Source organism: Pseudophryne corroboree (assembly GCF_028390025.1).
Source record: "Pseudophryne corroboree isolate aPseCor3 chromosome 7 unlocalized genomic scaffold, aPseCor3.hap2 SUPER_7_unloc_6, whole genome shotgun sequence".
Classification (NCBI taxonomy): domain Eukaryota; kingdom Metazoa; phylum Chordata; class Amphibia; order Anura; family Myobatrachidae; genus Pseudophryne; species Pseudophryne corroboree.
Genome location: NW_026967615.1, coordinates 617,843 through 895,146, shown reverse-complemented (window position 1 = coordinate 895,146; position 277,304 = coordinate 617,843). Strand labels below are relative to the sequence as shown.

General features: G+C 42.9%; 130 non-coding genes and 1 pseudogene across 130 annotated transcripts; 28 read left to right on the top strand and 103 right to left on the bottom strand.

Annotated features, from left to right (window-relative positions):
- Positions 1-25,920: 25,920 nt before the first annotated feature.
- On the bottom strand, positions 25,921-25,994 carry TRNAS-ACU (transfer RNA serine (anticodon ACU)). Its single transcript has one exon. It is a non-coding gene; the product is annotated as a tRNA-Ser (tRNA).
- Positions 25,995-34,108: 8,114 nt separating this feature from the next.
- Positions 34,109-34,182, bottom strand: TRNAY-AUA (transfer RNA tyrosine (anticodon AUA)). Its single transcript has one exon. It is a non-coding gene; the product is annotated as a tRNA-Tyr (tRNA).
- Positions 34,183-43,462: 9,280 nt separating this feature from the next.
- On the bottom strand, positions 43,463-43,536 carry TRNAS-ACU (transfer RNA serine (anticodon ACU)). The gene has a single exon. It is a non-coding gene; the product is annotated as a tRNA-Ser (tRNA).
- Positions 43,537-49,277: 5,741 nt separating this feature from the next.
- TRNAS-ACU (transfer RNA serine (anticodon ACU)) lies at positions 49,278-49,351 on the bottom strand. Its single transcript has one exon. It is a non-coding gene; the product is annotated as a tRNA-Ser (tRNA).
- A 6,926-nt stretch (positions 49,352-56,277) lies between these two features.
- TRNAS-ACU (transfer RNA serine (anticodon ACU)) lies at positions 56,278-56,351 on the bottom strand. Its single transcript has one exon. It is a non-coding gene; the product is annotated as a tRNA-Ser (tRNA).
- Positions 56,352-59,778: 3,427 nt separating this feature from the next.
- TRNAS-ACU (transfer RNA serine (anticodon ACU)) lies at positions 59,779-59,852 on the bottom strand. Its single transcript has one exon. It is a non-coding gene; the product is annotated as a tRNA-Ser (tRNA).
- Positions 59,853-64,445: 4,593 nt separating this feature from the next.
- Positions 64,446-64,519, bottom strand: TRNAS-ACU (transfer RNA serine (anticodon ACU)). The gene has a single exon. It is a non-coding gene; the product is annotated as a tRNA-Ser (tRNA).
- Positions 64,520-69,119: 4,600 nt separating this feature from the next.
- TRNAS-ACU (transfer RNA serine (anticodon ACU)) lies at positions 69,120-69,193 on the bottom strand. The gene has a single exon. It is a non-coding gene; the product is annotated as a tRNA-Ser (tRNA).
- An 8,734-nt stretch (positions 69,194-77,927) lies between these two features.
- Positions 77,928-78,091, bottom strand: LOC134987056 (U1 spliceosomal RNA). Its single transcript, XR_010192808.1, has one exon. It is a non-coding gene; the product is annotated as a U1 spliceosomal RNA (small nuclear RNA).
- Positions 78,092-78,761: 670 nt separating this feature from the next.
- LOC134987000 (U1 spliceosomal RNA) lies at positions 78,762-78,924 on the bottom strand. Its single transcript, XR_010192758.1, has one exon. It is a non-coding gene; the product is annotated as a U1 spliceosomal RNA (small nuclear RNA).
- A 152-nt stretch (positions 78,925-79,076) lies between these two features.
- Positions 79,077-79,240, bottom strand: LOC134986885 (U1 spliceosomal RNA). Its single transcript, XR_010192655.1, has one exon. It is a non-coding gene; the product is annotated as a U1 spliceosomal RNA (small nuclear RNA).
- A 671-nt stretch (positions 79,241-79,911) lies between these two features.
- On the bottom strand, positions 79,912-80,074 carry LOC134986933 (U1 spliceosomal RNA). The gene has a single exon (XR_010192701.1). It is a non-coding gene; the product is annotated as a U1 spliceosomal RNA (small nuclear RNA).
- Positions 80,075-80,226: 152 nt separating this feature from the next.
- LOC134986859 (U1 spliceosomal RNA) lies at positions 80,227-80,390 on the bottom strand. Its single transcript, XR_010192632.1, has one exon. It is a non-coding gene; the product is annotated as a U1 spliceosomal RNA (small nuclear RNA).
- A 671-nt stretch (positions 80,391-81,061) lies between these two features.
- On the bottom strand, positions 81,062-81,224 carry LOC134987004 (U1 spliceosomal RNA). Its single transcript, XR_010192762.1, has one exon. It is a non-coding gene; the product is annotated as a U1 spliceosomal RNA (small nuclear RNA).
- A 152-nt stretch (positions 81,225-81,376) lies between these two features.
- LOC134986911 (U1 spliceosomal RNA) lies at positions 81,377-81,540 on the bottom strand. The gene has a single exon (XR_010192679.1). It is a non-coding gene; the product is annotated as a U1 spliceosomal RNA (small nuclear RNA).
- A 2,627-nt stretch (positions 81,541-84,167) lies between these two features.
- Positions 84,168-84,331, bottom strand: LOC134987034 (U1 spliceosomal RNA). Its single transcript, XR_010192787.1, has one exon. It is a non-coding gene; the product is annotated as a U1 spliceosomal RNA (small nuclear RNA).
- On the top strand, positions 84,272-84,435 carry LOC134987031 (U1 spliceosomal RNA). Its single transcript, XR_010192785.1, has one exon. It is a non-coding gene; the product is annotated as a U1 spliceosomal RNA (small nuclear RNA).
- A 671-nt stretch (positions 84,436-85,106) lies between these two features.
- LOC134986865 (U1 spliceosomal RNA) lies at positions 85,107-85,270 on the top strand. Its single transcript, XR_010192636.1, has one exon. It is a non-coding gene; the product is annotated as a U1 spliceosomal RNA (small nuclear RNA).
- Positions 85,271-85,422: 152 nt separating this feature from the next.
- LOC134986986 (U1 spliceosomal RNA) lies at positions 85,423-85,585 on the top strand. Its single transcript, XR_010192745.1, has one exon. It is a non-coding gene; the product is annotated as a U1 spliceosomal RNA (small nuclear RNA).
- A 673-nt stretch (positions 85,586-86,258) lies between these two features.
- LOC134986891 (U1 spliceosomal RNA) lies at positions 86,259-86,422 on the top strand. Its single transcript, XR_010192661.1, has one exon. It is a non-coding gene; the product is annotated as a U1 spliceosomal RNA (small nuclear RNA).
- A 151-nt stretch (positions 86,423-86,573) lies between these two features.
- On the top strand, positions 86,574-86,736 carry LOC134987001 (U1 spliceosomal RNA). The gene has a single exon (XR_010192759.1). It is a non-coding gene; the product is annotated as a U1 spliceosomal RNA (small nuclear RNA).
- Positions 86,737-87,407: 671 nt separating this feature from the next.
- LOC134986829 (U1 spliceosomal RNA) lies at positions 87,408-87,571 on the top strand. Its single transcript, XR_010192602.1, has one exon. It is a non-coding gene; the product is annotated as a U1 spliceosomal RNA (small nuclear RNA).
- A 152-nt stretch (positions 87,572-87,723) lies between these two features.
- LOC134986938 (U1 spliceosomal RNA) lies at positions 87,724-87,886 on the top strand. The gene has a single exon (XR_010192705.1). It is a non-coding gene; the product is annotated as a U1 spliceosomal RNA (small nuclear RNA).
- A 671-nt stretch (positions 87,887-88,557) lies between these two features.
- Positions 88,558-88,721, top strand: LOC134987055 (U1 spliceosomal RNA). Its single transcript, XR_010192807.1, has one exon. It is a non-coding gene; the product is annotated as a U1 spliceosomal RNA (small nuclear RNA).
- A 152-nt stretch (positions 88,722-88,873) lies between these two features.
- Positions 88,874-89,036, top strand: LOC134986932 (U1 spliceosomal RNA). The gene has a single exon (XR_010192700.1). It is a non-coding gene; the product is annotated as a U1 spliceosomal RNA (small nuclear RNA).
- Positions 89,037-89,706: 670 nt separating this feature from the next.
- Positions 89,707-89,870, top strand: LOC134986895 (U1 spliceosomal RNA). The gene has a single exon (XR_010192664.1). It is a non-coding gene; the product is annotated as a U1 spliceosomal RNA (small nuclear RNA).
- Positions 89,871-90,022: 152 nt separating this feature from the next.
- On the top strand, positions 90,023-90,185 carry LOC134986957 (U1 spliceosomal RNA). The gene has a single exon (XR_010192720.1). It is a non-coding gene; the product is annotated as a U1 spliceosomal RNA (small nuclear RNA).
- A 1,448-nt stretch (positions 90,186-91,633) lies between these two features.
- Positions 91,634-91,796, bottom strand: LOC134986984 (U1 spliceosomal RNA). The gene has a single exon (XR_010192743.1). It is a non-coding gene; the product is annotated as a U1 spliceosomal RNA (small nuclear RNA).
- Positions 91,797-98,817: 7,021 nt separating this feature from the next.
- On the bottom strand, positions 98,818-98,981 carry LOC134986871 (U1 spliceosomal RNA). Its single transcript, XR_010192642.1, has one exon. It is a non-coding gene; the product is annotated as a U1 spliceosomal RNA (small nuclear RNA).
- A 674-nt stretch (positions 98,982-99,655) lies between these two features.
- On the bottom strand, positions 99,656-99,818 carry LOC134986969 (U1 spliceosomal RNA). Its single transcript, XR_010192731.1, has one exon. It is a non-coding gene; the product is annotated as a U1 spliceosomal RNA (small nuclear RNA).
- Positions 99,819-99,970: 152 nt separating this feature from the next.
- On the bottom strand, positions 99,971-100,134 carry LOC134986841 (U1 spliceosomal RNA). The gene has a single exon (XR_010192614.1). It is a non-coding gene; the product is annotated as a U1 spliceosomal RNA (small nuclear RNA).
- Positions 100,135-100,808: 674 nt separating this feature from the next.
- Positions 100,809-100,971, bottom strand: LOC134986973 (U1 spliceosomal RNA). The gene has a single exon (XR_010192734.1). It is a non-coding gene; the product is annotated as a U1 spliceosomal RNA (small nuclear RNA).
- A 152-nt stretch (positions 100,972-101,123) lies between these two features.
- On the bottom strand, positions 101,124-101,287 carry LOC134986853 (U1 spliceosomal RNA). The gene has a single exon (XR_010192625.1). It is a non-coding gene; the product is annotated as a U1 spliceosomal RNA (small nuclear RNA).
- Positions 101,288-101,962: 675 nt separating this feature from the next.
- On the bottom strand, positions 101,963-102,125 carry LOC134986961 (U1 spliceosomal RNA). The gene has a single exon (XR_010192725.1). It is a non-coding gene; the product is annotated as a U1 spliceosomal RNA (small nuclear RNA).
- A 152-nt stretch (positions 102,126-102,277) lies between these two features.
- LOC134986840 (U1 spliceosomal RNA) lies at positions 102,278-102,441 on the bottom strand. The gene has a single exon (XR_010192613.1). It is a non-coding gene; the product is annotated as a U1 spliceosomal RNA (small nuclear RNA).
- Positions 102,442-103,115: 674 nt separating this feature from the next.
- Positions 103,116-103,278, bottom strand: LOC134987003 (U1 spliceosomal RNA). The gene has a single exon (XR_010192761.1). It is a non-coding gene; the product is annotated as a U1 spliceosomal RNA (small nuclear RNA).
- Positions 103,279-103,430: 152 nt separating this feature from the next.
- Positions 103,431-103,594, bottom strand: LOC134987054 (U1 spliceosomal RNA). Its single transcript, XR_010192806.1, has one exon. It is a non-coding gene; the product is annotated as a U1 spliceosomal RNA (small nuclear RNA).
- Positions 103,595-104,255: 661 nt separating this feature from the next.
- On the bottom strand, positions 104,256-104,418 carry LOC134987009 (U1 spliceosomal RNA). Its single transcript, XR_010192765.1, has one exon. It is a non-coding gene; the product is annotated as a U1 spliceosomal RNA (small nuclear RNA).
- A 152-nt stretch (positions 104,419-104,570) lies between these two features.
- On the bottom strand, positions 104,571-104,734 carry LOC134987053 (U1 spliceosomal RNA). Its single transcript, XR_010192805.1, has one exon. It is a non-coding gene; the product is annotated as a U1 spliceosomal RNA (small nuclear RNA).
- Positions 104,735-122,438: 17,704 nt separating this feature from the next.
- LOC134987011 (U1 spliceosomal RNA) lies at positions 122,439-122,601 on the bottom strand. Its single transcript, XR_010192767.1, has one exon. It is a non-coding gene; the product is annotated as a U1 spliceosomal RNA (small nuclear RNA).
- Positions 122,602-122,753: 152 nt separating this feature from the next.
- LOC134986887 (U1 spliceosomal RNA) lies at positions 122,754-122,917 on the bottom strand. The gene has a single exon (XR_010192657.1). It is a non-coding gene; the product is annotated as a U1 spliceosomal RNA (small nuclear RNA).
- A 671-nt stretch (positions 122,918-123,588) lies between these two features.
- Positions 123,589-123,751, bottom strand: LOC134986989 (U1 spliceosomal RNA). Its single transcript, XR_010192748.1, has one exon. It is a non-coding gene; the product is annotated as a U1 spliceosomal RNA (small nuclear RNA).
- Positions 123,752-123,903: 152 nt separating this feature from the next.
- On the bottom strand, positions 123,904-124,067 carry LOC134986876 (U1 spliceosomal RNA). The gene has a single exon (XR_010192647.1). It is a non-coding gene; the product is annotated as a U1 spliceosomal RNA (small nuclear RNA).
- Positions 124,068-124,737: 670 nt separating this feature from the next.
- LOC134986995 (U1 spliceosomal RNA) lies at positions 124,738-124,900 on the bottom strand. The gene has a single exon (XR_010192753.1). It is a non-coding gene; the product is annotated as a U1 spliceosomal RNA (small nuclear RNA).
- Positions 124,901-125,052: 152 nt separating this feature from the next.
- On the bottom strand, positions 125,053-125,216 carry LOC134986919 (U1 spliceosomal RNA). Its single transcript, XR_010192687.1, has one exon. It is a non-coding gene; the product is annotated as a U1 spliceosomal RNA (small nuclear RNA).
- A 670-nt stretch (positions 125,217-125,886) lies between these two features.
- Positions 125,887-126,049, bottom strand: LOC134986939 (U1 spliceosomal RNA). Its single transcript, XR_010192706.1, has one exon. It is a non-coding gene; the product is annotated as a U1 spliceosomal RNA (small nuclear RNA).
- Positions 126,050-126,201: 152 nt separating this feature from the next.
- Positions 126,202-126,365, bottom strand: LOC134986918 (U1 spliceosomal RNA). Its single transcript, XR_010192686.1, has one exon. It is a non-coding gene; the product is annotated as a U1 spliceosomal RNA (small nuclear RNA).
- Positions 126,366-127,040: 675 nt separating this feature from the next.
- On the bottom strand, positions 127,041-127,203 carry LOC134986968 (U1 spliceosomal RNA). Its single transcript, XR_010192730.1, has one exon. It is a non-coding gene; the product is annotated as a U1 spliceosomal RNA (small nuclear RNA).
- Positions 127,204-127,355: 152 nt separating this feature from the next.
- Positions 127,356-127,519, bottom strand: LOC134986874 (U1 spliceosomal RNA). The gene has a single exon (XR_010192645.1). It is a non-coding gene; the product is annotated as a U1 spliceosomal RNA (small nuclear RNA).
- A 16,937-nt stretch (positions 127,520-144,456) lies between these two features.
- Positions 144,457-144,530, top strand: TRNAS-ACU (transfer RNA serine (anticodon ACU)). The gene has a single exon. It is a non-coding gene; the product is annotated as a tRNA-Ser (tRNA).
- An 8,703-nt stretch (positions 144,531-153,233) lies between these two features.
- On the bottom strand, positions 153,234-153,397 carry LOC134986897 (U1 spliceosomal RNA). The gene has a single exon (XR_010192666.1). It is a non-coding gene; the product is annotated as a U1 spliceosomal RNA (small nuclear RNA).
- A 674-nt stretch (positions 153,398-154,071) lies between these two features.
- Positions 154,072-154,234, bottom strand: LOC134987022 (U1 spliceosomal RNA). The gene has a single exon (XR_010192778.1). It is a non-coding gene; the product is annotated as a U1 spliceosomal RNA (small nuclear RNA).
- A 152-nt stretch (positions 154,235-154,386) lies between these two features.
- LOC134986839 (U1 spliceosomal RNA) lies at positions 154,387-154,550 on the bottom strand. The gene has a single exon (XR_010192612.1). It is a non-coding gene; the product is annotated as a U1 spliceosomal RNA (small nuclear RNA).
- Positions 154,551-155,223: 673 nt separating this feature from the next.
- On the bottom strand, positions 155,224-155,386 carry LOC134986972 (U1 spliceosomal RNA). The gene has a single exon (XR_010192733.1). It is a non-coding gene; the product is annotated as a U1 spliceosomal RNA (small nuclear RNA).
- Positions 155,387-155,538: 152 nt separating this feature from the next.
- On the bottom strand, positions 155,539-155,702 carry LOC134986870 (U1 spliceosomal RNA). Its single transcript, XR_010192641.1, has one exon. It is a non-coding gene; the product is annotated as a U1 spliceosomal RNA (small nuclear RNA).
- Positions 155,703-156,377: 675 nt separating this feature from the next.
- On the bottom strand, positions 156,378-156,540 carry LOC134986960 (U1 spliceosomal RNA). The gene has a single exon (XR_010192724.1). It is a non-coding gene; the product is annotated as a U1 spliceosomal RNA (small nuclear RNA).
- A 152-nt stretch (positions 156,541-156,692) lies between these two features.
- Positions 156,693-156,856, bottom strand: LOC134986838 (U1 spliceosomal RNA). Its single transcript, XR_010192611.1, has one exon. It is a non-coding gene; the product is annotated as a U1 spliceosomal RNA (small nuclear RNA).
- A 674-nt stretch (positions 156,857-157,530) lies between these two features.
- LOC134987002 (U1 spliceosomal RNA) lies at positions 157,531-157,693 on the bottom strand. The gene has a single exon (XR_010192760.1). It is a non-coding gene; the product is annotated as a U1 spliceosomal RNA (small nuclear RNA).
- A 152-nt stretch (positions 157,694-157,845) lies between these two features.
- On the bottom strand, positions 157,846-158,009 carry LOC134987052 (U1 spliceosomal RNA). The gene has a single exon (XR_010192804.1). It is a non-coding gene; the product is annotated as a U1 spliceosomal RNA (small nuclear RNA).
- Positions 158,010-158,670: 661 nt separating this feature from the next.
- On the bottom strand, positions 158,671-158,833 carry LOC134987007 (U1 spliceosomal RNA). Its single transcript, XR_010192764.1, has one exon. It is a non-coding gene; the product is annotated as a U1 spliceosomal RNA (small nuclear RNA).
- Positions 158,834-158,985: 152 nt separating this feature from the next.
- LOC134987051 (U1 spliceosomal RNA) lies at positions 158,986-159,149 on the bottom strand. The gene has a single exon (XR_010192803.1). It is a non-coding gene; the product is annotated as a U1 spliceosomal RNA (small nuclear RNA).
- Positions 159,150-159,951: 802 nt separating this feature from the next.
- On the top strand, positions 159,952-160,114 carry LOC134986936 (U1 spliceosomal RNA). The gene has a single exon (XR_010192704.1). It is a non-coding gene; the product is annotated as a U1 spliceosomal RNA (small nuclear RNA).
- Positions 160,115-160,785: 671 nt separating this feature from the next.
- On the top strand, positions 160,786-160,949 carry LOC134987050 (U1 spliceosomal RNA). The gene has a single exon (XR_010192802.1). It is a non-coding gene; the product is annotated as a U1 spliceosomal RNA (small nuclear RNA).
- A 152-nt stretch (positions 160,950-161,101) lies between these two features.
- LOC134986965 (U1 spliceosomal RNA) lies at positions 161,102-161,264 on the top strand. The gene has a single exon (XR_010192728.1). It is a non-coding gene; the product is annotated as a U1 spliceosomal RNA (small nuclear RNA).
- A 671-nt stretch (positions 161,265-161,935) lies between these two features.
- LOC134986913 (U1 spliceosomal RNA) lies at positions 161,936-162,099 on the top strand. The gene has a single exon (XR_010192681.1). It is a non-coding gene; the product is annotated as a U1 spliceosomal RNA (small nuclear RNA).
- Positions 162,100-162,251: 152 nt separating this feature from the next.
- Positions 162,252-162,414, top strand: LOC134987013 (U1 spliceosomal RNA). Its single transcript, XR_010192769.1, has one exon. It is a non-coding gene; the product is annotated as a U1 spliceosomal RNA (small nuclear RNA).
- Positions 162,415-166,001: 3,587 nt separating this feature from the next.
- TRNAS-ACU (transfer RNA serine (anticodon ACU)) lies at positions 166,002-166,075 on the top strand. The gene has a single exon. It is a non-coding gene; the product is annotated as a tRNA-Ser (tRNA).
- Positions 166,076-175,301: 9,226 nt separating this feature from the next.
- On the top strand, positions 175,302-175,375 carry TRNAS-ACU (transfer RNA serine (anticodon ACU)). Its single transcript has one exon. It is a non-coding gene; the product is annotated as a tRNA-Ser (tRNA).
- An 11,135-nt stretch (positions 175,376-186,510) lies between these two features.
- LOC134987049 (U1 spliceosomal RNA) lies at positions 186,511-186,674 on the bottom strand. The gene has a single exon (XR_010192801.1). It is a non-coding gene; the product is annotated as a U1 spliceosomal RNA (small nuclear RNA).
- A 670-nt stretch (positions 186,675-187,344) lies between these two features.
- Positions 187,345-187,507, bottom strand: LOC134987010 (U1 spliceosomal RNA). The gene has a single exon (XR_010192766.1). It is a non-coding gene; the product is annotated as a U1 spliceosomal RNA (small nuclear RNA).
- Positions 187,508-187,659: 152 nt separating this feature from the next.
- LOC134986858 (U1 spliceosomal RNA) lies at positions 187,660-187,823 on the bottom strand. Its single transcript, XR_010192631.1, has one exon. It is a non-coding gene; the product is annotated as a U1 spliceosomal RNA (small nuclear RNA).
- A 670-nt stretch (positions 187,824-188,493) lies between these two features.
- LOC134986922 (U1 spliceosomal RNA) lies at positions 188,494-188,656 on the bottom strand. The gene has a single exon (XR_010192690.1). It is a non-coding gene; the product is annotated as a U1 spliceosomal RNA (small nuclear RNA).
- A 152-nt stretch (positions 188,657-188,808) lies between these two features.
- LOC134986878 (U1 spliceosomal RNA) lies at positions 188,809-188,972 on the bottom strand. Its single transcript, XR_010192648.1, has one exon. It is a non-coding gene; the product is annotated as a U1 spliceosomal RNA (small nuclear RNA).
- Positions 188,973-189,643: 671 nt separating this feature from the next.
- On the bottom strand, positions 189,644-189,806 carry LOC134986931 (U1 spliceosomal RNA). Its single transcript, XR_010192698.1, has one exon. It is a non-coding gene; the product is annotated as a U1 spliceosomal RNA (small nuclear RNA).
- Positions 189,807-189,958: 152 nt separating this feature from the next.
- Positions 189,959-190,122, bottom strand: LOC134986899 (U1 spliceosomal RNA). The gene has a single exon (XR_010192668.1). It is a non-coding gene; the product is annotated as a U1 spliceosomal RNA (small nuclear RNA).
- Positions 190,123-190,793: 671 nt separating this feature from the next.
- On the bottom strand, positions 190,794-190,956 carry LOC134986999 (U1 spliceosomal RNA). Its single transcript, XR_010192757.1, has one exon. It is a non-coding gene; the product is annotated as a U1 spliceosomal RNA (small nuclear RNA).
- Positions 190,957-191,108: 152 nt separating this feature from the next.
- LOC134986896 (U1 spliceosomal RNA) lies at positions 191,109-191,272 on the bottom strand. The gene has a single exon (XR_010192665.1). It is a non-coding gene; the product is annotated as a U1 spliceosomal RNA (small nuclear RNA).
- A 2,643-nt stretch (positions 191,273-193,915) lies between these two features.
- Positions 193,916-194,079, bottom strand: LOC134987033 (U1 spliceosomal RNA). Its single transcript, XR_010192786.1, has one exon. It is a non-coding gene; the product is annotated as a U1 spliceosomal RNA (small nuclear RNA).
- Positions 194,020-194,183, top strand: LOC134987029 (U1 spliceosomal RNA). The gene has a single exon (XR_010192784.1). It is a non-coding gene; the product is annotated as a U1 spliceosomal RNA (small nuclear RNA).
- A 671-nt stretch (positions 194,184-194,854) lies between these two features.
- On the top strand, positions 194,855-195,018 carry LOC134986864 (U1 spliceosomal RNA). Its single transcript, XR_010192635.1, has one exon. It is a non-coding gene; the product is annotated as a U1 spliceosomal RNA (small nuclear RNA).
- A 152-nt stretch (positions 195,019-195,170) lies between these two features.
- Positions 195,171-195,333, top strand: LOC134987024 (U1 spliceosomal RNA). Its single transcript, XR_010192780.1, has one exon. It is a non-coding gene; the product is annotated as a U1 spliceosomal RNA (small nuclear RNA).
- Positions 195,334-196,004: 671 nt separating this feature from the next.
- LOC134986828 (U1 spliceosomal RNA) lies at positions 196,005-196,168 on the top strand. The gene has a single exon (XR_010192600.1). It is a non-coding gene; the product is annotated as a U1 spliceosomal RNA (small nuclear RNA).
- Positions 196,169-196,320: 152 nt separating this feature from the next.
- On the top strand, positions 196,321-196,483 carry LOC134986956 (U1 spliceosomal RNA). The gene has a single exon (XR_010192719.1). It is a non-coding gene; the product is annotated as a U1 spliceosomal RNA (small nuclear RNA).
- Positions 196,484-197,154: 671 nt separating this feature from the next.
- On the top strand, positions 197,155-197,318 carry LOC134986894 (U1 spliceosomal RNA). The gene has a single exon (XR_010192663.1). It is a non-coding gene; the product is annotated as a U1 spliceosomal RNA (small nuclear RNA).
- A 152-nt stretch (positions 197,319-197,470) lies between these two features.
- LOC134987012 (U1 spliceosomal RNA) lies at positions 197,471-197,633 on the top strand. The gene has a single exon (XR_010192768.1). It is a non-coding gene; the product is annotated as a U1 spliceosomal RNA (small nuclear RNA).
- Positions 197,634-199,137: 1,504 nt separating this feature from the next.
- LOC134986958 (U1 spliceosomal RNA) lies at positions 199,138-199,300 on the bottom strand. The gene has a single exon (XR_010192721.1). It is a non-coding gene; the product is annotated as a U1 spliceosomal RNA (small nuclear RNA).
- Positions 199,301-199,452: 152 nt separating this feature from the next.
- Positions 199,453-199,616, bottom strand: LOC134986837 (U1 spliceosomal RNA). Its single transcript, XR_010192610.1, has one exon. It is a non-coding gene; the product is annotated as a U1 spliceosomal RNA (small nuclear RNA).
- Positions 199,617-200,290: 674 nt separating this feature from the next.
- Positions 200,291-200,453, bottom strand: LOC134986974 (U1 spliceosomal RNA). The gene has a single exon (XR_010192735.1). It is a non-coding gene; the product is annotated as a U1 spliceosomal RNA (small nuclear RNA).
- A 152-nt stretch (positions 200,454-200,605) lies between these two features.
- Positions 200,606-200,769, bottom strand: LOC134986852 (U1 spliceosomal RNA). Its single transcript, XR_010192624.1, has one exon. It is a non-coding gene; the product is annotated as a U1 spliceosomal RNA (small nuclear RNA).
- A 675-nt stretch (positions 200,770-201,444) lies between these two features.
- Positions 201,445-201,607, bottom strand: LOC134986944 (U1 spliceosomal RNA). The gene has a single exon (XR_010192711.1). It is a non-coding gene; the product is annotated as a U1 spliceosomal RNA (small nuclear RNA).
- Positions 201,608-201,759: 152 nt separating this feature from the next.
- LOC134986836 (U1 spliceosomal RNA) lies at positions 201,760-201,923 on the bottom strand. The gene has a single exon (XR_010192609.1). It is a non-coding gene; the product is annotated as a U1 spliceosomal RNA (small nuclear RNA).
- Positions 201,924-202,597: 674 nt separating this feature from the next.
- On the bottom strand, positions 202,598-202,760 carry LOC134987021 (U1 spliceosomal RNA). Its single transcript, XR_010192777.1, has one exon. It is a non-coding gene; the product is annotated as a U1 spliceosomal RNA (small nuclear RNA).
- Positions 202,761-202,912: 152 nt separating this feature from the next.
- LOC134987048 (U1 spliceosomal RNA) lies at positions 202,913-203,076 on the bottom strand. Its single transcript, XR_010192800.1, has one exon. It is a non-coding gene; the product is annotated as a U1 spliceosomal RNA (small nuclear RNA).
- Positions 203,077-203,738: 662 nt separating this feature from the next.
- On the bottom strand, positions 203,739-203,901 carry LOC134986998 (U1 spliceosomal RNA). The gene has a single exon (XR_010192756.1). It is a non-coding gene; the product is annotated as a U1 spliceosomal RNA (small nuclear RNA).
- A 152-nt stretch (positions 203,902-204,053) lies between these two features.
- On the bottom strand, positions 204,054-204,217 carry LOC134986835 (U1 spliceosomal RNA). The gene has a single exon (XR_010192608.1). It is a non-coding gene; the product is annotated as a U1 spliceosomal RNA (small nuclear RNA).
- Positions 204,218-204,892: 675 nt separating this feature from the next.
- On the bottom strand, positions 204,893-205,055 carry LOC134986978 (U1 spliceosomal RNA). The gene has a single exon (XR_010192739.1). It is a non-coding gene; the product is annotated as a U1 spliceosomal RNA (small nuclear RNA).
- A 152-nt stretch (positions 205,056-205,207) lies between these two features.
- On the bottom strand, positions 205,208-205,371 carry LOC134986851 (U1 spliceosomal RNA). The gene has a single exon (XR_010192623.1). It is a non-coding gene; the product is annotated as a U1 spliceosomal RNA (small nuclear RNA).
- A 674-nt stretch (positions 205,372-206,045) lies between these two features.
- LOC134986977 (U1 spliceosomal RNA) lies at positions 206,046-206,208 on the bottom strand. Its single transcript, XR_010192738.1, has one exon. It is a non-coding gene; the product is annotated as a U1 spliceosomal RNA (small nuclear RNA).
- A 152-nt stretch (positions 206,209-206,360) lies between these two features.
- Positions 206,361-206,524, bottom strand: LOC134986850 (U1 spliceosomal RNA). The gene has a single exon (XR_010192622.1). It is a non-coding gene; the product is annotated as a U1 spliceosomal RNA (small nuclear RNA).
- Positions 206,525-207,198: 674 nt separating this feature from the next.
- Positions 207,199-207,361, bottom strand: LOC134987020 (U1 spliceosomal RNA). Its single transcript, XR_010192776.1, has one exon. It is a non-coding gene; the product is annotated as a U1 spliceosomal RNA (small nuclear RNA).
- A 152-nt stretch (positions 207,362-207,513) lies between these two features.
- Positions 207,514-207,677, bottom strand: LOC134986848 (U1 spliceosomal RNA). The gene has a single exon (XR_010192621.1). It is a non-coding gene; the product is annotated as a U1 spliceosomal RNA (small nuclear RNA).
- A 674-nt stretch (positions 207,678-208,351) lies between these two features.
- Positions 208,352-208,514, bottom strand: LOC134987018 (U1 spliceosomal RNA). The gene has a single exon (XR_010192775.1). It is a non-coding gene; the product is annotated as a U1 spliceosomal RNA (small nuclear RNA).
- Positions 208,515-208,666: 152 nt separating this feature from the next.
- On the bottom strand, positions 208,667-208,830 carry LOC134987047 (U1 spliceosomal RNA). The gene has a single exon (XR_010192799.1). It is a non-coding gene; the product is annotated as a U1 spliceosomal RNA (small nuclear RNA).
- A 662-nt stretch (positions 208,831-209,492) lies between these two features.
- Positions 209,493-209,655, bottom strand: LOC134986997 (U1 spliceosomal RNA). The gene has a single exon (XR_010192755.1). It is a non-coding gene; the product is annotated as a U1 spliceosomal RNA (small nuclear RNA).
- A 152-nt stretch (positions 209,656-209,807) lies between these two features.
- On the bottom strand, positions 209,808-209,971 carry LOC134986834 (U1 spliceosomal RNA). Its single transcript, XR_010192607.1, has one exon. It is a non-coding gene; the product is annotated as a U1 spliceosomal RNA (small nuclear RNA).
- Positions 209,972-210,646: 675 nt separating this feature from the next.
- LOC134986976 (U1 spliceosomal RNA) lies at positions 210,647-210,809 on the bottom strand. The gene has a single exon (XR_010192737.1). It is a non-coding gene; the product is annotated as a U1 spliceosomal RNA (small nuclear RNA).
- Positions 210,810-210,961: 152 nt separating this feature from the next.
- Positions 210,962-211,125, bottom strand: LOC134986914 (U1 spliceosomal RNA). Its single transcript, XR_010192682.1, has one exon. It is a non-coding gene; the product is annotated as a U1 spliceosomal RNA (small nuclear RNA).
- A 674-nt stretch (positions 211,126-211,799) lies between these two features.
- LOC134986967 (U1 spliceosomal RNA) lies at positions 211,800-211,962 on the bottom strand. The gene has a single exon (XR_010192729.1). It is a non-coding gene; the product is annotated as a U1 spliceosomal RNA (small nuclear RNA).
- A 151-nt stretch (positions 211,963-212,113) lies between these two features.
- On the bottom strand, positions 212,114-212,277 carry LOC134986847 (U1 spliceosomal RNA). The gene has a single exon (XR_010192620.1). It is a non-coding gene; the product is annotated as a U1 spliceosomal RNA (small nuclear RNA).
- Positions 212,278-212,981: 704 nt separating this feature from the next.
- LOC134986966 (U1 spliceosomal RNA) lies at positions 212,982-213,116 on the bottom strand (annotated as a pseudogene).
- Positions 213,117-213,268: 152 nt separating this feature from the next.
- LOC134986833 (U1 spliceosomal RNA) lies at positions 213,269-213,432 on the bottom strand. The gene has a single exon (XR_010192606.1). It is a non-coding gene; the product is annotated as a U1 spliceosomal RNA (small nuclear RNA).
- Positions 213,433-214,107: 675 nt separating this feature from the next.
- On the bottom strand, positions 214,108-214,270 carry LOC134986971 (U1 spliceosomal RNA). Its single transcript, XR_010192732.1, has one exon. It is a non-coding gene; the product is annotated as a U1 spliceosomal RNA (small nuclear RNA).
- A 152-nt stretch (positions 214,271-214,422) lies between these two features.
- Positions 214,423-214,586, bottom strand: LOC134986846 (U1 spliceosomal RNA). Its single transcript, XR_010192619.1, has one exon. It is a non-coding gene; the product is annotated as a U1 spliceosomal RNA (small nuclear RNA).
- A 675-nt stretch (positions 214,587-215,261) lies between these two features.
- Positions 215,262-215,424, bottom strand: LOC134986980 (U1 spliceosomal RNA). Its single transcript, XR_010192740.1, has one exon. It is a non-coding gene; the product is annotated as a U1 spliceosomal RNA (small nuclear RNA).
- Positions 215,425-215,576: 152 nt separating this feature from the next.
- LOC134986832 (U1 spliceosomal RNA) lies at positions 215,577-215,740 on the bottom strand. The gene has a single exon (XR_010192605.1). It is a non-coding gene; the product is annotated as a U1 spliceosomal RNA (small nuclear RNA).
- Positions 215,741-216,414: 674 nt separating this feature from the next.
- On the bottom strand, positions 216,415-216,577 carry LOC134987017 (U1 spliceosomal RNA). Its single transcript, XR_010192774.1, has one exon. It is a non-coding gene; the product is annotated as a U1 spliceosomal RNA (small nuclear RNA).
- Positions 216,578-216,729: 152 nt separating this feature from the next.
- LOC134987045 (U1 spliceosomal RNA) lies at positions 216,730-216,893 on the bottom strand. Its single transcript, XR_010192798.1, has one exon. It is a non-coding gene; the product is annotated as a U1 spliceosomal RNA (small nuclear RNA).
- Positions 216,894-217,554: 661 nt separating this feature from the next.
- LOC134986996 (U1 spliceosomal RNA) lies at positions 217,555-217,717 on the bottom strand. Its single transcript, XR_010192754.1, has one exon. It is a non-coding gene; the product is annotated as a U1 spliceosomal RNA (small nuclear RNA).
- A 152-nt stretch (positions 217,718-217,869) lies between these two features.
- Positions 217,870-218,033, bottom strand: LOC134987044 (U1 spliceosomal RNA). Its single transcript, XR_010192797.1, has one exon. It is a non-coding gene; the product is annotated as a U1 spliceosomal RNA (small nuclear RNA).
- A 17,709-nt stretch (positions 218,034-235,742) lies between these two features.
- LOC134987016 (U1 spliceosomal RNA) lies at positions 235,743-235,905 on the bottom strand. The gene has a single exon (XR_010192773.1). It is a non-coding gene; the product is annotated as a U1 spliceosomal RNA (small nuclear RNA).
- Positions 235,906-236,057: 152 nt separating this feature from the next.
- On the bottom strand, positions 236,058-236,221 carry LOC134986908 (U1 spliceosomal RNA). The gene has a single exon (XR_010192677.1). It is a non-coding gene; the product is annotated as a U1 spliceosomal RNA (small nuclear RNA).
- A 671-nt stretch (positions 236,222-236,892) lies between these two features.
- LOC134986994 (U1 spliceosomal RNA) lies at positions 236,893-237,055 on the bottom strand. The gene has a single exon (XR_010192752.1). It is a non-coding gene; the product is annotated as a U1 spliceosomal RNA (small nuclear RNA).
- Positions 237,056-237,207: 152 nt separating this feature from the next.
- LOC134986907 (U1 spliceosomal RNA) lies at positions 237,208-237,371 on the bottom strand. Its single transcript, XR_010192676.1, has one exon. It is a non-coding gene; the product is annotated as a U1 spliceosomal RNA (small nuclear RNA).
- Positions 237,372-238,042: 671 nt separating this feature from the next.
- Positions 238,043-238,205, bottom strand: LOC134987015 (U1 spliceosomal RNA). Its single transcript, XR_010192772.1, has one exon. It is a non-coding gene; the product is annotated as a U1 spliceosomal RNA (small nuclear RNA).
- Positions 238,206-238,357: 152 nt separating this feature from the next.
- On the bottom strand, positions 238,358-238,522 carry LOC134986920 (U1 spliceosomal RNA). Its single transcript, XR_010192688.1, has one exon. It is a non-coding gene; the product is annotated as a U1 spliceosomal RNA (small nuclear RNA).
- Positions 238,523-239,193: 671 nt separating this feature from the next.
- On the bottom strand, positions 239,194-239,356 carry LOC134986993 (U1 spliceosomal RNA). The gene has a single exon (XR_010192751.1). It is a non-coding gene; the product is annotated as a U1 spliceosomal RNA (small nuclear RNA).
- A 152-nt stretch (positions 239,357-239,508) lies between these two features.
- On the bottom strand, positions 239,509-239,672 carry LOC134986921 (U1 spliceosomal RNA). The gene has a single exon (XR_010192689.1). It is a non-coding gene; the product is annotated as a U1 spliceosomal RNA (small nuclear RNA).
- A 674-nt stretch (positions 239,673-240,346) lies between these two features.
- LOC134986934 (U1 spliceosomal RNA) lies at positions 240,347-240,509 on the bottom strand. Its single transcript, XR_010192702.1, has one exon. It is a non-coding gene; the product is annotated as a U1 spliceosomal RNA (small nuclear RNA).
- A 152-nt stretch (positions 240,510-240,661) lies between these two features.
- LOC134986898 (U1 spliceosomal RNA) lies at positions 240,662-240,825 on the bottom strand. Its single transcript, XR_010192667.1, has one exon. It is a non-coding gene; the product is annotated as a U1 spliceosomal RNA (small nuclear RNA).
- Positions 240,826-260,192: 19,367 nt separating this feature from the next.
- TRNAS-ACU (transfer RNA serine (anticodon ACU)) lies at positions 260,193-260,266 on the top strand. Its single transcript has one exon. It is a non-coding gene; the product is annotated as a tRNA-Ser (tRNA).
- An 8,072-nt stretch (positions 260,267-268,338) lies between these two features.
- TRNAN-AUU (transfer RNA asparagine (anticodon AUU)) lies at positions 268,339-268,412 on the top strand. Its single transcript has one exon. It is a non-coding gene; the product is annotated as a tRNA-Asn (tRNA).
- Positions 268,413-277,304: the final 8,892 nt, after the last annotated feature.

Here is a 277,304-nt window from a genome sequence, read left to right as displayed (position 1 = left end):
CATTCATTTGCATGTGCTCCACCTCCGACACACCGCCCACCCAACCACCCAGTCACCAGAGCCACCCACAAGCCAACTGGCTCCGTGATTTAATTTGCACAGTGCAGTCATCCAGGCAGCATGTCCTTCTCAATGGAATAATCTCTGGTTCCATGGAATCTTCCGCATTGGAATGCTGCGGAACAAAAAGGATTTAAACATTCAGCTTGCTAGCATTCAATGTACCTGCGGCTTGGCTCTAGCACATGGGTCTTCATCCTGTGGCCCTCCAGCTGCTGTGAAACTACACATCCCAGCATGCCCTGCCACAGTTTTGCTATTAAGGTATGCTAAAACTGAGGCAGGGCATGCTGGGATGTGTAGTTCCACAGCAGCTGGAGGGTCGCAGGTTGAAGACCCATGTTCTAGCATGCCTGTTCTATGATGCATGTACCGTGATGTCACAATCAGCTTGGAATGGGGTGTCTAGCAGGCATTTGCTGACAGACACTTGAGGGAGACACACATCAGGAGATGCAGCATATCGGAGGTCTTCGATGCCTTTCCAGCAAATGCACACCACCTGCTGCTGGTCTGGACACAAAACAATGCCCACAAACGAAGTCCCAAAATGCCCAACTACAGGATTCATGTAAGTAGTGAATTTAGGAATGAATTTAGAAGTAGGAAATTAAGTTAGTTCACAAGTACATTCAAATTCAGATCTAAAGTCTAGGTAGGCCTCACGTCCTGGCAGCCCCCAGCATTTAAAAATGCCTTGATTAGAGGTAGAGAATTAAATGTAGATAAGAAGTAGACACAAAATAAGACTCCACAGAGCAGTTATCAGGTGTCTTTATCAATTGTTGCATTTAAAAAATCAAGCAATTAGGGAACACAATGTTGCAACAATGTAACCCTATTTGCAAAATAGTACTAAATAAGTTTGTCGATGTAAGACATTTGCAAAGGCGCATCCAAAACACGCTGGAAAATGCAACTGAATCTGTTTTTGGAGGCTAGAATAGGAAATGAGCATCGGTCCTACAAGTACTGAAAGCTCTTCTCCCATCTACCTTTTCTGAAAAGCCATTTAATATATGGTTCCCAGATAGGGGACATATCAGATATTGCCTTTCAAAAGCAGCAAATATCATACCACTTCTATTGCCATCAAAGATAAACATTGATTGGTTTCAGATATTGGATTGAAAAAGCAGTCTTTATTGACATAAAGAAGCAAAAAAACATACATAAACATTACACACATAAGTACCGTGTTGCAGCACAGCCAAAACACAATACAAATGCTGTCGGTATAGTACAGTTCAAGAACTACAGCACAGGCCAGCCTACACTATAAATCATGAACTGCACTATACATTTAAACAATACAATAATACAACAGTTAATAAGGCTATGGGTGTGGAGTGTAAGAGGGTGAGGGAATCACAAGCCCGAAGCTTTATTGAAAGACAGACACATATAAAGGGAGGATTAATAAATACAAAGATATCCTTTACTATAGAATGTAATCCAATCCGGTCTTTCAACTCTTCCACAACAGAAAAACGGATAGTGTTCCCAAGCCTTCCATCCTGGAATATCTTCAGTCTCTCGCCAATGAAGAAAACAATCCCTCCAGCAGACTCTTCAACCACGATACAAGATCACAGCCAAAAGGGCGAGAAGCAACTACACTTGCGTTTAACCAAAATGGCTAAAACTTAGTGAAGGAAAGTGCAGTGCACCAAAACATAAGCTGACACAATCATGGAGAATGCGCCAGCATATATGCTCTTCTATCTATATTTTGCAAACCTGCTCTTGTCCCCTCCAGCTGCTCTATGTAGATTTGACGCCTGGCAAGGTGCATAACCCACTGACAAGCAGGCACTCTCCTGCATGAGTTTTCACTCTCACTAGCTGGATGATACACATTCATTTGCATGTGCTCCTCCTCCGACACACCGCCCACCCAACCACCCAGTCACCAGAGCCACCCACAAGCCAACTGGCTCCGTGATTTAATTTGCACAGTGCAGTCATCCAGGCAGCATGTCCTTCTCAATGGAATAATCTCTGGTTCCATGGAATCTTCCGCATTGGAATGCTGCGGAACAAAAAGGATTTAAACATTCAGCTTGCTAGCATTCAATGTACCTGCGGCTTGGCTCTAGCACATGGGTCTTCATCCTGTGGCCCTCCAGCTGCTGTGAAACTACACATCCCAGCATGCCCTGCCACAGTTTTGCTATTAAGGTATGCTAAAACTGAGGCAGGGCATGCTGGTATATGTAGTTCCACAGCAGCTGGAGGGTCGCAGGTTGAAGACCCATATTCTAGCATGCCTGTTCTATGATGCATGTTCCGTGATGTCACAATCAGCTTGGAATGGGGTGTCTAGCATGCATTTGCTGACAGCCACTTGAGGGAGACACACATCAGGAGATGCAGCATATCGGAGGTCTTCGATGCCTTTCCAGCAAATGCACACCACCAGCTGCTGGTCTGGACACAAAACAATGCCCACAATTGAAGGCTCAAAATGCCCAACTACAGGATTAATGTAAGTAGTGAATTTAGGAATGAATTTAGAAGTAGGAAATTAAGTTAGTTCACAAGTACATTCAAATTCAGATCTAAAGTCTAGGTAGGCCTCACGTCCTGGCAGCCCCCAGCATTTAAAAATGCCTTGATTAGAGGTAGGGAATTAAATGTAGATAAGAAGTAGACACAAAATAAGACTCCACAGAGCAATTATCAGGTGTCTTTATCAATTGTTGCATTTAAAAAAATCAAGCAATTAGGGAACACAATGTTGCGACAATGTAACCCTATTTGCAAAATAGTACTAAATAAGTTTGTCGATGTAAGACATTTGCAAAGGCGCAAACAAAACACGCTGGAAAATGCAACTGAATCTGTTTTTGGAGGTTAGAATAGATGCAGGATCAAGTAGCTCAATGGGTAGGGTATTTGATTAGAATTCAACAGGTTATAGGTTTGAATCCTGGGTATGATAGTTTGAAGTGTTATTTAATAAAGTATGTTTATATATTAGTCACATATGGCTTACTTGTACAAATGGCATGTCACCAGTTAGTGCTGACTGCTGATATGCCATTTGCACAAACACGCCATGTGTGACTGTATATGCATTTAAGGAAGGCACCCCGGCAATACCACAAACCATTGAGTGTCAAGTATACTAGATATATCTTCATATCTCATGTGCTTTCTCTGAGACCAATCTTGTTATGCCCCTTCCCCACAAGGCATGCGCCTTTTGTCCATATTGCAAAAATGGGGAGGGGGGGGGCATATAATTATCTGTCACAGGGCACCAAAAAGTCTAGTTATGGCTCTGGTATGCATTATGTAATCTGGCAGACCATATCTCCAACACTGGCTGGTTGGAAAAGAAATCCGGTTATCTATGTGAGCAAATGACCATCAACGATTTACTCTCAAACACTAGAAAATGGACAAAAATGGTCCCCTAAACAAATTGGTTAAATTTTGGGTTTAACCAATTTGTGTAATGACCATTTTTGACCACTTTTCTAGTGTTTGGGAGCAACTGGTTAATTGACATTTGCTCCTATACATTACCAGATTTTCATTCCATCCATCCAGACTGGATAGATAGCCTGACAGATAATTGTGTAGTGTACGCCCAGGATAACTGTCAGTTGTGCTTTCTTTTATGACGGCACATAAATGGGTGGGCAGATCCAGAGCAAGCACTGCCCACTCATGCATAGTTGTCAACTGATGTGAAGTTCCAGGGGGCAATCTCAGTTATAAAGAAAAGTATCTGGAAATTGTCCCTAGTTTAAAAAAAAATAAAAAAAAAATTGATCAACTCCATTTATTTAGTATGATATCCCAGGTGATAGGATGCCGGCAGTCAGAACAACATACTTTATTAAATAACACATCTCAAACTACCATACCCAGGATTCAAACCTATAACCTGTTGAATTCTAATCAAACACCCTACCTATTGAGCTATTTGATCCTGCATAAAAATTGTGAACATTATATGAAGCTATTGGTACTTTGAAAAAAAAAGTATCAGCATTACAACGCAGCAGATCCATGCAGTTTGCAGCCACACACTACATGTATCTGCTCAGCCACAATGCTGATTATTTCTTCACAAAGTACAAGGTGAGCTCCAAACAGAATTCTCTAGCTTAGAATTATGCCAAACCTAGAAGTCGGGCCCCCCACCCTGGGATCCCCCAGAGGGAGGCCTGCACCGTCATGCGGCAGGCTTGTCCGTTTTGGAAGCAGGCTGATGGGCAGCCCAGGCTTGCTTCAGTCTGGGCTTGGCAGGTCTGGAAGCATGAGCTTGCTTTGGGTATGCCTGACCTTGGGTACGCTTTACCTTGAGGATGAAAGGGCCAAGGGAAAGTACTTTTAGCCTTCTGCGTGGTAGGAGTCATACTAGGTTGGCAAGCTGTTTTAGCAGTAGCCAGATCAGCTACAATCTTATTGAGGTCTTCTCCAAAGAGAGTGTCTCCCTTGAAAGGAAGCACCTCCAGGGTTTTCTTGGAATCCATATCCACCGACCAGGATCTCAACCAGCTGTATAAAGTATTACCTTGGAACTGGCTCTCCACTCCCCATTATCTGGTTATCATGGCTTCCTCCGCCAGTGTCCAGACTCGCTTACTGAAGCTCGGCCACTTCTTCCTAGCAGCAGGCTCCTGGATCACTGGGCAGCAGAGGTGCTTGGGAGCCGGAAGGGGGCGGAGCAATCAGGCAGGCAGTTGCAGTGCTGCCCAGCTATCTGTGGTGTGAGAAGAAGCAGGGGCACCCCACCGCTGGCAGTGCTGCAGCTAGCGGTGGTGGCAGCGGCGAGGCTGCTGGGCTGGGTCTTGAAAAAGGTGGAAAGAAGGGTGTTACGGCATGGAATGTACAAACTGCGAGACCCTGCTGGTAGCGCCTTTGTCTATTTAGTAGGAAGGGCACGTAACAGCCGGAGGGCAATGGAGGAAGCCCCTTTAGGGCTGGAGCCCGGCGGCAACTGACTCCATTGTCTCTGGCAGTTCCGCCCCTGGACTAGAGGAATGGTCAAGAACATGGCAACATTTAATGCCAAAAAATGCAAAATCATACACGTCTCAAAAATACAAAGGCTAACTATAATATTAAGGGCATTATAATGGCAAGAGGAAAGCTATCTAAGTATTACTATTTCAGGTGAGCAATGTAACAAAGCAATAGGAAAGGCAAGTCAGATGCTTGTTTGCATAGGTAAAGAACCAGTAGCAGAAAAAAGTAATACAGGTTGAGTATCCCATATCCAAATATTCCGAAATACGGAATATTCCGAAATACGGACTTTTTTGAGTGAGACTGAGATAGTGAAACCTTTGTTTTTTGATGGCTCAGTGTACACAAACTTTGTTTAATACTCAAAGTTATTAAAAATATTGTATTAAATGAACTTCAGACTGTGTGTATAAGGTGTATATGACACATAAATGAATTCTGTGAATGTACACACACTTTGTTTAATGCACAAAGTTATAAAAAATATTGGCTAAAATGACCTTCAGGCTGTGTGTATATGGTATATATGAAACATAAATGCATTCTGTGCTTAGATTTAGGTCCCATCACCATAATATCTCGTTATGGTATGCAATTATTCCAAAATACAGAAAAATCCGATATCCAAAATTCCTCTGGTCCCAAGCATTTTGGATAAGGGATACTCAACCTGTAATGCCACTGTATAGGTCCTTGGTACAGCCACATTTAGAATCCTGTGTTCAGTTCCAGAAGCCATATCTCAAGCGCCTTGAGTCCTGTTGGAGAAAGAGCACTATATAAATAAATAGTATCAAAATTTGTTTCACGGCACCCCTAGGCCAAAGTTGTTTTTATTGAGAAATTCAGAAAAAAATATAAAATTAAGTAAATTGTGTTTATAGCATGTCATCCTCAGGTTCAGTTATGTTGTGAGGGAATGGTTTTGCCAATTTAATAAAGTATAAAATAAGAATTTACTTACCGATAATTCTATTTCTCATAGTCCGTAGTGGATGCCGGGGACTCCGTAAGGACCATGGGGAATAGCGGCTCCGCAGGAGACTGGGCACATCTAAAGAAAGCTTTAGGACTAACTGGTGTGCACTGGCTCCTCCCCCTATGACCCTCCTCCAAGCCTCAGTTAGGATACTGTGCCCGGACGAGCGTACACAATAAGGAAGGATTTTGAATCCCGGGTAAGACTCATACCAGCCACACCAATCACACCGTATAACTTGTGATCTGAACCCAGTTAACAGTATGATAACAGAGGAGCCTCTGAAAAGATGGCTCCCAACAATAATAACCCGATTTTTGTAACAATAACTATGTACAAGTATTGCAGACAATCCGCACTTGGGATGGGCGCCCAGCATCCACTACGGACTATGAGAAATAGAATTATCGGTAAGTAAATTCTTATTTTCTCTAACGTCCTAAGTGGATGCTGGGGACTCCGTAAGGACCATGGGGATTATACCAAAGCTCCCAAACGGGCGGGAGAGTGCGGATGACTCTGCAGCACCGAATGAGAGAACTCCAGGTCCTCCTCAGCCAGGGTATCAAATTTGTAGAATTTAGCAAACGTGTTTGCCCCTGACCAAGTAGCTGCTCGGCAAAGTTGTAAAACCGAGACCCCTCGGGCAGCCGCCCAAGATGAGCCCACTTTCCTTGTGGAACGGGCTTTTACAGATTTTAGCTGTGGCAGGCCTGCCACAGAATGTGCAAGCTGAATTGTACTACAAATCCAACTAGCAATAGTCTGCTTAGAAGCAGGAGCACCCAGCTTGTTGGGTGCATACAGGAGAAACAGCGAGTCAGATTTCCTGACTCCAGCCGTCCTGGAAACATATTTTCAGGGCCCTGACAACATCCAGCAACTTGGATTCCTCCAAGTCCCTAGTAGCCGCAGGCACCACAATAGGTTGGTTCAGGTGAAAACGCTGGAACCACCTTAGGGAGAAACTGAGGACGAGTCCCCAATTCCGCCCTGTCCGAATGGAAAATCAGATAAGGGCTTTTACAGGATAAAGCCGCCAATTCTAACACGCGCCTGGCCCAGGCCAGGGCCAACAGCATGACCACTTTCCATGTGAGATATTTTAACTCCACAGATTTAAGTGGTTCAAACCAATGTGACTTTTGGAACCCAAACTACATTGAGATCCCAAATTGCCACTGTAGGCACAAAAGGAGGCTGTATATGCAGTACCCCTTTTACAAACGTCTAAACTTCAGGGACTGAAGCTAGTTCTTTTTTGGAAGAAAATTGACAGGGCCGAAATCTGAACCTTAATGGACCCCAATTTCAGGCCCATAGACACTCCTGTTCGCAGGAAATGTAGGAATCGACCCAGTTGAATTTCCTCCGTCGGGCCTTACTGGCCTCGCACTACGCAACATATTTTCGCCAATTGCGGTGATAATGTTTTTGCGGTTACATCCTTCCTGGCTTTAGATCAGGATATGGATGACTTCATCCGGAATGCCTTTTTTCCTTCAGGATCCGGTGTTCAACCGGCATGCCGTCAAACGCAGCCGCGGTAAGTCTTGGAACAGACAGGGTCCTTGCTGGAGCAGGTCCCTTCTTAGAGGTAGAGGCCACGGATCCTCCGTGAGCATCTCTTGAAGTTCCGGTTACCAAGTCCTTCTTGGCCAATCCGGAGCCACGAATATAGTGCTTTCTCCTCTCCATCTTATCAATCTCAGTACCTTGGGTATGAGAGGCAGAGGAGGGAACACATACACTGACTGGTACACCCACGGTGTTACCAGAGCGTCTACAACTATTGCCTGAGGGTCTCTTGACCTGGCGCAATACCTGTCGAGTTTTTTAATCATGTGGACGACTTCTGGGTGAAGTCCCCACTCTTCCGGGTGGAGGTCGTGCTGAGGAAGTCTGCTTCCCAGTTGTCCACTCCCGGAATGAATACTGTTGACAGTGCTATCACATGATTTTCCGCCCAGCGAAGAATCCCTGCAGCTTCTGCCATTGCCCTCCTGCTTCTTGTGCCACCCTGTCTGTTTACATGGGTGACTGCCATGATGTTGTCCGACTGGATCAACACCGGCTGACCTTGAAGCAGAGGTCTTGCTAAGCTTAGAGCATTGTAAATGGCCCTTAGCTTCAGGATATTTATGTGAAGTGATGTATCCAGGCTTGACCCTAAGCCCTGGATATTCCTTCCCTGTGTGACTGCTCCCCAGCCTCGCAGGCTGGCATCTGTGGTCACCAGGACCCAGTCCTGAATGCCGAATCTGCGGCCCCCTAGAAGATGAGCACTCTGCAACCACCACAGGATGGATACCCTTGTCCTTGGTGACAGGGTTATCCGCTGATGCATCTGAAAATGCGACCCAGACCATTTTTCCAGTAGGTTCCACTGGAAAGTTCTTGCGTGGAATCTAACGAATGGGATTGCTTCGTAGGAAGCCACCATTTTTACCCAGAACCCTTGTGCATTGATGCACTGAGACTTGGTTCGGTTTTAGGAGGTTCCTGACTAGCTCGGATAACTCCCTGGCTTTCTCTTCCGGGAGAAACACCTTTTTTCTGGACTGTGTCCAGGAACATCCCTAGGAAACAGAAGACAAGTCGTCGGAACCAGCTGCGATTTTGGAATATTGAGAATCCAATCGTGCTTGCGCAACACTACCTGAGATAGTGCTACACCGACTTCCAACTGTTCCCTGGATCTTACCCTTATCAGGGAATCGTCCAAGTAAGGGATAACTAAAATTCCCTTCCTTCGAAGGGATATCATTTCGGCCATTACCTTGGTAAAGACCCGGGGTGCCGTGGACCATCCCTACGGCAGCGTCTGAACTGATAGTGACAGTTCTGTACCATAACCTGAGGTACCCTTGGTGAGAAGGGTAAATTTTGACATGAAGGTAAGCATCCTTGATGTCCCGAGACATCATGTAGTCCCCTTCTTCCAGGTTCGCAATCACTGCTCTGAGTGACTCAATCTTGAATTTGAACCTCTGTATGTAAGTGTTCAAAGATTTTAGATTTTAGATTTAGAATCGGTCTCACCGAGCCGTCTGGCTTCGGTACCACAATAGTGTGGAATAATACCCCGTTCCCTGTTGCAGGAGGGGTACCTTGATTATCACCTGCTGGGAATACAGCTTGTGAATGGCTTCCAAAACTGCCTCCCTGTCAGAGGGAGACGTCGGTAAAGCCGACTTTTGGAAACGGCGAGGGGGAGACGTCTCGAATTCCAATATGTACCCTTGAGATATTACCTGAAGGATCCAGGGGTCTACTTGCGAGTGAGCCCACTGCGCACTGAAATTCATTGAGAACGGGCCCCCACCGTGCCTGAGCTTGTAAGGCCCTAGCGTCATACTGAGGGCTTGGCAGAGGCGGGAAAGGGTTTCTGTTCCTGGGAACTGGCTAATCTCTTCAGCCTTTTTCCTCTCCCTCTGTCACGAGCAGAAAAGAGGAACCTTTTGTCCGCTTGCCAACAAAGGACTGCGCCTGATAATACGGCGTCTTATTTTGAGAGGCGACCTGGGGTACAAACGTGGATTTCCCAGTTGTTGCCGTGGCCACCAGGTCTAAAAGACCGACCCCAAATGTCCCCTTTCAAAGGCAATACTTCCAAATGCCGTTTGGAATCCGCATCACCTGACCATTTTACTGGTAGAATTGGACAACGCACTTATACTTGATGCCAGTCGGCAAATATTCCGCTGTGCATCATGCATATATAGAAATGCATCTTTTAAATGCTCTATAGGCAATAATATACTATCCTTATCTAGGATATCAATATTTCCAGTCAGGGAATCCGACCATGCCAACCCAGCACTGCACCTCCAGGCTGAGGCGATTGCTGGTCGCAGTATAACACCAGTATGTGTGTGAATACATTTTTGGATACCCTCCTGCTTTCTATCAGCAGGATCATTAAGGGCGGCCATCTCATGAGAGGGTAGAGCCCTTGTTCTTACAAGCGTGTGAGTGCCTTATCCCCCCTAGGGGGTGTTTCCCAACGCACCCTAACCTCTGGCGGGAAAGGGTATACAGCAGTACTTTTTAAGAAATTATCAATTGTTATCGGGGGGAAACCCACGCATCATCACACACCTCATTTTATTTCTCAGATTCAGGAAAACTACAGGTAGTTTTTCCCTCACCGAACATAATACCACTTTTTGGTGGTACTCGTATTATCAGAAATGTATAAAACATTTTCCATTGTCTCAATCATGTAACGTGTGGCCCTACTGGAAATCACGGTTGTCTCTTCACCGTCGATACAGGAGTCAGTATCCGTGTCGGCGTCTGTATCTGCCATCTGAGGTAACGGGCGCTTTAGAGCCCCTGACGGCCTATGAGACGTCTGGACAGGCACAAGCTGAGTAGCCGGCTGTCTCATGTCAGCCACTGTTTTTTTTATACAGAGCTGACACTGTCACGTAATTTTCAACAGTACATCCACTCAGGTGTCGACCCCCTAGGTGGTGACATCACTGTTACAGACACTCTGCTCCGTCTCCACATCATTTTTCTCCTCATACATGTCGACACAAACGTACCGACACACATCACACACACAGGGAATGCTCTGATAGAGGACAGGACCCCACTAGCCCTTTGGGGAGACAGAGGGAGAGTATGCCAGCACACACCAGAGCGCTATATATATATACAGGGATAACCTTATATAAGTGTTTTTCCCCTTATAGCTGCTGTATGTTTTAATACTGAGCCTAATTAGTGCCCCCCTCTCTTTTTTTAACCCTTTCTGTAGTGTAGTGACTGCAGGGAAGAGCCAGGGAGCTTCCCTCCAACTGAGCTGTGAGGGAAAATGGCGCCAGTGTGCTGAGGAGATAGGCTCCGCCCCCTTTTCGGCGGCCTTATCTCCCGTTTTTCTGTATATTCTGGCAGGGGTTAAATGCATCCATATAGCCCAGGAGCTATATGTGATGTATTTTTTGCCATGTAAGGTATTTTTATCGTGTTTTATTGCGTCTCAGGGCGCCCCCCCCCAGCGCCCTGCACCCTCAGTGACCGGAGTATGAAGTGTGCTGAGAGCAATGGCGCACAGCTGCAGTGCTGTGCGCTACCTTATTGAAGACAGGAACGTCTTCTGCCGCCGATTTTTCCGGACCTCTTCGCTCTTCTGGCTCTGTAAGGGGGCCGGCGGCGCGGCTCCGGGACCCATCCAGGCTGGGCCTGTGATCGTCCCTCTGGAGCTAATGTCCAGTAGCCAAGAAGCCCAATCCACTCTGCACGCAGGTGAGTTCGCTTCTTCTCCCCTTAGTCCCTCGATGCAGTGAGCCTGTTGCCAGCAGGTCTCACTGAAAATAACAAACCTAAACTAAAACTTTCACTAAGAAGCTCAGGAGAGCCCCTAGTGTGCACCCTTCTCGTCGGCCACAGAAATCTAACTGAGGCTTGGAGGAGGGTCATAGGGGGAGGAGCCAGTGCACACCAGTTAGTCCTAAAGCTTTCTTTAGATGTGCCCAGTCTCCTGCGGAGCCGCTATTCCCCATGGTCCTTACGGAGTCCCCAGCATCCACTTAGGACGTTAGAGAAATAATTTTAATTGGTCCTGGACCACCAAACTATGCTACCAGTGCAAGAACCCCAGTTTGGAAACTACTGCCATAAAATAAACCTTTTTTGTTTTTTTTTAAACTACATGTAATACACCTTAGATCTCAGTTCCTAAAAGGTTTTAAACCCTTGCATACAGTAAACTACACATATTTAAAAATCCTACACCGGGCACAAGTGCTCACGGGCCAATTTCATGGCAGTCTCGGATAGGAGGGCATTGTGGATTCACCAAGGGAATGCTGATGCTGACTCCAAGAAGCCTCTTCAAGATCGCAGGAGCAGAGTCCTCTGCTTCTGCCAAATCCACTGCATGACGCTGGGGCTCTCCTGCAGGAGCCCACACAGGTGGGGGGCACCAGGGGCGGAACTACTGGCAGGGCAGGCAGTGCATTGCACTGGGGCCCCGCCGCACTCAAGGGCCCACAGCCGCCGGCATTACAATGAGTCACAATGACTCATTGTATCATGCCGCAGCCGCACACCAGCGCTCCCGTCGGGTCAGCGTCCTGCGACTCCCGCCGCCCGCCCGTCGTAACGAACAGATCAGGCCAGGGCACTATGGGCAGCAGCCGCAGCACCAGACACGCTGCCGCCTCTGTAACACACGAAGAGGGAGGAGGGTCGCTTGGAGATGAGAGGAGCAGCGGCACGGGGGGGAGGAGGAGGAGGAGGGAGGTGAAGGAAGGAGCCGCAGCAGCGCTTTGTTACTGGTGGAGGCGCTGCTGCTGCCCCTCTGCTTCACTATAGGCTGTCTTCCGAGAACAGCCTATAGTGAAGCAGAGGGGCAGCAGCTGCAGCGCCTCCACCAATAACACAGCGCTGCTGCGGCTCCCTCCTCCACCTCCCTCCTCCTCCTTCTCTACTGCCCGGGAATCGTCAAGCTGCACGAGGAGCCTGAGCCAGCGGAGAGGGTAAGTATAATTCTTCTTTCTTTCTTTCTTTCTTTCTTTCTTTCTTTCTTTCTTTCTTTCTTTCTTTCTTTCTTTCTTTCTTTCTTTCTTTCTTCTCTTTCTTTCTTTGTTGGGACTGCCTGCCGCTATGTGTAAAAAGGGGGAATCTGCCTGCCGCTATGTGCAAAAAGGGGGAATCTGCCTGCCGCTATGTGTAAAAAGGGGGAATCTGCCTGCCGCTATGTGTAAAAAGGGGGAATCTGCCTGCAGCTATGTGTAAAAGGGGGGAATCTGCCTGCAGCTATGTGTTAAAAGGGGGAATCTGCCTGCAGCTATGTGTAAAAAGGGGGACTGCCTGCCGCAATGTGTAAAAAGGGGGAATCTGCCTGCCGCTATGTGTAAAAAGGGGGAATCTGCCTGCAGCTATGTGTAAAAAGGGGGACTGCCTGCCGCAATGTGTAAAAATGGGGAATCTGCCTGCCGCAATGTGTAAAAAGGGGGAAGCTGCTTGCCGCAATGTGTAAAAAGGGGGAATCTGCTTGCCGCAATGTGTAACAAGGGGGAATCTGCCTGCCGTAATGTGTAACAAGGGGGATGCTGTCTGCCGTAATGTGTAACAAGGGCACGCTGTCTGCCATAATGTGTAACAAGGGCAAGCTGTCTGCTGTAATGTGTAACAAGGGCAAGCTGTCTGCTGTAATGTGTAAAAAGTGTACGATGTCTGCCATTATGTGTAACAAGGGCAGGCTGACTGCTGTTATGTGAAAAAAGTGTACGCTGTCTGCCGCTATGTTTAACAAGGGCAGGCTGTCTGCCGTTATGTGTAAAAAGTGTACGCTGTCTGCCGCTATGTTTAACAAGGGCAGGCTGTCTGCCGTTATGTGAAAAAAATGTACGCTGTCTGCCGCTATGTGTAACAAGGGCACGCTATCTGCCGTTGTGTAAAAAAGGGTGATGCTGTCTGCCGTAATGTGTAAAAAGGGGACGCTGTCTGCTGTAATGTGTAAAAAGAGGACGCTGTCTGCTGTAATGTGTAAAAAGAGGAATCTGTCCGCCGTAAGGTGTAAAAGGGTCTCTACCTGGTGTAGTGGTGCTACTGTGCGGCGTAATTTGAATAATGGAGACTACTGTGCACCGTTTTATGAATTGGTATTATTTTGTGGCCACACCCCTTAACCACGAAGCCACGCCACTATGTTTTTTTGCGCGCGCCTACGGCGCGCACTGCCCCTGTTTTGCATGCAGGGGTGGGGCTCCAATGCCGTTTCTTGCACACACTGCTAAAATGTCTAGTTACGGCACTGTTGCTAGGTATCCACTTCCCTGAGCAGGCCCCCCTCACCAGATCCTCTCCAGGGGTGAGGGGGTGGACTTGGATGGGATGGGATGGGGGGGGGGGGCCCAAGCCATTTTGTCGCACATGGGCCCACTGCTCGCTAGTTCCGCCACTGGGGGGCACGTCTAAAACTCTTCAGTCAGTTCTGGATTCATTCGGACCTGGACTCGTGGGTTTTACAAATAGTGTCCCAAGGGTACAAACTGGGGTTTCAAGAAGTTCCCCCTCACCGATTGTTCAAATCAGCCTTAGTCAGCAGATAGAAGGTTTTTATTCAAGCCTCTTCGTGGTCCCGAAGCCGGACGGCTCAGTCAGACCAATCTTAAATCTGAAATCCCTTAATTTCTACCTAAAGAAATTCAATTTCAAGATGGAATCTCTCAGGGTAGTGATCTCCAGTCCGGGGGATAAAGGAGATTTCATGGTTTTGGTAGACATAAAAGATGCCTACTTACATGTTCCCATTTAGCCACTGCATCAAGCTACCTGAGGTTTGCAATTCAGGATTGTCATTACCAATTTCAGACGTTGCCGTTTGGTCTGTCCACGGCTCCGAGGATTTTCACCAGGGTGATGGCGGAAATGATGGTTCTCCTTCGCAAGCAAGGAGTCACAATTATCCCGTACTTGGATGATCTCCTGATAAAGGCGAGATCCAGGTACCAGTTGGTGCAAAACATCTACTCTCCCTGACAGTTCTTTAACAACATGGTTGGCTCCTAAACTTGCCAAAATCGCAGTTGGTCCTAATGACGCGGTTGTTGTTTTTGGGAGTGATACTGGACACAGAAGAGGTTTTCTTCTAGTGGAATGGCTCTGGAGATCCAGAGTCTGGTCAAACAAATTCTGAAACCAGCAAGAGTGTTAATCCATCAATGCATTCGGTTGCTGGGGAAGATGGTTGTGGCCTACGAGGCCATTCAGTTTGGCAGGCTCCATGCCAGAGTGTTCCAGTGGGACCTGTTGGACAAGTGGTCCGGATCCCACCTACACATGCACCGGAGGATAATCCTGTCTTCCAAGACCAGAATCTCACTCCATTGGTGGCTGCACAGTTCTCACCACCTAGAGGGGCGATGGTTTGGGATCCAGGACGAGATCCTAGGGACCACGGATGCAACCCTCCGAGGCTGGGGAGCAGTCACACAGGGGGAAAACATCCAAGGAAGATGGTCAAGTCAGGAAAGTTGTCTCCACATAAATGTTCTGGAGTTAAGGGCCATTTAATAACTGCAGACACAGTACGCACTGGGACGGGTGCCCAGCATCCTCTACGGACTAAGAGAAAAGGATTTACCAGTAGGTATTAAAATCCTATTTTCTCTAAAGTCCTAGAGGATGCTGGGGACTCTGTAAGGACCATGGGGATAGACGGGCTCCGCAGGAGACATGGGCACTTTAAGAAAGACTTTAGTTCTGGGTGTGCACTGGCTCCTCCCTCTATGCCCCTCCTCCAGACCTCAGTTTGATACTGTGCCCAGTGGAGACTGGGTGCTTTTCAGGAGCTCTCCTGAGCTTTCTGACAGAAAGTATTTTGTTAGGTTTTTAATTTTCAGGGAGCACTGCTGGCAACAGACTCCCTCATCGAGGGACTGAGGGGAGAGAAGCAGCCCTACTCTCTGAGTTGCAAGGTCCTGCTTCTTAGGCTACTGGACACCATTAGCTCCAGAGGGATTGGTACGCAGGATCTCACCCTCGCCGTCCGTCCCAGAGCCGCGCCTCCATCCCCCTCGCAGAGCCGGAAGATAGAAGCCGGGTGAGTATGAGAAGAAAAGAAGACTTCAGAGGCGGCAGAAGACTTCATGATCTTCACTGAGGTAACGCACAGCACTGCAGCTGTGTGCCTTTGCTCCCATACACCTCACATACTCCGGTCACTGTAAGGGTGCAGGGCACAGGGGGGGCGCCCTGGGCAGCAATATAAACCTCTTTCGCAAAAATATAACATATATACAGCTGGGCACTGTATATATGTATGAGCCCCCACCAATTTTACAGTTTAAGCGGGACAGAAGCCCGCCTCCGAGGGGGCGGGGCTTCTCCCTCAGCACTCACCAGCGCCATTTTTTCTCCAAAGCACCGCTGAGAGGAAGCTCCCCGGACTCTACCCTGCTTATACCACGTTAGACAAGAGGGTTGAAAAGAGGGGGGGGGCACATAATTCGCAAATTACATACAGCAGCACTACTGGGCAAACATTAAGTTACTGTTTTATTCCTGGGTTATATAGCGCTGGGGTGTGTGCTGGCATACTCCCTCTCTGTCTCTCCAAAGGGCCTTGTGGGGAAACTGTCTTCAGAAAAAGCATTCCCTGTGTGTGTGTGGTGTGTCGGTACACGTGTGTCGACATGTCTGAGGAAGAAGGCTATATTAGAGAGGAGCGGGAGCAAATGAATGTGGTGTCTCCGCCGACAGCTGATTGGATGGATATGTGGAATGTTTTAAATGCTAGTGTAAACTCATTGCACAAAAGATTAGACAAGGCAGAAGCTTTGGGACAGTCAGGGTCTCAACCCATGCCTGATCCTATGTTGCAGGGACTGTCAGGGTCTCATAAGCGCCTACTATCCCAGTTTGTTGACACAGATACCGACACGGATTCTGACTCCAGTGTCGATTACGATGATGCAAAGTTACAGCCAAAATTGGCAAAATCCATTCGATTTATGATTATGGCAATAAAAGATGTTTTGCACATCACAGAGTAACCCCCTGTCGCTGACAAGAGGGTACATATGTACAAGGGAAAGAAGCCTGAGGTAACCTTTCCCCCCTCACACGAGCTGAACGAGTTATGTGAAAAAGCTTGGAAATCTCCAGATAAAAGACTGCAGATTTCCAAAAGGATTCTTATGGCGTATCCTTTCCCATCAACGGATAGGTTACGATGGGAATCCTCCCCTAGGGTGGACAAAGCATTAACACGCTTATCCAAGAAGGTAGCCCTCCCGTCCCAGGATACGGCTACCCTCAAAGAGTGTGCTGACCGCAAACAGGAGATTACCCTGAAGTCCATTTATACACATTCAGGTACCTTACTCAGACCGGCAATTGCGTCGACCTGGGTGTGTAGTGCTGTAGCGGCATGGACAAATGCCTTATCTGAGGGGATGGATAGCCTAGACAAGGATACTATTTTATTGACCCTGGGGCATATAAGAGATGCTGTCCTATATATGTGTGTATGCAAACTACCGGTGGTGCTGCAGGGCCCACACCCTTTTACTTGTCTTGTAGAGCAGCTCTGAAGCTGTTACAGTGCCCAGCTGCTGCAAGAAATCAGCTTGAATGCTTCCGGGGCTTGGGCATGTTGAAAAAAATTCGGTGAGGTTTTGCCAAAACGCGGTCGAACCCAAAACACGGCCGCGGAACCGAACCCAAAACCAAAACACAAAACCCGAAAAATTTCAGGCGCTCATCTCTAGTATATGTATGTGTCAGGTGCTGCGTGTATATGTATGTGTCAGGTGCTGCGTGTGTATGTATGTGTCAGGTGCTGCATGTTTATTTTATTGTGTCTGATGCTACGTGTGTGTGTGTCAGGTGCCGCACGTGTATATGTGTGTGTGTCAGGTGTTGCGCGTGTATGTGTGTGTCAGGTGCCGTTCCCCTTCTTCCCATCCCAGCTCTCTCTGTAGAATACAGCTCTGCACCCAGAGAGAGGGAAAGACCAAGGGGCTGATCACTGCACTGCTCACTTTTTGGTCATGAGTTCGGCCTCCTGTTTCTTCCAGTGCTGTGTTCCTGCAGCCCAGCCCTCCCTGTTGTGCCAGAGAATCAGCCCTTCCTTCCCCAGCCAGAGAGAGAGCCCGAGGCAGAGACACTCTTCCCGTAGCTGGCTTACCCCCAGTACTTCAGCACTGGCCATGCGGCAGTCAACAAAGGAGACCAGCAGGGGGTTCTGGCAGCATCAGCTGTGGCCGCAGCTTGATCGGGGAGGCCTGCAGTGTCTGAGGTGGGCAGCGCTTCCTCCGCCGCGGTCACCTTCCCCTGCCGGAGAGAAAGCCAGAGACATACCCTTCCTGCAGCTAGGCTACCCCTAGTACCTCAGTGCTGGCCAGGCAGAAGTCTATGGAGGGGACCGGCAGGGGTTTTGGGCCGCAGCAGCAGCGGCCGCAGCAAGATCAGGGAGGCCTGCAGGGTCAGTGCCGGGCAGCACTTCCACCAACACTGTCACCTCTGTGCTGGGCATGTACACCAGTCCGTACGGACGGAGGTGTCCACAACAGGCAGCAGTATAATGAGTCAGACAAACTCATTACATGCTGCCCACTGCTGCGCCGCGTGCCCTCGATGGAGGAAGCCTAGATGCGGTCCCCAGCGGCAGCAAGGGAGAAGGGTGATCACATCACCCTTCAACCCGGCACCTCACAATCAGCTGGGGATCTGCAGTAGCTTCATCTCTCTCTTCCTCTCCCTCTCTGACAGCACAGCAGCCCCTCTGGGTCCCATGTAGCTCTGCCCCCCTGCTCACAGTTCACTCGGCCTCTACTGATTAAAAAGAAAATAAGAGCCTGACCTGCTGCTCAGATGCGAGGAGGGGACGGGTGGTAGGTCCTCTGTGAGTGCACTACACAGTCAAAATTAACTCGGACTCCTCACAACAGTGTGGACTGCGGGCGACGTCAGACGCCAATTTGGGTGTGCTTGCCGCACTACCTGCCCATCAAGCCCAACGTGGTGCCATGGTGCCAGCCCCGCCCACTATACGGATTCCATTTTGTATTAGGAATCCTATAACAGCATTCCGACATCCCTCCCTATGACGCTGCCATCCATACATCCGCACACTGCCGCTCTCATACATCCGTACACCGCCACTCTCATACATCCGCACACTGCCGCTCTCACACAACTGTACACTGCTGCTCTCATACATCCATACAATGCCGCTCTCATACATCCATACAACCCCGCTCTCATACATCCGTACAACCCCGCTCTCATACATCCGCACACTGCCGCTCTCATACATCCGCACACTGCCGCTCTCATACATCCGCACACTGCCGCTCTCATACATCCGCACACTGCCGCTCTCATACATCCGCACACTGCCGCTCTCATACATTCGTACAACCCCGTTCTCATACAGCCGTACAACCCCGCTCTCATACATCCGTACAACCCCGCTCTCATACATCCGCACACTGCCGCTCTCATACATCCGCACACTGCCGCTCTCATACATCCACACACCGCCGCACTCATACATCCACACACCACCGCACTCATACATCCGCACACCACCGCACTCATACATCCGCACACCGACGCAGTTATGCAGCCGTACACTGCCGCTCTTATATAGCCGTACACTGCTGCTCTCATACATCCGCACACTGCCGCACTCATACAGCCGTACAACCCCGCTCTCATACATCCGCACACTGCTGCACTCATACAGCCGCACTCTTACAGCTGCACACTGCCGCTCTCATACATCCGCACACTGCCGCTCTCATACTTCCGCACACTGCCGCTCTCATACTTCCGCACACTGCCGCTCTCATACTTCCGCACACTGCCGCTCTCATACTTCCGCACACTGCCGCTCTCATACTTCCGCACACTGCCGCTCTCATACATCCGCACACTGCCGCTCTCATACATCCGCACACTGCCGCTCTCATACATCCGCACACTGCCGCTCTCATACATCCGCACACTGCCGCTCTCATACATCCGCACACTGTCGCTTTCATACATCCGTACAACCCCGTTCTCATACATCCGTACAACCCCGCTCTCATACATCCGCACACTGCCGCTCTCATACATCCACACACCGCCGCACTCATACATCCACACACCACCGCACTCATACATCCACACACCACCGCACTCATACATCCGCACACCGACGCAGTTATACAGCCGTACACTGCCGCTCTTATATAGCCGTACACTGCCGCTCTCATACATCCGCACACTGCCGCACTCATACAGCCACTCTCATACAGCCGTACAACCCCGCTCTCATACATCCGCACACTGCTGCACTCATACAGCCGCACTCTTACAGCCGCACACTGCCGCTCTCATACATCCACACACTGCCGCTCTCATACATCCGTACAACCCCGCTCTCATACATCCGTACAACCCCGCTCTCAAACATCCCACACTGCCGCTCTCATACATCCGCACACTGCCGCTCTCATACATCCGCATACTGCCGCTCTCATACATCCGCACACTGCCGCTCTCATACATCCGCACACTGCTGCTCTCATACATCCGCACACTGCCGCTCTCATACATCCGCATACCACCGCACTCATACATCCACACACCGACGCAGTTATACAACCGTACACTGCCGCTCTCATACATCCGCACACTGCCGCTCTCAAACATCCGCACACTGCCGCTCTCATACATCCGCACACTGCCGCTCTCATACATCCGCACACTGCCGCACTCATACAGCCGTACAACCCCGCTCTCATACATCCGCACACCGACACGGTTATACAGCCGCACACCGTCACAGTTATACATCCGCACACTGCCGCTCTCATATAGCCGCACTCTTACAGCCGCACACTGCCGCACTCTTACAGCCGCACACTGCCGCACTCTAACAGCCACACACTGCCGCACTCTTACAGCCACACACTGCCGCACTCTTACAGCCACACACTGCCGCACTCTTACAGCCACACACTGCCGCACTCTTACAGCCACACACTGCCGCACTCTTACAGCCACACACTGCCGCACTCTTACAGCCGCACTCTTACAGCCGCACACTGCCGCACTCTTACAGCCGCACACTGCCGCACTTACAGCCGCACACTGCCGCACTCTTACAGCCGCACTCTTACAGCCGCACACTTCCGCTCTCATACATCCACACACCGCCGCACGCATACAGCCGCACACCATCGCACTCATACAGCCGCACACCGATGCAGTTATACAGCCGTACATTGCCGCTCTCATACATCCGCACACTGCCGCTCTCATACATCCGCACACTGCCGCTCTCATACATTCGCACACTGCCGCTCTCATACTTCCGCACACTGCCGCTCTCATACTTCCGCACACTGCCGCTCTCATACTTCCGCACACTGCCGCTCTCATACTTCCGCACACTGCCGCTCTCATACATCCGCACACTGCCGCTCTCATACATCCGCACACTGCCGCTCTCATACATCCGTACACTGCCGCTCTCATACTTCCGCACACTAACGCTCACATCTATACATACATAGCCTCCATAAATCTACACATCCAATCCCCGCGCAAGGGAACACTGAAATCACTATCACTTTTCCCCGGGGTGTGACCACAGCCAGCCACTACTCCGGCCACCTTCTTGTGACACCAAAATGCATCTTACCTATCATCAGGGTGGTGCTGCTGCTGGGGGCAGGTTGCTGCCTCAGTCTCCTGGTTGGTGCTGCGATTGGAGGGGGTACTGCTTCCCTGTGCTGCCACTGAATTGCAGCTTGACGCTACTGCTGCCGGGAGTAACAGCTTCCTGACTGTTGTTGCTGGTGGCTGCCTACTGCTCATTGCCGCCGGAACACTGACCGGCTCTGCAGTGATGCTGGCGGAGTAGTGGCGGTGGGGTGGGGGGGTGCCTGCTCCCTTCCCTCGAGCATGCCGCAGTGTAAAAAAAATAAGAATTTACTTGCCGATAATTCTATTTCTCGTAGTCCGTAGTGGATGCTGGGGACTCCGTAAGGACCATGGGGATTAGCGGCTCCGCAGGAAACTGGGCACATCTAAAGAAAGCTTTAGGACTAGCTGGTGTGCACTGGCTCCTCCCCCTATGACTCTCCTCCAAGCCTCAGTTAGGATACTGTGCCCGGACGAGCGTACACAATAAGGAAGGATTTTGAATCCCGGGTAAGACTCATACCAGCCACACCAATCACACTGTACAACTTGTGATCTAAACCAAGTTAACAGCATGATAACAGAGGAGCCTCTAGAAAAGATGGCTCACTACAGTAATAACCCGATTTTTTGGTAACAATAACTATGTACCAGTATTGCAGACAATCCGCACTTGGGATGGGCGCCCAGCATCCACTACGGACTACGAGAAATAGAATTATCGGCAAGTAAATTCTTATTTTCTCTAACGTCCTAAGTGGATGCTGGGGACTCCGTAAGGACCATGGGGATTATACCAAAGCTCCCAAACGGGCGGGAGAGTGCGGATGACTCTGCAGCACCAAATGAGAGAACTCCAGGTCCTCCTCAGCCAGGGTATCAATTTTGTAGAATTTTACAAACGTATTTGCTCCTGACCAAGTAGCTGCTCGGCCAAGTTGTAACGCCGAGACCCCTCGGGCAGCCGCCCAAGATGAGCCCACCTTCCTTGTGAAGTGGGCATTTACAGATTTTTGGCTGTGGCAGGCCTGCCACAGAATGTGCAAGCTGAATTGTACTACAAATCCAACGAGCAATAGTCTGCTTAGAAGCAGGAGCACCCAGCTTGTTGGGTGCATACAGGATAGCAGCGAGTCAGCTTTCCTGACTCCAGCCCTCCTGGAACATATATTTTCAGGACCCTGACAACGTCTAGCTACTTGGAGTCCTCCAAGTCCCTAGTAGCCGCAGGCCCCACAATAGGTTGGTTCAGGTGAAACGCTGAAACCACCTTAGGGAGAAACTGAGGACGAGTCCTCAATTCCGCCCTGTCCGAATGGAAAATCAGATAAGGGCTTTTACAGGATAAAGCCCCCAATTCTGACACGCGTCTAGCCCAGGCAAGGGCCAACAGCATGACCACTTTCCATGTGAGATATTTTTAACTCCACAGATTCAAGTGGTTTCAAACCAATGTGACTTTTGGAACCCAAACTACATTGAGATCCCAAGTGCCACTGGAGGCACAAAAGGAGGCTGTATATGCAGTACCCCTTTTACAAACGTCTGAACTTCAGGGACTGAAGCTAGTTCTTTTTTGGAAGAAAACTGACAGGGCCGAAATTTGAACCTTAATGGGCCCCAATTTCAGGCCCATAGACACTCCTATTTGCAGGAAATGTAGGAATCAACCCAGTTGAATTTCCTCCGTCGGGCCTTACTGGCCTCGCACCACGCAACATATTTTCGCCAAATGCGGTGATAATGTTTTGCGGTTACATCCTTCCTGGCTTTGATCAGGATAAGGATGACATCATCCGGAATGCCTTTTTTCCTTCAGGATCCAGCGTTAAACCGCTATGCTGTCAAACGCAGCCGCGGTAAGTCTTGGAACAGACAGGGTCCTTGCTGGAGCAGGTCCCTTCTTAGAGGGATTATCACCGCATATCACCTTGTTTTCACATTAAACAGACTTCTACATGAGAAAGCAGCAAGGATGCAGTGGCGTTAATGTTTCCTGGTGTCAACCTGTATTATTTCAGTAGACATTGAAATGAGGATGCATCTTGCTGCCTTTCCAATGAAGCAAGTTTAATTTAGTAATAGGTGAAAAACCATCCCTACAAAGGTGTTAATCAGAGACTTGGCTTTGTGGACACTTTTCAGAGAACAAATTTGTTAGCATAAAAATAAAGCCAGAAAATGAAGAGCTGTTTAATCACTCAATTGGATTTTTTTTGCCAGCATATTTCTTTTTCTCTGCAACCCACTGCTAAATTGTGCTTCCTAGCTGTTTTTATAAAATCAATGAATCAAATCTAACTCTGATTACATCAGAGAAGGCCAGGTACCCTACACTATAAAAGGGGTTTGAAATTTTGACTTGTCTACTTAAAGATCACCAAAATCTGATAACAAAGTCAATTACGTCCCTGGGTGGGATTGAACCACCAACCTTTTGGTTAGTAACCGGACACACTAACCGATTGCGCCACAGAGACACTTTGCAAAAAATACATACTGACAAAGGCTAATAAGCATACATCTAGAACGTTTCCTAGAAAAACTTTAAAAAGTCAATAATCTGGAGAGTTTTTGTAAGATGTTTCTTCCGTCAACCAACGAAGAAACACATTGGTACTTTCCCATGATGAGTGAGTGCTTCAGGATCTCTTGCACTTACATGTGCAGCAGAGTACTGCAATGGAAGCATGCTGGGCCCATAACCCAGAGGTAGGCAGATTGAAACTATCCTTTGCTATATGCATTTTTTTTTTGTTAATTTAAGTAATCAAAACTGGGATTGATATTTTTGCTCTTTTATTTTTACTTAAAGTACAATAACTTTTACCATTTTAATTTGTTTTAATAGTATATTGACAATATAGTTTTCTTTAAAAAAATCCACTTAATTTTCTTTACCCTATTATTAAAAGGGTAATTGACAAAAACAAACTACATTGTCACCAGAAGAGCAATACAAAATGTACAAGTGATCTTTCCAGCTTGAATTTCAATGATGCATTGGGGCAACGATTTTGTGAGAAACATCTTCACCCTTAAATAAAGATTTTCTTAATTACTTACCTGTGTGCTAATTAGATATCACCTTGTTTTCACATTAAACAGACTTCCACATGAGAAAGCAGCAAGGATGCAGTGGCGTTAATGTTTCCTGGTGTCAACCTGTATTATTTCAGTAGACATTGAAATGAGGATGCATCTTGCTGCCTTTCCAATGAAGCAAGTTTAATTTAGTTATAGGTGAAAAACCATCCCTACAAAGGTGTTAATCAGAGACTTGGCTTTGTGGACACTTTTTAGAGAACAAATTTGTTAGCATAAAAATAAAGGCAGAAAATGAAGAGCTGTTTAATCACTCAATTGGATTTTTCCGCCAGCATATTTTTTTTCTCTGCAACCCATTGCTAAATTGTGCTTCCTCGCTGTTTTTTATAAAATCACTGAATCAAATCTAACTCTGATTACATCAGAAAAGGCCAGGTACCCTACACCATAAGAGGGGGTTTGAAATTTTGACTTGTCTACTTAAATATCACCAAAACCTGATCACAAGGTCAATTATGTCCCTGGGTGGGATTAAACCACCAACCTTTTGGTTAGTAGCCAGACACACTAACCGATTGCGCAACAGAGACAATTTGCAAAAAGTACATACTGACAAAGGCTAATAAGCATTCATCTAGAACGTTTCATAGAAAAACTTTAAAAAGTCAATAATCTGGAGAGTTTTTGTAAGAATTTTCTTAAATCAACCAACGAAGAAACACATTGGTACTTTCCCATGATGAGTGAGTGCTGCAGGATCTCTTGCACTTACATGTGCAGCAGAGTACTGCAATGGAAGCATGCTGGGCCCATTACCCAGAGGTAGGCAGATTGAAACTATCCTCTGCTATATGCATTTTTTTTGTTAATTAAAGTAATCCAAAACTGGGATTGATATGTTAGCTATTTTATGTTTACTTAAAGTACAATAACTTTTACCATTTTAATTTGTTTTAATAGTATATTGACAGTATTGTTTTCTTTCAAAAATCCACTTAATTTTCTTTACCCTATTATTAAAATGGTAATTGACAAAAACAAACTACATTGTCACCAGAAGAGCAATACAAAATGTACAAGTGATATATTAAAATCATCTTTCCAGCTTGAATTTCAATGATGCATTGGGGCAACGATTTTGTGAGAAACATCTTCACCCTTAAATAAAGATTTTCTTAATTCCTTACCTGTGTGCTAATTAGATATCACCTTGTTTTCACATTAAACAGACTTCCACATGAGAAAGCAGCAAGGATGCATTGGCGTTAATGTTTCCTGGTGTCAACCTGTATTATTTCAGTAGACATTGAAATGAGGATGCATCTTGCTGCCTTTCCAATGAAGCAAGTTTAATTTAGTAATAGGTGAAAAACCATCCTTACAAAGGTGTTCATCAGAGACTTAACTTTGTGGACACTTTTCAGAGAACAAATTTGTTAGCATAAAAATAAAGCCAGAAAATGAAGAGCTGTTTAATCACTCAATTGGATTTTTTTGCCAGCATATTTCTTTTTCTCTGCAACCCACTGCTAAATTGTGCTTCCTAGCTGTTTTTATAAAATCACTGAATCAAATCTAACTCTGATTACATCAGAGAAGGCCAGGTACCCTACACCATAAGAGGGGGTTTGAAATTTTGACTTGTCTACTTAAAGATCACCAAAATCTGATAACAAGGTCAATTACGTCCCTGGGTGGGATTGAACCACCAACCTTTTGGTTAGTAGCCGGACACGCTAACCAATTGCGCCACAGAGACACTTTGCAAAAAGTACATACTGACAAAGACTAATAAGCATTCATCTAAAATGTTTCCTAGAAAAACTTTAAAAAGTCAATAATCTGGAGAGTTTTTGTAAGATGTTTCTTCCATCCACCAACGAAGAAACACATTGGTACTTTCCCATGATGAGTGAGTGCTTCAGGATCTCTTGCACTTACATGTGCAGCAGAGTACTGCAATGGAAGCATGCTGGGCCCATAACCCAGAGGTAGGCAGATTAAAACTATCCTCTGCTATATGCATTTTTTTTGTTAATTAAAGTAATCCAAAACTGGGATTGATATTTTTGCTCTTTTATTTTTACTTAAAGTACAATAACTTTTACCATTTTAATTTGTTTTAATAGTATATTGACAGTATTGTTTTCTTTTAAAAATCCACTTAATTTTCTTTACCCTATTATTAAAATGTTAATTGACAAAAACAAACTACATTGTCACCAGAAGAGCAATACAAAATGTACAAGTGATATATTAAAATCATCTTTCCAGCTTGAATTTCAATGATGCATTGGGGCAACGATTTTGTGAGAAACATCTTCACCCTTAAATAAAGATTTTCTTAATTCCTTACCTGTGTGCTAATTAGATATCACCTTGTTTTCACATTAAACAGACTTCCACATGAGAAAGCAGCAAGGATGCATTGGCGTTAATGTTTCCTGGTGTCAACCTGTATTATTTCAGTAGACATTGAAATGAGGATGCATCTTGCTGCCTTTCCAATGAAGCAAGTTTAATTTAGTAATAGGTGAAAAACCATCCTTACAAAGGTGTTCATCAGAGACTTGGCTTTGTGGACACTTTTCAGAGAACAAATTTGTTAGCATAAAAATAAAGCCAGAAAATGAAGAGCTGTTTAATCACTCAATTGGATTTTTTTGCCAGCATATTTCTTTTTCTCTGCAACCCACTGCTAAATTGTGCTTCCTAGCTGTTTTTATAAAATCACTGAATCAAATCTAACTCTGATTACATCAGAGAAGGCCAGGTACCCTACACCATAAGAGGGGATTTGAAATTTTGACTTGTCTACATAAAGATCACCAAAATCTGATAACAAGGTCAATTATGTCCCTGGGAGGGATTGAACCACCAACCTTTTGGTTAGTAGCCGGACACACTAACCGATTGCGCCACAGAAACACTTTGCAAAAAGTGCATACTGACAAAGACTAATAAGCATTCATCTAAAATGTTTCCTAGAAAAACTTTTAAAAGTCAATAATCTGGAGCGTTTTTGTAAGATGTTTCTTCCATCCACCAACGAAGAAACACATTGGTACTTTCCCATGATGAGTGAGTGCTTCAGGATCTCTTGCACTTACATGTGCAGCAGAGTACTGCAATGGAAGCATGCTGGGCCCATAACCCAGAGGTAGGCAGATTAAAACTATCCTCTGCTATATGCATTTTTTTTGTTAATTAAAGTAATCCAAAACTGGGATTGATATTTTTGCTCTTTTATTTTTCATTAAAGTACAATAACTTTTACCATTTTAATTTGTTTTAATAGTATATTGACAGTATTGTTTTCTTTCAAAAATCCACTTAATTTTCTTTACCCTATTATTAAAATGGTAATTGACAAAAACAAACTACATTGTCACCAGAAGAGCAATACAAAATGTACAAGTGATATATTAAAATCATATTTCCAGCTTGAATTTCAATGATGCATTGGGGCAACGATTTTGTGAGAAACATTTTCACCCTTAAATAAAGATTTTCTTAATTCCTTACCTGTGTGCTAATTAGATATCACCTTGTTTTCACATTAAACAGACTTCCACATGAGAAAGCAGCAAGGATGCAGTGGCGTTAATGTTTCCTGGTGTCAACCTGTATTATTTCAGTAGACATTGAAATGAGGATGCATCTTGCTGCCTTTCCAATGAAGCAAGTTTAATTTAGTAATAGGTTAAAAACCATCCTTACAAAGGTGTTAATCAGAGACTTGGCTTTGTGGACACTTTTCAGAGAACAAATTTGTTAGCATAAAAATAAAGCCAGAAAATTAAGAGCTGTTTAATCACTCAATTGGATTTTTTTTGCCTGCATATTTCTTTTTCTCTGCAACCCACTGCTAAATTGTGCTTCCTAGCTGTTTTTATAAAATCACTGAATCAAATCTAACTCTGATTACATCAGAGAAGGCCAGGTACCCTACACCAGAACAGGGGGATTTGAAATTTTGACTTGTCTACTTAAAGATCACCAAAATCTGATAACAAGGTCAATTACGTCCCTGGGTGGGATTGAACCACCAACCTTTTGGTTAATAGCCGTGCACACTAACTGATTGCGCCACAGAGACACTTTGCAAAAGTCCATACTGACAAAGGCTAATAAGCATTCATCTAAAACGTTTCCTAGAAAAACTTTAAAAAGTCAATAATCTGGAGAGTTTTTGTAAGATGTTTCTTCCATCAACCAACGAAGAAACACATTGGTACTTTCCCATGATGAGTGAGTGCTTCAGGATCTCTTGCACTTACATGTGCAGCAGAGTACAGCAATGGAAGCATGCTGGGCCCATAACCCAGCGGTAGGCAGATTGAAACTATCCTCTGCTATATGCATTTTTTTTTGTTAATTAAAGTAATCCAAAACTGGGATTGATATTTTTGCTCTTTTATTTTTACTTAAAGTACAATAACTTTTACCATTTTAATTTGTTTTAATAGTATATTGACAGTATTGTTTTCTTTTAAAAATCCACTTAATTTTCTTTACCCTATTATTAAAATGTTAATTGACAAAAACAAACTACATTGTCACCAGAAGAGCAATACAAAATGTACAAGTGATATATTAAAATCATCTTTCCAGCTTGAATTTCAATGATGCATTGGGGCAACGATTTTGTGAGAAACATCTTCACCCTTAAATAAAGATTTTCTTAATTCCTTACCTGTGTGCTAATTAGATATCACCTTGTTTTCACATTAAACAGACTTCCACATGAGAAAGCAGCAAGGATGCATTGGCGTTAATGTTTCCTGGTGTCAACCTGTATTATTTCAGTAGACATTGAAATGAGGATGCATCTTGCTGCCTTTCCAATGAAGCAAGTTTAATTTAGTAATAGGTGAAAAACCATCCTTACAAAGGTGTTCATCAGAGACTTGGCTTTGTGGACACTTTTCAGAGAACAAATTTGTTAGCATAAAAATAAAGCCAGAAAATGAAGAGCTGTTTAATCACTCAATTGGATTTTTTTGCCAGCATATTTCTTTTTCTCTGCAACCCACTGCTAAATTGTGCTTCCTAGCTGTTTTTATAAAATCACTGAATCAAATCTAACTCTGATTACATCAGAGAAGGCCAGGTACCCTACACCATAAGAGGGGATTTGAAATTTTGACTTGTCTACTTAAAGATCACCAAAATCTGATAACAAGGTCAATTATGTCCCTGGGAGGGATTGAACCACCAACCTTTTGGTTAGTAGCCGGACACACTAACCGATTGCGCCACAGAAACACTTTGCAAAAAGTGCATACTGACAAAGACTAATAAGCATTCATCTAAAATGTTTCCTAGAAAAACTTTTAAAAGTCAATAATCTGGAGCGTTTTTGTAAGATGTTTCTTCCATCCACCAACGAAGAAACACATTGGTACTTTCCCATGATGAGTGAGTGCTTCAGGATCTCTTGCACTTACATGTGCAGCAGAGTACTGCAATGGAAGCATGCTGGGCCCATAACCCAGAGGTAGGCAGATTAAAACTATCCTCTGCTATATGCATTTTTTTTGTTAATTAAAGTAATCCAAAACTGGGATTGATATTTTTGCTCTTTTATTTTTCATTAAAGTACAATAACTTTTACCATTTTAATTTGTTTTAATAGTATATTGAAAGTATTGTTTTCTTTTAAAAATCCACTTAATTTTCTTTACCCTATTATTAAAATGGTAATTGACAAAAACAAACTACATTGTCAGCAGAAGAGCAATACAAAATGTACAAGTGATATATTAAAATCATCTTTCCAGCTTGAATTTCAATGATGCATTGGGGCAACGATTTTGTGAGAAACATTTTCACCCTTAAATAAAGATTTTCTTAATTCCTTACCTGTGTGCTAATTAGATATCACCTTGTTTTCACATTAAACAGACTTTTACATGAGAAAGCAGCAAGGATGCAGTGGCGTTAATGTTTCCTGGTGTCAACCTGTATTATTTCAGTAGACATTGAAATGAGGATGCATCTTGCTGCCTTTCCAATGAAGCAAGTTTAATTTAGTAATAGGTGAAAAACCATCCTTACAAAGGTGTTAATCAGAGACTTGGCTTTGTGGACACTTTTCAGAGAACAAATTTGTTAGCATAAAAATAAAGCCAGAAAATGAAGAGCTGTTTAATCACTCAATTGGATTTTTTTGCCAGCATATTTCTTTTTCTCTGCAACCCACTGCTAAATTGTGCTTCCTAGCTGTTTTTATAAAATCACTGAATCAAATCTAACTCTGATTACATCAGAGAAGGCCAGGTACCCTACACCAGAACAGGGGGATTTGAAATTTTGACTTGTCTACTTAAAGATCACCAAAATCTGATAACAAGGTCAATTACGTCCCTGGGTGGGATTGAACCACCAACCTTTTGGTTAATAGCTGTGCACACTAACTGATTGCGCCACAGAGACACTTTGCAAAAGTCCATACTGACAAAGGCTAATAAGCATTCATCTAAAACGTTTCCTAGAAAAACTTTAAAAAGTCAATAATCTGGAGAGTTTTTGTAAGATGTTTCTTCCATCAACCAACGAAGAAACACATTGGTACTTTCCCATGATGAGTGAGTGCTTCAGGATCTCTTGCACTTACATGTGCAGCAGAGTACAGCAATGGAAGCATGCTGGGCCCATAACCCAGCGGTAGGCAGATTGAAACTATCCTCTGCTATATGCATTTTTTTTTGTTAATTAAAGTAATCCAAAACTGGGATTGATATTTTGGCTCTTTTATTTTTACTTAAAGTACAATAACTTTTACCATTTTAATTTGTTTTAATAGTATATTGACAGTATTGTTTTCTTTTAAAAATCCACTTAATTTTCTTTACCCTATTATTAAAATGGTAATTGACAAAAACAAACTACATTGTCACCAGAAGAGCAATACAAAATGTACAAGTGATATATTAAAATCATCTTTCCAGCTTGAATTTCAATGATGCATTGGGGCAACAATTTTGTGAGAAACATCTTCACCCTTAAATAAAGATTTTCTTAATTCCTTACCTGTGTGCTAATTAGATATCACCTTGTTTTCACATTAAACAGACTTCTACATGAGAAAGCAGCAAGGATGCAGTGGCGTTAATGTTTCCTGGTGTCAACCTGTATTATTTCAGTAGACATTGAAATGAGGATGCATCTTGCTGCCTTTCCAATGAAGCAAGTTTAATTTAGTAATAGGTGAAAAACCATCCCTACAAAGGTGTTAATCAGAGTCTTGGCTTTGTGGACACTTTTCAGAGAACAAATTTGTTAGCATAAAAATAAAGCCAGAAAATGAAGAGCTGTTTAATCACTCAATTGGATTTTTTTTGCCAGCATATTTCTTTTTCTCTGCAACCCACTGCTAAATTGTGCTTCCTAGCTGTTTTTATTAAATCACTGAATCAAATCTAACTCTGATTACATCAGAAAAGGCCAGGTACCCTACACCATAACAAGGGGTTTGAAATTTTGACTTGTCTACTTAAAGATCACCAAAATCTGATAACAAGGTCAATTACGTCCCTGGGTGGGATTGAACCACCAACCTTTTAGCTAGTAGCCGGACACACTAACCGATTGCGCCACAGAGATACTTCACAAAAAGTACATACTGACAAAGGCTAATAAGCATACATCTAGAACGTTTCCTAGAAAAACTTTAAAAAGTCAATAATCTGGAGAGTTTTTGTAAGATGTTTCTTCCATCAACCAAAGAAGAAACACATTGGTACTTTCCCATGATGACTGAGTGCTTCAGGATCTCTTGCACTTACATGTGCAGCAGAGTACTGCAATGGAAGCATGCTGGGCCCATTACCCAGAGGTAGGCAGATTGAAACTATCCTTTGCTATATGCATTTTTTTTTGTTAATTTAAGTAATCAAAACTGGGATTGATATTTTTGCTCTTTTATTTTTACTTAAAGTACAATAACTTTTACCATTTTAATTTGTTTTAATAGTATATTGACAGTATAGTTTTCTTTAAAAAATCCACTTAATTTTCTTTACCCTATTATTAAAAGGGTAATTGACAAAAACAAACTACATTGTCACCAGAAGAGCAATACAAAATGTACAAGTGATATATTAAAATCATCTTTCCAGCTTGAATTTCAATGATGCATTGGGGCAACGATTTTGTGAGAAACATCTTCACCCTTAAATAAAGATTTTCTTAATTCCTTACCTGTGTGCTAATTAGATATCACCTTGTTTTCACATTAAACAGACTTCTACATGAGAAAGCAGCAAGGATGCAGTGGCGTTAATGTTTCCTGGTGTCAACCTGTATTATTTCAGTAGACATTGAAATGAGGATGCATCTTGCTGCCTTTCCAATGAAGCAAGTTTAATTTAGCAATAGGTGAAAAACCATCCCTACAAAGGTGTTAATCAGAGACTTGGCTTTGTGGACACTTTTCAGAGAACAAATTTGTTAGCATAAAAATAAAGCCAGAAAATGAAGAGCTGTTTAATCACTCAATTTGATTTTTTTTGCCAGCATATTTCTTTTTCTCTGCAACCCACTGCTAAATTGCGCTTCCTAGCTGTTTTTATAAAATCAATGAATCAAATCTAACTCTGATTACATCAGAGAAGGCCAGGTACCCTACACCATAAGAGGGGGTTTGAAATTTTGACTTGTCTACATAAAGATCACCAAAATCTGATAACAAAGTCAATTACGTCCCTGGGTGGGATTGAACCACCAACCTTTTGGTTAGTAGCCGGACACACTAACCGATTGCGCCACAGAGACACTTTGCAAAAAGTACATACTGACAAAGGCTAATAAGCATTCATCTAGAACGTTTCCTAGAAAAACTTTAAAAAGTCAATAATCTGGAGAGTTTTTGTAAGATGTTTCTTCCATCAACCAACGAAGAAACACATTGGTACTTTCCCATGATGAGTGAGTACTTCAGGATCTATTGCACTTACATGTGCAGCAGAGTACAGCAATGGAAGCATGCTGGGCACATAACCCAGAGGTAGGCAGATTGAAACTATCCTTTGCTATATGCATTTTTTTTTGTTAATTTAAGTAATCAAAACTGGGATTGATATTTTTGTTCTTTTATTTTTACTTAAAGTACAATAACTTTTACCATTATAATTTGTTTTAATAGTATATTGACAGTATAGTTTTCTTTAAAAAATCCACTTAATTTTCTTTACCCTATTATTAAAAGGGTAATTGACAAAAACAAACTACATTGTCACCAGAAGAGCAATACAAAATGTACAAGTGATATATTAAAATCATCTTTCCAGCTTGAATTTCAATGATGCATTGGGGCAACAATTTTGTGAGAAACATTTTCACCCTTAAATAAAGATTTTCTTAATTCCTTACCTGTGTGCTAATTAGATATCACCTTGTTTTCACATTAAACAGACTTCCACATGAGAAAGCAGCAAGGATGCAGTGGCGTTAATGTTTCCTGGTGTCAACCTGTATTATTTCAGTAGACATTGAAATGAGGATGCATCTTGCTGCCTTTCCAATGAAGCAAGTTTAATTTAGTAATAGGTGAAAAACCATCCTTACAAAGGTGTTAATCAGAGACTTGGCTTTGTGGACACTTTTCAGAGAACAAATTTGTTAGCATAAAAATAAAGCCAGAAAATGAAGAGCTGTTTAATCACTCAATTGGATTTTTTTGCCAGCATATTTCTTTTTCTCTGCAACCCACTGCTAAATTGTGCTTCCTAGCTGTTTTTATAAAATCACTGAATCAAATCTAACTCTGATTACATCAGAGAAGGCCAGGTACCCTACACCATAAGAGGGGGTTTGAAATTTTGACTTGTCTACTTAAAGATCACCAAAATCTGATAACAAGGTCAATTACGTCCCTGGGTGGGATTGAACCACCAACCTTTTGGTTTATAGCCATACACACTAACTGATTGCGCCACAGAGACACTTTGCAAAAAGTACATACTGACAAAGTCTAATAAGCATACATCTAGAACGTTTCCTAGAAAAACTTTAAAAAGTCAATAATCTGGAGAGTTTTTGTAAGATGTTTCTTCCATCAACCAACGAAGAAACACATTGGTACATTCCCATGATGAGTGAGTGCTTCAGGATCTCTTGCACTTACATGTGCAGCAGAGTACTGCAATGGAAGCATGCTGGGCCCATAACCCAGCGGTAGGCAGATTGAAACTATCCTCTGCTATATGCATTTTTTTTTGTTAATTAAAGTAATCCAAAACTGGGATTGATATTTTGGCTCTTTTATTTTTACTTAAAGTACAATAACTTTTACCATTTTAATTTGTTTTAATAGTATATTGACAGTATTGTTTTCTTTCAAAAATCCACTTAATTTTCTTAACCCTATTATTAAAATGGTAATTGACAAAAACAAACTACATTGTCACCAGAAGAGCAATACAAAATGTACAAGTGATATATTAAAATCATCTTTCCAGCTTGAATTTCAATGATGCATTGGGGCAACGATTTTGTGAGAAACATCTTCACCCTTAAATAAAGATTTTCTTAATTCCTTACCTGTGTGCTAATTAGATATCACCTTGTTTTCACATTAAACAGACTTCCACATGAGAAAGCAGCAAGGATACAGTGGCGTTAATGTTTCCTGGTGTCAACCTGTATTATTTCAGTAGACATTGAAATGAGGATGCATCTTGCTGCCTTTCCAATGAAGCAAGTTTAATTTAGTAATAGGTGAAAAACCATCCCTACAAAGGTGTTAATCAGAGACTTGGCTTTGTGGACACTTTTCAAAGAACAAATTTGTTAGCATAAAAATAAAGCCAGAAAATGAAGAGCTGTTTAATCACTCAATTGGATTTTTTTGCCAGCATATTTCTTTTTCTCTGCAACCCACTGCTAAATTGTGCTTCCTAGCTGTTTTTATAAAATCACTGAATCAAATCTAACTCTGATTACATCAGAGAAGGCCAGGTACCCTACAACAAACAGGGGGTTTGACATTTTGACTTGTCTACTTAAAGATCACCAAAATCTGATAACAAGGTCAATTACGTCCCTTGTTGGGATTGAACCACCAACCTTTTGGTTAGTAGCCGGACACACTAACCGATTGCGCCACAGAGAAACTTTGCAAAAAGTACATACTGACAAAGTCTAATAAGCATACATCTAGAACGTTTCCTAGAAAAACTTTAAAAAGTCAATAATCTGGAGAGTTTTTGTAAGATGTTTCTTCTATCAACCAATGAAGAAACACATTGGTACTTTCCCATGATGAGTGAGTGCTTCAGGATCTCTTGCACTTACATGTGCAGCAGAGTACAGCAATGGAAGCATGCTGGGCCCATAACCCAGCGGTAGGCAGATTGAAACTATCCTCTGCTATATGCATTTTTTTTGTTAATTAAAGTAATCCAAAACTGGGATTGATATTTTGGCTCTTTTATTTTTACTTAAAGTACAATAACTTTTACCATTTTAATTTGTTTTAATAGTATATTGACAGTATTGTTTTCTTTCAAAAATCCACTCAATTTTCTTTACCCTATTATTAAAATGGTAATTGACAAAAACAAACTACATTGTCACCAGAAGAGCAATACAAAATGTACAAGTGATATATTAAAATCATCTTTCCAGCTTGAATTTCAATGATGCATTGGGGCAACGATTTTGTGAGAAACATCTTCACCCTTAAATAAAGATTTTCTTAATTCCTTACCTGTGTGCTAATTAGATATCACCTTGTTTTCACATTAAACAGACTTCCACATGAGAAAGCAGCAAGGATACAGTGGCGTTAATGTTTCCTGGTGTCAACCTGTATTATTTCAGTAGACATTGAAATGAGGATGCATCTTGCTGCCTTTCCAATGAAGCAAGTTTAATTTAGTAATAGGTGAAAAACCATCCCTACAAAGGTGTTAATCAGAGACTTGGCTTTGTGGACACTATTCAGAGAACAAATTTGTTAGCATAAAAATAAAGCCAGAAAATGAAGAGCTGTTTAATCACTCAATTGGATTTTTTTTGCCAGCATATTTCTTTTTCTCTGCAACCCACTGCTAAATTGTGCTTCCTAGCTGTTTTTATTAAATCACTGAATCAAATCTAACTCTGATTACATCAGAAAAGGCCAGGTACCCTACACCATAACATGGGGTTTGAAATTTTGACTTGTCTACTTAAAGATCACCAAAATCTGATAACAAGGTCAATTACGTCCCTGGGTGGGATTGAACCACCAACCTTTTGGTTAGTAGCCGGATACACTAACCGATTGCGCCACAGAGACACTTCGCTAAAAATACATTATGACAAAGGCTAATAAGCATACATCTAGAACGTTTCCTAGAAAAACTTTAAAAAGTCAATAATCTGGAGAGTTTTTGTAAAATGTTTCTTCCATCAACCAACGAAGAAACACATTGGTACTTTCCCATGATGAGTGAGTGCTTCAGGATCTCTTGCACTTACATGTGCAGCAGAGTACTGCAATGGAAGCATGCTGGGCCCTTAACCCAGAGGTAGGCAGATTGAAACTATCCTTTGCTATATGCATTTTTTTTGTTAATTTAAGTAATCAAAACTGGGATTGATATTTTTGCTCTTTTATTTTTACTTGAAGTACAATAACTTTTACCATTTTAATTTGTTTGAATAGTATATTGACAGTATAGTTTTCTTTAAAAAATCCACTTAATTTTCTTTACCCTATTATTAAAAGGGTAATTGACAAAAACAAACTACATTGTCACCAGAAGAGCAATACAAAATGTACAAGTGATATATTAAAATCATCTTTCCAGCTTGAATTTCAATGATGCATTGGGGCAACGATTTTGTGAGAAACATCTTCACCCTTAAATAAAGATTTTCTTAATTCCTTACCTGTGTGCTAATTAGATATCACCTTGTTTTCACATTAAACAGACTTCCACATGAGAAAGCAGCAAGGATGCAGTGGCGTTAATGTTTCCTGGTGTCAACCTTTATTATTTCAGTAGAAATTGAAATGAGGATGCATCTTGCTGCCTTTCCAATGAAGCAAGTTTAATTTAGTAATAGGTGAAAAACCATCCCTACAAAGGTGTTAATCAGAGACTTAGCTTTGTGGACACTTTTCAGAGAACAAATTTGTTAGCATAAAAATAAAGCCAGAAAATGAAGAGCTGTTTAATCACTCAATTGGATTTTTTTTGCCAGCATATTTCTTTTTCTCTGCAACCCACTGCTAAATTGTGCTTCCTATCTGTTTTTATAAAATCACTGAATCAAATCTAACTCTGATTACATCAGAGAAGGCCAGGTACCCTACACCATAACGGGGGGTTTGAAATTTTGACTTGTCTACTTAAAGATCACCAAAATCTGATAACAAGGTCAATTACGTCCCTGGGTGGGATTGAACCACCAACCTTTCAGTTAGTAGCCAGACACACTAACCGATTGCGCCACAGAGACACTTTGTAAAAAGTACATACTGACAAAGGCTAATAAGCATACATCTGGAACGTTTCCTAGAAAAACTTTAAAAAGTCAATAATCTGGAGAGTTTTTGTAAGATGTTTCTTCCATCAACCAACGAAGAAACACATTGGTACTTTCCCATGATGAGTGAGTGCTTCAGGATCTCTTGCACTTACATGTGCAGCAGAGTAATGCAATGGAAGCATGCTGGGCCCATAACCCAGAGGTAGGCAGATTGAAACTATCCTTTGCTATATGCATTTTTTTTTGTTAATTTAAGTAATCAAAACTGGGATTGATATTTTTGCTCTTTTATTTTTACTTAAAGTACAATAACTTTTACCATTTTAATTTGTTTTAATAGTATATTGACAGTATAGTTTTCCTTAAAAAAATCCACTTAATTTTCTTTACCCTATTATTAAAAGGGTAATTGACAAAAACAAACTACATTGTCACCAGAAGAGCAATACAAAATGTACAAGTGATATATTAAAATCATCTTTCCAGCTTGAATTTCAATGATGCATTGGGGCAACGATTTTGTGAGAAACATCTTCACCCTTAAATAAAGATTTTCTTAATTCCTTACCTGTGTGCTAATTAGATATCACCTTGTTTTCACATTAAACAGACTTCTACATGAGAAAGCAGCAAGGATGCAGTGGCGTTAATGTTTCCTGGTGTCAACCTGTATTATTTCAGTAGACATTGAAATGAGGATGCATCTTGCTGCCTTTCCAATGAAGCAAGTTTAATTTAGTAATAGGTGAAAAACCATCCCTACAAAGGTGTTAATCAGAGACTTGGCTTTGTGGACACTTTTCAGAGAACAAATTTGTTAGCATAAAAATAAAGCCAGAAAATGAAGAGCTGTTTCATCACTCAATTGGATTTTTTTTGCCAGCATATTTCTTTTTCTCTGCAACCCACTGCTAAATTGTGCTTCCTAGCTGTTTTTATAAAATCAATGAATCAAATCTAACTCTGATTACATCAGAGAAGGCCAGGTACCCTACACCATAACAGGGGGTTTGAAATTTTGACTTGTCTACTTAAAGATCACCAAAATCTGATAACAAGGTCAATTACATCCCTGGGTGGGATTGAACCACCAACCTTTTGGTTAGTAGCCAGACACACTAACCGATGGCGCCACAGAGACACTTTGCAAAAAGTACATACTGACAAAGGCTAATAAGCATACATCTAGAACGTTTCCTAGAAAAACTTTAAAAAGTCAATAATCTGGAGAGTTTTTGTAAGATGTTTCTTCCATCAACCAACGAAGAAACACATTGGTACTTTCCCATGATGAGTGAGTGCTTCAGGATCTCTTGCACTTACATGTGCAGCAGAGTACTGCAATGGAAGCATGCTGGGCCCATAACCCAGAGGTAGGCAGATTGAAACTATCCTTTGCTATATGCATTTTTTTTTTGTTAATTTAAGTAATCAAAACTGGGATTGATATTTTTGCTCTTTTATTTTTACTTAAAGTACAATAACTTTTACCATTTTAATTTGTTTTAATAGTATATTGACAGTATAGTTTTCTTTAAAAAATCCACTTAATTTTCTTTACCCTATTATTAAAAGGGTAATTGACAAAAACAAACTACATTGTCACCCAGAAGAGCAATACAAAATGTACAAGTGATATATTAAAATCATCTTTCCAGCTTGAATTTCAATGATGCATTGGGGCAACAATTTTGTGAGAAACATCTTCACCCTTAAATAAAGATTTTCTTAATTTCTAACCTGTGTGCTAATTAGATATCACCTTGTTTTCACATTAAACAGACTTCTACATGAGAAAGCAGCAAGGATGCAGTGGCGTTAATGTTTCTTGGTGTCAACCTGTATTATTTCAGTAGACATTGAAATGAGGATGCATCTTGCTGCCTTTCCAATGAAGCAAGTTTAATTTAGTAATAGGTGAAAAACCATCCCTACAAAGGTGTTAATCAGAGACTTGGCTTTGTGGACACTTTTCAGATAACAAATTTGTTAGCATAAAAATAAAGCCAGAAAATGAAGAGCTGTTTCATCACTCAATTGGATTTTTTTTGCCAGCATATTTCTTTTTCTCTGCAACCCACTGCTAAATTGTGCTTCCTAGCTGTTTTTATAAAATCAATGAATCAAATCTAACTCTGATTACATCAGAGAAGGCCAGGTACCCTACACCATAACAGGGGGTTTGAAATTTTGACTTGTCTACTTAAAGATCACCAAAATCTGATAACAAGGTCAATTACATCCCTGGGTGGGATTGAACCATCAACCTTTTGGTTAGTAGCCAGACACACTAACCGATTGCGCCACAGAGACACTTTGCAAAAAGTACATACTGACAAAGGCTAATAAGCATACATCTAGAACGTTTCCTAGAAAAACTTTAAAAAGTCAATAATCTGGAGAGTTTTTGTAAGATGTTTCTTCCATCAACCAATGAAGAAACACATTGGTACTTTCCCATGATGAGTGAGTGCTTCAGGATCTCTTGCACTTACATGTGCAGCAGAGTACTGCAATGGAAGCATACAGGGCCCATAACCCAGAGGTAGGCAGATTGAAACTATCCTTTGCTATATGCATTTTTTTTGTTAATTTAAGTAATCAAAACTGGGATTGATATTTTTGCTCTTTTATTTTTACTTAAAGTACAATAACTTTTACCATTTTAATTTGTTTTAATAGTATATTGACAGTATAGTTTTCTTTAAAAAATCCACTTAATTTTCTTTACCCTATTATTAAAAGGGTAATTGACAAAAACAAACTACATTGTCACCAGAAGAGCAATACAAAATGTACAAGTGATATATTAAAATCATCTTTCCAGCTTGAATTTCAATGATGCATTGGGGCAACGATTTTGTGAGAAACATCTTCACCCTTAAATAAAGATTTTCTTAATTCCTTACCTGTGTGCTAATTAGATATCACCTTGTTTTCACATTAAACAGACTTCTACATGAGAAAGCAGCAAGGATGCAGTGGCGTTAATGTTTCCTGGTGTCAACCTGTATTATTTCAGTAGACATTGAAATGAGGATGCATCTTGCTGCCTTTCCAATGAAGCAAGTTTAATTTAGTAATAGGTGAAAAACCATCCCTACAAAGGTGTTAATCAGAGACTTGGCTTTGTGGACACTTTTCAGAGAACAAATTTGTTAGCATAAAAATAAAGGCAGAAAATGAAGAGCTGTTTAATCACTCAATTGGATTTTTCTGCCAGCATATTTCTTTTTCTCTGCAACCCACTGCTAAATTGTGCTTCCTAGCTGTTTTTATAAAATCACTGAATCAAATCTAACTCTGATTACATCAGAGAAGGCCAGGTACCCTACACCATAAGAGGGGATTTGAAATTTTGACTTGTCTACTTAAAGATAACCAAAATCTGATAACAAGGTCAATTACGTCCCTGGGTGGGATTGAGCCACCAACCTTTTGGTTTATAGCCATACACACTAACTGATTGCGCCACAGAGACACTTTGCAAAAGTCCATACTGACAAAGGCTAATAAGCATTCATCTAAAACGTTTCCTAGAAAAACTTTAAAAAGTCAATAATCTGGAGAGTTTTTGTAAGATGTTTCTTCCATCCACCAACGAAGAAACACATTGGTACTTTCCCATGATGAGTGAGTGCTTCAGGATCTCTTGCACTTACATGTGCAGCAGAGTACTGCAATGGAAGCATGCTGGGCCCATAACCCAGAGGTAGGCAGATTAAAACTATCCTCTGCTATATGCATTTTTTTTGTTAAAGTAATCCAAAACTGGGATTTATATTTTTGCTCTTTTATTTTTCATTAAAGTACAATAACTTTTACCATTTTAATTTGTTTTAATAGTATATTGACAGTATTGTTTTCTTTCAAAAATCCACTTAATTTTCATTACCCTATTATTAAAATGGTAATTGACAAAAACAAACTACATTGTCACCAGAAGAGCAATACAAAATGTACAAGTGATATATTAAAATCATCTTTCCAGCTTGAATTTCAATGATGCATTGGGGCAACGATTTTGTGAGAAACATTTTCACCCTTAAATAAAGATTTTCTTAATTCCTTACCTGTGTGCTAATTAGATATCACCTTGTTTTCACATTAAACAGACTTCCACATGAGAAAGCAGCAAGGATGCAGTGGCGTTAATGTTTCCTGGTGTCAACCTGTATTATTTCAGTAGACATTGAAATGAGGATGCATCTTGCTGCCTTTCCAATGAAGCAAGTTTAATTTAGTAATAGGTTAAAAACCATCCTTACAAAGGTGTTAATCAGAGACTTGGCTTTGTGGACACTTTTCAGAGAACAAATTTGTTAGCATAAAAATAAAGCCAGAAAATTAAGAGCTGTTTAATCACTCAATTTGATTTTTTTTGCCAGCATATTTCTTTTTCTCTGCAACCCACTGCTAAATTGTGCTTCCTAGCTGTTTTTATAAAATCACTGAATCAAATCTAACTCTGATTACATCAGAGAAGGCCAGGTACCCTACACCAGAACAGGGGGATTTGAAATTTTGACTTGTCTACTTAAAGATCACCAAAATCTGATAACAAGGTCAATTACGTCCCTGGGTGGGATTGAACCACCAACCTTTTGGTTAATCGCCGTGCACACTAAATGATTGCGCCACAGAGACACTTTGCAAAAGTCCATACTGACAAAGGCTAATAAGCATTCATCTAAAACGTTTCCTAGAAAAACTTTAAAAAGTCAATAATCTGGAGAGTTTTTGTAAGATGTTTCTTCCATCAACCAACGAAGAAACACATTGGTACTTTCCCATGATGAGTGAGTGCTTCAGGATCTCTTGCACTTACATGTGCAGCAGAGTACTGCAATGGAAGCATGCTGGGCCCATAACCCAGAGGTAGGCAGATTGAAACTATCCTTTGCTATATGCATTTTTTTTTTGTTAATTTAAGTAATCAAAACTGGGATTGATATTTTTGCTCTTTTATTTTTACTTAAAGTACAATAACTTTTACCATTTTAATTTGTTTTAATAGTATATTGACAGTATAGTTTTCTTTAAAAAATCCACTTAATTTTCTTTACCCTATTATTAAAAGGGTAATTGACAAAAACAAACTACATTGTCACCAGAAGAGCAATATAAAATGTACAAGTGATATATTAAAATCATCTTTCCAGCTTGAATTTCAATGATGCATTGGGGCAACAATTTTGTGAGAAACATCTTCACCCTTAAATAAAGATTTTCTTAATTCCTAACCTGTGTGCTAATTAGATATCACCTTGTTTTCACATTAAACAGACTTCTACATGAGAAAGCAGCAAGGATGCAGTGGCGTTAATGTTTCCTGGTGTCAACCTGTATTATTTCAGTAGACATTGAAATAAGGATGCATCTTGCTGCCTTTCCAATGAAGCAAGTTTAATTTAGTAATAGGTGAAAAAACATCCCTACAAAGGTGTTAATCAGAGACTTGGCTTTGTGGACACTTTTCAGAGAACAAATTTGTTAGCATAAAAATAAAGCCAGAAAATGAAGAGCTGTTTAATCACTCAATTGGATTTTTTTGCCAGCATATTTCTTTTTCTCTGCAACCCACTGCTAAATTGTGCTTCCTAGCTGTTTTTATAAAATCACTGAATCAAATCTAACTCTGATTACATCAGAGAAGGCCAGGTACCCTACACCATAAGAGGGGGTTTGAAATTTTGACTTGTCTACTTAAATATCACCAAAACCTGATCACAAGGTCAATTATGTCCCTGGGTGGGATTGAACCACCAACCTTTTGGTTAGTAGCCAGACACACTAACCGATTGCGCCACAGAGACACTTTGCAAAAAGTACATACTGACAAAGGCTAATAAGCATTCATCTAGAACGTTTCCTAGAAAAACTTTAAAAAGTCAATAATCTGGAGAGTTTTTGTAAGAATTTTCTTATATCAACCAACGAAGAAACACATTGGTACTTTCCCATGATGAGTGAGTGCTTCAGGATCTCTTGCACTTACATGTGCAGCAGAGTACTGCAATGGAAGCATGCTGGGCCCATTACCCAGAGGTAGGCAGATTGAAACTATCCTCTGCTATATGCATTTTTTTTTGTTAATTAAAGTAATCCAAAACTGGGATTGATATGTTAGCTATTTTATGTTTACTTAAAGTACAATAACTTTTACCATTTTAATTTGTTTTAATAGTATATTGACAGTATTGTTTTCTTTCAAAAATCCACTTAATTTTCTTTACCCTATTATTAAAATGGTAATTGACAAAAACAAACTACATTGTCACCAGAAGAGCAATACAAAATGTACAAGTGATATATTAAAATCATCTTTCCAGCTTGAATTTCAATGATGCATTGGGGCAACGATTTTGTGAGAAACATCTTCACCCTTAAACAAAGATTTTCTTAATTCCTTACCTGTGTGCTAATTAGATATCACCTTGTTTTCACATTAAACAGACTTCTACATGAGAAAGCAGCAAGGATGCAGTGGCGTTAATGTTTCCTGGTGTCAACCTGTATTATTTCAGTAGACATTGAAATGAGGATGCATCTTGCTGCCTTTCCAATGAAGCAAGTTTAATTTAGTAATAGGTGAAAAACCATCCCTACAAAGGTGTTAATCAGAGACTTGGCTTTGTGGACACTTTTCAGAGAACAAATTTGTTAGCATAAAAATAAAGGCAGAAAATGAAGAGCTGTTTAATCACTCAATTGGATTTTTCTGCCAGCATATTTCTTTTTCTCTGCAACCCACTGCTAAATTGTGCTTCCTAGCTGTTTTTATAAAATCACTGAATCAAATCTAACTCTGATTACATCAGAGAAGGCCAGGTACCCTACACCATAAGAGGGGATTTGAAATTTTGACTTGTCTACTTAAAGATCACCAAAATCTGATAACAAGGTCAATTACGTCCCTGGGTGGGATTGAGCCACCAACCTTTTGGTTTATAGCCATACACTATAGCCACAGAGACACTTTGCAAAAGTCCATACTGACAAAGGCTAATAAGCATTCATCTAAAACGTTTCCTAGAAAAACTTTAAAAAGTCAATAATCTGGAGAGTTTTTGTAAGATGTTTCTTCCATCCACCAACGAAGAAACACATTGGTACTTTCCCATGATGAGTGAGTGCTTCAGGATCTCTTGCACTTACATGTGCAGCAGAGTACTGCAATGGAAGCATGCTGGGCCCATAACCCAGAGGTAGGCAGATTAAAACTATCCTCTGCTATATGCATTTTTTTTTGTTAAAGTAATCCAAAACTGGGATTGATATTTTTGCTCTTTTATTTTTCATTAAAGTACAATAACTTTTACCATTTTAATTTGTTTTAATAGTATATTGAAAGTATTGTTTTCTTTTAAAAATCCACTTAATTTTCTTTACCCTATTATTAAAATGGTAATGACAAAAACAAACTACATTGTCACCAGAAGAGCAATACAAAATGTACAAGTGATATATTAAAATCATCTTTCCTGCTTGAATTTCAATGATGCATTGGGGCAACGATTTTGTGAGAAACATTTTCACCCTTAAATAAAGATTTTCTTAATTCCTTACCTGTGTGCTAATTAGATATCACCTTGTTTTCACATTAAACAGACTTCCACATGAGAAAGCAGCAAGGATGCAGTGGCGTTAATGTTTCCTGGTGTCAACCTGTATTATTTCAGTAGACATTGAAATGAGGATGCATCTTGCTGCCTTTCCAATGAAGCAAGTTTAATTTAGTAATAGGTGAAAAACCATCCTTACAAAGGTGTTAATCAGAGACTTGGCTTTGTGGACACTTTTCAGAGAACAAATTTGTTAGCATAAAAATAAAGCCAGAAAATGAAGAGCTGTTTAATCACTCAATTGGATTTTTCTGCCAGCATATTTCTTTTTCTCTGCAACCCACTGCTAAATTGTGCTTCCTAGCTGTTTTTATAAAATCACTGAATCAAATCTAACTCTGATTACATCAGAGAAGGCCAGGTACCCTACACCATAAGAGGGGATTTGAAATTTTGACTTGTCTACTTAAAGATCACCAAAATCTGATAACAAGGTCAATTACGTCCCTGGGTGGGATTGAGCCACCAACCTTTTGGTTTATAGCCATACACTATAGCCACAGAGACACTTTGCAAAAGTCCATACTGACAAAGGCTAATAAGCATTCATCTAAAACGTTTCCTAGAAAAACTTTAAAAAGTCAATAATCTGGAGAGTTTTTGTAAGATGTTTCTTCCATCCACCAACGAAGAAACACATTGGTACTTTCCCATGATGAGTGAGTGCTTCAGGATCTCTTGCACTTACATGTGCAGCAGAGTACTGCAATGGAAGCATGCTGGGCCCATAACCCAGAGGTAGGCAGATTAAAACTATCCTCTGCTATATGCATTTTTTTTGTTAAAGTAATCCAAAACTGGGATTGATATTTTTGCTCTTTTATTTTTCATTAAAGTACAATAACTTTTACCATTTTAATTTGTTTTAATAGTATATTGAAAGTATTGTTTTCTTTTAAAAATCCACTTAATTTTCTTTACCCTTTTATTAAAATGGTAATTGACAAAAACAAACTACATTGTCACCAGAAGAGCAATACAAAATGTACAAGTGATATATTAAAATCATCTTTCCTGCTTGAATTTCAATGATGCATTGGGGCAACGATTTTGTGAGAAACATTTTCACCCTTAAATAAAGATTTTCTTAATTCCTTACCTGTGTGCTAATTAGATATCACCTTGTTTTCACATTAAACAGACTTCCACATGAGAAAGCAGCAAGGATGCAGTGGCGTTAATGTTTCCTGGTGTCAACCTGTATTATTTCAGTAGACATTGAAATGAGGATGCATCTTGCTGCCTTTCCAATGAAGCAAGTTTAATTTAGTAATAGGTGAAAAACCATCCTTACAAAGGTGTTAATCAGAGACTTGGCTTTGTGGACACTTTTCAGAGAACAAATTTGTTAGCATAAAAATAAAGCCAGAAAATGAAGAGCTGTTTAATCACTCAATTGGATTTTTTTGCCAGCATATTTATTTTTCTCTGCAACCCACTGCTAAATTGTGCTTCCTAGCTGTTTTTATAAAATCACTGAATCAAATCTAACTCTGATTACATCAGAGAAGGCCAGGTACCCTACACCATAAGAGAGGGTTTGAAATTTTGACTTGTCTACTTAAAGATCACCAAAATCTGATAACAAGGTCAATTACGTCCCTGGGTGGGATTGAACCACCAACCTTTTGGTTAATAGCCATACACACTAACTGATTGCGCCACAGAGACACTTTGCTAAAGTACATACTGGCAAAGGCTAATAAGCATTCATCTAAAACGTTTCCTAGAAAAACTTTAAAAAGTCAATAATCTGGAGAGTTTTTGTAAGATGTTTCTTCCATCAACCAATGAAGAAACACATTGGTACTTTCCCATGATGAGTGAGTGCTTCAGGATCTATTACACTTACATGTGCAGCAGAGTACAGCAATGGAAGCATGCTGGGCACATAACCCAGAGGTAGGCAGATTGAAACTATCCTCTGCTATATGCATTTTTTTTTGTTAAAGTAATCCAAAACTGGGATTGATATGTTGGCTCTTTTATTTTTACTTACAGTACAATAACTTTTACCATTTTAATTTGTTTTAATAGTATATTGACAGTATTGTTTTCTTTCAAAAATCCACTTAATTTTCATTACCCTATTATTAAAATGGTAATTGACAAAAACAAACTACATTGTCACCAGAAGAGCAATACAAAATGTACAAGTGATATATTAAAATCATCTTTCCAACTTGAATTTCAATGATGCATTGGGGCAACGATTTTGTGAGAAACATTTTCACCCTTAAATAAAGATTTTCTTAATTCCTTACCTGTGTGCTAATTAGATATCACCTTGTTTTCACATTAAACAGACTTCCACATGAGAAAGCAGCAAGGATGCAGTGGCGTTAATGTTTCCTGGTGTCAACCTGTATTATTTCAGTAGACATTGAAATGAGGATGCATCTTGCTGCCTTTCCAATGAAGCAAGTTTAATTTAGTAATAGGTGAAAAACCATCCCTACAAAGGTGTTAATCAGAGACTTGGCTTTGTGGACACTTTTCAGAGAACAAATTTGTTAGCATAAAAATAAAGCCAGAAAATGAAGAGCTGTTTAATCACTCAATTGGATTTTTTTGCCAGCATATTTCTTTTTCTCTGCAACCCACTGCTAAATTGTGCTTCCTAGCTGTTTTTATAAAATCACTGAATCAAATCTAACTCTGATTACATCAGAGAAGGCCAGGTACCCTACACCATAAGAGGGGGTTTGAAATTTTGACTTGTCTACTTAAATATCACCAAAACCTGATCACAAGGTCAATTATGTCCCTGGGTGGGATTGAACCACCAACCTTTTGGTTAGTAGCCAGACACACTAACCGATTGCGCCACAGAGAAACTTTGGAAAAAGTACATACTGACAAAGGCTAATAAGCATTCATCTAGAACGTTTCCTAGAAAAACTTTAAAAAGTCAATAATCTGGAGAGTTTTTGTAAGAATTTTCTTATATCAACCAACGAAGAAACACATTGGTACTTTCCCATGATGAGTGAGTGCTTCAGGATCTCTTGCACTTACATGTGCAGCAGAGTACTGCAATGGAAGCATGCTGGGCACATTACCCAGAGGTAGGCAGATTGAAACTATCCTCTGCTATATGCATTTTTTTTTGTTAATTAAAGTAATCCAAAACTGGGATTGATATGTTAGCTATTTTATGTTTACTTAAAGTACAATAACTTTTACCATTTTAATTTGTTTTAATAGTATATTGACAGTATTGTTTTCTTTCAAAAATCCACTTAATTTTCTTTACCCTATTATTAAAATGGTAATTGACAAAAACAAACTACATTGTCACCAGAAGAGCAATACAAAATGTACAAGTGATATATTAAAATCATCTTTCCAGCTTGAATTTCAATGATGCATTGGGGCAACGATTTTGTGAGAAACATCTTCACCCTTAAATAAAGATTTTCTTAATTCCTTACCTGTGTGCTAATTAGATATCACCTTGTTTTCACATTAAACAGACTTCTACATGAGAAAGCAGCAAGGATGCAGTGGCGTTAATGTTTCCTGGTGTCAACCTGTATTATTTCAGTAGACATTGAAATGAGGATGCATTTTGCTGCCTTTCCAATGAAGCAAGTTTAATTTAGTAATAGGTGAAAAACCATCCCTACAAAGGTGTTAATCAGAGACTTGGCTTTGTGGACACTTTTCAGAGAACAAATTTGTTAGCATAAAAATAAAGGCAGAAAATGAAGAGCTGTTTAATCACTCAATTGGATTTTTCTGCCAGCATATTTCTTTTTCTCTGCAACCCACTGCTAAATTGTGCTTCCTAGCTGTTTTTATAAAATCACTGAATCAAATCTAACTCTGATTACATCAGAGAAGGCCAGGTACCCTACACCATAAGAGGGGGTTTGAAATTTTGACTTGTCTACTTAAATATCACCAAAACCTGATCACAAGGTCAATTATGTCCCTGGGTGGGATTGAACCACCAACCTTTTGGTTAGTAGCCAGACACACTAACCGATTGCGCCACAGAGACACTTTGCAAAAAGTACATACTGACAAAGGCTAATAAGCATTCATCTAAAACGTTTCCTAGAAAAACTTTAAAAAGTCAATAATCTGGAGAGTTTTTGTAAGATGTTTCTTCCATCCACCAACGAAGAAACACATTGGTACTTTCCCATGATGAGTGAGTGCTTCAGGATCTCTTGCACTTACATGTGCAGCAGAGTACTGCAATGGAAGCATGCTGGGCCCATAACCCAGAGGTAGGCAGATTAAAACTATCCTCTGCTATATGCATTTTTTTTGTTAAAGTAATCCAAAACTGGGATTGATATTTTTGCTCTTTTATTTTTCATTAAAGTACAATAACTTTTACCATTTTAATTTGTTTTAATAGTATATTGAAAGTATTGTTTTCTTTTAAAAATCCACTTAATTTTCTTTACCCTTTTATTAAAATGGTAATTGACAAAAACAAACTACATTGTCACCAGAAGAGCAATACAAAATGTACAAGTGATATATTAAAATCATCTTTCCTGCTTGAATTTCAATGATGCATTGGGGCAACGATTTTGTGAGAAACATTTTCACCCTTAAATAAAGATTTTCTTAATTCCTTACCTGTGTGCTAATTAGATATCACCTTGTTTTCACATTAAACAGACTTCCACATGAGAAAGCAGCAAGGATGCAGTGGCGTTAATGTTTCCTGGTGTCAACCTGTATTATTTCAGTAGACATTGAAATGAGGATGCATCTTGCTGCCTTTCCAATGAAGCAAGTTTAATTTAGTAATAGGTGAAAAACCATCCTTACAAAGGTTAATCAGAGACTTGGCTTTGTGGACACTTTTCAGAGAACAAATTTGTTAGCATAAAAATAAAGCCAGAAAATGAAGAGCTGTTTAATCACTCAATTGGATTTTTTTGCCAGCATATTTATTTTTCTCTGCAACCCACTGCTAAATTGTGCTTCCTAGCTGTTTTTATAAAATCACTGAATCAAATCTAACTCTGATTACATCAGAGAAGGCCAGGTACCCTACACCATAAGAGAGGGTTTGAAATTTTGACTTGTCTACTTAAAGATCACCAAAATCTGATAACAAGGTCAATTACGTCCCTGGGTGGGATTGAACCACCAACCTTTTGGTTAATAGCCATACACACTAACTGATTGCGCCACAGAGACACTTTGCTAAAGTACATACTGGCAAAGGCTAATAAGCATTCATCTAAAACGTTTCCTAGAAAAACTTTAAAAAGTCAATAATCTGGAGAGTTTTTGTAAGATGTTTCTTCCATCAACCAATGAAGAAACACATTGGTACTTTCCCATGATGAGTGAGTGCTTCAGGATCTATTACACTTACATGTGCAGCAGAGTACAGCAATGGAAGCATGCTGGGCACATAACCCAGAGGTAGGCAGATTGAAACTATCCTCTGCTATATGCATTTTTTTTTGTTAAAGTAATCCAAAACTGGGATTGATATGTTGGCTCTTTTATTTTTACTTACAGTACAATAACTTTTACCATTTTAATTTGTTTTAATAGTATATTGACAGTATTGTTTTCTTTCAAAAATCCACTTAATTTTCATTACCCTATTATTAAAATGGTAATTGACAAAAACAAACTACATTGTCACCAGAAGAGCAATACAAAATGTACAAGTGATATATTAAAATCATCTTTCCAACTTGAATTTCAATGATGCATTGGGGCAACGATTTTGTGAGAAACATTTTCACCCTTAAATAAAGATTTTCTTAATTCCTTACCTGTGTGCTAATTAGATATCACCTTGTTTTCACATTAAACAGACTTCCACATGAGAAAGCAGCAAGGATGCAGTGGCGTTAATGTTTCCTGGTGTCAACCTGTATTATTTCAGTAGACATTGAAATGAGGATGCATCTTGCTGCCTTTCCAATGAAGCAAGTTTAATTTAGTAATAGGTTAAAAACCATCCTTACAAAGGTGTTAATCAGAGACTTGGCTTTGTGGACACTTTTCAGAGAACAAATTTGTTAGCATAAAAATAAAGCCAGAAAATTAAGAGCTGTTTAATCACTCAATTTGATTTTTTTTGCCAGCATATTTCTTTTTCTCTGCAACCCACTGCTAAATTGTGCTTCCTAGCTGTTTTTATAAAATCACTGAATCAAATCTAACTCTGATTACATCAGAGAAGGCCAGGTACCCTACACCAGAACAGGGGGATTTGAAATTTTGACTTGTCTACTTAAAGATCACCAAAATCTGATAACAAGGTCAATTACGTCCCTGGGTGGGATTGAACCACCAACCTTTTGGTTAATCGCCGTGCACACTAAATGATTGCGCCACAGAGACACTTTGCAAAAGTCTATACTGACAAAGGCTAATAAGCATTCATCTAAAACGTTTCCTAGAAAAACTTTAAAAAGTCAATAATCTGGAGAGTTTTTGTAAGATGTTTCTTCCATCAACCAACGAAGAAACACATTGGTACTTTCCCATGATGAGTGAGTGCTTCAGGATCTCTTGCACTTACATGTGCAGCAGAGTACAGCAATGGAAGCATGCTGGGCCCATAACCCAGCGGTAGGCAGATTGAAACTATCCTCTGCTATATGCATTTTTTTTTGTTAATTAAAGTAATCCAAAACTGGGATTGATATTTTGGCTCTTTTATTTTCACTTAAAGTACAATAACTTTTACCATTTTAATTTGTTTTAATAGTATATTGACAGTATAGTTTTCTTTAAAAAAATCCACTTAATTTTCTTTACCCTATTATTAAAAGGGTAATTGACAAAAACAAACTACATTGTCACCAGAAGAGCAATACAAAATGTACAAGTGATATATTAAAATCATCTTTCCAGCTTGAATTTCAATGATGCATTGGGGCAACAATTTTGTGAGAAACATCTTCACCCTTAAATAAAGATTTTCTTAATTCCTAACCTGTGTGCTAATTAGATATCACCTTGTTTTCACATTAAACAGACTTCTACATGAGAAAGCAGCAAGGATGCAGTGGCGTTAATGTTTCCTGGTGTCAACCTGTATTATTTCAGTAGACATTGAAATGAGGATGCATCTTGCTGCCTTTCCAATGAAGCAAGTTTAATTTAGTAATAGGTGAAAAACCATCCCTACAAAGGTGTTAATCAGAGACTTGGCTTTGTGGACACTTTTCAGAGAACAAATTTGTTAGCATAAAAATAAAGGCAGAAAATGAAGAGCTGTTTAATCACTCAATTGGATTTTTCTGCCAGCATATTTCTTTTTCTCTGCAACCCACTGCTAAATTGTGCTTCCTAGCTGTTTTTATAAAATCACTGAATCAAATCTAACTCTGATTACATCAGAGAAGGCCAGGTACCCTACACCATAAGAGGGGATTTGAAATTTTGACTTGTCTACTTAAAGATCACCAAAATCTGATAACAAGGTCAATTACGTCCCTGGGTGGGATTGAGCCTCCAACCTTTTGGTTTATAGCCGTACACACTAACTGATTGCGCCACAGAGACATTTCGCAAAAGTACATACTGACAAAGGCTAATAAGCATTCATCTAAAACGTTTCCTAGAAAAACTTTAAAAAGTCAATAATCTGGAGAGTTTTTGTAAGATGTTTCTTCCATCCACCAACGAAGAAACACATTGGTACTTTCCCATGATGAGTGAGTGCTTCAGGATCTCTTGCACTTACATGTGCAGCAGAGTACTGCAATGGAAGCATGCTGGGCCCATAACCCAGAGGTAGGCAGATTAAAACTATCCTCTGCTATATGCATTTTTTTTGTTAAAGTAATCCAAAACTGGGATTGATATTTTTGCTCTTTTATTTTTCATTAAAGTACAATAACTTTTACCATTTTAATTTGTTTTAATAGTATATTGAAAGTATTGTTTTCTTTTAAAAATCCACTTAATTTTCTTTACCCTATTATTAAAATGGTAATTGACAAAAACAAACTACATTGTCACCAGAAGAGCAATACAAAATGTACAAGTGATATATTAAAATCATCTTTCCTGCTTGAATTTCAATGATGCATTGGGGCAACGATTTTGTGAGAAACATTTTCACCCTTAAATAAAGATTTTCTTAATTCCTTACCTGTGTGCTAATTAGATATCACCTTGTTTTCACATTAAACAGACTTCCACATGAGAAAGCAGCAAGGATGCAGTGGCGTTAATGTTTCCTGGTGTCAACCTGTATTATTTCAGTAGACATTGAAATGAGGATGCATCTTGCTGCCTTTCCAATGAAGCAAGTTTAATTTAGTAATAGGTGAAAAACCATCCTTACAAAGGTGTTAATCAGAGACTTGGCTTTGTGGACACTTTTCAGAGAACAAATTTGTTAGCATAAAAATAAAGCCAGAAAATGAAGAGCTGTTTAATCACTCAATTGGATTTTTTTGCCAGCATATTTATTTTTCTCTGCAACCCACTGCTAAATTGTGCTTCCTAGCTGTTTTTATAAAATCACTGAATCAAATCTAACTCTGATTACATCAGAGAAGGCCAGGTACCCTACACCATAAGAGAGGGTTTGAAATTTTGACTTGTCTACTTAAAGATCACCAAAATCTGATAACAAGGTCAATTACGTCCCTGGGTGGGATTGAACCACCAACCTTTTGGTTAATAGCCATACACACTAACTGATTGCGCCACAGAGACACTTTGCTAAAGTACATACTGGCAAAGGCTAATAAGCATTCATCTAAAACGTTTCCTAGAAAAACTTTAAAAAGTCAATAATCTGGAGAGTTTTTGTAAGATGTTTCTTCCATCAACCAATGAAGAAACACATTGGTACTTTCCCATGATGAGTGAGTGCTTCAGGATCTATTACACTTACATGTGCAGCAGAGTACAGCAATGGAAGCATGCTGGGCACATAACCCAGAGGTAGGCAGATTGAAACTATCCTCTGCTATATGCATTTTTTTTTGTTAAAGTAATCCAAAACTGGGATTGATATGTTGGCGCTTTTATTTTTACTTACAGTACAATAACTTTTACCATTTTAATTTGTTTTAATAGTATATTGACAGTATTGTTTTCTTTCAAAAATCCACTTAATTTTCATTACCCTATTATTAAAATGGTAATTGACAAAAACAAACTACATTGTCACCAGAAGAGCAATACAAAATGTACAAGTGATATATTAAAATCATCTTTCCAACTTGAATTTCAATGATGCATTGGGGCAACGATTTTGTGAGAAACATTTTCACCCTTAAATAAAGATTTTCTTAATTCCTTACCTGTGTGCTAATTAGATATCACATTGTTTTCACATTAAACAGACTTCCACATGAGAAAGCAGCAAGGATGCAGTGGCGTTAATGTTTCCTGGTGTCAACCTGTATTATTTCAGTAGACATTGAAATGAGGATGCATCTTGCTGCCTTTCCAATGAAGCAAGTTTAATTTAGTAATAGGTGAAAAACCATCCCTACAAAGGTGTTAATCAGAGACTTGGCTTTGTGGACACTTTTCAGAGAACAAATTTGTTAGCATAAAAATAAAGCCAGAAAATGAAGAGCTGTTTAATCACTCAATTGGATTTTTTTGCCAGCATATTTCTTTTTCTCTGCAACCCACTGCTAAATTGTGCTTCCTAGCTGTTTTTATAAAATCACTGAATCAAATCTAACTCTGATTACATCAGAGAAGGCCAGGTACCCTACACCATAAGAGGGGGTTTGAAATTTTGACTTGTCTACTTAAATATCACCAAAACCTGATCACAAGGTCAATTATGTCCCTGGGTGGGATTGAACCACCAACCTTTTGGTTAGTAGCCAGACACACTAACCGATTGCGCCACAGAGAAACTTTGGAAAAAGTACATACTGACAAAGGCTAATAAGCATTCATCTAGAACGTTTCCTAGAAAAACTTTAAAAAGTCAATAATCTGGAGAGTTTTTGTAAGAATTTTCTTATATCAACCAACGAAGAAACACATTGGTACTTTCCCATGATGAGTGAGTGCTTCAGGATCTCTTGCACTTACATGTGCAGCAGAGTACTGCAATGGAAGCATGCTGGGCACATTACCCAGAGGTAGGCAGATTGAAACTATCCTCTGCTATATGCATTTTTTTTTTGTTAATTAAAGTAATCCAAAACTGGGATTGATATGTTAGCTATTTTATGTTTACTTAAAGTACAATAACTTTTACCATTTTAATTTGTTTTAATAGTATATTGACAGTATTGTTTTCTTTCAAAAATCCACTTAATTTTCTTTACCCTATTATTAAAATGGTAATTGACAAAAACAAACTACATTGTCACCAGAAGAGCAATACAAAATGTACAAGTGATATATTAAAATCATCTTTCCAGCTTGAATTTCAATGATGCATTGGGGCAACGATTTTGTGAGAAACATCTTCACCCTTAAATAAAGATTTTCTTAATTCCTTACCTGTGTGCTAATTAGATATCACCTTGTTTTCACATTAAACAGACTTCTACATGAGAAAGCAGCAAGGATGCAGTGGCGTTAATGTTTCCTGGTGTCAACCTGTATTATTTCAGTAGACATTGAAATGAGGATGCATCTTGCTGCCTTTCCAATGAAGCAAGTTTAATTTAGTAATAGGTGAAAAACCATCCCTACAAAGGTGTTAATCAGAGACTTGGCTTTGTGGACACTTTTCAGAGAACAAATTTGTTAGCATAAAAATAAAGCCAGAAAATGAAGAGCTGTTTAATCACTCAATTGGATTTTTTTGCCAGCATATTTCTTTTTCTCTGCAACCCACTGCTAAATTGTGCTTCCTAGCTGTTTTTATAAAATCACTGAATCAAATCTAACTCTGATTACATCAGAGAAGGCCAGGTACCCTACACCATAAGAGGGGGTTTGAAATTTTGACTTGTCTACTTAAATATCACCAAAACCTGATCACAAGGTCAATTATGTCCCTGGGTGGGATTGAACCACCAACCTTTTGGTTAGTAGCCAGACACACTAACCGATTGCGCCACAGAGACACTTTGCAAAAAGTACATACTGACAAAGGCTAATAAGCATTCATCTAAAACGTTTCCTAGAAAAACTTTAAAAAGTCAATAATCTGGAGAGTTTTTGTAAGATGTTTCTTCCATCCACCAACGAAGAAACACATTGGTACTTTCCCATGATGAGTGAGTGCTTCAGGATCTCTTGCACTTACATGTGCAGCAGAGTACTGCAATGGAAGCATGCTGGGCCCATAACCCAGAGGTAGGCAGATTAAAACTATCCTCTGCTATATGCATTTTTTTTGTTAAAGTAATCCAAAACTGGGATTGATATTTTTGCTCTTTTATTTTTCATTAAAGTACAATAACTTTTACCATTTTAATTTGTTTTAATAGTATATTGAAAGTATTGTTTTCTTTTAAAAATCCACTTAATTTTCTTTACCCTTTTATTAAAATGGTAATTGACAAAAACAAACTACATTGTCACCAGAAGAGCAATACAAAATGTACAAGTGATATATTAAAATCATCTTTCCTGCTTGAATTTCAATGATGCATTGGGGCAACGATTTTGTGAGAAACATTTTCACCCTTAAATAAAGATTTTCTTAATTCCTTACCTGTGTGCTAATTAGATATCACCTTGTTTTCACATTAAACAGACTTCCACATGAGAAAGCAGCAAGGATGCAGTGGCGTTAATGTTTCCTGGTGTCAACCTGTATTATTTCAGTAGACATTGAAATGAGGATGCATCTTGCTGCCTTTCCAATGAAGCAAGTTTAATTTAGTAATAGGTGAAAAACCATCCTTACAAAGGTGTTAATCAGAGACTTGGCTTTGTGGACACTTTTCAGAGAACAAATTTGTTAGCATAAAAATAAAGCCAGAAAATGAAGAGCTGTTTAATCACTCAATTGGATTTTTTTGCCAGCATATTTATTTTTCTCTGCAACCCACTGCTAAATTGTGCTTCCTAGCTGTTTTTATAAAATCACTGAATCAAATCTAACTCTGATTACATCAGAGAAGGCCAGGTACCCTACACCATAAGAGAGGGTTTGAAATTTTGACTTGTCTACTTAAAGATCACCAAAATCTGATAACAAGGTCAATTACGTCCCTGGGTGGGATTGAACCACCAACCTTTTGGTTAATAGCCATACACACTAACTGATTGCGCCACAGAGACACTTTGCTAAAGTACATACTGGCAAAGGCTAATAAGCATTCATCTAAAACGTTTCCTAGAAAAACTTTAAAAAGTCAATAATCTGGAGAGTTTTTGTAAGATGTTTCTTCCATCAACCAATGAAGAAACACATTGGTACTTTCCCATGATGAGTGAGTGCTTCAGGATCTATTACACTTACATGTGCAGCAGAGTACAGCAATGGAAGCATGCTGGGCACATAACCCAGAGGTAGGCAGATTGAAACTATCCTCTGCTATATGCATTTTTTTTTGTTAAAGTAATCCAAAACTGGGATTGATATGTTGGCTCTTTTATTTTTACTTACAGTACAATAACTTTTACCATTTTAATTTGTTTTAATAGTATATTGACAGTATTGTTTTCTTTCAAAAATCCACTTAATTTTCATTACCCTATTATTAAAATGGTAATTGACAAAAACAAACTACATTGTCACCAGAAGAGCAATACAAAATGTACAAGTGATATATTAAAATCATCTTTCCAACTTGAATTTCAATGATGCATTGGGGCAACGATTTTGTGAGAAACATTTTCACCCTTAAATAAAGATTTTCTTAATTCCTTACCTGTGTGCTAATTAGATATCACCTTGTTTTCACATTAAACAGACTTCCACATGAGAAAGCAGCAAGGATGCAGTGGCGTTAATGTTTCCTGGTGTCAACCTGTATTATTTCAGTAGACATTGAAATGAGGATGCATCTTGCTGCCTTTCCAATGAAGCAAGTTTAATTTAGTAATAGGTTAAAAACCATCCTTACAAAGGTGTTAATCAGAGACTTGGCTTTGTGGACACTTTTCAGAGAACAAATTTGTTAGCATAAAAATAAAGCCAGAAAATTAAGAGCTGTTTAATCACTCAATTTGATTTTTTTTGCCAGCATATTTCTTTTTCTCTGCAACCCACTGCTAAATTGTGCTTCCTAGCTGTTTTTATAAAATCACTGAATCAAATCTAACTCTGATTACATCAGAGAAGGCCAGGTACCCTACACCAGAACAGGGGGATTTGAAATTTTGACTTGTCTACTTAAAGATCACCAAAATCTGATAACAAGGTCAATTACGTCCCTGGGTGGGATTGAACCACCAACCTTTTGGTTAATCGCCGTGCACACTAAATGATTGCGCCACAGAGACACTTTGCAAAAGTCTATACTGACAAAGGCTAATAAGCATTCATCTAAAACGTTTCCTAGAAAAACTTTAAAAAGTCAATAATCTGGAGAGTTTTTGTAAGATGTTTCTTCCATCAACCAACGAAGAAACACATTGGTACTTTCCCATGATGAGTGAGTGCTTCAGGATCTCTTGCACTTACATGTGCAGCAGAGTACAGCAATGGAAGCATGCTGGGCCCATAACCCAGCGGTAGGCAGATTGAAACTATCCTCTGCTATATGCATTTTTTTTGTTAATTAAAGTAATCCAAAACTGGGATTGATATTTTGGCTCTTTTATTTTCACTTAAAGTACAATAACTTTTACCATTTTAATTTGTTTTAATAGTATATTGACAGTATAGTTTTCTTTAAAAAAATCCACTTAATTTTCTTTACCCTATTATTAAAAGGGTAATTGACAAAAACAAACTACATTGTCACCAGAAGAGCAATACAAAATGTACAAGTGATATATTAAAATCATCTTTCCAGCTTGAATTTCAATGATGCATTGGGGCAACAATTTTGTGAGAAACATCTTCACCCTTAAATAAAGATTTTCTTAATTCCTAACCTGTGTGCTAATTAGATATCACCTTGTTTTCACATTAAACAGACTTCTACATGAGAAAGCAGCAAGGATGCAGTGGCGTTAATGTTTCCTGGTGTCAACCTGTATTATTTCAGTAGACATTGAAATGAGGATGCATCTTGCTGCCTTTCCAATGAAGCAAGTTTAATTTAGTAATAGGTGAAAAACCATCCCTACAAAGGTGTTAATCAGAGACTTGGCTTTGTGGACACTTTTCAGAGAACAAATTTGTTAGCATAAAAATAAAGCCAGAAAATGAAGAGCTGTTTAATCACTCAATTGGATTTTTTTGCCAGCATATTTCTTTTTCTCTGCAACCCACTGCTAAATTGTGCTTCCTAGCTGTTTTTATAAAATCACTGAATCAAATCTAACTCTGATTACATCAGAGAAGGCCAGGTACCCTACACCATAAGAGGGGGTTTGAAATTTTGACTTGTCTACTTAAATATCACCAAAACCTGATCACAAGGTCAATTATGTCCCTGGGTGGGATTGAACCACCAACCTTTTGGTTAGTAGCCAGACACACTAACCGATTGCGCCACAGAGACACTTTGCAAAAAGTAAATACTGACAAAGGCTAATAAGCATTCATCTAGAACGTTTCCTAGAAAAACTTTAAAAAGTCAATAATCTGGAGAGTTTTTGTAAGATGTTTCTTCCATCAACCAACGAAGAAACACATTGGTACTTTCCCATGATGAGTGAGTGCTTCAGGATCTCTTGCACTTACATGTGCAGCAGAGTACTGCAATGGAAGCATGCTGGGCCCATTACCCTGAGGTAGGCAGATTGAAACTATCCTCTGCTATATGCATTTTTTTTGTCAATTAAAGTAATCCAAAACTGGGATTGATATTTTTGTTCTTTTATTTTTACTTAAAGTACAATAACTTTTACCATTTTAATTTGTTTTAATAGTATATTGACAGTATTGTTTTCTTTCAAAAATCCACTTAATTTTCTTTACCCTATTATTAAAATGGTAATTGACAAAAACAAACTACATTGTCACCAGAAGAGCAATACAAAATGTACAAGTGATATATTAAAATCATCTTTCCAGCTTGAATTTCAATGATGCATTGGGGCAACGATTTTGTGAGAAACATCTTCACCCTTAAATAAAGATTTTCTTAATTCCTTACCTGTGTGCTAATTAGATATCACCTTGTTTTCACATTAAACAGACTTCTACATGAGAAAGCAGCAAGGATGCAGTGGCGTTAATGTTTCCTGGTGTCAACCTGTATTATTTCAGTAGACATTGAAATGAGGATGCATCTTGCTGCCTTTCCAATGAAGCAAGTTTAATTTAGTAATAGGTGAAAAACCATCCCTACAAAGGTGTTAATCAGAGACTTGGCTTTGTGGACACTTTTCAGAGAACAAATTTGTTAGCATAAAAATAAAGGCAGAAAATGAAGAGCTGTTTAATCACTCAATTGGATTTTTCTGCCAGCATATTTCTTTTTCTCTGCAACCCACTGCTAAATTGTGCTTCCTAGCTGTTTTTATAAAATCACTGAATCAAATCTAACTCTGATTACATCAGAGAAGGCCAGGTACCCTACACCATAAGAGGGGATTTGAAATTTTGACTTGTCTACTTAAAGATCACCAAAATCTGATAACAAGGTCAATTACGTCCCTGGGTGGGATTGAGCCTCCAACCTTTTGGTTTATAGCCGTACACACTAACTGATTGCGCCACAGAGACATTTCGCAAAAGTACATACTGACAAAGGCTAATAAGCATTCATCTAAAACGTTTCCTAGAAAAACTTTAAAAAGTCAATAATCTGGAGAGTTTTTGTAAGATGTTTCTTCCATCCACCAACGAAGAAACACATTGGTACTTTCCCATGATGAGTGAGTGCTTCAGGATCTCTTGCACTTACATGTGCAGCAGAGTACAGCAATGGAAGCATGCTGGGCCCATAACCCAGCGGTAGGCAGATTGAAACTATCCTCTGCTATATGCATTTTTTTTTGTTAATTAAAGTAATCCAAAACTGGGATTGATATTTTGGCTCTTTTATTTTCATTTAAAGTACAATAACTTTTACCATTTTAATTTGTTTTAATAGTATATTGACAGTATAGTTTTCTTTAAAAAAATCCACTTAATTTTCTTTACCCTATTATTAAAAGGGTAATTGACAAAAACAAACTACATTGTCACCAGAAGAGCAATACAAAATGTACAAGTGATATATTAAAATCATCTTTCCAGCTTGAATTTCAATGATGCATTGGGGCAACAATTTTGTGAGAAACATCTTCACCCTTAAATAAAGATTTTCTTAATTCCTAACCTGTGTGCTAATTAGATATCACCTTGTTTTCACATTAAACAGACTTCTACATGAGAAAGCAGCAAGGATGCAGTGGCGTTAATGTTTCCTGGTGTCAACCTGTATTATTTCAGTAGACATTGAAATGAGGATGCATCTTGCTGCCTTTCCAATGAAGCAAGTTTAATTTAGTAATAGGTGAAAAACCATCCCTACAAAGGTGTTAATCAGAGACTTGGCTTTGTGGACACTTTTCAGAGAACAAATTTGTTAGCATAAAAATAAAGGCAGAAAATGAAGAGCTGTTTAATCACTCAATTGGATTTTTCTGCCAGCATATTTCTTTTTCTCTGCAACCCACTGCTAAATTGTGCTTCCTAGCTGTTTTTATAAAATCACTGAATCAAATCTAACTCTGATTACATCAGAGAAGGCCAGGTACCCTACACCATAAGAGGGGATTTGAAATTTTGACTTGTCTACTTAAAGATCACCAAAATCTGATAACAAGGTCAATTACGTCCCTCGGTGGGATTGAGCCTCCAACCTTTTGGTTTATAGCCGTACACACTAACTGATTGCGCCACAGAGACATTTCGCAAAAGTACATACTGACAAAGGCTAATAAGCATTCATCTAAAACGTTTCCTAGAAAAACTTTAAAAAGTCAATAATCTGGAGAGTTTTTGTAAGATGTTTCTTCCATCCACCAACGAAGAAACACATTGGTACTTTCCCATGATGAGTGAGTGCTTCAGGATCTCTTGCACTTACATGTGCAGCAGAGTACTGCAATGGAAGCATGCTGGGCCCATAACCCAGAGGTAGGCAGATTAAAACTATCCTCTGCTATATGCATTTTTTTTGTTAAAGTAATCCAAAACTGGGATTGATATTTTTGCTCTTTTATTTTTCATTAAAGTACAATAACTTTTACCATTTTAATTTGTTTTAATAGTATATTGAAAGTATTGTTTTCTTTTAAAAATCCACTTAATTTTCTTTACCCTATTATTAAAATGGTAATTGACAAAAACAAACTACATTGTCACCAGAAGAGCAATACAAAATGTACAAGTGATATATTAAAATCATCTTTCCTGCTTGAATTTCAATGATGCATTGGGGCAACGATTTTGTGAGAAACATTTTCACCCTTAAATAAAGATTTTCTTAATTCCTTACCTGTGTGCTAATTAGATATCACCTTGTTTTCACATTAAACAGACTTCCACATGAGAAAGCAGCAAGGATGCAGTGGCGTTAATGTTTCCTGGTGTCAACCTGTATTATTTCAGTAGACATTGAAATGAGGATGCATCTTGCTGCCTTTCCAATGAAGCAAGTTTAATTTAGTAATAGGTGAAAAACCATCCTTACAAAGGTGTTAATCAGAGACTTGGCTTTGTGGACACTTTTCAGAGAACAAATTTGTTAGCATAAAAATAAAGCCAGAAAATGAAGAGCTGTTTAATCACTCAATTGGATTTTTTTGCCAGCATATTTATTTTTCTCTGCAACCCACTTCTAAATTGTGCTTCCTAGCTGTTTTTATAAAATCACTGAATCAAATCTAACTCTGATTACATCAGAGAAGGCCAGGTACCCTACACCATAAGAGAGGGTTTGAAATTTTGACTTGTCTACTTAAAGATCACCAAAATCTGATAACAAGGTCAATTACGTCCCTGGGTGGGTTTGAACCACCAACCTTTTGGTTAATAGCCATACACACTAACTGATTGCGCCACAGAGACACTTTGCAAAAGTACATACTGGCAAAGGCTAATAAGCATTCATCTAAAACGTTTCCTAGAAAAACTTTAAAAAGTCAATAATCTGGAGAGTTTTTGTAAGATGTTTCTTCCATCAACCAATGAAGAAACACATTGGTACTTTCCCATGATGAGTGAGTGCTTCAGGATCTATTACACTTACATGTGCAGCAGAGTACAGCAATGGAAGCATGCTGGGCACATAACCCAGAGGTAGGCAGATTGAAACTATCCTCTGCTATATGCATTTTTTTTTGTTAAAGTAATCCAAAACTGGGATTGATATGTTGGCTCTTTTATTTTTACTTACAGTACAATAACTTTTACCATTTTAATTTGTTTTAATAGTATATTGACAGTATTGTTTTCTTTCAAAAATCCACTTAATTTTCATTACCCTATTATTAAAATGGTAATTGACAAAAACAAACTACATTGTCACCAGAAGAGCAATACAAAATGTACAAGTGATATATTAAAATCATCTTTCCAGCTTGAATTTCAATGATGCATTGGGGCAACAATTTTGTGAGAAACATCTTCACCCTTAAATAAAGATTTTCTTAATTCCTAACCTGTGTGCTAATTAGATATCACCTTGTTTTCACATTAAACAGACTTCTACATGAGAAAGCAGCAAGGATGCAGTGGCGTTAATGTTTCCTGGTGTCAACCTGTATTATTTCAGTAGACATTGAAATGAGGATGCATCTTGCTGCCTTTCCGATGAAGCAAGTTTAATTTAGTAATAGGTGAAAAACCATCCCTACAAAGGTGTTAATCAGAGACTTGGCTTTGTGGACACTTTTCAGAGAACAAATTTGTTAGCATAAAAATAAAGCCAGAAAATGAAGAGCTGTTTAATCACTCAATTGGATTTTTTGCCAGCATATTTCTTTTTCTCTGCAACCCACTGCTAAATTGTGCTTCCTAGCTGTTTTTATAAAATCACTGAATCAAATCTAACTCTGATTACATCAGAGAAGGCCAGGTACCCTACACCATAAGAGGGGGTTTGAAATTTTGACTTGTCTACTTAAATATCACCAAAACCTGATCACAAGGTCAATTATGTCCCTGGGTGGGATTGAACCACCAACCTTTTGGTTAGTAGCCAGACACACTAACCGATTGCGCCACAGAGACACTTTGCAAAACGTAAATACTGACAAAGGCTAATAAGCATTCATCTAGAACGTTTCCTAGAAAAACTTTAAAAAGTCAATAATCTGGAGAGTTTTTGTAAGAATTTTCTTAAATCAACCAACGAAGAAACACATTGGTACTTTCCCATGATGAGTGAGTGCTTCAGGATCTCTTGCACTTACATATGCAGCAGAGTACTGCAATGGAAGCATGCTGGGCCCATTACCCAGAGGAAGGCAGATTGAAACTATCCTCTGCTATATGCATTTTTTTTGTCAATTAAAGTAATCCAAAACTGGGATTGATATGTTAGCTATTTTATGTTTACTTAAAGTACAATAACTTTTACCATTTTAATTTGTTTTAATAGTATATTGACAGTATTGTTTTCTTTCAAAAATCCACTTAATTTTCTTTACCCTATTATTAAAATGGTAATTGACAAAAACAAACTACATTGTCACCAGAAGAGCAATACAAAATGTACAAGTGATATATTAAAATCATCTTTCCAGCTTGAATTTCAATGATGCATTGGGGCAACGATTTTGTGAGAAACATCTTCACCCTTAAATAAAGATTTTCTTAATTCCTTACCTGTGTGCTAATTAGATATCACCTTGTTTTCACATTAAACAGACTTCTACATGAGAAAGCAGCAAGGATGCAGTGGCGTTAGTGTTTCCTGGTGTCAACCTGTATTATTTCAGTAGACATTGAAATGAGGATGCATCTTGCTGCCTTTCCAATGAAGCAAGTTTAATTTAGTAATAGGTGAAAAACCATCCCTACAAAGGTGTTAATCAGAGACTTGGCTTTGTGGACACTTTTCAGAGAACAAATTTGTTAGCATAAAAATAAAGGCAGAAAATGAAGAGCTGTTTAATCACTCAATTGGATTTTTCTGCCAGCATATTTCTTTTTCTCTGCAACCCACTGCTAAATTGTGCTTCCTAGCTGTTTTTATAAAATCACTGAATCAAATCTAACTCTGATTACATCAGAGAAGGCCAGGTACCCTACACCATAAGAGGGGATTTGAAATTTTGACTTGTCTACTTAAAGATCACCAAAATCTGATAACAAGGTCAATTACGTCCCTGGGTGGGATTGAGCCTCCAACCTTTTGGTTTATAGCCATACACACTAACTGATTGCGCCACAGAGACACTTTGCAAAAGTACATACTGACAAAGGCTAATAAGCATTCATCTAAAACGTTTCCTAGAAAAACTTTAAAAAGTCAATAATCTGGAGAGTTTTTGTAAGATGTTTCTTCCATCCACCAACGAAGAAACACATTGGTACTTTCCCATGATGAGTGAGTGCTTCAGGATCTCTTGCACTTACATGTGCAGCAGAGTACTGCAATGGAAGCATGCTGGGCCCATAACCCAGAGGTAGGCAGATTAAAACTATCCTCTGCTATATGCATTTTTTTTGTTAAAGTAATCCAAAACTGGGATTGATATTTTTGCTCTTTTATTTTTCATTAAAGTACAATAACTTTTACCATTTTAATTTGTTTTAATAGTATATTGAAAGTATTGTTTTCTTTTAAAAATCCACTTAATTTTCTTTACCCTATTATTAAAATGGTAATTGACAAAAACAAACTACATTGTCACCAGAAGAGCAATACAAAATGTACAAGTGATATATTAAAATCATCTTTCCTGCTTGAATTTCAATGATGCATTGGGGCAACGATTTTGTGAGAAACATTTTCACCCTTAAATAAAGATTTTCTTAATTCCTTACCTGTGTGCTAATTAGATATCACCTTGTTTTCACATTAAACAGACTTCCACATGAGAAAGCAGCAAGGATGCAGTGGCGTTAATGTTTCCTGGTGTCAACCTGTATTATTTCAGTAGACATTGAAATGAGGATGCATCTTGCTGCCTTTCCAATGAAGCAAGTTTAATTTAGTAGTAGGTGAAAAACCATCCTTACAAAGGTGTTAATCAGAGACTTGGCTTTGTGGACACTTTTCAGAGAACAAATTTGTTAGCATAAAAATAAAGCCAGAAAATGAAGAGCTGTTTAATCACTCAATTGGATTTTTTTGCCAGCATATTTATTTTTCTCTGCAACCCACTGCTAAATTGTGCTTCCTAGCTGTTTTTATAAAATCACTGAATCAAATCTAACTCTGATTACATCAGAGAAGGCCGGGTACCCTACACCAGAACAGGGGGATTTGAAATTTTGACTTGTCTACTTAAAGATCACCAAAATCTGATAACAAGGTCAATTACGTCCCTGGGTGGGATTGAACCACCAACCTTTTGGTTAATCGCCGTGCACACTAAATGATTGCGCCACAGAGACACTTTGCAAAAGTCCATACTGACAAAGGCTAATAAGCATTCATCTAAAACGTTTCCTAGAAAAACTTTAAAAAGTCAATAATCTGGAGAGTTTTTGTAAGATGTTTCTTCCATCAACCAACGAAGAAACACATTGGTACTTTCCCATGATGAGTGAGTGCTTCAGGATCTCTTGCACTTACATGTGCAGCAGAGTACAGCAATGGAAGCATGCTGGGCCCATAACCCAGCGGTAGGCAGATTGAAACTATCCTCTGCTATATGCATTTTTTTGTTGTTAATTAAAGTAATCCAAAACTGGGATTGATATTTTGGCTCTTTTATTTTCACTTAAAGTACAATAACTTTTACCATTTTAATTTGTTTTAATAGTATATTGACAGTATTGTTTTCTTTCAAAAAACCACTTAATTTTCTTAACCCTATTATTAAAATGGTAATTGACAAAAACAAACTACATTGTCACCAGAAGAGCAATACAAAATGTACAAGTGATATATTAAAATCATCTTTCCAGCTTGAATTTCAATGATGCATTGGGGCAACGATTTTGTGAGAAACATCTTCACCCTTAAATAAAGATTTTCTTAATTCCTTACCTGTGTGCTAATTAGATATCACCTTGTTTTCACATTAAACAGACTTCCACATGAGAAAGCAGCAAGGATGCAGTGGCGTTAATGTTTCCTGGTGTCAACCTGTATTATTTCAGTAGACATTGAAATGAGGATGCATCTTGCTGCCTTTCCAATGAAGCGTTTAATTTTGTAATAGGTGAAAAACCATCCCTACAAAGGTGTTAATCAGAGACTTGGCTTTGTGGACACTTTTCAGAGAACAAATTTGTTAGCATAAAAATAAAGCCAGAAAATGAAGAGCTGTTTAATCACTCAATTGGATTTATTTTGCCAGCATATTTCTTTTTCTCTGCAACCCACTGCTAAATTGTGCTTCCTAGCTGTTTTTATTAAATCACTGAATCAAATCTAACTCTGATTACATCAGAAAAGGCCAGGTACCCTACACCATAACAGGGGGTTTGAAATTTTGACTTGTCTACTTAAAGATCACCAAAATCTGATAACAAGGTCAATTACGTCCCTGGGTGGGATTGAACCACCAACCTTTTGGTTAGTAGCCGGACACACTAACCGATTGCGCCACAGAGACACTTCACAAAAATTACATACTGACAAAGGCTAATAAGCATACATCTAGAACGTTTCCTAGAAAAACTTTAAAAAGTCAATAATCTGGAGAGTTTTTGTAAAATGTTTCTTCCATCAACCAACGAAGAAACACATTGGTACTTTCCCATGATGAGTGAGTGCTTCAGGATCTCTTGCACTTACATGTGCAGCAGAGTACTGCAATGGAAGCATACAGGGCCCATAACCCAGCGGTAGGCAGATTGAAACTATCCTCTGCTATATGCATTTTTTTGTTGTTAATTAAAGTAATCCAAAACTGGGATTGATATTTTGGCTCTTTTATTTTCACTTAAAGTACAATAACTTTTACCATTTTAATTTGTTTTAATAGTATATTGACAGTATTGTTTTCTTTCAAAAATCCACTTAATTTTCTTAACCCTATTATTAAAATGGTAATTGACAAAAACAAACTACATTGTCACCAGAAGAGCAATACAAAATGTACAAGTGATATATTAAAATCATCTTTCCAGCTTGAATTTCAATGATGCATTGGGGCAACGATTTTGTGAGAAACATCTTCACCCTTAAATAAAGATTTTCTTAATTCCTTACCTGTGTGCTAATTAGATATCACCTTGTTTTCACATTAAACAGACTTCCACATGAGAAAGCAGCAAGGATGCAGTGGCGTTAATGTTTCCTGGTGTCAACCTGTATTATTTCAGTAGAAATTGAAATGAGGATGCATCTTGCTGCCTTTCCAATGAAGCAAGTTTAATTTAGTAATAGGTGAAAAACCATCCCTACAAATGTGTTAATCAGAGACTTGGCTTTGTGGACACTTTTCAGAGAACAAATTTGTTAGCATAAAAATAAAGCCAGAAAATGAAGAGCTGTTTAATCACTCAATTGGATTTTTCTGCCAGCATATTTCTTTTTCTCTGCAAACCACTGCTAAATTGTGCTTCCTATCTGTTTTTATAAAATCACTGAATCAAATCTAACTCTGATTACATCAGAGAAGGCCAGGTACCCTACACCATAACAGGGGGGTTGAAATTTTGACTTGTCTACTTAAAGATCACCAAAATCTGATAACAAGGTCAATTACGTCCCTGGGTGGGATTGAACCACCAACCTTTTGGTTAGTAGCCAGACACACTAACCGATTGCGCCACAGAGACACTTTGTAAAAAGTACATACTGACAAAGGTTAATAAGCATACATCTAGAACGTTTCCTAGAAAAACTTTAAAAAGTCAATAATCTGGAGAGTTTTTGTAAGATGTTTCTTCCATCAACCAACGAAGAAACACATTGGTACTTTCCCATGATGAGTGAGTGCTTCAGGATCTCTTGCACTTACATGTGCAGCAGAGTACTGCAATGGAAGCATGCTGGGCCCATAACCCAGAGGTAGGCAGATTGAAACTATCCTTTGCTATATGCATTTTTTTTTGTTAATTTAAGTAATCAAAACTGGGATTGATATTTTTGCTCTTTTATTTTTACTTAAAGTACAATAACTTTTACCATTTTAATTTGTTTTAATAGTATATTGACAGTATTGTTTTCTTTCAAAAATCCACTTAATTTTCTTTACCCTATTATTAAAATGGTAATTGACAAAAACAAACTACATTGTCACCAGAAGAGCAATACAAAATGTACAAGTGATATATTAAAATCATCTTTCCAGCTTGAATTTCAATGATGCATTGGGGCAACGATTTTGTGAGAAACATCTTCACCCTTAAATAAAGATTTTCTTAATTCCTTACCTGTGTGCTAATTAGATATCACCTTGTTTTCACATTAAACAGACTTCCACATGAGAAAGCAGCAAGGATGCAGTGGCGTTAATGTTTCCTGGTGTCAACCTGTATTATTTCAGTAGACATTGAAATGAGGATGCATCTTGCTGCCTTTCCAATGAAGCGTTTAATTTAGTAATAGGTGAAAAACCATCCCTACAAAGGTGTTAATCAGAGACTTGGCTTTGTGGACACTTTTCAGAGAACAAATTTGTTAGCATAAAAATAAAGCCAGAAAATGAAGAGCTGTTTAATCACTCAATTGGATTTTTTTTGCCAGCATATTTCTTTTTCTCTGCAACCCACTGCTAAATTGTGCTTCCTAGCTGTTTTTATTAAATCACTGAATCAAATCTAACTCTGATTACATCAGAAAAGGCCAGGTACCCTACACCATAACAGGGGGTTTGAAATTTTGACTTGTCTACTTAAAGATCACCAAAATCTGATAACAAGGTCAATTACGTCCCTGGGTGGGATTGAACCACCAACTTTTTGGCTAGTAGCCGGACACACTAACCGATTGCGCCACAGAGACACTTCACAAAAAGTATATACTGACAAAGGCTAATAAGCATACATCTAGAACGTTTCCTAGAAAAACTTTAAAAAGTCAATAATCTGGAGAGTTTTTGTAAAATGTTTCTTCCATCAACCAACAAAGAAACACATTGGTACTTTCCCATGATGAGTGAGTGCTTCAGGATCTCTTGCACTTACATGTGCAGCAGAGTACTGCAATGGAAGCATACAGGGCCCATAACCCAGAGGTAGGCAGATTGAAACTATCCTTTGCTATATGCATTTTTTTTGTTAATTTAAGTAATCAAAACTGGGATTGATATTTTTGCTCTTTTATTTTTACTTTAAGTACAATAATTTTTACCATTTTAATTTGTTTAAATCCACTTAATTTTCTTTACCCTATTATTAAAAGGGTAATTGACAAAAACAAACTACATTGTCACCAGAAGAGCAATACAAAATGTACACGTGATATATTAAAATCATCTTTCCAGCTTGAATTTCAATGATGCATTGGGGCAACGATTTTGTGAGAAACATCTTCACCCTTAAATAAAGATTTTCTTAATTCCTTACCTGTGTGCTAATTAGATATCACCTTGTTTTCACATTAAACAGACTTCCACATGAGAAAGCAGCAAGGATGCAGTGGCGTTAATGTTTCCTGGTGTCAACCTGTATTATTTCAGTAGAAATTGAAATGAAGATGCATCTTGCTGCCTTTCCAATGAAGCAAGTTTAATTTAGTAATAGGTGAAAAACCATCCCTACAAAGGTGTTAATCAGAGACTTGGCTTTGTGGACACTTTTCAGAGAACAAATTTGTTAGCATAAAAATAAAGCCAGAAAATGAAGAGCTGTTTAATCACTCAATTGGATTTTTCTGCCAGCATATTTCTTTTTCTCTGCAAACCACTGCTAAATTGTGCTTCCTATCTGTTTTTATAAAATCACTGAATCAAATCTAACTCTGATTACATCAGAGAAGGCAAGGTACCCTACACCATAACAGGGGGTTTGAAATTTTGACTTGTCTACTTAAAGATCACCAAAATCTGATAACAAGGTCAATTACGTCCCTGGGTGGGATTTAGCCACCAACCTTTTGGTTAGTAGCCAGACACACTAACCGATTGCGCCACAGAGACACTTTGTAAAAAGTACATACTGACAAAGGCTAATAAGCATACATCTAGAACGTTTCCTAGAAAAACTTTAAAAAGTCAATAATCTGGAGAGTTTTTGTAAGATGTTTCTTCCATCAACCAACGAAGAAACACATTGGTACTTTCCCATGATGAGTGAGTGCTTCAGGATCTCTTGCACTTACATGTGCAGCAGAGTACTGCAATGGAAGCATGCTGGGCCCATAACCCAGAGGTAGGCAGATTGAAACTATCCTTTGCTATATGCATTTTTTTTTTGTTAATTTAAGTAATCAAAACTGGGATTGATATTTTTGCTCTTTTATTTTTACTTAAAGTACAAAAACTTTTACCATTTTAATTTGTTTTAATAGTATATTGACAGTATAGTTTTCTTTAAAAAAATCCACTTAATTTTCTTTACCCTATTATTAAAATGGTAATTGACAAAAACAAACTACATTGTCACCAGAAGAGCAATACAAAATGTACAAGTGATATATTAAAATCATCTTTCCAGCTTGAATTTCAATGATGCATTGGGGCAACGATTTTGTGAGAAACATCTTCACCCTTAAATAAAGATTTTCTTAATTCCTTACCTGTGTGCTTATTAGATATCACCTTGTTTTCACATTAAACAGACTTCTACATGAGAAAGCAGCAAGGATGCAGTGGCGTTAATGTTTCCTGGTGTCAACCTGTATTATTTCAGTAGATATTGAAATGAGGATGCATCTTGCTGCCTTTCCAATGAAGCAAGTTTAATTTAGTAATAGGTGAAAAACCATCCCTACAAAGGTGTTAATCAGAGACTTGGCTTTGTGGACACTTTTCAGAGAACAAATTTGTTAGCATAAAAATAAAGCCAGAAAATGAAGAGCTGTTTAATCACTCAATTGGATTTTTTTTGCCAGCATATTTCTTTTTCTCTGCAACCCACTGCTAAATTGTGCTTCCTAGCTGTTTTTATAAAATCAATGAATCAAATCTAACTCTGATTACATCAGAGAAGGCCAGGTACCCTACACCATAACAGGGGTTTTGAAATTTTGACTTGTCTACTTAAAGATCACCAAAATCTGATAACAAGGTCAATTACGTCCCTGGGTGGGATTGAACCACCAACCTTTTGGTTAATAGCCGTGCACACTAACTGATTGCGCCACAGAGACACTTTGCAAAAGTCCATACTGACAAAGGCTAATAAGCATTCATCTAAAACGTTTCCTAGAAAAACTTTAAAAAGTCAATAATCTGGAGAGTTTTTGTAAGATGTTTCTTCCATCAACCAACGAAGAAACACATTGGTACTTTCCCATGATGAGTGAGTGCTTCAGGATCTCTTGCACTTACATGTGCAGCAGAGTACAGCAATGGAAGCATGCTGGGCCCATTACCCAGAGGTAGGCAGATTGAAACTATCCTCTGCTATATGCATTTTTTTAGTTAATTAAAGTAATCCAAAACTGGGATTGATATGTTAGCTCTTTTATGTTTACTTAAAGTACAATAACTTTTACCATTTTAATTTGTTTTAATAGTATATTGACAGTATTGTTTTCTTTCAAAAATCCACTTAATTTTTTTACCCTATTATTAAAATGGTAATTGACAAAAACAAACTACATTGTCACCAGAAGAGCAATACAAAATGTACAAGTGATATATTAAAATCATCTTTCCAGCTTGAATTTCAATGATGCATTGGGGCAACGATTTTGTGAGAAACATCTTCACCCTTAAATAAAGATTTTCTTAATTCCTTACCTGTGTGCTAATTAGATATCACCTTGTTTTCACATTAAACAGACTTCCACATGAGAAAGCAGCAAGGATACAGTGGTGTTAATGTTTCCTGGTGTCAACCTGTATTATTTCAGTAGACATTGAAATGAGGATGCATCTTGCTGCCTTTCCAATGAAGCAAGTTTAATTTAGTAATAGGTGAAAAACCATCCCTACAAAGGTGTTAATCAGAGACTTGGCTTTGTGGACACTTTTCAGAGAACAAATTTGTTAGCATAAAAATAAAGCCAGAAAATGAAGAGCTGTTTAATCACTCAATTGGATTTTTTTTGCCAGCTTATTTCTTTTTCTCTGCAATCCACTGCTAAATTGTGCTTCCTAGCTGTTTTTATAAAATCACTGAATCAAATCAAACTCTGATTACATCAGAGAAGGCCAGGTACCCTACACCATAACAGGGGCTTTGAAATTTTGACTTGTCTACTTAAAGATCACCAAAATCTGATAACAAGGTCAATTACGTCCCTGGTTGGGATTGAACCACCAACTTTTTGGTTAGTAGCCGGACACACTAACCGATTGCGCCACAGAGACACTTTGCAAAAAGTCCATACTGACAAAGTCTAATAAGCATATATCTAGAACGTTTCCTAGAAAAACTTTAAAAAGTCAATAATCTGGAGAGTTTTTGTAAGATGTTTCTTCCATCAACCAATGAAGAAACACATTGGTACTTTCCCATGATGAGTGAGTGCTTCAGGATCTCTTGCACTTACATGTGCAGCAGAGTACTGCAATGGAAGCATGCTGGGCCCATTACCCAGAGGTAGGCAGATTGAAACTATCCTCTGCTATATGCATTTTTTTTGTTAATTAAAGTAATCCAAAACTGGGATTGATATGTTAGCTCTTTTATGTTTACTTAAAGTACAATAACTTTTACCATTTTAATTTGTTTTAATAGTATATTGACAGTATAGTTTTCTTTAAAAAATCCACTTAATTTTCTTTACCCTATTATTAAAAGGGTAATTGACAAAAACAAACTACATTGTCACCAGAAGAGCAATACAAAATGTACAAGTGATATATTAAAATCATCTTTCCAGCTTGAATTTCAATGATGCATTGGGGCAACGATTTTGTGAGAAACATCTTCACCCTTAAATAAAGATTTTCTTAATTCCTTACCTGTGTGCTTATTAGATATCACCTTGTTTTCACATTAAACAGACTTCCACATGAGAAAGCAGCAAGGATGCAGTGGCGTTAATGTTTCCTGGTGTCAACCTGTATTATTTCAGTAGACATTGAAATGAGGATGCATCTTGCTGCCTTTCCAATGAAGCAAGTTTAATTTAGTAATAGGTGAAAAACCATCCCTACAAAGGTGTTAATCAGAGACTTGGCTTTGTGGACACTTTTCAGAGAACAAATTTGTTAGCATAAAAATAAAGCCAGAAAATGAAGAGCTGTTTAATCACTCAATTGGATTTTTTTTGCCAGCATATTTCTTTTTCTCTGCAACCCACTGCTAAATTGTGCTTCCTAGCTGTTTTTATAAAATCAATGAATCAAATCTAACTCTGATTACATCAGAGAAGGCCAGGTACCCTACACCAGAACAGGGGTTTTGAAATTTTGACTTGTCTACTTAAAGATCACCAAAATCTGATAACAAGGTCAATTACGTTCCTGGGTGGGATTGAACCACCAACCTTTTGGTTAATAGCCGTGCACACTAACTGATTGCGCCACAGAGACACTTTGCAAAAGTCCATACTGACAAAGTCTAATAAGCATTCATCTAAAACGTTTCCTAGAAAAACTTTAAAAAGTCAATAATCTGGAGAGTTTTTGTAAGATGTTTCTTCCATCAACCAACGAAGAAACACATTGGTACTTTCCCATGATGAGTGAGTGCTTCAGGATCTCTTGCACTTACATGTGCAGCAGAGTACAGCAATGGAAGCATGCTGGGCCAATAACCCAGCGGTAGGCAGATTGAAACTATCCTCTGCTATATGCATTTTTTTTTGTTAATTTAAGTAATCAAAACTGGGATTGATATGTTAGCTCTTTTATGTTTACTTAAAGTACAATAACTTTTACCATTTTAATTTGTTTTAATAGTATATTGACAGTATTGTTTTCTTTCAAAAATCCACTTAATTTTCTTTACCCTATTATTAAAATGGTAATTGACAAAAACAAACTACATTGTCACCAGAAGAGCAATACAAAATGTACAAGTGATATATTAAAATCATCTTTCCAGCTTGAATTTCAATGATGCATTGGGGCAACGATTTTGTGAGAAACATCTTCACCCTTAAATAAAGATTTTCTTAATTCCTTACCTGTGTGCTAATTAGATATCACCTTGTTTTCACATTAAACAGACTTCCACATGAGAAAGCAGCAAGGATACAGTGGTGTTAATGTTTCCTGGTGTCAACCTGTATTATTTCAGTAGACATTGAAATGAGGATGCATCTTGCTGCCTTTCCAATGAAGCAAGTTTAATTTAGTAATAGGTGAAAAACCATCCCTACAAAGGTGTTAATCAGAGACTTGGCTTTGTGGACACTTTTCAGAGAACAAATTTGTTAGCATAAAAATAAAGCCAGAAAATGAAGAGCTGTTTAATCACTCAATTGGATTTTTTTTGCCAGCATATTTCTTTTTCTCTGCAACCCACTGCTAAATTGTGCTTCCTAGCTGTTTTTATAAAATCACTGAATCAAATCTAACTCTGATTACATCAGAGAAGGCCAGGTACCCTACACCATAACAGGGGGTTTGAAATTTTGACTTGTCTACTTAAAGATCACCAAAATCTGATAACAAGGTCAATTACGTCCCTGGGTGGGATTGAACCACCAACCTTTTAGCTAATAGCCGTGCACACTAACTGATTGCGCCACAGAGACACTTTGCAAAAGTCCATACTGACAAAGGCTAATAAGCATTCATCTAAAACGTTTCCTAGAAAAACTTTAAAAAGTCAATAATCTGGAGAGTTTTTGTAAGATGTATCTTCCAACAACCAACGAAGAAACACATTGGTACTTTCCCATGATGAGTGAGTGCTTCAGGATCTCTTGCACTTACATGTGCAGCAGAGTACTGCAATGGAAGCATGCTGTGCCCATAACCCAGAGGTAGGCAGATTGAAACTATCCTCTGCTATATGCATTTTTTTTTATTAAAATAATCCAAAACTGGGATTGATATTTTAGCTCTTTTATTTTTACTTAAAGTACAATAACTTTTACCATCTTAATTTGTTTTAATAGTATATTGACAGTATTGTTTTCTTTCAAAAATCCACTTAATTTTCTTTACCCTATTATTAAAATGGTAATTGACAAAAACAAACTACATTGTCACCAGAAGAGCAATACAAAATGTACAAGTGATATATTAAAATCATCTTTTCAGCTTGAATTTCAATGATGCATTGGGGCAACAATTTTGTGAGAAACATCTTCACCATTAAATAAAGATTTTCTTAATTCCTTACCTGTGTGCCACTTAGATATCACCTTGTTTTCACATTAAACAGACTTCCACATGAGAAAGCAGCAAGGATGCATTGGCGTTAATGTTTCCTGGTGTCAACCCGTATTATTTCAGTAGACATTGAAATGAGGATGCATCTTGCTGCCTTTCCAATGAAGCAAGTTTAATTTAGTAATAGGTGAAAAACCATCCCTACAAAGGTGTTCATCAGAGACTTGGCTTTGTGGACACTTTTCAGAGAACAAATTTGTTAGCATTAAAATAAAGCCAGAAAATGAAGAGCTGTTCAATCACTCAATTGGATTTTTCTGCCAGCATATTTTTTTTTCTCTGCAACCCACTGCTAAATTGTGCTTCCTAGCTGTTTTTTATAAAATCACTTAATCAAAACGAACTCTGGTTACATCAGAGAAGGCCAGGTACCCTACATCATAAGAGGGGGTTTGAAATTTTGACTTGTCTACTTAAAGATCACCAAAACCTGATCACAAGGTCAATTACATCCCTGGGTGGGATTGAACCATCAACCTTTTGATTAGTAACCGAACACACTAACTGATTGCGCAACAGAGACACTTTGCAAAAGTGCATACTGACAAAGGCTAATAAGCATTCATCTAGAACGTTTCCTAGAAAAACTTTAGAAAGTCAATAACCTGGAGAGTTTTTGTAAGATGTTTCTTAGATCAACCAGCGAAGAAACACATTGGTACTTTCCCATGATGAGTGAGTGCTTCAGGATCTCTTGCACTTACATGTGCAGCAGAGTACTGCAATGGAAGCATGCTAGGCCCATAACCCAGAGGTAGGCAGATTGAAACTATCCTCTGCTATATGCATTTTTTTTGTTAATTAAAGTAATCCAAAACTGGGATTGATATTTTAGCTCTTTTATTTTTACTTAAAGTACAATAACTTTTACCATTTTAATTTGTTTTAATAGTATATTGACAGTATTGTTTTCTTTTAAAAATCAACTTAATAGTATCTCACCTGGCAGGTAAGTAGGAGTTGGGCTAGAGCTGGGGAGGGTCGCTGCTCGGGCACCCCCCTGTCAAGTGAAGGAGATCCAACTGAGGCAGCACAAGGGAACTCTCGAAAGAAGAACAAGGCTAGAGGAAGATCTGAGACAAAGAAATCTGACTTTTACCAGAGCTGACCAGAGGAAAGCACAAACACAGTCCCCCACTATCACAAATAATGCAGTCGAGTTTCCCACATTTGGGGAAATCACAGGGGTCAGCATACCCAGAATGCAATGAATGAACCTCACCCTGGGAGAACAATCTTCATGACCATGGTATCTCCTATGCAAAATAAGTATGATTTGGGATAGGGCTGGGGAGGGCCGCTGCTCAGGCACATCTCTGTCAAGTAAAGGAGATTCAACTGAGGCAGCACAAGGGAACTCTCATCTGGGGACAACAACTGCAGGGAGAACACATATTTTCAGATGAACATGGGAGGGCAGAAGGCTGCCTAATACTGAAGCACCCCCAAACAACAAACCAAATACAACAACTAGGCAAGCATTCCTGGGGGAAGGCCTGCAGCAGATGGATTTGCATATGGTGATGTCATCAAAGCAGTGGGTCAAAGTTGGCTTCAACCCTCGTCTGCATATGAAAAGAGAAAAGGGGCGTGCAGGGCATGGCAGCCTTTTGCGGCGCTTGGAAGACCCCTAGTTCGCATTAAACACCTCCACCCTCCTTCGGTGTGGGGCTCATGTTGGCTATGCCCCAGCCCCTGAAGCATTCAAGCTGATTTCTTGCAGCGGCTGGGCACTGTAACAGCTCCAGAGCTGATCTGTAAGGCAAGTAAAAGGGTGTGGGCCCTACAGCACTACCTGTAGTTCGCATTGTGCGTTGGAAGGCACAAATTAAGCAGATGGGAGAAGTCAGGATAGTGCGCAAGGGCATAGAAGGGAGTGGCTCAAGAAAAGAGAAGTGGAAACAGACAGCAAACTAGGCGGGAGAGAGACCTGAGACAAAGAGATCTGAATTATACGAGAGCCGACCAGGGGAAACACAAATTATGCAGTCAAGTGTCCAACATTTGGGGAAACCGCAGGAGCAGCACACCCAGAGTGCAATGGGTGAGCCTTGCCCTGGGAGAAGCACCTTCATGATCATAGTATCTCACCTGGCAGGTAAGTAGGAGTTGGGCTAGAGTTGGGGAGGGTCGCTGCTCGGGCACCCCCCTGTCAAGTGAAGGAGATCCAACCGAGGCAGCACAAGGAAACTCTTGAAAGAAGAACAAGGCTAGAGGAAGATCTGAGACAAATAAATCTGACTTTTACCAGAGCTGACCAGAGGAAAGAACAAACACAGTCCCCCACTACCACAAATAATGCAGTCGAGTTTCCCACATTTGAGGAAATCATAGGAGTCAGCATACCCAGAATGCAATGAATTAACCTCACCCTGGGAGAACAATCTTCATGACCATGGTATCTCCTATGCAAAATAAGTATGATTTGGGATAGGGCTGGGGAGGGCCACTGCTCAGGCACATCTCTGTCAAGTAAAGGAGATTCAACTGAGGCAGCACAAGGGAACTCTCATCTGGGGACAACAACTGCAGGGAGAACACATATTTTCAGATGAACATGGTAGGGCAGAAGGCTGCCTAATACTGAAGCACCCCCAAACAACAAACCAAATGCAACAACTAGTGCAAGCATTCCTGGGGGAAGGCCTGCAGCAGATGGATTTGCATATGGTGATGTCATCCAAGCAGTGGGTCAAAGTTGGCTTCAACCCTCGTCTGCATATGAAAAGAGAAAAGGGGCGTGCAGGGCATGGCGGCCTTTTGCGGCGCTTGGATGACCCCTAGTTCGCATTAAACACCTCCACCCTCCTTCGATGTGGGGCTAATGTTGGCTATGCCCCAGCCCCTGAAGCATTCAAGCTGATTTCTTGCAGCAGCTGGGCACTGTAACAGCTCCAGAGCTGCTCTGTAAGGCATGTAAAAGGGCGTGGGCCCTGCAGCACTACCTGTAGTTTGCATTGTGCATTGGAAGGCACAAAGTAAGCAGACGGGAGAAGTCAGGATAGTGCGCAAGGGCATAGAAGGGAGCGGCTCAAGAAAAGAGAAGTGGAAACAGACAGCAAACTAGGCTGGAGAGAGACCTGAGACAAAGAGATCTGAATTATACGAGAGCCGACCAGGGGAAACACAAATTATGCAGTCAAGTTTCCCACATTTGGGGAAATCACAGGAGCAGCACACCCAGAGTGCAATGGGTGAGCCTTGCCCTGGGAGAAGCACCTTCATGATCATAGTATCTCACCTGGCAGGTAAGTAGGAGTTGGGCTAGAGCTGGGGAGGGTCGCTGCTCGGGCACCCCCCTGTCAAGTGAAGGAGATCCAACTGAGGCAGCACAAGGGAACTCTCGAAAGAAGAACAAGGCTAGAGGAAAATCTGAGACAAATAAATCTGACTTTTACCAGAGCTGACCAGAGGAAAGCACAAACACAGTCCCCCACTACCACAAATAATGCAGTCGAATTTCCCACATTTGGGGAAATCACAGGGGTCAGCATACCCAGAATGCAATGAATGAACCTCACCCTGGGAGAACAATCTTCATGAAAATGGTATCTCCTATGCAAAATAAGTATGATTTGGGATAGGGCTGGGGAGGGCCGCTGCTCAGGCACATCTCTGTCAAGTAAAGGAGATTCAACTGAGGCAGCACAAGGGAACTCTCATCTGAGGACAACAACTGCAGGGAGAACACATATTTTCAGATGAACATGGTAGGGCAGAAGGCTGCCTAATACTGAAGCACCCCCAAACAACAAACCAAATGCAACAACTAGTGCAAGCATTCCCGGGGGAAGGCATGCAGCAGATGGATTTGCATATGGTGATGTCATCCAAGCAGTGGGTCAAAGTTGGCTTCAACCCTCGTCTGCATATGAAAAGAGAAAAGGGGCGTGCAGGGCATGGCGGCCTTTTGCGGCGCTTGGATGACCCCTAGTTCGCATTAAACACCTCCACCCTCCTTCGGTGTGGGGCTCATGTTGGCTATGCCCCAGCCCCTGAAGCATTCAAGCTGATTTCTTGCAGCAGCTGGGCACTGTAACAGCTCCAGAGCTGCTCTGTAAGGCAAGTAAAAGGGCGTGGGCCCTGCAGCACTACCTGTAGTTTGCATTGTGCGTTGGAAGGCACAAAGTAAGCAGACGGGAGAAGTCAGGATAGTGCGCAAGGGCATAGAAGGGAGCGGCTCAAGAAAAGAGAAGTGGAAACAGACAGCAAACTAGGCTGGAGAGAGACCTGAGACAAAGAGATCTGAATTATACGAGAGCCGACCAGGGGAAACACAAATTATGCAGTCAAGTGTCCAACATTTGGGGAAACCGCAGGAGCAGCACACCCAGAGTGCAATGGGTGAGCCTTGCCCTGGGAGAAGCACCTTCCTGATCATAGTATCTCACCTGGCAGGTAAGTAGGAGTTGGGCTAGAGCTGGGGAGGGTCGCTGCTCGGGCACCCCCCTGTCAAGTGAAGGAGATCCAACTGAGGCAGCACAAGGGAACTCTCGAAAGAAGAACAAGGCTAGAGGAAGATCTGAGACAAAGAAATCTGACTTTTACCAGAGCTGACCAGAGGAAAGCACAAACACAGTCCCTCATTACCACAAATAATGCAGTCCAGTTTCCCACATTTGGGGAAATCACAGGGATCAGCATACCCAGAATGCAATGAATGAACCTCACCCTGGGAGAACAATCTTCATGACCATGGTATCTCCTATGCAAAATAAGTATGATTTGGGATAGGGCTGGGGAGGGCCGCTGCTCAGGCACATCTCTGTCAAGAATTTATAAAGTCTATACATATATATAACCAAATGTCAATATATATATATAGAACCCAGCGCTCCTATCAAAACGTATCTATTTCACCAATTTGTTGCTTATTTAATCTTTATACATCTATTAATTTTCACCATATATTATAAAATGCTGCTCCCATAGGTAGTACTGTTCTACCAATAATAAACCAAATTTTAAAGATAATCACACTTGTTATCAAGGGAGCGCAAAAAATAAAATATACAAGCTCTTTATTTTTAAAAAATATATATAGACAGAAGAAACCCACATTCAATAAAATACAATGGAGTCAACATATATAGGCACCACTATCCATATCTAAATGTAATCAGTATCTATTTCATATTGCCCTTGATGACAACGGAATGTCTATTAAAGTGTCCAAAAAATCCTCCTGGATACAGCTGTTGTAATTTAATCGTTACTTTCCAATTGTAATTGATACATTAAATTTCTTCTTGTGGATGAACAGCAACAGTTGTAACCAACGCCTCTTATTTACTGCAGTTAAAGTTCATATGTAACTCACGTGAGTAATGAAAGAAAACAGGGGGAGAGCGCTGTGATGGTTGATGAAACACAGCGGTATGCTACGACCCCCGTTAACCGTGGCTGGATCTTATTGGCACTCGCGGTCGGGATATTCCTCCCTGCCGTGGGGTAGAGACCTCCTTTTGCTCGCTCTCAAATTGCTTTTTCCCCTTCACCGCTGTCTTTACATCAGACGTCCGCCGTGATGTAGCTCGTTCATGAACGGGCTTATATCTCAGCAATCAGAGTGTCCGGTAGTCACCTTCTTACGCGTTTCTCCGCTGTTATCCAAGAGCGGTTTCGTCAGAGGATACATCAGCAGCCTAGCAGGCTCTTTTTAAAATGCACCGGACCAATAGCATTACTAATTAGTTGATTGGATACATACATATACTAATTGGATGCATACATGTAATGACTCATATATGGAACAACTTTCTAATTGCAATTGCACATATAAAGGCATTTCATAATGTAAAAATAAGCAACATGGTGATTAAAAATAATAATAAAATAAGCAACAAGGTGGTTTAAAAAATAACAGAAAATATATAATCTATATACAGATTAACCTCTAATCTTTCAATCAATACCTCATATCTATAATCACATATACATAATTCAGAAACTCAGCACTAAGGATCCCCATTTACTTATATAAAACCTTTTAGGGTAACATAAATCCATGCCACTACTAAAGCTGCTCTCGTGGCGCAGGGGAAACATCACCTGCACTCTATGCAGTGAGTCCCATGTTCGAATCCAACCCGCTCAGCTTAACATCCATATTATTTATTTACTTTTAATGGGATCATTCTATCAATTCATTTTTACGTTTAATTTTTGTTAATATTATTTCTATATTTCATTATTTTAACCCCTGGAATAATTACATTGCTGCTTAAACAACAAAAAGAATTGAAGAAAAAATAAATATTAAACAGACAATTTAAGGATTCGAAGATTTAAAGATTTAAAGATTTTAAAATTTAAAACAGGGAGGGGGGGGAGGGAGGGGGGCCTTTTGGGAGAAGGAGGGGAAAAAAAATAAAATAAAAATAAAAATATATATATATAGAACCAAGAGAAAGTGTAAAAAGAGGATGGAGGAAGAAATCTGATGTTCATCATTACTAGTGGATTTTACTAAAGAACTTTAAAGGAACACACACAACAGGATTATACAGTTTCATCCTAAGAGGAAAGCTGTTTCCAAAATAGCTACTTCTAATAATTTTGTTTATTTATTAAACATACAATAAATGGATATTCAATAAATAATATATTAGGTAAATCAATAGATAAAATCTTCAGAGACTGCCAATGTTGTTCAGTTCGATGCTCTCATTCAGACCATCAGGTGTAAGGGTACCCAAAGAAAAAATCCAAAATGCCTCCCTTGTCAAGTAAAGGAGATTCAACTGAGGCAGCACAAGGGAACTCTCATTTGGGGACAACAACTGCAGGGAGAACACATATTTTCAGATGAACATGGGAGGGCAGAAGGCTGCCTAATACTGAAGCACCCCCAAACAACAAATCAAATGCAACAACTAGTGCAAGCATTCCTTGGGGAAGGTCTGCAGAAGATGGATTTGCATACGGTGATGTTAGCCAAGCAGTGGGCCAAAGTTGGCTGGAACCCTCATCTGCATATGAAAAGAGAAAAGGGGTATGCAGGGCATGGCGGCCTTTTGCGGCGCTTGGATGACCCCTAGTTTGCATTAAACACCCCCACCCTCCTTCGGTGTGGGGCTCATGTTGGCCATGCCCCAGCCCCTGAAGCATTCAAGCTGATTTCTTGCAGCAGCTTGGCACTGTAACAGCTCCAGAGCTACTCTGTAAGGCAAGTAAAAGGGCGTGGGCCCTGCAGCACTACCTGTAGTTCGCAATGTGCGTTGGAAGGCACAAAGTACGCAGACGGGAGAAGTCAAGATAGTGTGCAAGGGCATAGAAGGGAGCGGCTCAAGAAAAGAGAAGTGGAAACAGACAGCAAACTAGGCTGGAGAGAGACCTGAGACAAAGAGATCTGAATTATACGAGAGCCAACCAGGGGAAACACAAATTATGCAGTCAAGTTTCCCACATTTGGGGAAATCGCAGGAGCAGCACACACAGAGTGCAATGGGTGAGCCTTGCCCTGGGAGAAGCACCTTCATGATCATGAAGGTGCTTCTCCCAGGGCAAGGCTCATCCATTGCACTCTGGGTGTGCTGCTCCTGCGATTTCCCCAAATGTGGGAAAGTTGACTGCATAATTTGTGTTTCCCCTGGTTGGCTCTCGTATAATTCAGATCTCTTTGTCTCAGGTCTCTCTCCAGCCTAGTTTGCTGTCTGTTTCCACTTCTCTTTTCTTGAGCCGCTCCCTTCTATGCCCTTGCACACTATCTTGACTTCTCCCGTCTGCTTACTTTGTGCCTTCCAACGCACAATGCGAACTACAGGTAGTGCTGCAGGGCCCACACCCTTTTACTTGCCTTACAGAGCAGCTCTGGAGCTATTACAGTGCCCAGCTGCTGCAAGTAATCAGCTTGAATGCTTCAGGGGCTGGGGCATAGCCAACATGAGCCCCACACCGAAGTAGGGTGGAGGTGTTTAATGCGAACTAGGGGTCATCCAAGCGCCGCAAAAGGCCGCCATGCCCTGCACGCCCCTTTTCTCTTTTCATATGCAGACGAGGGTTGAAGCCAACTTTGACCCACTGCTTGGATGACATCACCATATGCAAATCCATCTGCTGCAGTCCTTCCCCCAGGAATGCTTGTACTAGTTGTTGCATTTGTTTTGTTGTTTGGGGGTGCTTCAGTATTAGGCAGCCTTCTGCCCTCCCATGTTCATCTGAAAATATGTGTTCTCCCTGCAGTTGTTGTCCCCAGATGAGAGTTCCCTTGTGCTGCCTCAGTTGAATCTCCTTTACTTGACAGAGATGTGCCTGAGCAGCGGCCCTCCCCAGCCCTATCCCAAATCATTCTTATTTTGCATAGGAGATACCATGGTCATGAAGATTGTTCTCCCAGGGTGAGGTTCATACATTGCATTCTGGGTATGCTGACCCCTGTGATTTCCCCAAATGTGGGAAACTCGACTGCATTATTTGTGGTAGTGGGGGACTGTGTTTGTGCTTTCCTCTGGTCAGCTCTGGTAAAAGCCAGATTTCTTTGTCTCAGATCTTCCTCTAGCCTTGTTCTTCTTTCGAGAGTTCTCTTGTGCTGCCTCAGTTGGATCTTCTTCACTTGACAGGGGGGTGCCCGAGCAGCGACCCTCCCCAGCTCTAGCCCAACTCCTACTTACCTGCCAGGTGAGATACTATGATCATGAAGGTGCTTCTCCCAGGGCAAGGCTCACCCATTGCACTCTGGGTGTGCTGCTCATGTGATTTCCCCAAATGTGGGAAACTTGACTGCATAATTTGTGTTTCCCCTGGTCGGCTCTCGTATAATTCAGATCTCTTAGTCTCAGGTCTCTCTCCAGCCTAGTTTGCTGTCTGTTTCCACTTCTCTTTTCTTGAGCCGCTCCCTTCTATGCCCTTGCGCACTATCCTGACTTCTCCCGTCTGCTTACTTTGTGCCTTCCAATGCACAATGCAAACTACAGGTAGTGCTGCAGGGCCCACGCCCTTTTACTTGCCTTACAGAGTAACTCTGGAGCTGTTACAGTGCCCAGCTGCTGCAAGAAATCAGCTTGAATGCTTCAGGGGCTGGGGCATAGCCAACATGAGCCCCACACACCGAAGGAGGGTGGAGGTGTTTAATGCGAACTAGGGGTCATCCAAGTGCCGCAAAAGGCTGCCATGCCCTGAACGCCCCTTTTCTCTTTTCATATGCAGACGAGGGTTGAGGCCAACTTTGACCCACTGCTTGGATGACATCACCATATGCAAATCCATCTGCTGCAGGCCTTCCCCCAGGAATGCTTGCACAAGTTGTTGCATTTGGTTTGTTGTTTGGGGGTGCTTCAGTATTAGGCAACCTTCTGCCCTCCCATGTTCATCTGAAAATATGTGTTCTCCCTGGAGTTGTTGTCCCCAGATGAGAGTTCCCTTGTGCTGCCTCAGTTGAATCTCCTTTACTTGTCAGAGATGTGCCTGAGCAGCGGCCCTCCCCAGCCCTATCCCAAATCATACTTATTTTGCATAGGAGATACCATGGTCATGAAGATTGTTCTCCCAGGGTGAGGTTCATTCATTGCATTCTGGGTATGCTGACCCGTATGATTTCCCCAAATGTGGGAAACTCGACTGCATTATTTGTGGTAGTGGGGGACTGTGTTTGTTCTTTCCTCTGGTCAGCTCTGGTAAAAGTCAGATTTATTTGTCTCAGATCTTCCTCTAGCCTTGTTCTTCTTTCGAGAGTTTCCTTGTGCTGCCTCAGTTGGATCTCCTACACTTGACAGGGGGTGCCCGAGCAGCGACCCTCCCCAGCTCTAGCCCAACTCCTACTTACCTGCCAGGTGAGATACTATGATCATGAAGGTGCTTCTCCCAGGGCAAGGCTCACCCATTGCACTCTGGGTGTGCTGCTCCTGTGACTTCCCCAAATGTGAGAAACTTGACTGCATAATTTGTGTTTCCCCTGGTCGGCTCTCGTATAATTCAGATCTCTTTGTCTCAGGTCTCTCTCCAGCCTAGTTTGCTGTCTGTTTCCACTTCTCTTTTCTTGAGCCGCTCCCTTCTATGCCCTTGCGCACTATCCTGACTTCTCCCGTCTGCTTAATTTGTGCCTTCCAACGCACAATGCGAACTACAGGTAGTGCTGCAGGGCCCACACCCTTTTACTTGCCTTACAGAGCAGCTCTGGAGCTGTTACAGTGCCCAGCTGCTGCAAGAAATCAGCTTGAATGCTTCAGGGGCTGGGGCATAGCCAACATGAGCCCCACACCGAAGGAGGGTGGATGCGTTTAATGTGAACTAGGGGTCATCCAAGCGCCGCAAAAGGCCGCCATGCCCTGCACGCCCCTTTTCTCTTTTCATATGCAGACGAGGGTTGAAGCCAACTTTGACTCACTGCTTGGATGACATCACCATATGCAAATCCATCTGCTGCAGGCTTTTCCCCAGGAATGCTTGCACTAGTTGTTGCATTTGGTTTGTTGTTTGGGGGTGCTTCAGTATTAGGCAGCCTTCTGCCCTCCCATGTTCATCTGAAAATATGTGTTCTCCCTGGAGTTGTTGTCCCCAGATGAGAGTTCCCTTGTGCTGCCTCAGTTGAATCTCCTTTACTTGACAGAGATGTGCCTGAGCAGCGGCCCTCCCCAGCCCTATCCCAAATCATACTTATTTTGCATAGGAGATACCATGGTCATGAAGATTGTTCTCCCAGGGTGAGGTTCATTCATTGCATTCTGGGTATGCTGACCCCTGTGATTTCCCCAAATGTGGGAAACTCGACTGCATTATTTGTGGTAGTGGGGGACTGTGTTTGTTCTTTCCTCTGGTCAGCTCTGGTAAAAGTCAGATTTATTTGTCTCAGATCTTCTTCTAGCCTTGTTCTTCTTTCGAGAGTTTCCTTGTGCTGCCTCGGTTGGATCTCCTTCACTTGACAGGGGGGTGCCCGAGCAGCGACCCTCCCCAGCTCTAGCCCAACTCCTACTTACCTGCCAGGTGAGATACTATGATCATGAAGGTGCTTCTCCCAGGGCAAGGCTCACCCATTGCACTCTGGGTGTGCTGCTCCTGTGATTTCCCCAAATGTGGGAAACTTGACTGCATAATTTGTGTTTCCCCTGGTCGGCTCTCGTTTAATTCAGATCTCTTTGTCTCAGGTCTCTCTCCAGCCTAGTTTGCTGTCTGTTTCCACTTCTCTTTTCTTGAGCCGCTCCCTTCTATGCCCTTGCGCACTATCCTGACTTCTCCCGTCTGCTTAATTTGTGCCTTCCAACGCACAATGCGAACTACAGGTAGTGCTGCAGGGCCCACACCCTTTTACTTGCCTTGCAGAGCAGCTCTGGAGCTGTTACAGTGCCCAGCTGCTGCAAGAAATCAGCTTGAATGCTTCAGGGGCTGGGGCATAGCCAACATGAGCCCCACACCGAAGGAGGGTGGAGGTGTTTAATGTGAACTAGTGGTCATCCAAGCGCCGCAAAAGGCCGCCATGCCCTGCACGCCCCTTTTCTCTTTTCATATGCAGACGAGGGTTGAAGCCAACTTTGACTCACTGCTTGGATGACATCACCATATGCAAATCCATCTGCTGCAGGCCTTCCCCCAGGAATGCTTGCACTAGTTGTTGCATTTGGTTTGTTGTTTGGGGGTGCTTCAGTATTAGGCAGCCTTCTGCCCTCCCATGTTCATCTGAAAATATGTGTTCTCCCTGGAGTTGTTGTCCCCAGATGAGAGTTCCCTTGTGCTGCCTCAGTTGAATCTCCTTTACTTGACAGAGATGTGCCTGAGCAGCGGCCCTCCCCAGCCCTATCCCAAATCATACTTATTTTGCATAGGAGATACCATGGTCATGAAGATTGTTCTCCCAGGGTGAGGTTCATTCATTGCATTCTGGGTATGCTGACCCCTGTGATTTCCCCAAATGTGGGAAACTCGACTGCATTATTTGTGGTAGTGGGGGACTGTGTTTGTGCTTTCCTCTGGTCAGCTCTGGTAAAAGTCAGATTTATTTGTCTCAGATTTTCCTCTAGCCTTGTTCTTCTTTCGAGAGTTCCCTTGTGCTGCCTCAGTTGGATCTCCTTCACTTGACAGGGGGGTGCCCGAGCAGCGACCCTCCCCAGCTCTAGCCCAACTCCTACTTACCTGCCAGGTGAGATACTATGATCATGAAGGTGCTTCTCCCAGGGCAAGGCTCACCCATTGCACTCTGGGTGTGCTGCTCCTGTGATTTCCCCAAATGTGGGAAACTTGACTGCATAATTTGTGTTTCCCCTGGTCGGCTCTCGTATAATTCAGATCTCTTTGTCTCAGGTCTCTCTCCAGCCTAGTTTGCTGTCTGTTTCCACTTCTCTTTTCTTGAGCTGCTCCCTTCTATGCCCTTGCGCACTATCCTGACTTCTCCCGTCTGCTTACTTTGTGCCTTCCAATGCACAATGCAAACTACAGGTAGTGCTGCAGGGCCCACGCCCTTTTACTTGCCTTACAGAGTAGCTCTGGAGCTGTTACAGTGCCCAGCTGCTGCAAGAAATCAGCTTGAATGCTTCAGGGGCTGGGGCATAGCCAACATGAGCCCCACACCGAAGGAGGGTCGAGGTGTTTAATGCGAGCTGGGGTCATCCAAGCGCCGCTAAAGGCCGCCATGCCCTGCACGCCCCTTTTCTCTTTTCATATGCAGATGAGGGTTGAAGCCAACTTTGACCCACTGCTTGGATGACATCACCATATGCAAATCCATCTGCTGCAGGACTTCCCCCAGGAATGCTTGCACTAGTTGTTGCATTTGGTTTGTTGTTTGGGGGTGCTTCAGTATTAAGCAGCCTTCTGCCCTCCCATGTTCATCTGAAAATATGTGTTCTCCCTGCAGTTGTTGTCCCCAGATGAGAGTTCCCCTGTGCTGCCTCAGTTGAATCTCCTTTACTTGACAGAGATGTGCCTGAGCAGCGGCCCTCCCCAGCCCTATCGCAAATCATACTTATTTTGCATAGGAGATACCATGGTCATGAAGATTGATCTCCCAGGGTGAGGTTCATTCATTGCATTCTGGGTATGCTGACCCCTATAATTTCCCCAAATGTGGGAAAGTCGACTGCATTATTTGTGGTAGTGGAGGACTGTGTTTGTGCTTTCCTCTGGTCAGCTCTGGTAAAAGTCAGATTTCTTTGTCTTAGATCTTCCTCTAGCCTTGTTCTTCTTTCGAGAGTTCCCTTGTGCTGCCTCAGTTGGATCTCCTTCACTTGACAGGGGGGTGCCTGAGCAGCGACCCTCCCCAGCTCTAGACCAACTCCTACTTACCTGCCAGGTGAGATACTATGATCAGGAAGGTGCTTCTCCCAGGGCAAGGCTCACCCATTGCACTCTGGGTGTGCTGCTCCTGTGATTTCCCAAAATGTGGGATACTTGACTGCATAATTTGTGTTTCCTCTGGTCGGCTCTCGTATAATTCAGATCTCTTTGTATCAGGTCTCTCTCCAGCCTAGTTTGCTGTCTGTTTCCACTTCTCTTTTCTTGAGCCGTTCCCTTCTATGCCCTTGCGCATTATCCTGACTTCTCCCGTCTGCTTACTTTGTGCCTTCCAACGCACAATGCGAACTACAGGTAGGTGCTGCAGGGCCCACACCCTTTTACTTGCCTTAAAGAGCAGCTCTGGAGCTGTTACAGTGCCCAGCTGCTGCAAGAAATCAGCTTGAATGCTTCAGGGGCTGGGGCATGGCCAACATGAGCCCTACACCGAAGGAGGGTGGGGGTGTTTAATGCGAACTAGGGGTCATCCAAGCGCCGCAAAAGGCCGCCATGCCCTGCATAACCCTTTTCACTTTTCATATGCAGATGAGGGTTCCGGCCAACTTTGGCCCACTGCTTGGATGACATCACTGTATGCAAATCCGTCTTCTGCAGACCTTCCCCAGGAATGCTTGTACTAGTTGTTGCATTTGGTTTGTTGTTTGGGGGTGCTTCAGTATTAGGCAGCCTTCTGCCCTCCCATGTTCATCTGAAAATATGTGTTCTCCCTGCAGTTGTTGTCCCCAGATGAGAGTTCCCTTGTGCTGCCTCAGTTGAATCTCCTTTACTTGACAGAGATGTGCCTGAGCAGCAGCCCTCCCCAGCCCTATCCCAAATCATACTTATTTTTCATAGGAGATACCATGGTCATGAAGATGATTTCCCCAAATGTGGGAAACTCGACTGCATTATTGACCATGGTATCTCCTATGCAAAATAAGTATGATTTGGGATAGGGCTGGGGAGGGCCGCTGCTCAGGCATATCTCTGTCAAGTAAAGGAGATTCAACTGAGGCAGCACAAGGGAACTCTCATCTGGGGACAACAACTGCAGGGAGAACACTTATTTTCAGATGAACATGGTAGGGCAGAAGGCTGCCTAATACTGAAGCACCCCCAAACAACAAACCAAATGCAACAACTAGTGCAAGCATTCCTGGGGGAAGGCCTGCAGCAGATGGATTTGCATATGGTGATGTCATCCAAGCAGTGGGTCAAAGTTGGCTTCAACTCTCGTCTGCATATGAAAAGAGAAAAGGGGTGTGCAGGGCATGGCGGCCTTTTGCGGTGCTTGGATGACCCCTAGTTCGCATTAAACACCTCCACCCTCCTTCGGTGTGGGGCTCATGTTGGCTATGCCCTAGCCCCTTAAGCATTCAAGCTGATTTCTTGCAGCAACTGGAAACTGTAACAGCTCCAGAGCTGCTCTGTAAGGCAAGTAAAAGGGTGTGGGCCCTGCAGCACTACCTGTAGTTCGCATTGTGCGTTGGAAGGCACAAAGTAAGCAGACGGGAGAAGTCAGGAAAGTGCGCAAGGGCATAGAAGGGAGCAGCTCAAGAAAAGAGAAGTGGAAACAGACAGCAAACTAGGCTGGAGAGAGACCTGAGACAAAGAGATCTGAATTATACGAGAGCCGACCAGGGGAAACACAAAATATGCAGGCAAGTGTCCCACATTTGGGGAAATCGCAGGAGCAGCACACCCAGAGTGCAATGGGTGAGCCTTGCCCTGGGAGAAGCACCTTCATGATCATAGTATCTCACCTGGCAGGTAAGTAGGAGTTGGGCTAGAGCTGGGGAGGGTCGCTGCTCGGGCACCCCCTTGTCAAGTGAAGGAGATCCAACTGAGGCAGCACAAGAGAACTCTCGAAAGAGGAACAAGGCTGTCACAACTGAGGGCCTGAGCTGACGGGAGGCAGTCTCAGTTGTAGGGGCTGAGATGTACCGGAACCTGGGAGGTTGTATCAGACCCCTGGACATGTAAGTAACATGAATAATAACTGCCCGAAGGCGTGACCACGACAACTTGGATAAAAGTCAATGATGTTTATTATGACAACTCCGCAACACAGCAGCAGTAAAAGAAAACGTAAAAGTCAGCAAAGAATAAATACAGTTCCTGGGTACTACAGGATGGCAGGAGCCACAGGGCACTGGTAGTGTGAGATAGTTCTTATGATCTTCTAGATGGAAAGTCCTTACCAGGCCCGACTGTAGCAATGGAGATAACCCAGGATTGTGCCAGCTGGTGTTCCAGGAAAAGCTGGGTTGCTGAAGATAAAACAGCTGCTGTGGATACTGGCTGGAACCAGACTGTTGTTAGCACGGAGTGGATACTGGCTGGAACCAGTTAAATAATAAATGAACTTGGGAGCGATGAAATATGAACTGAAATGCAGAACTTGAGAGCGGAGAAATAATAATACCGGTGGAGAGTGGTAAAGTGTAGAAAGGACACCGGCCCTTTAAGGGAAGCTGTACTCTGCTGGAAGCTGAGCTGGAAGCAGGTAATGTTGTAGCTGGAAACAGATGAATCCACAATGGATTGGAGAGTCAGGCTACACCGCAGGTGGAATGCTGGTGCGGGTCTCTATGGTGGAAGTCTTGAGACAGGAGCTGGAACCTGGAAGACAATCACAGGAGAGAGACAAACAGGAACTAGGTTTGACAACCAAAGCACTGACGCCTTCCTTGCTCAGGCACAGTGTATTTATACCTGCAGCAAGGAAGGGATTGGCTAGGCAATTATGCAGATTAACAATACTGAGAACAGATTGGTGGAAATGATCAGCTGACAGAATCCAAGATGGCTGCGCCCATGCAGACACTTGGAGGGAAGTTTGGTTTGTAATCCATGTGGTAATGAAAACAGTAATGGCGGCGCCGGCCACCGGAGACAGGAGGCGCCAGGCTGACAGATGCACATCCAACCACGCGGACACAGCGGAGGCCGCGGCGGACGTAATCGCCACTCAGACACTCTGCATGCAGAAGTTCAGGGACGGCGGCGGAGGCCGCGGGAGACGCCATGCCAGGTGTAATATGGCGTTTACTGTGACAGCGTCCCAGAGTGACAGGAGAGGATACAGGAATGTACACATCAGGATAACAGATGGAATCCGGTCCTGGAGCGCTGAGCCAGCCTTAGGAGGCATCTGATGGGTAAGAAATGGCGTCCAGATACCCGGATCGTGACAGCACCCCCCCCTTTAGGAGTGGCCCCAGGACACTTCTTTGGCTTTTGAGGAAACTTGGAATGGAATCTCCGGACCAAGGCAGGAGCATGGACATCAGAAGCATTGGTCCATGAACGTTCCTCAGGACCATAACCTTTCCAGTCAATAAGATATTGTAGTTGACCGTAACGGTGACGTGAGTCCAGGATCTTGGCCACTTCATACTCAACGCCTCGTTGAGTTTGGACTTTCGGAGTTGGAGGAAGTGAGGAATGAAACCGATTCAAGATCAGCGGTTTCAACAGGGAAACATGGAATGTCCTGGGTATTTTTAAGAAGGGAGGCAACTGGAGTCTGTAAGCAACAGGATTGATGACTTGTTCAATCTTGAAAGGACCGATATAGCGAGGTGCAAACTTCATACTGGGAACTCTTAACCTCAAATTCTTCGTGGATAACCATACCCGATCACCCACCTTGAGAGCAGGAACTGCTCGACGCTTCTTATCCGCAAACTTCTTGTACCTGAACGATGCCTTGAGCAGAGCTGATCGTACGCTCTTCCAGATATTGGCAAACTGATGCAAGGTGATATCCACTGCGGGGACAGAAGTTGCTGGAAGCGGTTGGAACTCAGGGACTTTAGGGTGGAATCCAAAGTTAGTGAAGAATGGTGTTGAAGTAGATGAAGAATGATACTGGTTGTTATGACAGAACTCGGCCCAGGGAAGTAATTGAACCCAGTCATCTTGAGAGGAGGACACATAGATGCGGAGGAAGGCCTCCAAGTCCTGATTCACCCTCTCGGTTTGACCATTGGTCTGAGGATGGTAAGCCGTGGAAAACTTTAGCTTGACTTGGAGGACTTGACATAAACTTCGCCAGAATTTGGCTGTGAATTGAACTCCTCGATCTGAGATAATTTCTTCACTAAGACCGTGGAGTCGGAAGATCTCTTGTATGAATACTTGAGCCAACTTGGAAGCTGACGGAAGACCGGTGAGAGGAATGAAGTGTGCCATCTTGGTGAACCGGTCAACTACCACCCAGATGGTATTGAACTTGTTGCACATGGGTAAGTCTGTAATGAAATCCATCAACAAGTGGGTCCATGGTCGACAGGGAACGGATAGTGGAACCAGTTGCCCCGCAGGCGACTGGCGGGATACTTTATGTTGGGCACACTTTGGGCAAGATGCAATAAACTCCAAGACGTCCTTTTTCAGAGTTGGCCACCAATAGGACCTAGAGATAAACTCCAGGGTTTTTTGGATACCTGTATGTCCGGCAAAACGGGAAGCATGGGCCCAATGCATGAGCTTCTTCCTTAGCATCGGCTTCACAAAACTTTTCCCTGATGGGGGCGTAGAGTCCATCCCTACCGTGGAGAATGCCAACGGATTTATAATAGGATGCTTGTCTGAAGACTCTGACTCATTTTCTTGCTCCCATGAGCGGGAAAGGGCATCGGCCTTGCGATTCTGAGAGCCCGGACAGAACTGGAGTTTAAAGTCGAACCTGGAAAAGAAAAGTGCCCATCTGGCTTGACGAGGGTTGAGACATTGTGCGCCCTTCAGGTATAAAAGGTTCTTGTGGTCTGTAAGTATGGTGATTGAATGAGAAGCTCCCTCCAACAGATACCTCCACTCTTCTAGAGCGAGCTTGATGGCTAGCAACTCCTGGTCGCCAATGGCATAGTTGCGCTCAGCTGGGGAGAACTTCCGGGAGAAGAAACTGCAAGGGTGTAAATGGCCATCTTTAGCCCTCTGAGATAACACCGCTCCTACTCCAACGGAGGAGGCATCCACCTCTAAGATGAAAGGAGAGTCGATGTCAGGCTGTTTCAGAACAGGCGCAGAGATGAACCTTTGTTTTAAAAGATGAAATGCTTGCATGGCTTCTTCAGACCACTTGGACGGGTTAGCACCCTTCTTAGTGAAAGTAGTAATAGGCGCCACAGTGGTGGAAAAGTCTCGTATAAACTTTCGGTAATAGTTGGCGAACCCTAAGAACCTCTGGACCCCTTTGAGGGTTAAGGGTACCGGCCAATTTTGGATTGCTTGTAGTTTCTCAGGATCCATCTCTAGTCCGGAACCGGACACAATGTACCCTAGAAACGGAATGGACTTGACTTCAAAGACGCATTTTTCTAATTTGCAATAGAGATGATTGACACGGAGACGGGACAGAACCTCTTTAACCAAAAAACGATGTTCCTCTAAATCGTTGGCAAAAATGAGGATATCGTCTAGATAGACCACGACATGACGGTATAGAATGTCTCTGAAGATCTCATTGACAAAATGCTGGAAGACAGCTGGAGCATTGCTCAATCCGAAGGGCATGACGAGGTACTCATAATGTCCGTCACGGGTGTTAAAGGCGGTCTTCCACTCGTCACCCTCACGGATCCGGATGAGATTGTATGCACCTCGCAAGTCCAGCTTTGTAAAGATGGTAGCTCCGCTAACTCTGTCAAAGAGCTCAGTAATCAGGGGTAAAGGATAACGGTTCTTGATGGTAATGTCGTTCAAACCTCTGTAGTCGATGCACGGCCGCAGACCACCATCTTTCTTTTTTACAAAAAAGAAGCCTGCGCCGGCTGGAGAAGAAGAAGGTCGAATGAACCCCTTTGCTAGGTTCTCTTTAATATATTCCTCCATAGAATGCGTCTCAGGCAGAGACAACGGATAAGTTCGGCCTCGAGGTGGGACCTTCCCTGGAACGAGATCAATCGGACAGTCCCATTCTCTATGAGGAGGAAGGATATCAGCAGAAGCTTTACTGAACACATCCGTGAAATCTTGATATGGAGGAGGTGGAACATCAGACGACCTGGGGGAGGAAGAACAGACAGGCAATACTTTAAACAAACATGTCTCAGCACAGGAGGAACCCCATGCCAGGATTTGCGTAGTCGTCCAATCAATTGTAGGATTGTGAAGACGGAGCCATGGAAGGCCCAGGACCACAGGATGTGTGGCTCTTGGAATCACTAAAAAAGAAATAAGTTCGGAATGAAGAACTCCCACTCTCAGACGAACTGGTAGAGTCCTTAAAGAAATAACTGCATCAAAAATTTTGCTGCCATCCACGGCAGTTAAAGAAATGGACGAAGGAAGTCTCTTGGTGGGTAGGGACCACCGTTTAACACAGGCTTCGGTAATAAAGTTCCCAGCTGCTCCGGAATCAAGGAGGGCAATGACGTTCCGATAACGTTGAGCAACTTGAAGCGAGACTGGGAGATTACAATCTTGAGGAGATGGAGAGGAGATCATTACTCCTAGCCGGCCCTCTCCTTGGCGAGCTAGGATTTGGAGTTTCCCGGACGTTTGGGACAGGCATTAATGGTGTGAGACGGAGCTGCACAATAGAGACAGAGAAACTCGGAGAGACGTCTTCGGCGCTCAGCAGGAGTTAAACGGGAACAGCCAAGTTGCATGGGCTCATCTTTAGATGGTGACAGTTGACGAGGAGGAGGAGCAGAAGATTTTGGAGCAGATGATCTTCCACGCTCAGTTGCTCTCTCTCTGAAACGTAAATCAACTTTCGTGCAGAGTGAGATTAGCTCATCTAACTTAGAAGGTAAGTCTCTGGTAGCTAACTCATCTTTAATACGCTCAGATAAGCCATGCCAGAATGCAGCATACAGGGCCTCGTCGTTCCATGCCAGTTCGGATGCCAGGATCTGGAACTGTATCAGATATTGTCCTACAGTACTGGCGTAAACGGAGAATCTCGGATGAAGCTGAGGTTACCCGGCCTGGCTCGTCGAAGATGCGCCTGAATGTTGACACGAAGGCAGTGTAGGAAGATAGCAGGGTGTCGGACCTCTCCCATAACGGTGATGCCCAATCAAGGGCTGAGCCACTGAGAAGAGAAATAATGTAGGCAATTTTTGTACGGTCACTGGGAAAATTGCCAGGTTGTAGCTCAAACTGAATCTCACACTGGTTGAGAAATCCCCTGCAGAATCTTGGAGATCCGTCAAATTTTGCTGGCGTTGGAAGATGAAGACGTGGAGCAGAAATGGGTAAGGTGGGTGGGGTTATAGCTGGAGTCACTGTGGTTGACGCACCAGACGCGCCTGATCCACGGAGAGTTGTCTGAATCCCATCCAGCCGAGTAGAGAGATCCTGGAGACAGCGGATGATGTGGCCCTGTGCAGCCTCCTGATGTTCTAGTCGGGCTGCCAGTTCTTGCATCGGCCTGGCCGCTTGATCCTGGTCTCCGGCTGGATTCATTAGGTCAGTGCTTACTGTCACAACTGAGGGCCTGAGCTGACGGGAGGCAGCCTCAGTTGTAGGGGCTGAGATGTACCGGAACCTGGGAGGTTGTATCAGACCCCTGGACATGTAAGTAACATGAATAATAACTGCCCGAAGGCGTGACCACGACAACTTGGATAAAAGTCAATGATGTTTATTATGACAACTCCGCAACACAGCAGCAGTAAAAGAAAACGTAAAAGTCAGCAAAGAATAAATACAGTTCCTGGGTACTACAGGATGGCAGGAGCCACAGGGCACTGGTAGTGTGAGATAGTTCTTATGATCTTCTAGATGGAAAGTCCTTACCAGGCCCGACTGTAGCAGTGGAGATAACCCAGGATTGTGCCAGCTGGTGTTCCAGGAAAAGCTGGGTTGCTGAAGATAAAACAGCTGCTGTGGATACTGGCTGGAACCAGACTGTTGTTAGCAAGGAGTGGATACTGGCTGGAACCAGTTAAATAATAAATGAACTTGGGAGCGATGAAATATGAACTGAAATGCAGAACTTGAGAGCGGAGAAATAATAATACCGGTGGAGAGTGGTAAAGTGTAGAAAGGACACCGGCCCTTTAAGGGAAGCTGTACTCTGCTGGAAGCTGAGCTGGAAGCAGGTAATGTTGTAGTTGGAAACAGATGAATCCACAATGGATTGGAGAGTCAGGCTACACCGCAGGTGGAATGCTGGTGCGGGTCTCTATGGTGGAAGTCTTGAGACAGGAGCTGGAACCTGGAAGACAATCACAGGAGAGAGACAAACAGGAACTAGGTTTGACAACCAAAGCACTGACGCCTTCCTTGCTCAGGCACAGTGTATTTATACCTGCAGCAAGGAAGGGACTGGCTAGGCAATTATGCAGATTAACAATACTGAGAACAGATTGGTGGAAATGATCAGCTGACAGAATCCAAGATGGCTGCGCCCATGCAGACACTTGGAGGGAAGTTTGGTTTGTAATCCATGTGGTAATGAAAACAGTAATGGCGGCGCCGGCCACCGGAGACAGGAGGCGCCAGGCTGACAGATGCACATCCAACCACGCGGACACAGCGGAGGCCGTGGCTGACGTAATCGCCACTCAGACACTCTGCATGCAGAAGTTCAGGGACGGCGGCGGAGGCCGCGGGAGACGCCATGCCAGGTGTAATATGGCGTTTACTGTGACAGCGTCCCAGAGTGACAGGAGAGGATACAGCAATGTACACATCAGGATAACAGATGGAATCCGGTCCTGGAGCGCTGAGCCAGCCTTAGGAGGCATCTGATGGGTAAGAAATGGCGTCCAGATACCCGGATCGTGACAAAGGCTAGAGGAAGATCTGAGACAAAGAAATTTGACTTTTACCAGAGCTGACCAGAGGAAAGCACAAACACAGTCCCCCACTACCACAAATAATGCAGTCAAGTTTCCCACATTTGGGGAAATCACAGGGGTCAGCATACCCAGAATGCAATGAATGAACCTCACCCTGGGAGAAAAATCTTCATGACCATGGTATCTCCTATGCAAAATAAGTATGATTTGGGATAGGGCTGGGGAGGGCCGCTGCTCAGGCATATCTCTGTCAAGTAAAGGAGATTCAACTGAGGCAGCACAAGGGAACTCTCATCTGGGGACAACAACTGCAGGGAGAACACATATTTTCAAATGAACATGGGAGGGCAGAAGGCTGCCTAATACTGAAGCACCCCCAAACAACAAACCAAATGCAACAACTAGTACAAGCATTCCTGGGGGAAGGTCTGCAGAAGACGGATTTGCATACAGTGATGTCATCCAAGCAGTGGGCCAAAGTTGGCTGGAACCCTCATCTGCATATGAAAAGAAAAAAGGGGTATGCAGGGCATGGCGGCCTTTTGCGGCGCTTGGATGACCCTTAGTTCGCATTAAACACCCCCACCCTCCTTCGGTGTGGGGCTCATGTTGGCAATGCCCCAGCCCCTGAAGCATTCAAGCTGATTTCTTGCAGCAGCTTGGCACTGTAACAGCTCCAGAGCTGCTCTGTAAGGCAAGTAAAAGGGTGTGGGTCCTGCAGCACTGCCTGTAGTTTGCAATGTGCATTGGAAGGCCCAAAGTAAGCAGACAGGAGGAGAAGTCAGGATAGTGCACAAGGGTATAGAATGGAGGGGCTCAAAAAAAAAGAAGTGGAAACAGACAGCAAACTAGGCTGGAGAGTGACCTGAGACAAAGAGATCTGAATTATATGAAAGCCGACCAGTGGAAATACAAATTATGCAGTCAAGTTTCCCACATTTGGGGAAATCACAGGTTCAGCACACCCAGAGTGCAATGGGTGAGCCTTGCCCTGGGAGAAGTACCTTCCTGATCATAGTATCTCACCTGGCAGGTAAGTAGGAGTTGGGCTAGAGCTGGGGAGGGTCACTGCTCGGGCACCCCCCTGTCAAGTGAAGGAGATCCAACTGAGGCAGCACAAGGGATCTCTCGAAAGAAGAACAAGGCTAGAGGAAGATCTGAGACAAAGAAATCTGACTTTTACCAGAGCTGACCAGAGGAAAACACAAACACAGTCCCCCACTACCACAAATAATGCAGTCGAGTTTCCCACATTTGGGGAAATCACAGGGGTCAGCATACCCAGAATGCAATGAATGAACCTCACCCTGGGAGAACAATCTTCATGACCATGGTATCTCCTATGCAAAATAAGTATGATTGGGATAGGGCTGGGGAGGGCCGCTGCTCAGGCACATCTCTGTCAAGTAAAGGAGATTCAACAGAGGCAGCACAAGGGAACTCTCTTCTGGGGACAACAACTGCAGGGAGAACACATATTTTCAAATGAACATGGGAGGGCAGAAGGCTGCCTAATACTGAAGCACCCCCAAACAACAAACCAAATGCAACAACTAGTACAAGCATTCCTGGGGGAAGGTCTGCAGAAGACGGATTTGCATACAGTGATGTCATCCAAGCAGTGGGCCAAAGTTGGCTGGAACCCTCATCTGCATATGAAAAGAGAAAAGGGGTATGCAGGGCATGGCGGCCTTTTGCGGTGCTTGGATGACCCTTAGTTCGCATTAAACACTCCCACCCTCCTTCGGTGTGGGGCTCATGTTGGCAATGCCCCAGCCCCTGAAGCATTCAAGCTGATTTCTTGCAGCAGCTTGGCACTGTAACAGCTCCAGAGCTGCTCTGTAAGGCAAGTAAAAGGGTGTGGGCCCTGCAGCACTACCTGTAGTTCGCATTGTGCGTTGGAAGGCACAAAGTAAGCAGACAGGAGGAGAAGTCAGGATAGTGCACAAGGGTATAGAAGGGAGGGGCTCAAAAAAAGAAGAAGTGGAAACAGACAGCAAACTAGGCTGGAGAGAGACCTGAGACAAAGAGATCTGAATTATATGAAAGCCGACCAGTGGAAACACAAATTATGCAGTTAAGTGTCCCACATTAGGGGAAATTGCAGGAGCAGCACACCCAGAGTGCAATGGGTGAGCCTTGCCCTGGGAGAAGTACCTTCCTGATCATAGTATCTCACCTGGCAGGTAAGTAGGAGTTGGGCTAGAGCTGGGGAGGGTCACTGCTCGGGCACCCCCCTGTCAAGTGAAGGAGATCCAACTGAGGCAGCACAAGGGAACTCTCGAAAGAAGAACAAGGCTAGAGGAAGATCTGAGACAAAGAAATCTGACTTTTACCAGAGCTGACCAGAGGAAAGCACAAACACAGTCCCCCACTACCACAAATAATGCAGTCAAGTTTCCCACATTTGGGGAAATCACAGGGGTCAGCATACCCAGAATGCAATGAATGAACCTCACCCTGGGAGAACAATCTTCATGACCATGGTATCTCCTATGCAAAATAAGTATGATTTGGGATAGGGCTGGGGAGGGCCGCTGCTCAGGCATATCTCTGTCAAGTAAAGGAGATTCAACTGAGGCAGCACAAGGGAACTCTCATCTGGGGACAACAACTGCAGGGAGAACACTTATTTTCAAATGAACATGGGAGAGCAGAAGGGTGCCTAATACTGAAGCACCCCCAAACAACAAACCAAATGCAACAACTAGTACAAGCATTCCTGGGGGAAGGTCTGCAGAAGACGGATTTGCATACAGTGATGTCATCCAATCAGTGGGCCAAAGTTGGCTGAAACCCTCATCTGCATATGAAAAGAGAATAGGGGTATGCAGGGCATGGCGGCCTTTTGCGGCGCTTGGATGACCCTTAGTTCGCATTAAACACCCCCACCCTCCTTCGGTGTGGGGCTCATATTGGCAATGCCCCAGCCCCTGAAGCATTCAAGCTGATTTCTTGCAGCAGCTTGGCACTGTAACAGCTCCAGAGCTGCTCTGTAAGGCAAGTAAAAGGGTGTGGGCCCTGCAGCACTGCCTGTAATTTGCATTGTGCATTGGAAGGCCCAAAGTAAGCAGACAGGAGGAGAAGTCAGGATAGCGCACAAGGGTATAGAAGGGAGGGGCTAAAAAAAAAAAGAAGTGGAAACAGACAGCAAACTAGGCTGGAGAGAGACCTGAGACAAAGAGATCTGAATTATATGAAAGCCGACCAGTGGAAATACAAATTATGCAGTCAAGTTTCCCACATTTGGGGAAATCACAGGGGCAGCACACCCAGAGTGCAATGGGTGAGCCTTGCCCTGGGAGAAGCACCTTCATGATCATAGTATCTCACCTGGCAGGTAAGTAGGAGTTGGGCTAGAGCTGGAGAGGGTCGCTGCTCAAGCACCCCCATGTCAAGTGAAGGAGATCCAACTGAGGCAGCACAAGGGAACTCTCGAAAGAAGAACAAGGCTAGAGGAAGATCTGAGACAAAGAAATCTGACTTTTACCAGAGCTGACCAGAGGAAAACACAAACACAGTCCCCCACTACCACAAATAATGCAGTCGAGTTTCCCACATTTGGGGAAATCACAGGGGTCAGCATACCCAGAATGCAATGAATGAACCTCACCCTGGGAGAACAATCTTCATGACCATGGTATCTCCTATGCAAAATAAGTATGATTTGGGATAGGGCTGGGGAGGGCCGCTGCTCAGGCACATCTCTGTCAAGTAAAGGAGATTCAACAGAGGCAGCACAAGGGAACTCTCATCTGGGGACAACAACTGCAGGGAGAACACATATTTTCAAATGAACATGGGAGGGCAGAAGGCTGCCTAATACTGAAGCACCCCCAAACAACAAACCAAATGCAACAACTAGTACAAGCATTCCTGGGGGAAGGTCTGCAGAAGACGGATTTGCATACAGTGATGTCATCCAAGCAGTGGGCCAAAGTTGGCTGGAACCCTCATCTGCATATGAAAAGAGAAAAGGGGTATGCAGGGCATGGCGGCCTTTTGCGGTGCTTGGATGACCCTTAGTTCGCATTAAACACCCCCACCCTCCTTCGGTGTGGGGCTCATGTTGGCAATGCCCCAGCCCCTGAAGCATTCAAGCTGATTTCTTGCAGCAGCTTGGCACTGTAACAGCTCCAGAGCTGCTCTGTAAGGCAAGTAAAAGGGTGTGGGCCCTGCAGCACTACCTGTAGTTCGCATTGTGCGTTGGAAGGCACAAAGTAAGCAGACAGGAGGAGAAGTCAGGATAGTGCACAAGGGTATAGAAGGGAGGGGCTCAAAAAAAAAGAAGTGGAAACAGACAGCAAACTAGGCTGGAGAGAGACCTGAGACAAAGAGATCTGAATTATATGAAAGCCGACCAGTGGAAACACAAATTATGCGGTTAAGTGTCCCACATTTGGGGAAATCGCAGGAGCAGCACACCCAGAGTGCAATGGGTGAGCCTTGCCCTGGGAGAAGTACCTTCCTGATCATAGTATCTCACCTGGCAGGTAAGTAGGAGTTGGGCTAGAGCTGGGGAGGGTCGCTGCTCGGGCACCCCCCTGTCAAGTGAAGGAGATCCAACTGAGGCAGCACAAGGGAACTCTCGAAAGAAGAACAAGGCTAGAGGAAGATCTGAGACAAAGAAATCTGACTTTTACCAGAGCTGACCAGAGGAAAGCACAAACACAGTCCCCCACTACCACAAATAATGCAGTCGAGTTTCCCACATTTGGGGAAATCACAGGGGTCAGCATACCCAGAATGCAATGAATGAACCTCACCCTGGGAGAACAATCTTCATGACCATGGTATCTCCTATGCAAAATAAGTATGATTTGGGATAGGGCTGGGGAGGGCCGCTGCTCAGGCATATCTCTGTCAAGTAAAGGAGATTCAACTGAGGCAGCACAAGGGAACTCTCATCTGGGGACAACAACTGCAGGGAGAACACTTATTTTCAAATGAACATGGGAGAGCAGAAGGCTGCCTAATACTGAAGCACCCCCAAACAACAAACCAAATGCAACAACTAGTACAAGCATTCCTGGGGGAAGGTCTGCAGAAGACGGATTTGCATACAGTGATGTCATCCAAGCAGTGGGCCAAAGTTGGCTGGAACCCTCATCTGCATATGAAAAGAGAATAGGGGTATGCAGGGCATGGCGGCCTTTTGCGGCGCTTGGATGACCCCTAGTTCGCATTAAACACCTCCACCCTCCTTCGGTGTGGGGCTATGCCCCAGCCCCTGAAGCATTCAAGCTGATTTCTTGCAGCAGCTGGGCACTGTAACAGCTCCAGAGCTGCTCTGTAAGGCAAGTTAAAGGGTGTGGGCCCTGCAGCACTACCTGTAGTTTGCATTGTGCGTTGGAAGGCACAAAGTAAGCAGACGGGAGAAGTCAGGATAGTGCGCAAGGGCATAGAAGGGAGCAACTCAAGAAAAGAGAAGTGGAAACAGACAGCAAACTAGGCTGGAGAGAGACCTGAGACAAAGAGATCTGAATTATACGAGAGCCGACCAGGGGAAACACAAATTATGCAGTCAAGTGTCCAACATTTGGGGAAACCGCAGGAGCAGCACACCCAGAGTGCAATGGGTGAGCCTTGCCCTGGGAGAAGCACATTCATGATCATAGTATCTCACCTGGCAGGTAAGTAGGAGTTGGGCTAGAGCTGGGGAGGGTCGCTGCTCAGGCACCCCCCTGTCAAGTGAAGGATATCCAACTGAGGCAGCACATGGAAACTCTCGAAAGAAGAACAAGGCTAGAGGAAGATCTGAGACAAATAAATCTGACTTTTACCAGAGCTGACCAGAGGAAAGCACAAACACAGTCCCCCACTACCACAAATAATGCAGTCGAGTTTCCCACATTTGGGGAAATCACAGGGGTCAGCATACCCAGAATGCAATGAATGAACCTCACCCTGGGAGAACAATCTTCATGACCATGGTATCTCCTATGCAAAATAAGTATGATTTGGGATAGGGCTGGGGAGGGCCGCTGCTCAGGCACATCTCTGTCAAGAATTTATAAAGTCTATACATATATATAACCAAATGTCAATATATATATATAGAACCCAGCGCTCCTATCAAAACTTATCTATTTCACCAATTTGTTGCTTATTTAATCTTTATACATCTATTAATTTTCACCATATATTATAAAATGCTGCTCCCATAGGTAGTACTGTTCTACCAATAATAAACCAAATTTTAAAGATAATCACATTTGTTATAAAGGGAGCGCAAAAAATAAAATATACAAGCTCTTTATTTTAAAAACATATATATAGACAGAAGAAACCCACATTCAATAAAATACAATGGAGTCAACATATATAGGCACCACTATCCATATCTAAATGTAATCAGGATCTATTTCATATTGCCCTTGATGACAACGGAATGTTTATTAAAGTGTCCAAAAAATCCTCCTGGATACAGCTGTTGTAATTTATTCGTTACTTTCCAATTGTAATTGATACATTAAATTCCTTCTTGTGGATGAACAGCAACAGTTGTAACCAACGCCTCTTATTTACTGCAGTTAAAGTTCATATGTAACTCACGTGAGTAATGAAAGAAAACAGGGGGAGAGCGCTGTGATGGTTGGTGAAACACAGCGGTATGCTACGACCCCCGTTAACCGTGGCTGGATCATATTGGCACTCGCGGTCGGGATATTTCTCCCTGCCGTGGGGTAGAGACCTCCTTTTGCTCGGTCTCAAATTGCTTTTTCCCCTTCACCGCTGTCTTTACATCAGACGTCCGCCGTGATGTAGCTCGTTCATGAACGGGCTTATATCTCAGCAATCAGAGTGTCCTGTAATCACCTTTCTTACTTGTTTCTCCGCTGTTATCCAAGAGCGGTTTCGTCAGAGGATACATCAGCAGCCTAGCAGGCTCTTTTTAAAATGCACCGGACCAATAGCATTACTAATTAGTTGATTGGATACATACATGTACTAATTGGATGCATACATGTAATGACTCACATATGGAACAACTTTCTAATTGCAATTGCACATATAAAGGCATTTCCTAATATAAAAATAAGCAACATGGTGATTAAAAATAATAATAAAATAAGCAACAAGGTGGTTTAAAAAATAACAGAAAATATATAATCTATATACAGATTAACCTATAATCTTTCAATCAATACCTCATATCTATAATCACATATACATAATTCAGAGACTCAGCACTAAGGATCCCCATTTACTTATATAAAACTTTCAAAGTCAGAAAAATATCACTATGCACACTGCCATATCTGCACCTCATGCGAGCTCCCGCTGCGCGTGCAAGAGCTCTCCCGTGCGTGCGCATACTCGCAGTCGCGTGCACCCGCAGACGCACGATATGCGGATTTACGGTAGAGTTTGTATGCGTCTAGCGGGCGACTCAATCGATATATATTTTAACCATATAATGTATTTTGTAGATTATGGTCCCTTTGATAGAATCTGAAAGTTTAGTTAATATAGCATGTTCATGGACAGAGAGATCCCTCTTTGTTTGATAAGAAGGGTCAGACATGAGTCATACAGTGGTGTTAAGTATCCATCGGAAGAGTATTTAATTAGCAATATTCCGGTGTTGGTTTGAAGCAGATTAATCGCTCGTGCGAATAGTTATGGACATAAGAAGTTTATGTACTTTTACTATTATTTGCACTTACTTATCCATGCGGCGGGAAACCTAGTTTCCCACCCACCTGAGCAGTTGGAAATAGTCACAGCCCACCTGTATGAATCAACCTATAACCTTTTGTTATAATGCGAAGACGAATTCCTGTGTCCAATGAACAATGAGATTGTAGGGACCATTGAATTGTATTGTGTGTGTGGGGCATAAATAGACAAGCCGATCATATCCAGCTCTCACTCTTCAACGGTTCTCATTGCTGATAATCGGGAGCTGGATATCCAGAGGCGCATGCGATCGTTCCCCTTGGGCGTAAGTTTTTCTCCGCAATCATATTGTCTTTATTGGTATTGTGGGCCATATCTCTCTCTCTCTCTCCTCTCCTCTTTCTCTCATTTTTTTCCTTAAACGTACTTGTATTGTATTGTATTTCCTGTGTAGTTATCTGGTTAGTTAGTCTATGTTATATTGGTAGTGTATGACTTGTATTGTATTATTCTTTTGCAAGTATAACATTCATATAAGGCGTTAGACCCTAAGCCCGGCATTTGTGTATTTCTTATGGTGTTAAGTATTCTCAGATCTGTCGGAGACGCTCGAACAGCTTTAAGTTAATAAGGTTACATTGTGTTGCATCTACACCCCACCATTACACTAAGGTTTTTCCTGTATAATACATTGTTCATGGTTTACATGTAAAGGTTTAACATTGTGAGCGTCTGCGCCGCTGGTGATCTCCTCGTGGTCCCGAGCGTACGCTACGCTAAGCGATTGTTACGCAACGTGCGTACCCTTACGGTACTCCAGACGTCAATAGCGTACAGTGTTCTTAGGCCTCTTAAAGGGTTTTAAGTAAGATAAATATTTAGCTTTATCAATTGGCGGCTCGTCCGTCCTTCACATATCTGCACTAGGTAATTTCAGCAGACATTATCCATCAGCAAAGGGCGGGAGGTCATATTCCTCGTAGTGCTGTCTGGATAAGCGTCTGCTTCACTTAGTAAAGGGTGCTGAGGGAATCCGGAACCGGAGGTAAGAACAACACGCTAGTGTCTTTTAAAACTGTTTATTTCTGTCTTGCGTACGCACGCACATATCTGCATTTCTTTTCATTTTCGTGTATTTTCATATATCACTCTTCTGTTTGCCATTTTATAATTGATAAACGTGCTAAGAGAGATTTGCCGCTATTTCATAGTTAAAGAGTAAAAGTAATACATTAAGGTGTAAATTGAAAAGCACGCACGCAGCTCTACCTAAAGATACAAGGAGAGATTGGTGTGGTGTTCGGTAGATGATCGAGGATCATCTACATTGATAAACGTGTAAAATTGTGTTACGGTGGATATTTGCTTTGTGTACACGTGTCTCTAACAAAGGGTGAGACTCGCGTACGCAACTCAAAGGCCGACGCACGCAGCGTATATTACGCAACGGAGCGTCCGGGTACGCCCACGTAACTCAAATCACACGCTAGTGTTATTGTAACAGGCGAAAAGGTGGCAACGCGATAAATAGCGCAAATCTATTTTAGTGTCCGAAATTTAGATTAACAGATCCTTCTCCAAATTTACAACACATCTGGTCTAAAGGAAAGAAAATTTCTGCGCAGAAATAGAAATAGAAACAAAAGTGTACATGTGGTGAGTGAGTGTTTGCATATATAAGTTTATACAATTTTTTGAGGTTGAACCACAAGAAGTCGAGTTCTCGCAGGGTACATACATGTAAGTGACGTGCATGGTGGCAAGGGAGGCATCCTTTGTTAAACATAAAATCTGAGCATTAGAGTATAGCAGACCAGGAGGTCTATTGTAGCACAGACCAGGAGGTCCGGAATTGACCAGGAGGTCCAGGTACAGCAGACAAGGAAGTCCGCTATAAATAGAGAAAAGAGCACAACCCAGGGGGTTGGTGCAGAACCCATATAGGCCATTAAAGCTCATGCTGAAGGAATTCGCAGCCGCAATTTTCGATTCCACTGGTCGCTCTGCACATAAGATTAGTTGCTTATGTGCAGACTGATTGTACCGCACGTAATTGTGTGCATTAGTTAATCTGACCAGTACCATTTGTGTACGAAACGGGTCATAAACACTATTTGTACATTCTGACGTGATTTGTGTAATTTTTTATTTTCTGAAGGGAAGTTCGCTGGTCACTCAGGAATTATCCAACAACCAACAGTTACTGGAAAGGGTTAATGCTCTGCGGATCACACTCACATGTTCCAGTAAACGAAGGTTCATAGGGGCCCTGGGTCGAGTACGCCAGCACTAGGGCAGTGTGTAGGTCGTATTGGTCGGCGTGGGCGAGTGAGTGGGGTACTCGGTAAACCGCCACCGTCAGCCTATCTTGAACATTTTGGTTTTTGTAAGGGTTCGCTGAAGACCCTGATTGAAGGTCAGAGGTGGTGAAAGCAACACCTACAGGTATGGGGGCCAATTGTTCAGGTAGGGGGCGATCAACCTCGGTTCGGGTTGATTCAGTAAACCGACCAATCGGGTCGGCAAGGTACGTAATGTGTGAAAAATACGGTTCACACACAGAGGTTTTATGTGATGAATGGGAGAGAATGACGGTACATGACGGGGAGAAGTTCCCAAGAGTAGGCAGCTTTAGCCCAGAAGTGTTACAAAATCTTAGGAGGAGGATATGTCTCATTAAATCAACAAAGAGACGGATTAAACATTATGATTATTTGCAGTTATGGCAACAGGAGGGTGAAATACAGAGAGGATTGGCTCAGGCGGCGGGATCTAACCCTATCAGGAAACTGATAGCCACGGCACCGCCGCCACCATACATATCAGGAGAGAAATCGGTTGCGGAGAATGACGCATTAGGGTGTAACAAACAAACACTTAGCAACTGTGTAAATGTTAATAAGTTAACCAATGCAAGTATTAACCCGTGCAAGTTGTACCCTGTTTTGAACTTTCCCCAGGAGTGTGATCAAGAGGACGAATCGGCAACAATATCGGCGCTCTCTCTAGCAGCCACCATATCAGAAACAACAGTAGGCACGGCCCAACCCTTAAGATTAGTAACAAAGGCCCCTAGCGGAGGGACAGGTGAGGTCGTATCAACAGGTAAGTACGGCACCATACACTATGCTGAAACCATTTCACCACAGGCTGTAGAATCTACACAGAATGATGTTATTAAACTTGCTCCCGTTAGGGTAATAGCAGTTCCAAATGGGAAAACGGACACTACAGGAGTCACTCCTATCAGGAACATTGCCATGTACAGCCCGTTTTCCCGAATGGAATTAAGAACCATAGTGTCTGAATTCCCTGACCCTAGGAAAGACTTAGTTGCTAGCCAGAAATACATCAGAGACCTAGGGAACACTTTAGAGCCCAATAACAAAGACTGGCTGGTATTGCTGAGGGCTTGTTTACCCTCCAATGTCGACTCGGCTCAATTTTTAGCTGACTGTGGATTGGATCAGGATGTACCTCTTACAGATGTGTACAACAAAGACAATGTAAAAAGGATAAGTTTACAGTTAAAGGAGTATTTTCCAGCTGTAGTTAAATGGAACAAGATTTTCTCCATTAAACAAAAGGAGTCAGAAACAGCTGCAGAGTATTTTCACAGGGCATTACTAGATATGGCAAAATACACAGGCATAGAGGACATTAAAACAAACATAAACCATCGAGAAGTAGCAGTATCTGTACTAATGGATGGTTTAAAAGAGGCATTAAAGACAAGGGTACAGACCACACAACCATGTTGGCGAGGTCTGTCGGTGGCTACTTTGAGAGAGGCAGCTGTGGATCACGATCGGAATATCACCAGACACAGGGAATTACAAGGTGATAAGTTAATGGCCGTAAGTATACAGGCCCTGACCACAAGGCAGCCTTTGTATAAATCACCAAACCCTGTGGGTAAGTCGAATGTGGTAACCTGTTATTTCTGTCATAGAGAGGGACACTTTGCACGAGACTGTAAATCGAGAAACATACAAAAGTCTTATCAACCCCCTAGACAACGACACGACACACGACATTGGGAGCAGGGTCCGCAGAAACGGAGTTATGAGCCACATGCAGGGGAAACAAAAAGATACCCCCCGAACAGAGACTGGCAAGCCTCTGGCAGTTCCCAGTTAACCCCTTCACAAGTAGTTGCTGCCAGCGGGATTCAGGGAGGTCACCATACCCAATAGGGGTGTGGCCATACCTGTAATCTGCAGCCAGTAAAATTGATTGCAAGTCTTGGTAGTGAACCCGAAATTGCAATTGATGTAGCTGGTAAAACATTAAACTTTCTTGTAGATACGGGGGCGGCCAAATCAGTGATAAATTCGACAGTGGGCATGAGAACCACTGGTAAGACAATTCCAGCCATGGGAGTAACGGGAGTAGTCCAGCATTACCCTGCTAGCAAACCAGCCGAGATTACAATAGGGCCTTTACATACCAAGCATTCCTTTTTGCTGGCTGCATCGGCACCGACAAATCTCTTGGGAAGAGACTTATTGTGTAAAATGGGGTGCGTCATTTATTGTACTCCTGAAGGTGTATTCTTGGACATACCTGAGAATCACGCTCAGGAAGTGCGAGACATGTTAGACTCCCCATCAAAATTAATGTCACATACCATTATGACAAATAGGACTCCATCCCAAGTAGAAGAAATGACATCCCAGATACCAGAGTCACTGTGGACTAAAGACGGACAAGACACTGGATTGATGGCAAACGTAGCTCCAGTAGTTGTGCAAGTAAAAGATGGTAGGATAGCTCCAAAAATCCCACAATACCCTCTGAAGCCAGAGGTGGAGTTAGGAGTATACCCAGTAATAGAGCGCTTGCTACAACAGGGCATCCTGGTAAGAACATCCAGCACAGCCAATAGTCCCATCTTCCCTGTGAAAAAGAGTGGGGGGAGGGGTTACCGGCTAGTGCAGGATTTAAGGGGGATTAACAAAATAGTTGAGAGTCAGTTCCCCGTAGTGCCAAATCCAGCTGTCATCCTTATGCAAATCCCTCCCACTGCGAAATTTTTCACTGTTATTGACCTCTGCTCCGCTTTCTTTTCGGTACCTCTGCACCCTGACAGCCAATATTTGTTTGCATTTACATACAGAGGAGTCCAATACACATGGACTCGATTACCACAAGGTTTCATAGACAGTCCAAGTATATTTTCCCAGGCTTTGCATGATTGTTTACAGTCTTTCCAACCAGAGAGTGGATCAATATTGATACAGTACGTGGATGATTTACTACTGTGTTCAGATTCATTGGAAGCATCCCTGAAGGATACGAAACAGCTCCTGTTTCATCTTTCAGACACAGGACACAAGGTTTCCAAAGACAAGTTGCAATTATGCCAAACTAAAGTAAAATATTTGGGACACTGTCTAACACAAGGACTGAGACACCTGACCGCTGATAGAATTCAAGCAATTAGAGACATGACTCTGACTCAAACCCAGCAACAGATCAGAACGTTTTTAGGAATGTGTGGGTATTGCCGTAACTGGATCCCAGGATTTTCCATTCTAGCATTACCTTTGCAGGAGATGGTCTCCTCAAACAAGCCTGATCGGATTTCGCACACAGACGAGTCCGAGATGGCATTTGAGAGACTTAAACAGTGCCTAACGCAGGCACCAGCATTAGGTATGCCAGACTATGGGAAACCCTTTGAGCTGTACGGAACAGAAAGTGCTGGTTGCGCAGCAGGCGTCCTAACCCAAAAGCACGGTGATGCCAGCAGGCCGGTAGCATACTACAGCGCTCAGCTAGATACGGTAGCGCGATCCCTCCCCACATGCTTGCGAAGCGTTGCTGCGATAGCATTGCTAGTAACGAAAAGCGAAGATGTAGTGCTAGGTCACAACCTCACAATTCATACACCACATGCAGTGTCAGCCTTGCTAAATTCTGCCCAAACCAGACACGTCTCATCAGCGCGGTTTACAAGATGGGAATTGGCACTAATGGCCCCCGTAAACATCACCATAAGGAGATGCAGTGCATTAAATCCTGCAACATATCTCCCAGGTGTGCCTGGACAGGCACAAAGGGTGGAGGATGAGAGTGGTGGGGAAGGAGAATTTAATACAAAGGAGGACACACATGATTGTATGGAATATTTGACCCAAAATTTTACCGCAAGGCCTGACATCAGTGACAACCCACTGGAAGATGTAGATCTTACCTTCTACACGGATGGTAGTTGTCACAGACAGTCGGACTCGGGAGACTTGTGTACTGGATACGCAGTCGTAGATGATCAAGGCACCATAGAAGCAGAACCGCTAGGCCCACCTCACTCAGCCCAGGTTGCTGAACTGGTCGCCCTAACCAGAGCATGTGAATTGGCTAAGGGCAAATCAGCCAATATCTACACCGACTCTAGATACGCATTCGGGGTAGTCCATGATTTCGGAGCCCTATGGCGCCTCAGAAATTTCATGACGGCAGCTGGTACACCGGTAGCGCATGCAGCTCACATCAAAAGGCTTCTAGCAGCGATACAGGAACCCGACAGAGTGGCTGTTATCAAGTGTAAAGCACACACATATAGCCAGGACCCAGTATCACTTGGTAACAGCCGAGCAGACGAAGCTGCTAAGTTAGCAGCTGGTACCCCCAGACAGACAGACACCACACAACTGATGGTATTTAATACCATCAACACACAGAAGTTGTGTGAGATGCAAAATTTGTGTTCCACACAGGAAAAGGCAGTCTGGAAGGCAAAAGGATATGGCCAGGAGTCCTCAGGACTCTGGACGGATGGACAGGGTAAACCAGTGGCCCCCAGAGCATATCTTCCATGTTTAGCTGAGGCAGCACACGGGCTGACTCATCTGGGCAAGGAGGGAATGTGCAAGTTGGTAAGAGCATATTGGTGCGCCCCAGGATTTTCATCTCATGCAGGTAAGAGAGCAATGTCATGCCTTACCTGTTTGAGGAAGAACATCGGAAAGGCAATACCAACAGAACCATCTCATATCCCACCTACAGGCGGCCCTTTTCAGGTAATACAGATTGACTTTATTCAATTACCCCCTTCTCGAAATTTGAAATATGTACTTGTTTGTATAGATGTATTCTCAAATTGGGTTGAAGCATTTCCTGCGGCCACAAATACCACTATGTTTACTGCTAAGAAAATTGTGCAGGAATTTGTGTGTAGATATGGTATCCCTAGAATAATCGAAAGTGATAGGGGTACCCATTTTACAGGTGATGTCTTTCAAGGAATGTGTAAGTTGATGGGAATTGATAGTAAGCTGCACACTCCATACCGTCCACAGGCGAGTGCGAAGGTGGAAAGAGTGAACAGCACTATTAAAAATAAACTGAGCAAAGTTATGGCAGAAACAGGATTGGCATGGCCAGAAGCTTTACCCATAGTACTGTACAGCATCAGAACCACTCCCAGGTCCCCTCTTAATCTGTCTCCCTTTGAAATCTTGTTTGGTCGACAACCGCATGTTATGATTAACCCTCAGGATGATTTGAAGTGTAACAATGAAGTGACTGTAAAGTACCTGATTAACATGAGTAAACAGCTAAGGAATCAAAATGATAATTTGAAGTTATTGATTCCTGATTTACCAGATAGTAATTGTCATGACATTGAACCTGGGGATTATGTAATGATACGGAATTTTCTACGCTCAGGTTGCCTTATTGACAGATGGTCAGACCAAGTCTTATTGACTAGCACTACAGCATTGAAGGTTGTCCAGAGAGAGACTTGGGTTCATTCGTCCCATTGTAAGAAGGTTGCTGATCCAGAGAGGTCCCGTGATAAGGAACAGACGGTAGAGGAAGTTGTATCACTGGAGTGTCTGTTCCAGGAGGACTGAGGCGGCACCTGAGCATTGAAAATCACAAGATCAAAAGCAGTTGTCGATTCCCTGTTCCCTTTTATTGTTTTTCTCCACTTCCCATCCCCTCTCCCTCAAATTATTTTTCCCCCTTCTCATTCTTCTTCGTTTCCTCCTATAAGATGGACTTGCCCCAAGAGACTGTGATCCGGATTTTCCTGTTGACCATGATGTTGACCAGAGCAGTCTGTTCCGGCGAGAGTAACATGGAGGTCGAGAAAGGTTCTGGAATGGGTTCTGATGACAAAGATGGAGGCGTAGTTTTCCAAGAACAACTTAACCAACAAGTAAAGGCGAGTATCAGAAAACGATCCGATAGCATTGACAATAGAAGGAATTGTGAAGGATTGTTAGCTGAAGAAAACTGTATCTGTAGGCTCTGTGACAATGTAGTTGAGGATGGGTGCATCAAGTAATGCCAATCCAGTTTTAATATCCACATGGACCGGCAGCCCTTGAGTGACTATCACTCCTTAGTGGGTAGTTTGTTAAATCAAACAGATTGTTGGGTATGCTCTCAAGTACCTCAAGGTCATAGCAAATCAGGACTAGTACCATTTCCTTTAATGGTAGGGGAGGTACTTGAGCTAAAGGGTGGGGGACCGGTGGACAGGAGGTTTAATATCTCCAGTCCTCCTAGTTTGAAGCTCCACCAATATCATGTGGATAGATCCCTAATATGTTTTAACATTTCCAATCCCCGAAAGCCGGGAAATTGGGAAGTGTCATGGAGTAACCAAACCATGACCTTTTCATATAGAGCAGATAGAATGCCGACAGATACAGAGCTTATACGCCACATAGCCAGTAGAGAAAAATCTTTCCGATATAGGTATACCCTAGGAAGTAGGATTACGAGAGTTGGAGAGGTATCACCAGGATACTGTGCACATATCGTACAAACTGATACGTGTACCAGACAGATGGGAGAATTAGGGTTAGGAGATTTCACATGGAAGATGTGTAATATGGTTATGTCCTACTCCGTCCCATATGTTCTCCCCGATGATGCCTATTTCATATGCGGGAGGAAGGCGTATAAGTGGCTTGCCCCAAACTCTGAAGGATTGTGTTATATTGGAAAAGTACTGCCTGAAGTAATGACTGTATCACATGCCAAAATGAAAGATATACACCGTGGTGCCCAAGCTCCTTATACTCATACTCATTACGAGCACGTAGTTAAATGGCACCTGATAGAAAGAACAGAGCATCCGGCCTCTGACATGATCCATGAATCCACCGGGATTCAGGTTCTACTCGCGTTAGACATCACTCGCACCGCCAGAGGAGTGTTGAATTATAAATACATATCTGCGCTTGCAAATTTGTTAGACAATATCACAGAAATGTATGATGACACTTTTAGGTATACTGGAAGAGAGCTTCAAGCTTATAAAACAGAACTGGTTCAGCATAGAATGGTTCTTAATTATCTCACAGCAGTAACAGGTGGATATTGTGTCACACTGGCAACGCAGTACGGCGTGAAATGCTGCACATATATAACGAATAGTACCGAGGATCCGGTCGAGGTCATAGACCAAAAGATGGACGATATTCTCCAATTAAAGTGGGAATTTCGCAGGAGACACAATCTCACCCTTGCTGCTGTGGGTAATGAGCTGACTGGTTGGGTGTCATGGTTGAACCCGTGAAATTGGTTCTCTGGTTTAGGAGAATGGGCTCAAGGAGTCATAATGGATGTAGGGAAGTTTCTTCTATGTATCTTAGGTGTTGTCATAACGATTGGCTTGACATTTAGATGCGGTCAGGCTTTAATGAAGTGCAAACGTAGTACCAGGGTAATGAGTCTAAGGAGTGAGGAAATTGTAATTCCAATGGATTTGATTTATGACCCAACTGTAGAAACAATGATGTGATGAAAATGCGATTATACGGTCCGTTTCTTTCACCTGTTTTTCCGGTTTTTCCAAGGTAAAAAGACCCACTTTTTGACGAGGAATTTGATGACCCTGTATACAGACAACTGATGGATTAAAGAAGAAGTTTTGACAACCTTATACACAGATATTTGATGAACTATGCCATAGACCCCCAGTTTCCCTAGAAATTTTAAAATTACGCTAGCCCAACACTTTTGTAAGTCTATGGACATTGACAAAGCTTTTTGCCCACACCTTTTGACAAAAGCCCAAAGAAGACTGCATTCAACAGACACCGAACAAGACTTCAACCGACAAATGTTCATTAACCTGACATAGAATACCACTGCATTTACCATAATTGTGTCTTATCTTCATCTCTACAACCTTCAGGTAATTACACACATAGGGGTAAATTTACTAAGGTCCCGATTTTGACCAAGATGCCGTTTTTTTATCAAAGTGTCATCTCGGTAATTTACTAAGCAATAATCACGGCAGTGATGAGGGCATTCGTAATTTTTTGGAAGTCCAACAAAAAAAATACAAATGAATACACCATCGGTCAAAACGCGGCTGTTTAAGTATGAATCTCGGTAATTTACTAAGAAGTGCAAAGCAAAAAAAAAACAAACACTGCCGTGAAAAATTACAACTCGTAAAAAAGTGCTAAAAAAAAACAGACCTGCTTTTTTAATCCGTGATTGTATAGGCATGCACGGATCCATGAGATCCGTGCATGTATATCAGTGGGAAGGGGTTGGAAAGTGGTTATTTTCTTTAAAAAAATTGCGTGGGGTCCCCCCTCCTAAGCATAACCAGCCTCGGGCTCTTTGAGCCGATCCTGGTTGCAGAAATATGGGGAAAAAATTGACAGGGGTTCCCCCATATTTAAGCAACCAGCATCGGGCTCTGCGCCTGGTCCTGGTTCCAAAAATACGGGGGACAAAAAGAGTAGGGGTCCCCCGTATTTTTAAAACCAGCACCGGGCTCCACTAGCTGGACAGATAATGCCACAGCTGGGGGTCACTTTGATATAGTGCCCTGCGGCCGTGGCATCAAAAATCCAACTAGTCACCCCTGGCCGGGGTACCCTGGGGGAGTGGGGACCCCTTCAATCAAGGGGTCCCCCCCCCAGCCACCCAAGGGCCAGGGGTGAAGCCCGAGGCTGTCCCCCCCCCATCCAATGGGCTGCGGATGGGGGGGCTGATAGCCTTTTGTGATAATGAAAATATATTGTTTTTAGTAGCAGTACTACAAGGCCCAGCAAGCCTCCCCCGCATGCTGGTACTTGGAGAACCACAAGTACCAGCATGCGGCGGAAAAACGGGCCCGCTGGTACCTGTAGTACTACTACTAAAAAAATACCCAAAAAAAGACAAGACACACACACCGTGAAAGTAAAGATTTATTACATACATGCACACAAACATACATACATACTTACCTTATGTTCACACGAGGGTCTGTCCTCTTCTCCAGTAGAATCCAAGGGGTACCTGTTGAATAAATTCTACTCACCAGATCCCGGGTCCCAGGGTCCTCGGGGCAACCATTTGTAATCCAGGTACTTGCATAAAATAACAAAACAGAAAGCCGAGCCACGAACTGAAAGGGGCCCCATGTTTTCACATGGGACTCCTTTCCCCGAATGCCAGAAACCCACTCTGACTTCTGTCTAAGTGGGTTTCTTCAGCCAATCAGGGAGCGCCACGTTGTAGCACCCTCCTGATCGGCTGTGTGCTCCTGTACTGAGTGACAGGCGGCACACGGCAGTGTTACAATGTAGCGCCTATGCGCTCCATTGTAACCAATGGTGGGAACTTTCTGCTCAGCGGTGACGTCACTTTAGGTCAACCGCAGGGCAGAAAGTTCCCACCATTGGTTACAATGTAGCGCATAGGCGCTACATTGTAACACTGCCGTGTGCCGCCTGTCACTCAGTACAGGAGCACACAGCCGATCAGGAGGGTGCTACAACGTGGCGCTCCCTGATTGGCTGAAGAAACCCACTTAGACAGAAGTCAGAGTGGGTTTCAGGCATTCGGGGAAAGGAGTCCCATGTGAAAACATGGGGCCCCTTTCAGTTCGTGGCTCGGCTTTCCGTTTTGTTATTTTATGCAAGTACCTGGATTACAAATGGTTGCCCCGAGGACCCTGGGACCCGGGATCTGGTGAGTAGAATTTATTCAACAGGTACCCCTTGGATTCTACTGGAGAAGAGGACAGACCCTCGTGTGAACATAAGGTAAGTATGTATGTATGTTTGTGTGCATGTATGTAATAAATCTTTACTTTCACGGTGTGTGTGTCTTGTCTTTTTTTGGGTATTTTTTTTAGTAGTAGTACTACAGGTACCAGCGGGCCCGTTTTTCCGCCGCATGTTGGTACTTGTGGTTCTCCAAGTACCAGCATGCGGGGGAGGCTTGCTGGGCCTTGTAGTACTGCTACTAAAAACAATATCTTTTCATTATCACAAAAGGCTATCAGCCCCCCCATCCGCAGCCCATTGGATGGGGGGGACAGCCTCGGGCTTCACCCCTGGCCCTTGGGTGGCTGGGGGGGGACCCCTTGATTGAAGGGGTCCCCACTCCCCCAGGGTACCCCGGCCAGGGGTGACTAGTTGGATTTTTGATGCCACGGCCGCAGGGCACTATATAAAAGTGACCCCCGGCTGTGGCATTATCTGTCCAGCTAGTGGAGCCCGGTGCTGGTTTTAAAAATACGGGGGACCCCTACTCTTTTTGTCCCCCGTATTTTTGGGACCAGGCGCAGAGCCCGATGCTGGTTGCTTAAATATGGGGGAACCCCTGTCAATTTTTTCCCCATATTTCTGCAACCAGGATCGGCTCAAAGAGCCCGAGGCTGGTTATGCTTAGGAGAGGGGACCCCACGCAATTTTTTTTTTGGATTTTACAGTGTTTAATTTAAAAAAAAAAAAATGAACCCCAGCACGGATCACACAGATCCGGCCGAGATTCATTGTAAAAAAGTCGGCAGTGTTTTGCTAATCACTGCCGTAAAAATTAAAAAAAAAACACGAATGACATCGACATCGGAACAAAAGAAAAACCCGAATACGACAGCTTAGTAAATCCGTCGTAACAAATTTAAAAAGTTGCAGTTTTACACTTTCGATGTCATTCGTGATTGAACTTTGACCTGAAACGGGAAAACACGAATCTTAGTAAATTTACCCCATAGTCGATAGGGAATACCCGCACAGATATCAGCATTCACATATTCCCCCATTCATGTATCATCAACTAAAATGTGCTCCCCCATTTTGTTACAACCACAGCCGAAAAGAGCTCGGTAAAGTTTGACAGCCCATCCACAGACCCGTACCACGGGATAAGAAGGAATTCAAATGTATACTTCGCAATACCTCGAAGCTTGATTTAAAACACGTACGGCACGATGATACATGACCCCCCAAACATGGATTCATACACACATGCTTCTGCTATCTCAATAGGTCATACCCTTTTCCTACCTTCTCCTCTCCTCCCTTACCCAATCATAGAAATGTATTTACACTTGATATATATTTTTCTCGTTTTGAAATGTTTTAGGAAGTGGCAGTTATTGTTGACTGCCAAAGGGTGGACTGTCAAAGTCAGAAAAATATCACTATGCACACTGCCATATCTGCACCTCATGCGAGCTCCCGCTGCGCGTGCAAGAGTTCTCCCGTGCGTGCGCATACTCGCAGTATCGTGCACCCGCAGGCGCACGATATGCGGATTTACGGTAGAGTTTGTATGCGTCTAGCGGGCGACTCAATCGATATATATTTTAACCATATAATATATTTTGTAGATTATGGTCCCTTTGATAGAATCTGAAAGTTTAGTTAATATAGCATGTTCATGGACAGAGAGATCCCTCTTTGTTTGATACGAAGGGTCAGACATGAGTCATACAGTGGTGTTTAGTATCCATCGGAAGAGTATTTAATTAGCAATATTCCGGTGTTGGTTTGAAGCAGATTAATCGCTCGTGCGAATAGTTATGGACATAAGAAGTTTATGTACTTTTACTATTATTTGCACTTACTTATCCATGCGGCGGGAAACCTAGTTTCCCACCCACCTGAGCAGTTGGAAATAGTCACAGCCCACCTGTATGAATCAACCTATAACCTTTTGTTATAATGCGAAGACGAATTCCTGTGTCCAATGAACAATGAGATTGTAGGGACCATTGAATTGTATTGTGTGTGTGGGGCATAAATAGACAAGCCGATCATATCCAGCTCTCACTCTTCAACGGTTCTCATTGCTGATAATCGGGAGCTGGATATCCAGAGGCGCATGCGATCGTTCCCCTTGTGCGTAAGTTTTTCTCCGCAATCATATTGTCTTTATTGGTATTGTGGGCCATATCTCTCTCTCTCTCTCCTCTCCTCTTTCTCTCATTTTTTTCCTTAAACGTACTTGTATTGTATTGTATTTCCTGTGTAGTTATCTGGTTAGTTAGTCTATGTTATATTGGTAGTGTATGACTTGCATTGTATTATTATTTTGCAAGTATAACATTCATATAAGGCATTAGACCCTAAGCCCGGCATTTGTGTATTTCTTATGGTGTTAAGTATTCTCAGGTCTGTCGGAGACGCTCGAACAGCTTTAAGTTAATAAGGTTACATTGTGTTGCATCTACACCCCACTATTACACTAAGGTTTTTCCTGTATAATACATTGTTCATGGTTTACATGTAAAGGTTTAACATTGTGAGCGTCTGCGCCGCTGGTGATCTTCTCGTGGTCCCGAGCGTACGCTACGCTAAGCGATTGCTACGCAACGTGCGTACCCTTACGGTACTCCAGACGTCAATAGCGTACAGTGTTCTTAGGCCTCTTAAAGGGTTTTAAGTAAGATAAATATTTAGCTTTATCAAAACCTTTTAGGGTAACATAAATCCATGCCACTACTAAAGCATTTCTTGTGGCGCAGGGGAAACATCAAATGCACTCTATGCAGCTAGTCCCATGTTCGAATCCAACCCGCTCAGCTTAACATCCATATTATTTAATTACTTTTAATGGGATCATTCTATCAATTCATTTTTACCTTTAATTTTTGTTAATATTATTTCTATATTTCATTATTTTAACCCCTGGAATAATTACATTGCTGTTTAAACAACAAAAAGAATTGAAGAAAAAATAAATATTAAACAGACAATTTAAGGATTCGAAGATTTAAATATTTAAAGATTTTAAAATTTAAAACAGGGAGGGGGGGGGAGGGAGGGGGGCCTTTTGGGAGAAGGAGGGGGGAAAAATAAAAATAGAAAAAAAAAATATATATATAGAACCAAGAGAAAGTGTAAAAAGAGGATGGAGGAAGAAATCTGATGTTCATCATTACTAGTGGATTTTACTAAAGAACTTTAAAGGAACACACACAACAGGATTATACAGTTTCATCCTAAGAGGAAAGCTGTTTCCAAAATAGCTACTTCTAATAATTTTGTTTATTTAATAAACATACAATAAATGGATATTCAATAAATAATATATTAGGTAAATCAATAGATAAAATCTTCAGAGACTGCCAATGTTGTTCAGTTCGATGCTCTCATTCAGACCATCAGGTGTAAGGGTACCCAAAGAAAAAATCCAAAATGCCTCCCTTGTCAAGTAAAGGAGATTCAACTGAGGCAGCACAAGGGAACTCTCATCTGGGGACAACAACTGCAGGGAGAACACATATTTTCAGATGAACATGGGAGGGCAGAAGGCTGCCTAATACTGAAGCACCCCCAAACAACAAACCAAATGCAACAACTAGTACAAGCATTCCTGGGGGAAGGCCTGCAGCAGATGGATTTGCATATGGTGATGTCATCCAAGCAGTGGGTCAAAGTTGGCTTCAACCCTCGTCTGCATATGAAAAGAGAAAAGGGGCGTGCAGGGCATGGCGGCCTTTTGCGGCGCTTGGATGACCCCTAATTCACATTAAACACCTCCACCCTCCTTCGGTGTGGGGCTCATGTTGGCTATGCCCCAGCCCCTGAAGCATTCAAGCTGATTACTTGCAGCAGCTAGGCACTGTAATAGCTCCAGAGCTGCTCTGTAAGGCAACTAAAAGGGTGTGGGCCCTGCAGCACTACCTGTAGTTCGCATTGTGCGTTGGAAGGCACAAAGTAAGCAGACGGGAGAAGTCAAGATAGTGCGCAAGGGCATAGAAGGGAGTGGCTCAAGAAAAGAGAAGTGTAAACAGACAGCAAACTAGGCTGGAGAGAGACATGAGACAAAGAGATCTGAATTATACGAGAGCCGACCAGGGGAAACACAAATTATGCAGTCAAGTTTCCCACATTTGGGGATATCGCAGGAACAGCACACCCAGAGTGCAATTGGTGAGCCTTGCCCTGGGAGAAGCACCTTCATGATCATAGTATCTCACCTAGCAGGTAAGTAGGAGTTGGGCTAGAGCTGGGGAGGGTCGCTGCTCGGGCACCCCCCTGTCAAGTGAAGGAGATCCAACTGAGGCAGCACAAGGAAACTCTCGAAAGAAGAACAAGGCTAGAGGAAGATCTGAGACAAAGAAATCTGACTTTTACCAGAGCTGACCAGAGGAAAGCACAAACACAGTCCCCCACTACCACAAATAATGCTGTCAAGTTTACCACATTTGGGGAAATAACAGGGGTCAGCATACCCAGAATGCAATGAATGAACCTCACCCTGGGAGAACAATCTTCATGACCATGGTATCTCCTATGCAAAATAAGTATGATTTGGGATAGGGCTGGAGAGGGCCGCTGCTCAGGCACATCTCTGTCAAGTAAAGGAGATTCAACTGAGGCAGCACAAGGGAACTCTCATCTGGGGACAACAACTGCAGGAGGTACACATATTTTCAGATGAACATGGGAGGGCAGAAGGCTGCCTAATACTGAAGCACCCCCAAACAACAAACCAAATGCAACAACTAGTGCAAGCATTCCTGGGGGAAGGCCTGCAGCAGATGGATTTGCATATGGTGATGTCATCCAAGCAGTGGGTCAAAGTTGGCTTCAACACTCATCTGCATATGAATAGAGAAGAGGGGCGTGCAGGGCATGGCGGCCTTTTGCAGCGCTTGGATGACCCCTAGTTCGCATTAAACACCCCCACCCTCCTTCGGTGTGGGGCTCATGTTGGCTATGCCCCAGCCCCTAAAGCATTCAAGCTGATTTCTTGCAGCAGCTGGGCACTGTAACAGCTCCAGAGCTGCTCTGTAAGGCAAGTAAAAGGGTGTGGGCACTGCAGCACTACCTGTAGTTCGCATTGTGCATTGGAAGGCACAAAGTAAGCAGACGGGAGAAGTCAGGATAGTGCGCAAGGGCATAGAAGGGAGCGGCTCAAGAAAAGAGAAGTGGAAACAGACAGCAAACTGGGCTGGAGAGAGACCTGAGACAAAGACATCTGAATTATACGAGAGCCGACCAGGGGAAACACAAATTATGCAGTCAAGTTTCCCACATTTGGGGAAATCACAGGGGCAGCACACCCAGAGTGCGATGGGTGAGCCTTGCCCTGGGAGAAGCACCTACATGATCATAGTATCTCACCTGGCAGGTAAGTAGGAGTTGGGCTAGAGCTGGGGAGGGTCGCTGCTCGGGCACCCCCCTGTCAAGTGAAGGAGATCCAACTGAGGCAGCACAAGGGAACTCTCGAAAGAAGAACAAGGCTAGAGGAAGATCTGAGACAAAGAAATCTGACTTTTACCAGAGCTGACCAGAGGAAAGCACAAACACAGCCCCCCACTACCACAAATAATGCAGTCGAGTTTCCAACATTTGGGGAAATCACAGGGGTCAGCATACCCAGAATGCAATGAATGAACCTCACCCTGGGAGAACAATCTTCATGACCATGGTATCTCCTATGCAAAATAAGTATGATTTGGGATAGGGCTGGGGAGGGCCGCTGCTCATGCACATCTCTGTCATGTAAAGGCGATTCAACTGAGGCAGCACAAGGGAACTCTCATCTTGGGACAACAACTGCAGGGAGAACACATATTTTCAGATGAACATGGGAGGGCAGAAGGCTGCCTAATACTGAAGCACCCCCAAACAACAAACCAAATGCAACAACTAGTGCAAGCATTCCTGGGGAAGGCCTGCAGCAGATGGATTTGCATATGGTGATGTCATCCAAGCAGTGGGTCAAAGTTGGCTTCAACCCTCGTCTGCATATGAAAAGAAAAAAGGGATGTGCAGGGAATGGCGGCCTTTTGCGGCGCTTGGATGACCCCTAATTCGCATTAAACATCTCCACCCTCCTTCGGTGTGGGGCTCATGTTGGCTATGCCCCAGCCCCTGAAGCATTCAAGCTGATTTCTTGCAGCAGCTGGGCACTGTAACAGCTCCAGAGCTGCTCTGTAAAGCATGTAAAAGGGCGTGGGCCCTGCAGCACTACCTGTAATTTGCATTGTGCGTTGGAAGGCACAAAGTAAGCAGACAGGAGAGGTCAGAATAGTGCGCAAGGGCATAGAAGAGAGCGGCTCAAGAAAAGAGAAGTGGAAACAGACAGCAAACTAGGCTGGAGAGAGACCTGAGACAAAGAGATCTGAATTATACGAGAGCCGACCAGGGGAAACACAAATTATGCAGTCAAGTTTCCCACATTTGGGGAAATCACAGGGGCAGCACACCCAGAGTGCAATGGGTGAGCCTTGCTCTGGGAGAAGCACCTACATGATCATAGTATCTCACCTGGCAGGTAAGTAGGAGTTGGGCTAGAGCTGGGGAGGGTCGCTGCTCGGGCACCCCCCTGTCAAGTGAAGGAGATCCAACTGAGGCAGCACAAGGGAACTCTCGAAAGAAGAACAAGGCTAGAGGAAGATCTGAGACAAAGAAATCTGACTTTTACCAGAGCTGACCAGAGGAAAGCACAAACACAGTCCCCCACTACCACAAATAATGCCGTCAAGTTTCCCACATTTGGGGAAATCACATGGGTCAGCATACCCAGAATGCAATGAATGAACCTCAACCTGGGAGAACAATCTTCATGACCATGGTATCTCCTATGCAAAATAAGTATGATTTGGGATAGAGCTGGGGTGGGCCGCTGCTCAGGCACATCTCTGTCAAGTAAAGAAGATTCAACTGAGGCAGCACAAGGGAACTCTCATCTGGGGACAACAACTGCAGGGAGAACACATATTTTCAGATGAACATGGGAGGGCAGAAGGCTGCCTAATACTGAAGCACCCCCAAACAACAAACCAAATGCAACAACTAGTGCAAGCATTCCTGGGGGAAGGCCTGCAGCAGATGGATTTGCATATGGTGATGTCATCCAAGCAGTGGGTCAAAGTTGGCTTCAACCCTCGTCTGCATATGAAAAGAAAAAAGGGATGTGCAGGGCATGGCGGCCTTTTGCGGCGCTTGGATGACCCCTAATTCACATTAAACACCTCCACCCTCCTTCGGTGTGGGGCTCATGTTGGCTATGCCCCAGCCCCTGAAGCATTCAAGCTGATTTCTTGCAGCAGCTGGGCACTGTAACAGCTCCAGAGCTGCTCTGTAAAGCATGTAAAAGGGTGTGGGCCCTGCAGCACTACCTGTAGTTTGCATTGACGTTGGAAGGCACAAAGTAAGCAGACAGGAGAGGTCATAATAGTGCGCAAGGGCATAGAAGGGAGCGGCTCAAGAAAAGAGAAGTGGAAACAGACAGCAAACTAGGCTGGAGAGAGACCTGAGACAAAGAGATCTGAATTATACGAGAGCCGACCAGGGGAAACACAAATTATGCAGTCAAGTTTTCCACATTTGGGGAAATCGCAAGAGCAGCACACCCAGAGTGCAATGGATGAGCCTTGCCCTGGGAGAAGCACCTTCATGATCATAGTATCTCACCTGGCAGGTAAGTAGGAGTTGGGCTAGAGCTGGGTAGGGTCGCTTCTCGGACACTTCCCTGTCAAGTGAAGGAGATCCAACTGAGTCAGCACAAGGGAACTCTCGAAAGAAGAACAAGGCTAGAGGAAGATCTGAGACAAATAAATCTGACTTTTACCAGAGTTGACCAGAGGAAAGCACAAACACAGTCCCCCACTACCACAAATAATGAAGTCGAGTTTCCCACATTTGGGGAAATCACAGGGGTCAGCATACCCAGAATGCAATGAATGAACCTCACCCTGGGATAACAGTCTTCATTACCATGATATCTCCTATGCAAAATAAGTATGCTTTGGGATAGGGCTGGGGAGGGCCGCTGCTCAGGCACATCTCTGTCAAGTAAAGGAGATTCAACTGAGGCAGCACAAGGGAACTCTCATCTGGGGACAACAACTGCAGGGAGAACACATATTTTCAGATGAACATGGGAGGGCAGAAGGCAGCCTAATACTGAAGCACCCCCAAACAACAAACCAAATGCAACAACTAGTACAAGCATTCCTGGGGGAAGGTCTGCAGAAGACGGATTTGCATACAGTGATGTCATCCAAGCAGTGTGCCAAAGTTGGCTGGAACCCTCATCTGCATATGAAAAGAGAAAAGGGGTATGCAGGGAATGGCGGCCATTTGCGGCGCTTGGATGACCCTTAGTTCGCATTAAACACCCCCACCCTCCTTCGGTGTGGGGCTCATGTTGGCAATGCCCCAGCCCCTGAAGCATTCAAGCTGATTTCTTGCAGCAGCTTGGCACTGTAACAGCTCCAGAGCTGCTCTGTAATGCAAGTAAAAGTTTGTGGGCCCTGCAGCTCTACCTGTAGTTTGCATTGTGCATTGGAAGGCACAAAGTAAGCAGACAGGAGGAGAAGTCAGGATAGTGCACAAGGGTATAGAAGGGAGGGGCTCAAAAAAAAAAGAAGTGGAAACAGACTGCAAACTAGGCTGGAGAGAGACCTGAGACAAAGAGATCTGAATTATATGAAAGCCGACCAGTGGAAACACAAATTATGCAGTCAAGTTTCCCACATTTGGGGAAATCACAGGGGCAGCACACCCAGAGTGCAATGGGTGAGCCTTGCCCTGGGAGAAGCACCTCCATGATCATAGTATCTCACCTGGCAGGTAAGTAGGAGTTGGGCTAGAGCTGGGGAGGGTCGCTGCTTGGGCACCCCCCTGTCAAGTAAAGGAGATCCAACTGAGGCAGCACAAGGGAACTCTCGAAAGAAGAACAAGGCTAGAGGAAGATCTGAGACAAAGAAATCTGACTTTTACCAGAGCTGACCAGAGGAAAGCACAAACACAGTCCCCCACTACCACAAATAATGCAGTCAAGTTTCCCACATTTGGGGAAATCACAGGGGTCAGCATACCCAGAATGCAATGAATGAACCTCACCCTGGGAGAGCAATCTTCATGACCATGGTATCTCCTATGCAAAATAAGTATGATTTGGGATAGGGCTGGGGAGGGCCGCTGCTCAGGCACATCTCTGTCAAGTAAAGAAGATTCAACTGAGGCAGCACAAGGGAACTCTCATCTGGGGACAACAACTGCAGGGAGAACACATATTTTCAGATGAACATGGGAGGGCAGAAGGCTGCCTAATACTGAAGCACCCCCAAACAACAAACCAAATGCAACAACTAGTGCAAGCATTCCTGGGGGAAGGCCTGCAGCAGATGGATTTGCATATGGTGATGTCATCCAAGCAGTGGGTCAAAGTTGGCTTCAACCCTCGTCTGCATATGAAAAGAGAAAAGGGGCGTGCAGGGCATGGCGGCCTTTTGCGGCGCTTGGATGACCCCTAGTTCGCATTAAACACCTCCACCCTCCTTCGGTGTGGGGCTCATGTTGGCTATGCCCCAGCCCCTGAAGCATTCAAGCTGATTTCTTGCAGAAGCTGGGCACTGTAACAGCTCCAGAGCTGCTCTGTATGGCAAGTAAAAGGGTGTGGGCCCTGCAGCACTACCTGTAGTTCGCATTGTGCGTTGGAAGGCACAAAGTAAGCAGATGGGAGAAGTCAGGATAGTGCGCAAGGGCATATAAGGGAGCGGCTCAAGAAAAGAGAAGTGTAAACAGACAGCAAACTAGGCTGGAGAGCTCTTCTGTCTATATTTTGCAAACCTGCTCTTGTCCCCTCCAGCTGCTCCATGTAGATTTGACGTCTGGCAAGGTGCATAACCCACTGACAAGCAGGCACACTCCTGCATGAGTTTTCACTCTCACTAGCTGGATGATACACATTCATTTGCATGTGCTCCACCTCCGACACACCACCCACCCAACCACCCAGTCACCAGAGCCACCCACAAGCCAACTGGCTTCGTGACTTAATTTGCACAGTGCAGTCATCCAGGCAGCATGTCCTTCTCAATGGAATAATCTCTGGTTCCATGGAATCTTCCGCATTGGAATGCTGCGGAACAAAAAGGATTTAAACATTCAGCTTGCTAGCATTCAATGTACCTGCGGCTTGGCTCTAGCACATGGGTCTTCATCCTGTGGCCCTCCAGCTGCTGTGAAACTACACATCCCAGCATGCCCTGCCACAGTTTTGCTATTAAGGTATGCTAAAACTGAGGCAGGGCATGCTGGGATGTGTAGTTCCACAGCAGCTGGAGGGTCGCAGGTTGAAGACCCATGTTCTAGCATGCCTGTTCTATGATGCATGTTCCGTGATGTCACAATCAGCTTGGAATGGGGTATCTAGCAGGCATTTGCTGACAGCCACTTGAGGTAGACACACATCAGGAGATGCAGCATATCGGAGGTCTTCGATGCCTTTCCAGCAAATGCACACCACCTGCTGCTGGTCTGGACACAAAACAATGCCCACAATTGAAGTCCCAAAATGCCCAACTACAGGATTCATGTAAGTAGTGAATTTAGGAATGAATTTAGAAGTAGGAAATTAAGTTAGTTCACAAGTACATTCAAATTCAGATCTAAAGTCTAGGTAGGCCTCACGTCCTGGCAGCCCCCAGCATTTAAAAATGCCTTGATTAGAGGTAGGGAATTAAATGTAGATAAGAAGTAGACGCAAAATAAGACTCCACAGAGCAGTTATCAGGTGTCTTTATCAATTGTTGCATTTAAAAAATCAAGCAATTAGGGAACACAATGTTGCAACAATGTAACCCTATTTGCAAAATAGTACTAAATAAGTTTGTCGATGTAAGACATTTGCAAAGGCGCATTTAAAACACACTGGAAAATGCAACTGAATCTGTTTTTGGAGGCTAGAATAGGAAATGTGCATCGGTCCAACAAGTACTGAAAGCTCTTCTACCATCTTCCTTTTCTGAAAAGCCATTTAATATATGGTTCCCAGATAGGGGACATATCAGATATTGCCTTTCAAAAGCAGCAAATATCATACCACTTCTATTGCCATCAAAGATAAACATTGATTGTTTTCAGATATTGGATTGAAAAAGCAGTCTATATGGACATAAAGAAGCAAAAAAACATACATAAACATTACACACATAAGTACTGTGTTGCAGCACAGCCAAAACACAATACAAATGCTGTCGGTATAGTACAGTTCAAGAACTACAGCACAGGCCAGCCTACACTATAAATCATGAACTGCACTATACATTTAAACTATACAATAATACAACAGTTAATAAGGCTATGTGTGTGGAGTGTAAGAGGGTGAGGGAATCACAAGACCGAAGCTTTATTGTAACACAGTCACATATAAGGGGAGGGGCAATAAATAGAAAGGTATCCTTTACTATAGAATGTAGTCCAATCCGACCTCTGTGCTCTTCCACAACTGAAAAACGGACAGTGTTCCCAAGCCTTCCATCCTGGAATATTTTTGGTCTTTCGCCAATGAAGAAAACAATCCCTCCCTCCAGCAGACCCTTCAACCACGATACAAGATCACAGCCAAAAGGCCGAGAAGCAACTACACTTGAGCTTAACAAAAATGGCTAAAACTTAGTGGAGGAAAGTGCAGTGCACCAAAACATAAGCTGACACAATCATGGAGAATGTGCCAGCATATATGCTCTTCTATCTATATTTTGCAAACCTGCTCTTGTCCCCTCCAGCTGCTCTATGTAGATTTGACGTCTGGCAAGGTGCATAACCCACTGACAAGCAGGCACACTCCTGCATGAGTTTTCTCTCTCACTAGCTGGATGATACACAATCATTTGCATGTGCTCCACCTCCGACACACCACCCACCCAACCACCCAGTCACCAGAGCCACCCACAAACCAACTGGCTCCGTGATTTAATTTGCACAGTGTAGTCATCCAGGCAGCATGTCCTTCTCAATGGAAGGATCTCTGGTTCCATGGAATCTTCCACATTGGAATGCTGCGGAACAAAAAGGATTTAAATATTCAGCTTGCTAGCATTCAATGTACCTGCGGCTTGGCTCTAGCACATGGGTCTTCATCCTGTGGCCCTCCAGCTGCTGTGAAACTACTCATCCCAGCATGCCCTGCCACAGTTTTGCTATTAAGGTATGCTAAAACTGAGGCAGGGCATGCTGGGATGTGTAGTTCCACAGCAGCTGGAGGGTCGCAGGTTGAAGACCCATGTTCTAGCATGCCTGTTCTGTGATGCATGTACCGTGATGTCACAATCAGCTTGGAATGGGGTGTCTAGCAGGCATTTGCTGACAGACACTTGAGGGAGACACACATCAGGAGATGCAGCATATCGGAGGTCTTCGATGCCTTTCCAGCAAATGCACACCACCTGCTGCTGGTCTGGACACAAAACAATGCCCACAATCGAAGTCCCAAAATGCCCAACTACAGGATTCATGTAAGTAGTGAATTTAGGAATGAATTTAGAAGTAGGAAATTAAGTTAGTTCACAAGTACATTCAAATTCAGATCTAAAGTCTAGATAGGCCTCACGTCCTGGCAGCCCCCAGCATTTAAAAATGCCTTGATTAGAGGTAGAGAATTAAATGTAGATAAGAAGTAGACACAAAATAAGACTCCACAGAGCAGTTATCAGGTGTCTTTATCAATTGTTGCATTTAAAAAATCAAGCAATTAGGGAACACAATGTTGCAACAATGTAACCCTATTTGCAAAATAGTACTAAATAAGTTTGTCGATGTAAGACATTTGCAAAGGCGCATCCAAAACACGCTGGAAAATGCAACGGAATCTGTTTTTGGAGGCTAGAATAGGAAATGAGCATCGGTCCTACAAGTACTGAAAGCTCTTCTCCCATCTCCCTTTTCTGAAAAGCCATTTAATATATGGTTCCCAGATAGGGGACATATCAGATATTGCCTTTCAAAAGCAGCAAATATCATACCACTTCTATTGCCATCAAAGATAAACATTGATTGTTTTCAGATATTGGACTGAAAAAGCAGTCTTTATTGACATAAAGAAGCAAAAAAACATACATAAACATTACACACATAAGTACCGTGTTGCAGCACAGCCAAAACACAATACAAATGCTGTCGGTATAGTACAGTTCAAGAACTACAGCACAGGCCAGCCTACACTATAAATCATGAACTGCACTATACATTTAAACAATACAATAATACAACAGTTAATAAGGCTATGGGTGTGGAGTGTAAGAGGGTGAGGGAATCACAAGCCCGAAGCTTTATTGAAAGACAGACACATATAAAGGGAGGATTAATAAATACAAAGATATCCTTTACTATAGAATGTAGTCCAATCCGGTCTTTCAACTCTTCCACAACTGAAAAACGGATAGTGTTCCCAAGCCTTCCATCCTGGAATATCTTCAGTCTCTCGCCAATGAAGAAAACAATCCCTCCAGCAGACCCTTCAACCACGATACAAGATCACAGCCAAAAGGGCAGGAAGCAACTACACTTGCGTTTAACCAAAATGGCTAAAACTTAGTGAAGGAAAGTGCAGTGCACCAAAACATAAACTGACACAATCATGGAGAATGCGCCAGCATATATGCTCTTCTATCTATATTTTGCAAACCTGCTCTTGTCCCCTCCAGCTGCTCCATGTAGATTTGACGCCTGGCAAGGTGCATAACCCACTGACAAGCAGGCACACTCCTGCATGAGTTTTCACTCTCACTAGCTGGATGATACACATTCATTTGCATGTGCTCCACCTCCGACACACCGCCCACCCAACCACCCAGTCACCAGAGCCACCAACAAGCCAACTGGCTCCGTGATTTAATTTGCACAGTGCAGTCATCCAGGCAGCATGTCCTTCTCAATGGAATAATCTCTGGTTCCATGGAATCTTCCGCATTGGAATGCTGCGGAACAAAAAGGATTTAAACATTCAGCTTGCTAGCATTCAATGTACCTGCGGCTTGGCTCTAGCACATGGGTCTTCATCCTGTGGCCCTCCAGCTGCTGTGAAACTACACATCCCAGCATGCCCTGCCACAGTTTTGCTATTAAGGTATGCTAAAACTGAGGCAGGGCATGCTGGTATATGTAGTTCCACAGCAGCTGGAGGGTCGCAGGTTGAAGACCCATATTCTAGCATGCCTGTTCTATGATGCATGTTCCGTGATGTCACAATCAGCTTGGAATGGGGTGTCTAGCATGCATTTGCTGACAGCCACTTGAGGGAGACACACATCAGGAGATGCAGCATATCGGAGGTCTTCGATGCCTTTCCAGCAAATGCACACCACCAGCTGCTGGTCTGGACACAAAACAATGCCCACAATTGAAGGCTCAAAATGCCCAACTACAGGATTAATGTAAGTAGTGAATTTAGGAATGAATTTAGAAGTAGGAAATTAAGTTAGTTCACAAGTACATTCAAATTCAGATCTAAAGTCTAGGTAGGCCTCACGTCCTGGCAGCCCCCAGCATTTAAAAATGCCTTGATTAGAGGTAGGGAATTAAATGTAGATAAGAAGTAGACACAAAATAAGACTCCACAGAGCAATTATCAGGTGTCTTTATCAATTGTTGCATTTAAAAAAATCAAGCAATTAGGGAACACAATGTTGCGACAATGTAACCCTATTTGCAAAATAGTACTAAATAAGTTTGTCGATGTAAGACATTTGCAAAGGCGCAAACAAAACACGCTGGAAAATGCAACTGAATCTGTTTTTGGAGGTTAGAATAGATGCAGGATCAAGTAGCTCAATGGGTAGGGTATTTGATTAGAATTCAACAGGTTATAGGTTTGAATCCTGGGTATGATAGTTTGAGGTGTTATTTAATAAAGTATGTTTATATATTAGTCACACATGGCTTACTTGTACAAATGGCATGTCACCAGTTAGTGCTGACTGCTGATATGCCATTTGCACAAACACGCCATGTGTGACTGTATATGCATTTAAGGAGGGCACCCCGGCAATACCACAAACCATTGAGTGTCAAGTATACTAGATATATCTTCATATCTCATGTGCTTTCTCTGAGACCAATCTTGTTATGCCCCTTCCCCACAAGGCATGCGCCTTTTGTCCATATTGCAAAAATGGGGAGGGGGGGGGCATATAATTATCTGTCACAGGGCACCAAAAAGTCTAGTTATGGCTCTGGTATGCATTATGTAATCTGGCAGACCATATCTCCAACACTGGCTGGTTGGAATAGAAATCCGGTTATCTATGTGAGCAAATGACCATCAACGATTTACTCTCAAACACTAGAAAATGGACAAAAATGGTCCCCTAAACAAATTGGTTAAATTTTGGGTTTAACTAATTTGTGTAATGACCATTTTTGACCACTTTTCTAGTGTTTGGGAGCAAATGGTTAATTGACATTTGCTCCTATACATTACCAGATTTTCATTCCATCCATCCAGACTGGATAGATAGCCTGACAGATAATTGTGTAGTGTACGCCCAGGATAACTGTCAGTTGTGCTTTCTTTTATGACGGCACATAAATGGGTGGGCAGATCCAGAGCAAGCACTGCCCACTCATGCATAGTTGTCAACTGATGTGAAGTTCCAGGGGGCAATCTCAGTTATAAAGAAAAGTATCTGGAAATTGTCCCTAGTTTAAAAAAAAAATTAAAAAAATTGATCAACTCCATTTATTTAGTATGATATCCCAGGTGATAGGATGCCGGCAGTCAGAACAACATACTTTATTAAATAACACATCTCAAACTACCATACCCAGGATTCAAACCTATAACCTGTTGAATTCTAATCAAACACCCTACCTATTGAGCTATTTGATCCTGCATAAAAATTGTGAACATTATATGAAGCTATTGGTACTTTGAAAAAAAAAAGTATCAGCATTACAACGCAGCAGATCCATGCAGTTTGCAGCCACACACTACATGTATCTGCTCAGCCACAATGCTGATTATTTCTTCACAAAGTACAAGGTGAGCTCCAAACAGAATTCTCTAGCTTAGAATTATGCCAAACCTAGAAGTCGGGCCCCCCACCCTGGGATCCCCCAGAGGGAGGCCTGCACCGTCATGCGGCAGGCTTGTCCGTTTTGGAAGCAGGCTGATGGGCAGCCCAGGCTTGCTTCAGTCTGGGCTTGGCAGGTCTGGAAGCATGAGCTTGCTTTGGGTATGCCTGACCTTGGGTACGCTTTACCTTGAGGATGAAAGGGCCAAGGGAAAGTACTTTTAGCCTTCTGCGTGGTAGGAGTCATACTAGGTAGGCAAGCTGTTTTAGCAGTAGCCAGATCAGCTACAATCTTATTGAGGTCTTCTCCAAAGAGAGTGTCTCCCTTGAAAGGAAGCACCTCCAGGGTTTTCTTGGAATCCATATCCACCGACCAGGATCTCAACCAGCTGTATAAAGTATTACCTTGGAACTGGCTCTCCACTCCCCATTATCTGGTTATCATGGCTTCCTCCGCCAGTGTCCAGACTCGCTTGCTGAAGCTCGGCCACTTCTTCCTAGCAGCAGGCTCCTGGATCACTGGGCAGCAGAGGTGCTTTGGAGCCGGAAGGGGGCGGAGCAATCTGGCAGGCAGTTGCAGTGCTGCCCAGCTATCTGTGGTGTGAGAAGAAGCAGGGGCACCCCACCGCTGGCAGTGCTGCAGCTAGCGGTGGTGGCAGCGGCGAGGCTGCTGGGCTGGGTCTTGAAAAAGGTGGAAAGAAGGGTGTTACGGCATGGAATGTACAAACTGCGAGACCCTGCTGGTAGCGCCTTTGTCTATTTAGTAGGAAGGGCACGTAACAGCCGGAGGGCAATGGAGGAAGCCCCTTTAGGGCTGGAGCCCGGCGGCAACTGACTCCGTTGTCTCTGGCAGTTCCGCCCCTGGACTAGAGGAATGGTCAAGAACATGGCAACATTTAATGCCAAAAAATGCAAAATCATACACGTCTCAAAAATACAAAGGCTAACTATAATATTAAGGGCATTATAATGGCAAGAGGAAAGCTATCTAAGTATTACTATTTCAGGTGAGCAATGTAACAAAGCAATAGGAAAGGCAAGTCAGATGCTTGTTTGCATAGGTAAAGAACCAGTAGCAGAAAAAAGTAATACAGGTTGAGTATCCCATATCCAAATATTCCGAAATACGGAATATTCCGAAATACGGACTTTTTTGAGTGAGACTGAGATAGTGAAACCTTTGTTTTTTGATGGCTCAGTGTACACAAACTTTGTTTAATACTCAAAGTTATTAAAAATATTGTATTAAATGAACTTCAGACTGTGTGTATAAGGTGTATATGACACATAAATGAATTCTGTGAATGTACACACACTTTGTTTAATGCACAAAGTTATAAAAAATATTGGCTAAAATGACCTTCAGGCTGTGTGTATATGGTATATATGAAACATAAATGCATTCTGTGCTTAGATTTAGGTCCCATCACCATAATATCTCGTTATGGTATGCAATTATTCCAAAATACAGAAAAATCCGATATCCAAAATTCCTCTGGTCCCAAGCATTTTGGATAAGGGATACTCAACCTGTAATGCCACTGTATAGGTCCTTGGTACAGCCACATTTAGAATCCTGTGTTCAGTTCCAGAAGCCATATCTCAAGCGCCTTGAGTCCTGTTGGAGAAAGAGCACTATATAAATAAATAGTATCAAAATTTGTTTCACGGCACCCCTAGGCCAAAGTTTTTTTTATTGAGAAATTCAGAAAAAAATATAAAATTAAGTAAATTGTGTTTATAGCATGTCATCCTCAGGTTCAGTTATGTTGTGAGGGAATGGTTTTGCCAATTTAATAAAGTATAAATAATTTTAATTGGTCCAGGACCACCAAACTATGCTACCAGTGCAAGAACCCCAGTTTGGAAACTACTGCCATAAAATAAACCTTTTTTGGTTTTTTTAAACTACATGTAATACACCTTAGATCTCAGTTCCTAAAAGGTTTTAAACCCTTGCATACAGTAAACTACACATATTTAAAAATCCTACACCGGGCACAAGTGCTCACGGGCCAATTTCATGGCAGTCTCGGATAGGAGGGCATTGTGGATTCACCAAGGGAATGCTGATGCTGACTCCAAGAAGCCTCTTCAAGATCGCAGGAGCAGAGTCCTCTGCTTCTGCCAAATCCACTGCATGACGCTGGGGCTCTCTTGCAGGAGCCCACACCAGTGGGGGGCACCAGGGGCGGAACTACTGGCAGGGCAGGCAGTGCATTGCACTGGGGCCCCGCCGCACTCAAGGGCCCACAGCCGCCGGCATTACAATGAGTCACAATGACTCATTGTATCATGCCGCAGCCGCACACCAGCGCTCCCGTCGGGTCTGCGTCCTGCGACTCCAGCCGCCCGCCCGTCGTAACGAACAGATCAGGCCAGGGCACTACGGGCAGCAGCCGCAGCACCAGACACGCTGCCGCCTCTGTAACACACGAAGAGGGAGGAGGGTCGCTTGGAGATGAGAGGAGCAGCGGCACGGAGGGGGGGGGGAGGAGGAGGAGGGAGGTGAAGGAAGGAGCCGCAGCAGCGCTTTGTTACTGGTGGAGGCGCTGCTGCTGCTGCCCCTCTGCTTCACTATAGGCTGTCTTCCGAGAACAGCCTATAGTGAAGCAGAGGGGCAGCAGCAGCAGCGCCTCCACCAATAACACAGCGCTGCTGCGGCTCCCTCCTCTACCTCCCTCCTCCTCCTTCTCTACTGCCCGGGAATCGTCAAGCTGCACGAGGAGCCTGAGCCAGCGGAGAGGGTAAGTATAATTCTTCTTTCTTTCTTTCTTTCTTTCTTTCTTTCTTTCTTTCTTTCTTTCTTTCTTTCTTTCTTTCTTTCTTTCTTTCTTTCTTTCTTTCTTTCTTTCTTCTCTTTCTTTCTTGGGACTGCCTGCCGCTATGTGTAAAAAGGGGGAATCTGCCTGCCGCTATGTGTAAAAAGGGGGAATCTGCCTGCCGCTATGTGTAAAAAGGGGGAATCTGCCTGCCGCTATGTGTAAAAAGGGGGAATCTGCCTGCAGCTATGTGTAAAAGGGGGGAATCTGCCTGCAGCTATGTGTTAAAAGGGGGAATCTGCCTGCAGCTATGTGTAAAAAGGGGGACTGCCTGCCGCAATGTGTAAAAAGGGGGAATCTGCCTGCCGCTATGTGTAAAAAGGGGGAATCTGCCTGCAGCTATGTGTAAAAAGGGGGACTGCCTGCCGCAATGTGTAAAAAGGGGGAATCTGCCTGCCGCATGGTGTAAAAAGGGGGAAGCTGCTTGCCGCAATGTGTAAAAAGGGGGAATCTGCTTGCCGCAATGTGTAACAAGGGGGAATCTGCCTGCCGTAATGTGTAACAAGGGGGATGCTGTCTGCCGTAATGTGTAACAAGGGCACGCTGTCTGCCAAAATGTGTAACAAGGGCAAGCTGTCTGCTGTAATGTGTAACAAGGGCAAGCTGTCTGCTGTAATGTGTAAAAAGTGTACGATGTCTGCCATTATGTGTAACAAGGGCAGGCTGACTGCTGTTATGTGAAAAAAGTGTACGCTGTCTGCCGCTATGTTTAACAAGGGCAGGCTGTCTGCCGTTATGTGTAAAAAGTGTACGCTGTCTGCCGCCATGTTTAACAAGGGCAGGCTGTCTGCCGTTATGTGAAAAAAATGTACGCTGTCTGCCGCTATGTGTAACAAGGGCACGCTGTCTGCCGTTGTGTAAAAAAGGGGGATGCTGTCTGCCGTAATGTGTAAAAAGGGGACGCTGTCTGCTGTAATGTGTAAAAAGAGGACGCTGTCTGCTGTAATGTGTAAAAAGAGGAATCTGTCCGCCGTAAGGTGTAAAAGGGTCTCTACCTGGTGTAGTGGTGCTACTGTGGGGCGTAATTTGAATAATGGAGACTACTGTGCACCGTTTTATGAATTGGTATTATTTTGTGGCCACACCCCTTAACCACGAAGCCACGCCACTATGTTTTTTTGCACGCGCCTACGGCGCGCACTGCCCCTGTTTTGCATGCAGGGGTGGGGCTCCAATGCCGTTTCTTGCACACACTGCTAAAATGTCTAGTTACGGCACTGTTGCTAGGTATCCACTTCCCTGAGCAGGCCCCCCTCACCAGATCCTCTCCAGGGGTGAGGGGGTGGACTTAAATGGGATGGGGGGGGGGGCCTAAGCCATTTTGTCGCACATGGGCCCACTGCTCGCTAGTTCCGCCACTGGGGGGCATGTCTAAAACTCTTCAGTCAGTTCTGGATTCATTCGGACCTCGACTCGTGGGTTTTACAAATAGTGTCCCAAGGGTACAAACTGGGGTTTCAAGAAGTTCCCCCTCACCGATTGTTCAAATCAGCCTTAGTCAGCAGGGAGAAGGTTTTTATTCAAGCCTCTTCGTGGTCCCGAAGCCGGACGGCTCAGTCAGACCAATCTTAAATCTGAAATCCCTTAATTTCTACCTAAAGAAATTAAATTTCAAGATGGAATCTCTCAGGGTAGTGATCTCCAGTCCGGGGGATAAAGGAGATTTCATGGTTTTGGTAGACATAAAGGATGCCTACTTACATGTTCCCATTTAGCCACTGCATCAAGCTACCTGAGGTTTGCAATTCATGATTGTCATTACCAATTTCAGACGTTGCCGTTTGGTCTGTCCACGGCTCCGAGGATTTTCACCAGGGTGATGGCGGAAATAATGGTTCTCCTTCGCAAGCAAGGAGTCACAATTATCCCGTACTTGGATGATCTCCTGATAAAGGCGAGATCCAGGTACCAGTTGGTGCAAAACATCTACTCTCCCTGACAGTTCTTTAACAACATGGTTGGCTCCTAAACTTGCCAAAATCGCAGTTGGTCCTAATGACGCGGTTGTTGTTTTTGGGAGTGATACTGGACACAAAAGAGGTTTTCTTCTAGTGGAATGGCTCTGGAGATCCAGAGTCTGGTCAAACAAATTCTGAAACCAGCAAGAGTGTTAATCCATCAATGCATTCGGTTGCTGGGGAAGATGGTTGCGGCTTACGAGGCCATTCAGTTTGGCAGGCTCCATGCCAGAGTGTTCCAGTGGGACCTGTTGGACAAGTGGTCCGGATCCCACCTACACATGCACCGGAGGATAATCCTGTCTTCCAAGACCAGAATCTCACTCCATTGGTGGCTGCACAGTTCTCACCACCTAGAGGGGCGATGGTTTGGGATCTAGGACGGGATCCTAGGGACCACGGATGCAACCCTCCGAGGCTGGGGAGCAGTCACACAGGGGGAAAACATCCAAGGAAGATGGTCAAGTCAGGAAAGTTGTCTCCACATAAATGTTCTGGAGTTAAGGGCCATTTAATAACTGCAGACACAGTACGCACTGGGACGGGTGCCCAGCATCCTCTACGGACTAAGAGAAAAGGATTTACCAGTAGGTATTAAAATCCTATTTTCTCTAAAGTCCTAGAGGATGCTGGGGATTCCGTAAGGACAATGGGGATAGACGGGCTCCGCAGGAGACATGGGCACTTTAAGAAAGACTTTAGTTCTGGGTGTGCACTGGCTCCTCCCTCTATGCCCCTCCTCCAGATCTCAGTTTGATACTGTGCCCAGTGGAGACTGGGTGCTTTTCAGGAGCTCTCCTGAGCTTTCTGACAGAAAGTATTTTGTTAGGTTTTTAATTTTCAGGGAGCACTGCTGGCAACAGACTCCCTCATCGAGGGACTGAGGGGAGAGAAGCAGCCCTACTCTCTGAGTTGCAAGGTCCTGCTTCTTAGGCTACTGGACACCATTAGCTCCAGAGGGATTGGTACGCAGGATCTCACCCTCGCCGTCCGTCCCAGAGCCGCGCCTCCGTCCCCCTCGCAGAGCCGGAAGATAGAAGCCGGGTGAGTATGAGAAGAAAAGAAGACTTCAGAGGCGGCAGAAAAACTTCATGATCTTCACTGAGGTAAAACACAGCACTGCAGCTGTGTGCCTTTGCTCCCATACACCTCACATACTCCGGTCACTGTAAGGGTGCAGGGCGCAGGGGGGGCGCCCTGGGCAGCAAAATAAACCTCTTTCGCAAAAATATAACATATATACAGCTGGGCACTGTATATATGTATGAGCCCCCACCAATTTTACAGTTTAAGCGGGACAGAAGCCCGCCTCCGAGGGGGCGGGGCTTCTCCCTCAGCACTCACCAGCGCCATTTTTTCTCCACAGCACCGCTGAGAGGAAGCTCCCCGGACTCTACCCTGCTTATACCACGTTAGACAAGAGGGTTGAAAAGAGGGGGGGGGGGGCACATAATTCGCAAATTACATACAGCAGCACTACTGGGCAAACATTAAGTTACTGTTTTATTCCTGGGTTATATAGCGCTGGGGTGTGTGCTGGCATACTCCCTCTCTGTCTCTCCAAAGGGCCTTGTGGGAAAACTGTCTTCAGAAAAAGCATTCCCTGTGTGTGTGGTGTGTCGGTACACGTGTGTCGACATGTCTGAGGAAGAAGGCTATATTAGAGAGGAGCGGGAGCAAATGAATGTGGTGTCTCCGCCGACAGCTGATTGGATGGATATGTGGAATGTTTTAAATGCTAGTGTAAACTCATTGCACAAAAGATTAGACAAGGCAGAAGCTTTGGGACAGTCAGGGTCTCAACCCATGCCTGATCCTATGTTGCAGGGACTGTCAGGGTCTCATAAGCGCCCACTATACCAGTTTGTTGACACAGATACCGACACGGATTCTGACTCCAGTGTCGATTACGATGATGCAAAGTTACAGCCAAAATTGGCAAAATCCATTCGATTTATGATTATGGCAATAAAAGATGTTTTGCACATCACAGAGTAACCCCCTGTCGCTGACAAGAGGGTACATATGTACAAGGGAAAGAAGCCTGAGGTAACCTTTCCCCCCTCACACGAGCTGAACGAGTTATGTGAAAAAGCTTGGAAATCTCCAGATAAAAGACTGCAGATTTCCAAAAGGATTCTTATGGCGTATCCTTTCCCTTCAACGGATAGGTTACGATGGGAATCCTCCCGTGGATAACACGCTTATCCAAGAAGGTAGCCCTCCCGTCCCAGGATACGGCTACCCTCAAAGAGTGTGCTGACCGCAAACAGGAGATTACCCTAATGTGAAAACAAGGTGATATCTAATTAGCACACAGGTAAGGAATTAAGAAAATCTTTATTTAAGGGTGAAGATGTTTCTCACAAAATCGTTGCCCCAATGCATCATTGAAATTCAAGCTGGAAAGATGATTTTAATATATCACTTGTACATTTTGTATTGCTCTTCTGGTGACAATGTAGTTTGTTTTTGTCAATTACCATTTTAATAATAGGGTAAAGAAAATTAAGTGGATTTTTTAAAGAAAACAATACTGTCAATATACTATTAAAACAAATTAAAATGGTAAAAGTTATTGTACTTTAAGTAAAAATAAAAGAGCTAAAATATCAATCCCAGTTTTGGATTACTTTAATTAACAAAAAAAAATGCATATAGCAGAGGATAGTTTCAATCTGCCTACCGCTGGGTTATGGGCCCAGCATGCTTCCATTGCTGTACTCTGCTGCACATGTAAGTGCAAGAGATCCTGAAGCACTCACTCATCATGGGAAAGTACCAATGTGTTTCTTTGTTGGTTGATGGAAGAAACATCTTACAAAAACTCTCCAGATTATAGACTTTTTAAAGTTTTTCTAGGAAACGTTTTAGATGAATGCTTATTAGCCTTTGTCAGTATGGACTTTTGCAAAGTGTCTCTGTGGCGCAATCAGTTAGTGTGCACGGCTATTAACCAAAAGGTTGGTGGTTCAATCCCACCCAGGGACGTAATTGACCTTGTTATCAGATTTTGGTGATCTTTAAGTAGACAAGTCAAAATTTCAAACCCCCTGTTCTGGTGTAGGGTACCTGGCCTTCTCTGATGTAATCAGAGTTAGATTTGATTCAGTGATTTTATAAAAACAGCTAGGAAGCACAATTTAGCAAGTGGGTTGCAGAGAAAAAGAAATATGCTGGCAAAAAAAATCCAATTGAGTGATTAAACAGCTCTTAATTTTCTGGCTTTATTTTTATGCTAACAAATTTGTTCTCTGAAAAGTGTCCACAAAGCCAAGTCTCTGATTAACACCTTTGTAAGGATGGTTTTTAACCTATTACTAAATTAAACTTGCTTCATTGGAAAGGCAGCAAGATGCATCCTCATTTCAATGTCTACTGAAATAATACAGGTTGACACCAGGAAACATTAACGCCACTGCATCCTTGCTGCTTTCTCATGTGGAAGTCTGTTTAATGTGAAAACAAGGTGATATCTAATTAGCACACAGGTAAGGAATTAAGAAAATCTTTATTTAAGGGTGAAAATGTTTCTCACAAAATCGTTGCCCCAATGCATCATTGAAATTCAAGCTGGAAAGATGATTTTAATATATCACTTGTACATTTTGTATTGCTCTTCTGGTGACAATGTAGTTTGTTTTTGTCAATTACCATTTTAATAATAGGGTAAAGAAAATTAAGTGGATTTTTAAAGGAAAACAATACTTTCAATATACTATTAAAACAAATTAAAATGGTAAAAGTTATTGTACTTTAATGAAAAATAAAAGAGTAAAAATATCAATCCCAGTTTTGGATTACTTTAATTAACAAAAAAAATGCATATAGCAGAGGATATTTTTAATCTGCCTACCTCTGGGTTATGGGCCCAGCATGCTTCCATTGCAGTACTCTGCTGCACATGTAAGTGCAAGAGATCCTGAAGCACTCACTCATCATGGGAAAGTACCAATGTGTTTCTTCGTTGGTGAATGGAAGAAACATCTTACAAAAACTCTCCAGATTATTGACTTTTTAAAGTTTTTCTAGGAAACGTTTTAGATGAATGCTTATTAGCCTTTGTCAGTATGTACTTTTGCAAAGTGTCTCTGTGGTGCAATCAGTTAGTGTGTACGGCTATAAACCAAAAGGTTGGTGGTTCAATCCCACCCAGGGACGTAATTGACATTGTTATCAGATTTTGGTGATCTTTAAGTAGACAAGTCAAAATTTCAAACCCCCTCTTATGGTGTAGGGTACCTGGCCTTCTCTGATGTAATCAGAGTTAGATTTGATTCAGTGATTTTATAAAAACAGCTAGGAAGCACAATTTAGCAGTGGGTTGCAGAGAAAAAGAAATATGCTGGCAAAAAAATCCAATTGAGTGATTAAACAGCTCTTAATTTTCTGGCTTTATTTTTATGCTAACAAATTTGTTCTCTGAAAAGTGTCCACAAAGCCAAGTCTCTGATTAACACCTTTGTAGGGATGGTTTTTCACCTATTACTAAATTAAATTTGCTTCATTGGAAAGGCAGCAAGATGCATCCTCATTTCAATGTCTACTGAAAAAATACGGGTTGACACCAGGAAACATTAACGCCACTGCATCCTTGCTGCTTTCTCATGTGGAAGTCTGTTTAATGTGAAAACAAGGTGATATCTAATTAGCACACAGGTAAGGAATTAAGAAAATCTTTATTTAAGGGTGAAGATGTTTCTCACAAAATCGTTGCCCCAATGCATCATTGAAATTCAAGCTGGAAAGATGATTTTAATATATCACTTGTACATTTTGTATTGCTCTTCTGGTGACAATGTAGTTTGTTTTTGTCAATTACCCTTTTAATAATAGGGTAAAGAAAATTAAGTGGATTTTTTAAAGAAAACTATACTGTCAATATACTATTAAAACAAATTAAAATGGTAAAAGTTATTGTACTTTAAGTAAAAATAAAAGAGCAAAAATATCAATCCCAGTTTTAATTACTTAAGTTAACAAAAAAAATGCATATAGCAAAGGATAGTTTCAATCTGCCTACCTCTGGGTTATGGGCCCAGCATGCTTCCATTGCAGTACTCTGCTGCACATGTAAGTGCAAGAGATCCTGAAGCACTCACTCATCATGGGAAAGTACCAATGTGTTTCTTCGTTGGTGAATGGAAGAAACATCTTACAAAAACTCTCCAGATTATTGACTTTTTAAAGTTTTTCTAGGAAACGTTCTAGATGTATGCTTATTAGCCTTTGTCAGTATGTACTTTTTACAAAGTGTCTCTGTGGCGCAATCGGTTAGTGTGTCTGGCTACTAACCAAAAGGTTGGTGGTTCAATCCCACCCAGTGACGTAATTGAACTTGTTATCAGATTTTGGTGATCTTTAAGTAGACAAGTCAAAATTTCAAACCCCCTCTTATGGTGTAGGGTACCTGGCCTTCTCTGATGTAATCAGAGTTAGATTTGATTCAGTGATTTTATAAAAACAGCTAGGAAGCACAATTTAGCAGTGGGTTGCAGAGAAAAAGAAATATGCTGGCAAAAAAAATCCAATTGAGTGATTAAACAGCTCTTCATTTTCTGGCTTTATTTTTATGCTAACAAATTTGTTCTCTGAAAAGTGTCCACAAAGCCAAGTCTCTGATTAACACCTTTGTAGGGATGGTTTTTCACCTATTACTAAATTAAACTTGCTTCATTGGAAAGGCAGCAAGATGCATCCTCATTTCAATGTCTACTGAAATAATACAGGTTGACACAAGGAAACATTAACACCACTGCATCCTTGCTGCTTTCTCATGTAGAAGTCTGTTTAATGTGAAAACAAGGTGATATCTAATTAGCACACAGGTAAGGAATTAAGAAAATCTTTATTTAAGGGTGAAGATGTTTCTCACAAAATCGTTGCCCCAATGCATCATTGAAATTCAAGCTGGAAAGATGATTTTAATATATCACTTGTACATTTTGTATTGCTCTTCTGGTGACAATGTAGTTTGTTTTTGTCAATTACCCTTTTAATAATAGGGTAAAGAAAATTAAGTGGATTTTTTAAAGAAAACTATACTGTCAATATACTATTAAAACAAATTAAAATGGTAAAAGTTATTGTACTTCAAGTAAAAATAAAAGAGCAAAAATATCAATCCCAGTTTTGATTACTTAAATTAACAAAAAAAATGCATATAGCAAAGGATAGTTTCAATCTGCATACCTCTGGGTTATGGGCCCAGCATGCTTCCATTGCAGTACTCTGCTGCACATGTAAGTGCAAGAGATCCTGAAGCACTCACTCATCATGGGAAAGTACCAATGTGTTTCTTCGTTGGTTGATGGAAGAAACATTTTACAAAAACTCTCCAGATTATTGACTTTTTAAAGTTTTTCTAGGAAACGTTCTAAATGTATGCTTATTAGCCTTTGTCAGTATGTACTTTTTGCGAAGTGTCTCTGTGGCGCAATCGGTTAGTGTGTACGGCTACTAACCAAAAGGTTGGTGGTTCAATCCCACCCAGGGACGTAATTGACATTGTTATCAGATTTTGGTGATCTTTAAGTAGACAAGTCAAAATTTCAAACCCCCTGTTATGGTGTAGGGTACCTGGCCTTTTCTGATGTAATCAGAGTTAGATTTGATTCAGTGATTTAATAAAAACAGCTAGGAAGCACAATTTAGCAGTGGGTTGCAGAGAAAAAGAAATATGCTGGCAAAAAAAATCCAATTGAGTGATTAAACAGCTCTTCATTTTCTGGCTTTATTTTTATGCTAACAAATTTGTTCTCTGAAAAGTGTCCACAAAGCCAAGTCTCTGATTAACACCTTTGTAGGGATGGTTTTTCACCTATTACTAAATTAAACTTGCTTCATTGGAAAGGCAGCAAGATGCATCCTCATTTCAATGTCTACTGAAATAATACAGGTTGACACAAGGAAACATTAACGCCACTGCATCCTTGCTGCTTTCTCATGTAGAAGTCTGTTTAATGTGAAAACAAGGTGATATCTAATTAGCACACAGGTAAGGAATTAAGAAAATCTTTATTTAAGGGTGAAGATGTTTCTCACAAAATCGTTGCCCCAATGCATCATTGAAATTCAAGCTGGAAAGATGATTTTAATATATCACTTGTACATTTTGTATTGCTCTTCTGGTGACAATGTAGTTTGTTTTTGTCAACTCAGTTGTAGGGGCTGAGATGTACCGGAACCTGGGAGGTTGTATCAGACCCCTGGACATGTAAGTAACATGAATAATAACTGCCCGAAGGCGTGACCACGACAACTTGGATAAAAGTCAATGATGTTTATTATGACAACTCCGCAACACAGCAGCAGTAAAAGAAAACGTAAAAGTCAGCAAAGAATAAATACAGTTCCTGGGTACTACAGGATGGCAGGAGCCACAGGGCACTGGTAGTGTGAGATAGTTCTTATGATCTTCTAGATGGAAAGTCCTTACCAGGCCCGACTGTAGCAATGGAGATAACCCAGGATTGTGCCAGCTGGTGTTCCAGGAAAAGCTGGGTTGCTGAAGATAAAACAGCTGCTGTGGATACTGGCTGGAACCAGACTGTTGTTAGCACGGAGTGGATACTGGCTGGAACCAGTTAAATAATAAATGAACTTGGGAGCGATGAAATATGAACTGAAATGCAGAACTTGAGAGCGGAGAAATAATAATACCGGTGGAGAGTGGTAAAGTGTAGAAAGGACACCGGCCCTTTAAGGGAAGCTGTACTCTGCTGGAAGCTGAGCTGGAAGCAGGTAATGTTGTAGCTGGAAACAGATGAATCCACAATGGATTGGAGAGTCAGGCTACACCGCAGGTGGAATGCTGGTGCGGGTCTCTATGGTGGAAGTCTTGAGACAGGAGCTGGAACCTGGAAGACAATCACAGGAGAGAGACAAACAGGAACTAGGTTTGACAACCAAAGCACTGACGCCTTCCTTGCTCAGGCACAGTGTATTTATACCTGCAGCAAGGAAGGGATTGGCTAGGCAATTATGCAGATTAACAATACTGAGAACAGATTGGTGGAAATGATCAGCTGACAGAATCCAAGATGGCTGCGCCCATGCAGACACTTGGAGGGAAGTTTGGTTTGTAATCCATGTGGTAATGAAAACAGTAATGGCGGCGCCGGCCACCGGAGACAGGAGGCGCCAGGCTGACAGATGCACATCCAACCACGCGGACACAGCGGAGGCCGCGGCGGACGTAATCGCCACTCAGACACTCTGCATGCAGAAGTTCAGGGACGGCGGCGGAGGCCGCGGGAGACGCCATGCCAGGTGTAATATGGCGTTTACTGTGACAGCGTCCCAGAGTGACAGGAGAGGATACAGGAATGTACACATCAGGATAACAGATGGAATCCGGTCCTGGAGCGCTGAGCCAGCCTTAGGAGGCATCTGATGGGTAAGAAATGGCGTCCAGATACCCGGATCGTGACAGCACCCCCCCCTTTAGGAGTGGCCCCAGGACACTTCTTTGGCTTTTGAGGAAACTTGGAATGGAATCTCTGGACCAAGGCAGGAGCATGGACATCAGAAGCATTGGTCCATGAACGTTCCTCAGGACCATAACCTTTCCAGTCAATAAGATATTGTAGTTGACCGTAACGGTGACGTGAGTCCAGGATCTTGGCCACTTCATACTCAACGCCTCGTTGAGTTTGGACTTTCGGAGTTGGAGGAAGTGAGGAATGAAACCGATTCAAGATCAGCGGTTTCAACAGGGAAACATGGAATGTCCTGGGTATTTTTAAGAAGGGAGGCAACTGGAGTCTGTAAGCAACAGGATTGATGACTTGTTCAATCTTGAAAGGACCGATATAGCGAGGTGCAAACTTCATACTGGGAACTCTTAACCTCAAATTCTTCGTGGATAACCATACCCGATCACCCACCTTGAGAGCAGGAACTGCTCGACGCTTCTTATCCGCAAACTTCTTGTACCTGAACGATGCCTTGAGCAGAGCTGATCGTACGCTCTTCCAGATATTGGCAAACTGATGCAAGGTGATATCCACTGCGGGGACAGAAGTTGCTGGAAGCGGTTGGAACTCAGGGACTTTAGGGTGGAATCCAAAGTTAGTGAAGAATGGTGTTGAAGTAGATGAAGAATGATACTGGTTGTTATGACAGAACTCGGCCCAGGGAAGTAATTGAACCCAGTCATCTTGAGAGGAGGACACATAGATGCGGAGGAAGGCCTCCAAGTCCTGATTCACCCTCTCGGTTTGACCATTGGTCTGAGGATGGTAAGCCGTGGAAAACTTTAGCTTGACTTGGAGGACTTGACATAAACTTCGCAAGAATTTGGCTGTGAATTGAACTCCTCGATCTGAGATAATTTCTTCAGGAAGACCGTGGAGTCGGAAGATCTCTTGTATGAATACTTGAGCCAACTTGGAAGCTGACGGAAGACTGGTGAGAGGAATGAAGTGTGCCATCTTGGTGAACCGGTCAACTACCACCCAGATGGTATTGAACTTGTTGCACATGGGTAAGTCTGTAATGAAATCCATCGACAAGTGGGTCCATGGTCGACAGGGAACGGATAGTGGAACCAGTTGCCCCGCAGGCGACTGGCGGGATACTTTATGTTGGGCACACTTTGGGCAAGATGCAATAAACTCCAAGACGTCCTTTTTCAGAGTTGGCCACCAATAGGACCTAGAGATAAACTCCAGGGTTTTTTGGATACCTGTATGTCCGGCAAAACGGGAAGCATGGGCCCAATGCATGAGCTTCTTCCTTAGCATCGGCTTTACAAAACTTTTCCCTGATGGGGGCGTAGAGTCCATCCCTACCGTGGAGAATGCCAACGGATTTATAATAGGATGCTTGTCTGAAGACTCTGACTCATTTTCTTGCTCCCATGAGCGGGAAAGGGCATCGGCCTTGCGATTCTGAGAGCCCGGACAGAACTGGAGTTTAAAGTCGAACCTGGAAAAGAAAAGTGCCCATCTGGCTTGACGAGGGTTGAGACATTGTGCGCCCTTCAGGTATAAAAGGTTCTTGTGGTCTGTAAGTATGGTGATTGAATGAGAAGCTCCCTCCAACAGATACCTCCACTCTTCTAGAGCGAGCTTGATGGCTAGCAACTCCTGGTCGCCAATGGCATAGTTGCGCTCAGCTGGGGAGAACTTCCGGGAGAAGAAACTGCAAGGGTGTAAATGGCCATCTTTAGCCCTCTGAGATAACACCGCTCCTACTCCAACGGAGGAGGCATCCACCTCTAAGATGAAAGGAGAGTCGATGTCAGGCTGTTTCAGAACAGGCGCAGAGATGAACCTTTGTTTTAAAAGATGAAATGCTTGCATGGCTTCTTCAGACCACTTGGACGGGTTAGCACCCTTCTTAGTGAAAGCAGTAATAGGCGCCACAATGGTGGAAAAGTCTCGTATAAACTTTCGGTAATAGTTGGCGAACCCTAAGAACCTCTGGACCCCTTTGAGGGTTAAGGGTACCGGCCAATTTTGGATTGCTTGTAGTTTCTCAGGATCCATCTCTAGTCCGGAACCGGACACAATGTACCCTAGAAACGGAATGGACTTGACTTCAAAGACGCATTTTTCTAATTTGCAATAGAGATGATTGACACGGAGACGGGACAGAACCTCTTTAACCCAAAAACGATGTTCCTCTAAATCGTTGGCAAAAATGAGGATATCGTCTAGATAGACCACGACATGACGGTATAGAATGTCTCTGAAGATCTCATTGACAAAATGCTGGAAGACAGCTGGAGCATTGCTCAATCCGAAGGGCATGACGAGGTACTCATAATGTCCGTCACGGGTGTTAAAGGCGGTCTTCCACTCGTCACCCTCACGGATCCGGATGAGATTGTATGCACCTCGCAAGTCCAGCTTTGTAAAGATGGTAGCTCCGCTAACTCTGTCAAAGAGCTCAGTAATCAGGGGTAAAGGATAACGGTTCTTGATGGTAATGTCGTTCAAACCTCTGTAGTCGATGCACGGCCGCAGACCACCATCTTTCTTTTTTACAAAAAAGAAGCCTGCGCCGGCTGGAGAAGAAGAAGGTCGAATGAACCCCTTTGCTAGGTTCTCTTTAATATATTCCTCCATAGAATGCGTCTCAGGCAGAGACAACGGATAAGTTCGGCCTCGAGGTGGGACCTTCCCTGGAACGAGATCAATCGGACAGTCCCATTCTCTATGAGGAGGAAGGATATCAGCAGAAGCTTTACTGAACACATCCGTGAAATCTTGATATGGAGGAGGTGGAACATCAGACGACCTGGGGGAGGAAGAACAGACAGGCAATACTTTAAACAAACATGTCTCAGCACAGGAGGAACCCCATGCCAGGATTTGCGTAGTCGTCCAATCAATTGTAGGATTGTGAAGACGGAGCCATGGAAGGCCCAGGACCACAGGATGTGTGGCTCTTGGAATCACTAAAAAAGAAATAAGTTCGGAATGAAGAACTCCCACTCTCAGACGAACTGGTAGAGTCCTTAAAGAAATAACTGCATCAAAAATTTTGCTGCCATCCACGGCAGTTAAAGAAATGGACGAAGGAAGTCTCTCGGTGGGTAGGGACCACCGTTTAACATAGGCTTCGGTAATAAAGTTCCCAGCTGCTCCGGAATCAAGGAGGGCAATGACGTTCCGATAACGTTGAGCAACTTGAAGCGAGACTGGGAGATTACAATCTTGAGGAGATGGAGAGGAGATCATTACTCCTAGCCGGCCCTCTCCTTGGCGAGCTAGGATTTGGAGTTTCCCGGACGTTTGGGACAGGCATTAATGGTGTGAGACGGAGCTGCACAATAGAGACAGAGAAACTCGGAGAGACGTCTTCGGCGCTCAGCAGGAGTTAAACGGGAACAGCCAAGTTGCATGGGCTCATCTTTAGATGGTGACAGTTGACGAGGAGGAGGAGCAGAAGATTTTGGAGCAGATGATCTTCCACGCTCAGTTGCTCTCTCTCTGAAACGTAAATCAACTTTCGTGCAGAGTGAGATTAGCTCATCTAACTTAGAAGGTAAGTCTCTGGTAGCTAACTCATCTTTAATACGCTCAGATAAGCCATGCCAGAATGCAGCATACAGGGCCTCGTCGTTCCATGCCAGTTCGGATGCCAGGATCTGGAACTGTATCAGATATTGTCCTACAGTACGTGACCCCTGGCGTAAACGGAGAATCTCGGATGAAGCTGAGGTTACCCGGCCTGGCTCGTCGAAGATGCGCCTGAATGTTGACACGAAGGCAGTGTAGGAAGATAGCAGGGTGTCGGACCTCTCCCATAACGGTGATGCCCAATCAAGGGCTGAGCCACTGAGAAGAGAAATAATGTAGGCAATTTTTGTACGGTCACTGGGAAAATTGCCAGGTTGTAGCTCAAACTGAATCTCACACTGGTTGAGAAATCCCCTGCAGAATCTTGGAGATCCGTCAAATTTTGCTGGCGTTGGAAGATGAAGACGTGGAGCAGAAATGGGTAAGGTGGGTGGGGTTATAGCTGGAGTCACTGTGGTTGACGCACCAGACGCGCCTGATCCACGGAGAGTTGTCTGAATCCCATCCAGCCGAGTAGAGAGATCCTGGAGACAGCGGATGATGTGGCCCTGTGCAGCCTCCTGATGTTCTAGTCGGGCTGCCAGTTCTTGCATCGGCCTGGCCGCTTGATCCTGGTCTCCGGCTGGATTCATTAGGTCAGTGCTTACTGTCACAACTGAGGGCCTGAGCTGACGGGAGGCAGCCTCAGTTGTAGGGGCTGAGATGTACCGGAACCTGGGAGGTTGTATCAGACCCCTGGACATGTAAGTAACATGAATAATAACTGCCCGAAGGCGTGACCACGACAACTTGGATAAAAGTCAATGATGTTTATTATGACAACTCCGCAACACAGCAGCAGTAAAAGAAAACGTAAAAGTCAGCAAAGAATAAATACAGTTCCTGGGTACTACAGGATGGCAGGAGCCACAGGGCACTGGTAGTGTGAGATAGTTCTTATGATCTTCTAGATGGAAAGTCCTTACCAGGCCCGACTGTAGCAATGGAGATAACCCAGGATTGTGCCAGCTGGTGTTCCAGGAAAAGCTGGGTTGCTGAAGATAAAACAGCTGCTGTGGATACTGGCTGGAACCAGACTGTTGTTAGCACGGAGTGGATACTGGCTGGAACCAGTTAAATAATAAATGAACTTGGGAGCGATGAAATATGAACTGAAATGCAGAACTTGAGAGCGGAGAAATAATAATACCGGTGGAGAGTGGTAAAGTGTAGAAAGGACACCGGCCCTTTAAGGGAAGCTGTACTCTGCTGGAAGCAGGTAATGTTGTAGCTGGAAACAGATGAATCCACAATGGATTGGAGAGTCAGGCTACACCGCAGGTGGAATGCTGGTGCGGGTCTCTATGGTGGAAGTCTTGAGACAGGAGCTGGAACCTGGAAGACAATCACAGGAGAGAGACAAACAGGAACTAGGTTTGACAACCAAAGCACTGACGCCTTCCTTGCTCAGGCACAGTGTATTTATACCTGCAGCAAGGAAGGGACTGGCTAGGCAATTATGCAGATTAACAATACTGAGAACAGATTGGTGGAAATGATCAGCTGACAGAATCCAAGATGGCTGCGCCCATGCAGACACTTGGAGGGAAGTTTGGTTTGTAATCCATGTGGTAATGAAAACAGTAATGGCGGCGCCGGCCACCGGAGACAGGAGGCGCCAGGCTGACAGATGCACATCCAACCACGCGGACACAGCGGAGGCCGTGGCTGACGTAATCGCCACTCAGACACTCTGCATGCAGAAGTTCAGGGACGGCGGCGGAGGCCGCGGGAGACGCCATGCCAGGTGTAATATGGCGTTTACTGTGACAGCGTCCCAGAGTGACAGGAGAGGATACAGGAATGTACACATCAGGATAACAGATGGAATCCGGTCCTGGAGCGCTGAGCCAGCCTTAGGAGGCATCTGATGGGTAAGAAATGGCGTCCAGATACCCGGATCGTGACAAAGGCTAGAGGAAGATCTGAGACAAAGAAATTTGACTTTTACCAGAGCTGACCAGAGGAAAGCACAAACACAGTCCCCCACTACCACAAATAATGCAGTCAAGTTTCCCACATTTGGGGAAATCACAGGGGTCAGCATACCCAGAATGCAATGAATGAACCTCACCCTGGGAGAAAAATCTTCATGACCATGGTATCTCCTAGGCAAAATAAGTATGATTTGGGATAGGGCTGGGGAGGGCCGCTGCTCAGGCATATCTCTGTCAAGTAAAGGAGATTCAACTGAGGCAGCACAAGGGAACTCTCATCTGGGGACAACAACTGCAGGGAGAACACATATTTTCAAATGAACATGGGAGGGCAGAAGGCTGCCTAATACTGAAGCACCCCCAAACAACAAACCAAATGCAACAACTAGTACAAGCATTCCTGGGGGAAGGTCTGCAGAAGACGGATTTGCATACAGTGATGTCATCCAAGCAGTGGGCCAAAGTTGGCTGGAACCCTCATCTGCATATGAAAAGAAAAAAGGGGTATGCAGGGCATGGCGGCCTTTTGCGGCGCTTGGATGACCCTTAGTTCGCATTAAACACCCCCACCCTCCTTCGGTGTGGGGCTCATGTTGGCAATGCCCCAGCCCCTGAAGCATTCAAGCTGATTTCTTGCAGCAGCTTGGCACTGTAACAGCTCCAGAGCTGCTCTGTAAGGCAAGTAAAAGGGTGTGGGCCCTGCAGCACTGCCTGTAGTTTGCAATGTGCATTGGAAGGCCCAAAGTCAGCAGACAGGAGGAGAAGTCAGGATAGTGCACAAGGGTATAGAATGGAGGGGCTCAAAAAAAAAGAAGTGGAAACAGACAGCAAACTAGGCTGGAGAGTGACCTGAGACAAAGAGATCTGAATTATATGAAAGCCGACCAGTGGAAATACAAATTATGCAGTCAAGTTTCCCACATTTGGGGAAATCACAGGAGCAGCACACCCAGAGAGCAATGGGTGAGCCTTGCCCTGGGAGAAGCACCTCCATGATCATAGTATCTCACCTGGCAGGTAAGTAGGAGTTGGGCTAGAGCTGGGGAGGGTCGCTGCTCAAGCACCCCCCTGTCAAGTGAAGGAGATCCAACTGAGGCAGCACAAGGGATCTCTCGAAAGAAGAACAAGGCTAGAGGAAGATCTGAGACAAAGAAATCTGACTTTTACCAGAGCTGACCAGAGGAAAACACAAACACAGTCCCCCACTACCACAAATAATGCAGTCGAGTTTCCCACATTTGGGGAAATCACAGGGGTCAGCATACCCAGAATGCAATGAATGAACCTCACCCTGGGAGAACAATCTTCATGACCATGGTATCTCCTATGCAAAATAAGTATGATTGGGATAGGGCTGGGGAGGGCCGCTGCTCAGGCACATCTCTGTCAAGTAAAGGAGATTCAACAGAGGCAGCACAAGGGAACTCTCATCTGGGGACAACAACTGCAGGGAGAACACATATTTTCAAATGAACATGGGAGGGCAGAAGGCTGCCTAATACTGAAGCACCCCCAAACAACAAACCAAATGCAACAACTAGTACAAGCATTCCTGGGGGAAGGTCTGCAGAAGACGGATTTGCATACAGTGATGTCATCCAAGCAGTGGGCCAAAGTTGGCTGGAACCCTCATCTGCATATGAAAAGAGAAAAGGGGTATGCAGGGCATGGCGGCCTTTTGCGGTGCTTCGATGACCCTTAGTTCGCATTAAACACTCCCACCCTCCTTCGGTGTGGGGCTCATGTTGGCAATGCCCCAGCCCCTGAAGCATTCAAGCTGATTTCTTGCAGCAGCTTGGCACTGTAACAGCTCCAGAGCTGCTCTGTAAGGCAAGTAAAAGGGTGTGGGCCCTGCAGCACTACCTGTAGTTCGCATTGTGCGTTGGAAGGCACAAAGTAAGCAGACAGGAGGAGAAGTCAGGATAGTGCACAAGGGTATAGAAGGGAGGGGCTCAAAAAAAAAGAAGTGGAAACAGACAGCAAACTAGGCTGGAGAGAGACCTGAGACAAAGAGATCTGAATTATATGAAAGCCGACCAGTGGAAACACAAATTATGCAGTTAAGTGTCCCACATTAGGGGAAATTGCAGGAGCAGCACACCCAGAGTGCAATGGGTGAGCCTTGCCCTGGGAGAAGTACCTTCCTGATCATAGTATCTCACCTGGCAGGTAAGTAGGAGTTGGGCTAGAGCTGGGGAGGGTCACTGCTCGGGCACCCCCCTGTCAAGTGAAGGAGATCCAACTGAGGCAGCACAAGGGTACTCTCGAAAGAAGAACAAGGCTAGAGGAAGATCTGAGACAAAGAAATCTGACTTTTACCAGAGCTGACCAGAGGAAAGCACAAACACAGTCCCCCACTACCACAAATAATGCAGTCAAGTTTCCCACATTTGGGGAAATCACAGGGGTCAGCATACCCAGAATGCAATGAATGAACCTCACCCTGGGAGTACAATCTTCATGACCATGGTATCTCCTATGCAAAATAAGTATGATTTGGGATAGGGCTGGGGAGGGCCGCTGCTCAGGCATATCTCTGTCAAGTAAAGGAGATTCAACTGAGGCAGCACAAGGGAACTCTCATCTGGGGACAACAACTGCAGGGAGAACACTTATTTTCAAATGAACATGGGAGAGCAGAAGGGTGCCTAATACTGAAGCACCCCCAAACAACAAACCAAATGCAACAACTAGTACAAGCATTCCTGGGGGAAGGTCTGCAGAAGACGGATTTGCATACAGTGATGTCATCCAAGCAGTGGGCCAAAGTTGGCTGAAACCCTCATCTGCATATGAAAAGAGAATAGGGGTATGCAGGGCATGGCGGCCTTTTGCGGCGCTTGGATGACCCTTAGTTCGCATTAAACACCCCCACCCTCCTTCGGTGTGGGGCTCATATTGGCAATGCCCCAGCCCCTGAAGCATTCAAGCTGATTTCTTGCAGCAGCTTGGCACTGTAACAGCTCCAGAGCTGCTCTGTAAGGCAAGTAAAAGGGTGTGGGCCCTGCAGCACTGCCTGTAATTTGCATTGTGCATTGGAAGGCCCAAAGTAAGCAGACAGGAGGAGAAGTCAGGATAGCGCACAAGGGTATAGAAGGGAGGGGCTAAAAAAAAAAAGAAGTGGAAGCAGACAGCAAACTAGGCTGGAGAGAGACCTGAGACAAAGAGATCTGAATTATATGAAAGCCGACCAGTGGAAATACAAATTATGCAGTCAAGTTTCCCACATTTGGGGAAATCACAGGGGCAGCACACCCAGAGTGCAATGGGTGAGCCTTGCCCTGGGAGAAGCACCTTCATGATCATAGTATCTCACCTGGCAGGTAAGTAGGAGTTGGGCTAGAGCTGGGGAGGGTCGCTGCTCAAGCACCCCCATGTCAAGTGAAGGAGATCCAACTGAGGCAGCACAAGGGAACTCTCGAAAGAAGAACAAGGCTAGAGGAAGATCTGAGACAAAGAAATCTGACTTTTACCAGAGCTGACCAGAGGAAAACACAAACACAGTCCCCCACTACCACAAATAATGCAGTCGAGTTTCCCACATTTGGGGAAATCACAGGGGTCAGCATACCCAGAATGCAATGAATGAACCTCACCCTGGGAGAACAATCTTCATGACCATGGTATCTCCTATGCAAAATAAGTATGATTTGGGATAGGGCTGGGGAGGGACGCTGCTCAGGCATATCTCTGTCAAGTAAAGGAGATTCAACAGAGGCAGCACAAGGGAACTCTCATCTGGGGACAACAACTGCAGGGAGAACACATATTTTCAAATGAACATGGGAGGGCAGAAGGCTGCCTAATACTGAAGCACCCCCAAACAACAAACCAAATGCAACAACTAGTACAAGCATTCCTGGGGGAAGGTCTGCAGAAGACGGATTTGCATACAGTGATGTCATCCAAGCAGTGGGCCAAAGTTGGCTGGAACCCTCATCTGCATATGAAAAGAGAAAAGGGGTATGCAGGGCATGGCGGCCTTTTGCGGTGCTTGGATGACCCTTAGTTTGCATTAAACACCCCCACCCTCCTTCGGTGTGGGGCTCATGTTGGCAATGCCCCAGCCCCTGAAGCATTCAAGCTGATTTCTTGCAGCAGCTTGGCACTGTAACAGCTCCAGAGCTGCTCTGTAAGGCAAGTAAAAGGGTGTGGGCCCTGCAGCACTACCTGTAGTTCGCATTGTGCGTTGGAAGGCACAAAGTAAGCAGACAGGAGGAGAAGTCAGGATAGTGCACAAGGGTATAGAAGGGAGGGGCTCAAAAAAAAAGAAGTGGAAACAGACAGCAAACTAGGCTGGAGAGAGACCTGAGACAAAGAGATCTGAATTATATGAAAGCCGACCAGTGGAAACACAAATTATGCGGTTAAGTGTCCCACATTTGGGGAAATCGCAGGAGCAGCACACCCAGAGTGCAATGGGTGAGCCTTGCCCTGGGAGAAGTACCTTCCTGATCATAGTATCTCACCTGGCAGGTAAGTAGGAGTTGGGCTAGAGCTGGGGAGGGTCGCTGCTCGGGCACCCCCCTGTCAAGTGAAGGAGATCCAACTGAGGCAGCACAAGGGAACTCTCGAAAGAAGAACAAGGCTAGAGGAAGATCTGAGACAAAGAAATCTGACTTTTACCAGAGCTGACCAGAGGAAAGCACAAACACAGTCCCCCACTACCACAAATAATGCAGTCGAGTTTCCCACATTTGGGGAAATCACAGGGGTCAGCATACCCAGAATGCAATGAATGAACCTCACCCTGGGAGAACAATCTTCATGACCATGGTATCTCCTATGCAAAATAAGTATGATTTGGGATAGGGCTGGGGAGGGCCGCTGCTCAGGCATATCTCTGTCAAGTAAAGGAGATTCAACTGAGGCAGCACAAGGGAACTCTCATCTGGGGACAACAACTGCAGGGAGAACACTTATTTTCAAATGAACATGGGAGAGCAGAAGGCTGCCTAATACTGAAGCACCCCCAAACAACAAACCAAATGCAACAACTAGTACAAGCATTCCTGGGGGAAGGTCTGCAGAAGACGGATTTGCATACAGTGATGTCATCCAAGCAGTGGGCCAAAGTTGGCTGGAACCCTCATCTGCATATGAAAAGAGAATAGGGGTATGCAGGGCATGGCGGCCTTTTGCGGCGCTTGGATGACCCCTAGTTCGCATTAAACACCTCCACCCTCCTTCGGTGTGGGGCTATGCCCCAGCCCCTGAAGCATTCAAGCTGATTTCTTGCAGCAGCTGGGCACTGTAACAGCTCCAGAGCTGCTCTGTAAGGCAAGTTAAAGGGTGTGGGCCCTGCAGCACTACCTGTAGTTTGCATTGTGCGTTGGAAGGCACAAAGTAAGCAGACGGGAGAAGTCAGGATAGTGCGCTAGGGCATAGAAGGGAGCAACTCAAGAAAAGAGAAGTGGAAACAGACAGCAAACTAGGCTGGAGAGAGACCTGAGACAAAGAGATCTGAATTATACGAGAGCCGACCAGGGGAAACACAAATTATGCAGTCAAGTGTCCAACATTTGGGGAAACCGCAGGAGCAGCACACCCAGAGTGCAATGGGTGAGCCTTGCCCTGGGAGAAGCACATTCATGATCATAGTATCTCACCTGGCAGGTAAGTAGGAGTTGGGCTAGAGCTGGGGAGGGTCGCTGCTCAGGCACCCCCCTGTCAAGTGAAGGATATCCAACTGAGGCAGCACATGGAAACTCTCGAAAGAAGAACAAGGCTAGAGGAAGATCTGAGACAAATAAATCTGACTTTTACCAGAGCTGACCAGAGGAAAGCACAAACACAGTCCCCCACTACCACAAATAATGCAGTCGAGTTTCCCACATTTGGGGAAATCACAGGGGTCAGCATACCCAGAATGCAATGAATGAACCTCACCCTGGGAGAACAATCTTCATGACCATGGTATCTCCTATGCAAAATAAGTATGATTTGGGATAGGGCTGGGGAGGGCCGCTGCTCAGGCACATCTCTGTCAAGAATTTATAAAGTCTATACATATATATAACCAAATGTCAATATATATATATAGAACCCAGCGCTCCTATCAAAACTTATCTATTTCACCAATTTGTTGCTTATTTAATCTTTATACATCTATTAATTTTCACCATATATTATAAAATGCTGCTCCCATAGGTAGTACTGTTCTACCAATAATAAACCAAATTTTAAAGATAATCACATTTGTTATAAAGGGAGCGCAAAAAATAAAATATACAAGCTCTTTATTTAAAAAAAATATATATAGACAGAAGAAACCCACATTCAATAAAATACAATGGAGTCAACATATATAGGCACCACTATCCATATCTAAATGTAATCAGGATCTATTTCATATTGCCCTTGATGACAACGGAATGTTTATTAAAGTGTCCAAAAAATCCTCCTGGATACAGCTGTTGTAATTTATTCGTTACTTTCCAATTGTAATTGATACATTAAATTCCTTCTTGTGGATGAACAGCAACAGTTGTAACCAACGCCTCTTATTTACTGCAGTTAAAGTTCATATGTAACTCACGTGAGTAATGAAAGAAAACAGGGGGAGAGCGCTGTGATGGTTCTTTCCTCTGGTCAGCTCTGGTAAAAGTCAGATTTATTTGTCTCAGATCTTCTTCTAGCCTTGTTCTTCTTTCGAGAGTTTCCTTGTGCTGCCTCGGTTGGATCTCCTTCACTTGACAGGGGGGTGCCCGAGCAGCGACCCTCCCCAGCTCTAGCCCAACTCCTACTTACCTGCCAGGTGAGATACTATGATCATGAAGGTGCTTCTCCCAGGGCAAGGCTCACCCATTGCACTCTGGGTGTGCTGCTCCTGTGATTTCCCCAAATGTGGGAAACTTGACTGCATAATTTGTGTTTCCCCTGGTCGGCTCTCGTTTAATTCAGATCTCTTTGTCTCAGGTCTCTCTCCAGCCTAGTTTGCTGTCTGTTTCCACTTCTCTTTTCTTGAGCCGCTCCCTTCTATGCCCTTGCGCACTATCCTGACTTCTCCCGTCTGCTTAATTTGTGCCTTCCAACGCACAATGCGAACTACAGGTAGTGCTGCAGGGCCCACACCCTTTTACTTGCCTTACAGAGCAGCTCTGGAGCTGTTACAGTGCCCAGCTGCTGCAAGAAATCAGCTTGAATGCTTCAGGGGCTGGGGCATAGCCAACATGAGCCCCACACCGAAGGAGGGTGGAGGTGTTTAATGCGAACTAGTGGTCATCCAAGCGCCGCAAAAGGCCGCCATGCCCTGCACGCCCCTTTTCTCTTTTCATATGCAGACGAGGGTTGAAGCCAACTTTGACTCACTGCTTGGATGACATCACCATATGCAAATCCATCTGCTGCAGGCCTTCCCCCAGGAATGCTTGCACTAGTTGTTGCATTTGGTTTGTTGTTTGGGGGTGCTTCAGTATTAGGCAGCCTTCTGCCCTCCCATGTTCATCTGAAAATATGTATTCTCCCTGGAGTTGTTGTCCCCAGATGAGAGTTCCCTTGTGCTGCCTCAGTTGAATCTCCTTTACTTGACAGAGATGTGCCTGAGCAGCGGCCCTCCCCAGCCCTATCCCAAATCATACTTATTTTGCATAGGAGATACCATGGTCATGAAGATTGTTCTCCCAGGGTGAGGTTCATTCATTGCATTCTGGGTATGCTGACCCCTGTGATTTCCCCAAATGTGGGAAACTCGACTGCATTATTTGTGGTAGTGGGGGACTGTGTTTGTGCTTTCCTCTGGTCAGCTCTGGTAAAAGTCAGATTTATTTGTCTCAGATTTTCCTCTAGCCTTGTTCTTCTTTCGAGAGTTCCCTTGTGCTGCCTCAGTTGGATCTCCTTCACTTGACAGGGGGGTGCCCGAGCAGCGACCCTCCCCAGCTCTAGCCCAACTCCTACTTACCTGCCAGGTGAAATACTATGATCATGAAGGTGCTTCTCCCAGGGCAAGGCTCACCCATTGCACTCTGGGTGTGCTGCTCCTGTGATTTCCCCAAATGTGGGAAACTTGACTGCATAATTTGTGTTTCCCCTGGTCGGCTCTCGTATAATTCAGATCTCTTTGTCTCAGGTCTCTCTCCAGCCTAGTTTGCTGTCTGTTTCCACTTCTCTTTTCTTGAGCTGCTCCCTTCTATGCCCTTGCGCACTATCCTGACTTCTCCCGTCTGCTTACTTTGTGCCTTCCAACGCACAATGCAAACTACAGGTAGTGCTGCAGGGCCCACGCCCTTTTACTTGCCTTACAGAGTAGCTCTGGAGCTGTTACAGTGCCCAGCTGCTGCAAGAAATCAGCTTGAATGCTTCAGGGGCTGGGGCATAGCCAACATGAGCCCCACACCGAAGGAGGGTGGAGGTGTTTAATGCGAGCTAGGGGTCATCCAAGCGCCGCAAAAGGCCGCCATGCCCTGCACGCCCCTTTTCTCTTTTCATATGCAGACGAGGGTTGAAGCCATCTTTGACCCACTGCTTGGATGACATCACCATATGCAAATCCATCTGCTGCAGGACTTCCCCCAGGAATGCTTGCACTAGTTGTTGCATTTGGTTTGTTGTTTGGGGGTGCTTCAGTATTAAGCAGCCTTCTGCCCTCCCATGTTCATCTGAAAATATGTGTTCTCCCTGCAGTTGTTGTCCCCAGATGAGAGTTCCCCTGTGCTGCCTCAGTTGAATCTCCTTTACTTGACAGAGATGTGCCTGAGCAGCGGCCCTCCCCAGCCCTATCCCAAATCATACTTATTTTGCATAGGAGATACCATGGTCATGAAGATTGATCTCCCAGGGTGAGGTTCATTCATTGCATTCTGGGTATGCGGACCCCTATAATTTCCCCAAATGTGGGAAAGTCGACTGCATTATTTGTGGTAGTGGAGGACTGTGTTTGTGCTTTCCTCTGGTCAGCTCTGGTAAAAGTCAGATTTCTTTGTCTTAGATCTTCCTCTAGCCTTGTTCTTCTTTCGAGAGTTCCCTTGTGCTGCCTCAGTTGGATCTCCTTCACTTGACAGGGGGATGCCCGAGCAGCGACCCTCCCCAGCTCTAGACCAACTCCTACTTACCTGCCAGGTGAGATACTATGATCAGGAAGGTGCTTCTCCCAGGGCAAGGCTCACCCATTGCACTCTTGGTGTGCTGCTCCTGTGATTTCCCAAAATGTGGGACACTTGACTGCATAATTTGTGTTTCCTCTGGTCGGCTCTCGTATAATTCAGATCTCTTTGTATCAGGTCTCTCTCCAGCCTAGTTTGCTGTCTGTTTCCACTTCTCTTTTCTTGAGCCGTTCCCTTCTATGCCCTTGCGCATTATCCTGACTTCTCCCGTCTGCTTACTTTGTGCCTTCCAACGCACAATGCGAACTACAGGTAGTGCTGCAGGGCCCACACCCTTTTACTTGCCTTAAAGAGCAGCTCTGGAGCTGTTACAGTGCCCAGCTGCTGCAAGAAATCAGCTTGAATGCTTCAGGGGCTGGGGCATGGCCAACATGAGCCCTACACCGAAGGAGGGTGGGGGTGTTTAATGCGAACTAGGGGTCATCCAAGCGCCGCAAAAGGCCGCCATGCCCTGCATAACCCTTTTCTCTTTTCATATGCAGATGAGGGTTCCAGCCAACTTTGGCCCACTGCTTGGATGACATCACTGTATGCAAATCCGTCTTCTGCAGACCTTCCCCAGGAATGCTTGTACTAGTTGTTGCATTTGGTTTGTTGTTTGGGGGTGCTTCAGTATTAGGCAGCCTTCTGCCCTCCCATGTTCATCTGAAAATATGTGTTCTCCCTGCAGTTGTTGTCCCCAGATGAGAGTTCCCTTGTGCTGCCTCAGTTGAATCTCCTTTACTTGACAGAGATGTGCCTGAGCAGCAGCCCTCCCCAGCCCTATCCCAAATCATACTTATTTTTCATAGGAGATACCATGGTCATGAAGATTGATCTCCCAGGGTGAGGATCATTCATTGCATTCTGGGTATGCTGACCCATATGATTTCCCCAAATGTGGGAAACTCGACTGCATTATTGACCATGGTATCTCCTATGCAAAATAAGTATGATTTGGGATAGGGCTGGGGAGGGCCGCTGCTCAGGCATATCTCTGTCAAGTAAAGGAGATTCAACTGAGGCAGCACAAGGGAACTCTCATCTGGGGACAACAACTGCAGGGAGAACACATATTTTCAGATGAACATGGGAGGGCAGAAGGCTGCCCAATACTGAAGCACCTTCAAACAACAAACCAAATGCAACAACTAGTGCAAGCATTCCTGGGGGAAGGCCTGCAGCAGATGGATTTGCATATGGTGATGTCATCCAAGCAGTGGGTCAAAGTTGGCTTCAACCCTCGTCTGCATATGAAAAGAGAAAAGGGGTGTGCAGGGCATGGCGGCCTTTTGCGGGAGCAAATGAATGTGGTGTCTCCGCCGACAGCTGATTGGATGGATATGTGGAATGTTTTAAATGCTAGTGTAAACTCATTGCACAAAAGATTAGACAAGGCAGAAGCTTTGGGACAGTCAGGGTCTCAACCCATGCCTGATCCTATGTTGCAGGGACTGTCAGGGTCTCATAAGCGCCCACTATACCAGTTTGTTGACACAGATACCGACACGGATTCTGACTCCAGTGTCGATTACGATGATGCAAAGTTACAGCCAAAATTGGCAAAATCCATTCGATTTATGATTATGGCAATAAAAGATGTTTTGCACATCACAGAGTAACCCCCTGTCGCTGACAAGAGGGTACATATGTACAAGGGAAAGAAGCCTGAGGTAACCTTTCCCCCCTCACACGAGCTGAACGAGTTATGTGAAAAAGCTTGGAAATCTCCAGATAAAAGACTGCAGATTTCCAAAAGGATTCTTATGGCGTATCCTTTCCCACCAACGGATAGGTTACGATGGGAATCCTCCCGTGGATAACACGCTTATCCAAGAAGGTAGCCCTCCCGTCCCAGGATACGGCTACCCTCAAAGTGTGTGCTGACCGCAAACAGGAGATTACCCTAATGTGAAAACAAGGTGATATCTAATTAGCACACAGGTAAGGAATTAAGAAAATCTTTATTTAAGGGTGAAGATGTTTCTCACAAAATCGTTGCCCCAATGCATCATTGAAATTCAAGCTGGAAAGATGATTTTAATATATCACTTGTACATTTTGTATTGCTCTTCTGGTGACAATGTAGTTTGTTTTTGTCAATTACCATTTTAATAATAGGGTAAAGAAAATTAAGTGGATTTTTTAAAGAAAACAATACTGTCAATATACTATTAAAACAAATTAAAATGGTAAAAGTTATTGTACTTTAAGTAAAAATAAAAGAGCTAAAATATCAATCCCAGTTTTGGATTACTTTAATTAACAAAAAAAAATGCATATAGCAGAGGATAGTTTCAATCTGCCTACCGCTGGGTTATGGGCCCAGCATGCTTCCACTGCTGTACTCTGCTGCACATGTAAGTGCAAGAGATCCTGAAGCACTCACTCATCATGGGAAAGTACCAATGTGTTTCTTCGTTGGTTGATGGAAGAAACATCTTACAAAAACTCTCCAGATTATTGACTTTTTAAAGTTTTTCTAGGAAACGTTTTAGATGAATGCTTATTAGCCTTTGTCAGTATGTACTTTTGCAAAGTGTCTCTGTGGCGCAATCAGTTAGTGTGTACGGCTATAAACCAAAAGGTTGGTGGTTCAATCCCACCCAGGGACGTAATTGACATTGTTATCAGATTTTGGTGATCTTTAAGTAGACAAGTCAAAATTTCAAACCCCCTCTTATGGTGTAGGGTACCTGGCCTTCTCTGATGTAATCAGAGTTAGATTTGATTCAGTGATTTTATAAAAACAGCTAGGAAGCACAATTTAGCAGTGGGTTGCAGAGAAAAAGAAATATGCTGGCAAAAAAATCCAATTGAGTGATTAAACAGCTCTTAATTTTCTGGCTTTATTTTTATGCTAACATATTTGTTCTCTGAAAAGTGTCCACAAAGCCAAGTCTCTGATTAACACCTTTGTAGGGATGGTTTTTCACCTATTACTAAATTAAATTTGCTTCATTGGAAAGGCAGCAAGATGCATCCTCATTTCAATGTCTACTGAAAAAATACGGGTTGACACCAGGAAACATTAACGCCACTGCATCCTTGCTGCTTTCTCATGTGGAAGTCTGTTTAATGTGAAAACAAGGTGATATCTAATTAGCACACAGGTAAGGAATTAAGAAAATCTTTATTTAAGGGTGAAGATGTTTCTCACAAAATCGTTGCCCCAATGCATCATTGAAATTCAAGCTGGAAAGATGATTTTAATATATCACTTGTACATTTTGTATTGCTCTTCTGGTGACAATGTAGTTTGTTTTTGTCAATTACCCTTTTAATAATAGGGTAAAGAAAATTAAGTGGATTTTTTTAAAGAAAACTATACTGTCAATATACTATTAAAACAAATTAAAATGGTAAAAGTTATTGTACTTTAAGTAAAAATAAAAGAGCAAAAATATCAATCCCAGTTTTGATTACTTAAATTAACAAAAAAAAAATGCATATAGCAAAGGATAGTTTCAATCTGCCTACCTCTGGGTTATGGGCCCAGCATGCTTCCATTGCAGTACTCTGCTGCACATGTAAGTGCAAGAGATCCTGAAGCACTCACTCATCATGGGAAAGTACCAATGTGTTTCTTCGTTGGTTGATGGAAGAAACATCTTACAAAAACTCTCCAGATTATTGACTTTTTAAAGTTTTTCTAGGAAACGTTCTAGATGTATGCTTATTAGCCTTTGTCAGTAAGTACTTTTTACAAAGTGTCTCTGTGGCGCAATCGGTTAGTGTGTCTGGCTACTAACCAAAAGGTTGGTGGTTCAATCCCACCCAGGGACGTAATTGACCTTGTTATCAGATTTTGGTGATCTTTAAGTAGACAAGTCAAAATTTCAAACCCCCTGTTATGGTGTAGGGTACCTGGCCTTCTCTGATGTAATCAGAGTTAGATTTGATTCAGTGATTTTATAAAAACAGATAGGAAGCACAATTTAGCAGTGGGTTGCAGAGAAAAAGAAATATGCTGGCAGAAAAATCCAATTGAGTGATTAAACAGCTCTTCATTTTCTGGCTTTATTTTTATGCTAACAAATTTGTTCTCTGAAAAGTGTCCACAAAGCCAAGTCTCTGATTAACACCTTTGTAGGGATGGTTTTTCACCTATTACTAAATTAAACTTGCTTCATTGGAAAGGCAGCAAGATGCATCCTCATTTCAATTTCTACTGAAATAATACAGGTTGACACCAGGAAACATTACCGCCACTGCTTCCTTGCTGCTTTCTCATGTGGAAGTCTGTTTAATGTGAAAACAAGGTGATATCTAATTAGCACACAGGTAAGGAATTAAGAAAATCTTTATTTAAGGGTGAAGATGTTTCTCACAAAATCGTTGCCCCAATGCATCATTGAAATTCAAGCTGGAAAGATGATTTTAATATATCATGTGTACATTTTGTATTGCTCTTCTGGTGACAATGTAGTTTGTTTTTGTCAATTACCCTTTTAATAATAGGGTAAAGAAAATTTAGTGGATTTAAACAAATTAAAATGGTAAAAGTTATTGTACTTCAAGTAAAAATAAAAGAGCAAAAATATCAATCCCAGTTTTGATTACTTAAATTAACAAAAAAAATGCATATAGCAAATGATAGTTTCAATCTGCCTACCTCTGGTTTATGGGCCCAGCATGCTTCCATTGCAGTACTCTGCTGCACATGTAAGTGCAAGAGATCCTGAAGCACTTACTCATCATGGGAAAGTACCAATGTATTTCTTCGTTGGTTGATGGAAGAAACATTTTACAAAAACTCTCCAGATTATTGACTTTTTAAAGTTTTTCTAGGAAACGTTCTAGATGTATGCTTATTAGCCTTTGTCAGTATGTACTTTTTGTGAAGTGTCTCTGTGGCGCAATCGGTTAGTGTGTCCGGCTACTAACCAAAAGGGACGTAATTGACCTTGTTATCAGATTTTGGTGATCTTTAAGTAGACAAGTCAAAATTTCAAACCCCCTGTTATGGTGTAGGGTACCTGGCCTTTTCTGATGTAATCAGAGTTAGATTTGATTCAGTGATTTAATAAAAACAGATAGGAAGCACAATTTAGCAGTGGGTTGCAGAGAAAAAGAAATATGCTGGCAAAAAAAATCCAATTGAGTGATTAAACAGCTCTTCATTTTCTGGCTTTATTTTTATGCTAACAAATTTGTTCTCTGAAAAGTGTCCACAAAGCCAAGTCTCTGATTAACACCTTTGTAAGGATGGTTTTTCACCTATTACTAAATTAAACTTGCTTCATTGGAAAGGCAGCAAGATGCATCCTCATTTCAATGTCTACTGAAATAATACAGGTTGACACCAGGAAACATTAACGCCACTGCATCCTTGCTGCTTTCTCATGTGGAAGTCTGTTTAATGTGAAAACAAGGTGATATCTAATTAGCACACAGGTAAGGAATTAAGAAAATCTTTATTTAAGGGTGAAAATGTTACTCACAAAATCGTTGCCCCAATGCATCATTGAAATTCAAGCTGGAAAGATGACTTTAATATATCACTTGTACATTTTGTATTGCTCTTCTGGTGACAATGTAGTTTGTTTTTGTCAATTACCCTTTTAATAATAGGGTAAAGAAAATTAAGTGGATTTTTTAAAGAAAACTATACTGTCAATATACTATTAAAACAAATTAAAATGGTAAAAGTTATTGTACTTTAAGTAAAAATAAAAGAGCCAAAATATCAATCCCTGTTTTGGATTACTTTAATTAACAAAAAAAAAATGCATATAGCAGAGGATAGTTTCAATCTTCCTACCGCAGGGTTATGGGCCCAGCATGCTTTCATTGCTGTACTCTGCTGCACATGTAAGTGCAAGAGATCCTGAAGCACTCACTCATCATGGGAAAGTACCAATGTGTTTCTTCGTTGGTTGATGGAAGAAACATCTTACAAAAACTCTCCAGATTATTGACTTTTTAAAGTTTTTCTAGGAAACGTTTTAGATGAATGCTTATTAGCCTTTGTCAGTATGTACTTTTGCAAAGTGTCTCTGTGGCGCAATCAGTTAGTGTGCACAGCTATTAACCAAAAGGTTGGTGGTTCAATCCCACCCAGGATGTAATTGACCTTGTTATCAGATTTTGGTGATCTTTAAGTAGACAAGTCAAAATTTCAAATCCCCTCTTATGGTGTAGGGTACCTGGCCTTCTCTGATGTAATCAGAGTTAGATTTGATTCAGTGATTTTATAAAAACAGCTAGGAAACACAATTTAGCAGTGGGTTGCAGAGAAAAAGAAATATGCTGGCAAAAAAATCCAATTGAGTGATTAAACAGCTCTTCATTTTCTGGCTTTATTTTTATGCTAACAAATTTGTTCTCTGAAAAGTGTCCACAAAGCCAAGTCTCTGATGAACACCTTTGTAAGGATGGTTTTTCACCTATTACTAAATTAAACTTGCTTCATTGGAAAGGCAGCAAGATGCATCCTCATTTCAATGTCTACTAAAATAATACAGGTTGACACCAGGAAACATTAACGCCACTGCATCCTTGCTGCTTTCTCATGTAGAAGTCTGTTTAATGTGAAAACAAGGTGATATCTAATTAGCACACAGGTAAGGAATTAAGAAAATCTTTATTTAAGGGTGAAGATGTTTCTCACAAAATCGTTGCCCCAATGCATCATTGAAATTCAAGCTGGAAAGATGATTTTAATATATCACTTGTACATTTTGTATTGCTCTTCTGGTGACAATGTAGTTTGTTTTTGTCAATTACCCTTTTAATAATAGGGTAAAGAAAATTAAGTGGATTTTTTAAAGAAAACTATACTGTCAATATACTATTAAAACAAATTAAAATGGTAAAAGTTATTGTACTTTAAGTAAAAATAAAAGAGCAAAAATATCAATCCCAGTTTTGATTACTTAAATTAACAAAAAAAAAATGCATATAGCAAAGGATAGTTTCAATCTGCCTACCTCTGGGTTATGGGCCCAGCATGCTTCCATTGCAGTACTCTGCTGCACATGTAAGTGCAAGAGATCCTGAAGCACTCACTCATCATGGGAAAGTACCAATGTGTTTCTTCGTTGGTTAATGGAAGAAACATCTTACAAAAACTCTCCAGATTATTGACTTTTTAAAGTTTTTCTAGGAAACGTTCTAGATGTATGCTTATTAGCCTTTGTCAGTATGTACTTTTTGCAAAGTGTCTCTGTGGCGCAATCGGTTAGTGTGTCCAGCTACTAACCAAAAGGTTGGTGGTTTAATCCCACCAAGGGATGTAATTGACCTTGTTATCAGATTTTGGTGATCTTTAAGTAGACAAGTCAAAATTTCAAACCCCCTCTTATGGTGTAGGGTACCTGGCCTTCTCTGATGTAATCAGAGTTAGATTTGATTCAGTGATTTTATAAAAAAACAGCTAGGAAGCACAATTTAGCAATGGGTTGCAGAGAAAAAAAATATGCTGGCAGAAAAATCCAATTGAGTGATTAAACAGCTCTTCATTTTCTGCCTTTATTTTTATGCTAACAAATTTGTTCTCTAAAAAGTGTCCACAAAGCCAAGTCTCTGATTAACACCTTTGTAGGGATGGTTTTTCACCTATAACTAAATTAAACTTGCTTCATTGGAAAGGCAGCAAGATGCATCCTCATTTCAATGTCTACTGAAATAATACAGGTTGACACCAGGAAACATTAACGCCACTGCGTCCTTGCTGCTTTCTCATGTAGAAGTCTGTTTAATGTGAAAACAAGGTGATATCTAATTAGCACACAGGTAAGGAATTAAGAAAATCTTTATTTAAGGGTGAAGATGTTTCTCACAAAATCGTTGCCCCAATGCATCATTGAAATTCAAGCTGGAAAGATGATTTTAATATATCACTTGTACATTTTGTATTGCTCTTCTGGTGACAATGTAGTTTGTTTTTGTCAATTACCCTTTTAATAATAGGGTAAAGAAAATTAAGTGGATTTTTTAAAGAAAACTATACTGTCAATATACTATTAAAACAAATTAAAATGGTAAAAGTTATTGTACTTTAAGTAAAAATAAAAGAGCAAAAATATCAATCCCAGTTTTGATTACTTAAATTAACAAAAAAAAAATGCATATAGCAAAGGATAGTTTCAATCTGCCTACCTCTGGGTTATGGGCCCAGCATGCTTCCATTGCAGTACTCTGCTGCACATGTAAGTGCAAGAGATCCTGAAGCACTCACTCATCATGGGAAAGTACCAATGTGTTTCTTCGTTGGTTAATGGAAGAAACATCTTACAAAAACTCTCCAGATTATTGACTTTTTAAAGTTTTTCTAGGAAACGTTCTAGATGTATGCTTATTAGCCTTTGTCAGTATGTACTTTTTGCAAAGTGTCTCTGTGGCGCAATCGGTTAGTGTGTCCAGCTACTAACCAAAAGGTTGGTGGTTTAATCCCACCCAGGGATGTAATTGACCTTGTTATCAGATTTTGGTGATCTTTAAGTAGACAAGTCAAAATTTCAAACCCCCTGTTATGGTGTAGGGTACCTGGCCTTCTCTGATGTAATCAGAGTTAGATTTGATTCATTGATTTTATAAAAACAGCTAGGAAGCACAATTTAGCAGTGGGTTGCAGAGAAAAAGAAATATGCTGGCAAAAAAATCCAATTGAGTGATTAAACAGCTCTTCATTTTCTGGCTTTATTTTTATGCTAACAAATTTGTTCTCTGAAAAGTGTCCACAAAGCCAAGTCTCTGATTAACACCTTTGTAGGGATGGTTTTTCACCTATTACTAAATTAAACTTGCTTCATTGGAAAGGCAGCAAGATGCATCCTCATTTCAATGTCTACTGAAATAATACAGGTTGACACCATGAAACATTAACGCCACTGCATCCTTGCTGCTTTCTCATGTAGAAGTCTGTTTAATGTGAAAACAAGGTGATATCTAATTAGCACACAGGTAAGGAATTAGGAAAATCTTTATTTAAGGGTGAAGATGTTTCTCACAAAATCGTTGCCCCAATGCATCATTGAAATTCAAGCTGGAAAGATGATTTTAATATATCACGTGTACATTTTGTATTGCTCTTCTGGTGACAATGTAGTTTGTTTTTGTCAATTACCCTTTTAATAATAAGGTAAAGAAAATTAAGTGGATTTTTTAAAGAAAACTATACTGTCAATATACTATTAAAACAAATTAAAATGGTAAAAGTTATTGTACTTTAAGTAAAAATAAAAGAGCCAAAATATCAATCCCAGTTTTGGATTACTTTAATTAACAAAAAAAATGCATATAGCAGAGGATAGTTTCAATCTGCCTACTGCTGGGTTATGGGCCCAGCATGCTTCCATTGCTGTACTCTGCTGCACATGTAAGTGCAAGAGATCCTGAAGCACTCACTCATCATGGGAAAGTACCAATGTGTTTCTTCGTTGGTTGATGGAAGAAACATCTTACAAAAACTCTCCAGATTATTGACTTTTTAAAGTTTTTCTAGGAAACGTTTTAGATGAATGCTTATTAGCCTTTGTCAGTATAGACTTTCACAAAGTGTCTCTGTGGCGCAATCAGTTAGTGTGCATGGCTATTAACCAAAAGGTTGGTGGTTCAATCCCACCCAGGGATGTAATTGACCTTGTTATCAGATTTTGGTGATCTTTAAGTAGACAAGTCAAAATTTCAAAACCCCTGTTCTGGTGTAGGGTACATGGCCTTCTATGATGTAATCAGAGTTAGATTTGATTCAGTGATTTTATAAAAACAGCTAGGAAGCACAATTTAGCAGTGGGTTGCAGAGAAAAAGAAATATGCTGGCAAAAAAATCCAATTGAGTGATTAAACAGCTCTTAATTTTCTGGCTTTATTTTTATGCTAACAAATTTGTTCTCTGAAAAGTGTCCACAAAGCCAAGTCTCTGATTAACACCTTTGTAAGGATGGTTTTTAACCTATTACTAAATTAAACTTGCTTCATTGGAAAGGCAGCAAGATGCATCCTCATTTCAATGTCTACTGAAATAATACAGGTTGACACCAGGAAACATTAACGCCACTGCATCCTTGCTGCTTTCTCATGTGGAAGTCTGTTTAATGTGAAAACAAGGTGATATCTAATTAGCACACAGGTAAGGAATTAAGAAAATCTTTATTTAAGGGTGAAGATGTTTCTCACAAAATCGTTGCCCCAATGCATCATTGAAATTCAAGCTGGAAAGATGATTTTAATATATCACTTGTACATTTTGTATTGCTCTTCTGGTGACAATGTAGTTTGTTTTTGTCAATTACCCTTTTAATAATAGGGTAAAGAAAATTAAGTGGATTTTTTAAAGAAAACTATACTGTCAATATACTATTCAAACAAATTAAAATGGTAAAAGTTATTGTACTTCAAGTAAAAATAAAAGAGCAAAAATATCAATCCCAGTTTTGATTACTTAAATTAACAAAAAAAATGCATATAGCAAAGGATAGTTTCAATCTGCCTACCTCTAGGTTATGGGCCCAGCATGCTTCCATTGCAGTACTCTGCTGCACATGTAAGTGCAAGAGATCCTGAAGCACTCACTCATCATGGGAAAGTACCAATGTGTTTCTTCGTTGGTTGATGGAAGAAACATTTTACAAAAACTCTCCAGATTATTGACTTTTTAAAGTTTTTCTAGGAAACGTTCTAAATGTATGCTTATTAGCCTTTGTCAGTATGTACTTTTTGCGAAGTGTCTCTGTGGCGCAATCGGTTAGTGTGTCCAGCTACTAACCAAAAGGTTGGTGGTTCAATCCCACCCAGGGACGTAATTGACCTTGTTATCAGATTTTGGTGATCTTTAAGTAGACAAGTCAAAATTTCAAACCCCCTGTTATGGTGTAGGGTACCTGGCCTTTTCTGATGTAATCAGAGTTAGATTTGATTCAGTGATTTAATAAAAACAGCTAGGAAGCACAATTTAGCAGTGGGTTGCAGAGAAAAAGAAATAAGCTGGCAAAAAAAATCCAATTGAGTGATTAAACAGCTCTTCATTTTCTGCCTTTATTTTTATGCTAACAAATTTGTTCTCTGAAAAGTGTCCACAAAGCCAAGTCTCTGATTAACACCTTTGTAGGGATGGTTTTTCACCTATTACTAAATTAAACTTGCTTCATTGGAAAGGCAGCAAGATGCATCCTCATTTCAATGTCTACTGAAATAATACAGGTTGACACAAGGAAACATTAACGCCACTGCATCCTTGCTGCTTTCTCATGTAGAAGTCTGTTTAATGTGAAAACAAGGTGATATCTAATTAGCACACAGGTAAGGAATTAAGAAAATCTTTATTTAAGGGTGAAGATGTTTCTCACAAAATCGTTGCCCCAATGCATCATTGAAATTCAAGCTGGAAAGATGATTTTAATATATCACTTGTACATTTTGTATTGCTCTTCTGGTGACAATGTAGTTTGTTTTTGTCAATTACCCTTTTAATAATAGGGTAAAGAAAATTAAGTGGATTTTTTAAAGAAAACTATACTGTCAATATACTATTAAAACAAATTAAAATGGTAAAAGTTATTGTACTTTAAGTAAAAATAAAAGAGCCAAAATATCAATCCCAGTTTTGGATTACTTTAATTAACAAAAAAAAAATGCATATAGCAGAGGATAGTTTCAATCTGCCTACCGCTGGGTTATGGGCCCAGCATGCTTCCATTGCTGTACTCTGCTGCACATGTAAGTGCAAGAGATCCTGAAGCACTCACTCATCATGGGAAAGTACCAATGTGTTTCTTCGTTGGTTGATGGAAGAAACATCTTACAAAAACACTCCAGATTATTGACTTTTTAAAGTTTTTCTAGGAAACGTTTTAGATGAATGCTTATTAGCCTTTGTCAGCATGGACTTTTGCAGAGTGTCTCTGTGGCGCAATCAGTTAGTGTGCACGGCTATTAACCAAAAGGTTGGTGGTTCAATCACACCCAGGGACGTAATTGACCTTGTTATCAGATTTTGGTGATCTTTAAGTAGACAAGTCAAAATTTCAAACCCCCTGTTCTGGTGTAGGGTACCTGGCCTTCTCTGATGTAATCAGAGTTAGATTTGATTCAGTGATTTTATAAAAACAGCAAGGAAGCACAATTTAGCAGTGGGTTGCAGAGAAAAAGAAATATGCTGGCAAAAAAAATCCAATTGAGTGATTAAACAGCTCTTAATTTTCTGGCTTTATTTTTATGCTAACAAATTTGTTCTCTGAAAAGTGTCCACAAAGCCAAGTCTCTGATTAACACCTTTGTAAGGATGGTTTTTAACCTATTACTAAATTAAACTTGCTTCATTGGAAAGGCAGCAAGATGCATCCTCATTTCAATGTCTACTGAAATAATACAGGTTGACACCAGGAAACATTAATGCCACTGCATCCTTGCTGCTTTCTCATGTGGAAGTCTGTTTAATGTGAAAACAAGGTGATATCTAATTAGCACACAGGTAAGGAATTAAGAAAATCTTTATTTAAGGGTGAAAATGTTTCTCACAAAATCGTTGCCCCAATGCATCATTGAAATTCAAGCTGGAAAGATGATTTTAATATATCACTTGTACATTTTGTATTGCTCTTCTGGTGACAATGTAGTTTGTTTTTGTCAATAACCATTTTAATAATAGGGTAAAGAAAATTAAGTGGATTTTTGAAAGAAAACAATACTATCAATATACTATTAAAACAAATTAAAATGGTAGAAGTTATTGTACTTTAAGTAAACATAAAATAGCTAACATATCAATCCCAGTTTTGGATTACTTTAATTAACAAAAAAAATGCATATAGCAGAGGATAGTTTCAATCTGCCTACCTCTGGGTAATGGGCCCAGCATGCTTCCATTGCAGTACTCTGCTGCACATGTAAGTGCAAGAGATCCTGAAGCACTTACTCATCATGTGAAAGTACCAATGTGTTTCTTCGTTGGTTGATTTAAGAAAATTCTTACAAAAACTCTCCAGATTATTGACTTTTTAAAGTTTTTCTAGGAAACGTTCTAGATGAATGCTTATTAGCCTTTGTCAGTATGTACTTTTTGCAAAGTGTCTCTGTGGCGCAATCGGTTAGTGTGTCTGGCTACTAACCAAAAGGTTGGTGGTTCAATCCCACCCAGGGACATAATTGACCTTGTGATCAGGTTTTGGTGATATTTAAGTAGACAAGTCAAAATTTCAAACCCCCTGTTATGGTGTAGGGTACCTGGCCTTCTCTGATGTAATCAGAGTTAGATTTGATTCAGTGATTTTATAAAAAACAGCTAGGAAGCACAATTTAGCAATGGGTTGCAGAGAAAAAAAATATGCTGGCAGAAAAATCCAATTGAGTGATTAAACAGCTCTTCATTTTCTGCCTTTATTTTTATGCTAACAAATTTGTTCTCTAAAAAGTGTCCACAAAGCCAAGTCTCTGATTAACACCTTTGTAGGGATGGTTTTTCACCTATAACTAAATTAAACTTGCTTCATTGGAAAGGCAGCAAGATGCATCCTCATTTCAATGTCTACTGAAATAATACAGGTTGACACCAGGAAACATTAACGCCACTGCGTCCTTGCTGCTTTCTCATGTAGAAGTCTGTTTAATGTGAAAACAAGGTGATATCTAATTAGCACACAGGTAAGGAATTAAGAAAATCTTTATTTAAGGGTGAAGATGTTTCTCACAAAATCGTTGCCCCAATGCATCATTGAAATTCAAGCTGGAAAGATGATTTTAATATATCACTTGTACATTTTGTATTGCTCTTCTGGTGACAATGTAGTTTGTTTTTGTCAATTACCCTTTTAATAATAGGGTAAAGAAAATTAAGTGGATTTTTTAAAGAAAACTATACTGTCAATATACTATTAAAACAAATTAAAATGGTAAAAGTTATTGTACTTTAAGTAAAAATAAAAGAGCAAAAATATCAATCCCAGTTTTGATTACTTAAATTAACAAAAAAAAAATGCATATAGCAAAGGATAGTTTCAATCTGCCTACCTCTGGGTTATGGGCCCAGCATGCTTCCATTGCAGTACTCTGCTGCACATGTAAGTGCAAGAGATCCTGAAGCACTCACTCATCATGGGAAAGTACCAATGTGTTTCTTCGTTGGTTAATGGAAGAAACATCTTACAAAAACTCTCCAGATTATTGACTTTTTAAAGTTTTTCTAGGAAACGTTCTAGATGTATGCTTATTAGCCTTTGTCAGTATGTACTTTTTGTGAAGTGTCTCTGTGGCGCAATCAGTTAGTGTGTATAGCTATTAACCAAAAGGTTGGTGGTTTAATCCCACCCAGGGATGTAATTGACCTTGTTATCAGATTTTGGTGATCTTTAAGTAGACAAGTCAAAATTTCAAACCCCCTGTTATGGTGTAGGGTACCTGGCCTTCTCTGATGTAATCAGAGTTAGATTTGATTCATTGATTTTATAAAAACAGCTAGGAAGCACAATTTAGCAGTGGGTTGCAGAGAAAAAGAAATATGCTGGCAAAAAAATCCAATTGAGTGATTAAACAGCTCTTCATTTTCTGGCTTTATTTTTATGCTAACAAATTTGTTCTCTGAAAAGTGTCCACAAAGCCAAGTCTCTGATTAACACCTTTGTAGGGATGGTTTTTCACCTATTACTAAATTAAACTTGCTTCATTGGAAAGGCAGCAAGATGCATCCTCATTTCAATGTCTACTGAAATAATACAGGTTGACACCATGAAACATTAACGCCACTGCATCCTTGCTGCTTTCTCATGTAGAAGTCTGTTTAATGTGAAAACAAGGTGATATCTAATTAGCACACAGGTAAGGAATTAGGAAAATCTTTATTTAAGGGTGAAGATGTTTCTCACAAAATCGTTGCCCCAATGCATCATTGAAATTCAAGCTGGAAAGATGATTTTAATATATCACGTGTACATTTTGTATTGCTCTTCTGGTGACAATGTAGTTTGTTTTTGTCAATTACCCTTTTAATAATAAGGTAAAGAAAATTAAGTGGATTTTTTAAAGAAAACTATACTGTCAATATACTATTAAAACAAATTAAAATGGTAAAAGTTATTGTACTTTAAGTAAAAATAAAAGAGCCAAAATATCAATCCCAGTTTTGGATTACTTTAATTAACAAAAAAAATGCATATAGCAGAGGATAGTTTCAATCTGCCTACCGCTGGGTTATGGGCCCAGCATGCTTCCATTGCTGTACTCTGCTGCACATGTAAGTGCAAGAGATCCTGAAGCACTCACTCATCATGCGAAAGTACCAATGTGTTTCTTCGTTGGTTGATGGAAGAAACATCTTACAAAAACTCTCCAGATTATTGACTTTTTAAAGTTTTTCTAGGAAACGTTTTAGATGAATGCTTATTAGCCTTTGTCAGTATAGACTTTCACAAAGTGTCTCTGTGGCGCAATCAGTTAGTGTGCATGGCTATTAACCAAAAGGTTGGTGGTTCAATCCCACCCAGGGACGTAATTGACCTTGTTATCAGATTTTGGTGATCTTTAAGTAGACAAGTCAAAATTTCAAAACCCCTGTTCTGGTGTAGGGTACATGGCCTTCTCTGATGTAATCAGAGTTAGATTTGATTCAGTGATTTTATAAAAACAGCTAGGAAGCACAATTTAGCAGTGGGTTGCAGAGAAAAAGAAATATGCTGGCAAAAAAATCCAATTGAGTGATTAAACAGCTCTTAATTTTCTGGCTTTATTTTTATGCTAACAAATTTGTTCTCTGAAAAGTGTCCACAAAGCCAAGTCTCTGATTAACACCTTTGTAAGGATGGTTTTTAACCTATTACTAAATTAAACTTGCTTCATTGGAAAGGCAGCAAGATGCATCCTCATTTCAATGTCTACTGAAATAATACAGGTTGACACCAGGAAACATTAACGCCACTGCATCCTTGCTGCTTTCTCATGTGGAAGTCTGTTTAATGTGAAAACAAGGTGATATCTAATTAGCACACAGGTAAGGAATTAAGAAAATCTTTATTTAAGGGTGAAGATGTTTCTCACAAAATCGTTGCCCCAATGCATCATTGAAATTCAAGCTGGAAAGATGATTTTAATATATCACTTGTACATTTTGTATTGCTCTTCTGGTGACAATGTAGTTTGTTTTTGTCAATTACCCTTTTAATAATAGGGTAAAGAAAATTAAGTGGATTTTTTAAAGAAAACTATACTGTCAATATACTATTCAAACAAATTAAAATGGTAAAAGTTATTGTACTTCAAGTAAAAATAAAAGAGCAAAAATATCAATCCCAGTTTTGATTACTTAAATTAACAAAAAAAATGCATATAGCAAAGGATAGTTTCAATCTGCCTACCTCTGGGTTATGGGCCCAGCATGCTTTCATTGCAGTACTCTGCTGCACATGTAAGTGCAAGAGATCCTGAAGCACTCACTCATCATGGGAAAGTACCAATGTGTTTCTTCGTTGGTTGATGGAAGAAACATTTTACAAAAACTCTCCAGATTATTGACTTTTTAAAGTTTTTCTAGGAAACGTTCTAAATGTATGCTTATTAGCCTTTGTCAGTATGTACTTTTAGCGAAGTGTCTCTGTGGCGCAATCGGTTAGTGTGTCTGGCTATTAACCAAAAGGTTGGTGGTTCAATCCCACCCAGGGACATAATTGACCTTGTGATCAGGTTTTGGTGATATTTAAGTAGACAAGTCAAAATTTCAAACCCCCTCTTATGGTGTAGGGTACCTGGCCTTCTCTGATGTAATCAGAGTTAGATTTGATTCAGTGATTTTATAAAAAACAGCTAGGAAGCACAATTAAGCAATGGGTTGCAGAGAAAAAAAATATGCTGGCAGAAAAATCCAATTGAGTGATTAAACAGCTCTTCATTTTCTGCCTTTATTTTTATGCTAACAAATTTGTTCTCTAAAAAGTGTCCACAAAGCCAAGTCTCTGATTAACACCTTTGTAGGGATGGTTTTTCACCTATAACTAAATTAAACTTGCTTCATTGGAAAGGCAGCAAGATGCATCCTGATTTCAATGTCTACTGAAATAATACAGGTTGACACCAGGAAACATTAACGCCACTGCATCCTTGCTGCTTTCTCATGTAGAAGTCTGTTTAATGTGAAAACAAGGTGATATCTAATTAGCACACAGGTAAGGAATTAAGAAAATCTTTATTTAAGGGTGAAGATGTTTCTCACAAAATCGTTGCCCTAATGCATCATTGAAATTCAAGCTGGAAAGATGATTTTAATATATCACTTGTACATTTTGTATTGCTCTTCTGGTGACAATGTAGTTTGTTTTTGTCAATTACCATTTTAATAATAGGGTAAAGAAAATTAAGTGGATTTTTGAAAGAAAACAATACTGTCAATATACTATTAAAACAAATTAAAATGGTAAAAGTTATTGTACTTTAAGTAAACATAAAATAGCTAACAAATCAATCCCAGTTTTGGATTACTTTAATTAACAAAAAAAATGCATATAGAAGAGGATAGTTTCAATCTGCCTACCTCTGGGTAATGGGCCCAGCATGCTTCCATTGCAGTACTCTGCTGCACATGTAAGTGCAAGAGATCCTGAAGCACTCACTCATCATGGGAAAGTACCAATGTGTTTCTTCGTTGGTTGATTTAAGAAAATTCTTACAAAAACTCTCCAGATTATTGACTTTTTAAAGTTTTTCTAGGAAACGTTCTAGATGAATGCTTATTAGCCTTTGTCAGTATGTACTTTTTGCAAAGTGTCTCTGTGGAGCAATCGGTTAGTGTGTCTGGCTATTAACCAAAAGGTTGGTGGTTCAATCCCACCCAGGGACATAATTGACCTTGTGATCAGGTTTTGGTGATATTTAAGTAGACAAGTCAAAATTTCAAACCCCCTCTTATGGTGTAGGGTACCTGGCCTTCTCTGATGTAATCAGAGTTAGATTTGATTCAGTGATTTTATAAAAAAACAGCTAGGAAGCACAATTAAGCAATGGGTTGCAGAGAAAAAAAATATGCTGGCAGAAAAATCCAATTGAGTGATTAAACAGCTCTTCATTTTCTGCCTTTATTTTTATGCTAACAAATTTGTTCTCTAAAAAGTGTCCACAAAGCCAAGTCTCTGATTAACACCTTTGTAGGGATGGTTTTTCACCTATAACTAAATTAAACTTGCTTCATTGGAAAGGCAGCAAGATGCATCCTCATTTCAATGTCTACTGAAATAATACAGGTTGACACCAGGAAACATTAACGCCACTGCATCCTTGCTGCTTTATCATGTAGAAGTCTGTTTAATGTGAAAACAAGGTGATATCTAATTAGCACACAGGTAAGGAATTAAGAAAATCTTTATTTAAGGGTGAAGATGTTTCTCACAAAATCGTTGCCCTAATGCATCATTGAAATTCAAGCTGGAAAGATGATTTTAATATATCACTTGTACATTTTGTATTGCTCTTCTGGTGACAATGTAGTTTGTTTTTGTCAATTCCCTTTTAATAATAGGGTAAAGAAAATTAAGTGGATTTTTTAAAGAAAACTATACTGTCAATATACTATTAAAACAAATTAAAATGGTAAAAGTTATTGTACTTTAAGTAAAAATAAAAGAGCCAAAATATCAATCCCAGTTTTGATTACTTAAATTAACAAAAAAAAATGCATATAGCAAAGGATAGTTTCAATCTGCCTACCTCTGGGTTATGGGCCCAGCATGCTTCCATTGCAGTACTCTGCTGCACATGTAAGTGCAAGAGATCCTGAAGCACTCACTCATCATGGGAAAGTACCAATGTGTTTCTTCGTTGGTTGATGGAAGAAACATCTTACAAAAACTCTCCAGATTATTGACTTTTTAAAGTTTTTCTAGGAAACGTTTTAGATGAATGCTTATTAGCCTTTGTCAGTATGTACTTTTGCAAAGTGTCTCTGTGGCGCAATCAGTTAGTGTGTATGGCTATTAACCAAAAGGTTGGTGATTCAATCCCACCCAGGGATGTAATAGAACTTGTTATCAGATTTTGGTGATCTTTAAGTAGACAAGTCAAAAAAATGCATACTGACAAAGGCTAATAAGCATTCATCTAGAACGTTTCCTAGAAAAACTTTAAAAAGTCAATAATCTGGAGAGTTTTTGTAAGATGTTTCTTAGATCAACCAACGAAGAAACACATTGGTACTTTCCCATGATGAGTGAGTGCTTCAGGATCTCTTGCACTTACATGTGCAGCAGAGTACTGCAATGGAAGCATGCTGGGCTTATAACCCAGAGGTAGGCATTTTGAAACTATCCTCTGCTATATGCATTTTTTTTAATTAAAGTAATCCAAAACTGGGATTGATATTTTAGCTCTTTTATTTTTACTTAAAGTACAATAACTTTTACCATCTTAATTTGTTTTAATAGTATATTGACAGTATTGTTTTCTTTCAAAAATCCACTTAATTTTCTTTACCCTATTATTAAAATGGTAATTGACAAAAACAAACTACATTGTCACCAGAAGAGCAATACAAAATGTACAAGTGATATATTAAAATCATCTTTCCAGCTTGAATTTCAATGATGCATTGGGGCAACGATTTTGTGAGAAACATTTTCACCCTTAAATAAAGATTTTCTTAATTCCTTACCTGTGTGCTAATTAGATATCACCTTGTTTTCACATTAAACAGACTTCCACATGAGAAAGCAGCAAGGATGCAGTGGCGTTAATGTTTCCTGGTGTCAACCTGCATTATTTCAGTAGACATTGAAATGAGGATGCATCTTGCTGCCTTTCCAATGAAGCAAGTTTAATTTAGTAATAGGTGAAAAACCATCCTTACAAAGGTGTTAATCAGAGACTTGGCTTTGTGGACACTTTTCAGAGAACAAATTTGTTAGCATAAAAATAAAGCCAGAAAATTAAGAGCTGTTTAATCACTCAATTTGATTTTTTTTGCCACCATATTTCTTTTTCTCTGCAACCCACTGCTAAATTGTGCTTCCTAGCTGTTTTTATAAAATCACTGAATCAAATCTAACTCTGATTACATCAGAGAAGGCCAGGTACCCTACACCATAACAGGGGGTTTGAAATTTTGACTTGTCTACTTAAAGATCACCAAAATCTGATAACAAGGTCAATTACGTCCCTGGGTGGGATTGAACCACCAACCTTTTAGCTAATAGCCGTGCACACTAACTGATTGCGCCACAGAGACACTTTGCAAAAGTCCATCCTGACAAAGGCTAATAAGCATTCATCTAAAACGTTTCCTAGAAAAACTTTAAAAAGTCAATAATCTGGAGAGTTTTTGTAAGATGTTTCTTCCAACAACCAACGAAGAAACACATTGGTACTTTCCCATGATGAGTGAGTGCTTCAGGATCTCTTGCACTTACATGTGCAGCAGAGTACTGCAATGGAAGCATGCTGGGCTTATAACCCAGAGGTAGGCATTTTGAAACTATCCTCTGCTATATGCATTTTTTTTAATTAAAGTAATCCAAAACTGGGATTGATATTTTAGCTCTTTTATTTTTACTTAAAGTACAATAACTTTTACCATCTTAATTTGTTTTAATAGTATATTGACAGTATTGTTTTCTTTCAAAAATCCACTTAATTTTCTTTACCCTATTATTAAAATGGTAATTGACAAAAACAAACTACATTGTCACCAGAAGAGCAATACAAAATGTACAAGTGATATATTAAAATCATCTTTCCAGCTTGAATTTCAATGATGCATTGGGGCAACAATTTTGTGAGAAACATCTTCACCATTAAATAAAGATTTTCTTAATTCCTTACCTGTGTGCCACTTAGATATCACCTTGTTTTCACATTAAACAGACTTCCACATGAGAAAGCAGCAAGGATGCATTGGCGTTAATGTTTCCTGGTGTCAACCTGTATTATTTCAGTAGACATTGAAATGAGGATGCATCTTGCTGCCTTTCCAATGAAGCAAGTTTAATTTAGTAATAGGTGAAAAACCATCCCTACAAAGGTGTTCATCAGAGACTTGGCTTTGTGGACACTTTTCAGAGAACAAATTTGTTAGCATTAAAATAAAGCCAGAAAATGAAGAGCTGTTCAATCACTCAATTGGATTTTTCTGCCAGCATATTTTTTTTTCTCTGCAACCCACTGCTAAATTGTGCTTCCTAGCTGTTTTTTATAAAATCACTTAATCAAAACTAACTCTGGTTACATCAGAGAAGGCCAGGTACCCTACATCATAATAGGGGGTTTGAAATTTTGACTTGTCTACTTAAAGATCACCAAAACCTGACCACAAGGTCAATTACATCCCTGGGTGGGATTGAACCACCAACCTTTTGGTTAGTAGCCAAACACACTAACTGATTGCACCACAGAGACACTTTGCAAAAATGCATACTGACAAAGGCTAATAAGCATTCATCTAGAACGTTTCCTAGAAAAACTTTAAAAAGTCAATAATCTGGAGAGTTTTTGTAAGATGTTTCTTAGATCAACCAACGAAGAAACACATTGGTACTTTCCCATGATGAGTGAGTGCTTCAGGATCTCTTGCACTAACATGTGCAGCAGAGTACTGCAATGGAAGCATGCTGGGCTTATAACCCAGAGGTAGGCAGATTGAAACTATCCTCTGCTATATGCATTTTTTTTAATTAAAGTAATCCAAAACTGGGATTGATATTTTAGCTCTTTTATTTTTACTTAAAGTACAATAGCTTTTACCATCTTTATTTGTTTTAATAGTATATTGACAGTATTGTTTTCTTTCAAAAATCCACTTAATTTTCTTTACCCTATTATTAAAATGGTAATTGACAAAAACAAACTACATTGTCACCAGAAGAGCAATACAAAATGTACAAGTGATATATTAAAATCATCTTTCCAGCTTGAATTTCAATGATGCATTGGGGCAACGATTTTGTGAGAAACATTTTCACCCTTAAATAAAGATTTTCTTAATTCCTTACCTGTGTGCTAATTAGATATCACCTTGTTTTCACATTAAACAGACTTCCACATGAGAAAGCAGCAAGGATGCAGTGGCGTTAATGTTTCCTGGTGTCAACCTGTATTATTTCAGTAGACATTGAAATGAGGATGCATCTTGCTGCCTTTCCAATGAAGCAAGTTTAATTTAGTAATAGGTGAAAAACCATCCTTACAAAGGTGTTAATCAGAGACTTGGCTTTGTGGACACTTTTCAGAGAACAAATTTGTTAGCATAAAAATAAAGCAAGAAAATTAAGAGCTGTTTAATCACTCAATTGGATTTTTTTTTGCCAGCATATTTTTTTTCTCTGCAACCCACTGCTAAATTGTGCTTCCTAGCTGTTTTTATAAAATCACTGAATCAAATCTAACTCTGATTACATCAGAGAAGGCCAGGTACCCTACACCATAACAGGGGGTTTGAAATTTTGACTTGTCTACTTAAAGATCACCAAAATCTGATAACAAGGTCAATTACGTCCCTGGGTGGGATTGAACCACCAACCTTTTAGCTAATAGCCGTGCACACTAACTGATTGCGCCACAGAGACACTTTGCAAAAGTCCATACTGACAAAGGCTAATAAGCATTCATCTAAAACGTTTCCTAGAAAAACTTTAAAAAGTCAATAATCTGGAGAGTTTTTGTAAGATGTTTCTTCCAACAACCAACGAAGAAACACATTGGTACTTTCCCATGATGAGTGAGTGCTTCAGGATCTCTTGCACTTACATGTGCAGCAGAGTACTGCAATGGAAGCATGCTGGGCACATAACCCAGAGGTAGGCAGATTGAAACTATCCTCTGCTATATGCATTTTTTTTTATTAAAGTAATCCAAAACTGGGATTGATATTTTAGCTCTTTTATTTTTACTTAAAGTACAATAACTTTTACCATCTTAATTTGTTTTAATAGTATATTGACAGTATTGTTTTCTTTCAAAAATCCACTTAATTTTCTTTACCCTATTATTAAAATGGTAATTGACAAAAACAAACTACATTGTCACCAGAAGAGCAATACAAAATGTACAAGTGATATATTAAAATCATCTTTCCAGCTTGAATTTCAATGATGCATTGGGGCAACAATTTTGTGAGAAACATCTTCACCATTAAATAAAGATTTTCTTAATTCCTTACCTGTGTGCCACTTAGATATCACCTTGTTTTCACATTAAACAGACTTCCACATGAGAAAGCAGCAAGGATGCATTGGCGTTAATGTTTCCTGGTGTCAACCCGTATTATTTCAGTAGACATTGAAATGAGGATGCATCTTGCTGCCTTTCCAATGAAGCAAGTTTAATTTAGTAATAGGTGAAAAACCATCCCTACAAAGGTGTTCATCAGAGACTTGGCTTTGTGGACACTTTTCAGAGAACACATTTGTTAGCATTAAAATAAAGCCAGAAAATGAAGAGCTGTTCAATCACTCAATTGGATTTTTCTGCCAGCATATTTTTTTTTCTCTGCAACCCACTGCTAAATTGTGCTTCCTAGCTGTTTTTTATAAAATCACTTAATCAAAACGAACTCTGGTTACATCAGAGAAGGCCAGGTACCCTACATCATAAGAGGGGGTTTGAAATTTTGACTTGTCTACTTAAAGATCACCAAAACCTGATCACAAGGTCAATTACATCCCTGGGTGGGATTGAACCATCAACCTTTTGGTTAGTAACCAAACACACTAACTGATTGCGCAACAGAGACACTTTGCAAAAGTGCATACTGACAAAGGCTAATAAGCATTCATCTAGAACGTTTCCTAGAAAAACTTTAGAAAGTCAATAATCTGGAGAGTTTTTGTAAGATGTTTCTTAGATCAACCAACGAAGAAACACATTGGTACTTTCCCATGATGAGTGAGTGCTTCAGGATCTCTTGCACTTACATGTGCAGCAGAGTACTGCAATGGAAGCATGCTGGGCCCATAACCCAGAGGTAGGCAGATTGAAACTATCCTCTGCTATATGCATTTTTTTTGTTAATTAAAGTAATCCAAAACTGGGATTGATATTTTAGCTCTTTTATTTTTACTTAAAGTACCATAACTTTTACCATTTTAATTTGTTTTAATAGTATATTGACAGTATTGTTTTCTTTCAAAAATCAACTTAATAGTATCTCACCTGGCAGGTAAGTAGGAGTTGGGCTAGAGCTGGAGAGGGTCGCTGCTCGGGCACCCCCCTGTCAAGTGAAGGAGATCCAACTGAGGCAGCACAAGGGAACTCTCAAAAGAAGAACAAGGCTAGAGGAAGATCTGAGACAAAGAAATCTGACTTTTACCAGAGCTGACCAGAGGAAAGCACAAACACAGTCCCCCACTACCACAAATAATGCAGTCGAGTTTCCCACATTTGGGGAAATCACAGGGGTCAGCATACCCAGAATGCAATGAATGAACCTCACCCTGGGAGAACAATCTTCATGACCATGGTATCTCCTATGCAAAATAAGTATGATTTGGGATAGGGCTGGGGAGGGCCGCTGCTCAGGCACATATCTGTCAAGTAAAGGAGATTCAACTGAGGCAGCACAAGGGAACTCTCATCTGGGGACAACAACTGCAGGGAGAACACATATTTTCAGATGAACATGAGAGGGCAGAAGGCTGCCTAATACTGAAGCACCCCCAAACAACAAACCAAATGCAACAACTAGGCTAGCATTCCTGGGGGAAGGCCTGCAGCAGATGGATTTGCATATGGTGATGTCATCAAAGCAGTGGGTCAAAGTTGGCTTCAACCCTCGTCTGCATATGAAAAGAGAAAAGGGGCGTGCAGGGCATGGCAGCCTTTTGCGGCGCTTGGAAGACCCCTAGTTCGCATTAAACACCTCCACCCTCCTTCGGTGTGGGGCTCATGTTGGCTATGCCCCAGCCCCTGAAGCATTCAAGCTGATTTCTTGCAGCGGCTGGGCACTGTAACAGCTCCAGAGCTGATCTGTAAGGCAAGTAAAAGGGTGTTGGCCCTGCAGCACTACCTGTAGTTCGCATTGTGCGTTGGAAGGCACAAATTAAGCAGACGGGAGAAGTCAGGATAATGCGCAAGGGCATAGAAGGGAGCAACTCAAGAAAAGAGAAGTGGAAACAGACAGCAAACTAGGCTGGAGAGAGACCTGAGACAAAGAGATCTGAATTATACGAGAGCCGACCAGGGGAAACACAAATTATGCAGTCAAGTGTCCAACATTTTGGGAAACCGCAGGAGCAGCACACCCAGAGTGCAATGGGTGAGCCTTGCCCTGGGAGAAGCACCTTCATGATCATAGTATCTCACCTGGCAGGTAAGTAGGAGTTGGGCTAGAGCTGGGGAGGGTCGCTGCTCGGGCACCCCCCTGTCAAGTGAAGGAGATCCAACTGAGGCAGCACAAGGGAACTCTCGAAAGAAGAACAAGGCTAGAGGAAGATCTGAGACAAAGAAATCTGACTTTTACCAGAGCTGACCAGAGGAAAGCACAAACACAGTCCCCCACTACCACAAATAATGCAGTCAAGTTTCCCACATTTGGGGAAATCACAGGGGTCAGCATACCCAGAATGCAATGACTGAACCTCACCCTGGGAGAACAATCTTCATGACCATGGTATCTCCTATGCAAAATAAGTATGATTGGGATAGGGCTGGGGAGGGCCGCTGCTCAGGCACATCTCTGTCAAGTAAAGGAGATTCAACTGAGGCAGCACAAGGGAAATCTCAGCTGGGGACAACAACTCCAGGGAGAACACATATTTTCAGATGAACATGGGAGGGCAGAAGGTTGCCTAATACTGAAGCACCCCCAAACAACAAACCAAATGCAACAACTTGTGCAAGCATTCCTGGGGGAAGGCCTGCAGCAGAAGGATTTGCATATGGTGATGTCATCCAAGCAGTGGGTCAAAGATGGCTTCAACCCTCGTCTGCATATGAAAAGAGAAAAGGGGCATGCAGGGCATGGCAGCCTTTTGCGGCGCTTGGAAGACCCCTAGTTCGCATTAAACACCTCCACCCTCCTTCGGTGTGGGGCTCATGTTGGCTATGCCCCAGCCCCTGAAGCATTCAAGCTGATTTCTTGCAGCAGCTGGGCACTGTAACAGCTCCAGAGCTGATCTGTAAGGCAAGTAAAAGGGTGTGGGCCCTGCAGCACTACCTGTAGTTCGCATTGTGCGTTGGAAGGCACAAATTAAGCAGACGGGAGAAGTCAGGATAGTGCGCAAGGGCACAGAAGGGAGTGGCTCAAGAAAAGAGAAGTGGAAACAGACAGCAAACTAGGCTGGAGAGAGACCTGAGACAAAGAGATCTGAATTATACGAGAGCCGACCAGGGGAAACACAAATTATGCAGTCAAGTTTCCCACATTTGGGGAAATCGCAGGAGCAGCACACCCAGAGTGCAATGGGTGAGCCTTGCCCTGGGAGAAGCACCTTCATGATCATAGTATCTCACCTGGCAGGTAAGTAAGATTTGGGATAGAGCTGGGGAGGGTCGCTGCTCGGGCACCCCCCTGTCAAGTGAAGGAGATAAAACCGAGGCAGCACAAGGAAACTCTCGAAAGAAGAACAAGGCTAGAGGAAGATCTGAGACAAATAAATCTGACTTTTACCAGAGCTGACCAGAGGAAAGAACAAACACAGTCCCCCACTACCACAAATAATGCAGTCGAGTTTCCCACATTTGGGGAAATCATAGGAGTCAGCATACCCAGAATGCAATGAATTAACCTCACCCTGGGAGAACAATCTTCATGACCATGGTATCTCCTATGCAAAATAAGTATGATTTGGGATAGGGCTGGGGAGGGCCGCTGCTCAGGCACATCTCTGTCAAGTAAAGGAGATTCAACTGAGGCAGCACAAGGGAACTCTCATCTGGGGACAACAACGGCAGGGAGAACACATATTTTCAGATGAACATGGTAGGGCAGAAGGCTGCCTAATACTGAAGCACCCCCAAACAACAAACCAAATGCAACAACTAGTGCAAGCATTCCTGGGGGAAGGCCTGCAGCAGATGGATTTGCATATGGTGATGTCATCCAAGCAGTGGGTCAAAGTTGGCTTCAACCCTCGTCTGCATATGAAAAGAGAAAAGGGGCGTGCAGGGCATGGCGGCCTTTTGCGGCGCTTGGATGACCCATAGTTCGCATTAAACACCTCCACCCTCCTTCGATGTGGGGCTCATGTTGGCTATGCCCCAGCCCCTGAAGCATTCAAGCTGATTTCTTGCAGCAGTTGGGCACTGTAACAGCTCCAGAGCTGCTCTGTAAGGCAAGTAAAAGGGCGTGGGCCCTGCAGCACTACCTGTAGTTTGCATTGTGCGTTGGAAGGCACAAAGTAAGCAGACGGGAGAAGTCAGGATAGTGCGCAAGGGCATAGAAGGGAGCGGCTCAAGAAAAGAGAAGTGGAAACAGACAGCAAACTAGGCTGGAGAGAGACCTGAGACAAAGAGATCTGAATTATACGAGAGCCGACCAGGGGAAACACAAATTATGCAGTCAAGTTTCCCACATTTGGGGAAATCACAGGAGCAGCACACCCAGAGTGCAATGGGTGAGCCTTGCCCTGGGAGAAGCACCTTCATGATCATAGTATCTCACCTGGCAGGTAAGTAGGAGTTGGGCTAGAGCTGGGGAGGGTCGCTGCTCGGGCACCCCCCTGTCAAGTGAAGGAGATCCAACTGAGGCAGCACAAGGGAACTCTCGAAAGAAGAACAAGGCTAGAGGAAAATCTGAGACAAATAAATCTGACTTTTACCAGAGCTGACCAGAGGAAAGCACAAACACAGTCGCCCACTACCACAAATAATGCAGTCGAGTTTCCCACATTTGGGGAAATCACAGGGGTCAGCATACCCAGAATGCAATGAATGAACCTCACCCTGGGAGAACAATCTTCATGAAAATGGTATCTCCTATGCAAAATAAGTATGATTTGGGATAGGGCTGGGGAGGGCCGCTGCTCAGGCACATCTCTGTCAAGTAAAGGAGATTCAACTGAGGCAGCATAAGGGAACTCTCATCTGAGGACAACAACTGCAGGGAGAACACATATTTTCAGATGAACATGGTAGGGCAGAAGGCTGCCTAATACTGAAGCACCCCCAAACAACAAACCAAATGCAACAACTAGTGCAAGCATTCCCGGGGGAAGGCATGCAGCAGATGGATTTGCATATGGTGATGTCATCCAAGCAGTGGGTCAAAGTTGGCTTCAACCCTCGTCTGCATATGAAAAGAGAAAAGGGGCGTGCAGGGCATGGCGGCCTTTTGCGGCGCTTGGATGACCCCTAGTTCGCATTAAACACCTCCACCCTCCTTCGGTGTGGGGCTCATGTTGGCTATGCCCCAGCCCCTGAAGCATTCAAGCTGATTTCTTGCAGCAGCTGGGCACTGTAACAGCTCCAGAGCTGCTCTGTAAGGCAAGTAAAAGGGCGTGGGCCCTGCAGCACTACCTGTAGTTTGCATTGTGCGTTGGAAGGCACAAAGTAAGCAGACGGGAGAAGTCAGGATAGTGCGCAAGGGCATAGAAGGGAGCGGCTCAAGAAAAGAGAAGTGGAAACAGACAGCAAACTAGGCTGGAGAGAGACCTGAGACAAAGAGATCTGAATTATACGAGAGCCGACCAGGGGAAACACAAATTATGCAGTCAAGTGTCCAACATTTGGGGAAACCGCAGGAGCAGCACACCCAGAGTGCAATGGGTGAGCCTTGCCCTGGGAGAAGCACCTTCATGATCATAGTATCTCACCTGGCAGGTAAGTAGGAGTTGGGCTAGAGCTGGGGAGGGTCGCTGCTCGGGCACCCCCCTGTCAAGTGAAGGAGATCCAACTGAGGCAGCACAAGGGAACTCTCGAAAGAAGAACAAGGCTAGAGGATGATCTGAGACAAAGAAATCTGACTTTTACCAGAGCTGACCAGAGGAAAGCACAAACACAGTCCCTCACTACCACAAATAATGCAGTCCAGTTTCCCACATTTGGGGAAATCACAGGGATCAGCATACCCAGAATGCAATGAATGAACCTCACCCTGGGAGAACAATCTTCATGACCATGGTATCTCCTATGCAAAATAAGTATGATTTGGGATAGGGCTGGGGAGGGCCGCTGCTCAGGCACATCTCTGTCAAGAATTTATAAAGTCTATACATATATATAACCAAATGTCAATATATATATGTCAATATATATATATAGAACCCAGCGCTCCTATCAAAACGTATCTATTTCACCAATTTGTTGCTTATTTAATCTTTATACATCTATTAATTTTCACCATATATTATAAAATGCTGCTCCCATAGGTAGTACTGTTCTACCAATAATAAACCAAATTTTAAAGATTATCACACTTGTTATCAAGGGAGCGCAAAAAATAAAATATACAAGCTCTTTATTTTTAAAAAATATATATAGACAGAAGAAACCCACATTCAATAAAATACAATGGAGTCAACATATATAGGCACCACTATCCATATCTAAATGTAATCAGGATCTATTTCATATTGCCCTTGATGACAACGGAATGTCTATTAAAGTGTCCAAAAAATCCTCCTGGATACAGCTGTTGTAATTTAATCGTTACTTTCCAATTGTAATTGATACATTAAATTCCTTCTTGTGGATGAACAGCAACAGTTGTAACCAACGCCTCTTATTTACTGCAGTTAAAGTTCATATGTAACTCACGTGAGTAATGAAAGAAAACAGGGGGAGAGCGCTGTGATGGTTGATGAAACACAGCGGTATGCTACGACCCCCGTTAACCGTGGCTGGATCTTATTGGCACTCGCGGTCGGGATATTCCTCCCTGCCGTGGGGTAGAGACCTCCTTTTGCTCGCTCTCAAATTGCTTTTTCCCCTTCACCGCTGTCTTTACATCAGACGTCCGCCGTGATGTAGCTCGTTCATGAACGGGCTTATATCTCAGCAATCAGAGTGTCCGGTAGTCACCTTCTTACGCGTTTCTCCGCTGTTATCCAAGAGCGGTTTCGTCAGAGGATACATCAGCAGCCTAGCAGGCTCTTTTTAAAATGCACCGGACCAATAGCATTACTAATTAGTTGATTGGATACATACATATACTAATTGGATGCATACATGTAATGACTCATATATGGAACAACTTTCTAATTGCAATTGCACATATAAAGGCATTTCATAATATAAAAATAAGCAACATGGTGATTAAAAATAATAATAAAATAAGCAACAAAGTGGTTTAAAAAATAACAGAAAATATATAATCTATATACAGATTAACCTCTAATCTTTCAATCAATACCTCATATCTATAATCACATATACATAATTCAGAAACTCAGCACTAAGGATCCCCATTTACTTATATAAAACCTTTTAGGGTAACATAAATCCATGCCACTACTAAAGCTGCTCTCGTGGCGCAGGGGAAACATCACCTGCACTCTATGCAGTGAGTCCCATGTTCGAATCCAACCCGCTCAGCTTAACATCCATATTATTTATTTACTTTTAGTGGGATCATTCTATCAATTCATTTTTACCTTTAATTTTTGTTAATATTATTTCTATATTTCATTATTTTAACCCCTGGAATAATTACATTGCTGCTTAAACAACAAAAAGAATTGAAGAAAAAATAAATATTAAACAGACAATTTAAGGATTCGAAGATTTAAAGATTTAAAGATTTTAAAATTTAAAACAGGGAGGGGGGGGGAGGGAGGGGGGCCTTTTGGGAGAAGGAGGGGAAAAAAATAAAATAAAAATAAAAATATATATATATATAGAACCAAGAGAAAGTGTAAAAAGAGGATGGAGGAAGAAATCTGATGTTCATCATTACTAGTGGATTTTACTAAAGAACTTTAAAGGAACACACAAGACAGGATTATACAGTTTCATCCTAAGAGGAAAGCTGTTTCCAAAATAGCTACTTCTAATAATTTTGTTTATTTATTAAACATACAATAAATGGATATTCAATAAATAATATATTAGGTAAATCAATAGATAAAATCTTCAGAGACTGCCAATGTTGTTCAGTTCAATGCTCTCATTCAGACCATCAGGTGTAAGGGTACCCAAAGAAAAAATCCAAAATGCCTCCCTTGTCAAGTAAAGGAGATTCAACTGAGGCAGCACAAGGGAACTCTCATTTGGGGACAACAACTGCAGGGAGAACACATATTTTCAGATGAACATGGGAGGGCAGAAGGCTGCCTAATACTGAAGCACCCCCAAACAACAAACCAAATGCAACAACTAGTGCAAGCATTCCTTGGGGAAGGTCTGCAGAAGATGGATTTGCATACGGTGATGTTAGCCAAGCAGTGGGCCAAAGTTGGCTGGAACCCTCATCTGCATATGAAAAGAGAAAAGGGGTATGCAGGGCATGGCGGCCTTTTGCGGCGCTTGGATGACCCCTAGTTTGCATTAAACACCCCCACCCTCCTTCGGTGTGGGGCTCATGGTGGCCATGCCCCAGCCCCTGAAGCATTCAAGCTGATTTCTTGCAGCAGCTTGGCACTGTAACAGCTCCAGAGCTACTCTGTAAGGCAAGTAAAAGGGCGTGGGCCCTGCAGCACTACCTGTAGTTCGCATTGTGCGTTGGAAGGCACAAAGTACGCAGACGGGAGAAGTCAAGATAGTGTGCAAGGGCATAGAAGGGAGCGGCTCAAGAAAAGAGAAGTGGAAACAGACAGCAAACTAGGCTGGAGAGAGACCTGAGACAAAGAGATCTGAATTATACGAGAGCCAACCAGGGGAAACACAAATTATGCAGTCAAGTTTCCCACATTTGGGGAAATCGCAGGAGCAGCACACACAGAGTGCAATGGGTGAGCCTTGCCCTGGGAGAAGCACCTTCATGATCATGAAGGTGCTTCTCCCAGGGCAAGGCTCATCCATTGCACTCTGGGTGTGCTGCTCCTGCGATTTCCCCAAATGTGGGAAAGTTGACTGCATAATTTGTGTTTCCCCTGGTTGGCTCTCGTATAATTCAGATCTCTTTGTCTCAGGTCTCTCTCCAGCCTAGTTTGCTGTCTGTTTCCACTTCTCTTTTCTTGAGCCGCTCCCTTCTATGCCCTTGCGCACTATCTTGACTTCTCCCGTCTGCTTACTTTGTGCCTTCCAACGCACAATGCGAACTACAGGTAGTGCTGCAGGGCCCACACCCTTTTACTTGCCTTACAGAGCAGCTCTGGAGCTATTACAGTGCCCAGCTGCTGCAAGTAATCAGCTTGAATGCTTCAGGGGCTGGGGCATAGCCAACATGAGCCCCACACCGAAGGAGGGTGGAGGTGTTTAATGCGAACTAGGGGTCATCCAAGCGCCGCAAAAGGCCGCCATGCCCTGCACGCCCCTTTTCTCTTTTCATATGCAGACGAGGGTTGAAGCCAACTTTGACCCACTGCTTGGATGACATCACCATATGCAAATCCATCTGCTGCAGGCCTTCCCCCAGGAATGCTTGTACTAGTTGTTGCATTTGTTTTGTTGTTTGGGGGTGCTTCAGTATTAGGCAGCCTTCTGCCCTCCCATGTTCATCTGAAAATATGTGTTCTCCCTGGAGTTGTTGTCCCCAGATGAGAGTTCCCTTGTGCTGCCTCAGTTGAATCTCCTTTACTTGACAGAGATGTGCCTGAGCAGCGGCCCTCCCCAGCCCTATCCCAAATCATTCTTATTTTGCATAGGAGATACCATGGTCATGAAGATTGTTCTCCCAGGGTGAGGTTCATACATTGCATTCTGGGTATGCTGACCCCTGTGATTTCCCCAAATGTGGGAAACTCGACTGCATTATTTGTGGTAGTGGGGGACTGTGTTTGTGCTTTCCTCTGGTCAGCTCTGGTAAAAGACAGATTTCTTTGTCTCAGATCTTCCTCTAGCCTTGTTCTTCTTTAGAGAGTTCTCTTGTGCTGCCTCAGTTGGATCTTCTTCACTTGACAGGGGGGTGCCCGAGCAGCGACCCTCCCCAGCTCTAGCCCAACTCCTACTTACCTGCCAGGTGAGATACTATGATCATGAAGGTGCTTCTCCCAGGGCAAGGCTCACCCATTGCACTCTGGGTGTGCTGCTCATGTGACTTCCCCAAATGTGAGAAACTTGACTGCATAATTTGTGTTTCCCCTGGTCGGCTCTCGTATAATTCAGATCTCTTTGTCTCAGGTCTCTCTCCAGCCTAGTTTGCTGTCTGTTTCCACTTCTCTTTTCTTGAGCCGCTCCCTTCTATGCCCTTGCGCACTATCCTGACTTCTCCCGTCTGCTTAATTTGTGCCTTCCAACGCACAATGCGAACTACAGGTAGTGCTGCAGGGCCCACACCCTTTTACTTGCCTTACAGAGCAGCTCTGGAGCTGTTACAGTGCCCAGCTGCTGCAAGAAATCAGCTTGAATGCTTCAGGGGCTGGGGCATAGCCAACATGAGCCCCACACCGAAGGAGGGTGGAGGTGTTTAATGTGAACTAGGGGTCATCCAAGCGCCGCAAAAGGCCGCCATGCCCTGCACGCCCCTTTTCTCTTTTCATATGCAGACGAGGGTTGAAGCCAACTTTGACTCACTGCTTGGATGACATCACCATATGCAAATCCATCTGCTGCAGGCCTTTCCCCAGGAATGCTTGCACTAGTTGTTGCATTTGGTTTGTTGTTTGGGGGTGCTTCAGTATTAGGCAGCCTTCTGCCCTCCCATGTTCATCTGAAAATATGTGTTCTCCCTGGAGTTGTTGTCCCCAGATGAGAGTTCCCTTGTGCTGCCTCAGTTGAATCTCCTTTACTTGACAGAGATGTGCCTGAGCAGCGGCCCTCCCCAGCCCTATCCCAAATCATACTTATTTTGCATAGGAGATACCATGGTCATGAAGATTGTTCTCCCAGGGTGAGGTTCATTCATTGCATTCTGGGTATGCTGACCCCTGTGATTTCCCCAAATGTGGGAAACTCGACTGCATTATTTGTGGTAGTGGGGGACTGTGTTTGTTCTTTCCTCTGGTCAGCTCTGGTAAAAGTCAGATTTATTTGTCTCAGATCTTCTTCTAGCCTTGTTCTTCTTTCGAGAGTTTCCTTGTGCTGCCTCGGTTGGATCTCCTTCACTTGACAGGGGGGTGCCCGAGCAGCGACCCTCCCCAGCTCTAGCCCAACTCCTACTTACCTGCCAGGTGAGATACTATGATCATGAAGGTGAATCTCCCAGGGCAAGGCTCACCCATTGCACTCTGGGTGTGCTGCTCCTGTGATTTCCCCAAATGTGGGAAACTTGACTGCATAATTTGTGTTTCCCCTGGTCGGCTCTCGTTTAATTCAGATCTCTTTGTCTCAGGTCTCTCTCCAGCCTAGTTTGCGGTCTGTTTCCACTTCTCTTTTCTTGAGCCGCTCCCTTCTATGCCCTTGCGCACTATCCTGACTTCTCCCGTCTGCTTAATTTGTGCCTTCCAACGCACAATGCGAACTACAGGTAGTGCTGCAGGGCCCACACCCTTTTACTTGCCTTACAGAGCAGCTCTGGAGCTGTTACAGTGCCCAGCTGCTGCAAGAAATCAGCTTGAATGCTTCAGGGGCTGGGGCATAGCCAACATGAGCCCCACACCTAAGGAGGGTGGAGGTGTTTAATGCGAACTAGTGGTCATCCAAGCGCCGCAAAAGGCCGCCATGCCCTGCACGCCCCTTTTCTCTTTTCATATGCAGACGAGGTGTGAAGCCAACTTTGACTCACTGCTTGGATGACATCACCATATGCAAATCCATCTGCTGCAGGCCTTCCCCCAGGAATGCTTGCACTAGTTGTTGCATTTGGTTTGTTGTTTGGGGGTGCTTCAGTATTAGGCAGCCTTCTGCCCTCCCATGTTCATCTGAAAATATGTGTTCTCCCTGGAGTTGTTGTCCCCAGATGAGAGTTCCCTTGTGCTGCCTCAGTTGAAGCTCCTTTACTTGACAGAGATGTGCCTGAGCAGCGGCCCTCCCCAGCCCTATCCCAAATCATACTTATTTTGCATAGGAGATACCATGGTCATGAAGATTGATCTCCCAGGGTGAGGTTCATTCATTGCATTCTGGGTATGCTGACCCCTATAATTTCCCCAAATGTGGGAAAGTCGACTGCATTATTTGTGGTAGTGGAGGACTGTGTTTGTGCTTTCCTCTGGTCAGCTCTGGTAAAAGTCAGATTTCTTTGTCTTAGATCTTCCTCTAGCCTTGTTCTTCTTTCGAGAGTTCCCTTGTGCTGCCTCAGTTGGATCTCCTTCACTTGACAGGGGGGTGCCCGAGCAGCGACCCTCCCCAGCTCTAGACCAACTCCTACTTACCTGCCAGGTGAGATACTATGATCAGGAAGGTGCTTCTCCCAGGGCAAGGCTCACCCATTGCACTCTTGGTGTGCTGCTCCTGTGATTTCCCAAAATGTGGGACACTTGACTGCATAATTTGTGTTTCCTCTGGTCGGCTCTCGTATAATTCAGATCTCTTTGTATCAGGTCTCTCTCCAGCCTAGTTTGCTGTCTGTTTCCACTTCTCTTTTCTTGAGCCGTTCCCTTCTATGCCCTTGCGCATTATCCTGACTTCTCCCGTCTGCTTACTTTGTGCCTTCCAACGCACAATGCGAACTACAGGTAGTGCTGCAGGGCCCACACCCTTTTACTTGCCTTAAAGAGCAGCTCTGGAGCTGTTACAGTGCCCAGCTGCTGCAAGAAATCAGCTTAAATGCTTCAGCGGCTGGGGCATGGCCAACATGAGCCCTACACCGAAGGAGGGTGGGGGTGTTTAATGCGAACTAGGGGTCATCCAAGCGCCGCAAAAGGCCGCCATGCCCTGCATACCCCTTTTCTCTTTTCATATGCAGATGAGGGTTCCAGCCAACTTTGGCCCACTGCTTGGATGACATCACTGTATGCAAATCCGTCTTCTGCAGACCTTCCCCCAGGAATGCTTGTACTAGTTGTTGCATTTGGTTTGTTGTTTGGGGTGCTTCAGTATTAGGCAGCCTTCTGCCCTCCCATGTTCATCTGAAAATATGTGTTCTCCCTGCAGTTGTTGTCCCCAGATGAGAGTTCCCTTGTGCTGCCTCAGTTGAATCTCCTTTACTTGACAGAGATGTGCCTGAGCAGCAGCCCTCCCCAGCCCTATCCCAAATCATACTTATTTTTCATAGGAGATACCATGGTCATGAAGATTGATCTCCCAGGGTGAGGATCATTCATTGCATTCTGGGTATGCTGACCCATATGATTTCCCCAAATGTGGGAAACTCGACTGCATTATTGACCATGGTATCTCCTATGCAAAATAAGTATGATTTGGGATAGGGCTGGGGATGGCCGCTGCTCAGGCATATCTCTGTCAAGTAAAGGAGATTCAACTGAGGCAGCACAAGGGAACTCTCATCTGGGGACAACAACTGCAGGGAGAACACATATTTTCAGATGAACATGGGAGGGCAGAAGGCTGCCCAATACTGAAGCACCTTCAAACAACAAACCAAATGCAACAACTAGTACAAGCATTCCTGGGGGAAGGTCTGCAGAAGACGGATTTGCATACAGTGATGTCATCCAAGCAGTGGGCCAAAGTTGGCTGGAACCCTCATCTGCATATGAAAAGAGAAAAGGGGTATGCAGGGCATGGCGGCCTTTTGCGGCGCTTGGATGACCCTTAGTTCGCATTAAACACCCCCACCCTCCTTCGGTGTGGGGCTCATATTGGCAATGCCCCAGCCCCTGAAGCATTCAAGCTGATTTCTTGCAGCAGCTTGGCACTGTAACAGCTCCAGAGCTGCTCTGTAAGGCAAGTAAAAGGGTGTGGGCCCTGCAGCACTGCCTGTAATTTGCATTGTGCATTGGAAGGCCCAAAGTAAGCAGACAGGAGGAGAAGTCAGGATAGTGCACAAGGGTATAGAAGGGAGGGGCTCAAAAAAAAAAGAAGTGGAAACAGACAGCAAACTAGGCTGGAGAGAGACCTGAGACAAAGAGATCTGAATTATATGAAAGCCGACCAGTGGAAATACAAATTATGCAGTCAAGTTTCCCACATTTGGGGAAATCACAGGGGCAGCACACCCGGAGTGCAATGGGTGAGCCTTGCCCTGGGAGAAGCACCTTCATGATCATAGTATCTCACCTGGCAGGTAAGTAGGAGTTGGGCTAGAGCTGGGGAGGGTCGCTGCTCGGGCACCCCCCTGTCAAGGGAAGGAGATCCAACTGAGGCAGCACAAGGGAACTCTCGAAAGAAGAACAAGGCTAGAGGAAGATCTGAGACAAAGAAATCTGACTTTTACCAGAGCTGACCAGAGGAAAACACAAACACAGTCCCCCACTACCACAAATAATGCAGTCGAGTTTCCCACATTTGGGGAAATCACAGGGGTCAGCATACCCAGAATGCAATGAATGAACCTCACCCTGGGAGAACAATCTTCATGACCATGGTATCTCCTATGCAAAATAAGTATGATTGGGATAGGGCTGGGGAGGGCCGCTGCTCAGGCACATCTCTGTCAAGTAAAGGAGATTCAACAGAGGCAGCACAAGGGAACTCTCATCTGGGGACAACAACTGCAGGGAGAACACATATTTTCAAATGAACATGGGAGGGCAGAAGGCTGCCTAATACTGAAGCACCCCCAAACAACAAACCAAATGCAACAACTAGTACAAGCATTCCTGGGGGAAGGTCTGCAGAAGACGGATTTGCATACAGTGATGTCATCCAAGCAGTGGGCCAAAGTTGGCTGGAACCCTCATCTGCATATGAAAAGAGAAAAGGGGTATGCAGGGCATGGCGGCCTTTTGCGGTGCTTGGATGACCCTTAGTTCGCATTAAACACCCCCACCCTCCTTCGGTGTGGGGCTCATGTTGGCAATGCCCCAGCCCCTGAAGCATTCAAGCTGATTTCTTGCAGCAGCTTGGCACTGTAACAGCTCCAGAGCTGCTCTGTAAGGCAAGTAAAAGGGTGTGGGCCCTGCAGCACTACCTGTAGTTCGCATTGTGCGTTGGAAGGCACAAAGTAAGCAGACAGGAAGATAAGTCAGGATAGTGCACAAGGGTATAGAAGGGAGGGGCTCAAAAAAAAAAGAAGTGGAAACAGACAGCAAACTAGGCTGGAGAGAGACCTTAGACAAAGATATCTGAATTATATGAAAGCCGACCAGTGGAAACACAAATTATGCAGTTAAGTGTCCCACATTAGGGGAAATTGCAGGAGCAGCACACCCAGAGTGCAATGGGTGAGCCTTGCCCTGGGAGAAGTACCTTCCTGATCATAGTATCTCACCTGGCAGGTAAGTAGGAGTTGGGCTAGAGCTGGGGAGGGTCACTGCTCGGGCACCCCCCTGTCAAGTGAAGGAGATCCAACTGAGGCAGCACAAGGGAACTCTCGAAAGAAGAACAAGGCTAGAGGAAGATCTGAGACAAAGAAATCTGACTTTTACCAGAGCTGACCAGAGGAAAGCACAAACACAGTCCCCCACTACCACAAATAATGCAGTCAAGTTTCCCACATTTGGGGAAATCACAGGGGTCAGCATACCCAGAATGCAATGAATGAACCTCACCCTGGGAGAACAATCTTCATGACCATGGTATCTCCTATGCAAAATAAGTATGATTTGGGATAGGGCTGGGGAGGGCCGCTGCTCAGGCATATCTCTGTCAAGTAAAGGAGATTCAACTGAGGCAGCACAAGGGAACTCTCATCTGGGGACAACAACTGCAGGGAGAACACTTATTTTCAAATGAACATGGGAGAGCAGAAGGGTGCCTAATACTGAAGCACCCCCAAACAACAAACCAAATGCAACAACTAGTACAAGCATTCCTGGGGGAAGGTCTGCAGAAGACGGATTTGCATACAGTGATGTCATCCAAGCAGTGGGCCAAAGTTGGCTGAAACCCTCATCTGCATATGAAAAGAGAATAGGGGTATGCAGGGCATGGCGGCCTTTTGCGGCGCTTGGATGACCCTTAGTTCGCATTAAACACCCCCACCCTCCTTCGGTGTGGGGCTCATATTGGCAATGCCCCAGCCCCTGAAGCATTCAAGCTGATTTCTTGCAGCAGCTTGGCACTGTAACAGCTCCAGAGCTGCTCTGTAAGGCAAGTAAAAGGGTGTGGGCCCTGCAGCACTGCCTGTAATTTGCATTGTGCATTGGAAGGCCCAAAGTAAGCAGACAGGAGGAGAAGTCAGGATAGCGCACAAGGGTATAGAAGGGAGGGGCTAAAAAAAAGAAGAAGTGGAAACAGACAGCAAACTAGGCTGGAGAGAGACCTGAGACAAAGAGATCTGAATTATATGAAAGCCGACCAGTGGAAATACAAATTATGCAGTCAAGTTTCCCACATTTGGGGAAATCACAGGGACAGCACACCCAGAGTGCAATGGGTGAGCCTTGCCCTGGGAGAAGCACCTTCATGATCATAGTATCTCACCTGGCAGGTAAGTAGGAGTTGGGCTAGAGCTGGGGAGGGTCGCTGCTCAAGCACCCCCCTGTCAAGTGAAGGAGATCCAACTGAGGCAGCACAAGGGAACTCTCGAAAGAAGAACAAGGCTAGAGGAAGATCTGAGACAAAGAAATCTGACTTTTACCAGAGCTGACCAGAGGAAAACACAAACACAGTCCCCCACTACCACAAATAATGCAGTCGAGTTTCCCACATTTGGGGAAATCACAGGGGTCAGCATACCCAGAATGCAATGAATGAACCTCACCCTGGGAGAACAATCTTCATGACCATGGTATCTCCTATGCAAAATAAGTATGATTTGGGATAGGGCTGGGGAGGGCCGCTGCTCAGGCACATCTCTGTCAAGTAAAGGAGATTCAACAGAGGCAGCACAAGGGAACTCTCATCTGGGGACAACAACTGCAGGGAGAACACATATTTTCAAATGAACATGGGAGGGCAGAAGGCTGCCTAATACTGAAGCACCCCCAAACAACAAACCAAATGCAACAACTAGTACAAGCATTCCTGGGGGAAGGTCTGCAGAAGACGGATTTGCATACAGTGATGTCATCCAAGCAGTGGGCCAAAGTTGGCTGAAACCCTCATCTGCATATGAAAAGAGAAAAGGGGTATGCAGGGCATGGCGGCCTTTTGCGGTGCTTGGATGACCCTTAGTTCGCATTAAACACCCCCACCCTCCTTCGGTGTGGGGCTCATGTTGGCAATGCCCCAGCCCCTGAAGCATTCAAGCTGATTTCTTGCAGCAGCTTGGCACTGTAACAGCTCCAGAGCTGCTCTGTAAGGCAAGTAAAAGGGTGTGGGCCCTGCAGCACTACCTGTAGTTCGCATTGTGCGTTGGAAGGCACAAAGTAAGCAGACAGGAGGAGAAGTCAGGATAGTGCACAAGGGTATAGAAGGGAGGGGCTCAAAAAAAAAGAAGTGGAAACAGACAGCAAACTAGGCTGGAGAGAGACCTGAGACAAAGAGATCTGAATTATATGAAAGCCGACCAGTGGAAACACAAAGTATGCGGTTAAGTGTCCCACATTTGGGGAAATCGCAGGAGCAGCACACCCAGAGTGCAATGGGTGAGCCTTGCCCTGGGAGAAGTACCTTCCTGATCATAGTATCTCACCTGGCAGGTAAGTAGGAGTTGGGCTAGAGCTGGGGAGGGTCGCTGCTCGGGCACCCCCCTGTCAAGTGAAGGAGATCCAACTGAGGCAGCACAAGGGAACTCTCGAAAGAAGAACAAGGCTAGAGGAAGATCTGAGACAAAGAAATCTGACTTTTACCAGAGCTGACCAGAGGAAAGCACAAACACAGTCCCCCACTACCACAAATAATGCAGTCGAGTTTCCCACATTTGGGGAAATCACAGGGGTCAGCATACCCAGAATGCAATGAATGAACCTCACCCTGGGAGAACAATCTTCATGACCATGGTATCTCCTATGCAAAATAAGTATGATTTGGGATAGGGCTGGGGAGGGCCGCTGCTCAGGCATATCTCTGTCAAGTAAAGGAGATTCAACTGAGGCAGCACAAGGGAACTCTCATCTGGGGACAACAACTGCAGGGAGAACACTTATTTTCAAATGAACCCTGGGAGAGCAGAAGGCTGCCTAATACTGAAGCACCCCCAAACAACAAACCAAATGCAACAACTAGTACAAGCATTCCTGGGGGAAGGTCTGCAGAAGACGGATTTGCATACAGTGATGTCATCCAAGCAGTGGGCCAAAGTTGGCTGGAACCCTCATCTGCATATGAAAAGAGAATAGGGGTATGCAGGGCATGGCGGCCTTTTGCGGCACTTGGATGACCCCTAGTTCGCATTAAACACCTCCACCCTCCTTCGGTGTGGGGCTATGCCCCAGCCCCTGAAACATTCAAGCTGATTTCTTGCAGCAGCTGGGCACTGTAACAGCTCCAGAGCTGCTCTGTAAGGCAAGTTAAAGGGTGTGGGCCCTGCAGCACTACCTGTAGTTTGCATTGTGCGTTGGAAGGCACAAAGTAAGCAGACGGGAGAAGTCAGGATAGTGCGCAAGGGCATAGAAGGGAGCAACTCAAGAAAAGAGAAGTGGAAACAGACAGCAAACTAGGCTGGAGAGAGACCTGAGACAAAGAGATCTGAATTATACGAGAGCCGACCAGGGGAAACACAAATTATGCAGTCAAGTGTCCAACATTTGGGGAAACCGCAGGAGCAGCACACCCAGAGTGCAATGGGTGAGCCTTGCCCTGGGAGAAGCACCTTCATGATCATAGTATCTCACCTGGCAGGTAAGTAGGAGTTGGGCTAGAGCTGGGGAGGGTCGCTGCTCAAGCACCCCCCTGTCAAGTGAAGGAGATCCAACTGAGGCAGCACAAGGGAACTCTCGAAAGAAGAACAAGGCTAGAGGAAGATCTGAGACAAAGAAATCTGACTTTTACCAGAGCTGACCAGAGGAAAACACAAACACAGTCCCCCACTACCACAAATAATGCAGTCGAGTTTCCCACATTTGGGGAAATCACAGGGGTCAGCATACCCAGAATGCAATGAATGAACCTCACCCTGGGAGAACAATCTTCATGACCATGGTATCTCCTATGCAAAATAAGTATGATTGGGATAGGGCTGGGGAGGGCCGCTGCTCAGGCACATCTCTGTCAAGTAAAGGAGATTCAACAGAGGCAGCACAAGGGAACTCTCATCTGGGGACAACAACTGCAGGGAGAACACATATTTTCAAATGAACATGGGAGGGCAGAAGGCTGCCTAATACTGAAGCACCCCCAAACAACAAACCAAATGCAACAACTAGTACAAGCATTCCTGGGGGAAGGTCTGCAGAAGACGGATTTGCATACAGTGATGTCATCCAAGCAGTGGGCCAAAGTTGGCTGGAACCCTCATCTGCATATGTAAAAGAGAAAAGGGGTATGCAGGGCATGGCGGCCTTTTGCGGTGCTTGGATGACCCTTAGTTCGCATTAAACACCCCCACCCTCCTTCGGTGTGGGGCTCATGTTGGCAATGCCCCAGCCCCTGAAGCATTCAAGCTGATTTCTTGCAGCAGCTTGGCACTGTAACAGCTCCAGAGCTGCTCTGTAAGGCAAGTAAAAGGGTGTGGGCCCTGCAGCACTACCTGTAGTTCGCATTGTGCGTTGGAAGGCACAAAGTAAGCAGACAGGAGGAGAAGTCAGGATAGTGCACAAGGGTATAGAAGGGAGGGGCTCAAAAAAAAAAGAAGTGGAAACAGACAGCAAACTAGGCTGGAGAGAGACCTGAGACAAAGAGATCTGAATTATATGAAAGCCGACCAGTGGAAACACAAATTATGCAGTTAAGTGTCCCACATTAGGGGAAATTGCAGGAGCAGCACACCCAGAGTGCAATGGGTGAGCCTTGCCCTAGGAGAAGTACCTTCCTGATCATAGTATCTCACCTGGCAGGTAAGTAGGAGTTGGGCTAGAGCTGGGGAGGGTCACTGCTCGGGCACCCCCCTGTCAAGTGAAGGAGATCCAACTGAGGCAGCACAAGGGAACTCTCGAAAGAAGAACAAGGCTAGAGGAAGATCTGAGACAAAGAAATCTGACTTTTACCAGAGCTGACCAGAGGAAAGCACAAACACAGTCCCCCACTACCACAAATAATGCAGTCAAGTTTCCCACATTTGGGGAAATCACAGGGGTCAGCATACCCAGAATGCAATGAATGAACCTCACCCTGGGAGAACAATCTTCATGACCATGGTATCTCCTATGCAAAATAAGTATGATTTGGGATAGGGCTGGGGAGGGCCGCTGCTCAGGCATATCTCTGTCAAGTAAAGGAGATTCAACTGAGGCAGCACAAGGGAACTCTCATCTGGGGACAACAACTGCAGGGAGAACACTTATTTTCAAATGAACATGGGAGAGCAGAAGGGTGCCTAATACTGAAGCACCTCCAAACAACAAACCAAATGCAACAACTAGTACAAGCATTCCTGGGGGAAGGTCTGCAGAAGACGGATTTGCATACAGTGATGTCATCCAAGCAGTGGGCCAAAGTTGGCTGGAACCCTCATCTGCATATGAAAAGAGAAAAGGGGTATGCAGGGCATGGCGGCCTTTTGCGGTGCTTGGATGACCCTTAGTTCGCATTAAACACCCCCACCCTCCTTCGGTGTGGGGCTCATGTTGGCAATGCCCCAGCCCCTGAAGCATTCAAGCTGATTTCTTGCAGCAGCTTGGCACTGTAACAGCTCCAGAGCTGCTCTGTAAGGCAAGTAAAAGGGTGTGGGCCCTGCAGCACTACCTGTAGTTCGCATTGTGCGTTGGAAGGCACAAAGTAAGCAGACAGGAGGAGAAGTCAGGATAGTGCACAAGGGTATAGAAGGGAGGGGCTCAAAAAAAAAGAAGTGGAAACAGACAGCAAACTAGGCTGGAGAGAGACCTGAGACAAAGAGATCTGAATTATATGAAAGCCGACCAGTGGAAACACAAATTATGCAGTTAAGTGTCCCACATTAGGGGAAATTGCAGGAGCAGCACACCCAGAGTGCAATGGGTGAGCCTTGCCCTAGGAGAAGTACCTTCCTGATCATAGTATCTCACCTGGCAGGTAAGTAGGAGTTGGGCTAGAGCTGGGGAGGGTCACTGCTCGGGCACCCCCCTGTCAAGTGAAGGAGATCCAACTGAGGCAGCACAAGGGAACTCTCGAAAGAAGAACAAGGCTAGAGGAAGATCTGAGACAAAGAAATCTGACTTTTACCAGAGCTGACCAGAGGAAAGCACAAACACAGTCCCCCACTACCACAAATAATGCAGTCAAGTTTCCCACATTTGGGGAAATCACAGGGGTCAGCATACCCAGAATGCAATGAATGAACCTCACCCTGGGAGAACAATCTTCATGACCATGGTATCTCCTATGCAAAATAAGTATGATTTGGGATAGGGCTGGGGAGGGCCGCTGCTCAGGCATATCTCTGTCAAGTAAAGGAGATTCAACTGAGGCAGCACAAGGGAACTCTCATCTGGGGACAACAACTGCAGGGAGAACACTTATTTTCAAATGAACATGGGAGAGCAGAAGGGTGCCTAATACTGAAGCACCTCCAAACAACAAACCAAATGCAACAACTAGTACAAGCATTCCTGGGGGAAGGTCTGCAGAAGACGGATTTGCATACAGTGATGTCATCCAAGCAGTGGGCCAAAGTTGGCTGGAACCCTCATCTGCATATGAAAAGAGAAAAGGGGTATGCAGGGCATGGCGGCCTTTTGCGGTGCTTGGGTGACCCTTAGTTCGCATTAAACACCCCCACCCTCCTTCGGTGTGGGGCTCATGTTGGCAATGCCCCAGCCCCTGAAGCATTCAAGCTGATTTCTTGCAGCAGCTTGGCACTGTAACAGCTCCAGAGCTGCTCTGTAAGGCAAGTAAAAGGGTGTGGGCCCTGCAGCACTACCTGTAGTTCGCATTGTGCGTTGGAAGGCACAAAGTAAGCAGACAGGAGGAGAAGTCAGGATAGTGCACAAGGGTATAGAAGGGAGGGGCTCAAAAAAAAAGAAGTGGAAACAGACAGCAAACTAGGCTGGAGAGAGACCTGAGACAAAGAGATCTGAATTATATGAAAGCCGACCAGTGGAAACACAAAGTATGCGGTTAAGTGTCCCACATTTGGGGAAATCGCAGGAGCAGCACACCCAGAGTGCAATGGGTGAGCCTTGCCCTGGGAGAAGTACCTTCCTGATCATAGTATCTCACCTGGCAGGTAAGTAGGAGTTGGGCTAGAGCTGGGGAGGGTCGCTGCTCGGGCACCCCCCTGTCAAGTGAAGGAGATCCAACTGAGGCAGCACAAGGGAACTCTCGAAAGAAGAACAAGGCTAGAGGAAGATCTGAGACAAAGAAATCTGACTTTTACCAGAGCTGACCAGAGGAAAGCACAAACACAGTCCCCCACTACCACAAATAATGCAGTCAAGTTTCCCACATTTGGGGAAATCACAGGGGTCAGCATACCCAGAATGCAATGAATGAACCTCACCCTGGGAGAACAATCTTCATGACCATGGTATCTCCTATGCAAAATAAGTATGATTTGGGATAGGGCTGGGGAGGGCCGCTGCTCAGGCATATCTCTGTCAAGTAAAGGAGATTCAACTGAGGCAGCACAAGGGAACTCTCATCTGGGGACAACAACTGCAGGGAGAACACTTATTTTCAAATGAACATGGGAGAGCAGAAGGGTGCCTAATACTGAAGCACCTCCAAACAACAAACCAAATGCAACAACTAGTACAAGCATTCCTGGGGGAAGGTCTGCAGAAGACGGATTTGCATACAGTGATGTCATCCAAGCAGTGGGCCAAAGTTGGCTGGAACCCTCATCTGCATATGAAAAGAGAAAAGGGGTATGCAGGGCATGGCGGCCTTTTGCGGTGCTTGGATGACCCTTAGTTCGCATTAAACACCCCCACCCTCCTTCGGTGTGGGGCTCATGTTGGCAATGCCCCAGCCCCTGAAGCATTCAAGCTGATTTCTTGCAGCAGCTTGGCACTGTAACAGCTCCAGAGCTGCTCTGTAAGGCAAGTAAAAGGGTGTGGGCCCTGCAGCACTACCTGTAGTTCGCATTGTGCGTTGGAAGGCACAAAGTAAGCAGACAGGAGGAGAAGTCAGGATAGTGCACAAGGGTATAGAAGGGAGGGGCTCAAAAAAAAAGAAGTGGAAACAGACAGCAAACTAGGCTGGAGAGAGACCTGAGACAAAGAGATCTGAATTATATGAAAGCCGACCAGTGGAAACACAAAGTATGCGGTTAAGTGTCCCACATTTGGGGAAATCGCAGGAGCAGCACACCCAGAGTGCAATGGGTGAGCCTTGCCCTGGGAGAAGTACCTTCCTGATCATAGTATCTCACCTGGCAGGTAAGTAGGAGTTGGGCTAGAGCTGGGGAGGGTCGCTGCTCGGGCACCCCCCTGTCAAGTGAAGGAGATCCAACTGATGCAGCACAAGGGAACTCTCGAAAGAAGAACAAGGCTAGAGGAAGATCTGAGACAAAGAAATCTGACTTTTACCAGAGCTGACCAGAGGAAAGCACAAACACAGTCCCCCACTACCACAAATAATGCAGTCGAGTTTCCCACATTTGGGGAAATCACAGGGGTCAGCATACCCAGAATGCAATGAATGAACCTCACCCTGGGAGAACAATCTTCATGACCATGGTATCTCCTATGCAAAATAAGTATGATTTGGGATAGGGCTGGGGAGGGCCGCTGCTCAGGCATATCTCTGTCAAGTAAAGGAGATTCAACTGAGGCAGCACAAGGGAACTCTCATCTGGGGACAACAACTGCAGGGAGAACACTTATTGTCAAATGAACCCTGGGAGAGCAGAAGGCTGCCTAATACTGAAGCACCCCCAAACAACAAACCAAATGCAACAACTAGTACAAGCATTCCTGGGGGAAGGTCTGCAGAAGACGGATTTGCATACAGTGATGTCATCCAAGCAGTGGGCCAAAGTTGGCTGGAACCCTCATCTGCATATGAAAAGAGAATAGGGGTATGCAGGGCATGGCGGCCTTTTGCGGCGCTTGGATGACCCCTAGTTCGCATTAAACACCTCCACCCTCCTTCGGTGTGGGGCTATGCCCCAGCCCCTGAAACATTCAAGCTGATTTCTTGCAGCAGCTGGGCACTGTAACAGCTCCAGAGCTGCTCTGTAAGGCAAGTTAAAGGGTGTGGGCCCTGCAGCACTACCTGTAGTTTGCATTGTGCGTTGGAAGGCACAAAGTAAGCAGACGGGAGAAGTCAGGATAGTGCGCAAGGGCATAGAAGGGAGCAACTCAAGAAAAGAGAAGTGGAAACAGACAGCAAACTAGGCTGGAGAGAGACCTGAGACAAAGAGATCTGAATTATACGAGAGCCGACCAGGGGAAACACAAATTATGCAGTCAAGTGTCCAACATTTGGGGAAACCGCAGGAGCAGCACACCCAGAGTGCAATGGGTGAGCCTTGCCCTGGGAGAAGCACCTTCATGATCATAGTATCTCACCTGGCAGGTAAGTAGGAGTTGGGCTAGAGCTGGGGAGGGTCGCTGCTCAAGCACCCCCCTGTCAAGTGAAGGAGATCCAACTGAGGCAGCACAAGGGAACTCTCGAAAGAAGAACAAGGCTAGAGGAAGATCTGAGACAAAGAAATCTGACTTTTACCAGAGCTGACCAGAGGAAAACACAAACACAGTCCCCCACTACCACAAATAATGCAGTCGAGTTTCCCACATTTGGGGAAATCACAGGGGTCAGCATACCCAGAATGCAATGAATGAACCTCACCCTGGGAGAACAATCTTCATGACCATGGTATCTCCTATGCAAAATAAGTATGATTGGGATAGGGCTGGGGAGGGCCGCTGCTCAGGCACATCTCTGTCAAGTAAAGGAGATTCAACAGAGGCAGCACAAGGGAACTCTCATCTGGGGACAACAACTGCAGGGAGAACACATATTTTCAAATGAACATGGGAGGGCAGAAGGCTGCCTAATACTGAAGCACCCCCAAACAACAAACCAAATGCAACAACTAGTACAAGCATTCCTGGGGGAAGGTCTGCAGAAGACGGATTTGCATACAGTGATGTCATCCAAGCAGTGGGCCAAAGTTGGCTGGAACCCTCATCTGCATATGTAAAAGAGAAAAGGGGTATGCAGGGCATGGCGGCCTTTTGCGGTGCTTGGATGACCCTTAGTTCGCATTAAACACCCCCACCCTCCTTCGGTGTGGGGCTCATGTTGGCAATGCCCCAGCCCCTGAAGCATTCAAGCTGATTTCTTGCTGCAGCTTGGCACTGTAACAGCTCCAGAGCTGCTCTGTAAGGCAAGTAAAAGGGTGTGGGCCCTGCAGCACTACCTGTAGTTCGCATTGTGCATTGGAAGGCACAAAGTAAGCAGACAGGAGGAGAAGTCAGGATAGTGCACAAGGGTATAGAAGGGAGGGGCTCAAAAAAAGAAGAAGTGGAAACAGACAGCAAACTAGGCTGGAGAGAGACCTGAGACAAAGAGATCTGAATTATATGAAAGCCGACCAGTGGAAACACAAATTATGCAGTTAAGTGTCCCACATTAGGGGAAATTGCAGGAGCAGCACACCCAGAGTGCAATGGGTGAGCCTTGCCCTAGGAGAAGTACCTTCCTGATCATAGTATCTCACCTGGCAGGTAAGTAGGAGTTGGGCTAGAGCTGGGGAGGGTCACTGCTCGGGCACCCCCCTGTCAAGTGAAGGAGATCCAACTGAGGCAGCACAAGGGAACTCTCGAAAGAAGAACAAGGCTAGAGGAAGATCTGAGACAAAGAAATCTGACTTTTACCAGAGCTGACCAGAGGAAAGCACAAACACAGTCCCCCACTACCACAAATAATGCAGTCATGTTTCCCACATTTGGGGAAATCACAGGGGTCAGCATACCCAGAATGCAATGAATGAACCTCACCCTGTGAGAACAATCTTCATGACCATGGTATCTCCTATGCAAAATAAGTATGATTTGGGATAGGGCTGGGGAGGGCCGCTGCTCAGGCATATCTCTGTCAAGTAAAGGAGATTCAACTGAGGCAGCACAAGGGAACTCTCATCTGGGGACAACAACTGCAGGGAGAACACTTATTTTCAAATGAACATGGGAGAGCAGAAGGGTGCCTAATACTGAAGCACCTCCAAACAACAAACCAAATGCAACAACTAGTACAAGCATTCCTGGGGGAAGGTCTGCAGAAGACGGATTTGCATACAGTGATGTCATCCAAGCAGTGGGCCAAAGTTGGCTGGAACCCTCATCTGCATATGAAAAGAGAAAAGGGGTATGCAGGGCATGGCGGCCTTTTGCGGTGCTTGGATGACCCTTAGTTCGCATTAAACACCCCCACCCTCCTTCGGTGTGGGGCTCATGTTGGCAATGCCCCAGCCCCTGAAGCATTCAAGCTGATTTCTTGCAGCAGCTTGGCACTGTAACAGCTCCAGAGCTACTCTGTAAGGCAAGTAAAAGGGTGTGGGCCCTGCAGCACTACCTGTAGTTCGCATTGTGCGTTGGAAGGCACAAAGTAAGCAGACAGGAGTAGAAGTCAGGATAGTGCACATGGGTATAGAAGGGAGAGGCTCAAAAAAAAAGAAGTGGAAACAGACAGCAAACTAGGCTGGAGAGAGACCTGAGACAAAGAGATCTGAATTATATGAAAGCCGACCAGTGGAAACACAAATTATGCAGTTAAGTGTCCCACATTAGGGGAAATCGCAGGAGCAGCACACCCAGAGTGCAATGGGTGAGCCTTGCCTTGGGAGAAGTACCTTCCTGATCATAGTATCTCACCTGGCAGGTAAGTAGGAGTTGGGCTAGAGCTGGGGAGGGTCACTGCTCGGGCACCCCCTGTCAAGTGAAGGAGATCCAACTGAGGCAGCACAAGGGAACTCTCAAAAGAAGAACAAGGCTAGAGGAAGATCTGAGACAAAGAAATCTGACTTTTACCAGAGCTGACCAGAGGAAAGCACAAACACAGTCCCCCACTACCACAAATAATGCAGTCAAGTTTCCCACATTTGGGGAAATCACAGGGGTCAGCATACCCAGAATGCAATGAATGAACCTCACCCTGGGAGAACAATCTTCATGACCATGGTATCTCCTATGCAAAATAAGTATGATTTGGGATAGGGCTGGGGAGGGCCGCTGCTCAGGCATATCTCTGTCAAGTAAAGGAGATTCAACTGAGGCAGCACAAGTGAACTCTCATCTGGGGACAACAACTGCAGGGAGAACACTTATTTTCAAATGAACATGGGAGGGCAGAAGGCTGCCTAATACTGAAGCACCCCCAAACAACAAACCAAATGCAACAACTAGTACAAGCATTCCTGGGGGAAGGTCTGCAGAAGACGGATTTGCATACAGTGATGTCATCCAAGCACTGGGCCAAAGTTGGCTGGAACCCTCATCTGCATATGAAAAGAGAATAGGGGTATGCAGGGCATGGCGGCCTTTTGCGGCGCTTGGATGACCCTTAGTTCGCATTAAACACCCCCACCCTCCTTCGGTGTGGGGCTCATATTGGCAATGCCCCAGCCCCTGAAGCATTCAAGCTGATTTCTTGCAGCAGCTTGGCACTGTAACAGCTCCAGAGCTGCTCTGTAAGGCAAGTAAAATGGTGTGGGCCCTGCAGCACTGCCTGTAATTTGCATTGTGCATTGGAAGGCCCAAAGTAAGCAGACAGGAGGAGAAGTCAGGATAGTGCACAAGGGTATAGAAGGGAGGGGCTCAAAAAAAAAAAGAAGTGGAAACAGACAGCAAACTAGGCTGGAGAGAGACCTGAGACAAAGAGATCTGAATTATATGAAAGCCGACTAGTGGAAATACAAATTATGCAGTCAAGTTTCCCACATTTGGGGAAATCACAGGGGCAGCACACCCGGAGTGCAATGGGTGAGCCTTGCCCTGGGAGAAGCACCTTCATGATCATAGTATCTCACCTGGCAGGTAAGTAGGAGTTGGGCTAGAGCTGGGGAGGGTCGCTGCTCGGGCACCCCCCTGTCAAGGGAAGGAGATCCAACTGAGGCAGCACAAGGGAACTCTCGAAAGAAGAACAAGGCTAGAGGAAGATCTGAGACAAAGAAATCTGACTTTTACCAGAGCTGACCAGAGGAAAACACAAACACAGTCCCCCACTACCACAAATAATGCAGTCGAGTTTCCCACATTTGGGGAAATCACAGGGGTCAGCATACCCAGAATGCAATGAATGAACCTCACCCTGGGAGAACAATCTTCATGACCATGGTATCTCCTATGCAAAATAAGTATGATTGGGATAGGGCTGGGGAGGGCCGCTGCTCAGACACATCTCTGTCAAGTAAAGGAGATTCAACAGAGGCAGCACAAGGGAACTCTCATCTGGGGACAACAACTGCAGGGAGAACACATATTTTCAAATGAACATGGGAGGGCAGAAGGCTGCCTAATACTGAAGCACCCCCAAAACAACAAACCAAATGCAACAACTAGTACAAGCATTCCTGGGGGAAGGTCTGCAGAAGACGGATTTGCATACAGTGATGTCATCCAAGCAGTGGGCCAAAGTTGGCTGGAACCCTCATCTGCATATGAAAAGAGAAAAGGGGTATGCAGGGCATGGCGGCCTTTTGCGGTGCTTGGATGACCCTTAGTTCGCATTAAACACCCCCACCCTCCTTCGGTGTGGGGCTCATGTTGGCAATGCCCCAGCCCCTGAAGCATTCAAGCTGATTTCTTGCAGCAGCTTGGCACTGTAACAGCTCCAGAGCTGCTCTGTAAGGCAAGTAAAAGGGTGTGGGCCCTGCAGCACTACCTGTAGTTCGCATTGTGCGTTGGAAGGCACAAAGTAAGCAGACAGGAAGAGAAGTCAGGATAGTGCACAAGGGTATAGAAGGGAGGGGCTCAAAAAAAAAAGAAGTGGAAACAGACAGCAAACTAGGCTGGAGAGAGACCTTAGACAAAGAGATCTGAATTATATGAAAGCCGACCAGTGGAAACACAAATTATGCAGTTAAGTGTCCCACATTAGGGGAAATTGCAGGAGCAGCACACCCAGAGTGCAATGGGTGAGCCTTGCCCTGGGAGAAGTACCTTCCTGATCATAGTATCTCACCTGGCAGGTAAGTAGGAGTTGGGCTAGAGCTGGGGAGGGTCACTGCTCGGGCACCCCCCTGTCAAGTGAAGGAGATCCAACTGAGGCAGCACAAGGGAACTCTCGAAAGAAGAACAAGGCTAGAGGAAGATCTGAGACAAAGAAATCTGACTTTTACCAGAGCTGACCAGAGGAAAGCACAAACACAGTCCCCCACTACCACAAATAATGCAGTCAAGTTTCCCACATTTGGGGAAATCACAGGGGTCAGCATACCCAGAATGCAATGAATGAACCTCACCCTGGGAGAACAATCTTCATGACCATGGTATCTCCTATGCAAAATAAGTATGATTTGGGATAGGGCTGGGGAGGGCCGCTGCTCAGGCATATCTCTGTCAAGTAAAGGAGATTCAACTGAGGCAGCACAAGGGAACTCTCATCTGGGGACAACAACTGCAGGGAGAACACTTATTTTCAAATGAACATGGGAGAGCAGAAGGGTGCCTAATACTGAAGCACCCCCAAACAACAAACCAAATGCAACAACTAGTACAAGCATTCCTGGGGGAAGGTCTGCAGAAGACGGATTTGCATACAGTGATGTCATCCAAGCAGTGGGCCAAAGTTGGCTGAAACCCTCATCTGCATATGAAAAGAGAATAGGGGTATGCAGGGCATGGCGGCCTTTTGCGGCGCTTGGATGACCCTTAGTTCGCATTAAACACCCCCACCCTCCTTCGGTGTGGGGCTCATATTGGCAATGCCCCAGCCCCTGAAGCATTCAAGCTGATTTCTTGCAGCAGCTTGGCACTGTAACAGCTCCAGAGCTGCTCTGTAAGGCAAGTAAAAGGGTGTGGGCCCTGCAGCACTGCCTGTAATTTGCATTGTGCATTGGAAGGCCCAAAGTAAGCAGACAGGAGGAGAAGTCAGGATAGCGCACAAGGGTATAGAAGGGAGGGGCTAAAAAAAAAAAGAAGTGGAAACAGACAGCAAACTAGGCTGGAGAGAGACCTGAGACAAAGAGATCTGAATTATATGAAAGCCGACCAGTGGAAATACAAATTATGCAGTCAAGTTTCCCACATTTGGGGAAATCACTGGGACAGCACACCCAGAGTGCAATGGGTGAGCCTTGCCCTGGGAGAAGCACCTTCATGATCATAGTATCTCACCTGGCAGGTAAGTAGGAGTTGGGCTAGAGCTGGGGAGGGTCGCTGCTCAAGCACCCCCCTGTCAAGTGAAGGAGATCCAACTGAGGCAGCACAAGGGAACTCTCGAAAGAAGAACAAGGCTAGAGGAAGATCTGAGACAAAGAAATCTGACTTTTACCAGAGCTGACCAGAGGAAAACACAAACACAGTCCCCCACTACCACAAATAATGCAGTCGAGTTTCCCACATTTGGGGAAATCACAGGGGTCAGCATACCCAGAATGCAATGAATGAACCTCACCCTGGGAGAACAATCTTCATGACCATGGTATCTCCTATGCAAAATAAGTATGATTTGGGATAGGGCTGGGGAGGGCCGCTGCTCAGGCACATCTCTGTCAAGTAAAGGAGATTCAACAGAGGCAGCACAAGGGAACTCTCATCTGGGGACAACAACTGCAGGGAGAACACATATTTTCAAATGAACATGGGAGGGCAGAAGGCTGCCTAATACTGAAGCACCCCCAAACAACAAACCAAATGCAACAACTAGTACAAGCATTCCTGGGGGAAGGTCTGCAGAAGACGGATTTGCATACAGTGATGTCATCCAAGCAGTGGGCCAAAGTTGGCTGGAACCCTCATCTGCATATGAAAAGAGAAAAGGGGTATGCAGGGCATGGCGGCCTTTTGCGGTGCTTGGATGACCCTTAGTTCGCATTAAACACCCCCACCCTCCTTCGGTGTGGGGCTCATGTTGGCAATGCCCCAGCCCCTGAAGCATTCAAGCTGATTTCTTGCAGCAGCTTGGCACTGTAACAGCTCCAGAGCTGCTCTGTAAGGCAAGTAAAAGGGTGTGGGCCCTGCAGCACTACCTGTAGTTCGCATTGTGCGTTGGAAGGCACAAAGTAAGCAGACAGGAGGAGAAGTCAGGATAGTGCACAAGGGTATAGAAGGGAGGGGCTCAAAAAAAAAGAAGTGGAAACAGACAGCAAACTAGGCTGGAGAGAGACCTGAGACAAAGAGATCTGAATTATATGAAAGCCGACCAGTGGAAACACAAAGTATGCGGTTAAGTGTCCCACATTTGGGGAAATCGCAGGAGCAGCACACCCAGAGTGCAATGGGTGAGCCTTGCCCTGGGAGAAGTACCTTCCTGATCATAGTATCTCACCTGGCAGGTAAGTAGGAGTTGGGCTAGAGCTGGGGAGGGTCGCTGCTCGGGCACCCCCCTGTCAAGTGAAGGAGATCCAACTGAGGCAGCACAAGGGAACTCTCGAAAGAAGAACAAGGCTAGAGGAAGATCTGAGACAAAGAAATCTGACTTTTACCAGAGCTGACCAGAGGAAAGCACAAACACAGTCCCCCACTACCACAAATAATGCAGTCGAGTTTCCCACATTTGGGGAAATCACAGGGGTCAGCATACCCAGAATGCAATGAATGAACCTCACCCTGGGAGAACAATCTTCATGACCATGGTATCTCCTATGCAAAATAAGTATGATTTGGGATAGGGCTGGGGAGGGCCGCTGCTCAGGCATATCTCTGTCAAGTAAAGGAGATTCAACTGAGGCAGCACAAGGGAACTCTCATCTGGGGACAACAACTGCAGGGAGAACACTTATTTTCAAATGAACATGGGAGAGCAGAAGGCTGCCTAATACTGAAGCACCCCCAAACAACAAACCAAATGCAACAACTAGTACAAGCATTCCTGGGGGAAGGTCTGCAGAAGACGGATTTGCATACAGTGATGTCATCCAAGCAGTGGGCCAAAGTTGGCTGGAACCCTCATCTGCATATGAAAAGAGAATAGGGGTATGCAGGGCATGGCGGCCTTTTGCGGCGCTTGGATGACCCCTAGTTCGCATTAAACAACTCCACCCTCCTTCGGTGTGGGGCTATGCCCCAGCCCCTGAAACATTCAAGCTGATTTCTTGCAGCAGCTGGGCACTGTAACAGCTCCAGAGCTGCTCTGTAAGGCAAGTTAAAGGGTGTGGGCCCTGCAGCACTACCTGTAGTTTGCATTGTGCGTTGGAAGGCACAAAGTAAGCAGACGGGAGAAGTCAGGATAGTGCGCAAGGGCATAGAAGGGAGCAACTCAAGAAAAGAGAAGTGGAAACAGACAGCAAACTAGGCTGGAGAGAGACCTGAGACAAAGAGATCTGAATTATACGAGAGCCGACCAGGGGAAACACAAATTATGCAGTCAAGTGTCCAACATTTGGGGAAACCGCAGGAGCAGCACACCCAGAGTGCAATGGGTGAGCCTTGCCCTGGGAGAAGCACCTTCATGATCATAGTATCTCACCTGGCAGGTAAGTAGGAGTTTAGCTAGAGCTGGGGAGGGTCGCTGCTCAGGCACCCCCCTGTCAAGTGAAGGATATCCAACTGAGGCAGCACATGGAAACTCTCGAAAGAAGAACAAGGCTAGAGGAAGATCTGAGACAAATAAATCTGACTTTTACCAGAGCTGACCAGAGGAAAGCACAAACACAGTCCCCCACTACCACAAATAATGCAGTCGAGTTTCCCACATTTGGGGAAATCACAGGGGTCAGCATACCCAGAATGCAATGAATGAACCTCACCCTGGGAGAACAATCTTCATGACCATGGTATCTCCTATGCAAAATAAGTATGATTTGGGATAGGGCTGGGGAGGGCCGCTGCTCAGGCACATCTCTGTCAAGAATTTATAAAGTCTATACATATATATAACCAAATGTCAATATATATATATAGAACCCAGCGCTCCTATCAAAACTTATCTATTTCACCAATTTGTTGCTTATTTAATCTTTATACATCTATTAATTTTCACCATATATTATAAAATGCTGCTCCCATAGGTAGTACTGTTCTACCAATAATAAACCAAATTTTAAAGATAATCACATTTGTTATAAAGGGAGCGCAAAAAATAAAATATACAAGCTCTTTATTTAAAAAAAAAATATATAGACAGAAGAAACCCACATTCAATAAAATACAATGGAGTCAACATATATAGGCACCACTATCCATATCTAAATGTAATCAGGATCTATTTCATATTGCCCTTGATGACAACGGAATGTTTATTAAAGTGTCCAAAAAATCCTCCTGGATACAGCTGTTGTAATTTATTCGTTACTTTCCAATTGTAATTGATACATTAAATTCCTTCTTGTGGATGAACAGCAACAGTTGTAACCAACGCCTCTTATTTACTGCAGTTAAAGTTCATATGTAACTCACGTGAGTAATGAAAGAAAACAGGGGGAGAGCGCTGTGATGGTTGGTGAAACACAGCGGTATGCTACGACCCCCGTTAACCGTGGCTGGATCATATTGGCACTCGCGGTCGGGATATTTCTCCCTGCCGTGGGGTAGAGACCTCCTTTTGCTCGGTCTCAAATTGCTTTTTCCCCTTCACCGCTGTCTTTACATCAGACGTCCGCCGTGATGTAGCTCGTTCATGAATGGGCTTATATCTCAGCAATCAGAGTGTCCTGTAATCACCTTTCTTACGCGTTTCTCCGCTGTTATCTAAGAGCGGTTTCGTCAGAGGATACATCAGCAACCTAGCAGGCTCTTTTTAAAATGCACCGGACCAATAGCATTACTAATTAGTTGATTGGATACATACATGTACTAATTGGATGCATACATGTAATGACTCACATATGGAACAACTTTCTAATTGCAATTGCACATATAAAGGCATTTCATAATATAAAAATAAGCAACATGGTGATTAAAAATAATAATAAAATAAGCAACAAGGTGGTTTAAAAAATAACAGAAAATATATAATCTATATACAGATTAACCTATAATCTTTCAATCAATACCTCATATCTATAATCACATATACATAATTCAGAGACTCAGCACTAAGGATCCCCATTTACTTATATAAAACTGTCAAAGTCAGAAAAATATCACTATGCACACTGCCATATCTGCACCTCATGCGAGCTCCCGCTGCGCGTGCAAGAGCTCTCCCGTGCGTGCGCATACTCGCAGTCGCGTGCACCCGCAGGCGCACGATATGCGGATTTACGGTAGAGTTTGTATGCGTCTAGCGGGCGACTCAATCGATATATATTTTAACCATATAATGTATTTTGTAGATTATGGTCCCTTTGATATAATCTGAAAGTTTAGTTAATATAGCATGTTCATGGACAGAGAGATCCCTCTTTGTTTGATACGAAGGGTCAGACATGAGTCATACAGTGGTGTTTAGTATCCATCGGAAGAGTATTTAATTAGCAATATTCCGGTGTTGGTTTGAAGCAGATTAATCGCTCGTGCGAATAGTTATGGACATAAGAAGTTTATGTACTTTTACTATTATTTGCACTTACTTATCCATGCGGCGGGAAACCTAGTTTCCCACCCACCTGAGCAGTTGGAAATAGTCACAGCCCACCTGTATGAATCAACCTATAACCTTTTGTTATAATGCGAAGACGAATTCCTGTGTCCAATGAACAATGAGATTGTAGGGACCATTGAATTGTATTGTGTGTGTGGGGCATAAATAGACAAGCCGATCATATCCAGCTCTCACTCTTCAACGGTTCTCATTGCTGATAATCGGGAGCTGGATATCCAGAGGCGCATGCGATCGTTCCCCTTGGGCGTAAGTTTTTCTCCGCAATCATATTGTCTTTATTGGTATTGTGGGCCATATCTCTCTCTCCTCTCCTCTTTCTCTCATTTTTTTCCTTAAACGTACTTGTATTGTATTGTATTTCCTGTGTAGTTATCTGGTTAGTTAGTCTATGTTATATTGGTAGTGTATGACTTGTATTGTATTATTCTTTTGCAAGTATAACATTCATATAAGGCGTTAGACCCTAAGCCCGGCATTTGTGTATTTCTTATGGTGTTAAGTATTCTCAGGTCTATCGGAGACGCTCGAACAGCTTTAAGTTAATAAGGTTACATTGTGTTGCATCTACACCCCACCATTACACTAAGGTTTTTCCTGTATAATACATTGTTCATGGTTTACATGTAAAGGTTTAACATTGTGAGCGTCTGCGCCGCTGGTGATCTCCTCGTGGTCCCGAGCGTACGCTACGCTAAGCGATTGTTACGCAACGTGCGTACCCTTACGGTACTCCAGACGTCAATAGCGTACAGTGTTCTTAGGCCTCTTAAAGGGTTTTAAGTAAGATAAATATTTAGCTTTATCAATTGGCGGCTCGTCCGTCCTTCACATATCTGCACTAGGTAATTTCAGCAGACATTATCCATCAGCAAAGGGCGGGAGGTCATATTCCTCGTAGTGCTGTCTGGATAAGCGTCTGCTTCGCTTAGTAAAGAGTGCTGAGGGAATCCGGAACCGGAGGTAAGAACAACACGCTAGTGTCTTTTAAAACTGTTTATTTCTGTCTTGCGTACGCACGCACATATCTGCATTTCTTTTCATTTTCGTGTATTTTCATATATCACTCTTCTGTTTGCCATTTTATAATTGATAAACGTGCTAAGAGAGATTTGCCGCTATTTCATAGTTAAAGAGTAAAAGTAATACATTAAGGTGTAAATTGAAAAGCACGCACGCAGCTCTACCTAAAGATACAAGGAGAGATTGGTGTGGTGTTCGGTAGATGATCGAGGATCATCTACATTGATAAACGTGTAAAATTGTGTTACGGTGGATATTTGCTTTGTGTACACATGTCTCTAACAAAGGGTGAGACTCGCGTACGCAACTCAAAGGCCGACGCACGCAGCGTATATTACGCAACGGAGCGTCCGGGTATGCCCACGTAACTCAAATCACACGCTAGTGTTATTGTAACAGGCGAAAAGGTGGCAACGCGATAAATAGCGCAAATCTATTTTAGTGTCCGAAATTTAGATTAACAGATCCTTATCCAAATTTACAACACATCTGGTCTAAAGGAAAGAAAATTTCTGCGCAGAAATAGAAATAGAAACAAAAGTGTACATGTGGTGAGTGAGTGTTTGCATATATAAGTTTATACAATTTTTTGAGGTTGAACCACAAGAAGTCGAGTTCTCGCAGGGTACATACATGTAAGTGACGTGCATGGTGGCAAGGGAGGCATCCTTTGTTAAACATAAAATCTGAGCATTAGAGTATAGCAGACCAGGAGGTCTATTGTAGCACAGACCAGGAGGTCCGGAATTGACCAGGAGGTCCAGGTACAGCAGACAAGGAAGTCCGCTATAAATAGAGAAAAGAGCACAACCCAGGGGGTTGGTGCAGAACCCATATAGGCCATTAAAGCTCATGCTGAAGGAATTCGCAGCCGCAATTTTCGATTCCACTGGTCGCTCTGCACATAAGATTAGTTGCTTATGTGCAGACTGATTGTACCGCACGTAATTGTGTGCATTAGTTAATCTGACCAGTACCATTTGTGTACGAAACGGGTCATAAACACTATTTGTACATTCTGACGTGATTTGTGTAATTTTTTATTTTCTGAAGGGAAGTTCGCTGGTCACTCAGGAATTATCCAACAACCAACAGTTACTGGAAAGGGTTAATGCTCTGCGGATCACACTCACATGTTCCAGTAAACGAAGGTTCATAGGGGCCCTGGGTCGAGTACGCCAGCACTAGGGCAGTGTGTAGGTCGTATTGGTCGGCGTGGGGGAGTGAGTGGGGTACTCGGTAAACCGCCACCGTCAGCCTATCTTGAACATTTTGGTTTTTGTAAGGGTTCGCTGAAGACCCTGATTGAAGGTCAGAGGTGGTGAAAGCAACACCTACAGGTATGGGGGCCAATTGTTCAGGTAGGGGGCGATCAACCTCGGTTCGGGTTGATTCAGTAAACCGACCAATCGGGTCGGCAAGGTACGTAATGTGTGAAAAATACGGTTCACACACAGAGGTTTTATGTGATGAATGGGAGAGAATGACGGTACATGACGGGGAGAAGTTCCCAAGAGTAGGCAGCTTTAGCCCAGAAGTGTTACAAAATCTAAGGAGGAGGATATGTCTCATTAAATCAACAAAGAGACGGATTAAACATTATGATTATTTGCAGTTATGGCAACAGGAGGGTGAAATACAGAGAGGATTGGCTCAGGCGGCGGGATCTAACCCTATCAGGAAACTGATAGCCACGGCACCGCCGCCACCATACATATCAGGAGAGAAATCGGTTGCGGAGAATGACGCATTAGGGTGTAACAAACAAACACTTAGCAACTGTGTAAATGTTAATAAGTTAACCAATGCAAGTATTAACCCGTGCAAGTTGTACCCTGTTTTGAACTTTCCCCAGGAGTGTGATCAAGAGGACGAATCGGCAACAATATCGGCGCTCTCTCTAGCAGCCACCATATCAGAAACAACAGTAGGCACGGCCCAACCCTTAAGATTAGTAACAAAGGCCCCTAGCGGAGGGACAGGTGAGGTCGTATCAACAGGTAAGTAAGGCACCATACACTATGCTGAAACCATTTCACCACAGGCTGTAGAATCTACACAGAATGATGTTATTAAACTTGCTCCCGTTAGGGTAATAGCAGTTCCAAATGGGAAAACGGACACTACAGGAGTCACTCCTATCAGGAACATTGCCATGTACAGCCCGTTTTCCCGAATGGAATTAAGAACCATAGTGTCTGAATTCCCTGACCCTAGGAAAGACTTAGTTGCTAGCCAGAAATACATCAGAGACCTAGGGAACACTTTAGAGCCCAATAACAAAGACTGGCAGGTATTGCTGAGGGCTTGTTTACCCTCCAATGTCGACTCGGCTCAATTTTTAGCTGACTGTGGATTGGATCAGGATGTACCTCTTACAGATGTGTACAACAAAGACAATGTAAAAAGGATAAGTTTACAGTTAAAGGAGTATTTTCCAGCTGTAGTTAAATGGAACAAGATTTTCTCCATTAAACAAAAGGAGTCAGAAACAGCTGCAGAGTATTTTCACAGGGCATTACTAGATATGGCAAAATACACAGGCATAGAGGACATTAAAACAAACATAAACCATCGAGAAGTAGCAGTATCTGTACTAATGGATGGTTTAAAAGAGGCATTAAAGACAAGGGTACAGACCACGCAACCATGTTGGCGAGGTCTGTCGGTGGCTACTTTGAGAGAGGCAGCTGTGGATCACGATCGGAATATCACCAGACACAGGGAATTACAAGGTGATAAGTTAATGGCCGTAAGTATACAGTCCCTGACCACAAGGCAGCCTTTGTATAAATCACCAAACCCTGTGGGTAAGTCGAATGTGGTAACCTGTTATTTCTGTCATAGAGAGGGACACTTTGCACGAGACTGTAAATCGAGAAACATACAAAAGTCTTATCAACCCCCTAGACAACGACACGACACACGACATTGGGAGCAGGGTCCGCAGAAACTGAGTTATGAGCCACATGCAGGGGAAACAAAAAGATACCCCCCGAACAGAGACTGGCAAGCCTCTGGCAGTTCCCAGTTAACCCCTTCACAAGTAGTTGCTGCCAGCGGGATTCAGGGAGGTCACCATACCCAATAGGGGTGTGGCCATACCTGTAATCTGCAGCCAGTAAAATTGATTGCAAGTCTTGGTAGTGAACCCGAAATTGCAATTGATGTAGCTGGTAAAACATTAAACTTTCTTGTAGATACGGGGGCGGCCAAATCAGTGATAAATTCGACAGTGGGCATGAGAACCACTGGTAAGACAATTCCAGCCATGGGAGTAACGGGAGTAGTCCAGCATTACCCTGCTAGCAAACCAGCCGAGATTACAATAGGGCCTTTACATACCAAGCATTCCTTTTTGCTGGCTGCATCGGCACCGACAAATCTCTTGGGAAGAGACTTATTGTGTAAAATGGGGTGCGTCATTTATTGTACTCCTGAAGGTGTATTCTTGGACATACCTGAGAATCACGCTCAGGAAGTGCGAGACATGTTAGACTCCCCATCAAAATTAATGTCACATACCATTATGACAAATAGGACTCCATCCCAAGTAGAAGAAATGACATCCCAGATACCAGAGTCACTGTGGACTAAAGACGGACAAGACACTGGATTGATGGCAAACGTAGCTCCAGTAGTTGTGCAAGTAAAAGATGGTAGGATAGCTCCAAAAATCCCACAATACCCTCTGAAGCCAGAGGTGGAGTTAGGAGTATACCCAGTAATAGAGCGCTTGCTACAACAGGGCATCCTGGTAAGAACATCCAGCACAGCCAATAGTCCCATCTTCCCTGTGAAAAAGAGTGGGGGGAGGGGTTACCGGCTAGTGCAGGATTTAAGGGGGATTAACAAAATAGTTGAGAGTCAGTTCCCCGTAGTGCCAAATCCAGCTGTCATCCTTATGCAAATCCCTCCCACTGCGAAATTTTTCACTGTTATTGACCTCTGCTCCGCTTTCTTTTCGGTACCTCTGCACCCTGACAGCCAATATTTGTTTGCATTTACATACAGAGGAGTCCAATACACATGGACTCGATTACCACAAGGTTTCATAGACAGTCCAAGTATATTTTCCCAGGCTTTGCATGATTGTTTACAGTCTTTCCAACCAGAGAGTGGATCAATATTGATACAGTACGTGGATGATTTACTACTGTGTTCAGATTCATTGGAAGCATCCCTGAAGGATACGAAACAGCTCCTGTTTCATCTTTCAGACACAGGACACAAGGTTTCCAAAGACAAGTTGCAATTATGCCAAACTAAAGTAAAATATTTGGGACACTGTCTAACACAAGGACTGAGACACCTGACCGCTGATAGAATTCAAGCAATTACAGACATGACTCTGACTCAAACCCAGCAACAGATCAGAACGTTTTTAGGAATGTGTGGGTATTGCCGTAACTGGATCCCAGGATTTTCCATTCTAGCATTACCTTTGCAGGAGATGGTCTCCTCAAACAAGCCTGATCGGATTTCGCACACAGACGAGTCCGAGATGGCATTTGAGAGACTTAAACAGTGCCTAACGCAGGCACCAGCATTAGGTATGCCAGACTATGGGAAACCCTTTGAGCTGTACGGAACAGAAAGTGCTGGTTGCGCAGCAGGCGTCCTAACCCAAAAGCACGGTGATGCCAGCAGGCCGGTAGCATACTACAGCGCTCAGCTAGATACGGTAGCGCGATCCCTCCCCACATGCTTGCGAAGCGTTGCTGCGATAGCATTGCTAGTAACGAAAAGCAAAGATGTAGTGCTAGGTCACAACCTCACAATTCATACACCACATGCAGTGTCAGCCTTGCTAAATTCTGCCCAAACCAGACACGTCTCATCAGCGCGGTTTACAAGATGGGAATTGGCACTAATGGCCCCCGTAAACATCACCATAAGGAGATGCAGTGCGTTAAATCCTGCAACATATCTCCCAGGTGTGCCTGGACAGGCACAAAGGGTGGAGGATGAGAGTGGTGGGGAAGGAGAATTTAATACAAAGGAGGACACACATGATTGTATGGAATATTTGACCCAAAATTTTACCGCAAGGCCAGACATCAGTGACAACCCACTGGAAGATGTAGATCCTACCTTCTACACGGATGGTAGTTGTCACAGACAGTCGGACTCGGGAGACTTGTGTACTGGATACGCAGTCGTAGATGATCAAGGCACCATAGAAGCAGAACCGCTAGGCCCACCTCACTCAGCCCAGGTTGCTGAACTGGTCGCCCTAACCAGAGCATGTGAATTGGCTAAGGGCAAATCAGCCAATATCTACACCGACTCTAGATACGCATTCGGGGTAGTCCATGATTTCGGAGCCCTATGGCGCCTCAGAAATTTCATGACGGCAGCTGGTACACCGGTAGCGCATGCAGCTCACATCAAAAGGCTTCTAGCAGCGATACAGGAACCCGACAGAGTGGCTGTTATCAAGTGTAAAGCACACACATATAGCCAGGACCCAGTATCACTTGGTTACAGCCGAGCAGACGAAGCTGCTAAGTTAGCAGCTGGTACCCCCAGACAGACAGACACCACACAACTGATGGTATTTAATACCATCAACACACAGAAGTTGTGTGAGATGCAAAATTTGTGTTCCACACAGGAAAAGGCAGTCTGGAAGGCAAAAGGATATGGCCAGGAGTCCTCAGGACTCTGGACGGATGGACAGGGTAAACCAGTGGCCCCCAGAGCATATCTTCCATGTTTAGCTGAGGCAGCACACGGGCTGACTCATCTGGGCAAGGAGGGAATGTGCAAGTTGGTAAGAGCATATTGGTGCGCCCCAGGATTTTCATCTCATGCAGGTAAGAGAGCAATGTCATGCCTTACCTGTTTGAGGAAGAACATCGGAAAGGCAATACCAACAGAACCATCTCATATCCCACCTACAGGCAGCCCTTTTCAGGTAATACAGATTGACTTTATTCAATTACCCCCTTGTCGAAATTTGAAATATGTACTTGTTTGTATAGATGTATTCTCAAATTGGGTTGAAGCATTTCCTGCGGCCACAAATACCACTATGTTTACTGCTAAGAAAATTGTGCAGGAATTTGTGTGTAGATATGGTATCCCTAGAATAATCGAAAGTGATAGGGGTACCCATTTTACAGGTGATGTCTTTCAAGGAATGTGTAAGTTGATGGGAATTGATAGTAAGCTGCACACTCCATACAGTCCACAGGCGAGTGCGAAGGTGGAAAGAGTGAACAGCACTATTAAAAATAAACTGAGCAAAGTTATGGCAGAAACAGGATTGGCATGGCCAGAAGCTTTACCCATAGTACTGTACAGCATCAGAACCACTCCCAGGTCCCCTCTTAATCTGTCTCCCTTTGAAATCTTGTTTGGTCGACAACCGCATGTTATGATTAACCCTCAGGATGATTTGAAGTGTAACAATGAAGTGACTGTAAAGTACCTGATTAACATGAGTAAACAGCTAAGGAATCAAAATGATAATTTGAAGTTATTGATTCCTGATTTACCAGATAGTAATTGTCATGACATTGAACCTGGGGATTATGTAATGATACGGAATTTTCTACGCTCAGGTTGCCTTATTGACAGATGGTCAGACCAAGTCTTATTGACTAGCACTACAGCATTGAAGGTTGTCCAGAGAGAGACTTGGGTTCATTCGTCCCATTGTAAGAAGGTTGCTGATCCAGAGAGGTCCCGTGATAAGGAACAGACGGTAGAGGAAGTTGTATCACTGGAGTGTCTGTTCCAGGAGGACTGAGGCGGCACCTGAGCATTGAAAATCACAAGATCAAAAGCAGTTGTCGATTCCCTGTTCCCTTTTATTGTTTTTCTCCACTTCCCATCCCCTCTCCCTCAAATTATTTTTTTCCCCTTCTCATTCTTCTTCGTTTCCTCCTATAAGATGGACTTGCCCCAAGAGACTGTGATCCGGATTTTCCTGTTGACCATGATGTTGACCAGAGCAGTCTGTTCCGGCGAGAGTACCATGGAGGTCGAGAAAGGTTCTGGAATGGGTTCTGATGACAAAGATGGAGGCGTAGTTTTCCAAGAACAACTTAACCAACAAGTAAAGGCGAGTATCAGAAAACGATCCGATAGCATTGACAATAGAAGGAATTGTGAAGGATTGTTAGCTGAAGAAAACTGTATCTGTAGGCTCTGTGACAATGTAGTTGAGGATGGGTGCATCAAGAAATGCCAATCCAGTTTTAATATCCACATGGACCGGCAGCCCTTGAGTGACTATCACTCCTTAGTGGGTAGTGTGTTAAATCAAACAGATTGTTGGGTATGCTCTCAAGTACCTCAAGGTCATAGCAAATCAGGACTAGTACCATTTCCTTTAATGGTAGGGGAGGTACTTGAGCTAAAGGGTGGGGGACCGGTGGACAGGAGGTTTAATATCTCCAGTCCTCCTAGTTTGAAGCTCCACCAATATCATGTGGATAGATCCCTAATATGTTTTAACATTTCCAATCCCCGAAAGCCGGGAAATTGGGAAGTGTCATGGAGTAACCAAACCATGACCTTTTCATATAGAGCAGATAGAATGCCGACAGATACAGAGCTTATACGCCACATAGCCAGTAGAGAAAAATCTTTCCGATATAGGTATACCCTAGGAAGTAGGATTACGAGAGTTGGAGAGGTATCACCAGGATACTGTGCACATATCGTACAAACTGATACGTGTACCAGACAGATGGGAGAATTAGGGTTAGGAGATTTCACATGGAAGATGTGTAATATGGTTATGTCCTACTCCGTCCCATATGTTCTCCCCGATGATGCCTATTTCATATGCGGGAGGAAGGCGTATAAGTGGCTTGCCCCAAGCTCTGAAGGATTGTGTTATATTGGAAAAGTACTGCCTGAAGTAATGACTGTATCACATGCCAAAATGAAAGATATACACCGTGGTGCCCAAGCTCCTTATACTCATACTCATTACGAGCACGTAGTTAAACGGCACCTGATAGAAAGAACAGAGCATCCGGCCTCTGACATGATCCATGAATCCACCGGGATTCAGGTTCTACTCGCGTTAGACATCACTCGCACCGCCAGAGGAGTGTTGAATTATAAATACATATCTGCGCTTGCAAATTTGTTAGACAATATCACAGAAATGTATGATGACACTTTTAGGTATACTGGAAGAGAGCTTCAAGCTTATAAAACAGAACTGGTTCAGCATAGAATGGTTCTTAATTATCTCACAGCAGTAACAGGTGGATATTGTGTCACACTGGCAACGCAGTACGGCGTGAAATGCTGCACATATATAACGAATAGTACCGAGGATCCGGTCGAGGTCATAGACCAAAAGATGGACGATATTCTCCAATTAAAGTGGGAATTTCGCAGGAGACACAATCTCACCCTTGCTGCTGTGGGTAATGAGCTGACTGGTTGGGTGTCATGGTTGAACCCGTGAAATTGGTTCTCTGGTTTAGGAGAATGGGCTCAAGGAGTCATAATGGATGTAGGGAAGTTTCTTCTATGTATCTTAGGTGTTGTCATAACGATTGGCTTGACATTTAGATGCGGTCAGGCTTTAATGAAGTGCAAACTTAGTACCAGGGTAATGAGTCTAAGGAGTGAGGAAATTGTAATTCCAATGGATTTGATTTATGACCCAACTGTAGAAACAATGATGTGATGAAAATGCGATTATACGGTCCGTTTCTTTCACCTGTTTTTCCGGTTTTTCCAAGGTAAAAAGACCCACTTTTTGACGAGGAATTTGATGACCCTGTATACAGACAACTGATGGATTAAAGAAGAAGTTTTGACAACCTTATACACAGATATTTGATGAACTATGCCATAGACCCCCAGTTTCCCTAGAAATTTTAAAATTACGCTAGCCCAACACTTTTGTAAGTCTATGGACATTGACAAAGCTTTTTGCCCACACCTTTTGACCAAAGCCCAAAGAAGACTGCATTCAACAGACACCGAACAAGACTTCAACCGACAAATGTTCATTAACCTGACATAGAATACCACTGCATTTACCATAATTGTGTCTTATCTTCATCTCTACAACCTTCAGGTAATTACACACATAGGGGTAAATTTACTAAGGTCCCGATTTTGACCAAGATGCCGTTTTTTTATCAAAGTGTCATCTCGGTAATTTACTAAGCAATAATCACGGCAGTGATGAGGGCATTCGTAATTTTTTGGAAGTCCAACAAAAAAAATACAAATGAATACACCATCGGTCAAAACGCGGCTGTTTAAGTATGAATCTCGGTAATTTACTAAGTAGTGCAAAGCAAAAAAAAACAAACACTGCCGTGAAAAATTACAACTCGTAAAAAAGTGCTAAAAAAAAACAGACCTGCTTTTTTAATCCGTGAGTGTATAGGCATGCACGGATCCATGAGATCCGTGCATGTATATCAGTGGGAAGGGGTTGGAAAGTGGTTATTTTCTTAAAAAAAATTGCGTGGGGTCCCCCCTCCTAAGCATAACCAGCCTCGGGCTCTTTGAGCCGATCCTGGTTGCAGAAATATGGGGAAAAAATTGACAGGGGTTCCCCCATATTTAAGCAACCAGCATCGGGCTCTGCGCCTGGTCCTGGTTCCAAAAATACGGGGGACAAAAAGAGTAGGGGTCCCCCGTATTTTTAAAACCAGCACCGGGCTCCACTAGCTGGACAGATAATGCCACAGCCGGGGGTCACTTTGATATAGTGCCCTGCGGCCGTGGCATCAAAAATCCAACTAGTCACCCCTGGCCGGGGTACCCTGGGGGAGTGGGGACCCCTTCAATCAAGGGGTGTCCCCCCCAGCCACCCAAGGGCCAGGGGTGAAGCCCGAGGCTGTCCCCCCCATCCAATGGGCTGCGGATGGGGGGGCTGATAGCCTTTTGTGATAATGAAAATATATTGTTTTTAGTAGCAGTACTACAAGGCCCAGCAAGCCTCCCCCGCATGCTGGTACTTGGAGAACCACAAGTACCAGCATGCGGCGGAAAAACGGGCCCGCTGGTACCTGTAGTACTACTACTAAAAAAATACCCAAAAAAAGACAAGACACACACACCGTGAAAGTTAAGATTTATTACATACATGCACACAAACATACATACATACTTACCTTATGTTCACACGAGGGTCTGTCCTCTTCTCCAGTAGAATCCAAGGGGTACCTGTTGAATAAATTCTACTCACCAGATCCCGGGTCCCAGGGTCCTCGGGGCAACCATTTGTAATCCAGGTACTTGCATAAAATAACAAAACGGAAAGCCGAGCCACGAACTGAAAGGGGCCCCATGTTTTCACATGGGACTCCTTTCCCCGAATGCCAGAAACCCACTCTGACTTCTGTCTAAGTGGGTTTCTTCAGCCAATCAGGGAGCGCCACGTTGTAGCACCCTCCTGATCGGCTGTGTGCTCCTGTACTGAGTGACAGGCGGCACACGGCAGTGTTACAATGTAGCGCCTATGCGCTCCATTGTAACCAATGGTGGGAACTTTCTGCTCAGCGGTGACGTCACTTTAGGTCAACCGCAGGGCAGAAAGTTCCCACCATTGGTTACAATGTAGCGCATAGGCGCTACATTGTAACACTGCCGTGTGCCCCCTGTCACTCAGTACAGGAGCACACAGCCGATCAGGAGGGTGCTACAACGTGGCGCTCCCTGATTGGCTGAAGAAACCCACTTAGACAGAAGTCAGAGTGGGTTTCAGGCATTCGGGGAAAGGAGTCCCATGTGAAAACATGGGGCCCCTTTCAGTTCGTGGCTCGGCTTTCCGTTTTGTTATTTTATGCAAGTACCTGGATTACAAATGGTTGCCCCGAGGACCCTGGGACCCGGGATCTGGTGAGTAGAATTTATTCAACAGGTACCCCTTGGATTCTACTGGAGAAGAGGACAGACCCTCGTGTGAACATAAGGTAAGTATGTATGTATGTTTGTGTGCATGTATGTAATAAATCTTTACTTTCACGGTGTGTGTGTCTTGTCTTTTTTTGGGTATTTTTTTTAGTAGTAGTACTACAGGTACCAGCGGGCCCGTTTTTCCGCCGCATGCTGGTACTTGTGGTTCTCCAAGTACCAGCATGCGGGGGAGGCTTGCTGGGCCTTGTAGTACTGCTACTAAAAACAATATCTTTTCATTATCACAAAAGGCTATCAGCCCCCCCATCCGCAGCCCATTGGATGGGGGGGGACAGCCTCGGGCTTCACCCCTGGCCCTTGGGTGGCTGGGGGGGGACCCCTTGATTGAAGGGGTCCCCACTCCCCCAGGGTACCCCGGCCAGGGGTGACTAGTTGGATTTTTGATGCCACGGCCGCAGGGCACTATATAAAAGTGACCCCCGGCTGTGGCATTATCTGTCCAGCTAGTGGAGCCCGGTGCTGGTTTTAAAAATACGGGGGACCCCTACTCTTTTTGTCCCCCGTATTTTTGGAACCAGGACCAGGCGCAGAGCCCGATGCTGGTTGCTTAAATATGGGGGAACCCCTGTCAATTTTTTCCCCATATTTCTGCAACCAGGATCGGCTCAAAGAGCCCGAGGCTGGTTATGCTTAGGAGAGGGGACCCCATGCAATTTTTTTTTGGGATTTTACAGTGTTTAATTTAAAAAAAAAAAAAAAAAATGAACCCCAGCACGGATCACACAGATCCGGCCGAGATTCATTGTAAAAAAGTCGGCAGTGTTTTGCTAATCACTGCCGTAAAAATTAAAAAAAAAACACGAATGACATCGACATCGGAACAAAAGAAAAACCCGAATACGACAGCTTAGTAAATCCGTCGTAACAAATTTAAAAAGTTGCTGTTTTACACTTTCGATGTCATTCGTGATTGAACTTTGACCTGAAACGGGAAAACACGAATCTTAGTAAATTTACCCCATAGTCGATAGGGAATACCCGCACAGATATTAGCATTCACATATTCCCCCATTCATGTATCATCAACTAAAATGTGCTCCCCCATTTTGTTACAACCACAGCCGAAAAGAGCTCGGTAAAGTTTGACAGCCCATCCACAGACCCGTGCCACGGGATAAGAAGGAATTCAAATGTATACTTCGCAATACCTCGAAGCTTGATTTAAAACACGTACGGCACGATGATACATGACCCCCCAAACATGGATTCATACACACATGCTTCTGCTATCTCAATAGGTCATACCCTTTTCCTACCTTCTCCTCTCCTCCCTTACCCAATCATAGAAATGTATTTACACTTGATATATATTTTTCTCGTTTTGAAATGTTTTAGGAAGTGGCAGTTATTGTTGACTGCCAAAGGGTGGACTGTCAAAGTCAGAAAAATATCACTATGCACACTGCCATATCTGCACCTCATGCGAGCTCCCGCTGCGCGTGCAAGAGCTCTCCCGTGCGTGCGCATACTCGCAGTCGCGTGCACCCGCAGGCGCACGATATGCGGATTTACGGTAGAGTTTGTATGCGTCTAGCGGGCGACTCAATCGATATATATTTTAACCATATAATGTATTTTGTAGATTATGGTCCCTTTGATAGAATCTGAAAGTTTAGTTAATATAGCATGTTCATGGACAGAGAGATCCCTCTTTGTTTGATACGAAGGGTCAGACATGAGTCATACAGTGGTGTTTAGTATCCATCGGAAGAGTATTTAATTAGCAATATTCCGGTGTTGGTTTGAAGCAGATTAATCGCTCGTGCGAATAGTTATGGACATAAGAAGTTTATGTAATTTTACTATTATTTGCACTTACTTATCCATGTGGCGGGAAACCTAGTTTCCCACCCACCTGAGCAGTTGGAAATAGTCACAGCCCACCTGTATGAATCAACCTATAACCTTTTGTTATAATGCGAAGACGAATTCCTGTGTCCAATGAACAATGAGATTGTAGGGACCATTGAATTGTATTGTGTGTGTGGGGCATAAATAGACAAGCCGATCATATCCAGCTCTCACTCTTCAACGGTTCTCATTGCTGATAATCGGGAGCTGGATATCCAGTGGCGCATGCGATCGTTCCCCTTGTGCGTAAGTTTTTCTCCGCAATCATATTGTCTTTATTGGTATTGTGGGCCATATCTCTCTCTCTCTCTCTCCTCTCCTCTTTCTCTCATTTTTTTCCTTAAACGTACTTGTATTGTATTGTATTTCCTGTGTAGTTATCTGGTTAGTTAGTCTATGTTACATTGGTAGTGTATGACTTGTATTGTATTATTCTTTTGCAAGTATAACATTCATATAAGGCGTTAGACCCTAAGCCCGGCATTTGTGTATTTCTTATGGTGTTAAGTATTCTCAGGTCTGTCGGAGATGCTCGAACAGCTTTAAGTTAATAAGGTTACATTGTGTTGCATCTACACCCCACTATTACACTAAGGTTTTTCCTGTATAATACATTGTTCATGGTTTACATGTAAAGGTTTAACATTGTGAGCGTCTGCGCCGCTGGTGATCTTCTCGTGGTCCCGAGCGTACGCTACGCTAAGCGATTGCTACGCAACGTGCGTACCCTTACGGTACTCCAGACGTCAATAGCGTACAGTGTTCTTAGGCCTCTTAAAGGGTTTTAAGTAAGATAAATATTTAGCTTTATCAAAACCTTTTAGGGTAACATAAATCCAGGCCACTACTAAAGCATTTCTTGTGGCGCAGGGGAAACATCAAATGCACTCTATGCAGCTAGTCCCATGTTCGAATCCAACCCGCTCAGCTTAACATCCATATTATTTATTTACTTTTAATGGGATCATTCTATCAATTCATTTTTACCTTTAATTTTTGTTAATATTATTTCTATATTTCATTATTTTAACCCCTGGAATAATTACATTGCTGTTTAAACAACAAAAAGAATTGAAGAAAAAATAAATATTAAACAGACAGTTTAAGGATTCGAAGATTTAAATATTTAAAGATTTTAAAATTTAAAACAGGGAGGGGGGGGAGGGAGGGGGGCCTTTTGGGAGAAGGAGGGGAAAAAAAATAAAAATAGAAAAAAAAATATATATATAGAACCAAGAGAAAGTGTAAAAAGAGGATGGAGGAAGAAATCTGATGTTCATCATTACTAGTGGATTTTACTAAAGAACTTTAAAGGAACACACACAACAGGATTATACAGTTTCATCCTAAGAGGAAAGCTGTTTCCAAAATAGCTACTTCTAATAATTTTGTTTATTTATTAAACATACAATAAATGGATATTCAATAAATAATATATTAGGTAAATCAATAGATAAAATCTTCAGAGACTGCCAATGTTGTTCAGTTCGATGCTCTCATTCAGACCATCAGGTGTAAGGGTACCCAAAGAAAAAATCCAAAATGCCTCCCTTGTCAAGTAAAGGAGATTCAACTGAGGCAGCACAAGGGAACTCTCATCTGGGGACAACAACTGCAGGGAGAACACATATTTTCAGATGAACATGGGAGGGCAGAAGGCTGCCTAATACTGAAGCACCCCCAAACAACAAACCAAATGCAACAACTAGTACAAGCATTCCTGGGGGAAGGCCTGCAGCAGATGGATTTGCATATGGTGATGTCATCCAAGCAGTGGGTCAAAGTTGGCTTCAACCCTCGTCTGCATATGAAAAGAGAAAAGGGGCGTGCAGGGCATGGCGGCCTTTTGCGGCGCTTGGATGACCCCTAATTCACATTAAACACCTCCACCCTCCTTCGGTGTGGGGCTCATGTTGGCTATGCCCCAGCCCCTGAAGCATTCAAGCTGATTACTTGCAGCAGCTAGGCACTGTAATAGCTCCAGAGCTGCTCTGTAAGGCAACTAAAAGGGTGTGGGCCCTGCAGCACTACCTGTAGTTCGCATTGTGCGTTGGAAGGCACAAAGTAAGCAGACGGGAGAAGTCAAGATAGTGCGCAAGGGCATAGAAGGGAGTGGCTAAAGAAAAGAGAAGTGTAAACAGACAGCAAACTAGGCTGGAGAGAGACATGAGACAAAGAGATCTGAATTATACGAGAGCCGACCAGGGGAAACACAAATTATGCAGTCAAGTTTCCCACATTTGGGGATATCGCAGGAGCAGCACACCCAGAGTGCAATTGGTGAGCCTTGCCCTGGGAGAAGCACCTTCATGATCATAGTATCTCACCTAGCAGGTAAGTAGGAGTTGGGCTAGAGCTGGGGAGGGTCGCTGCTCGGGCACCCCCCTGTCAAGTGAAGGAGATCCAACTGAGGCAGCACAAGGGAACTCTCGAAAGAAGAACAAGGCTAGAGGAAGATCTGAGACAAAGAAATCTGACTTTTACCAGAGCTGACCAGAGGAAAGCACAAACACAGTCCCCCACTACCACAAATAATGCCGTCAAGTTTCCCACATTTGGGGAAATCACAGGGGTCAGCATACCCAGAATGCAATGAATGAACCTCAACCTGGGAGAACAATCTTCATGACCATGGTATCTCCTATGCAAAATAAGTATGATTTGGGATAGAGCTGGGGAGGGCCGCTGCTCAGGCACATCTCTGTCAAGTAAAGAAGATTCAACTGAGGCAGCACAAGGGAACTCTCATCTGGGGACAACAACTGCAGGGAGAACACATATTTTCAGATGAACATGGGAGGGCAGAAGGCTGCCTAATACTGAAGCACCCCCAAACAACAAACCAAATGCAACAACTAGTGCAAGCATTCCTGGGGTAAGGCCTGCAGCAGATGGATTTGCATATGGTGATGTCATCCAAGCAGTGGGTCAAAGTTGGCTTCAACCCTCGTCTGCATATGAAAAGAGAAAAGGGGCGTGCAGGGCATGGCGGCCTTTTGCGGCGCTTGGATGACCCCTAATTCACATTAAACACCTCCACCCTCCTTCGGTGTGGGGCTCATGTTGGCTATGCCCCAGCCCCTGAAGCATTCAAGCTGATTTCTTGCAGCTGCTGGGCACTGTAACAGCTCCAGAGCTGCTCTGTAAAGCATGTAAAAGGGCGTGGGCCCTGCAGCACTACCTGTAATTTGCATTGTGCGTTGGAAGGCACAAAGTAAGCAGACAGGAGAGGTCAGAATAGTGCTCAAGGGCATAGAAGGGAGCGGCTCAAGAAAAGAGAAGTGGAAACAGACAGCAAACTAGGCTGGAGAGAGACCTGAGACAAAGAGATCTGAATTATACGAGAGCCGACCAGGGGAAACACAAATTATGCAGTCAAGTTTCCCACATTTGGGGAAATCACAGGGGCAGCACACCCAGAGTGCAATGGGTGAGCCTTGCTCTGGGAGAAGCACCTACATGATCATAGTATCTCACCTGGCAGGTAAGTAGGAGTTGGGCTAGAGCTGGGGAGGGTCGCTGCTCGGGCACCCCCCTGTCAAGTGAAGGAGATCCAACTGAGGCAGCACAAGGGAACTCTCGAAAGAAGAACAAGGCTAGAGGAAGATCTGAGACAAAGAAATCTGACTTTTACCAGAGCTGACCAGAGGAAAGCACAAACACAGTCCCCCACTACCACAAATAATGCCGTCAAGTTTCCCACATTTGGGGAAATCACAGGGGTCAGCATACCCAGAATGCAATGAATGAACCTCAACCTGGGAGAACAATCTTCATGACCATGGTATCTCCTATGCAAAATAAGTATGATTTGGGATAGAGCTGGGGAGGGCCGCTGCTCAGGCACATCTCTGTCAAGTAAAGAATATTCAACTGAGGCAGCACAAGGGAACTCTCATCTGGGGACAACAACTGCAGGGAGAACACATATTTTCAGATGAACATGGGAGGGCAGAAGGCTGCCTAATACTGAAGCACCCCCAAACAACAAACCAAATGCAACAACTAGTGCAAGCATTCCTGGGGGAAGGCCTGCAGCAGATGGATTTGCATATGGTGATGTCATCCAAGCAGTGGGTCAAAGTTGGCTTCAACCCTCGTCTGCATATGAAAAGAAAAAAGGGATGTGCAGGGCATGGCGGCCTTTTGCGGCGCTTGGATGACCCCTAATTCACATTAAACACCTCCACCCTCCTTCGGTGTGGGGCTCATGTTGGCTATGCCCCAGCCCCTGAAGCATTCAAGCTGATTACTTGCAGCAGCTAGGCACTGTAATAGCTCCAGAGCTGCTCTGTAAGGCAACTAAAAGGGTGTGGGCCCTGCAGCACTACCTGTAGTTCGCATTGTGCGTTGGTAGGCACAAAGTAAGCAGACGGGAGAAGTCAAGATAGTGCGCAAGGGCATAGAAGGGAGTGGCTCAAGAAAAGAGAAGTGTAAACAGACAGCAAACTAGGCTGGAGAGAGACATGAGACAAAGAGATCTGAATTATACGAGAGCCGACCAGGGGAAACACAAATTATGCAGTCAAGTTTCCCACATTTGGGGATATCGCAGGAGCAGCACACCCAGAGTGCAATTGGTGAGCCTTGCCCTGGGAGAAGCACCTTCATGATCATAGTATCTCACCTAGCAGGTAAGTAGGAGTTGGGCTAGAGCCGGGGAGGGTCGCTGCTCGGGCACCCCCCTGTCAAGTGAAGGAGATCCAACTGAGGCAGCACAAGGGAACTCTCGAAAGAAGAACAAGGCTAGAGGAAGATCTGAGACAAAGAAATCTGACTTTTACCAGAGCTGACCAGAGGAAAGCACAAACACAGTCCCCCACTACCACAAATAATGCCGTCAAGTTTCCCACATTTGGGGAAATCACAGGGGTCAGCATACCCAGAATGCAATGAATGAACCTCAACCTGGGAGAACAATCTTTTATGACCATGGTATCTCCTATGCAAAATAAGTATGATTTGGGATAGAGCTGGGGAGGGCCGCTGCTCAGGCACATCTCTGTCAAGTAAAGAATATTCAACTGAGGCAGCACAAGGGAACTCTCATCTGGGGACAACAACTGCAGGGAGAACACATATTTTCAGATGAACATGGGAGGGCAGAAGGCTGCCTAATACTGAAGCACCCCCAAACAACAAACCAAATGCAACAACTAGTGCAAGCATTCCTGGGGGAAGGCCTGCAGCAGATGGATTTGCATATGGTGATGTCATCCAAGCAGTGGGTCAAAGTTGGCTTCAACCCTCGTCTGCATATGAAAAGAGAAAAGGGGCGTGCAGGGCATGGCGGCCTTTTCCGGCGCTTGAATGACCCCTAATTCACATTAAACACCTCCACCCTCCTTCGGTGTGGGGCTCATGTTGGCTATGCCCCAGCCCCTGAAGCATTCAAGCTGATTTCTTGCAGCAGCTGGGCACTGTAACAGCTCCAGAGCTGCTCTGTAAAGCATGTAAAAGGGCGTGGGCCCTGCAGCACTACCTGTAATTTGCATTGTGCGTTGGAAGGCACAAAGTAAGCAGACAGGAGAGGTCAGAATAGTGCGCAAGGGCATAGAAGGGAGCGGCTCAAGAAAAGAGAAGTGGAAACAGACAGCAAACTAGGCTGGAGAGAGACCTGAGACAAAGAGATCTGAATTATACGAGAGCCGACCAGGGGAAACACAAATTATGCAGTCAAGTTTCCCACATTTGGGGAAATCACAGGGGCAGCACACCCAGAGTGCAATGGGTGAGCCTTGCTCTGGGAGAAGCACCTACATGATCATAGTATCTCACCTGGCAGGTAAGTAGGAGTTGGGCTAGAGCTGGGGAGGGTCGCTGCTCGGGCACCCCCCTGTCAAGTGAAGGAGATCCAACTGAGGCAGCACAAGGGAACTCTCGAAAGAAGAACAAGGCTAGAGGAAGATCTGAGACAAAGAAATCTGACTTTTACCAGAGCTGACCAGAGGAAAGCACAAACACAGTCCCCCACTACCACAAATAATGAAGTTGAGTTTCCCACATTTGGGGAAATCACAGGGGTCAGCATACCGAGAATGCAATGAATGAACCTCACCCTGGGATAACAGTCTTCATTACCATGATATCTCCTATGCAAAATAAGTATGCTTTGGGATAGGGCTGGGGAGGGCCGCTGCTCAGGCACATCTCTGTCAAGTAAAGGAGATTCAACTGAGGCAGCACAAGGGAACTCTCATCTGGGGACAACAACTGCAGGAAGAACACATATTTTCAGATGAACATGGGAGGACAGAAGGCTGCCTAATACTGAAGCACCCCCAAACAACAAACCAAATGCAACAACTAGTACAAGCATTCCTGGGGGAAGGTCTGCAGAAGACGGATTTGCATACAGTGATGTCATCCAAGCAGTGGGCCAAAGTTGGCTGGAACCCTCATCTGCATATGAAAAGAGAAAAGGGGTATGCAGGGAATGGCGGCCATTTGCGGCGCTTGGATGACCCTTAGTTCGCATTAAACACCCCCACCCTCCTTCGGTGTGGGGCTCATGTTGGCAATGCCCCAGCCCCTGAAGCATTCAAGCTGATTTCTTGCAGCAGCTTGGCACTGTAACAGCTCCAGAGCTGCTCTGTAATGCAAGTAAAAGTTTGTGGGCCCTGCAGCACTACCTGTAGTTTGCATTGTGCATTGGAAGGCACAAAGTAAGCAGACAGGAGGAGAAGTCAGGATAGTGCACAAGGGTATAGAAGGGAGGGGCTCAAAAAAAAAGAAGTGGAAACAGACTGCAAACTAGGCTGGAGAGAGACCTGAGACAAAGAGATCTGAATTATATGAAAGCCGACCAGTGGAAACACAAATTATGCAGTCAAGTTTCCCACATTTGGGGAAATCACAGGGGCAGCACACCCAGAGTGCAATGGGTGAGCCTTGCCCTGGGAGAAGCACCTTCATGATCATAGTATCTCACCTGGCAGGTAAGTAGGAGTTGGGCTAGAGCTGGGGAGGGTCGCTGCTTGGGCACCCCCCTGTCAAGTAAAGGAGATCCAACTGAGGCAGCACAAGGGAACTCTCGAAAGAAGAACAAGGCTAGAGGAAGATCTGAGACAAAGAAATCTGACTTTTACCAGAGCTGACCAGAGGAAAGCACAAACACAGTCCCCCACTACCACAAATAATGCCGTCAAGTTTCCCACATTTGGGGAAATCACAGGGGTCAGCATACCCAGAATGCAATGAATGAACCTCACCCTGGGAGAGCAATCTTCATGACCATGGTATCTCCTATGCAAAATAAGTATGATTTGGGATAGGGCTGGGGAGGGCCGCTGCTCAGGCACATCTCTGTCAAGTAAAGAAGATTTAACTGAGGCAGCACAAGGGAACTCTCATCTGGGGACAACAACTGCAGGGAGAACACATATTTTCAGATGAACATGGGAGGGCAGAAGGCTGCCTAATACTGAAGCACCCCCAAACAACAAACCAAATGCAACAACTAGTGCAAGCATTCCTGGGGGAAGGCCTGCAGCAGATGGATTTGCATATGGTGATGTCATCCAAGCAGTGGGTCAAAGTTGGCTTCAACCCTCGTCTGCATATGAAAAGAGAAAAGGGGCGTGCAGGGCTTGGCGGCCTTTTGCGGCGCTTGGATGACCCCTAGTTCGCATTAAACACCTCCACCCTCCTTCGGTGTGGGGCTCATGTTGGCTATGCCCCAGCCCCTGAAGCATTCAAGCTGATTTCTTGCAGAAGCTGGGCACTGTAACAGCTCCAGAGCTGCTCTGTATGGCAAGTAAAAGGGTGTGGGCCCTGCAGCACTACCTGTAGTTCGCATTGTGCGTTGGAAGGCACAAAGTAAGCAGATGGGAGAAGTCAGGATAGTGCGCAAGGGCATATAAGGGAGCGGCTCAAGAAAAGAGAAGTGGAAACAGACAGCAAACTAGGCTGGAGAGCTCTTCTGTCTATATTTTGCAAACCTGCTCTTGTCCTCTCCAGCTGCTCCATGTAGATTTGACGTCTGGAAAGGTGCATAACCCACTGACAAGCAGGCACACTCCTGCATGAGTTTTCTCTCTCACTAGCTGGATGATACACAATCATTTGCATGTGCTCCACCTCCGACACACCACCCACCCAGTGACCAGAGCCACCCACAAGCCAACTGGCTCCGTGATTTAATTTGCACAGTGTAGTCATCCAGGCAGCATGTCCTTCTCAATGGAAGGATCTCTGTTTCCATGGAATCTTCCACATTGGAATGCTGCGGAATAAAAAGGATTTAAATATTCAGCTTGCTAGCATTCAATGTACCTGCGGCTTGGCTTTATCACATTGGTCTTCATCCTGTGGCCCTCCAGCTGCTGTGAAACTACACATCCCAGCATGCCCTGCCACATTTTTGCTATTAAGGTATGCTAAAACTGAGGCAGGGCATGCTGGGATGTGTAGTTCCACAGCAGCTGGAGGGTCGCAGGTTGAAGACCCATGTTCTAGCATGCCTGTTCTATGATGCATGTACCGTGATGTCACAATCAGCTTGGAATGGGGTGTCTAGCAGGCATTTGCTGACAGACACTTGAGGGAGACACACATCAGGAGATGCAGCATATCGGAGGTCTTCGATGCCATTCCAGCAAATGCACACCACCTGCTGCTGGTCTGGACACAAAACAATGCCCACAATCGAAGTCCCAAAATGCCCAACTACAGGATTCATGTAAGTAGTGAATTTAGGAATGAATTTAGAAGTAGGAAATTAAGTTAGTTCACAAGTACATTCAAATTCAGATCTAAAGTCTAGGTAGGCCTCACGTCCTGGCAGCCCCCAGCACTTAAAAATGCCTTGATTAGAGGTAGAGAATTAAATGTAGATAAAAAGTAGACACAAAATAAGACTCCACAGAGCAGTTATCAGGTGTCTTTATCAATTGTTGCATTTAAAAAATCAAGCAATTAGGGAACACAATGTTGCAACAATGTAACCCTATTTGCAAAATAGTACTAAATAAGTTTGCCGATGTAAGACATTTGCAAAGGCGCATCCAAAACACGCTGGAAAATGCAACTGAATCTGTTTTTGGAGGCTAGAATAGGAAATGTGCATCGGTCCTACAAGTACTGAAAGCTCTTCTACCATCTCCCTTTTCTGAAAAGCCATTTAATATATGGTTCCCAGATAGGGGACATATCAGATATTGCCTTTCAAAAGCAGCAAATATCATACCACTTCTATTGCCATCAAAGATAAACATTGATTGTTTTCAGATATTGGATTGAAAAAGCAGTCTTTATTGACATAAAGAAGCAAAAAAACATACATAAACATTACACACATAAGTACTGTGTTGCAGCACAGATAAAACACAATACAAATGCTGTCGGTATAGTACAGTTCAAGAACTACAGCACAGGCCAGCCTACACTATAAATCATGAACTGCACTATACATTTAAACAATACAATAATACAACAGTTAATAAGGCTATGGGTGTGGAGTGTAAGAGGGTGAGGGAATCACAAGCCCGAAGCTTTATTGAAAGACAGACACATATAAAGGGAGGATTAATAAATACAAAGATATCCTTTACTATAGAATGTAGTCCAATCCGGTCTTTCAACTCTTCCACAACTTAAAAACGGATAGTGTTCCCAAGCCTTCCATCCTGGAATATCTTCAGTCTCTCGCCAATGAAGAAAACAATCCCTCCAGCAGACTCTTCAACCACGATACAAGATCACAGCCAAAAGGGCGAGAAGCAACTTCACTTGCGTTTAACCAAAATAGCTAAAACTTAGTGGAGGAAAGTGCAGTGCACCAAAACATAAGCTGACACAATCATGGAGAATGCGCCAGCATATATGCTCTTCTATCTATATTTTGCAAACCTGCTCTTGTCCCCTCCAGCTGCTCCATGTAGATTTGACGTCTGGCAAGGTGCATAACCCACTGACAAGCAGGCACACTCCTGCATGAGTTTTCACTCTCACTAGCTGGATGATACACATTCATTTGCATGTGCTCCACCTCCGACACACCGCCCACCCAACCACCCAGTCACCAGAGCCACCCACAAGCCAACTGGCTTCGTGACTTAATTTGCACAGTGCAGTCATCCAGGCAGCATGTCCTTCTCAATGGAATAATCTCTGGTTCCATGGAATCTTCCGCATTGGAATGCTGCGGAACAAAAAGGATTTAAACATTCAGCTTGCTAGCATTCAATGTACCTGCGGCTTGGCTCTAGCACATGGGTCTTCATCCTGTGGCCCTCCAGCTGCTGTGAAACTACACATCCCAGCATGCCCTGCCACAGTTTTGCTATTAAGGTATGCTAAAACTGAGGCAGGGCATGCTGGGATGTGTAGTTCCACAGCAGCTGGAGGGTCGCAGGTTGAAGACCCATGTTCTAGCATGCCTGTTCTATGATGCATGTTCCGTGATGTCACAATCAGCTTGGAATGGGGTATCTAGCAGGCATTTGCTGACAGCCACTTGAGGTAGACACACATCAGGAGATGCAGCATATCGGAGATCTTCGATGCCTTTCCAGCAAATGCACACCACCTGCTGCTGGTCTGGACACAAAACAATGCCCACAATTGAAGTCCCAAAATGCCCAACTACAGGATTCATGTAAGTAGTGAATTTAGGAATGAATTTAGAAGTAGGAAATTAAGTTAGTTCACAAGTACATTCAAATTCAGATCTAAAGTCTAGGTAGGCCTCACGTCCTGGCAGCCCCCAGCATTTAAAAATGCCTTGATTAGAGGTAGGGAATTAAATGTAGATAAGAAGTAGACGCAAAATAAGACTCCACAGAGCAGTTATCAGGTGTCTTTATCAATTGTTGCATTTAAAAAATCAAGCAATTAGGGAACACAATGTTGCAACAATGTAACCCTATTTGCAAAATAGTACTAAATAAGTTTGTCGATGTAAGACATTTGCAAAGGCGCATTTAAAACACACTGGAAAATGCAACTGAATCTGTTTTTGGAGGCTAGAATAGGAAATGTGCATCGGTCCAACAAGTACTGAAAGCTCTTCTACCATCTTCCTTTTCTGAAAAGCCATTTAATATATGGTTCCCAGATAGGGGACATATCAGATATTGCCTTTCAAAAGCAGCAAATATCATACCACTTCTATTGCCATCAAAGATAAACATTGATTGTTTTCAGATATTGGATTGAAAAAGCAGTCTTTATTGACATAAAGAAGCAAAAAAACATACATAAACATTACACACATAAGTACTGTGTTGCAGCACAGCCAAAACACAATACAAATGCTGTCGGTATAGTACAGTTCAAGAACTACAGCACAGGCCAGCCTACACTATAAATCATGAACTGCACTATACATTTAAACTATACAATAATACAACAGTTAATAAGGCTATGTGTGTGGAGTGTAAGAGGGTGAGGGAATCACAAGACCGAAGCTTTATTGTAACACAGTCACATATAAAGGGGAGGGGCAATAAATAGAAAGGTATCCTTTACTATAGAATGTAGTCCAATCCGACCTCTGTGCTCTTCCACAACTGAAAAACGGATAGTGTTCCCAAGCCTTCCATCCTGGAATATTTTTGGTCTTTCGCCAATGAAGAAAACAATCCCTCCCTCCAGCAGATCCTTCAACCACGATACAAGATCACAGCCAAAAGGCCGAGAAGCAACTACACTTGAGCTTAACAAAAATGGCTAAAACTTAGTGGAGGAAAGTGCAGTGCACCAAAACATAAGCTGACACAATCATGGAGAATGTGCCAGCATATATGCTCTTCTATCTATATTTTGCAAACCTGCTCTTGTCCCCTCCAGCTGCTCTATGTAGATTTGACGTCTGGCAAGGTGCATAACCCACTGACAAGCAGGCACACTCCTGCATGAGTTTTCTCTCTCACTAGCTGGATGATACACAATCATTTGCATGTGCTCCACCTCCGACACACCACCCACCCAACCACCCAGTCACCAGAGCCACCCACAAACCAACTGGCTCCGTGATTTAATTTGCACAGTGTAGTCATCCAGGCAGCATGTCCTTCTCAATGGAAGGATCTCTGGTTCCATGGAATCTTCCACATTGGAATGCTGCGGAACAAAAAGGATTTAAATATTCAGCTTGCTAGCATTCAATGTACCTGCGGCTTGGCTCTAGCACATGGGTCTTCATCCTGTGGCCCTCCAGCTGCTGTGAAACTACTCATCCCAGCATGCCCTGCCACAGTTTTGCTATTAAGGTATGCTAAAACTGAGGCAGGGCATGCTGGGATGTGTAGTTCCACAGCAGCTGGAGGGTCGCAGGTTGAAGACCCATGTTCTAGCATGCCTGTTCTATGATGCATGTACCGTGATGTCACAATCAGCTTGGAATGGGGTGTCTAGCAGGCATTTGCTGACAGACACTTGAGGGAGACACACATCAGGAGATGCAGCATATCGGAGGTCTTCGATGCCTTTCCAGCAAATGCACACCACCTGCTGCTGGTCTGGACACAAAACAATGCCCACAATCGAAGTCCCAAAATGCCCAACTACAGGATTCATGTAAGTAGTGAATTTAGGAATGAATTTAGAAGTAGGAAATTAAGTTAGTTCACAAGTACATTCAAATTCAGATCTAAAGTCTAGGTAGGCCTCACGTCCTGGCAGCCCCCAGCATTTAAAAATGCCTTGATTAGAGGTAGAGAATTAAATGTAGATAAGAAATAGACACAAAATAAGACTCCACAGAGCAGTTATCAGGTGTCTTTATCAATTGTTGCATTTAAAAAATCAAGCAATTAGGGAACACAATGTTGCAACAATGTAACCCTATTTGCAAAATAGTACTAAATAAGTTTGTCGATGTAAGACATTTGCAAAGGCGCATCCAAAACACGCTGGAAAATGCAACTGAATCTGTTTTTGGAGGCTAGAATAGGAAATGAGCATCGGTCCTACAAGTACTGAAAGCTCTTCTCCCATCTCCCTTTTCTGAAAAGCCATTTAATATATGGTTCCCAGATAGGGGACATATCAGATATTGCCTTTCAAAAGCAGCAAATATCATACCACTTCTATTGCCATCAAAGATAAACATTGATTGTTTTCAGATATTGGATTGAAAAAGCAGTCTTTATTGACATAAAGAAGCAAAAAAACATACATAAACATTACACACATAAGTACCGTGTTGCAGCACAGCCAAAACACAATACAAATGCTGTCGGTATAGTACAGTTCAAGAACTACAGCACAGGCCAGCCTACACTATAAATCATGAACTGCACTATACATTTAAACAATACAATAATACAACAGTTAATAAGGCTATGGGTGTGGAGTGTAAGAGGGTGAGGGAATCACAAGCCCGAAGCTTTATTGAAAGACAGACACATATAAAGGGAGGATTAATAAATACAAAGATATCCTTTACTATAGAATGTAGTCCAATCCGGTCTTTCAACTCTTCCACAACTGAAAAACGGATAGTGTTCCCAAGCCATCCATCCTGGAATATCTTCAGTCTCTCGCCAATGAAGAAAACAATCCCTCCAGCAGACCCTTCAACCACGATACAAGATCACAGCCAAAAGGGCGAGAAGCAACTACACTTGCGTTTAACCAAAATGGCTAAAACTTAGTGAAGGAAAGTGCAGTGCACCAAAACATAAGCTGACACAATCATGGAGAATGCGCCAGCATATATGCTCTTCTATCTATATTTTGCAAACCTGCTCTTGTCCCCTCCAGCTGCTCCATGTAGATTTGACGCCTGGCAAGGTGCATAACCCACTGACAAGCAGGCACACTCCTGCATGAGTTTTCACTCTCACTAGCTGGATGATACACATTCATTTGCATGTGCTCCACCTCCGACACACCGCCCACCCAACCACCCAGTCACCAGAGCCACCAACAAGCCAACTGGCTCCGTGATTTAATTTGCACAGTGCAGTCATCCAGGCAGCATGTCCTTCTTAATGGAATAATCTCTGGTTCCATGGAATCTTCCGCATTGGAATGCTGCGGAACAAAAAAGGATTTAAACATTCAGCTTGCTAGCATTCAATGTACCTGCGGCTTGGCTCTAGCACATGGGTCTTCATTCTGTGGCCCTCCAGCTGCTGTGAAACTACACATCCCAGCATGCCCTGCCACAGTTTTGCTATTAAGGTATGCTAAAACTGAGGCAGGGCATGCTGGTATATGTAGTTCCACAGCAGCTGGAGGGTCGCAGGTTGAAGACCCATATTCTAGCATGCCTGTTCTATGATGCATGTTCTGTGATGTCACAATCAGCTTGGAATGGGGTGTCTAGCAGGCATTTGCTGACAGACACTTGAGGGAGACACACATCAGGAGATGCAGCATATCGGAGGTCTTCGATGCCTTTCCAGCAAATGCACACCACCAGCTGCTGGTCTGGACACAAAACAATGCCCACAATTGAAGGCTCAAAATGCCCAACTACAGGATTAATGTAAGTAGTGAATTTAGGAATGAATTTAGAAGTAGGAAATTAAGTTAGTTCACAAGTACATTCAAATTCAGATCTAAAGTCTAGGTAGGCCTCACGTCCTGGCAGCCCCCAGCATTTAAAAATGCCTTGATTAGAGGTAGGGAATTAAATGTAGATAAGAAGTAGACACAAAATAAGACTCCACAGAGCAATTATCAGGTGTCTTTATCAATTGTTGCATTTAAAAAAATCAAGCAATTAGGGAACACAATGTTGCGACAATGTAACCCTATTTGCAAAATAGTACTAAATAAGTTTGTCGATGTAAGACATTTGCAAAGGCGCAAACAAAACACGCTGGAAAATGCAACTGAATCTGTTTTTGGAGGTTAGAATAGATGCAGGATCAAGTAGCTCAATGGGTAGGGTATTTGATTAGAATTCAACAGGTTATAGGTTTGAATCCTGGGTATGATAGTTTGAGGTGTTATTTAATAAAGTATGTTTATATATTAGTCACACATGGCTTACTTGTACAAATGGCATGTCACCAGTTAGTGCTGACTGCTGATATGCCATTTGCACAAACACGCCATGTGTGACTGTATATGCATTTAAGGAGGGCACCCCGGCAATACCACAAACCATTGAGTGTCAAGTATACTAGATATATCTTCATATCTCATGTGCTTTCTCTGAGACCAATCTTGTTATGCCCCTTCCCCACAAGGCATGCGCCTTTTGTCCATATTGCAAAAATGGGGAGGGGGGGCCATATAATTATCTGTCACAGGGCACCAAAAAGTCTAGTTATGGCTCTGGTATGCATTATGTAATCTGGCAGACCATATCTCCAACACTGGCTGGTTGGAATAGAAATCCGGTTATCTATGTGAGCAAATGACCATCAACGATTTACTCTCAAACACTAGAAAATGGACAAAAATGGTCCCCTAAACAAATTGGTTAAATTTTGGGTTTAACTAATTTGTGTAATGACCATTTTTGACCACTTTTCTAGTGTTTGGGAGCAAATGGTTAATTGACATTTGCTCCTATACATTACCAGATTTTCATTCCATCCATCCAGACTGGATAGATAGCCTGACAGATAATTGTGTAGTGTACGCCCAGGATAACTGTCAGTTGTGCTTTCTTTTATGACGGCACATAAATGGGTGGGCAGATCCAGAGCAAGCACTGCCCACTCATGCATAGTTGTCAACTGATGTGAAGTTCCAGGGGGCAATCTCAGTTATAAAGAAAAGTATCTGGAAATTGTCCCTAGTTTAAAAAAAAAATAAAAAAAATTGATCAACTCCATTTATTTAGTATGATATCCCAGGTGATAGGATGCCGGCAGTCAGAACAACATACTTTATTAAATAACACATCTCAAACTACCATACCCAGGATTCAAACCTATAACCTGTTGAATTCTAATCAAACACCCTACCTATTGAGCTATTTGATCCTGCATAAAAATTGTGAACATTATATGAAGCTATTGGTACTTTGAAAAAAAAAAGTATCAGCATTACAACGCAGCAGATCCATGCAGTTTGCAGCCACACACTACATGTATCTGCTCAGCCACAATGCTGATTATTTCTTCACAAAGTACAAGGTGAGCTCCAAACAGAATTCTCTAGCTTAGAATTATGCCAAACCTAGAAGTCGGGCCCCCCACCCTGGGATCCCCCAGAGGGAGGCCTGCACCGTCATGCGGCAGGCTTGTCCGTTTTGGAAGCAGGCTGATGGGCAGCCCAGGCTTGCTTCAGTCTGGGCTTGGCAGGTCTGGAAGCATGAGCTTGCTTTGGGTATGCCTGACCTTGGGTACGCTTTACCTTGAGGATGAAAGGGCCAAGGGAAAGTACTTTTAGCCTTCTGCGTGGTAGGAGTCATACTAGGTAGGCAAGCTGTTTTAGCAGTAGCCAGATCAGCTACAATCTTATTGAGGTCTTCTCCAAAGAGAGTGTCTCCCTTGAAAGGAAGCACCTCCAGGGTTTTCTTGGAATCCATATCCACCGACCAGGATCTCAACCAGCTGTATAAAGTATTACCTTGGAACTGGCTCTCCACTCCCCATTATCTGGTTATCATGGCTTCCTCTGCCAGTGTCCAGACTCGCTTGCTGAAGCTCGGCCACTTCTTCCTAGCAGCAGGCTCCTGGATCACTGGGCAGCAGAGGTGCTTTGGAGCCGGAAGGGGGCGGAGCAATCAGGCAGGCAGTTGCAGTGCTGCCCAGCTATCTGTGGTGTGAGAAGAAGCAGGGGCACCCCACCGCTGGCAGTGCTGCAGCTAGCGGTGGTGGCAGCGGCGAGGCTGCTGGGCTGGGTCTTGAAAAAGGTGGAAAGAAGGGTGTTACGGCATGGAATGTACAAACTGCGAGACCCTGCTGGTAGCGCCTTTGTCTATTTAGTAGGAAGGGCACGTAACAGCCGGAGGGCAATGGAGGAAGCCCCTTTAGGGCTGGAGCCCGGCGGCAACTGACTCCGTTGTCTCTGGCAGTTCCGCCCCTGGACTAGAGGAATGGTCAAGAACATGGCAACATTTAATGCCAAAAAATGCAAAATCATACACGTCTCAAAAATACAAAGGCTAACTATAATATTAAGGGCATTATAATGGCAAGAGGAAAGCTATCTAAGTATTACTATTTCAGGTGAGCAATGTAACAAAGCAATAGGAAAGGCAAGTCAGATGCTTGTTTGCATAGGTAAAGAACCAGTAGCAGAAAAAAGTAATACAGGTTGAGTATCCCATATCCAAATATTCCGAAAAAAGGAATATTCCGAAATACGGACTTTTTTGAGTGAGACTGAGATAGTGAAACCTTTATTTTTTGATGGCTCAGTGTACACAAACTTTGTTTAATACTCAAAGTTATTAAAAATATTGTATTAAATGAACTTCAGACTGTGTGTATAAGGGCCCTCATTCCGAGTTGTTCGCTCGGTATTTTTCATCGCATCGCAGTGAAAATCCGCTTAGTACGCATGCGCAATGTTCGCACTGCGACTGCGCCAAGTAACTTTACTATGAAGAAAGTATTTTTACTCACGGCTTTTTCTTCGCTCCGGCGATCGTAATGTGATTGACAGGAAATGGGTGTTACTGGGCGGAAACACTGCGTTTCAGGGGCGTGTGGCTGAAAACGCTACCGTTTCCGGAAAAAACGCAGGAGTGGCCGGAGAAACGGTGGGAGTGCCTGGGCGAACGCTGGGTGTGTTTGTGACGTCAACCAGGAACGACAAGCACTGAAATGATCGCACAGGCAGAGTAAGTCTGGAGCTACTCTGAAACTGCTAAGTAGTTAGTAATCGCATTATTGCGAATACATCGGTCGCAATTTTAAGAAGCTAAGATTCACTCCCAGTAGGCGGCGGCTTAGCGTGTGTAACTCTGCTAAATTCGCCTTGCGACCGATCAACTCGGAATGAGGGCCCAGGTGTATATGACACATAAATGAATTCTGTGAATGTACACACACTTTGTTTAATGCACAAAGTTATAAAAAATATTGGCTAAAATGACCTTCAGGCTGTGTGTATATGGTATATATGAAACATAAATGCATTCTGTGCTTAGATTTAGGTCCCATCACCATAATATCTCGTTATGGTATGCAATTATTCCAAAATACAGAAAAATCCGATATCCAAAATTCCTCTGGTCCCAAGCATTTTGGATAAGGGATACTCAACCTGTAATGCCACTGTATAGGTCCTTGGTACAGCCACATTTAGAATCCTGTGTTCAGTTCCAGAAGCCATATCTCAAGCGCCTTGAGTCCTGTTGGAGAAAGAGCACTATATAAATAAATAGTATCAAAATTTGTTTCACGGCACCCCTAGGCCAAAGTTTTTTTTATTGAGAAATTCAGAAAAAAATATAAAATTAAGTAAATTGTGTTTATAGCATGTCATCCTCAGGTTCAGTTATGTTGTGAGGGAATGGTTTTGCCAATTTAATAAAGTATAAATAATTTTAATTGGTCCTGGACCACCAAACTATGCTACCAGTGCAAGAACCCCAGTTTGGAAACTACTGCCATAAAATAAACCTTTTTTGTTTTTTTTTAAACTACATGTAATACACCTTAGATCTCAGTTCCTAAAAGGTTTTAAACCCTTGCATACAGTAAACTACACATATTTAAAAATCCTACACCGGGCACAAGTGCTCACGGGCCAATTTCATGGCAGTCTCGGATAGGAGGGCATTGTGGATTCACCAAGGGAATGCTGATGCTGACTCCAAGAAGCCTCTTCAAGATCGCAGGAGCAGAGTCCTCTGCTTCTGCCAAATCCACTGCATGACGCTGGGGCTCTCTTGCAGGAGCCCACACCAGTGGGGGGCACCAGGGGCGGAACTACTGGCAGGGCAGGCAGTGCATTGCACTGGGGCCCCGCCGCACTCAAGGGCCCACAGCCGCCGGCATTACAATGAGTCACAATGACTCATTGTATCATGCCGCAGCCGCACACCAGCGCTCCCGTTGGGTCTGCATCCTGCGACTCCCGCCGCCCGCCCGTCGTAACGAACAGATCAGGCCAGGGCACTACGGGCAGCAGCCGCAGCACCAGACACGCTGCCGCCTCTGTAACACACGAAGAGGGAGGAGGGTCGCTTGGAGATGAGAGGAGCAGCGGCACGGAGGGGGGGGGGGAGGAGGAGGGAGGTGAAGGAAGGAGCCGCAGCAGCGCTTTGTTACTGGTGGAGGCGCTGCTGCTGCTGCCCCTCTGCTTCACTATAGGCTGTCTTCCGAGAACAGCCTATAGTGAAGCAGAGGGGCAGCAGCAGCAGCGCCTCCACCAATAACACAGCGCTGCTGCGGCTCCCTCCTCTACCTCCCTCCTCCTCCTTCTCTACTGCCCGGGAATCGTCAAGCTGCACGAGGAGCCTGAGCCAGCGGAGAGGGTAAGTATAATTCTTCTTTCTTTCTTTCTTTCTTTCTTTCTTTCTTTCTTTCTTTCTTTCTTTCTTTCTTTCTTTCTTTCTTTCTTTCTTTCTTTCTTTCTTTCTTTCTTCTCTTTCTTTCGACTGCCTGCCGCTATGTGTAAAAAGGGGGAATCTGCCTGCCGCTATGTGTAAAAAGGGGGAATCTGCCTGCCGCTATGTGTAAAAAGGGGGAATCTGCCTGCCGCTATGTGTAAAAAGGGGGAATCTGCCTGCAGCTATGTGTAAAAGGGGGGAATCTGCCTGCAGCTATGTGTTAAAAGGGGGAATCTGCCTGCAGCTATGTGTAAAAAGGGGGACTGCCTGCCGCAATGTGTAAAAAGGGGGAATCTGCCTGCCGCTATGTGTAAAAAGGGGGAATCTGCCTGCAGCTATGTGTAAAAAGGGGGACTGCCTGCCGCAATGTGTAAAAAGGGGGAATCTGCCTGCCGCAATGTGTAAAAAGGGGGAAGCTGCTTGCCGCAATGTGTAAAAAGGGGGAATCTGCTTGCCGCAATGTGTAAAAAGGGGGAATCTGCCTGCCGTAATGTGTAACAAGGGGGATGCTGTCTGCCGTAATGTGTAACAAGGGCACGCTGTCTGCCAAAATGTGTAACAAGGGCAAGCTGTCTGCTGTAATGTGTAACAAGGGCAAGCTGTCTGCTGTAATGTGTAAAAAGTGTGCGATGTCTGCCATTATGTGTAACAAGGGCAGGCTGACTGCTGTTATGTGAAAAAAGTGTACGCTGTCTGCCGCTATGTTTAACAAGGGCAGGCTGTCTGCCGTTATGTGTAAAAAGTGTACGCTGTCTGCCGCTATGTTTAACAAGGGCAGGCTGTCTGCCGTTATGTGAAAAAAATGTACGCTGTCTGCCGCTATGTGTAACAAGGGCACGCTGTCTGCCGTTGTGTAAAAAAGGGGGATGCTGTCTGCCGTAATGTGTAAAAAGGGGACGCTGTCTGCTGTAATGTGTAAAAAGAGGACGCTGTCTGCTGTAATGTGTAAAAAGAGGAATCTGTCCGCCGTAAGGTGTAAAAGGGTCTCTACCTGGTGTAGTGGTGCTACTGTGGGGCGTAATTTGAATAATGGAGACTACTGTGCACCGTTTTATGAATTGGTATTATTTTGTGGCCACACCCCTTAACCACGAAGCCACGCCACTATGTTTTTTTGCACGCGCCTACGGCGCGCACTGCCCCTGTTTTGCATGCAGGGGTGGGGCTCCAATGCCGTTTCTTGCACACACTGCTAAAATGTCTAGTTACGGCACTGTTGCTAGGTATCCACTTCCCTGAGCAGGCCCCCCTCACCAGATCCTCTCCAGGGGTGAGGGGGTGGACTTGGATGGGATGGGATGGGGGGGGGGGGCCCAAGCCATTTTGTCGCACATGGGCCCACTGCTCGCTAGTTCCGCCACTGGGGGGGAACGTCTAAAACTCTTCAGTCAGTTCTGGATTCATTCGGACCTCGACTCGTGGGTTTTACAAATAGTGTCCCAAGGGTACAAACTGGGGTTTCAAGACGTTCCCCCTCACCGATTGTTCAAATCAGCCTTAGTCAGCAGGGAGAAGGTTTTTATTCAAGCCTCTTCGTGGTCCCGAAGCCGGACGGCTCAGTCAGACCAATCTTAAATCTGAAATCCCTTAATTTCTACCTAAAGAAATTAAATTTCAAGATGGAATCTCTCAGGGTAGTTATCTCCAGTCCGGGGGATAACGGAGATTTCATGGTTTTGGTAGACATAAAGGATGCCTACTTACATGTTCCCATTTAGCCACTGCATCAAGCTACCTGAGGTTTGCAATTCATGATTGTCATTACCAATTTCAGACGTTGCCGTTTGGTCTGTCCACGGCTCCGAGGATTTTCACCAGGGTGATGGCGGAAATGATGGTTCTCCTTCGCAAGCAAGGAGTCACAATTATCCCGTACTTGTATGATCTCCTGATAAAGGCGAGATCCAGGTACCAGTTGGTGCAAAACATCTACTCTCCATGACAGTTCTTTAACAACATGGTTGGCTCCTAAACTTGCCAAAATCGCAGTTGGTCCTAATGACGCGGTTGTTGTTTTTGGGAGTGATACTGGACACAGAAGAGGTTTTCTTCTAGTGGAATGGCTCTGGAGATCCAGAGTCTGGTCAAACAAATTCTGAAACCAGCAAGAGTGTTAATCCATCAATGCATTCGGTTGCTGGGGAAGATGGTTGCGGCCTACGAGGCCATTCAGTTTGGCAGGCTCCATGCCAGAGTGTTCCAGTGGGACCTGTTGGACAAGTGGTCCGGATCCCACCTACACATGCACCGGAGGATAATCCTGTCTTCCAAGACCAGAATCTCACTCCATTGGTGGCTGCACAGTTCTCACCACCTAGAGGGGCGATGGTTTGGGATCCAGGACGGGATCCTAGGGACCACGGATGCAACCCTCCAAGGCTGGGGAGCAGTCACACAGGGGGAAAACATCCAAGGAAGATGGTCAAGTCAGGAAAGTTGTCTCCACATAAATGTTCTGGAGTTAAGGGCCATTTAATAACTGCAGACACAGTACGCACTGGGACGGGTGCCCAGCATCCTCTACGGACTAAGAGAAAAGGATTTACCAGTAGGTATTAAAATCCTATTTTCTCTAAAGTCCTAGAGGATGCTGGGGACTCCGTAAGGACCATGGGGATAGACGGGCTCCGCAGGAGACATGGGCACTTTAAGAAAGACTTTAGTTCTGGGTGTGCACTGGCTCCTCCCTCTATGCCCCTCCTCCAGATCTCAGTTTGATACTGTGCCCAGTGGAGACTGGGTGCTTTTCAGGAGCTCTCCTGAGCTTTCTGACAGAAAGTATTTTGTTAGGTTTTTAATTTTCAGGGAGCACTGCTGGCAACAGACTCCCTCATCGAGGGACTGAGGGGAGAGAAGCAGCCCTACTCTCTGAGTTGCAAGGTCCTGCTTCTTAGGCTACTGGACACCATTAGCTCCAGAGGGATTGGTACGCAGGATCTCACCCTCGCCGTCCATCCCAGAGCCGCGCCTCCGTCCCCCTCGCAGAGCCGGAAGATAGAAGCCGGGTGAGTATGAGAAGAAAAGAAGACTTCAGAGGCGGCAGAAAAACTTCATGATCTTCACTGAGGTAAAACACAGCACTGCAGCTGTGTGCCTTTGCTCCCATACACCTCACATACTCCGGTCACTGTAAGGGTGCAGGGCGCAGGGGGGGCGCCCTGGGCAGCAATATAAACCTCTTTCGCAAAAATATAACATATATACAGCTGGGCACTGTATATATGTATGAGCCCCCACCAATTTTACAGTTTAAGCGGGACAGAAGCCCGCCTCCGAGGGGGCGGGGCTTCTCCCTCAGCACTCACCAGCACCATTTTTTCTCCACAGCACCGCTGAGAGGAAGCTCCCCGGACTCTACCCTGCTTATACCACGTTAGACAAGAGGGTTGAAAAGAGGGGGGGGGCACATAATTCGCAAATTACATACAGCAGCACTACTGGGCAAACATTAAGTTACTGTTTTATTCCTGGGTTATATAGCGCTGGGGTGTGTGCTGGCATACTCCCTCTCTGTCTCTCCAAAGGGCCTTGTGGGAAAACTGTCTTCAGAAAAAGCATTCCCTGTGTGTGTGGTGTGTCGGTACACGTGTGTCGACATGTCTGAGGAAGAAGGCTATATTAGAGAGGAGCGGGAGCAAATGAATGTGGTGTCTCCGCCGACAGCTGATTGGATGGATATGTGGAATGTTTTAAATGCTAGTGTAAACTCATTGCACAAAAGATTAGACAAGGCAGAAGCTTTGGGACAGTCAGGGTCTCAACCCATGCCTGATCCTATGTTGCAGGGACTGTCAGGGTCTCATAAGCGCCCACTATACCAGTTTGTTGACACAGATACCGACACGGATTCTGACTCCAGTGTCGATTACGATGATGCAAAGTTACAGCCAAAATTGGCAAAATCCATTCGATTTATGATTATGGCAATAAAAGATGTTTTGCACATCACAGAGTAACCCCCTGTCCCTGACAAGAGGGTACATATGTACAAGGGAAAGAAGCCTGAGATAACCTTTCCCCCCTCACACGAGCTGAACGAGTTATGTGAAAAAGCTTGGAAATCTCCAGATAAAAGACTGCAGATTTCCAAAAGGATTCTTATGGCGTATCCTTTCCCACCAACGGATAGGTTACGATGGGAATCCTCCCGTGGATAACACGCTTATCCAAGAAGGTAGCCCTCCCGTCCCAGGATACGGCTACCCTCAAAGAGTGTGCTGACCGCAAACAGGAGATTACCCTAATGTGAAAACAAGGTGATATCTAATTAGCACACAGGTAATGAATTAAGAAAATCTTTATTTAAGGGTGAAGATGTTTCTCACAAAATCGTTGCCCCAATGCATCATTGAAATTCAAGCTGGAAAGATGATTTTAATATATCACTTGTACATTTTGTATTGCTCTTCTGGTGACAATGTAGTTTGTTTTTGTCAATTACCATTTTAATAATAGGGTAAAGAAAATTAAGTGGATTTTTTAAAGAAAACAATACTGTCAATATACTATTAAAACAAATTAAAATGGTAAAAGTTATTGTACTTTAAGTAAAAATAAAAGAGCTAAAATATCAATCCCAGTTTTGGATTACTTTAATTAACAAAAAAAAAATGCATATAGCAGAGGATAGTTTCAATCTGCCTACCGCTGGGTTATGGGCCCAGCATGCTTCCATTGCTGTACTCTGCTGCACATGTAAGTGCAAGAGATCCTGAAGCACTCACTCATCATGGGAAAGTACCAATGTGTTTCTTCGTTGGTTGATGGAAGAAACATCTTACAAAAACTCTCCAGATTATTGACTTTTTAAAGTTTTTCTAGGAAACGTTTTAGATGAATGCTTATTAGCCTTTGTCAGTATGGCCTTTCGCAAAGTGTCTCTGTGGCGCAATCAGTTAGTGTGCACGGCTATTAACCAAAAGGTTGGTGGTTCAATCCCACCCAGGGACGTAATTGACCTTGTTATCAGATTTTGGTGATCTTTAAGTAGACAAGTCAAAATTTCAAACCCCCTGTTCTGGTGTAGGGTACCTGGCCTTCTCTGATGTAATCAGAGTTAGATTTGATTCAGTGATTTTATAAAAACAGCTAGGAAGCACAATTTAGCAAGTGGGTTGCAGAGAAAAAGAAATATGCTGGCAAAAAAAATCCAATTGAGTGATTAAACAGCTCTTAATTTTCTGGCTTTATTTTTATGCTAACAAATTTGTTCTCTGAAAAGTGTCCACAAAGCCAAGTCTCTGATTAACACCTTTGTAAGGATTGTTTTTAACCTATTACTAAATTAAACTTGCTTCATTGGAAAGGCAGCAAGATGCATCCTCATTTCAATGTCTACTGAAATAATACAGGTTGACACCAGGAAACATTAACGCCACTGCATCCTTGCTGCTTTCTGATGTGGAAGTCTGTTTAATGTGAAAACAAGGTGATATCTAATTAGCACACAGGTAAGGAATTAAGAAAATCTTTATTTAAGGGTGAAAATGTTTCTCACAAAATCGTTGCCCCAATGCATCATTGAAATTCAAGCTGGAAAGATGATTTTAATATATCACTTGTACATTTTGTATTGCTCTTCTGGTGACAATGTAGTTTGTTTTTGTCAATTACCCTTTTAATAATAGGGTAAAGAAAATTAAGTGGATTTTTAAAAGAAAACAATACTTTCAATATACTATTAAAACAAATTAAAATGGTAAAAGTTATTGTACTTTAATGAAAAATAAAAGAGTAAAAATATCAATCCCAGTTTTGGATTACTTTAATTAACAAAAAAAATGCATATAGCAGAGGATATTTTTAATTTGCCTACCTCTGGGTTATGGGCCCAGCATGCTTCCATTGCAGTACTCTGCTGCACATGTAAGTGCAAGAGATCCTGAAGCACTCACTCATCATGGGAAAGTACCAATGTGTTTCTTCGTTGGTGGATGGAAGAAACATCTTACAAAAACTCTCCAGATTATTGACTTTTTAAAGTTTTTCTAGGAAACGTTTTAGATGAATGCTTATTAGCCTTTGTCAGTATGTACTTTTGCAAAGTGTCTCTGTGGCGCAATCAGTTAGTGTGTACAGCTATAAACCAAAAGGTTGGTGGTTCAATCCCACCCAGGGACGTAATTGACATTGTTATCAGATTTTGGTGATCTTTAAGTAGACAAGTCAAAATTTCAAACCCCCTCTTATGGTGTAGGGTACCAGGCCTTCTCTGATGTAATCAGAGTTAGATTTGATTCAGTGATTTTATAAAAACAGCTAGGAAGCACAATTTAGCAGTGGGTTGCAGAGAAAAAGAAATATGCTGGCAAAAAAATCCAATTGAGTGATTAAACAGCTCTTAATTTTCTGGCTTTATTTTTATGCTAACAAATTTGTTCTCTGAAAAGTGTCCACAAAGCCAAGTCTCTGATTAACACCTTTGTAGGGATGGTTTTTCACCTATTACTAAATTAAATTTGCTTCATTGGAAAGGCAGCAAGATGCATCCTCATTTCAATGTCTACTGAAAAAATACGGGTTGACACCAGGAAACATTAACGCCACTGCATCCTTGCTGCTTTCTCATGTGGAAGTCTGTTTAATGTGAAAACAAGGTGATATCTAATTAGCACACAGGTAAGGAATTAAGAAAATCTTTATTTAAGGGTGAAGATGTTTCTCACAAAATCGTTGCCCCAATGCATCATTGAAATTCAAGCTGGAAAGATGATTTTAATATATCACTTGTACATTTTGTATTGCTCTTCTGGTGACAATGTAGTTTGTTTTTGTCAATTACCCTTTTAATAATAGGGTAAAGAAAATTAAGTGGATTTTTTAAAGAAAACTATACTGTCAATATACTATTAAAACAAATTAAAATGGTAAAAGTTATTGTACTTTAAGTAAAAATAAAAGAGCAAAAATATCAATCCCAGTTTTGATTACTTAAGTTAACAAAAAAAAATGCATATAGCAAAGGATAGTTTCAATCTGCCTACCTCTGGGTTATGGGCCCAGCATGCTTCCATTGCAGTACTCTGCTGCACATGTAAGTGCAAGAGATCCTGAAGCACTCAGTCATCATGGGAAAGTACCAATGTGTTTCTTCGTTGGTTGATGGAAGAAACATCTTACAAAAACTCTCCAGATTATTGACTTTTTAAAGTTTTTCTAGGAAACGTTTTAGATGAATGCTTATTAGCCTTTGTCTGTAAGTACTTTTTACAAAGTGTCTCTGTGGCGCAATCGGTTAGTGTGTCTGGCTACTAACCAAAAGGTTGGTGGTTCAATCCCACCTAGGGACGTAATTGACCTTGTTATCAGATTTTGGTGATCTTTAAGTAGACAAGTCAAAATTTCAAACCCCCTGTTATGGTGTAGGGTACCTGGCCTTCTCTGATGTAATCAGAGTTAGATTTGATTCAGTGATTTTATAAAAACAGATAGGAAGCACAATTTAGCAGTGGGTTGCAGAGAAAAAGAAATATGCTGGCAGAAAAATCCAATTGAGTGATTAAACAGCTCTTCATTTTCTGGCTTTATTTTTATGCTAACAAATTTGTTCTCTGAAAAGTGTCCACAAAGCCAAGTCTCTGATTAACACCTTTGTAGGGATGGTTTTTCACCTATTACTAATTTAAACTTGCTTCATTGGAAAGGCAGCAAGATGCATCCTCATTTCAATTTCTACTGAAATAATACAGGTTGACACCAGGAAACATTACCGCCACTGCTTCCTTGCTGCTTTCTCATGTGGAAGTCTGTTTAATGTGAAAACAAGGTGATATCTAATTAGCACACAGGTAAGGAATTAAGAAAATCTTTATTTAAGGGTGAAGATGTTTCTCACAAAATCGTTGCCCCAATGCATCATTGAAATTCAAGCTGGAAAGATGATTTTAATATATCACGTGTACATTTTGTATTGCTCTTCTGGTGACAATGTAGTTTGTTTTTGTCAATTACCCTTTTAATAATAGGGTAAAGAAAATTTAGTGGATTTAAACAAATTAAAATGGTAAAAGTTATTGTACTTCAAGTAAAAATAAAAGAGCAAAAATATCAATCCCAGTTTTGATTACTTAAATTAACAAAAAAAAATGCATATAGCAAATGATAGTTTCAATCTGCCTACCTCTGGGTTATGGGCCCAGCATGCTTCCATTGCAGTACTCTGCTGCACATGTAAGTGCAAGAGATCCTGAAGCACTTACTCATCATGGGAAAGTACCAATGTATTTCTTCGTTGGTTGATGGAAGAAACATTTTACAAAAACTCTCCAGATTATTGACTTTTTAAAGTTTTTCTAGGAAACGTTCTAGATGTATGCTTATTAGCCTTTGTCAGTATGTACTTTTTGCAAAGTGTCTCTGTGGCGCAATCGGTTAGTGTGTCCAGCTACTAACCAAAAGGTTGGTGGTTTAATCCCACCAAGGGATGTAATTGACCTTGTTATCAGATTTTGGTGATCTTTAAGTAGACAAGTCAAAATTTCAAACCCCCTGTTATGGTGTAGGGTACCTGGCCTTCTCTGATGTAATCAGAGTTAGATTTGATTCATTGATTTTATAAAAACAGCTAGGAAGCACAATTTAGCAGTGGGTTGCAGAGAAAAAGAAATATGCTGGCAAAAAAATCCAATTGAGTGATTAAACAGCTCTTCATTTTCTGGCTTTATTTTTATGCTAACAAATTTGTTCTCTGAAAAGTGTCCACAAAGCCAAGTCTCTGATTAACACCTTTGTAGGGATGGTTTTTCACCTATTACTAAATTAAACTTGCTTCATTGGAAAGGCAGCAAGATGCATCCTCATTTCAATGTCTACTGAAATAATACAGGTTGACACCATGAAACATTAACGCCACTGCATCCTTGCTGCTTTCTCATGTAGAAGTCTGTTTAATGTGAAAACAAGGTGATATCTAATTAGCACACAGGTAAGGAATTAGGAAAATCTTTATTTAAGGGTGAAGATGTTTCTCACAAAATCGTTGCCCCAATGCATCATTGAAATTCAAGCTGGAAAGATGATTTTAATATATCACTTGTACATTTTGTATTGCTCTTCTGGTGACAATGTAGTTTGTTTTTGTCAATTACCCTTTTAATAATAAGGTAAAGAAAATGAAGTGGATTTTTTAAAGAAAACTATACTGTCAATATACTATTAAAACAAATTAAAATGGTAAAAGTTATTGTACTTTAAGTAAAAATAAAAGAGCCAAAATATCAATCCCAGTTTTGGATTACTTTAATTAACAAAAAAAATGCATATAGCAGAGGATAGTTTCAATCTGCCTACCGCTGGGTTATGGGCCCAGCATGCTTCCATTGCTGTACTCTGCTGCACATGTAAGTGCAAGAGATCCTGAAGCACTCACTCATCATGGGAAAGTACCAATGTGTTTCTTCGTTGGTTGATGGAAGAAACATCTTACAAAAACTCTCCAGATTATTGACTTTTTAAAGTTTTTCTAGGAAACGTTTTAGATGAATGCTTATTAGCCTTTGTCAGTATAGACTTTCGCAAAGTGTCTCTGTGGCGCAATCAGTTAGTGTGCACGGCTATTAACCAAAAGGTTGGTGGTTCAATCCCACCCAGGGACGTAATTGACCTTGTTATCAGATTTTGGTGATCTTTAAGTAGACAAGTCAAAATTTCAAAACCCCTGTTCTGGTGTAGGGTACCTGGCCTTCTCTGATGTAATCAGAGTTAGATTTGATTCAGTGATTTTATAAAAACAGCTAGGAAGCACAATTTAGCAGTGGGTTGCAGAGAAAAAGAAATATGCTGGCAAAAAAATCCAATTGAGTGATTAAACAGCTCTTAATTTTCTGGCTTTATTTTTATGCTAACAAATTTGTTCTCTGAAAAGTGTCCACAAAGCCAAGTCTCTGATTAACACCTTTGTAAGGATGGTTTTTAACCTATTACTAAATTAAACTTGCTTCATTGGAAAGGCAGCAAGATGCATCCTCATTTCAATGTCTACTGAAATAATACAGGTTGACACCAGGAAACATTAACGCCACTGCATCCTTGCTGCTTTCTCATGTGGAAGTCTGTTTAATGTGAAAACAAGGTGATATCTAATTAGCACACAGGTAAGGAATTAAGAAAATCTTTATTTAAGGGTGAAGATGTTTCTCACAAAATCGTTGCCCCAATGCATCATTGAAATTCAAGCTGGAAAGATGATTTTAATATATCACTTGTACATTTTGTATTGCTCTTCTGGTGACAATGTAGTTTGTTTTTGTCAATTACCCTTTTAATAATAGGGTAAAGAAAATTAAGTGGATTTTTTAAAGAAAACTATACTGTCAATATACTATTCAAACAAATTAAAATGGTAAAAGTTATTGTACTTCAAGTAAAAATAAAAGAGGAAAAATATCAATCCCAGTTTTGATTACTTAAATTAACAAAAAAAATGCATATAGCAAAGGATAGTTTCAATCTGCCTACCTCTGGGTTATGGGCCCAGCATGCTTCCATTGCAGTACTCTGCTTCACATGTAAGTGCAAGAGATCCTGAAGCACTCACTCATCATGGGAAAGTACCAATGTGTTTCTTCGTTGGTTGATGGAAGAAACATTTTACAAAAACTCTCCAGATTATTGACTTTTTAAAGTTTTTCTAGGAAACGTTCTAAATGTATGCTTATTAGCCTTTGTCAGTATGTACTTTTTGCGAAGTGTCTCTGTGGCGCAATCGGTTAGTGTGTCCGGCTACTAACCAAAAGGTTGGTGGTTCAATCCCACCCAGGGACGTAATTGACCTTGTTATCAGATTTTGGTGATCTTTAAGTAGACAAGTCAAAATTTCAAACCCCCTGTTATGGTGTAGGGTACCTGGCCTTTTCTGATGTAATCAGAGTTAGATTTGATTCAGTGATTTAATAAAAACAGATAGGAAGCACAATTTAGCAGTGGGTTGCAGAGAAAAAGAAATATGCTGGCAAAAAAAATCCAATTGAGTGATTAAACAGCTCTTAATTTTCTGGCTTTATTTTTATGCTAACAAATTTGTTCTCTGAAAAGTGTCCACAAAGCCAAGTCTCTGATTAACACCTTTGTAGGGATGGTTTTTCACCTATTACTAAATTAAACTTGCTTCATTGGAAAGGCAGCAAGATGCATCCTCATTTCAATGTCTACTGAAATAATACAGGTTGACACAAGGAAACATTAACGCCACTGCATCCTTGCTGCTTTCTCATGTAGAAGTCTGTTTAATGTGAAAACAAGGTGATATCTAATTAGCACACAGGTAAGGAATTAAGAAAATCTTTATTTAAGGGTGAAGATGTTTCTCACAAAATCGTTGCCCCAATGCATCATTGAAATTCAAGCTGGAAAGATGATTTTAATATATCACTTGTACATTTTGTATTGCTCTTCTGGTGACAATGTAGTTTGTTTTTGTCAATTACCCTTTTAATAATAGGGTAAAGAAAATTAAGTGGATTTTTTAAAGAAAACTATACTGTCAATATACTATTAAAACAAATTAAAATGGTAAAAGTTATTGTACTTTAAGTAAAAATAAAAGAGCCAAAATATCAATCCCAGTTTTGGATTACTTTAATTAACAAAAAAAAAAATGCATATAGCAGAGGATAGTTTCAATCTGCCTACCGCTGGGTTATGGGCCCAGCATGCTTCCATTGCTGTACTCTGCTGCACATGTAAGTGCAAGAGATCCTGAAGCACTCACTCATCATGGGAAAGTACCAATGTGTTTCTTCGTTGGTTGATGGAAGAAACATCTTACAAAAACTCTCCATATTATTGACTTTTTAAAGTTTTTCTAGGAAACGTTTTAGATGAATGCTTATTAGCCTTTGTCAGTATGGACTTCTGCAGAGTGTCTCTGTGGCGCAATCAGTTAGTGTGCACGGCTATTAACCAAAAGGTTGGTGGTTCAATCCCACCCAGGGACGTAATTGACCTTGTTATCAGATTTTGGTGATCTTTAAGTAGACAAGTCAAAATTTCAAAACCCCTGTTCTGGTGTAGGGTACCTGGCCTTCTCTGATGTAATCAGAGTTAGATTTGATTCAGTGATTTTATAATAACAGCTAGGAAGCACAATTTAGCAGTGGGTTGCAGAGAAAAAATAAATATGCTGGCAAAAAAATCCAATTGAGTGATTAAACAGCTCTTCATTTTCTGGCTTTATTTTTATGCTAACAAATTTGTTCTCTGAAAAGTGTCCACAAAGCCAAGTCTCTGATTAACACCTTTGTAGGGATGGTTTTTCACCTATTACTAAATTAAACTTGCTTCATTGGAAAGGCAGCAAGATGCATCCTCATTTCAATGTCTACTGAAATAATACAGGTTGACACCAGGAAACATTAACGCCACTGCATCCTTGCTGCTTTCTCATGTGGAAGTCTGTTTAATGTGAAAACAAGGTGATATCTAATTAGCACACAGGTAAGGAATTAAGAAAATCTTTATTTAAGGGTGAAAATGTTTCTCACAAAATCGTTGCCCCAATGCATCATTGAAATTCAAGCTGGAAAGATGATTTTAATATATCACTTGTACATTTTGTATTGCTCTTCTGGTGACAATGTAGTTTGTTTTTGTCAATAACCATTTTAATAATAGGGTAAAGAAAATTAAGTGGATTTTTGAAAGAAAACAATACTATCAATATACTATTAAAACAAATTAAAATGGTAGAAGTTATTGTACTGTAAGTAAAAATAAAAGAGCCAACATATCAATCCCAGTTTTGGATTACTTTAATTAACAAAAAAAAATGCATATAGCAGAGGATAGTTTCAATCTGCCTACCTCTGGGTTATGTGCCCAGCATGCTTCCATTGCTGTACTCTGCTGCACATGTAAGTGCAATAGATCCTGAAGCACTCACTCATCATGTGAAAGTACCAATGTGTTTCTTCGTTGGTTGATGGAAGAAACATCTTACAAAAACTCTCCAGATTATTGACTTTTTAAAGTTTTTCTAGGAAACGTTTTAGATGAATGCTTATTAGCCTTTGTCAGTATGTACTTTTGCAAAGTGTCTCTGTGGCGCAATCAGTTAGTGTGTATGGCTATTATCCAAAAGGTTGGTGGTTCAATCCCACCCAGGGACGTAATTGACCTTGTTATCAGATTTTGGTGATCTTTAAGTAGACAAGTCAAAATTTCAAACCCCCTCTTATGGTGTAGGGTACCTGGCCTTCTCTGATGTAATCAGAGTTAGATTTGATTCAGTGATTTTATAATAACAGCTAGGAAGCACAATTTAGCAGTGGGTTGCAGAGAAAAAAGAAATATGCTGGCAAAAAAATCCAATTGAGTGATTAAACAGCTCTTCATTTTCTGGCTTTATTTTTATGCTAACAAATTTGTTCTCTGAAAAGTGTCCACAAAGCCAAGTCTCTGATTAACACCTTTGTAGGGATGGTTTTTCACCTATTACTAAATTAAACTTGCTTCATTGGAAAGGCAGCAAGATGCATCCTCATTTCAATGTCTACTGAAATAATACAGGTTGACACCAGGAAACATTAACGCCACTGCATCCTTGCTGCTTTCTCATGTGGAAGTCTGTTTAATGTGAAAACAAGGTGATATCTAATTAGCACACAGGTAAGGAATTAAGAAAATCTTTATTTAAGGGTGAAAATGTTTCTCACAAAATCGTTGCCCCAATGCATCATTGAAATTCAAGCTGGAAAGATGATTTTAATATATCACTTGTACATTTTGTATTGCTCTTCTGGTGACAATGTAGTTTGTTTTTGTCAATTACCATTTTATTAATAGGGTAAAGAAAATTAAGTGGATTTTTAAAAGAAAACAATACTTTCAATATACTATTAAAACAAATTAAAATGGTAAAAGTTATTGTACTTTAATGAAAAATAAAAGAGCAAAAATATCAATCCCAGTTTTGGATTACTTTAATTAACAAAAAAAATGCATATAGCAGAGGATAGTTTTAATCTGCCTACCTCTGGGTTATGGGCCCAGCATGCTTCCATTGCAGTACTCTGCTGCACATGTAAGTGCAAGAGATCCTGAAGCACTCACTCATCATGGGAAAGTACCAATGTGTTTCTTCGTTGGTGGATGGAAGAAACATTTTACAAAAACTCTCCAGATTATTGACTTTTTAAAGTTTTTCTAGGAAACGTTTTAGATGAATGCTTATTAGCCTTTGTCAGTATGTACTTTTGCAAAGTGTCTCTGTGGTGCAATTGGTTAGTGTGTCTGGCTATTAACCAAAAGGTTGGTGGTTCAATCCCACCCAGGGACATAATTGACCTTGTGATCAGGTTTTGGTGATATTTAAGTAGACAAGTCAAAATTTCAAACCCCCTCTTATGGTGTAGGGTACCTGGCCTTCTCTGATGTAATTAGATTTGATTCAGTGATTTTATAAAAAACAGCTAGGAAGCACAATTAAGCAATGGGTTGCAGAGAAAAAAAATATGCTGGCAGAAAAATCCAATTGAGTGATTAAACAGCTCTTCATTTTCTTCCTTTATTTTTATGCTAACAAATTTGTTCTCTAAAAAGTGTCCACAAAGCCAAGTCTCTGATTAACACCTTTGTAGGGAAGGTTTTTCACCTATAACTAAATTAAACTTGCTTCATTGGAAAGGCAGCAAGATGCATCCTCATTTCAATGTCTACTGAAATAATACAGGTTGACACCAGGAAACATTAACGCCACTGCATCCTTGCTGCTTTCTCATGTAGAAGTCTGTTTAATGTGAAAACAAGGTGATATCTAATTAGCACACAGGTAAGGAATTAAGAAAATCTTTATTTAAGGGTGAAGATGTTTCTCACAAAATCGTTGCCCTAATGCATCATTGAAATTCAAGCTGGAAAGATGATTTTAATATATCACTTGTACATTTTGTATTGCTCTTCTGGTGACAATGTAGTTTGTTTTTGTCAATTACCATTTTAATAATAGGGTAAAGAAAATTAAGTGGATTTTTGAAAGAAAACAATACTGTCAATATACTATTAAAACAAATTAAAATGGTAAAAGTTATTGTACTTTAAGTAAACATAAAATAGCTAACATATCAATCCCAGTTTTGGATTACTTTAATTAACAAAAAAAATGCATATAGCAGAGGATAGTTTCAATCTGCCTACCTCTGGGTAATGGGCCCAGCATGCTTCCATTGCAGTACTCTGCTGCACATGTAAGTGCAAGAGATCCTGAAGCACTCACTCATCATGGGAAAGTACCAATGTGTTTCTTCGTTGGTTGATTTAAGAAAATTCTTACAAAAACTCTCCAGATTATTGACTTTTTAAAGTTTTTCTAGGAAACGTTCTAGATGAATGCTTATTAGCCTTTGTCAGTATGTACTTTTTGCAAAGTGTCTCTGTGGCGCAATTGGTTAGTGTGTCTGGCTATTAACCAAAAGGTTGGTGGTTCAATCCCACCCAGGGACATAATTGACCTTATGATCAGGTTTTGGTGATATTTAAGTAGACAAGTCAAATTTCAAACCCCCTCTTATGGTGTAGGGTACCTGGCCTTCTCTGATGTAATCAAAGTTAGATTTGATTCAGTGATTTTATAAAAAACAGCTAGGAAGCACAATTAAGCAATGGGTTGCAGAGAAAAAAAATATGCTGGCAGAAAAATCCAATTGAGTGATTAAACAGCTCTTCATTTTCTGCCTTTATTTTTATGCTAACAAATTTGTTCTCTAAAAAGTGTCCACAAAGCCAAGTCTCTGATTAACACCTTTGTAGGGATGGTTTTTCACCTATAACTAAATTAAACTTGCTTCATTGGAAAGGCAGCAAGATGCATCCTCATTTCAATGTCTACTGAAATAATACAGGTTGACACCAGGAAACATTAACGCCACTGCATCCTTGCTGCTTTCTCATGTAGAAGTCTGTTTAATGTGAAAACAAGGTGATATCTAATTAGCACACAGGTAAGGAATTAAGAAAATCTTTATTTAAGGGTGAAGATGTTTCTCACAAAATCGTTGCCCTAATGCATCATTGAAATTCAAGCTGGAAAGATGATTTTAATATATCACTTGTACATTTTGTATTGCTCTTCTGGTGACAATGTAGTTTGTTTTTGTCAATTACCATTTTAATAATAGGGTAAAGAAAATTAAGTGGATTTTTGAAAGAAAACAATACTGTAAATATACTATTAAAACAAATTAAAATGGTAAAAGTTATTGTACTTTAAGTAAACATAAAATAGCTAACATATCAATCCCAGTTTTGGATTACTTTAATTAACAAAAAAAATGCATATAGCAGAGGATAGTTTCAATCTGCCTACCTCTGGGTAATGGGCCCAGCATGCTTCCATTGCAGTACTCTGCTGCACATGTAAGTGCAAGAGATCCTGAAGCACTCACTCATCATGGGAAAGTACCAATGTGTTTCTTCGTTGGTTGATTTAAGAAAATTCTTACAAAAACTCTCCAGATTATTGACTTTTTAAAGTTTTTCGAGGAAACGTTCTAGATGAATGCTTATTAGCCTTTGTCAGTATGTACTTTTTGCAAAGTGTTTCTGTGGAGCAATCGGTTAGTGTGTCTGGCTATTAACCAAAAGGTTGGTGGTTCAATCCCACCCAGGGACATAATTGACCTTGTGATCAGGTTTTGGTGATATTTAAGTAGACAAGTCAAAATTTCAAACCCCCTCTTATGGTGTAGGGTACCTGGCCTTCTCTGATGTAATCAGAGTTAGATTTGATTCAGTGATTTTATAAAAAACAGCTAGGAAGCACAATTAAGCAATGGGTTGCAGAGAAAAAAAATATGCTGGCAGAAAAATCCAATTGAGTGATTAAACAGCTCTTCATTTTCTGCCTTTATTTTTATGCTAACAAATTTGTTCTCTAAAAAGTGTCCACAAAGCCAAGTCTCTGATTAACACCTTTGAAGGGATGGTTTTTCACCTATAACTAAATTAAACTTGCTTCATTGGAAAGGCAGCAAGATGCATCCTCATTTCAATGTCTACTGAAATAATACAGGTTGACACCAGGAAACATTAACGCCACTGCATCCTTGCTGCTTTATCATGTAGAAGTCTGTTTAATGTGAAAACAAGGTGATATCTAATTAGCACACAGGTAAGGAATTAAGAAAATCTTTATTTAAGGGTGAAGATGTTTCTCACAAAATCGTTGCCCTAATGCATCATTGAAATTCAAGCTGGAAAGATGATTTTAATATATCACTTGTACATTTTGTATTGCTCTTCTGGTGACAATGTAGTTTGTTTTTGTCAATTCCCTTTTAATAATAGGGTAAAGAAAATTAAGTGGATTTTTTAAAGAAAACTATACTGTCAATATACTATTAAAACAAATTAAAATGGTAAAAGTTATTGTACTTTAAGTAAAAATAAAAGAGCCAAAATATCAATCCCAGTTTTGATTACTTAAATTAACAAAAAAAATGCATATAGCAAAGGATAGTTTCAATCTGCCTACCTCTGGGTTATGGGCCCAGCATGCTTCCATTGCAGTACTCTGCTGCACATGTAAGTGCAAGAGATCCTGAAGCACTCACTCATCATGGGAAAGTACCAATGTGTTTCTTCGTTGGTTGATGGAAGAAACATCTTACAAAAACTCTCCAGATTATTGACTTTTTAAAGTTTTTCTAGGAAACGTTTTAGATGAATGCTTATTAGCCTTTGTCAGTATGTACTTTTGCAAAGTGTCTCTGTGGCGCAATCAGTTAGTGTGTATGGCTATTAACCAAAAGGTTGGTGGTTCAATCCCACCCAGGGACGTAATTGAACTTGTTATCAGATTTTGGTGATCTTTAAGTAGACAAGTCAAAATTTCAAACCCCCTGTTATGGTGTAGGGTACCTGGCCTTCTCTGATGTAATCAGAGTTAGATTTGATTCAGTGATATTATAAAAACAGCTAGGAAGCACAATTTAGCAGTGGGTTGCAGAGAAAAAGAAATATGCTGGCAAAAAAAATCCAATTGAGTGATTAAACAGCTCTTCATTTTCTGGCTTTATTTTTATGCTAACAAATTTGTTCTTTGAAAAGTGTCCACAAAGCCAAGTCTCTGATTAACACCTTTGTAGGGATGGTTTTTCACCTATTACTAAATTAAACTTGCTTCATTGGAAAGGCAGCAAGATGCATCCTCATTTCAATGTCTACTGAAATAATACCGGTTGACACCAGGAAACATTAACGCCACTGTATCCTTGCTGCTTTCTCATGTGGAAGTCTGTTTAATGTGAAAACAAGGTGATATCTAATTAGCACACAGGTAAGGAATTAAGAAAATCTTTATTTAAGGGTGAAGATGTTTCTCACAAAATCGTTGCCCCAATGCATCATTGAAATTCAAGCTGGAAAGATGATTTTAATATATCACTTGTACATTTTGTATTGCTCTTCTGGTGACAATGTAGTTTGTTTTTGTCAATTACCATTTTAATAATAGGGTAAAGAAAATTAAGTGGATTTTTGAAAGAAAACAATACTGTCAATATACTATTAAAACAAATTAAAATGGTAAAAGTTATTGTACTTTAAGTAAAAATAAAAGAGCCAAAATATCAATCCCAGTTTTGGATTAATTTAATTAACAAAAAAAAAATGCATATAGCAGAGGATAGTTTCAATCTGCCTACCGCTGGGTTATGGGCCAAGCATGCTTCCATTGCTGTACTCTGCTGCACATGTAAGTGCAAGAGATCCTGAAGCACTCACTCATCATGGGAAAGTACCAATGTGTTTCTTCGTTGGTTGATGGAAGAAACATCTTACAAAAACTCTCCAGATTATTGACTATTTAAAGTTTTTCTAGGAAACGTTTTAGATGAATGCTTATTAGCCTTTGTCAGTATGGACTTTTGCAAAGTGTCTCTGTGGCGCAATCAGTTAGTGTGCACGGCTATTAACCAAAAGGTTGGTGGTTCAATCCCACCCAGGGACGTAATTGACCTTGTTATCAGATTTTGGTGATCTTTAAGTAGACAAGTCAAAATTTCAAACCCCCTGTTCTGGTGTAGGGTACCTGGCCTTCTCTGATGTAATCAGAGTTAGATTTGATTCAGTGATTTTATAAAAACAGCTAGGAAGCACAATTTAGCAGTGGGTTGCAGAGAAAAAGAAATATGCTGGCAAAAAAAATCCAATTGAGTGATTAAACAGCTCTTAATTTTCTGGCTTTATTTTTATGCTAACAAATTTGTTCTCTGAAAAGTGTCCACAAAGCCAAGTCTCTGATTAACACCTTTGTAAGGATGGTTTTTCACCTATTACTAAATTAAACTTGCTTCATTGGAAAGGCAGCAAGAAACACTAGACTAATTGGAGGTGCGCCCTAAAGCAAATTACAATGTTAGGATTAGGGGGTTCGGAAAGACCTCTAGTGTATACTGTCACGATCCGGGTATCTGGACGCCATAACTTACTTTCAGATGCCTCCTAAGGCTGGCTCAGCGCTCCAGGACCGGATCCCATCTGTTATTCTGATGTCCCCATTCCTGCCTCCTCTCCTGTCACTCTGAGACGCTGTCACAGCGGCGCCATGTTACATCTTGAATGGCATCTCCCGCGGCCTCCGCCGCCGTCCCTGAGTTTCTGCATGCAGGATGTCAGAGTGGCGCTTATGTCAGCCGCGGCCTCCGCTGTTGCCCGCGTGGTTCAAATGTGCACTCATCAGTCTGGCGTCTCCTGTTTACTGTGGCCGGCGCCGCCATTGCTGTTAAAGTTCCCACATGGATTATCAAACCAATCTTCCCTCCAAGTGTCTGCATGGGCGCAGCCATGTTGGATTCTGTCACCTGTTCATTTCCACCAATCCGCTGTTTCCATTGTAATCTGCATAATTGCCTAGCCAATCCCTTCCTTGCTGTGCCTGAGCAAGGAAGGCGTCAGTGATTTGGTTGTCAAACCTAGTTCCAGTTTGTCTCTCTCCCGTGGTTGTTTTCCAGGTTCCAGTTACCATCTCCAAACCTCCACTAAAGAGACCCGCTCTAGTCTACCACCTGCGGTGCAGCCTGACTCTCCAGTCCTCTGGGACTCATCTGTTTCCAGTTACAGATTTACCTGCTTCCAGCCTAGCTTCCAGCAGAGATCAGCTCTTCTTAAAGTGCCGGTATCATTTCCGCAGATTACCACTCACCACCGGCACTATTATTTCACCGCTCTCAAACTCCATATATCAATCATATTTCATCGCTCTCAAGCTTCATTTATTATTTGGCTGGTTCCATCCAGCAATCCACTCCGTGCTTACATCAGTCTGGTTTCAGCCAGTACCCACAGCAGCCATTTTATCCACAGCAGCCCAGCTTTTCCTGGAACACCAGCTAGTATGATCCTGGGCTATCTCCATTGCTACAGTCGGGCCTGGTAAGGACTTTCCAACTAGAAGATAATAAGAACTGTCTCATACTACCAGAGCCCTGTGGTCCTTGTCCTCCTGTAGTACCCAGGAACTGTATTATTTCTCTGCTGATTTTATGTTTCTCTTTTATTACTGCTGTGATGCATGGAGTTTGTCAAAATAAACATCATTGACTTTTATCCTGGTTGTCGTGGGCACGCCTTCGGGCAATTCTTCTACATTTAACTTACATGTCCAGGGGTCTGATACAACCTCCCAGGTTCCACTACACCTCAGCCCCTACAACTGAGGCTGCCTCCAGTCAGCTCAGGCCCTCAGTTGTGACATATACACTGTATATACATTTTAAGATAGGAAGGTACAAATTACATATTCACATTGCATCTATGGGCTGGATTCAAATGTCCCTTTCCTCCCTCAATCGTGCCCGTCAGCAGCTATTCTATTCTATATAAGGAGCCACGAGTCGCCGCCATTTTCACTTGTGCATTGGAGATGATAGGGAGAGGACGTGCAGCGTTTTCTCAGTTTCTGTGTTCAGTGTGCTGCAAATATCTGTGCTCAGTGTGCTTGCAAATATCTGTGCTCAGTGTGCTGAAAATATCTACGTTCTCTGCCTGAAAAATGCTCCATATCTGTGCTGCATTGTATTATATAGTATGAGGACAGGGCAGAATTTTGCTGACCACCAGTATATAATATATAGCAGTACGGTACAGTAGGCCACTGCTCTACCTACCTCTGTGTCGTCAAGTATACTATCCATCCATACCTGTGGTGTATTTTAGTAGTTGTGCGCAGTATATATAGTAGGAGGACAGGGCAGAATTTTGCTGACCACCAGTATATAATATATAGCAATACGGTACAGTAGGCCACTGCTCTACCTACCTCTGTGTCGTCAAGTATACTATCCATCCATACCTGTGGTGTATTTTAGTAGTTGTGCGCACTATATATAGTAGGAGGACAGTGCAAAATTTTGCTGACCACCAGACTTCTACTTAAGTCCAATGGTGTAGGATGTGCAAAGCTGTTTGGCTGTGCATTTATTGATCTAAGCATGCATTTTTATCAAAGCGTGATAAAATTGACACATAACGCAGCGTTCAATCAGCGTTAATTTATCTTCAGCTGATATCGATTGTGAATTGACGTTTCTTCTCTTCTTGTCACCTACAGGTAATTACAATTGACTACAACCACCAATCTATTCTGCTGCACTATATCTATATATGCAAAGCTAATTCTGCTGGGTAATTACAATTGACTACAACCACCAATCTATTCTGCTGCACTATATCTATATATGCAAAGCTAATTCTGCTGGGTAATGCAAATTGAAACATTATTGCATAGAATGTGATTTTGAAGTACTTTTTTAAAGTTTTGAATGATATAGACCCAGTTTAATCTTTGTGGAATGCCTGGTTGTTGTTTTTAAGGTAATTTATTGCCTGGCATTTGAGGGGGTGGGGTGTGGTTACAGATTTCAATTATTGGTTTCACTTGTAATAGTCTTCTACTAAAGTCCAATGGTGTAGGCTGTGCAAAGCCATTTGGCTGTGCATTTATTGATCTAAGCGTGCATTTTTATAAAAGCGTGATAAAATTGACACATAACAGTAGTGTTCAATTAGCGTTCAATCGAAGTGAAAAAGAAGGAAAACAGAAGCACACCAATCTAACAAACAAAGAAAACTGAAGAACTAATAACAAATGTGAGTCACTTACTCCTCAGATCACTCACCTCCTGATTGTTGCATCTGATTACATAGCACAGAACTACCTTACTAGGACATTTCATAAACCATCCATTTCACCTACAAATGCCTGTATCTGTATTATTGTAATTTTGTTTTTTAAGCACAGCTGCACCAATGCAATTTTACCTGCAAACACTTAAAACATCTAACATAATTACCATTGCTTCTTAAACCTCTCACAATCCTTTCATTTCTTACACTCCAAATACATTTCTGCACCCACTTTATCTATGCTTTTGACTCATTTCATACTAAATCTACACCCCTTGAGCCTACACTGCTTTTCTCACCTGCATTTCTACAATTCTTCTACTCGGATTCCCTTACAGTCTCCTCTCCTACTTCCACTTTCCCTCAACCTATTTACCTACTTAACACTATGTGAATGCTTTCTTATACTCCCCACATCACTCAGTGTCTACCTAATAATGTATCTTTATCCTTCCCCCCTAGTCTCCTCCACCTCCTCCTCTGTCTCCCCTCCATCCCTCTGTTTCCTTCCCCCACCTTTCCTGTTACCCCACTTTCATTCACCTCTGCCCCATGGTCCTGCTACCCCACAACTCAGCCCTGCTCCCTCTCTCCCTTCCCTGTCACCTCCCCACACCCCCATCCACATCACACTGACCTCCCTCCCTGCCCACCTCCTGCAGTTTCCCCTCCTATCTCTGGCACCCGTACCATCACTACTCTCTCATCCCTGCCCTCAAAGTTAATCCCACCTCATCGCTACAGCAACCCTGAAAATCTAATTCACATCTCTCCCACAAACTCATACCCCCTATCCTGTGCCCTCTGGAATGCCAGATCCGTTTGTAACAAACTGGTCCCCACTCATGACCTTTTCATTTCCAACTCCCTACACCTACTAGCCATTACTGAAACTTGGATTACGCCCTCTGACACTACTTGTGCTGCTGCTGCTCTCTCTGCTGGGGGCCTTACATTCACACACACCCCCCGACCTGGGGGTCGCCATGGGGGTGGTGTTGGGGTCCTTTTACCTTCTAGTTACTCCTACCAACTCATACCACCAGAACCATCCCTTATATTATCTACATTTGAGGTCCACTCCATATGTCTCTTCCAACCAGTCCATCTTAGAGTAGCTGTCATTTACCGCCCCCCTGGCACTGCTTCCAAATTCATCGACAACTTTGCTTCCTGGCTTCCTCACTTCCTCTCTTCTGACATTCCCACCATTATCCTAGGCGATTTCAACATCCCAATTGACATCCCCACACAATCCCCTGCCTCTAAACTCCTTAACCTCACCTCTTCACTTGGTCTCTCCCAGTGGACCTCCTCACCCTCCCATGTGAATGGGAGCTCACTGGATCTGGTCTTCACTCACCGCTGTGATATTTCTGATTTTTCCAACTCCCCATTTCCCCTCTCTGACCACCACCTGCTCTCCTTCAACCTATCTCTCTCGACTTCCCCATCTCAACCTCCTAAGGCTACCATCACTAAGCGTAACATTGAAGCTATTGACACCACATTCCTTTCCTCCCTGTTTGACTCACTTCTCTCTCCTATTCTCTCTCTCTCTCATGCCCTGAACAAGCCACTTCCACATACAATGCTTCCCTTACTTCTGCTCTTGACTCTGTTGCTCCACCAACCACTGTTCACCCTCGCAAATTAACACCTCAACCCTGGCACACCAAATGCACCAGATATCTGCAAAAATGCTCACGTACTGCTGAGCGACACTGGAAGAAATCACGCTCTAAGGCAGACTTCCTCCATTTCAAACTTATGCTCTCATCCTTCAGTGCTGCCCTTTCTCTTGCTAAACAGTCATACTTCAAGAACCTCATCTCCTCCCAGTCTTCCAACCCCCGGCGCCTCTTTGCCACTCTCAACTCACTCCTCTGCCCACCTCCACCTCGTCTCCCTTCCTCACTCTCTGCTCTTGACTTTGCCACTTACTTCACATCCAAAATTGACTCCATACGTCAGGACATCACATCACACCAGACTGTCAGTAACCAGCCTTCTCCCATCCCTTACCAACCCTCATCCATCCCTCGCACCAACTCTGTCATCTTTCTCCCATGCATCTGGAGAGGAAGTCATGGCCCTCATTCGTTCCTGTCCCCTCACCACCTCCCCACTTGACCCTATCCCCTCCCGCCTCCTCTGCCACATCTCTTCTTCTGCTTGTTCCCATCTTTCCCACCTTCTCAATCTCTCCCT